Source organism: Nelumbo lutea, chromosome 6 (genome assembly GCF_056320005.1).
Source record: "Nelumbo lutea isolate HS-2025 chromosome 6, American lotus-T2T, whole genome shotgun sequence".
NCBI classification, from domain to species: Eukaryota; Viridiplantae; Streptophyta; class Magnoliopsida; order Proteales; family Nelumbonaceae; genus Nelumbo; species Nelumbo lutea.
In genome coordinates, this window is record NC_142689.1 from 68,749,779 (window position 1) to 69,038,136 (window position 288,358).

The 288,358-nt window shown below is 38.2% G+C and overlaps 10 protein-coding genes, 3 long non-coding RNA genes and 1 pseudogene across 22 annotated transcripts; 8 read left to right on the plus strand and 6 right to left on the minus strand.

The window, feature by feature from the left end:
• The first annotated feature begins 14,392 nt into the window (after positions 1 to 14,392).
• LOC148849478 (transcription activator-like protein) lies at positions 14,393 to 14,885 on the plus strand. Its single transcript, XM_088948228.1, has one exon. It carries the CDS (start codon positions 14,461 to 14,463, stop codon positions 14,722 to 14,724), a length of 264 nt encoding a protein of 87 aa, XP_088804354.1. The 5' UTR covers positions 14,393 to 14,460; the 3' UTR covers positions 14,725 to 14,885.
• A 16,190-nt stretch (positions 14,886 to 31,075) lies between these two features.
• On the minus strand, positions 31,076 to 31,504 carry LOC148849479 (uncharacterized). Its single transcript, XM_088951420.1, has one exon. It carries the CDS (start codon positions 31,502 to 31,504, stop codon positions 31,076 to 31,078), a length of 429 nt encoding a protein of 142 aa, XP_088807546.1.
• A 6,432-nt stretch (positions 31,505 to 37,936) lies between these two features.
• On the minus strand, positions 37,937 to 41,585 carry LOC148849480 (uncharacterized). The gene is made up of 2 exons (XM_088949824.1): positions 40,355 to 41,585; positions 37,937 to 38,977 (listed from the first exon to the last, which is right to left on the minus strand). The coding sequence occupies exons 1-2, from the start codon at positions 40,895 to 40,897 to the stop codon at positions 38,201 to 38,203; spliced, it is 1,320 nt and encodes a 439-aa protein (XP_088805950.1). The 5' UTR covers positions 40,898 to 41,585; the 3' UTR covers positions 37,937 to 38,200.
• Positions 41,586 to 41,846: 261 nt separating this feature from the next.
• On the minus strand, positions 41,847 to 42,402 carry LOC148849481 (uncharacterized). The gene is made up of 2 exons (XR_016100773.1): positions 42,265 to 42,402; positions 41,847 to 42,149 (listed from the first exon to the last, which is right to left on the minus strand). It is a non-coding gene; the product is annotated as an uncharacterized LOC148849481 (long non-coding RNA).
• A 6-nt stretch (positions 42,403 to 42,408) lies between these two features.
• LOC148849482 (uncharacterized) lies at positions 42,409 to 43,106 on the plus strand. The gene is made up of 3 exons (XR_016100772.1): positions 42,409 to 42,549; positions 42,802 to 42,827; positions 42,973 to 43,106. It is a non-coding gene; the product is annotated as an uncharacterized LOC148849482 (long non-coding RNA).
• Positions 43,107 to 44,752: 1,646 nt separating this feature from the next.
• On the minus strand, positions 44,753 to 55,016 carry HCF244 (NAD(P)-binding Rossmann-fold superfamily protein). 2 transcript variants are annotated; one of them, XM_088949825.1, is made up of 8 exons: positions 54,596 to 55,016; positions 53,401 to 53,636; positions 51,962 to 52,060; positions 50,196 to 50,390; positions 46,689 to 46,781; positions 46,487 to 46,582; positions 46,031 to 46,171; positions 44,753 to 45,103 (listed from the first exon to the last, which is right to left on the minus strand). In XM_088949825.1, exons 1-8 carry the CDS (start codon positions 54,786 to 54,788, stop codon positions 44,927 to 44,929), a joined length of 1,230 nt encoding a protein of 409 aa, XP_088805951.1. In that variant the 5' UTR covers positions 54,789 to 55,016; the 3' UTR covers positions 44,753 to 44,926. The 2 variants fall into 2 exon arrangements, with proteins under 2 accessions (XP_088805951.1, XP_088805952.1); XM_088949826.1 differs by lacking the exon at positions 44,753 to 45,103 and adding an exon at positions 45,207 to 45,624 and having other exon boundaries at positions 54,596 to 54,982.
• An 11,994-nt stretch (positions 55,017 to 67,010) lies between these two features.
• Positions 67,011 to 101,976, plus strand: LOC148849484 (WD repeat-containing protein DWA2-like). 2 transcript variants are annotated; one of them, XM_088949323.1, is made up of 14 exons: positions 67,140 to 67,449; positions 67,522 to 67,580; positions 67,695 to 67,778; positions 67,921 to 68,053; positions 68,994 to 69,105; positions 73,755 to 73,854; positions 80,387 to 80,514; positions 89,058 to 89,127; positions 89,939 to 90,027; positions 90,251 to 90,296; positions 100,263 to 100,336; positions 100,440 to 100,513; positions 100,595 to 100,653; positions 101,492 to 101,976. In XM_088949323.1, exons 2-14 carry the CDS (start codon positions 67,536 to 67,538, stop codon positions 101,531 to 101,533), a joined length of 1,056 nt encoding a protein of 351 aa, XP_088805449.1. In that variant the 5' UTR covers positions 67,140 to 67,449; positions 67,522 to 67,535; the 3' UTR covers positions 101,534 to 101,976. The 2 variants fall into 2 exon arrangements, with proteins under 2 accessions (XP_088805448.1, XP_088805449.1); XM_088949322.1 differs by having other exon boundaries at positions 67,011 to 67,580.
• Positions 101,977 to 110,040: 8,064 nt separating this feature from the next.
• On the plus strand, positions 110,041 to 123,827 carry LOC148849485 (protein EARLY STARVATION 1, chloroplastic-like). The gene is made up of 11 exons (XM_088952001.1): positions 110,041 to 110,765; positions 111,594 to 111,685; positions 111,839 to 112,032; positions 113,253 to 113,292; positions 116,685 to 116,766; positions 117,807 to 117,884; positions 117,986 to 118,111; positions 119,078 to 119,199; positions 122,167 to 122,206; positions 122,304 to 122,378; positions 123,508 to 123,827. Exons 1-11 carry the CDS (start codon positions 110,455 to 110,457, stop codon positions 123,671 to 123,673), a joined length of 1,326 nt encoding a protein of 441 aa, XP_088808127.1. The 5' UTR covers positions 110,041 to 110,454; the 3' UTR covers positions 123,674 to 123,827.
• Positions 123,828 to 135,726: 11,899 nt separating this feature from the next.
• On the minus strand, positions 135,727 to 144,946 carry LOC148849486 (O-fucosyltransferase 16-like). Of its 4 annotated transcripts, none has more exons than XM_088951047.1 (10): positions 144,532 to 144,946; positions 144,359 to 144,418; positions 144,148 to 144,238; positions 143,716 to 143,792; positions 141,813 to 141,901; positions 141,523 to 141,706; positions 139,148 to 139,329; positions 137,270 to 137,372; positions 136,846 to 137,177; positions 135,727 to 136,753 (listed from the first exon to the last, which is right to left on the minus strand). In XM_088951047.1, the coding sequence occupies exons 1-10, from the start codon at positions 144,688 to 144,690 to the stop codon at positions 136,291 to 136,293; spliced, it is 1,740 nt and encodes a 579-aa protein (XP_088807173.1). In that variant the 5' UTR covers positions 144,691 to 144,946; the 3' UTR covers positions 135,727 to 136,290. The 4 variants fall into 4 exon arrangements, with proteins under 4 accessions (XP_088807173.1, XP_088807175.1, XP_088807174.1 ...); XM_088951049.1 differs by having other exon boundaries at positions 143,716 to 143,789; positions 144,532 to 144,920; XM_088951048.1 differs by having other exon boundaries at positions 136,846 to 137,180; positions 143,716 to 143,789; positions 144,532 to 144,920.
• Positions 144,947 to 155,536: 10,590 nt separating this feature from the next.
• On the plus strand, positions 155,537 to 157,652 carry LOC148849487 (uncharacterized). Its single transcript, XR_016100426.1, has 2 exons — positions 155,537 to 155,728; positions 157,279 to 157,652. It is a non-coding gene; the product is annotated as an uncharacterized LOC148849487 (long non-coding RNA).
• A 45,372-nt stretch (positions 157,653 to 203,024) lies between these two features.
• Positions 203,025 to 205,692, minus strand: LOC148849488 (lysM domain-containing GPI-anchored protein 2-like). Its single transcript, XM_088951554.1, has 4 exons — positions 204,786 to 205,692; positions 204,438 to 204,558; positions 203,456 to 203,658; positions 203,025 to 203,338 (listed from the first exon to the last, which is right to left on the minus strand). Exons 1-4 carry the CDS (start codon positions 205,438 to 205,440, stop codon positions 203,226 to 203,228), a joined length of 1,092 nt encoding a protein of 363 aa, XP_088807680.1. The 5' UTR covers positions 205,441 to 205,692; the 3' UTR covers positions 203,025 to 203,225.
• Positions 205,693 to 217,423: 11,731 nt separating this feature from the next.
• LOC148849489 (MATE efflux family protein) lies at positions 217,424 to 270,500 on the plus strand. 5 transcript variants are annotated; one of them, XR_016100711.1, is made up of 16 exons: positions 217,424 to 217,635; positions 217,963 to 218,361; positions 220,380 to 220,522; positions 220,940 to 221,083; positions 221,223 to 221,398; positions 221,660 to 221,795; positions 244,121 to 244,217; positions 244,296 to 244,396; positions 246,369 to 246,532; positions 267,470 to 267,541; positions 267,730 to 267,846; positions 267,936 to 268,031; positions 268,127 to 268,248; positions 269,408 to 269,465; positions 270,056 to 270,112; positions 270,187 to 270,500. XR_016100711.1 is itself a non-coding variant. In XM_088949542.1 (15 exons), exons 2-14 carry the CDS (start codon positions 218,018 to 218,020, stop codon positions 269,463 to 269,465), a joined length of 1,770 nt encoding a protein of 589 aa, XP_088805668.1. In that variant the 5' UTR covers positions 217,424 to 217,635; positions 217,963 to 218,017; the 3' UTR covers positions 270,187 to 270,500. The 5 variants fall into 5 exon arrangements, 4 of the variants coding, with proteins under 4 accessions (XP_088805668.1, XP_088805665.1, XP_088805667.1 ...); XM_088949542.1 differs by lacking the exon at positions 270,056 to 270,112; XM_088949539.1 differs by having other exon boundaries at positions 270,056 to 270,261.
• Positions 260,021 to 261,253, plus strand: LOC148849490 (granule-bound starch synthase 2, chloroplastic/amyloplastic pseudogene; annotated as a pseudogene).
• A 4,510-nt stretch (positions 270,501 to 275,010) lies between the features above and the next one.
• Positions 275,011 to 276,508, plus strand: LOC148849491 (uncharacterized). The gene is made up of 3 exons (XM_088949544.1): positions 275,011 to 275,234; positions 275,365 to 275,490; positions 275,610 to 276,508. Exons 2-3 carry the CDS (start codon positions 275,385 to 275,387, stop codon positions 276,110 to 276,112), a joined length of 609 nt encoding a protein of 202 aa, XP_088805670.1. The 5' UTR covers positions 275,011 to 275,234; positions 275,365 to 275,384; the 3' UTR covers positions 276,113 to 276,508.
• The last annotated feature ends 11,850 nt before the right edge of the window (positions 276,509 to 288,358 follow it).

The window sequence follows — 288,358 nt, forward strand, 5'->3', positions numbered from 1 at the left end:
CCAAGGTAAATGCATTTATCAGGGCAAGTGTTTTTTGAGAACAGTTGACGTGAACAAGTGCACTTACCAATGCTCTTTTATTCCCAATGTAAAGTTGTACAATGACTGTTTTATTCAAAAAAAAAGAAAAGAAAAGTAACATTGTTGAACATATTAGCAATTTTCAACTCAGATGAATTAGTGATTTACTTAAGTCTCAAGAGGATATTACTTGCCCAAGTATACGAGCCACTCAGGAATCATTCTTTTCTATGAGACCCACTAATAATAAAATACAAACACAGGTTATATTTCTTTTCCATGGGACCCACCAATACTTGCCTCCACTTCCCAGAAAATGAAGGAGGCCTAATTTTCTAGAAGAAAAAGGAAGTAGAATAACAAATGAAACAAGGGGCCAAAAATTGCCACATATCAAGCATACCAAGTTCATGGTTGTGGTTATTTGAATACCTAACAGCCGTCCTACCTGCTAGCTTCAATAACCAATTCATACTGAACTACACTGATCTGGTTTGATTGGTTGGATCGATTATGCAATTTTTGAAAATAAAGAATAAATAAGAGATTTTTTACTAAAAATAATTTTATAAATAAAAAATATGAAAAACAAAATGGTGAAAAACTAAGGCAAGTTAACAAGAAAATTATTAACAATTTTGTTAACTAACAAGAAAAACCAATAAAATAAGGGAAACTTTCTAAAAATCAGAAAATAACAAAAAAAAAATAGGAACTTAATTTTTAATTAATTGAAATAATAAGAAGATTTTAACTAAAAATAATGGAAGTTTTTATTTTTTTAATATAATAAAAGTAATATTTTATGAGAAAATATTAAAAATGAAAAGTAACTTAAAAATATAAATAAGGGTAAATTAAAAACCAACAACTTACTTTACACGATTAAAAACAATAAAAGATATTAACATACTTAGTAAAATTATTATATTAGTTAAAATTGAAATCAATTAATAAAAGCATAATTTAATTAAAATCAATAAAAGTATTTTTTAATTTAACTTCAATAAAAGATCAACTTCCCTCTCGCTAATGCCCTTCAGATTTTTGGGCTTTTTAATTTATTAGACAATACATAACTTTCCCAAGAAAAAATCTAAGATTGATAGGGTTTAGCTTGGAGCAATTAGAAATTACCTAAGATTCCTATTTAAATGTCACTTAACAAAACTTGTACATCACGAGTAATAAAAATAGTAAAAATTAAATTAAATAATAAAAATTAACACACCGCTTGCCCCAATTGATATTGTCAAAAGTCTCCTGCCACAATTTCTTTTAGCAAAACTGTGCATCGTGTGGGGCCCGACTAATCTCTATCCGCATCAAATGGTCGGTTGCACGCGTTCCCTGTTCATCACTATGTAGTAGAAGAGACTCCTGCATCAAAGCTGTTGTTCCAATATGTCCATGCATGTTCTATAAGTGAATGATTATATTCAGTTTTCTGTTAATTATTAGGAAACTAAATTGATTATGGGCGGGTTTAAATAAATCTATGTTTTAATTTATTTATTTCATAACTTAAAAAAAAAAATAAAAACTTTAAAATTCTAAGGGATTAAAAAGCAATATGAGAAGGAGAGTAAGCTGACATGGACAATTGTATTTTACATATATAGAATGGATTGGGCAAAAGCCCACGTTAATTTATTTATAACCAATTTCCTACCAAAAAAAATGTCACAATCAATTGGCATGGCCCATGACTGTTATGGATTTTCCCTCCTCCTTAATCAATATGACGCCTTTTTTTAATTGATAAATGTGGTGGTTTACTTGTTTATAAGTGTTAAAATTAAGTACCCCGCATGAAATGGAAGGCTTAACTTGCATATATGCAAACCTAGAGAGAAAACCAAGATTTCAAAACTCGTTATTCAAGTTGTCCCTGTCCAGTGTCCAATGTAAGAATGTTGTGGAGTTCCCCAATAAAATTATTGACAAGATAAATCAAATAGCCGAGTTGGGATTTTCTGTTGACGTTTACTCATACAACATTGCAGTTACACATGGAGAATATTTCATCATTCTATACAATATTATACAGGGAGAGATGTTTCCAATTCACTAGAATAGTGTATTATGGGTATAGTAGACGTGAACAGAATTCTCGTGAACAGGAGATCCAGAATCCAAATAGCCGGGGTCTTTTAATTTGGTGGTCTAGATATGACTCCAACCCCATCCCTTTAGGTGGTGGAACTGGACAAATAAAAAAAAACTAAAGAGTGGGGTGGGTTAGGTTTCATAGTTGCTAAAAATATGATTCTAGTTCTCCTTCAAAAGTTAGCATGGTGATTTTTAAATTAGCAACACAAGCAAGCTTTGGGCCCAATTATGGAATGCCAAGTATGTAGGGAATGAGCACTTCTTTCCCTATAAGATTATAAGGAATGCCCCCCCATCCTGGAAATCTATCCGCCTTGAGCTCATGAATCTCTCATAGGAGGTTGGAATTCTGATATCTCCTCAATCTAAGTTCCCAGTAGGTAGTACCCTTTGGATTCACACACAGGGGTCTTTTTCTATGATCCCTCAACCAATTCACTCAAGCCTTAGACAAATTCTCATACCAGATTTTATACTAAATGGTCAATTGAATCAAAAGAGATCAGAAGAGTTCTTTGACTCAGATACCATTTCTAATTTTATACTAAATGGTCAATGGAATCAAGAGAGATTAGAACTAAAAGAATATAAGAGTTCTTATGGATGAATTTGCTTTATCTCAAGATTTGTCTTGTTCAGTGATCCTTGGTGGTAGATTGGTTGGAAATATGGGAGTGGAGCAAGCAGAACTAAAAGCAATCCTTCAAGGTCTCTCTTATGCTTCTCGGTTTTCTTCTGATTGTGTGGTGATATGCACATATTCCTTGCAGATAGCAAATTCTCTTAAGCCTTCTATTGATTGGACTAATCTCAATATTTTTTAGAAAATTGAGAACTGTATGTTGAACTTCAGCAATGTTTATATTAGACATGTGCCTAGACACTAAAACATCACAGCACACAAGGTATCCCAGCATGCATAAACGTATCATGAAAATTTTATATATTCCAAAATTACCCATCTTGACTGCCAAATTACCCATCCTTTAATATAGTAGTTTTTCTGTAAAGAAAATTCAAAACTGGTTATATTAAAATATGTGAAAACAGTAAGTATAATAACAACATATTAAGAAAATGAAAAGGAAGCTACAAATTTTAATATCTTTGGTCAGTCTGACCATGTAATACTTTATGTAGTCAAAGGTGGACTTATATAATTATATTAGTTTTTTTTTTATAAACATATATTAATATATTAATTTAATTAGCAATAACTAAGGGCTCCTAAATCCCAATTATTTGAATAGGTGAAGAGAGAGCATGTTTGGCGACCCGACATGACAGATGAATAAAGCTCCAACTTGTCCGCAAATACCCACCCCTCTCCCCTCCTTATTATAAATTTTAATTTCAAGTTCACGAGATTGGTTCGATGACCAAAAAGTTGAGTAGATGATTCATCCATATCCCTGGTGATGATATAAACAACAAATTTATTAATCTAGGTTATCCCCTATTTAGTGTATGGATTCCTCCGTCTCCATGAGGCAATTATGTATAGGGAGCTGTTATTGACCAAACCTTTTTCTTCTCTCTTTATTTAATTCTTTTATAAAAAATTATGCTTAATAGTTATGTGATATAAACAGTATATCAGTAATTATTAATGAAACAATTACGCAAAATAGTTTTGTGATAAAAGCAGTAATTTATGAAATTAAAGTAAGGGTACATTTGGTTCATGGGAATTAGAATTGAAATGGGCCATTCAGATTTCCATTGTTTGGTTGGCTGGATGTAGAATTTCATTTCTATTTTTGGTGGAGCGGCACTCCCCCATTTGAGAGAATGATCATTCCCTCCCCCTCTTTTGGGAATGAAATTCTATTCCTACCAGTTTCAATTCCTATTCTAATTGGCGTCTGAACAAAACAGACTATAAGAATATTAGACCATTCTAATTCCAATTCCAATTATAAGTTAAATGGACCCTAAGCTCTACCATGAAGGAGTTACAAACTGATGAAGCACCATGCACTGAGCTCGCATCTCCCATGAGTCCACACAGAAGTTCTTCTCACATCCTTACTCAGAAATGCTAAACGAGCATTGAGAACATCTCCCCTTTTATTCATCGGGAGATGTTCCAATCCATAGCAGTAATGTTTTGTGAGCGAGGATGTGAAAAAAGTTTGTAGATAGGAAACCCAGAGTTTGATTTGGCAGTCCTGCTTGAGAGCAAAGTCATCGACTGAAATTAAAATATTAAAGACTAGCCCTAAAAAACCATGCGATTCACGTTTCAGTAAGCGGCAAATATTTAATTAAATATATAATAATATTTAATTAAATATATGTTGTGGATAAGCCACCTTGAATCTTAGCATCATCGTCCATCCCAACTAGATAAGCCATGCACCATGCATCTATGAGCTGTATAAAATAAGAAGAAAGAACTGAAATCCCATGGAGCTCAAAAATATTCAAGCTCTTGCACGATAAAGAACTGTATAAAAGAAAAACTGATGTGGCATTTACAATCCATTTAATAATAAATAAAATAGTATAAAATGCTGATGTGGTATGTTATATTTAAAAGGCTGAAAAATTATAAGTAAGTTTTATTGAATAAAGAAAAATTATTTTAAATTATAAATTAATAAGTGATGAAAATAATATATAGGTAGGTTTCACTTAAAATTTTCTCTTTTAATAAAAAAAAAAAAAAAACAATAAAGAGGTTCCATTAAAATTATAGATGAATTCCATTTTAAGAGAAAACTAATAGGAGGGGCCCATTTAAAATTATATGTGAGTCCCTCTCTCTCTCTCAATCAAATATCAAATCAATTTGTCTTCTTCGGTTTTCCCTTCCCTGTCTTCTACCTCCTAACCGACTTTCAACCAGCTACCATCCCTTCTTTAGGACGTTTGTGCTGCACTTGGCCATTTTTCGTTGGTCCTAACAACAGTAGCAGCTGTAGTATTAGAGACCGGTTTCGATACAGTAGGAGAGAACAGGCCAGATTTGGAGGCAGGTAACATGTTGTTGCATGTGGCGATGAAAACATGGAACCTGGCCTTGTTATCCACTTCATAATTTGACGGCCTCGGTGTCGGTCCTCACGACTTTGAAAGCCCATAAAAGCATCCAAAGCTCCGCAGTTAGAGTTCCAGCCACCGACAACCATCGAGTAGAAATCCGTGTGATTGAAATTAGACCCTCTTCGAGTTGGGTTTATATTCGTTAAATTAGGCCATGTTTGGGAGTGTTTAAAAAAAAATGTTTTATTTAGATTATTAATCACTTATTGGTATTTAAAAAATAAGTCCGAAGTAAATGTTTATTTTAAAAATAATAATTTATTTTTTAAATTCAAATTTTTAGTTTTTTAAAGTGTTTATATAAGAGTAATTTTTTAAACTATCCTTAAAGTTAAAAAAATTAACTAATTATACCCTTACTATTTCTGTATTATCTTAAAATACCCCTATTATTTATGACAATTGTTATGATCTTTAAATCAAAATTGAAAAAAATAAAAATAAAACGTCGAATTTGCTCTTCATAATTTTTCATTTTTTCAAAATAAATTGCTACATCCATCGTCGGCAACCGCCATTGCTACATCAGTTATATCTTGTTTCTTTACATGGCATTTCTAGTTTATCAAAGCTGTTGACCGAGAGACGACATTCGGTCTCTTAGGGTACTTCGTCTCCAACTCTAAGACCTCCATCAACGTCTTCATCTTCCTCTTCTAGTGCATATTTACAGTCCCTCAAACTGAGCCTGCTCTATTCCTCGGCTTCTAGCTAGTTGCTTAATCCTTAGTTCCTCTTCTCTCTATCTCACCGATGATGCCTGCCCTATCGCAAATTGCCCCAAATTCTAACTAACAATCCCGATCCCGACGAGCCACTCAACGAATTCTTTATTGATCCTCCTCCCAATATACGACCAGATCGTCGAGAAGAGCGGATCATTGAGATCTTAAATTCCAGGCAGCAGGACCCCGGTGGACGTATCCCATCTTTCTCACTAGCACAAGAATGACCATGCTTGTCCACCAGTAAACCAGTGGTATTTCAGTCAACCAAAACATTTTCGATGACTAGTAGACTAGTTTAATTTCATTTTTATCTCCAAAATCTCCTTCGGTCTCCCACCTTCCCCGCCTCTACCTCAATCTCAAACAGACAGGGCTAGATCTTCTCCCTCTCTAATTGAGATTCCAGTCAATCAAGATGCTACATGGTGATGCATGATTTGGCGCTCCCTGTTAGCACACAGTTTGGGCGCTGGATTGAGTAGGTTGTCTAGTCAAGCTGCAAGAAAAGAGAGATCAAAGTGTCCGGGATGCTTTCCCAGTGTGCGCATTCTAGTGCTTAAGTCAATGGTGAATGTATTGAGAGTAATAAAGAGAGAGAGAGAGAGAGAGAGAGAGAGAGAGAGAGAGCTAAAGCACTATGAAAGTTAAATCGTGCATACCTTCTAAGGTTGGAAGTGAGACCTTTATATAGGCATTGTTTGGCGTGAGTTTCACGCACTGCGTCTGAGATCTTTGGAAAAACATGGTTGATCAGTCTGAAGTCATCGGAGGTAGTTTCATGTGCAGATTAGGATTTTGTGCCTTTCTCCAGAACATTTGGTGTGAGAGCTAACTTCCGGAGGACCCGAGAATGATGGGATGCATGCGGAGGAGGTCGACGAGCACGTCTCGTAGGTCATCACTTGGACCTCAATTAGGTCAACAAGTCCTCGATGGAGGTTTCTCCTCAGACTGAAGTCCCTTGGACTGGTACTGACAAGGTGTCATAGATTAGTAAGTCCTTGAGGGAGGTCGCTCCTCACACCGAGGTCCCTTGGACCAGTAACAACGAGGTATGAGAGGTACCACAAGTCGGCCATGGACGAGGTACTACTAGCCGCCCTGCCGAGGTGCTTGAGCTGTGTATGAGGTGCCCTAAACTGATTTTGGGGTGGCGAGATACGCGACTATCCACATGGCGCTAAGATGTCAAGCAACGAAGATGGATGCCACATGTCGCTAGGTCAATGGAGGGCCAAATCACCCCTCATCAATTGCCCCCCACACTAGATCTGAGGCCAGTTTAGAAAAGAGTGTAGCTTGTTCGAAGATGAGGCTCGAGGTGACCTACTCTAGACGTTGGTTGAATAAGTCCACTTGGGTTGGACGACCTACCGGGCTATTTTTGGCATGAAGACAATATTTCTAGTCTAAAGATAGGTGCACATTTGAAATTGGGCACGACTTTTCAAAATTTGAAACAAGGCATGTGCACCCTTCAAAATTTCGAACGTGAGCTTCTTCTTGGACCATTGGATTGGACAAATCAAGTTCGTTGGTGGTCCGCTCTTCTATCTATAAATTGGGGGGACCCTCAAGGGCCCCATTTTGCTATCCAATTTTGGACATACGCTAGGGAGAAGATTAGTGGAGCTTTGAAAATCTCCAACTCGACAGTAGAAGTTTCCAGCAACCTGTCTTTTTCCTCTTGTTAGTGAGTCTCTAATTCCTCTTACTCATGTCTAGCAGGTCGGAGAAGGAGTGCTACCCAGATGCTCGAGCCGGGGGATCCTCGTCTCAAGATCGAAGAGGTTCCCAAAGAGGGGCCTCAACCTCCAAACAAGCCTCATCTAGAATAGGTTTTGAACCCTCCGAGCTATCTGGCAAGGAGATAGTGGATCTGATTACCACCTATCAGATCCCTAATAATTTGAACTATATCTAGCCCGAGAACGGGCAATATCCGTGGAGCCAAGGATAGACTGAGGTCTGTGTCTTCAAGGAAGCCCTCATTGTCAGGCTTTGCTTTCCCCTACATTTGTTTATCAATGAAATCCTTCAACACTATGATTTGGCACTGGGTCAACTGCACCTAAACTCTATCAGGACCATTGTAGGTAGCATTTCTCTTAGCTATCACCTCGGTTTCCCCTTAGATATAAATGTCTTCATGGGGTATGCAGTACAAAGAAGGTTCCCAATGAGCCCTATTATTTCTACACTAGCTACCAATCTGGGTTTAAGCTTATGGGCGGTTTTCCATCCAAAATCGTGAACTGGAAGGAAAAGGTCTTCTTTCTGAGCCATGAGGAAGGATGGCCAATGTCAACGACCTAGAAGGCTATGACAAGAAGATGCGAAGTTGATTTCGACGAGGAGTTGCTGAATGACCTTAGACTCCTCATTGAACAATGCTCCTTCGTCGATGATTTCCTAGCTGAACAGATGCTCATCGAGGTTGACCTCAGGCCTATAGGTAGGTTATACTATTTTCATTACCTTCAAATTTTGTTTCTTGCCCTTTGTCCCTAAGCTAAGTTTCTTTCTATTTGATCACAGAGATGACTAGCTTTTCTTCAATCGTGCACGAAATCCGTCTAAGAAGAAGAGGAGGGTGGTTGGTGAGTCTAACCACACGGTCAAAGAAAGGTCAACGGAAGGTCACCATCTTGCGGTTGACCTGGAAGAGGGCAGCAACCCGATTCAGACGGATCTTGTTCACGTCACTCTAGTACCATCGGTGAACATGTCCTATTTCGATGAGGTGACAACTTACGGCTTGGAGATCCCTTCATTCGTTCCCCGTGTCAATTGCTTGATCATCGATAGGATTCATGACCCGTACGTGGCACTTTGTATAGGAATGGGCATTCTCCTTCCTGAAGATGTCCGCATGTATCATGAGCATGATCCCTCTGAAGTCGGTGCATGAATCATTCGGAATGCCATGCAGGTATACATCCTTGCGAAAAACTTGTTGTGCTGCTATATTTATCCTTTACCAAGCTGTTTTTTTATCCATAGATCAACTCACTGAGTCAAGTCATGCTAGATCAGGTCACTGGCTCGAGGTGCGAGTCCCATGAGATGAGGGCCATCATAGAGACCCTCCAATCTCAATTAGAAGCAGTCCATCTCAATGCCGAGGAGGACCAACAACAATTTTGTTCCCTTAGCATGAGTATGAACCATGAGCTAGAAGAAGTTAGGGGGACGATTGCTAGTCTAAACGGTGAGATCCAGGAATAGTGGGCCAGGCACTAACGATATTCACCGAGCCAAAGTTGCTTCTATTGAGCGCTTTTGCCGATTTTCGGAGTTTGAATAGTAGAGAATTGAAGCGGAAGTACCTTCTCTGAAGAGGGGCTTCAAGTTGTGCCACTGCTTTCTTCAATGCCTATGCATGAACCTTGACTTGGGCTCTATCTCGCTTAGGTTAGTTTCAAATGATCTGACCCACGAGGTCGAGCAAGTCGCAACTACTTCGAAGGAGAGTGACAATGATAAGTATGATGGTGAGGGTGGTGATGAGAATAACAATTAGCAAAGGATTTGTCTTTCCATATAGATTACGACTATGATATGGAAAAGATATGATATTCGAAAAACAACTAGCCAATAAAAATTTTCAAGATCACTATACATCAGGCCTACGAGCTTGGTAGAATTTGAATTTGTTGCGACCTATCTTCTATTTTTGCTGGTTGTAGGGAATTCTCCCTTAAATGGAACTTTTGAAATCTTCCCTTCCTCGCCTTTCCTTTTTTTTTTTTTGTTTATCAAGTTGGCCATGAAAAGTCGACATCCTTTGGTTCAAGTTTGCCTTATCTGGAGTGATAGGAAGCGGAGTTCAGATTGACCATGTCAAAACTACGCTCACCTAGCGAGCTAATAAGTCGTGCTAAGGTTGCGGGTGCATCTGAAGCATCTGGGAGCCGAGCACGACTCGTGGTTGTGTCTATGCCATCGCGGGGGGACTCTCCCGGGTATGCGTTCATAGGTCAATGCTGCACATGTGTTGCACCTACTCCTGCAACTGTTGATCGTCCATTCCTACAAGAGCCATGTGGGGCTCAACATGAGGGGATGGTTCTACTATTTGCAGGTCCCCGACTCTTACGAGAAGCATGAGAGGTTCGACCTATGAGACCGGCTCCACAATCAGCTGGTTTCCAACTCTCACGGGAGCCATGGAGGTCTTGATCTACAATGCGGCCTTGTAGTTAGGGCTGAGAAACTATCTAGGCCAGATCTCTGAAGCTTGCCCAAGTTGCTCATTCAAATTCTGGTCCCCTTGTGATAGCATCATCAATACGTGCATTGCTATTAGCATTGTTGAAGACATTGTTTCCTAATGATGCTATTGAGCTTAGGATTAGAGAAAGGTGAGAACTTGGCTATGTGTAGTGTTCCCGTAGACGGTGCTTAGGAGTGTCTAGGATGCTTTCCCCATGTGGGAACTCTGATGCTTAAGTCAGAAATGAGTGTATTGAGAGCTAGAAAGTGAGAGAGTTAGAGCACTGTGAGAGCTAAATCGCACATAACTTTCGAGGTTGGAACTGAGACATTTATATAGGCGTTGTTTGGCATGAGCTTCACACACCATATCTGAGATTTATGGGAAGGAGTGGCTGACCGATCCGAAGTCCTCGGAGGTAGTTTCACATGTATACTATGCTTTTGTGCCTTTCTCCTGAACATTTGGTGCGGGACCTGACTTCCAAAGGACCCGGGAATGATGGGACGCACACGGAGGAGGTCAGCAAGCATGTCTCACAGGTCCCTTGGACCAGTACTAACGAGGTACCATAGGTCGAAAAGTCCTCGAAAGAAGTCGTTCCTTACATCGAGGTCTCTTGGACCGATAATGACAAGGGACGAGAGGTACCACTGGTCGGCCCTAGACTGATTCCGTTGTGCGTCTCCTTGACTTGGCGAGGTACATGACTATCCCTGTGGTGTTGAGAAGTCGAGCGATTAAAACGGATGCCACGCGTCGCTAGGTAAGTGCAGGGCCAGATCACCCCTCATCACTATCCTAACTCTTCATTCTTCGCATCAACAAGCAATAACACCAAAACTACCATGTAGTCATAATCAAAGATAAGACAAAAAGTCACCCTTCTCACCAACGATGGCAATTCCAATAAGCTTGATCAACTCCTCATCTCCCCCGCCATCTGCAACACCGAAGATTTAGGTCCCTTCATACGCAAAGCATTTGCTTCCAAGAAACCTGAAACTCTCCTCCACCACCTACACTACTTCGCTAAATCAAAGGAATCAGATATCAAAGAGGTATGTAAGGCCCATTACCAAGTTTCATCATGGTCGTCGATGATCTCAGATCTATGCTTTCTGATGCCGATTCACTCAAGTCTTGCGCTCTCCCACTCCAATGAGTTGTTGTAGTTTATCACAGGTCCGCTTCTCAACTCTCTCAACGCCTTTGTTGAGGCCAGGAACATAAGTCGCAATATCAGTCTTGCTCTCGACTCTGTTCAAACTTGTATTCAACTAATTGAACTCTGCTCCAGAGTGAACATCTATTTGCAATAATTTCTACATGGCCTTGAAGTGCCTAGAAGCAATAGAGAGGGATTTTCTCAAGAGAACTCCATCCTCCATGCTTAGGAGAATGCTTCTCAAGACGAAGATGTCAACAATGAAAACTATGACAAGCTTTCAAATGTCACCGGATTCGGACTCTCTCAATCACCACATACTAACGAGTACGGTTCTCTTCGTTGTAGTGGAATTAACTTGTCTTGTTACCTGTGTGGTAGTCAATCTGGATATAGAAGGTTGAAGAAGAAGAAATAGGGGAAGTGGAGAGAAGAGGGATGGAGGGTAGTGCTGGGCTTTAAAAATATTTATAGGTCACATGGTGTTACCTGTGTAGGATTTTGATAGAACATTAATAGGCGTTAACAATAGGGGTAGAGTTAGTTAATTGTTAGCAACAATAGGGGTATTTTAAGATAATAGTCAAATAATAGGGGTAGAGTTAGTCAATTAGCTAAACCTTAGGGGTACTTTAAGAAATTTGCCCTTTATACAATAAGCATTTGTTCAACTTTTTTCTTCTAAAATTGTCTCTAATTGAATTACTTTTAAAAAAGCACTTTTATAAAAATATTTTTGCGAAAGCACTTTTGTGAAAGTACTTTTTCGAAAGAACTTATATATATATATATATATACAATTTCTAATTTTAGAAATATGATGAGAAATAATATTTAAAGCATCTTGAATACATAAATTTAAAATGTAACATGCACATCTAATATGAAATAATTTACCATCTAATATGAAATCATTCCATTGGGGACCCCCCCAAACCCTAACAACTAGTTTCTCGGGTGGGCCATGTCATGCCAGCCCATGGATCTGAAACCCTCGGCCTAGCACAGCCCGCACGATCGTGTTATACCTGGCATAACCCGCATTCTATCGTACCGAGATAGGTCATGCTGGGTCTAATTTACACCTCTACCTTTGTACTCAAAAAGTGAATAACATCAAAGTGTACCAAATAATGCACTGATGCACCATGATTTGCTCCAATTGCCATACTTTATCGATCAAACAGTGATTTTTCCGATCTCCCCCTCCCCTATTCTCATCTCTACCCACCACAGCCGCTGCAATTTCTTCCTCTCCCCCTCTCTCACTTTATCTCTTTCTTCTTCTCTATCCTGCTTCAGACCCACCATTGTTGTTGTTTCTATGGCAAACGATTTCTTCGTCATCTTGTTGTCTTCATTGTTGTTGCTCCAGTGGTCACATCTTCATTCAAATGGGAGAGAGCGTTTTAAATCATATGGGCTTCATAGAGAAAAAATTGCAACGATGCTAGTGCAAGTGCTCATACGCATCTACATCTTCTTATGGGCTCTTGCACAAGTTGCAAGTTTTATGGGGTGGATAATAGATTTGGACTAGAATCTCAGGCATCAAATTAGATCAAAAGTTGTTTCGAGATGTAAGTTGTCAATTACAGAGTTAAAAAAAAAAAAAACGTGGAGGAAAGATAGAAGGCGCATTCGGATCATGTTCGAGAAGAAGGAGAAAGAGTTGGGAATCTCAAGTTGGACCTATTTATATATCCTTTTCAATATTTATTAATTTATATATTAAATTTTTTATTTTATTCTTTTATGAGATTTAACATGCAAGAGTTTGCAATTTTTCAGTTTTTTGGATCGTTCAAAATGGAAATCCAAAGAATTTGATAAGCCAAAATGACGTGGAATGCACTGGATAGGATCCACCGTGCATTAATGGGATATATTGTGGTTGTTTGAAGAAATGGGATATATTGTGGGACGTGGGGCGCAGAAGTGAACTCGAAGAAATGTCTTGATGTTACAAATGGGCGTTTCACAGTTACATCCATCGTGCATTAAAAACATCTCTCATGAATAATAATAAATAAGGGAGATGTTCCTAATGTACAATAGGATTTGTGTGTGAGGCGCCAGGTGTGAGGACTAGAGATTCGGTCTTTTTTTTGTGGATGTGAGTTGTGGGATTTTCAAGGCGTGTGCATTTCCGAGTTAACTTTAATGGCTACGCTCGCATTTTTTTTGATAAAATAAAAGGGAGAATGATGGATCAGCCCAGGGAAAGAATTTATATAAGAAATCTTCATTAGACAAATCCGTATTTCTCCGAAAATAAGAATAAAAGTAGGGGGCTATTATTAATTTATCAACTCTCGTCATAAGGTGGCATTCCCAAAAATGCTTTGCTCCCAGTAGCCAAAGTTTTTCCTTTAGAAGCGTTTTTCTCTTAAAATCATGGTTTTAAAAATCGGGCGGACCGGTTGACCTAGTATCCGTTTAGGCAATCGGTTCTATTTCACCCTAAAAATGATTGTGAGCCAAAAACTGTTAATCCATTAATACAGACAATAATTTTTTGCCACTATTTTATTTTTTTAAATCAGAACGGACCATTTATTCAATCCGGATGGGTGATCATTCGACCCAGAAACCAGTCCTTAAAATGATTTCATATCCGATCTGATTTTTAAAACCTTACTTGAAACGGTCCAACCAAATACGTTTTTTACCGTTAAACTTGAAACGCCTAGATGGTGGCGACACCACGCCACACTACCAAAAATCACCTAAATAGGACCACGTGAAAATGCTAATGCTTTGAACGTGACAAGTAGACTTCACAATCTTGTTGCAAATTGATAGGGGTAAAGGAGAATTTGTTTTTTCCTCTAAATTAGCCGTAGCTAGGATTGTTGGGTCATTTGGGTGAATGTTTGTGACGGGCTTGATGTATACAGACTCTCTAAACTTGGATGTACCATCACTCATTCAACCTCTAAAGTCGAACAAAACCATTGCATGGCATACATGCATGCTGTTTCAGGTGTCAACGTGGCCTCCTATTATCTTAGATCTTTTTCAGTGCACACACGTATCAATCCATTTGTTTCTTTGTAGAAAGTAGAAACCACTACAAAAGCGGAAGCTCCGATCATCAAAAGAAAAACAGTGAGAGAGAGAGAAAGAGAAAGAACAAGAAAGTCATAGCGAAAGCAAAGAGATCGATGGAACCATATCAGGAAGACGACGCCCAGAAACAACACCAACCGCCTAATATCTCACCGATGAAGCCGGTTACTGAAGGTGCTTACGGCGGGGGACTGTACGGAACGGAGGAGGGGCAGCAGGAGAAACCAACGAAGCCACCGGCCAGCGACACTCAGAGTGCGGATGGGCCGGTTGACACCGGCATTAAACCGAAGCATAAGCCCCCTCCTTCTACTGGTGACCGAGACGTCGATATTACGGGTCAATCTTATTTTCAGTAACCACTGTTTCTCTCATTTTCTTCGTCTTTCTTTTTGGTTACAAAGTCTTTCTTTTTTCGGTTAACTGGATCCACTCACTGCCGTTATCTTCTGTAAATATTTATATGTGAATGACGATATATGTTGGGTGGGAATAATAGACATCTTCTCACCTTTTACCAGAGGAGAGAGAGACAGAGAATGGATGGATGGATCTTCATTTCTGACCTGATATGAACACGACGAGCAATCATGCATTCATCCTTGAAAATTCGTTAGACTAACAAAAGTAACAATTTGGAGTCGACATGGGCCTAGTTTGCCAACACCGATACAACTGTTGGTTTGGGCTGGCGCTGCATCTGGTCCATATTTTCAGACCCTTAATTAGGGTTCCGTTTGGATAAGCTTCTTTTAAAGCCCAATAGCCCCAATTTCGGCTTTGTGCATTCAATGTTTAGTAGACTCTTCTAGATTATAATTTTTTTAAAAGCAATATGGGCCCAACCCAATTGTGGTTTCCACTTTCCAAGTACCAAATCTCAAAATTAAAGCCGAAACCTATCCAAACACTGCATCCTAAAAGCAAACATATTTATCACAAGAACTTATCCATGAGACCATGACGATGCACTTTTCGACTAACCTTCTCCACTTCTCTATTTTCTGAATTCTTTTCCCCAATGCCAAATTGCTGGGAACAATTGGTGAAACAAAGCCCGGAGCCCCGGATTGATATCATTGATGTAAGGGAAGGGGCTTGGTCGGGCTTGGGCTCCACTTTGTTGTCTTGTGGACCATCTTGGGGCTTCATAGATGTTATGGGCCAATACATATATTCTTTTCAGTGCAAATGGACTGAGTGTAAAAGTTGTGGTTTATTTTGTAGTTTTTTTTTTTATCAGTTTTGAGCGAAAAATGAGACAATAAGTTTGTGTGAGATAGGAGTGCAAAACATAATTTACAAATAAATATATCCAAAAATTGAATTGGGAGATGAAATTCTATACAGAAAATCACAAATAAAATGATCGTAGAGCTTTCTAACAGGTGATTTGGGCTCAGTGCAAATTGTTCTTTACTGATCTTGTATCAGACTGAAGTTATATTTGTGTGAAAATGAATGAAGCTAATATTTGTTGGTGAAGTGGCTAAAGTTGTATTTGGCGCGTGGGAACACAGGACCAAAAGCCTACGAGCCACGGGTCTGGGGCTCCCACAGGCCACAACTATAGGCATTCTTTAGACAGGTCCTACTTAAAATATCAGCTGGGCCAAAAGAAAAGTCCTTATCAGATGGTTAGAAATAGTTTTGATCAAGTTGATGCCGGTCGTGATTCTTAAAATGGATGGGATAGCCCACAGCCCACGGGTGATGGTTATGGGCCTTCTGGTCCTGACCTACATCAAGGTCCCGACCATTTTCCTACAGCAAGCCCAAAGTGCATTTTCTAAAACAAAACATAGAAGGGTTTCTCTCTCGAAACGACAAACTTCACTATTATCGACACCGACCATTGGAGCGGTGAGTGGTGAGATGGGCGGCTAAAGAGCAAAATGTAAGAGGAATAGAAGTAGGGCTACAACTTCGGCGGGCCCAATTTGAACCCGATCCCATTCAATCCGAGCTTTTGCACGGAGAGGGCTTGAGTATTGGACTAGGCCGGGGCTAAAAAAAATCACAGAAAACTAGGGCCTGATTTAAACTTCCTTTGGGCTTGAGGTGAGGCCTCGACCCCCCAACACTGCAAATTTGCAATATCGCATAATATACACACTAATTTAAACTTCGGTTGGACTTGGTAGGTTTTACCCGGAATCGAACTGATCTTGAACCGACTCTACCCTGTAAGTTGCACTTGAGTAGGTTTTATCCGGAATTAATATTTTTAAGGATATAAAGATTTGAGTCAAGCTAGAATTAACTTTTACAGAGTAGGTTCCAAAAACCTGGAATTGACATCTATAGTGTAAGTTTTAAGTTTTGCCTAAGCGAACCGAATTTTGGAACCGGAATTGACCCCTGTACAGTAGGTTTTAGGTTTTGCCATGAAATCGAGTCAAACTTAGTCATGCTTACCTTTAGTACACATTTAGACAATGTTAGGTTTTGACATGAAACTGAACTCATGCATACCTTTGACACACATTTAGACAATATTTTTGAATCTGGACTGTTTGGCCTGACACTGTTTAGGATGGTCAGACCGTTTGGCCTGACATTGACCGTGCCACCCTTAATTTGTTCATCGACAAAAAAACCGTTGATTTGGCTAATGACCCGTTGACCCAGGTACCCGAATAACAGTTTTTGGTTATTTTTATTATTTTAAATTACAAAAGACCATCTTCAATCAAATTGTTGACTAGTGGCCAAAACGATTTTAATTTTAGATTGATTTTTAAAACATTGTCTAGAGAATACATTTTAAATCAACCCAGACCCAACCAACTGCCTATGTCCGGCTACAGTTGTAAGTTGTAAGCATCTTTCAATGAGTCATGGTTGGGTTATGGTTGAATTGGCCTAGAGTGCCACATGTCACCACCATAGCTGCCTTATCACCTTGGCCACATTAGTATCATGTTACCTCTGTCGGTTACGTCAGCACCACATCATGTGGATAAGCGCGACTCAAATAGGAGGATGTTGCATGGATGATAACAATTCTATTGGGGATTAGGTCTTATTCCAAAAACCTTGACGGATAACCTCACCTCGACAACCCCACAAGCTTCATCCAACCAAGACACATATCTTCGACTATAAAAGATATTTCACGTTCAAGGTAAGAGATCCAACTTTCTACTTTCATACTGTTACTTTGCTTGGACCGGTACTGCTCGGCCCGACCACCCATCTTTCTCGACTAACTTAAGCATCGGAATACTTACCCAGGGATAATTCTTCGAACCTTTGACTATTTTCTTGATTTCAGAACTTGAAGTGCAATTTCACCCTTCTACCTCAGCTCCGCCCAATTGGCAAAATTATCTGACTACAACCTCGATTTAAAAACCACCTCCAATGAAACAACATCAAATCCTACCATATCTATTGGGCATACATAACCGTGTTATTTTGCAAATACAATTTGACTGTTGGTTTAGTAGTATCAAACTATCAATTGCATAAAAAAAATATCAATATGATCAAATGACAATAATAATTTAGAGACGCAAATTACAGCGTCTTCACGTGGGCTACATGTTGTCTTCTTACAAGTTACAATTAAAAATCAAAATGGGAATGTGCATTAATCGACGCTCCTTCGAGCATGAACAACGTGGCTTTGTTGTCCCTCTGCTGAACTGATGATAATTAAGAGTAATCCTTCCCTCTTTTCATCAAAGAGCTTTTACGTTTTTTTAGTTTAGGTGTCATTTGTCAAGTCAAACAAAAAATGCTGCATTTAGAGCTTATTTATCATGCAGAAAGACAAGAAAAAAAAAATCATTTTGAAGTTTTTCAAGTTTTGATATTTTCGGTCTTTTCAATCTTTCAATGTATGCATCGTCTGATCTTAATAGTTTTTGGTTATCAAATGGAACCGATTTTTTATCTTCCAACTTAGCAGAAACCTAGACTAGAAGACCGCGAAAGAATTGCCAAATGCCAGGCCAACCCTATCCATGTGGAGCATTTTGGTAACTTAGAAATGAAGTTAAGCAGCTGGATCCGTGTAGAATTGTTCTTCATGCAAATATACAAACACAAGCGATTGGTTCAAAATGACAGCAAATCCTACTGCGTTCATGCTAGCATCGGTTTTGTTATTCGAAATGAGCTGGTGGGTAAGTTAGTTTGTTGTTGGTCTCTCAAAGCAAATCCTACTGCGCTCGGCAGAAGTAGCTGAAGCTACTGGCGTCTCTTTCAAAGTTCCTAACTTGACTCATAGTTTGAATATTTGTAATATTATCGTGGAAGGAGATGCTATAGCCATTATTCAAGCTCTGCTGGATTCTACTCCTTGTCTTCCTTGACAAGTTCAAACGCCCAATGAGGATTGCAGAGCCCATCAGGTATACAGGGAGGCTAATTGTGTGGCCCATGAGCTGGTCCATTCTGCGTCCTCATCAACTCATGACAATTATTGACAAAATTTTCCTCCTAAGTTCATTGTTCAATGACAACTCTTACCTTTATCTTCCACAAAAAAATGGCGTTATCATTATTCACCGAAAACTTAAAAATAAAAAACTGCTACGGCACATGCATGCGCAAATTAATAAATGGTAAAGATATAAATTGATATTATATAGTTAAATTTTAGGCCTCGTTTGGTTAGCAGGAATAAGGGTTTGGAATCGGAATTGGAATGGGTTATTTCAATTCCAACTGTTTGGTTGGGCGGAAATGCGGAATCGGAATCCATTCCTATTCTTGCTGGAATAGCATACCCCCATTTGAGGGAATGGCCATTCTCGGCCCCTCCCTTGGGAATGAAATCTCATTCTTGCTGATTTCAATTCTCGTTCTCATTCTTATCTGAACTAAATAGGTTATGGGGATAGACCATTCTGATTCTAATTCCAAAGGATTTCGATTCCGATTATGACTGTGAACCAAACAGACCCCTAGCTTATTTTGACCTACACCAAATCAAGGCAAGTATCTTGGCATAGATATAATGCATGTAAGATGAGAGAGAGAGAGAGAGAGAGAGAGAGAAGAATATTAATTAACTAACTTTTATAACACTAGATTGTCGTGTTTCTAAAGTTCGAATACTGGATTCTAGCATTTTAAAGTTTGGAAACCAAATTGCCATTTGAGCCAAAATACAGAGTATTGATCGGAAATTTTTCCTTAAATTAGATATCAAGGGAAAGGAAAAAAATAAATGAGTCCAAACCTAATTCCATCACCAATAGCTATTTTATGTTAAGAATGCATCTAGAACACCAAATGTGGTCTACAACTTTCATTGGCAATGCTAGGACCCATCTATTTGCATGAGTATAAGTAACAACTTCTATAAGTAATTAATGAGCACATCTAGGCATTATTTTTCCATAATTGGTTTCTTATTTCATCTTCAAAATATAATAAAAATGTAACTTTTATGGGGCCAATCAAATTATACAAATTAGTAGAAACTAAAAAGATTCTTCTGAATGAACTATGCAATTTAAGTGACCCAATATATTTGTAATAAACCAACAACCATAAAATCAACTAAATTAAATAAAAGAAATAAATATTGGTTAAATCATATTATTATAATGGAAAACAAATTAAATAAATGCTAAGTCACCTATTGGATCCTATAAATAAGCAGGAAAGAAATAACCATTAAAGGAAATTTCCACATTAATGGAATAAATGAAAAAAATAAAATAAAGTACAGGCCAAAGAATCTTTCTAACCATTCAACCTGAAAGCTAGATAGTAATTAAAGAGTAATGATAAAATCATGTAGTCAATTAAAAAATATAATATAAATTTGAATGCTGAAATACCAATTAATATCATGTTTCACAAAACAAGATATTGTAGTCTCCTCAAATCCACAAACTCAAATAATATATACTTCAAGAAAGCAATTCAAAGAGTCAAAGTCAAAACTGTCCTAAAATAAACATACTCAAATAGATAATATTAATTTAAATGCAATGACCAATTTAAACAATAATCATTTAGGTTCATCTTGTTTCACAAAATCGAAGATTACAACCCCCTAAAATCTACAAAGTCAAATAATATAAATTTCAAAGTAAACCTTAGTAGCAAAATGATAGATTATATATATTTGAAGAATATATCTCAACATCCTACCCTTTTAGTATCTTTCTCTATAATACTACTATTCCTTTAACCTATTTACAGTTGTTATCATGCTTGAAGATAAGTTTTATATCACCATCGTCCTTGGAGTAATAACCACAATTGGCTTCATAGGTAAGCCACGTGTAATAATCACAATGGGCTACCATCCATTGTGTAGCCCCATAGAGCAAAAACAAATCAATAAAACTCATCATTTGAATATTATACTTGTAAAACATGGGCACATAGGAGATTGAAATGCGTTCCAAAACTTGTAAAGTTCTATTTTTATGATATTTCAGTGGATGGAAAATTGGTAGGTGCCAATTTGTTAACAAAAGTAGATTCTTCCAAAACTTGGAGAATAATATTTGGGGCTAAATCTTTGAAGTAAATAGTTCTAGTTTGCCACATTGTTGTCTTTTTTGGATTTGTTGGACTATAGGCGATTAACCCATGAGAAATGCTCTCATCTTCCTTGGAATAATGGATTCATCATAGGGATCCATTGGATATATAAAAACTTGAATGGAAGGAGTTATCTCAATGAATTAAATGTGAATGGTAAAAATGATCATCCATGATCTACTTGGGGCTAAGGAAACTATGGGTTCATATAACTCTTAGATATCTTAAGCTAATTTTGGCAGTCGATGATGGCAAAATGTCTATAGAGCAATCAACCAAACACATGGAGTATGTTTTAGTAACCACCAAATCTATACCTCATCTAGATTTTTCAATTGGTGAATTGAACAAACTCATTACTTAACTTATAGAGTTTGTCCTCTAAAAAGAATGTCATCAGAACTCAAGGAAAATGTCTTGCATTCAAACTACACTTGTTTAAGAAAAGAAAAACAGGCATGACTTCATTGAAGTTTGAACATGCATGGCTAAGTTTAATCCGATGGGTTCTACAACATCTTTTATTTTTAGAGAAAACATTATAATTAAAATAAAAAAATGCATTAGGTAGAAATACTTTACTTGCTAGAGTAACTCTTATGTTGTTGGAATATTGGAATCATGTTAATGGCATCTTATTTGTCCTACCAGACCAATAATTGTTCAACTATCCCTTCCGACAAAACCGATTTTGATGAGAAAGAAACAAAACCGATTGACTTGGCATAATCAGCCCTTTAATTATCATCGAACATTGAACTTAAAGTAGAAGAACACTTTTCATTCCATTTGCAATGAGTGTCCAAAAGAAAAAACTGCAGCTCTCAAGTTTGCCAATTCTTCTTCCATTTTAACACCTATAAACCCACTTTTTTCTCGGGGTGTTTTGAAGTTTTGATAAGGGATAAAAATGGAAATTTCTTTTGATAATATGGGTAAAAATGAAAATATCAAATCAGGGTCTTCGATAAACAATAAACCATTATCATTTTTAATAATGGGTAATAGAAATAGTCTAGACATTAAGCCAAGGCAAGTACCGGCATCTTAACTAAACATATACAAATGTATAAAATTGAAAAGTTTTACAAAATCTGACTTACTAAGGAGGTGTTTGACAATGGTGGTAGTTTATAAACACAAAATCCCTATTATTTGTTTTTATTTATTCCTATTTCAAGACACAGGTTCCATATGGCTCAGTTTGGAAGGGGTACAAATACAAATATGTATTGTACAAATACATACAAAATAATACAAAATACAAGGTTTTGCACTCTACAAATTTGTATTTGTACTCCTTCCAAACTGAGCCTATAGGAAAAATACATTGTCTAACAAGCAACAAGAAGCTTATTGTATCCAATATTCTTGTGGTGCAAAGTACAGATACACCACTTCTACTCGATCGTAGTGTATCAATACTTTGCACCTTACTAGTGCTGACATGACCATTTCTCTTGAGAAAAGTCTCCAATACCAAACACCATCAACTGTAAATGGTTTTATTTTCTAAAATAAGAACAGCTAGTAACATTAGGGTGTCGTTTCGAAAGTACTTTTTAAAGATCTTCTGGAAGATCTGATAGCCAAAAGACATAGTGGGCTTTTACATAAAGATCTCCACAGCCCACAAACTGTTTGGTTGGAGGTACATCTTTCCACTCAAAGATGAGATAAAAAAACGTGATAAGCTTCATTTCTAGCTTCCCAAAATAAGCTCGAATCAAGATTCTCACATCTTTTCGAGGTGGAGTCTTTCGACGGCTAGATCTTCCTCCAACCAAACAGGAAAAGACAAAAACATAGGTTGTTGGGCTTCTAAACAGCCAGTGGTGCACATGGAAAGATGCACCAAATAGGGCCTAGAAAAGTGTATTGTCCTTGCTAATGTTGCATCTATTCTTGTTTTAAAAAACAAAACCATTTATGTTGTTTAATTTTCATTTAACAAATGAATTATTATAAAACCATCAAAATGTTAAGGCCCATATTCTTTGTTAGAGACAAGGTGATTAAAAAGGTTAAAAATAAGGGTGGATTCAAGTCGAGTCGAATATCTGGCTATTTAGCTTGACTCGCTCATAAACTATCAACCTGGAGCTCAACTCGCTCATATCAATCACTCATAGGTAAAACTGCAACTTTAAATCTCTTTGTTTTTATTGTTCATAAAGTTTGTATTTTTTCCATAGAAACCCGACTCAATAATAACTATATGAGTATTTTGGACATTTTCTATTCCTTTTCTTTTGTAGAAGATTCTACCAAAGGGGGTCACTGCATCACAAAGTTCAAAGGAGGTTCTTGATGCTCGAATTGGCCGAGGACAATAGGGTAATTTTACTCCCAAGCTTCAGTGGAGATGGCCAAAGGCTTCGAAGGTCTGGAGGAGGGGAAGCCTAGGCAAAGGACTATGTTTGAGGTGGAAGGTCTTCTTTAGATACTGTAGGGGCCAAAGGCTGGCATCGAGTACGATGTGTGAGGGGACCGAAGGAAATCCTGCAAGGGCAGAAGTGTCAGAGGCCTCAGGAGAATGAGTCAGAGGTCTGGAGCCAAGGGGTCTAGACGAGGACTAAATAGCACTTAAGTTCTCGAGAGGGAAGTAGTGCTTAAAGATTGCTCAAGCCCCAAATCGAGTTTAGAGTCTCTAGCCCCTTACCTTGTGGGGGGTGCTTCATATTTATAGCCAGAGTTGCCTAGGAGTAGTTAGGCCTGGATGGTCCAAATGCGAATCGTATGAGGGCCAGGTGAGATCCTTTGCCAGAGCCACGCGACGCTCTTGGATTGGGTCCATCCAGTCTACACCTAAGCCCTAAGTGTCCCCATAGCACGCTCATGTTAGCGCCCCCTTGTTAGACAAGTGTCAGCTCCATACAGGCCGGCCAAATGTGTTTACATCACTTGCCTCCACTCACGAGCCTGAGGTGGGGGTTAAGGAGAGGCCTCAACTTCGGCCGAAGGAAGTGTCAATGCCAGTAGGTGCCATTGGGCCTCATTCAGCGAAGTATACCCTGCAATGGTGTTGCCTTCATCTCGCTTCTGCATCTGCCTGATTTTCAATTCGTGGAGGAGTGAAGGTGTGAATGCCTCGACTTCGGCCTCAGTTGGGTAGCTTGGGGCGAAAGGGCCTCAGCGGAGCCAACTCCACACTTCCTACTAATATGGTGATGGTTTAGAGCTATGTGTGGAACGGGATCGTATTCAATACGAATCTAACACAGGGAAAGCTTTCTGTGAGGGGGACGGTCGCCTTCAAGTGAACCGGTTCGTACATCCACCTAGTCCATTTGCGGGCCGGTGAGTTGCGGTGAGCGGACCTGCTAGATCGCCTAGTGTCGTTTCATCTCCTCGAGGCTGAGCGTCAGTTTTCAAGCGCCATTTCGTCTCCCCGAGACTAAGCGCTAGTCAAGCATCATTTCATCTCCCCAAGACTAAGCGCCAATCAAGCATCGTTTCGTCTCCCCGAGACTAAGTGCTAGCCAAGCGTCATTTTGTCTCTCGAGGTCGAGTGATGGGTGTCACGTCCTAGATGGGCAGCGGAGTCAGGAGACTTGCAGTCGTTGGATTGGACAAGATCTTAGCCATCCATTCTCCAATAAATAGGGGGCTTAGTCGTGATTCTCCCGTCATTTGTCTTTACGCACCCTAGTTTTTAAGTGAACAACTCCTAGACTTCCATTCTTCAGCAGACTTCATCTTCTCTCATTTCCTTCCATCTTCTAGGTAATTCCTTGAAAAAATGTCTTTCTCAAACTCTAGTCCTAAGTGCTAGGAGCTTCCGAATGGTTCAGAGGGGAGCTCTCCTTGGACCCCTTCCCCTCTCTCTTCCTTGGGTCCCCTGGCTATTGTTCCCTTTCGAGAGGAGTTGATGGTGTTGAGGGAAAGAGTAGCCTCTAGGGGTGCCAAGGGCAGCCACCAAGGCGATGACTCTCCCTGTGAGAGCGTTGCGTCAAAATCGCCAAGGGAGCCCAAGGGATCCCCTCAGGCCAAGGGGGAGCTGGTTTCGGGGACAGTCTTGAGGCCCAAGGTTGGGAGCGTTGCCCGAAGGGTGGCACCGTTGACCTTCTACACTTGGAGTTTCACAGCTCCTTAGAGGTGGATCAAATCAGATCTATGGCCAGGAGGTCCCACATACCTCGGACATGCACGCTTAGGGTTCCTAGTGACGGCGAACGGTCGTGGACCCCAATGAGGGAGAAATCTGTGTATACCAGCATTTTTTGGAGTCTAGCCTAAGGTTTCCCCTTCCTCCTTTAATCTCTAAGTTGCTAGAGTGGTATGGCATCACTATCAGCCAGCTCATCCCCAATGCCCTTAGGACCATTATAGCCATGCTAGTGTGGGCTCAGCTTCGAGATGTGGAGTTGATTTTGAAGAAATCCCATGCCATGTTTGTGCCGAGGAAGCATGCTTCCGAGGCCAACATGCACTACTTCCATCCTCTGAGGGGAAAACTAGTTCACAACCCTTCGTTTGTCCATGGATAGAAGGACAAGTTCTTTTATGTCTCTTGCCCTGAAGGTTGGAGGTTCAGGTCGAGGTGGGGAGAGGCTAGCATGGTAGTTGAAGGATGTCCCCCTCTGCTCTGGGACGAGGAGGCCGCTGACATAGCCCACCTACTCATGATGGAGACAATCTAGGCCAAGCCACTGGTGGAGGAGGCTCCGTTAGTGTTCGTGGGGATCAGCCCTATCCCCTCAGTAGAAGAGATCCTATAGTTCCTTAGTACGTTGCCCCTCATCCTCATTTTGTGATATTGATCTATTTTCTTTTGCTAGCAGAGGTGTCGATGGACGCAAAGAAGGTGTTTATTGAGCATGCTCGTGCTAAGTAGAAGGAGTGAACAAACCAAAAGGCGGGCTCACAGACGTCGCAGAGGCCCGCCGAGTGCATGCTCGTGAGGGACGAGCGGGCGCCTACCCCCACCAAAGAGCCAACTTCACAATAGGTCCCCGCCAAGGGGGCAGCTCCAAAGGTCCCAGCCAAGGGGGTATCTGTCCAGGTCCCAGCCAAAGGGGCAACTCCATAGGTCTCAATCAAGGGGAAGGGGTCGGCCGAGGAGGTAAGAGAACAGCGATCGAAGAAGGTGGCCCACATTGAGCATCCTGCCAAGCATGCCACGACAAAAGGTCCTCCTGACAAGGAGCATCACATGGAGCCCTCATCTGCCCCCACATCTGCACAGGAGCTCGCTGAAGGGGCCGAGCACCCTTCCAAGATCTTCTGACCCCGATGGTCAGTTTGTGAAGGGGACTATCACCGAGGAAGTGGTCATCCAGGCATTAGCGAGCGGGGCGATTCTCTCAAGAGATCACTTCCAAATGATGCAGATCTCGCTGCAAGCCATCAATAACCAAGGGATGCATCACTTAGTCGAGGTAAGTTTTTTGTATTTGTTACAGTGTTCTTTTGTTCTTTCTCTCTTCCTCTTTTTTTGTAGCTTTTGTTGATGGATCTCATTGCAAGCCTGTCTCTACTTCGTCGGTCTGGGGGACCGGATGAGACTCAACCTGGACCACCTCGATAGGCTCAAAAAGGTGAAAGAGAAACTCTAGATGACTGTAACCACTGCTGATAAGAAGCTTGCCAAGTTTAGGGCAGGCCACAAGGACGAGCAGGTGCTTCAGCTAGAAGCCAAGGAGAAGCTGAAGGAGGCATAGAAGGACCTCTCTAAGGAATAAGAGGAGAGGGTTCACCTCGAGAGCATCATCTCTAAGGCCCAGCAGCAGGCAGCCAAGGCGGAGAGAAAGGCAACCGAGGAGGCAGAGTGGGCTGCTGAAGCTAAAGGGAAAACTATTGAGGCGTTGAAGTGGGCAGCCAAAGCGGTGGAGAAGCGAGAGAGGATGTTGTAAACTGCACATCTAGAATGTACCTGGACGGGATAGAGGACACCAAGAAAATCCTCAAGGAGATGTTACCAGACTTTGACGTTGAGAGCAAGAAGGTGATTCTGGACTCTCCCAAGGAGGCTGCTGAGGTCGTGAAGGTTGCCGATGGTGGCGCGGACTCTGCCCCTCCTCCGGCTGGTGGTGAGGCCTAGGGGGGTCTTCTTCCTTTTTATTCTTTTTTTTTTTGTTGGTTGATGAAAATGTACTCGGTCTAAGAGGCCGCAAAACTTTTTTGTAAAGGCTCAAATTTTGATGAAGTGTAATGATAAAATCAAGCATTCTTTTTGTTCGTTGTGCTTCTTTTTGTTCTGTGCAATGTGTTCTCCCTTTCTTTCTTCTTTTTTCTTTTTCTTTTACCGATGGGTCCCTTCCCCTCCCAACAACGAGACCACAGTGCACACATGAAAAGTAGCTCGTATTGGCTCGTTACATGCACGCCTTAGGCTGGTAGGAAGGGGAGGCTAAGGTAGAGCTAAGCAACCGAAGTGCGGCTTACCTAGACTAGTTCCTTCTAACTGTCCACTTAGGCAAGGCCGAGGTGGCCTACTGAAACATGGGGAAGAGGCTGAGGTAGAGCTAGGATTCGTCTAGCTCTCTCTTCTCCAACTGGTTGCTTCGATGAGGCCGAGGTGACTCTCTGAAGAGGTTTGGGTCTCGGTCCAAGGCGAACCGCCGAGTTGGTCAGGGTTGTCGTCTTTAACTAACGGCGCTAAGTGTAGAAGACCAAGAGACAAACTATCGCTGAGGCGGGTGGTGAGGCTTGCGAGGCCTCAATCGTCCTGGTATAGTTTGGTGATGCATTTAGTTAGGGTGTTCACTATTAGCAGTATGCCCTGGCGGTGGTCTGGCAAGAGGGCACGGTCCTCGAGAGAAGCCATATGCCTTGGCCAGTTGCGAAGCTAAGGGGTCTTATAGACCCGGTGGTGAGAACACACGCTAAGCATTGAGCCGAAGAGGAACTTTGCTTCATTCATTCATTATCTCATCAAAAAATTATGTTCATCTATAATACATCCGGAGGCTCTCCGAGTTCCACATCTGAGGGATGGATTTTCCATCTAAATTTTCCAAACGAAAGGTGTCGAGGCTGACGACTTGCTTGATCCTGTAAGGGCCTTCCCAGTTGGAGCCTAGCTTTCCTACTCCAAGTTCGAGGACCATGACCTTCTTGAGGATGAGGTCCTCCTCTTGGTAATGTCTTTCATTCACCTTGGAGTGGTAGTAGCAGGCCACTCATTGCTGGTAGGCGGCCACCCTGATTTGCACTTGCTCTAGGGCTTCTTCCAATATGTTTAAGTTTGCTATAAGTGCTTCACTGTTCTTGGCCTCATCGTATGCTTTGATCCGAAGTGTTGGATGGTCGATCTCTGCTGGAATTACTGCTTCAGTACCGTAGGTTAGGCCAAAAGGGTCTCTCCCGTGGCCATCTGAGGTGTGGTTCGGTATACCCAAAGAACATTATGTAGTTCGTCAACCCACAAGCCTTTGGCTCAGCCCAACCTGGTCATCAATCCGTCCAAGATGGTTATGTTTGTGACCTCGGCTAGGCCGTTCGTCTGAGGGTAGCCCACCGAGGTGTACTATTGTCTGATGTCGAGGGAGGTGCACCATTCCCGGAACTTAGCATCATCGAATTGCTTCCCATTGTCGGTGACAAGCATGTGGGGGAGGTCAAAACGGAAAATGATGTTTTTCCAAAAGAAGTTCTGGATTACTCGAGCTGTAATGGTGGCTAATGGTTCGGCTTCTACCCACTTGGTGAAGTAGTCCACATCAACGATAAGGTATTTTCTACCCCTTGCTGCTTGAGGGAAAGGGCCGAGGAGGTCCATTCCCCATTTGTCAAAAGGTTAGGGATTGCTGAGAGTCGAGTTGTGGCTGGTTGATGGTAGAGGTTAGCATGTCTCTGACATTGATCGCACCTTTGTACTAGCTCGGATACATCCTTGTAAAGAGTTGGACAAAAGTATCCATGCCTTAGTGTTTTTTGGGCTAGGGCTTGGCCATCGAGGTGGTTACCGCAGATGCCTTCGTGAATTTTTGGGCTAGGGCTCGGCCGTCGGAGGTAAGGCAAGGTGAAGGACTATACAACTTTCCCTCCAACAAAGTGGTGTGCTACTTGACGTTGGAGTCATGTAGCTTCGTTCCTGTCGCCGGGCATCCATCCCGTCAGTAGGAAGTCGATGATGGGGTCCATCCAAGACGATTCGTTCTCCAATAGTACTTGGGCTTCTTCTATAAAGGGCCAGGGTAGCTTCTCCACATGGATAGTGTGGTCGAGGGCTTCATCCAAGGTACTTGCCAGCTTAGAGAGGGTGTCGGCTCTTGCATTCTCGGCTCGTGATACTTGTTATAGGGAGAAGCGTTGGAAATGGCAGGCTAGCTCTTGAACTTTGGGAGGTACTTGGCCATGCTTTGTTCTCTAGCCTCGTACTCACCATTGACTTGATCCACCACCAACTGCGAATCGCTGAAGACTTCAATATGTTTGGAACCGAGGCCCCTAGCGAGCTATAACCTTGCGAGGAGGGCCTCATACTCAGCTTCGTTGTTGGATGCTAGGATGTCAAATCTCAACGCATATTCTATGACGGTGTCATTAGAGGTGAGGAGGATGAGGCCTGCTCTGCTTTCTTTGGCATTGAACGAACCATCAACAAAGAGTCTCCATGCTAGATGGGCTTCCTCGGTCGGGTGCACTTCTTCTAGTTCATCTTCGAGGTATCGACCGAGGGTCCTACTAAAGGTGCACTCCGATACAAAATCAGCTAAGGCTAATACTTTAATTGCGAGTCACGCCTGGTATTGGAAGTCGAACTCAGACAATTTGATGGCCCGCTTGAGTAGGCGTCTCGAGGTCTCAGGCTTGGTGGGGACGGCCTTAAGGGGCTAGTTTGTCAAAATCATAATGGTGTGAGCTTGAAAATACAGCCTGAGCTTTCTGGCCGAGATAACAAAGGCGAATGCTAACTTCTCCACCTTGGGATACCTGGTCTCGGCATCGCAGAGGACCTTATTGACATAGTATATAGGTCTCTAGACTCCGTCCTCTTTTACCAGGACCAAACTGATGGCTTCGTCCCCCGCTGACAAGTATAAGTACAGCGCTTCTCTTGATATTGGCCAAGCGAGGAGGGGAGGTGAGGCGAGGTATAGCTTTAGCTCGTCGAAGGCATGCTGCCATTCCTCCGTCCATTGGAAATCTTTCATCTTCTTGATGACGCAGAAGAAGGGAAGGTAGTGATCGGCCAACTTCGACATGAAGCGGTTAAGAGCAGCTATTTTGCCAATGAACCCGAGTCTCCTTCACCGACCGAGGGGGCGCCATGTCTAGTATGGCATGTATCTTGTTTGGGTTGGCTTGAATGCCTCTTTGGATGACGACGGAGCCCAATAATTTGCCCGAGGTGATGCTGAAGGAACACTTGATTGAATTAAGCTTCATGTTGAACCTACGCAAAGTTCCAAAGGTCTTGGCCAGGTCCGAGGTGTGTGCTTCGGTTTTCAGGCTCTTCACTACCATGTCATCTACATATCCTTCGATGTTCCTCCCCATCTAGTTCTTGAACACTTTGTTGACAAGACATTGGTAGGTGGCACCGACATTCTTGAGTCCGAATGGCATCACTTTGTAGCAATATGTGTCGTGCTCGATGATGAATGAAGTCTTCTCCTCATCCTCAGGGTGCATCTTTATTTGGTTGTATCCAGAGAAGGCATCCATGAAGTTGAGTAGCTTGTACCCTACAGTGGCGTCAATGAGTTAGTCTATCCTCGGTAAAAGAAAACTGTCCATCAGGCGGGCTCAATTAAGGTTTGTAAATTCAATACCGATCTGCCATTTCCTATTAGCTTTCTTCACCAAAACCACATTTGACAACCAGTTAGGATAGTGTACCTCTCGAATGAAGTCGGTGTCGAGTAGCTTGTCAACTTCCTCTCCTATAGCCTTTCATTGCTTCAGTACAAAGTTCATCTTCTTTTGCCGAATTGGCCTAGAACTCAGGTCCACGCTCAGCTTGTGAGTAATGACCGAGGGGTCAATTCCGATCATATCAGTGGCGGACCAAGTAAAGACATCGGCGTTAGTTCTAAGAAAACTTACCAGTTCGGATAGGTGTTTAGGGGTATGGTTGGACCCGATGCAAACTGTTTTCTTAGGGTCTGCCTCATCCAGGGGAACCGAGATGAGGTCCTCAGCCAGTTGGCCTCGGCTCGCTGGCACATCCTCGATGTTGAGGCCCTCCAGAGCCTCATTGTTCTTGCCCTTCAGTGCTACCACATAGCACTCACAGGCGATCTGCTAGTTCCCACGAACAACTCCGATGCCATGCTCGATGAGAAATTTGAGGACTAGGTGGTAGGAAGACATGGAGGCCTTCAGCGCTTGAAGGGTAGGCTTCCCCATTATTGCATTATAGGGGGAGCCAACCTTCACTACCAGGAACTCATACACCCAAGTCACTTGGTTCGGTTCAGTCCCTACCATGATGGGCAGGGTGATCTTTCCCTCTGGCCTGATGACACTACCAGAGAAGCCAATGAGGCGAACGTCAGCCGGCTGGAACCGTTTGAGTGCGAGCTTCATCCTTTTGAATGTGTTGTAGAAGAGGATGTTGGTCAAGGAGCCACTATCCACTAGGATCTTCTTCACCATGTAGTTGGTGATGATTGTTGCGACCACTAGGGCGTCATCGTGGGGGACTTTGACCCCCTTCAGGTCCTCGTCCATGAAGACAAGGGCCTTCGGACAACTCGATTCCTTCAGAGCGTTTGGGTACTTCTACCTCTTCGGGGCTGGCCCCTGGATGTTCAACTGCTTGGTGTAGGCCTTAAGGGCCAAGGCCGAGGCTCCACTCGAGGTCATGCCCCCGACGATGATGTCAATGATGTCGGCTACTTGCTAGTGCTGCTAGTGCTGCTAGTGCTGCTGTTACTGTTGGGAGGATGAGGCGCCGGTCTCTCCTGCTACGAACTGCTTAAGGTGCTCATGGTAGATGAGGGAATCTATCTCATTCTTGAGATCATAGCAGTTCTTTGTATCATGCCCGATGTCGTTGTGGTACTTGTAGTACTTTTTGGGATTTCCCCTCCTAGGGTTCATTTTCACCTTCTCATGCCACTTTACGTACTTCTCCTCCCCGATTTTCATCAGTATCTGGTCACGGGTGGAGTTAAGTGGCGTGTACTCCTTGTAAGCCAGAGCCGAGGCCAATGGCTTCTTGTTGTCATTGTCGTCGTTGTTGTGGTGGTGGGGGCTGTCTCCGCCCTTCCTCTTCTGTTCAACGGGCTTGTTGTGGCGCTCGGCTTCCCTTTCTAGAGGAACTCCAACTTCATCTTCGATGGGGTCTTGGAAATCGAGCACTTGAGGCGGTTGATGTAGGACCACAAACTTTTTCCCTGCTTCAACTTGATCGACATTAGCGAGACCACACTTTTCTGACGTCTACTACTGATGAAGCGAGCAAGGAACAAATTAGTAAACTACTCCCATGAGCTGATTGACCGAGGCAGGGGCTGGAGAACCAACGGCAAGCTGCCCCCCGAAAGGTGGCTTGGATGGTCCAGCACATCAAGGCGTTGGAATACCCATAGAGTACCATGAGCATTCTGAAACCTTCCAAGTGGTCATCAGGGTCAGAGCTCCCATCATACGTCTCCGGCATGGGAGCCTTGAAGTGCTGGGGGAGAGGTTCCGAAATGATGTCTGGGGTGAAGGCGTCCATCCTCCTCGTCTGATTGCTTTAGTTGGCTAAGAAGTCAACTCGACTTTTGCAAACTTGTCGGATCTCGTCCCTGACGACCCCGAGCTCTGCTTGCAGCTCCACGATACAAGGGTCAACGGGACCCTGTGCCCCCCACCCTTTGTCTTCGCAAGCACTATGAGGGTCAACTCGAACTCCAAAGTGCTCCGAGGTGAGGCTGTGCATCTCCTATCTAGCGCAGAGGTCGCAAACTGGAGGGGGAGAGGTGTGGCGTTGGCCCTCGGCCCTAGAATGGGCGTTGCGACGGACGACGGCCAAAGCGCCTGCCTTTGTCCCAAGTGTTGTCCCTTCTACGATGGTGGTGCTGCTCGGAGGGCAAGCGGCTTTCTTCGGACGCCGCTGGTTTTTCCTTCCTTTTGCTAAGAAGCCTTTTATTCCTCCGAGATGGGCTGAGTGGTCGGCTGCTACCCGACTCAAAGGGCTCAGCCTGTCTAGTAGCGGCTTGGCCGAGGGTTGGTAGTTCAGCCTAGTCGTGCCAACTCTGGTGTTCAAACACCCTAGTAGGGCGGTCGCCTCGGGAGGGACCTCTTGTCTGGGGGCATACTTGCTCCATGCACTGTGCTAAGTATTCCAGACGATCGAGGACCACCTGGAACTGCTCATTTGTAACCAGGTTCTGAGTGTTCCTGGTTCTTCATACCATGGTGCTTGAAGCTGGGGAGGTTTTTAGTTCTTAATGCTTTAGGGGATCATCTTAGCAATGTTTCCCACAAATGGCGCCAATTGTTGATGCTTGGATTGGCTGAGGACAACAAGGAAATTTCACTCCCGAGCTTCGGTGGAGATGGCTGAAGGTTTCGAAGGTCCAAAGGAGGGGAATCCGAGGCCAAGGTCTATGTTCAAGGCGGAAGGTCTTCTTCGAATATTGTAGGGGCCGAAGTATGATGTGCGAGGGGTACAAAGGAAATCCTACAAGGATAGAAGTGTCAGAGGCATCGGGTGAGTACCCGAGGTGAGGACTCCGACGATCAAGTTAGTGCGAACGTAAAGTGAGTTAGAGGTCTGGAGCCGAGGGGTCCAGACGAGGACTAAATAGCACTTAAGTTTTCGAGAGAGAAATAGTGCTTAGAGATTGCTCAAGCCCCAAATCGAGTTTAGAGTCTCTAACCCCTTACCTTGTTGGGGGGTGCTTCGTATTTATAGCCAGAGTTGCCTAGGAGTAGTTAGGCCTAGATGGTCCATATATGAGCCATACAAGGGCCTAGCAAGATCCTTTGCCAGAGCCACACGGTGCTCTTGGATTGGGTCCGTCCGATCTATGCCTAAGCCCTGAGTGTCCCCATAATATGCTCAAGTTGGCACCCTCTAGTTGGACACATGTCAGCTCCGTACAAATCTGCCAAATACGCCTACATTAGAGGTGATTGAAATTACTAAACTTTAGGGGAATAATTATGATCAACTGAACAAGATGGCTGTTCAAATGGCTATGGAACCAAATATAACACCAGATCACTTTGACTGACAGACTGGACCGTTTTTGGAGCCTCTTGCACATGATACCTTAGCGGTCCTCATTTGTCTTCTCAATTAAAAGAATGTTAAGTGTAAATTCAACTTTACCCAAACTCATGACTAAATGCCATTCACAGCAGTTTACCAAAACAGCCAAAGTTTTTTCATGGAGAATTATCATTAATTCCACAACCTGATGAACGGAACAGCTATTATATACGTTCAACTAATCCTTTGTGGTTTCCGCAAAAAAAAAAAGGTTAAAACGATATCCAGCTGCTACATAGAGAGGGCTGTGGTGCCGAAGTTTGTCTAGTTGGTGGGATCTGGTCTGAAATGACAGATCACCCATGTGCACGATTCAAAATCTAAGACTGAAAAACGGTGGGCTTCCAACAGGTTTATTTTACTTTCCAGTTTATGGTATGACGAGTTGTCCCCCCACGTTGAAAATCCATGAATGTCATCTATTCATTAATCTTTTCAGAATGATGTGCCTTCGCGACCCAAATGGATCAAAATTCATTTTCTAACAAATCAATTACGCAGAGTCCAATAATTGTGCCCATGTTCTAACAAATCCTACTGCAAGTAAACCAACTCTATCCTACATCATTATTTTGATAAACCAGTAAAACCACTGGATGTAATCCCTAGATTTGTCTTAGTGGGGTTGCTTAACCTACACTACACTGTGGTGGTGTTTGGTAGTGTCGTGTCCAGATTGTATGATTTTTGTCACGCGACGCAAATTATAGGTGTAAAGTCCTTTAGTGCTGTTAATTGGAGGCATTTATAATCGAGTTCAAACCTGCCCTCCACATAATGCGCCCCAAAAATGTCACACGATACATCCCAACAGTGTACTGAAAATATTTTACAATGACAAATATAGGAGATGCTTTCAATGCACGCTGAGATGTGCACGTGGGACGTTTTTGGGACAACCTGCAGCCGGGGGCTGATGTGAACTCTTTATAATCCTTCCTTCAAAGAGGGTCCCACCATATCTAATATCAAAATTTGAACCGATGGATGAGGTGGCAATGAATCGAGCTTTTCACAAGCTGTTTATAAATTATAGAAACTAATATATATATAATAAAAATATTATAATTCTCAATTTTTTAAATTTAAAATAAAAAATCATATATAGTTTTTATTTTTATAAAATATTTTTCTCAAAATTAAGCTCAAGTCTTGTAGAATTGTCTCGAGCCAAGCTCAAGCTTGGTACTATTCGGCTTGGCTCAACTCGAATCCACCCATGTTGATGGCCATCACAAGGCTTCATTTCAGGTGTCTCAGATCTTATTAAAGAAGAGATCAAATCTACTCCTCACTCGGGATGTCTCACACCAACTTCACAGATACATCCCATCATGCATTGGAAACATCTCCCGTGAACAAATCCCAATTCATCAAAGAAGGTACATCATCACCTCTTTTGCCCGTTCATGTGTTGTGGGAGAATCCTGACTGATGTGGATGCATGTATTGTGGGAGAATCTTCTTCCCTTCCTCTAAACTTATCCCTATCATAAAAAGTCCTAATGATCAGGCGATTGAATCACTCGTCCATCACTAATGACTCAGTTTGGAAGAGCATAAATACAAATACATATAAAAATATAAAATATTACAAATTGTAAGGTTTTACACTCTATGTATTTATACTCTTTCCAAAGGGAGCTAGTGATGTGACATCAAACGAGAATTCAAATTAGATGAACACTTTTAACTTAGCAAACTGTGGAATCAATTCATAGTGTTCCATGCCGGTGTTGAAATAATAGGGCTCACAACTAGCGATTTAAATTTTTTTTGGATCCCATGTATATTATCACTAGCGTGGAGCGCTATCAGTGACTCCAGAGCCTGTTGGAACAATTATTGCATTGTCCTATCTCATGAGACGGAAGCATGACCGTTGGGATGGCATCATCATTCATGTGCCTGTTTTGCTTTCTATAGGCATTGGGTCCCGCTTCAACAGAGTTCAGATCTCCTCCCCAGAAGGGGCCGCCCCACTACATCCCACAGCACATCTTCCATGATGATATTATCGGTTTTGGTATTATCATCATGAGGTGTTTTCAATATACGGCAAGAATGTGTTGTGGGACATTGTGGGGCAGCTATGATGATACGCTATCCACTCACTCCCTCGTGTCAATGATTTGGTCTGAATTAGGTTCAGATCTAGCAATGCCGAGCTGGTAACTATAAGTCAAAGCTGAAAAGGGCTGAGAAAAGAGAAGAATTAGAGTGTCTGGGTAGGTTTTATCCAGGCGAATACTCCGATGCTTAAGTCAGTAAGGAGATTTTAGTAAGAGTATGTGAGAGAATTCAAGAGCTTTTGTGCACATACCTTTCAGAGTGATCTTGGGGTCCTTTTATAGTTATTTGAGGTTCAGGTGCCATTAGGCAACGTCTCTGAGTCTGCTGCGGAGATATTTCCTTAGTTTGGAGTGCATTGGACTGTTAGTTTCTAGGTTCGTGCTACGGTTACAGGTCGCTCGCAGGTCTTGTGGCATACAGTTCGGCAAGTTGTTCCTATTGTCGCAGTAACTGCATTCGTGTGGGTGTGGCATGCGGGACGGTTTCTAGGCGAGCTAGCGTTGTCGGCGGTCTGAGCTCGCCCCAGCTCGGCCGCACTCTTGTTGTCGATTGCCACGTGCTGGTTTGTCAAGTTGTATTGCTGAGTTGGACGTTATGTCTCAAACAGCGTCCACGTGTCAATGATGACTAAAATGCCCCTCATCAATCCTCTTGTGGGGAGATTTGATCTCGCTTCAACAATACCCAAGTGGTGCAAGTGCTATTGCGTGGCCTAGTGTAAACACGTGGCTCCCATCCATTGGTTGATCTCTATATATACAAAACTCCCCTGACATGTGGTTCATTTGAAGATATCATGATCCATTTCATTGGTCCACACTACAACATGCATTGAACCATGAATTTTGAACCATCATTGACCTGAACAGTCAAACCTTTTGACTCAATAGTATGCTGACTCGAATTGTCAAAATGTCAACCTGTTTGACCCGAACGATGGTTTTTGGCTACTTTTTTATTTTAATTATTTTGTATTTTTAAAAATTACAATAAATCACCCATTTAGACTAGGAAAATGAACTGCTGATCCAAAAACCAATACCCAAAGGGATTCCTATTTCAGATCAATTTTTAAAAGGAAAAATTCCTTTTCAATACCCTGTAACTTTGGGAGTTGTGTTAAGTAAGTTACTGAACTTCAAAACGTGTCTCTATGGTACCCTAAACTTTCAAATTGTGTCTAATATGTCCCTGTCATTAATTGACCATTAATCAACACCATGACGTGACATTAGGTGTAAATTAAATAATTTTAAAATGGCAAAATTACCCTTTATGGTATTTTTCTAACCATTTTACCCATTTCGTTGAGTATTAAGAAAAAAAGGAAAGAGGAAAAAGGGTTATGAAACCAAACACCAATCAACTATTGAAGCTCCTGCTCCCCAAACATGCAAAAAAAGACTATAAGAATTCAACATTAATGAACACAACGATTCTCCACCACAATTGTGGCATCTTAAGTGCTACCATTTCAAGTTGTTCAACTCTTGAATTGGTTTGTATAAAACTGATAGAAATATATATATATATATTAGATGACACCTAATGAATATTTCTATCATTTTACCTATTTGTTAACATCTATTAATGAATAATAATCTATTAAACATAATTTAAAAATTTAATATAATGTAGAAAAGCTTCAAAGTTTAAAGATTGACTTGACACAACCCCTAAAATACAAGTTACTTATCAGAAATTTTCCCATTTTAAAACATTGAATTGAATTAAACATCTTTGAAGTCTCATGCAATAATGCATGACATCTTTAAACAGTATATGATATAATTTTGTCCACGCTCATGTATGGGCCTAATAGATTGAATTGCTCAAAGCTCTATTTTGCTTACATTATGGTACAAAGTCAATAACTTTGTCCTTCGGATAAAAAAAATACATGATGGATGCGTTTAGCTAAATTTCCATGTCATTCTATCATTACACTGTAACAAAAGGAATAAGACCAACTACAAAACACAGACATGTATAGGAAAGAAATGGGGAAAAAAGAATTTTTCTACAAAATTGTCGATGTCTCGTACACTGTGCATTTTGGTTACGTGTTTGTCTCGATACCTGTATGTTTATTTCCGACTCCGACCACCTAATGTACAGATCTCCGTCGCCGGCGGAGCTTCCCAATTGACGGTCCGTCTCTTCATCTCTTCGAAACGACCAACACAATCCGCCAATCTTAACGATCCAACTCTCTTTCTAGCTGCGGCGAGTTTCTTACCGGCAGCATGGTCGAAGATCTTCTCCCACCCAGACTCCCACTCGGCGTGGGCGTCGCAGAGCTGAAGACTCCCGCCGGACCAATCGGTCCAACTCCAGCCCCGGTCAAGAGTGCCCATAACGTTGACGACGCAAGGCCCGGCACAGACAGGTGTGCAGGGCCTGCACTTGGCCCCGCTGAGCGGGCCCGGACTGGAGATGGAAGCGACGGGAACTCCGTAGCGGCCGGGGGGGAACGAGTATTTGCGGTCGGAGACGATGCAGAATGGTAGGCGGTTGGTGAAGTAGGGGACGCCTTGAGTGGTGAGTTGGGCTTTGAAGGCGGCCTCAGAGTTGAGTTGGGTGAAGCCGGCAGAGTTGAGGTCGGGGATGAGGGACAGGCGGGAGAGGGCAACGATGGAGGTGTTGAGGTCGCCGATGCCGAGACGGTCGTTGAGTCCACCATAGCTGGAGCCGGGGGGGACCAGGTAGTGGCCGGGTACGAAGTTTTCGGGCTGGAGCGGAGCGGACCAGTAGCCGTCCACCCGGGTACGGACTATCCAGTCATAGGTGAAATTGTTTTGCATCTGATACGCTTTGATCATTGTCAAGCATCCCTCCACAAGGTTGAAGTATTGCAGCAGACCCTACACAAACAAACACCAGCATATCTTGTCATTCAGATAATTAATAAATGAATAAATGAAGTACAACTAAAATTACAAAATTGCCATTTTTTGGATTCCAGATCAACAGAGAGACATAAGAGTAATAGACAACAAGTTGAAGTGAATTGTCCATTTGTGTTAGGTCAACGCGGAGGTGTGATCTCTCATTAAGAAGTGGGATACCTTGCCAATGGAACGAGTCCGGATCATATTTTACCAATATGATCTTACACCACATATTTCATATATGCTGGGTTTCACTTTTGAATTAGGATCTCTTTCTCATAAATCAGGCTTTATATCTGTTTCGTAGCTACATCCTACCTGTATTGTATATATATCTTTATGAATAATAAATACAAATATGGAAGATGTTTCTGATATACAGCCAAGATATATTGTGAAATTGGTATGTGAAGTGTGGGGTTAGATCAAGGGTTGGAACGTGTTTTTGTTGGCAGAAAATCTCAACTCCAATAATTGTAACATGTTTCAAAACCCTCTTAACATAACTAACCCAGCACATCCTACCATGACACTGGACCCACTATAAAATAGGGCTCGCCATGTATAAGATGTATATTGGGAGGGTGTTGGAACTGTTATGTTAGTAGGAGATTCAGACATGGTAAGTAATAGTCATCTTTCTGCTCCCATGTAATGTAAATAATTTGTCTAAAATTGACAAATCGTATTGAGAAAATTTTGTTCATTTTAATAATAGCATTTTATGTATAAAAAGATTATTATATGTTTATGTAAAAAATAAAAAAGAATAAATATTTCAAAAAAATTATCTACAATAATTCAAAATATCAAACATCCCATTTTAAACACCAATACACGCCGCCCGTGTATTGAAAAAGATATATAATTTCTGATATAAATAATTCCTTTTTCGTTCTTTGTCTCAAAGACTGTCTGAACTCTGAACTGAACATATTAGTAATTAAAAGATTCAAATTTTAATTTCGACTAAGACGCTACATGCTAACCGCTAGGAGCCGAGCCCTGTGAATTGCGATCATCGTCTCATCCGACAATCCCATATCATTATCAATATTCAATTCAGTACGGCTCCAGCGAAGATTACCTAACACTAAGTAACAGGCAGCTGACAAGCATGTTTCGCATGAATTATCGTGACTATTTTTTTCAAACTTCAAAATCTCTAATTTCTAAAATATTTGAAACCCATAAATCACCCATCAGAAAATCACTAAAAAAATGTCCAGAATTTTTACCCAAATCCAGAATTTATTCACTCCCAGTTTCCCATCACTCCTTTTTTACCCAAAAAAATTATATCATTCATCAGCAAGAGAAGAGGAGAGAAAGGGAGGGAGGGAGATAAACCTGTATGCCGTTGGGGGAGTTGTGCGCAGTGAGAACTTGGAGTTGTGAGTCGGTCTCTGGTAAAGGTTTGGGCATGAAGATTCTAACGGAAGCCAGCCCGGGTGCGTCCTTGAGGAGAGACAACTTGAAGGAGTCGCGGTCCAAGGGACTGTGCAGGAAAACATCTGAATTCGGGTAAACCTTCAACAGGTTCTGGATGATGGATGGTCCCGTGAGTTCGAACCTCCTCGCCCCACCCACAAGGCAGATAGCAATTCTCGACCGCTTCAAATCCTCCTTCTTCTTCGCCAGCGATCGATTCTCCGGCGATTTATTACTGGGGACGGTGATGGAGGGAATAGACGGAGATTGAGGGGTGCGATCAGGAAGGAAGAATGTTAGAGGGGCAAAAGAAGAGTAGGAGTTGGTGGTGGTGGTGGTGGTTGAGAGATAAAGAAAGGCGATGAGAGAGAGGGGAGGGAGGATTAGGAGGAGGAGACGCCAGGGGAGATCGGAAGCCCATCTAGTAAAGAACATGATTTGGTTATTACCAGTGACTATCATACGGATGGTTGTTCAGCATCTCTGCTCTTCTCTTCTACCTCTTTATCTGTCCTGTCGCACATCCTCATCGATGATAACAGAGACTCGAATCTTGCTTTTGGTTTTTGTCATGAAGGCATAAACTAACTATATAGAGAGAGATCGAAGAGAGAGTGGCTAGGTGGGGATGAGAATCATGAGAGATTGGTTTCTGGGTTGCTTTCCTCTCTTTATTTTCTCTGTTTTTTTCTTTATTTTAAATTTTCTAGCTAAGAGGAAGCACAGACCCACTTACCCGATTCCAATATGAAAAGGTTTTTGTATTTTGGGTCGTGCTCTTTTGGAGTACCGAGTACATTACAGATGTACTGTTTGGTTTGATAGATGAAAATAAATGTAGAGAGAGAGAGAGGAGGAGGAGGAGGAAAATAGCACTGTTTGGTTTGATAGATAATAAGAGAGAAATAAAAAGTCAAGAGAAAAAAAAAATTAAATGGTTCGTGGCCTGGACGTGAAACCAAATTGTATCGATTTTATATTATATTATTATTATTATCACTATATAAAATTAATTAATTTGATAATGATCCGGTTGTAATGACAATTTTTCTTTTCTGAGTCTGTAGACTTCACTTTTTTATTCAAGTGAGGAAAGTTAATTAGATTTGATTAAACAACATAAATGAGCGAACTATTTTAATTTAAAAAAAAAAAACCCGGTTTTGTAGCTGCGACCTAACCTGTTTACACTGTATTTTATAAATAGCAGCCTTATTGAGGATCTCGCGGAAGTTGAAACTTGAAAATCTACATACACGCTGTCTCTTTTGATTGGAGGACTGCTGAGAAGTGAAGAGTCAAGTCTAGTGTTCCCAATATCTAATCCGAGTCGAGATTTCTTACACCTCCTGCGCACTAACCAACGACAATGTGACAGGTGTTTTAATTAAACTTTGCAGAGCCAGAGTTGGAAGGAATTCAGTGTGGATCTACTGGTTACTACCAAATAACAGTATGTCACCGGCTGCCAAAAACCGTGTGAAAAATGAAAGTAATTCAGGCACTGAAGCACAGAAAGTGGTTTGTTTCCTCTAATTGTTGTCCCTAGTGACCTCCCTATTATAAGCCCTTGTTTCCTTCCGTCAATGTTGAAAGGTACCCAACCAAAGGTTTTATGTGGGTGTTCCGATAAAGGGAGAGCAGGATCTAGTCTACCGGTGATAAATTCTTGAGTTCGAATTCTTTGACCCTCGGGTTCACGGGAAACATGTACCTGCGAATGAAAAATGAGCACGTTACCCTATTAAGTTAACAGGAATTTGACAGAATTGCTCTGTTAAGGTTGGTCCAACCAGCTATTAAAACACAAAAAAGTGAAAAACGACAACCTTTTCCATTCGAATTCCCCTCTCACCGTCTTTCAACATTAAACCACAGCGACCAAGTTGAGAGACCGATGATCAGTGACCGGTGATAAAATCATCAATCTTCTTCTTCTCTTTCTGTCACAGACGGAATTGAAGTACAGGATATGTAGGTAGAAAAAGAAAGATTGAAAAACAATAAAGAATGCTAAAATCAATCAGAATACTCGCTCTTGCATTGCAACCGACATATTAGTTGATCTTACATCATGAGATCAATGTCTTCTGCTCTAGTATTCAGACTTTCAGGTAATCTTTTGCTACCAACTTCTATGTGTCGGGATCAGATCGACTGTAATTCAAACTTCATGTAATTGTGCTACAGCCGATTGCTTCTTGGAGTATTCAGTCCATAATTTCAAGTGTTTAAATACTCTTAGAAAATCTAAATGTACTTAGCAAGGATTGGGGAATTCTTTAAAGCTACTAGAAATGAATGAAGTTTAACTGTGTAGTATTTGATTGCTCCCCCCCCCCCCCCTTTTTTTTTTTGCTATTCAGGGAACAGGAGAAAGCAAGAAATGAAGGTAATGACGAACAATTGATTTTTTAACTGTCCCTGGAAGGAAATCCGGCTTGATTCATGATTTCCTTTTCTCCCCCTCAAATGTCAGAGCTTAGCCTACTTTAATGATCTTAATTTTGAAGGTTAAATTTACTTTACTCTGACAGCAACTAGTAGCGGTTGATTCCTTGTTGCCGGATCAGACAAAAGGTGTTGGATTTCTGGGACACGACCTTAAGATTTCAGAGGATTATTGTTGATAAAAATGAGAAAAAGAGTAAGAAAAAGGGAGGAAGAAGAAGGTGGAAGAGAAAGATAAGAAGAATTTATTGTCGGTCTTTGGTCGTCGGTTGATGCCTCATGCTGAACGTCGATTGTTGTGGTGGCCGGTGGTCTAGTTACAATATGTTGAGACTTGAGAGACATGGGAGGGGATTATGAATATGAGAGGGAAGTATTATTGGGTTTTTTTTTTGTCTTTTAGTGGCTGATTCAACCAGTTAGACCATTATTAGCCGAGCAATCCTGTTAAACTCCTGTTAATTTATTAAGACAATGTATTCATTTTTCATTGGCAATTGCATGCTTTCTATAAACCGAAGGGTCCACAGGATTCGCGCTCTGAATTCTTTCCTCATAGGAAACAAGAGCCGCTAAGCAAGGTAGCAATTAATATTCTCCACGGCGATGGCAATCCAGAATAGATGATAGAAAAGGTTTTGAGAGCTGAGGGACGACGGAGGTTTATCCTTTTTGGGCTCTAAATATATGAAATTCAAAGTACAGGTTGAGAAAAGTAAGACCCAAGATGTATTTCAGCCCCCTCTGCCCTCCCGCTGCTGTTATCACCACTACTAGTTAATTCCTGTCACCTGCTTGAATAAATTTCACAATCAGTCATCGAAGAGAAGAGAAGAGGTAATGAACGTGATCTTTTCATACGGTACTCTGAAAAATGGTGTATTGTCCCTCTTATGGTTGAAAAATAAAAATTCAAAACGGGTACAGCATTTTAACCAGAAAAAAAAAACAAAAAAAAAACAAAAAAACAAAAAAACAAAAAACAAGGCAAACAAAACAAGCAAACAAAAACAAAAACAAGGGTATAGAAAGGAACAACTGATAGTGGCTTAGTTGACAAATTCTCTAGTTTGGAATCAAACCCCGTTGCCACCCACCAGCAAGATGCCAACCAATTGTTTGGTAAGGTCTCTTGCTGGTCATGGCAGAGAATTGGGATCGAATCCCACTTGCACCTGAATTGAGGGATGGGCTACCTCCATTGTGTAGCCCCTTCAAAAAGAAATCAATAAAGGGCGTTATGGGTACAAGGGACGGGATGCCCCCTCCCCCAGTCGTAGTCTAATTAAAAAAAAGGTATAGATTGGTGTGAAACACTATATTTCATGATCCAGCAGTTTCACATTATTACCAAAATTTCCATGTACCCTTGAGGTTATGTTGGGTTTGAAGGAAAAATTAGGGAAAGGAAGGAAAAGGTAAAGAAACCTTCACCCCATAGGTTGCAAATACCAAGGCCTTGTTCGTTTACCACTTACCAGTATGTTGCGGACCAGGGGAGGAGGGGGTAAATTGCTCAACCAGGTAATTGACCAACTTACCCGTATTTTTGTGCCACTATTACCTGTATTTTTGTGTTACCTGGGTAAATATTGGCACAAAAGAACACTTTCTTTTAAGGCTGTGTTTGTTTTTAAGGAAAATGTAGGGAAATGAAGGGAAAAGCAGGGAAACTTGTACAAGGTTTGTATAGATTTCCCTGCCTTTTCCTTCCTTTCTCTATCTTTTCCTTTACCTGAACAACTTTTTTCCTGGGAATCACTTGCCAGAAAAGCACGTTACCCTGGGTACCAAAAAACGAACGAGGCCAGGAAGATAATGAAACAGCAAGGAAGGAGGAGGAAAGGAAATAGGAAAAAGAGGATGTAAAACCAAACAAATTCCCTACCTTCACTTCCCTCTCTTTAATTGCTCTCCTTTCGTTTAACCATGTGTCCGTTTTACCAAGAAAAAGAATTAAAAAAAAAAAAAAACATGTGCTCGTACATATACACCTAAATGTAGAAATTTACGGTCAACAATAGAAGACTTTTTTTTTTGTCAAATGTAGAAGTCGGCCTGCTTTGATTGGGCTTTGAGGTCTTTCAGTTTCTTCAATATGTTTGTGAAGTAATCCTGTAAATATTTCTCTAACGTCACAATGTCTTTCTGATCCACCCCAAGTAGATTATATGTATCAGTCATGGGAACCGAGAAAACTGTATCACTTGTAAGAACCTAAAAGAAATGCCACCATTCAAGTTAGCTGATAGCTGATAGGTTTATTTTCCATAAACCAAACATGCTACCTAAATCCAGCAGTAGTGGAAAATAAATCACATTAGGGTAAAAGATAACATAGATAATATATAATAAATATAAATATGAAAAAGATAAGAAAGAAGTATTAACGCATAACATCTTTTACAATAATGGGTTAAGAAATGTGTCAAGGAATCAGACTAGTTGGAAATTTAAGGAGATGAGAACACTATAATCATCCATTTGAGTGCATTGCTTTAGGTGGGCAAAGAATTGATGAGGTACAACTTCCAACATGTCCACAAAGATGCCTCTCAATGCTCAAACAGATACTTTTGAAAGAATATATCCCATGCATGAGACATCAAATAGTGATTCACAAGTCAAAGCACCACATGTACAATTTTTGTCATCCTCAATTCTCAGAGTTTGATGATGTTAATATGCAGACGCCCATCTCAATATAATTCATCTTGGGCATGTTCAGAGAAGACCACCTATTGCACGGAAAAGGAGTGTCTGATGCAAGTCAATGATTCTAAATGTGCTAGAGGGTGCCAGAAAGACATAAGTTGAGACTTGAGAGTATAGAAACCATTTGAGGACTGCAACAGTATTAGTGTAGCCCTTGTATGGTTGGGGAAAGGTTTAGTTTAGTTGATTAAGTTTGTATATCACTCTTAAAATGAACAGTTGCACCATTTTGGTATAGTCCATCCGAACAGCATGTGCAATTATAATGGAAGGAGGATTGAAGACTCAATGTGACTTCAGACTAAACATGTTACCTCCTGTTTCTAGATATGCCCAATATTAGGATTTACCACACTTATAATGTCTTTAGAGGAATACATTAAGCAATATTACTAGTGTGACAAGGAAAAAAAATTGAAGTACTAGTACCTCTGAGAATGCCAATCTATCAGCAACATCGTTTGTCCACTGAAAAAATCGGGTCAGTTGGCGAGTGAATTTCAAGACTGAAACAGGAACAGTGGTTACATTTGCATCTTGCCCTGCAAGCCTCTCACACAATGTTATCACCTGCAACCAAAAAGATCAGTCCTAGCATCAAAGAATAGATTCTGCATTGTCATTTTTCTAGAAGGAAATGATCCTTGATCAATGGCTGCAACTAAGAATAGGATTTTCGACTGTGCTAATGGAGTAGTAAGGATTAAAACAAAAATACAGTCAGAAAACAGAACATAAGGATATTGCTAGAAAATATGAAAGGCTAAACATCCAAGTTAGCATACTTATTTATGAATTCTCTAAATTGGACAAAAAGTAGCAAGCAACACATGCAGAGTATTACCCTACACAATGAATATGCCCATGATAACATAAGTTCTTTACCTCTTGGGTTGTCCATGCACGAGGCCCAGCAAATGTGAGAAGCCTCTTGTTGATTTTCTCATTCCGTAAAGCTATGAATGTTAGTCGAGCTATATCCTGGAAAAGAAATAACCTATTTAGATGCTCACCATGTTAGGTATAAAATACAGCATATTCACCTTCAAGAAACCACAGAGGGACCTAATTGGAAATAAATTTTGACCTGTGTGTCCATGTAAGCTATTCTTGTTGGAGCATCAGTTCCCCAGACAGACTTCTCTTCTAGTATAGGCACTGCATACTGACCGATCAAGGCCTGGACAAATTGGCAGGATGTATCAGTAATTGTCAGACAGAAAAAGGCATGGTCAGAGAAAGAAACTGGGAAATGAGGAAGACATGCTAGCATATATATCTAGTACCAAAGAGTATTTTATTTGAAGCAAGCAACATGTATCTTTCTTGTCTGAAAGTTAATTTACATCTCTGACCATTCAGTTTAAGGTGATAATGCAGGACCATGTACATGAAGATCAGCCCAGAAAAGGACTGTGATCAGCACTTTTTTATCTGTAACAAAAAACTTCTATTGATTAATGGTTGAAGATTAAATAATGGTTTAAGTATACCGATCAAAGAGAGAAAGAGAGAGAGAGTGGGGTCAATACGTACAGTAATGTAACAAGCAGTTGGGACTGCCTGGGTTTTGGTTACATGGGTAGGGGGTACAACCGTGCAAGTCAGACACCTCATTTGAAGAATATACACTACATTAGGCCCAGGCCCCTTGAAGTTTCTACAAATTCTCAACCTGAGACCACCTAAGTTGCACCCCTATACATGGGATTTTCCAGGCCCCAGGCCCATGTCATGACAGCACCATTCTTTCTTTTCTTCATTTCCCATTATTTTTTGGAGAAAAGTATAACTGAATTATATAAAAAAAGAGAGCAAAGTGTACATGAGGAGAAAAGTACAACTGAATTATATAAAAAAAGAGAGCAAAGTGTGCATGAGGGGATGTACATATCAACAAAAAATACAAAAAGAGCCCTCTCCAGAAAACTTTACAAAGGCAGAGTGCTGTCACAATACATATTCTCCCTATGCACACCAGCTTTTGCAAACCCATCAGCCAAGCTGTTATACTCCCTGGGGATCCACCTTAGGCTATGATGCATCAAGGCTAAAATCTCTGGCTTTGTCCAAGAAATGAACCAACCTCCAAGGTCCACAGCCAACTAACAGTGTTCTTTGGATCAACCACAGTAGATAAAGATGGTAAGGTCATCTGTTTAGCTATTTGAAGCCCAGTCAATGCAGCTAAAACTTCAGCTTTTGTGGAATTAGCAAACCCAATTGGTCCACTGAAGACTCAGCAGATGCTGCAATCTCTCCTCTGAAAAACACCGCCAACACCAGCCTCACCAAGGTTGTCCAAAGAACTACTGTTGAACATAATCCTCATCTCAGCATCCTCCACACTCTGTTGGGGACCCACAGAAATGTATGGCGCACCCAATGCATCCTACTGTAGATCTTGCAGATAATATTTAGCTTTTAGCAAAGTGGGACTAAAATTTCTTTTCATTGCTTTTCTTTTTCTTTTTGTAAGTATTTTCATGGTACTTTTTTATTGATTATTTGATAATGAATTGAAGTGATTTTTCTTTAACCCATTTTATAGCATTTGGAATTTCCCATGTTCTTCACCATACAGTTCATCTTCTGAAGCTTTGTAATTAATTGCATGCCAGTCAAATTCCAATATGAGCCTTTTACTTGTGGAGAAGATACAGATCATCTATAAAACCAACCCTCTAGATCTGACTACAGTCAATTCTGTTTATTGGTCCTTCTAAATCAGGAACTAGTCTCTTCTAAATCAGGAATTTCCTGTGCTCGTCACCATAAGTTCATCTTCCAAAGCTTTGTAATTAATTGATGCTAGTCAAATTCCAATATGGCCTTTTGCTCGTGGAAAAAATACAGATTATCTATAAAACCAACCCTATAGAGCTGACTACAATCACAATTCTGTTTCTTGGCCCTTTCCTTCTAAATCAAGAACTAGTGTCACCTGTTTTCCCCCACTTTGCAGTCCAAGTAAGACAAGCACCTAGGACACTATTTTTCTCGATCTACTCTCCCACTTGACCTTTATCTGGTACAGAAACACCGTGATTGTTGGAATTAATATTAACCCAATTTCTCCTTGCACAGTCTGCCTAATACAGGAGCTGAAGTTGAAGAGAAATCATGGATGTGGTCATAAGGTTAAGTTTTATTCTTCAAGAAGTTTACTATTTGTGGTAAAAGTGATCTTACTACTTCTAGTAATTCTTGGAATTAATATTCATAGTAAAATCACCAAAAGGCTGTTACCCAATGTTGGTCCTGGCAGAGGTGGACTGGACACAGGCCTAACCTTTGGCATTTTTTTGCACACTCTTCACATACTTGAAGCTGCATTCTCAAGCTTGTCAACCTGAGATTTTACCCTTGCACAAAGAAACGACCCCTTACATATAACAACACCATGATTTATTATTTTCAGTATTTTTTTTATTTCTTTAGAATGTGGTTCTTAATTTCTTTAAGAAGTTTGTTTGAGATTAGAAGTTTCTACCAAGCCAAGTAGTATAGTTTTAGGAAATCTTGTTTTGGTCATTATGTATTTAAATTTGTTAAGCAAAGCCCAGGCCTTGGCTACAATAGAGCTTTATAAATCTATTGTAAGGCTTCGGTTAAGATATTGAATGAATATGGATTAGATTTGATTTGAAGTTGTTTTTGCGAGGTATAATTTCCCTCAACCTCTTTCTCTCTCTCCTCTTGTTTGTTGTATCCCGTTTCAGCTCATGTCCTTAGACCACAAACATAAGATAATATAATTCATATTGCGCCTTGTCCTGCTAAAGGTTGCACATTCAATTGGTTTTTCCCCTAAACTTCATTTTTTCTCCATCCTAAACCCACTAATATCTTCCCTAAGGCTAAGTTTGGTTTGAAGGAAAAGGTAGGGAAAGGTAGGGAAACCTATAAAAGATTTGTAAAGGTTTTCCTACCTTCCCCTACTTTTTCCTTCAAACCTCTCACAGCCTAAACTTATCAGAATCAAGATAAATCAATTCCCAACATTTTACTAACTTAATTTTTCCTACAATCTCTAACCTTATTGTTGCTTCTCCAATCAGCATATCACAAATCTGGTTTGCAGTCTCCTCTTTGTCCTACATCACCACCCCAAGAGGGAATTGAAATTTCTATAAATCAGAAACTTAGGGTCCAAAATGCAGGATGCCGTGATTTTTTCTGTGTCAGAAAATTAAACTACTCTCTTTTTATTCCACACACAAACAGATTGAAGTAGAAAGATTCTTTAGTATACTAAGTTTTACTAATTAATGATATCCCTAGTGTACCATTACTTCCATCAATAAGGCTAGGCTTTATCTCCAAGCATTCTATAATTACCCCAGTATAAGCTTGATTAAATGAAATTCAATGATCTTTTACATATCAAAAAAAAAAACTTGATCAAAAGAAAAATCCTGTAAAAATGGAAATAACTTCATGACAACTGCTTCTGTACAAAAGTATAAACAGAAAATAAACGACTTAAAAACTGAAAAATGGAGTTGTAAAATTATTTTAATTTAAATGTACATTCAATGGAATGTCATTGTTGAAGAAATATAAAAAGTTTTAGTTAGAGCTGATGGGTTACCTGCATGAAACCACATAATCGGATGATAACGTAAGTTAAACCTGACTCCTCTAGGAATTTCTCAGTGCAATACTTTATCTCCATTAAAGGAACTTCGGGATGCTTGTCGCAGTTGTGAATAGAAAAGAATACATATTTCTGAATCCCCATTGTTTTTGCACATTGTATTAAAGCAACTTTGCCTTCCCAATCTACCTAAACAGAACAAGTGGATTAGAAAAGACCATAACTCTGTAAATAATAACATACTAAATTACCAATTGTTGACCAAGTCTCTTCACATGTCTGAACACAATCTTCAAGGCACAAGCTTTTCATGCCACCTAAAATTAACGGTGTACTGGTAAACTGGTAGTCTGGTACTAAACCAAACTGCAAAGACCTATGATCGTGATCATATCTATTTTTGTGTGCATGCATGCATTTGACTTTTGGTTGTTAAACTAAATCCAGTCTTGAGACCTCATGGTCGCAATGCATTATGTTAACCAATTGAGATGCAATTTCAAGCATATAAGTGTAGGATTATAGTTTATTAATTTGATTAAATAAAAACAAAAGTTGTTTAATTGAAATGATGTATCACAGCCATGGAACACTATATCTATTTGGTCTTTAGAATTCCAATAGAAAAATGCTGGATGGCAATATACTTTATGATTTTCAAACAGGACTGAACATAGAAGCAAGATTATGGTTCAAGTTGTAGATGCAGGAATGGTTAATGGGATTTCATTAGACTGTTTTTAAAAGAATGAATTGCTGGTTCTGATGAGTGAACAAGCCATCCAGTTAAAGAAATTGGCTGGGCCAATAGGATTATCGAAGCAACCAATTAATGCATCTGTTGTGCAAGCAAATCTGCAAAACTGCAATAACAATATAATGACATGACTAAATTCCAATTATTAACAACTGAAGGTGATGATTCAAAATGTCAAACCTACTCTCTGAATTCTTTTCAGGCTGAAATAGTTTTGAATAATCAATTAGCAAGTGTCTACAATAGTTCATTAAAAAAAGACAGTATATCTTTGTTACTATCAGTTATATAATGGTTTATGTGTATCTGAAGGTTATCTTATGCACCCTAGATCCAATTGCAGATTTCGTAGAACCCAGTAGACTTGTGGGCATATTATCTCATGCACCCCAGAACCAATTGCAGGCTTCTAGTTATCTTCTAGAGTAGATTGAAGCCCAAGAAAAATGCTCTGACACCATGTAATAAAACAGAAAAAATAAAAGAGAAAGAAAGAGAGGAGAGCAAGGTTTTGAATGCAACCTAAAAGACTATTACAATATAAAATAAATGGAAAGACATAAATATTCCTGTTCACACATCTGCTAACAGTATCATTACATTTCAATACTTCATTTGAATAATATCTGAAGGAGATTATACCAAATAGGATATATAGATGCAATGACATTGGTATGTAGTAGAGGATATTGCTTTATACTTGAGGTGAAGCATGCTCTCCATTTAAGATACAGGTTCAATTCCAGACATCTATTGCGTGGAACTAGCACGGTAACCAACTACACCATTTTTTTGGCTTCCCAGTTGGCTGTTGGAAGATAATGGCAGTGATTGATGTTCCTATGACATCAAAGTTTGTTGTTGTACTTATGACAGTTTTCAAAATACAGAAATATGAAGCAGCGAAATGCATATCAGAGAAGCTACAAACACCAGTTGATACAAAATTAGGTTATTTGTTTGGGAAAAGGAACTCCAAACAGAACTCTGAATTGGTATTTACCGTTTTTATAGGCTCTTCTGGACGCCCTGTAGCACAATCAATTACTGTATGAATGCCAACCAGTGTTGCAGGTATAGTCTCTGGTTTGCTTAAGTCTGCCTGTTCAAACATAGTTAAAACTTTCACATTTCAGAATGAAGTCCAAATGGAGAGAGAGAGAGCGAGCGAGCGAGAGACAGACACACAGACAGACAGACAGACAGAGCAATGTTCAGCTCACTCATTGACTGGTAGTCCAGAGACTTTACAAACCAATATCACATTATTATTACCCTCTGAGATTTATGGCATCAACTTCTAAAGTAAATAAAGGAATTAAAGACTGTTGTTTTCATGGACCATTTAGGAGTTCAGAAATGTTACCTCCATTTATCTAAGCACCTATTTGAAAGCAAAACTACCTTAGAATATTTGCACCAATCATTGTTATGTAAAAAAAAAAATCCTAAACAAAATGCTTGAAACCCTTTTATGGGCTAATTCAAGTTATCTGAATAAATTGCACCCCTATATAAGCCAACAGTGTTTACTAGTCAGCGTTAGATGACTGTCCAGACTCAGAATTCTGTTGATAGGCAACAAATTATTGGCTCAGAGAAATGTTTAAGACAGATCTGGGTTCACTTGGCTGTTAGGTAGGTCCAGAAAGATATGATCAGTCAGGTTGGAAGCTTGGCATAGGGGCATTATCCATAGTCTTCCCTACTGAACCTGGAGAAGAAATAAACTTGAATTCTCTCACCATGCTCGATACATTAGTCAGTTTGATTTTAGCTACCACTTCCGCTTGTCTCAAAATTCAGAAAGTTGATCGTCAGTCTTCACATAAAGTAGGCACATTTCACCCTTTTCTTGAATTCCCTCACAAGAACAATTACAGGCACTTGAAGTACAAACACTTAAGGCAAGCATACTTCAACTAATTTTATTGAGTAATAAAATTAAATTGCTACCAAACCCAATGCAAGTTGCTACGAATATCTCAAAAGAAAAAAAAAATTTGAATAGTTTAGTGTATAAAAGAAGAGGAAGAAGGTAGAGAAGATAAGAAGAGAGACAAATATAAAAGAGTATTTTGGGGGAATAAGTGGGTGTTATACCCTTTCTATATATACGTCAAAGTTTAAAATAGTACAGAAATACAATAGTAACTCCTACCAGTAAATATGAGAAATAAGATGCAAATACCCTTACTACCTTACTCTCTATACCTGGTACCACGTAGGTTGTACAACTGATCTGATTTACAAAGAAGATAGTTACAAAACCAGTAGCCATTACTAAGACCCACCCCTATAAGGATAGAGTTATGATCAGAAAGAAAAATCAAAGATAGCAAGCAACTTAGCCTACAGATAAACTAGAAATAGCAATATCATAAATATGATTGAATATGTAGTGTTCTCAGTGAGCACGAAATAGAAGCATCTAAAACTTACATTGACAACTGTTGCTCCCCAGTCACGAAGGAAGTCAGCAGGAGCTGGCCGAGGCCTTACAAGGCATCTTACATCATAGCCTTCATCAAGAGCCCGCCTCACTACTTGCCTTCCAAGAGTTCCAGTAGCCCCAACAACTAATATACTTGTAGGCCTAACGGGGGTTCCTGGAGCCAGATTGATTGCTGCTGCCGTCGAAGCAGAACATTTCACCCTTAATGGTATGCAAGACCTATCTGAGAAATAAGATGCTTGCAAAATCAGATCGTTTCTTACATTAAAAAAAAAAAAAGGTATCAGCTAAATACCAAATGATAGGGGAACCAACAAAATAAAGAAGCCAAACATTTTAAACGAAGCTTAAGAAAATAGTGAACAAAAGTTTGGAATGCTAACCACCTCTGTCTTGTAATACATTGGAGAGTTTAGCAAAACTACTGTCAAGTGAAAATGAAAATTGTTGGGTTGATCATCGAATATGCCCAGCGATTAGAACAAAGTAGGAAAACAATCGTCATAAGCCAAGCTTTTCAGGATTTTCTTTCAAAAGAATTTTCCTCGAAATCATGTTAGCGATTCTGTAAATTGCAAGATGTCGTCAATTATTATGTCTGTCCCTACAAGACCTACATGACCAGCCTATATCGGATAGTGAACTCCAAGAAGAATGAAGTCCGTTTTGTTAGCTTAGTACTTTGAGATTAAAGAGCAGTTGATATTCTCAACCCGCTTCCAGAGACTGAATGCTTTGGGAATAATAATGAGGGCATAGATGGTTGAATTTATCTGTCAAAACTCTGCAGTAACATTTCTAGTTTTTCACAATATTAATTTGGCTATTTGCAATATAACATCAATAATTTTGTGTTCTGCACTACATGACATAAAAATCTTTTCAGAAAGAAAAAGAAAAACACCAACGCCCATCCAATATTAGGTACCAGAACCAGAGCTTACATGAGCGTTTCCATCACATAATCATTGTTCAGGGAAACAGAGCTATCTACATAAGGTCTGGCCTCTAGGAATAGAATGTAGTTCAGAATGAATACCCTCACTGTCAACTTGAGAAAAAAAACAATTCCATTCAAGATGTGCGATCGCTTTACTAATTGGGGCAACTGCAGAGTCGAAACGATGTGAATGATAACTAGCTAGCTGTTCTAAAGTCTGTAGTCGAAGGATAATAACTTGCCTTGGGAAGAGGAAGGTTGAAGCGGCGCCGATAGGGAAGAGGCCGCTGCAGAGAAGATATCGTCTTGTGATAACGTGCGTCTCCAGCAAAGTGATGAAAGGCGGTGGCTATAGGATTTGGTGTGGAAGTAGTGGAGATGGTGAGGGGTAGCTACCTCTACCTTGGTGGGAAGACTGCTACACCTTAACGCCATTGCTTGCCTCACTCCCCAACTTGCGTGTTTCGTTTCTTAAACCGACTAGAGTAAAGACTGAAGTTCCTTCACCTCTGCAAATCTCCTTCTCTATCTCATTTCCTCCCTCACACCGTCCCACGACGACCACAAGAGAGGAAGTGGGAGGGGGCGAGGAGCAGTCGATCTCAAAACTGCCACGTCGTTCCTTTATCAATTATGGATGTGGATCAGCCTGGCTTTTTGTCCAACTCATAGTTCTCCGCTGGGGCGGGTACAAACGAGTTCGGATTTGCTCTTCTCATAGCACTTGGAGCCACAAATCTGGAACATCTACGTACATACGTACATGTAAGCTATCATTCATGGGAGATGCTCACAATGCACGGTTGTAAAATTTTGTATGAGACGCGCTCTGTGAAAATCAAATCGGAATTCGTACAAACAACACGTGTACAATAGAGATGCTCGCATGACCATGCTCAGACGTTCACGCAGCCTTTTACATTCGTGTATTGGGAATCCCTCCGTACATAATTTTTTTTCATGGGAGATATTCCCAAGCATGAGCAGTGTGAGGATAAATCTGATTTCTGTACAATAGGCTATGCAACCCAAGTTATAGTGAAGTTAACTTAGTTATTTAACTAATTGTACGGCTTATTTTGCATGTTCACACCCAGTTACTGGATTTGGTGTGAATACAAATGTATGAATAAAAGATACTTGACCAATTACAAGAGAACACGTGTCCATTTGCTACCTCAATCCATTTAATCCCTTATCATTTATGGTAAAAAAAATCGAGTGTCCTCTGCTGTAGTCGACCCCATGATTGATTGTCACCTATTCTTTGCACAAGTAATAGTCTTATCATGTGCCATAGCCCATCATTGGGGACATCACATTTCCACTAAACATATCCCGATGATGACCAAAAGTTCGAGAAGAGTAGTGAAAGGACTCCCTAGAACCGTTGCTTCATGAAGAACTTCCAAATTTATAACTCCTGAGCATTGCGGCTCTTGGAGGAATTTCATTGCTTGAGTGGTCGGAAGTCTAAGAAGAGTAATGAAAGAACTCCCATAACCGTTGCTTCCTGAAGAACTTTCAGATTTGTAACTCCTAGATCTTCTTCTTCTTCTACCCCCCATTCCCCTTGCATGTGAAAAAACCCTATTTTCTTCGTTGATAAGAATCGCAAGGTATGTAGCAGTGGTTGGAGAGAGGGATCAAAAGGGGTGTCCCCACACACCCAAATCCCAAGGTCAGATGAATTCTCCTCTCCTCCCCCAGTGGTGGCACCACCAACTCCCCCAAGCCTGTGCCACCAATTTCAGCCTCAAGATCACCAGCTTTAGAGTTCAACAATGGCATGATCAGCTTTGGGGTCCAAAGAATGTCTTGGCCTGAGCATAGCCTCAGGCGAACATGAAAACCTCACTCCCTTCGACCACCAGCATCTCTCTGAGTTCACATAGATCAGATTTTGTCAAATATGCAAATCTTATCATGGGAAATTCTCTAGAGCACTAATGAAAATCAAGGTATGGATGCATGGTCGTAATGCATCAAACTTTTAGAATTAGACATTATAGAGAGGAGGATGTGTGTAGTGAGTACACTTGCACAATTGCACTAAGGCAAGCTATGTTTGGTTTGAAAGAAAAGCTAGGGGAAAATGTACAAGGTTTGTATAAGTTTCCTTACCTTTTCTTTCAAACCAAACATAGCTTGCCTTAGTGCAATTGTGCAAGTGTACTCGCTACACACATCCTCCTCTCTATAATGTCTAACTCTAAAAGTTTGATGCATTACAACCATGCATCCATACCTTGATTTTCATTAGTGCTCTAGAGAATTTATTCCAAATTTTCATAGGAAGCGGTTCCACTCCCACACTATTATAGGTGAATTATCAAGTGTGTGTTGCAACAAACACACCACTCATAAGAGATATAGACTCATTAAATGTATGAACTCAACCTTCTAATTAACATTGCATCGAACACTATTTATACCATTAGGATGGATAACCAAAATATATATGCTTCACCAATCTATCAATGATTTGTGCTTACCCATTGAACATCCTTCATGGGGTCTCAAATCATAGAGGTTGGGTTGCCACCACTACAAATTTAACTCATGGGCTTCAACCCTATCTCCTTTGATGTCTTAAGTAATGACTTTCTAATTAGCCCCTTAGTCAAAGGATTCTTTTATGATCTTACAAACTAAAGTATGACCACACCATCACTTAGGAGTCTTTTCACAATGTTGTGTCTCAATAGAATGTGCCAATTCTTCCCATGGTAGGTATCACTCTTTGCTCTTACAATCGCAACTTAGCTATTGCAATGCTAGAAATAGAAGGAATAGGTTTTTCCAATAAGGGTATATCAACCAATAAATTACGAAGCCATTGTGCTTTAACATCAACATGTTCTAAATCAATAAATTTAGGTTCCATAGTTCATTATGCGATGAAAGTTTGTTTTGTGAATTTTCATAAGATGGCTCCACCTCCTAGGGTGAAAACATAACCACAAGTGGATTTGGTTTCATCAGAATCTAAAATCCAATTAGCATCACAATATCCATTTAAAGCGACAAGATATCCATCATAGTCAATTCCTAAATCCATAGTATCTTTAAAGTACCTCAAAATTCTAAGTAAGGCATTCTAGTGGTCTTGTTTGGGGTTATAAGTGTATCTACTTGGTTTGCTAACAATATATACAATATTCAGACATTTATAATTCATGAAAAATATTGAACTATCAATGATTCTAGAATACTCACATTGTGCAATTTTATCGCCATGTTTTTTTCTTTAATTTAATACTAGGATCATATGGTGTTCTTATAGTAATACATTTAAATTGATTGAACTTTTTCTTTAATATCTCTACAATGAGATTGTGTTAAAGCCACGACATATAATCGTATCAACTTTTCTCAAGTCTTTCATATCAAAGTTAGATGAAAAAAGCCTCTTAGTGAGCCTATAGTTATTGAGCCTAGATTAGTTTTATTGTCTAGGTATCGCATCACTAATTATGGGCATTCTAGTCATTTTGATGTAATGTTCAAATCTTAATATAAATTAAGTTATAGGCCAACTGAGAACACTTTTACTGCCCATTCATTCTTTTCTTCTATTCTCTTCATTTCATGCTCTTATTCTATATCAAATCAACAAGCATGGTATCAGATCATTAATCGGCTTAACTATTGGCTATTTCTAGTCCTTTTTTTTTCATTCTCTTTTCTTCGATCTTTTTTTTTTTTATTTGTTCTTGTGAAGAAGAATTGTAACTTACAAAGAGGTATATATCTAGGGTTTCTCTTTGGGTGTAGGGACCAAAGAGAATTTTTCCCAAATTATGCATGCCGTACTAAAACTTATTTACAACAACTAATAGCCATCTGACTACTAGAGAGATTTGTTAGAGCAAATCTAGAAGGAGGACTGAGTGGATAGTCCTAGATTTAGCCTAAAGGGTGGTTTCTAGTGCAACCAATTATGGGTGTAAGGTTTCTAGGTGTAGTCAATTACAATTATAAAGTTTTTATAGCATCTGGAAGGTGTAAGGAGGCACGAATGTTGTTGTTTTGTCCAACAAGGTATTGTTATCCGTTCGACTTTAGTTTCAACAGGGTATTAACCCATTCTTTTGGTGACAACAATTAAGTATTGTTGTTAGAAGAGAAACATGTCAACAATCTAAGGAGAAGTGTCTTTTCAGGACAACCAAGCTATTCGGAGAGCCTCAAACCTTTATAATCCTAACTAGTGTAGCCTACAAATCACTAGTGTGTTGTTGGATGAATATAATTTCAGAGAATTGTCTATTTCAACAAAGTTATTCATCGTCTCCCAAGATCTTATGGGCTATATAAATGAAAAGAAGAAGAAACCCAAGGAGGAGGATGCTAAATACTTAACTTGGTATAGAGAAAATGCTACTATTATGTCTTGGTTACTTGCTTCAATGACTCTGACGACAACAAGAACTACTCAACACTTTTCTACAACCTTCAAGATTTGGGAAAAAGTGTCTAAAACATGTAGACAATGGAAGAACAATGCAAGAATTTACAGATTAACACAAGATATTGCTACCTTAAAACAAGGGGATATGTCTTGTAGACATTCATGGGCTCTTAAATGGGCTCTACCCCCATAAACTCAAATTTGCTCATGAGCCTTAGTATGGGTCATTCTATTTGGATCATGCCCCATACTCTCAAATATGTGCATGGGCATTAACAGTTGGGCTTTGCTTTTGTAAATCCATTAGTATAATGGAATGGTCCATGTGGGACTCACTATGAAGTCAAGTTCAAGTTCAAACAAATTCAAATGTGAATTACAAATCTTATTGATTTATAAATAATCCAACTAGAACCCATTTCAAATTCTTTAGATGGAAATCTAGTCAATAATTAAAGAAAGAACAATTAATTAAAAATCATTATCTCTATAAATGGAAAATTACCAACCCTATTCTCTATGAAAGGTAACTAGAACCATTCAAACCTCTAATCAATCAAAGCACATCTTTGCATAGATGGAAATTAGTCAATGATTGAAGAAAGAATTATGAATGATAAATTATTCTTTCCAAAATGACAATAATTATAACATTTCACTCTCAATAAAGGATAAGAAGAGCTAATCAAGCCCTCAATTAAGGGGATTAAGATATTAGACTAAGAAATTTATAAATAGGGTTCCCATCAAGAGGGAGGAGACTTTTGGTCAAGGAAAAAAGTTAAGTGAAGTAAGAATGCTCATGGAAAGAATGAAGCACATATACCATTTTCTTGAGAGCAAAGCAACAACACTCTTGAAGTCTTGTAGAATCATTCTCTTGATAAAGCATTCAAAGCCCGATTAAAGGAAGCAATCTCCATCACTGTCTAAAGTACGGGAACACATCATTCGACCCTCAACTTTAATTCAAATCCAAATCGTCAAGTTGCAAGAAATACATCATTAAGAGATAATCAAAGGTTTTATATCTTTTGTAAAAGAATTCAAATCTAAAGAATTTGCATCCCATTCATTTCAAATATGTAAAAATCAATTTATTTGAATTTGCCTTCATTTTTCTTGTATTTGGATTTATACACGAAATTTGTGTCCACACAACCATCCACTTTTAATGGTCGAGAAAATAAGGAGTCATTAACTAGGTTACAATCTTACATTAGGCTAGGTCATATGTCCATTTTTTTTATGAAAGAATTGTTTCTTAAGTTGTTTCAGTCTATTTCGAGTGGGGATACACTTAGAGTGGTGTTGATCATACTTTGCTTATAAGGAAATAGAGTGAAAAGATTGAAGGAATATGGATGTACATGGTAATCACAAAAAATGATCCATAAGAGATGAAAAGATTGAAGGAATTATTAACATTTAAATCTAAGATTAAAAATCTAGGTCATTTAAGATACTTCATTGGAATTGAAGTTGCAAAGTCACAAGAAGGCATATATATATGTATATATATATATGTTAAATAAAGCATGTGCTTGATCTACTAGAGGAGACAGATGGGGAGTAGACCAACAAATACACTGATAGAGAAAAATCATAGTCTTTAGGATTTTGTTGGTGAAGACTACTCTGACAAACAAAGGTATCAAAAGATAATAAAAAATTGATATATTTGTCCATTAATTAAATATAGCTCATGCAGCTCACATGATGAACTAGTTTATTCATGCTCCTAAGATTTTCCACATGAAGACAGTTGAAAGGATTCTTATGTGTTTGAAGACCTATCTAAGGAAAGAAATTTTATTTAAGAGATACAATAAACACTAGATAGAAGCATATACTGATGTTGATTGGGCTGGATTGATTAAAAATAGGAAGTCTACTAGATATTGTACATTTGTTGGGGGAAACTTGGTTAATTGGAAATTGATGGTCATCTTAAATTGTACTATGACAATAAAGTTGCAATCAATATTGATATTAACCTGTTACAATATGATATGACTAAGTACATCAAAATTAACCGACATTTGTGAGATAAAGAATTGTCTTTGGCAAGTTTTTTTTTTTTTTTACATGCCCTCAAATGTGTGGATTGTTAATGTTGTGACAAAATACATTTTTTAACAAAGTTTCTTGGTTTACTTGGCAATCTAAACACGACTCACATCTATGCTTAGTTTGAGGGAGAGTGTTATAACAAGTGGCTCTGTGCTTGTGGACCCTTTTGTCTTATTTATATTTTAGTTCGTTTCACTATTGTGGCCTATAGATATTGGGCCTAGATTAGTTTTATTCTTTAAGTGTCCCATCACTAATTAGGAACATTCTAATTCTTTTGATGCAATCTCTAAATTTTAATATAAATTAAGTTTTAGGGATGACTACTTTTGCCGCTCATTCATTCTTCTCTTCTCTTTTATCTCTCTTCTTTTCATCATTTCTTGCTCTTCTTCTCTATAAAATCATCAAACAATAGCCCCTACTATAAGCAAAGTAAATGCATTGCTATGTTGCCATTTGGTATTCATTAGAAACCACTAAAATTATAGAATAAACCTAACTTTAATATTGGATTTAGATGTAACTTCAACAAAAATAAATGGAATTAAGTCATTTTGAAAGCTGTAAAATCTAGAATAGTATGACTTTCTGATAAAATTATTTCTCTATGATACTTTGTGCCCGTTTTTGTTAACAAACACATGAAGAGGCCATTACTTACATCATTGATCACCATATGAAGATCACAATTCAAATAATGCACAAGGATATTGTTGTTGTATTAGTGTGATGTCCACCCGATTTTTGGTAGATGTATTGTTGTATTAGGAATCTTACGTTTCTTATGATATATACATTGGCTCAAACTTCTATTTACTCCCTTTAAATTAGTTTTCATGGTGGAAGTTGTAAAAGAAATTTAAAACTTAGGTCCTATTTGGTTTGCGATTAGAATTAGAATCAAAATCAAAATCTATTGGAATTGGAGTTGGAATTGCTTATTCCCCTTACCTATTTGGTTCAAATGGAAACTGAATTTGATTCCTTAAGATATGCATGACTACCAATGAGGGTTACCATCAGATAAAGAAAAATAGGATTAGGGAGTTAAGCCACTTGTCTTTTATTTATTTATTATTTGTTGTCAAGTCAGAAGGATATTCTCATTCCTTGGGAGGGGGATTGAAATGGGAATTAAAATTGGAATCCCTTAAAATGGGTCAATCTGATTCTAAATCTAAACATTTATTTATGCAAAGCAAAAAACCTCTTATACTTGGGGTGAAAAGAAATAAAGGGTTCAACTATCATGATGGAAAGACATAATACAAAAAAAAACAATCAATTGACGTCATAAAAGTGGTACCTAATTAGGTGAGTTCCCAACTTCATTAAAATTTATGGAGGTTATGATTGATCAAAGCTTTTTTAGTATTATGTTTTTGTAGTATCATAATTTTTTCAAAAAAATAGCTATTTAAATGACAATACTAAGTTTTCAAAACATTATAACAATCATGGGTGTTTCATGTGTAAAGAATATGGGGGAGGAATATGGATCTGCTCCTCACTCTAATCTCGTAGCATATTCCAATCATATATTGGGAACATCTCCCGCAATTGTATGTTATTATTCATGGGAGATGTTTCCAATACACAATGGGATGTGGCAACAAGGTTGGTGTGAGGAGCGTTCTGTGAGATCCCAATTCATGGGAGATAACTAATAGAAGGAAGTTATTAAACTACAATGGTACTTTAAATCATTTATTCCATTGGGGTGCTTTTAAGTATTTGTCATAATTTCAAGGGTATTTTAAATATTTTCTTGAAAACTTATAACCTTCATCTAACACCTTAATGTGGTTTAAACATTTAGATTTTTTTTCCAAGTAAAAGACTTAAACATACCCTAAGTTTTTTAAATAGACTTAAATATACTTTGTGGGCTGACCCCACTGGACTTAAACATACCTTCATCAATGAAACAACTCATTCAAAAATTTTAAAATCCTATTTTACCCTTCTAAACAGGAAAGAGAAGTGAGGTGGAGGAAGAATAAGAAGAAAAGAAGAAAGTTAAGTTATAATTCTTATCTGAACTAGAAAATGTTCAGATAAGAATTTATTTGTCAATCAATCTTCTAATATGCTCGTCTTTGATTCAACAGGTCAATATCATAACCTTTTAATTTGTCATTATAAAAACTAATACATAGTTCAATTCCAAAAGATTACAACAAATTCAATTGGCCAATCACATAGACTTTAGGCAAATAGAGGAGTTGGAAGTGAATTATTATAATCCTATTATAAGTGTTTTTTACCTAATGCGAAAGAAAATAAAAAGAGTGAGGAATGTTGTCATCAAATTCCTTCTCTCTTGCCCCATAAATTATTTCAGACATAATTCAAGTGAATTTTAACCATTTTCTAAAAAATCGGTAGTTCTGCTATGAATAGTTCTCATTTTTATAGTTATTTGTATTGGGATTGGCAATGGAATTTTTTTTTTTAGTTAATGTACTTGTTCAGAGATCCATACTAGGCATAAAATTGGAGAAGGGAGAGATTTATGGGGATGATGTGGCATATATATATATATATATATATATATATATATATATATATATATATACTATATGTCATATAAATACTATATATAATATATTTTACAACTTTTAATGTACTTAAATATGGTGGATGGATGATAAGTTTCTTAAATTTTAAAACAAATTACTAGGGTTTAAGCCTTTTGACTTATATTTTCTTTAAAATACATGCATAATAATGTAATATGTATAATAAATAGTCGTTAATTAGCATAAGTAAAGAAGTGGATTAATGATAATTAAGTAATTTGTGAAAATAAGAGGTCTTGGGTTTAAATCTTGTTAACAACATTTTAAAATTTCACTTATGTATGAACCCGGGCGGTTTCATGAAACTGGGACCGGTTCACCAATTTTCTAGTTCAACCGACCAATCAGTCGGTTTTTAGTGGGTTTTGAGCAAGTGCAGTTATTGGGGTGGGTGGGACTGAACCAATCAGGGCCTTGGGTCATGGTTCAACTGGCCGATCTGGTCCAATTTTCTAAACACTGGTTTTAGTAATTGATCTGATTTATTCAGTTTATTGTATTTTAATGAATATGCACTTCTTTTTTTTTTAAGAATAGAAATGTACTACACACAACGAGGGGCAGTATGTTGCCAAAAGTTAGCAGAACAAATAAGAAGAAGAGAATGGGTAAGAGATGATGTACTAAAATCTAAAGATGCAGAAGAAGAAAGAGCCTCATGAGCAAGTCAGTCAGCAGCCTAATTTGCTTCTCTAAAAACATGTTGATACTGACAACCTCCTTTGATCAAATCTCGCATCCACAAGCAACTTGAGATAATACCTTTCAACTTCCAAGGAATATCCACCTTCCTTTTGAGGTAAGAGATGACAAGAGACAAATCACCCTCAATGATGATAGAAAATTCCCCGTAATTTGTAGATTGGACGTGGGCTTCCCATGTGGCCCCGGCTTTAGCCTGGTTGATAAAGCAAGAACCAAGTTTATAAGCTTTGACCGCAAGTACCTTACCAAGATGATCATGGACTATATAGGCCACTGAACATTTTTCATCACTATTGCGAGAGGCATCAAAGTTTATTTTAGGGTAAATTTCTTAAACTACCCTTATGGTTTAGCTAATTGATTAAGTGTATCCTTACTGTTTGAAAATTGACTGATGCTACCCCTACTATTTTTGACAATTGTCTAAGTCTTACCAATGTCGTTAAACATGGACAAAAAGTCTAAAATGTCCATTTTACCCTTTAACTCAAACACCCAATTGATCAGTAAAATTTCTTTTTTATCCCTTGTTTTAACCCATATGTGTGGGTTCACTTAGCTTGGATGAGTGGCCACCGATCTCTATTCACTGTAGCTAGCATCGATCTCTGCTCGAAGGAAACACCAAAGCATCAGCTATCGTTGGTCTCTGGAAGGATACCTGTTGATGATCTCTACCGCTACCAAAATTTAGGGTTCCACCACTACCGAGGTTGCCTGTTCCCTTGGATGCCACCATTAGAGCCGATTTGCCTTGCGGTCTGAACCCAAAATTTCTTGCCAAACTACCAAGAAACTCATCCATGATTTGTCATTTTTTTTTTCTAGCTTCCCTAGATCTGGGCGCAATTGAGATGGGAGGGGAGAATCCAAATAAGACATTTCGATTCTCAAAGTGCAAATTAGGAGGAAGCAAGGTGGGGGATTTATGCAATGCCGATCAATCTTAGGTGATGTGATTTGTGATGAAGGTAAAACAAGAAAAGGTGGAATAAAGATTGAGGATGTAGCTCACGAGCCTAGCCCCCTTGCTTTAGTTGACGCATTGGAGATTGGGGATGCAATTGGCGATTAGGGGAGTTGTTCTATAAGCTGATGGACCAAAGATTGAGGATGTAGCCGATGAGCCCAACCCCCTTGCTTTAGACGTTGACTGTTGCTATTACCTGAAAACCAAAAATGAGGAGAAAAATAAACCTGATCTTAGTATAAGTATCTGTTAGATCTCAGGAGACGTCGGTTCGACCCCTCTCTCTCTCTCTCTCTCTCTCTTTCTCTCTCTCTCCTTCTTCTTCTTCTTCTTCTCTCTCCCTTATTTCATCACCGCCGCTAGCATCGGACCCCTCCAACTCTGCCCTTCCCTCTCTCTCTCTCTCCCTCCCCTTCTTCCCCTTCGTTTTCTCTCTCTCTCTTGTTGATCTATTTCATCTCCTTTAACTTTCATCACAGCAGGGGATGAGGGCCATGAGGCCTCTACGTTTGTGGATGAACTCGGAGAAAGATGTTGATATAGAAGTCGATGATGTTGCAGAGAGACGATGATATCACTGTAACATGGTTGAAGCTCATTTCCAATGATTCATCAAACCATGGACCACCCCTACTGTAAATCAGGCATACATGGGTTGGGGGAAGATTTGGGCTGATTGTTGTCACTAACCTCTGGGTACGATGCGACAGTTGATAGAGACGGAGGCGGTTGGAGGAAGATAGAGGGAAGAGAGAGAGAGAGGTTGAAGGAGGAAAGGGGGTGTTGGGTCGAGAGGAAGGGGATGAGGGTAAAATTGGGTTTTAAAAAATTTTAAGCATCACATGGTGTCACGTGTGTATGGGGTTTGACGAAATATTAATGGATGCTAACAGTAAGGGTGGAGCTAGACAATTGTTAGAAACAGTAGGGGTAGCGCCAGTCAATTTTCAAACAACAAGGGTACATTTAGTCAATTAGCTAAACCAAAAGGGTAGTTTAAGAAATTTACCCTTTATTTTAATATATCCATATTTTGGAGCATTCCAACTAAGGCAATGTTCGACACTGTGTTCATCTCATGGATGGGACCGATCTCGTCCATAGGATGAACACCCATTCTACAGGCTATGGATGGGGGTCCCATCCACACCCCAAATTTTCATCCAAGGAAAAATCTTGTGATTAGAGACCATCCACACTTGATTTTTGATCCCATACTTCACACTTTCCCTCAAAGGTTGAAACCCTATTGTTAGTTTCACATTTTAATATTTTGTTAATAAAATATTAATTATTTTACTTATTTTTTATTTTTAAAAATTGTAATGTTTTATCAATAAAATAATATTTAAAATTTTTAAAATTTTAATTATTTTTATAACAAAATAATATTTATTGGTTAATATTAATATTAATTCATTGATGCATTTTCAATATATTTATCATAGAAAATGCAAAAATTAGATAATTATGATTAACTGTGTAGGTCAAGGTTTTCGAATTGCCGTTGATCCGAACGGTCAGACTGTTCGACCCAGGAACCATCCAAGCAAGTGGTTCTGTTTTACCCCAAACTTGGTTTTTGGCCAAAACCCGTTGAAAAAGTCAACAACCTGTTGACCCAAGCGATCAAACCATCAACCCATTGATCCCGTTCAATGGCTTTTTACTATTATCATTTTTTTAATTTGTTTGTCAGAACAGGCCGCCCATTCGAATCAGACAATCGGACCATCGACCCGAAACCCGGTGGCTAGAACGGTTCCATTTTCTGTGGGTACAAACTGATCTAGTGCACACAATTTGTCCACAGTTCAGATTCAGAACAGTTATAAACTATAGTATGGTATAGAATGATCTTAATTTGTTTTCAAATCTTATGAATATGATAGATGTACCAAATTTACTCCATAAAAATTTTTCATAAACATATCGAGAGATATATGTATAATGATTGAAATGGGACTAAACTCATTGAATATGCACTTCTTTTGAAGGTTTCTGCCCCCCTCCCTTCTCCCAACACATTTTCATTTTCGGGGGGATTGAATGAGAAAACCAGTATGAAACTAGGGTATTTACGTGATCTGCCTTGAAATGGTCTTCCTGTGCTAGAGAGAGTCCCTTTTCTTTGTCAATCAGGTTTTATACTCAACTGTTGATACAGAAGGAGAGCGGTAGATTTTGAAAATTTAAAATAAAATGAAGGATAAAAAAGTCGCAATACTCTTTTTTGAAAACGTTGCAAGTTTTTTACCCCTTTTTGGGTAGAAAACGTGGTTTAAACATCCACAGTTGAAAAGAGCATTCCATCCATTTTTCAAAAGGAGCGAAATTAAACTAAGGAAGGTAAAGGCCATTGTTGACGATGAAATAGCTCGCTCTTCTTGCGGCTAGTACAAGCTGAATTTTCAGGTGCAGGTGCAGGTGCAGGAATGCAGGGAGGATCAACGGGCGTCGGTTATGGTCTCAAATACCAGGTGATCCGAAAACCTGGTATTAATGGTTTTATCTCTCACTCTCAGGAACCATTATTGAATATTAATGGTTTGCTCCTCTTAAACCCTACTACTTTTTTTCTACAATTATTCCAGGCCAGATGCATTGTAGATGTCAAGGCAGATACAGATCACACCAGCTTCATTGCCGGTACTCTCAGCCTCAAGGAGGAAAACGAGGTATTTTTGTTTTCCCGTCGTTTCCCCGCAATTTGACACATTTTCACTAAGTTACCGCCAAGATCCATTTTCAATTCCTTTAGATTAGAATTTATTTAGCATAATTTATTTTTCTCTGTCTGTGTTCTTTGTGAAATTACAGGTCCATTTGATCAGACTTTCTTCGGCTGGAACTGAGCTCATTTGCGAGGGTTTGTTTTCTCATCCTAACGAGATCTGGGATCTCTCCTCCTGCCCCTACAATCCCCGAATCTTCTCCACTGTTTTCTCATCTGGTAAGCAATTGAAGCCTTTCTTGCGATATCATGTGTCCCATATTTTAATGTGTTATGTGAACCGGGGTTATTTTTGATCTTTTCCATGGCCGACACCTGAAGTAATTGCATGAACTACTATATGGTACTATTCAAATTAGCAGATTAGGGCTATATAGAGGTCGATGGCTCCCTTATGTGGTTTTAGGTGTATTAGTTCATGTCACTACTGGCGTATTCGGGAAATCTCTCCCGGATGCATTCCTGGGATGCAACATCTATATTTGGGGTTTTGTTGGAGTTGGCATTTGAACATTCGTTTTCGTTTGATTCTGAAGAATTTCAGATAATGCTTGTGGCCTTGTAATAGCGTAGGAGCTAATGATCCCCAACTTTATTATAAGCTGTGTCAAACTGTGGATGCCCCTTTTGATTTATACAAACATTGCCTTTTATTCCAGATGTCATTTTTCACAATATGCACCTCAATATTAATGGCTCTGGTTTATCCATCAAAAAAGAAAAAGAGAAGAAACGTTTATGATTCTGATTGCTGAACCTTAACCAGGAGACAATGTGTTTTAAGTACCCTCTTAAAATGGCTCACTGGCTTGAAATCTTGGAAGTATAATTATGAAATTTCTAAATCTTCTCTACGATTTGATTTAACTTCAAAGTAAAAGTGTAAAGGAGTGTTTAGACCTTGATTTACATCTGCACACTAGATTGCAGTAATCATTTTGACGAGAAAGAAAAGTTTTTTCTCCTAACCATAATATTCCACTGCCACATGGGGTTTAATTAACAATATAACTTCTTTTTGAACTTTCAGGCTAATTCGTTTGTTGTAAATATAATTTCCTCCTCTATTTATTTTTTGTTTATTTTTTTTTGCTTTGGATTCTAAGTGTTAACATAGATGGTATAATGGTGGTTTTCGTGGTGCTATATTTTGTTGAAGGTGAGTCATATGGAGCAGCTGTTTGGCAAATCCCGGAGTTATATGGGCAATCAAATTCTCCACAACTGGAACAACTTGCATCCCTTGATGCCCATACTTGCAAGATCAAATGGTTAATTTCTCACTGCTAGTTTTACATTTTTTTTCCCTACATGCCAAAGTAAAGCATTTATAATCTACCATTACTCAATTATTTGATCTGTTGATGCAGGAGTCAAAGAGTCTAAAGTGGCTCTTTCTTTCTTGAATATTTGGCAATTTTGTATTTTGGATAGTAGTTTTTTTTTTGAAACTGTAAGGTAAAGTAATTCATTAAAATCAAAAAGTCGAAATGCAATAGATCCCCTGTACAATGAGGAGCTATTACAGAGGATGTACATATGCGCAATACAGCCAAACCCCTGAACAAAGAGAAAACTATAAGCTCCTTACAAAAATGATCAAGATAAAAAAGAACAAGTATGTCTGTTTCTGAATAAAGGGTGACTTGCCAACCACGAATGAACCATCCTCAGAATCCTGTTAAGAACCTCTTCCTTTGATGTCTGACTCCCTTCAATGATTCTAGTATTTCTTTCACACCACACTGCTCAGAAGACTGCTGTGGGGAGGATGCTCCGTGCTACCTTTCAAGCCCTGCTTAAACCTCCTGAGAACCAAACCCCTATGAATCCCTTCACATCAGACGGGAAGCATAATTTACCGCCAAACAAGTCCAACAGTCTTACCCAAACCCAGTAAGTAAACTCACAGTGTATCAGCAAATGGCTAGAAGGCTCCACATTTCCATTGCATAAAGTGCAAGCAATATCTGCCTCTTATAGCCAGATTTTCCTTAGTTAGGATCTTGTAGATTTCACAGAGAAAGAACCCTATTTCTCAAAGAGCCATTTCCTTTTATCCTCTCCTACTCCAGTTATCTCTGAGTCGTATAGAATCTGAAGCAAGATGACCAAAGAAGCCACCTCCCAATCATTTAAATTCCTCCTGAATTGAGGGTTCCAAGTACAATGTCCATTTTGCCTCTCCAAACAATCAGCTACTGTTGCATTCTTGTTCACAGAAATTTCAAACAGATCAGGGAATAAGGCCATTAGAGGGCCATCCCCACACCAGTAGTCCTTCCAAAAAAGCACCTTCTGACCATTGCCTACTTTGTATTTTATACCCTCCAAAAGCTGAGGCTGAATTTTCTGAATTGCCTTCCAATTTGAACACCCGTAAAGAGATCTTACTCCTTTTGTTTCCCACTCCTTGCTACTGGATCCATATTTAGATACACCTTCTCAACAGACTAACCTTGCTCGTTGAATCTCCATAACCACTTCCCTAGCAAGGCGGTGTTGTCATCTTTCACTGATCTGACCCCTAGACCCCCATTAGCCCTGGAGCTGCAGATTTTCTTCCAGTTCACCAAGTGGCATTTTTTTTTGATCAATAACACTTTCATTAAATCATCAGTAGAAAATTTATGGGAGGAAGACAAACACACTTATCTTCCAAGAGCCACAAAGAGCCTCATAAAAGGAAAAAAGAAAAAAAAAAGAGAAAAGAAGACACTAAAGTTACAGCTTAGCCCAAAACAGTGAATCCCTTTCTGCCCCTTGTTTAGCTAAACCGTCAGCTAGGGAATTAGCCAATCTTTTAACCCAACATGTCTTAACTTCCATCTCCCGCACCAGCCACATGAATTTCCTCCTCTCATTGTTGTACTTTCATAAACCATTTTGATCTTTAGTCAGCCACCTTATCACCACCTCTGAATCCCCTTCAATTATGAGTTTCTTGATGTTCAACTCCTTAGCTTTACGGACTCCTTCCATAACTACAAAGATCTCAATTCTAAAGGAGTCACCCACTCCAATTGGGCCTGAGAACATGGCAGAGATGACCCCATTTTCGTCCCTAAAAACACCTCCAATCCCCGATTGTCCCAGATTTCCCCTACTACATCCATCAAAGTTTAATTTCAAGAATTCACTAGGTGGGGGAGTCCAAGCCACATTCATTACTGACTTGGTCTGTGTGCAATTTGCAATTTCACCCCACTTCCTCATCATGTCATCCACAGTGTAATCTATGAATAGTTCCAAAGATTTCAGCCACTGTACCGCCCTAATATGTATGATAGCCCTCAGATCTGCTGCTCCTCTCTGGGTTTCTAAGAATATCCTGGAGTTTCTTTCTTCCCACAGTGTCCAACATACTGCAGTAGTCCTCTCCACATTATCCTTCCACTTTTTATCCGCCACCTGAAAAAGGTAGGGGAGAAAAGGCCCTGCAAGTCTTATGGGGGATTCCAGCTGCATCCAAATAAGGAGGAAGCCCAGTCCCAAATTGACCTCGCAAAGTGGCAAGACACCAGTAGGTGAAAACCAGTCTCCCTATCCGCTTTACATAGAACACACCACTGAGGTGACAAGCAAGTATTGGGTCTCTTCTTTTGGAGTGGATCACCAATGTTGATTCTTTCCAAATAGGCTTCCCAACAAAAACTACCAACCCTAGGAGGTATTGTTCTGCACCAAACCTCACCAACAGGGAAAGGGGGGAAGGTAGGACTGGTGGACTGACTTAAGACTTTGAAGAACGAAGCACAAGAGAAGATGCCATTGGGGGTAGGTGTCCAAATTCTAGAATCCGCCCTAGTGGGGTCTAAGACAACGTTATCAAGAAGTGCAATAAGGCTCGAAATACTATCGAGGTCCGAGTCCCTCAAATCCCTTCTTAGACCCAAGTTCCACCCAATATCAGAAGTGGAAGAGGACGGGGTGGTGAAAGACGAGATCGGCTCATTTTTCAAATCAGAAAGAGCATACAAAGAAGGAAACTGATCCTTTAAAGGGGCGTTCCCCACCCAGGTTTGTTCCCAAAATTTTATAGAGTTATCAGAATTCAAGTCATACTTGATATTAGGGGAGAAAACTAGTAGCATGTCATGAATGGCTTTCCAAGGAGAATTGCTTGTGGTCCTAGCTCTGATTCCAGCGTCCCATCCATTGTGCTCCACCCATGTATACTTGCCACTATTCTAGCCCATAGCTTCTCCTCCATAGGGAACCTCCACAACCACTTCCCCAACAGAGTCATATTCCTTCTCCTGATACTCCCAAACCCCACGCCACCACAAGACTTACTCCTACATTTTATCTCCCAGCTAACTATGTGATCCCTCTTCTCCTCTCCTAGCTCCCACAGGAAATCTCTCATTAGCTTCTCTAATCTATTAGCAACTTTCACTGGGATTTTAAACACCGACAGGAAAAAGATGGGTAAGTTAGCAAGCGTGGCCTTAATTGGTGTAATTCTCCCACCGAGAGAGAGGTAGTTCTTTTTCCAGGATACCGGTCTTTTTTCAAACCTTTCCACCACTGGATTCCAAAAGCTCTCTCTCATGGGATTATCACCTAATGGCAACCCTAAGTAGTTCAAAGGCCACCCCGAAACTTCACACCCCAACACTTCAGCACTCTCCTTGATCTCTCCCTCCTCCAAGTTTACCCCCACTACACAGCTTTTCCCAAGGTTAACCTTCAAGTTAGACATTTGCTCAAACAGTTATATCACCAACTTCAAGTTCTTGATAAAACTCACATTACCGCCTTCACAAAATAGAATCGTGTCATCAACAAACTGTAAGTGAGTGAGGGGGGTTTCCACCCTCCCAACTCTCCAGCCTCTAATGAGCCCTCTAGAATTTGCTCTGTGAATCAATTTCCCCAAAACCTCTGCAATTAGAATGAACAAGAAAGGAGACAGGGGGTCTCCTTGTCTTATACTCCTACTGGTTGGAAAGAGATCTACCACTGTCCCATTCACTAGCACTGAATAATGACAACTCCTGACACAACTCATGATCCACTTGCACCATCTAGCCCCAAATCCAAATTTAGTCAAAACTTTCCTCAAGAAATCCCAGTCCACCAAGTCATAAGCCTTTTCTAAGTCCAACTTACAGACCACTCCCTTCTTTTTATCCCTCTTAAAGTTCTCCACACTCTCATTAGCAATTAAAATCTGATTAGTAATTTGTCTTCCACTCACAAAGGCTCATTGATAGTGTGCAATGATATCGGGCAGTACCTTCTTCAACCTCAAAGACAACACTTTTGCAAGCTAATTGGCCTAAAATCCTTCGGGTGGGATGCATCTTTCTTTTTTGGAATTAAGGCTATAAATGTAGAGTTCACACCCGGATTGACAATTCCTCTCCTGAAAAACTCCTCAAACACCCGCAAGAGATCATCTTTCAAGATATCCTAACAGTCCTAATAAAAAGCCATTGTGAACACATCCGGCCCTGGATGCATCACCAAGTGGCATTTTGATTACTCCTTCCACCCCCTCCACAGAAAATCTCTCATCTTTTTTTTTTTCCTAATGCTGCAGACCATTTACTCCTTCCACACCCTCCATCCTCAACTGCATCTACATCATCTCTCCTGTCTTCATTATCCTAGTGAGTGAAACAGGTTTTGGTTGTAGACTTGTAGGTCTACTATTAAATTGATCAGGATGGCATGGATGCATAAATTCCTTCTGTTCTTAGTGCTTGGAACTGGGAGTGCGTGTGCATGAAAACCCAAGCACTCGGACATAAAATTTAATGCCTTAAAATTACAAGGCATTCTATTTGCCATTATACATGATCTACTTTAAACATTTTGATTTTCTTAACATTAAGAATTATCTCCTGATTCTTGCAATCAATTATCTTCAACTATCTAACTTATTACTTTTTAATGTATTTATGTTTGACAGCATTCTGTGGTGGCCATCTGGAAGGACTGATAAGTTGATTAGCATTGATGAAAGAAATATTTTCTTGTGGAGATTGGATTCTGCAAAAAAGACTGCAAAGGTGTGATCCACATGGGAATTCAGTGATCCAATAACAATTATCTATGATTAATTCCCCTCAAATGCATTGCTGCATTTAAGGTTTCTTGTTCCTCTCTTTCTGTTTTTAGAGTATCACAACTCTTATTTGAAGTTGTAAATTTCTGAAACTGCTGGTTACACATGTGCCTTATTAGAGTCTTGGTTTTATATGGTGGCATGTAGTCATCATGCATTTACGACTTTATTTGTTGCTTTTGTAGAGCTCAATTTTGATATTAATCTTCACTGAAAGTCAAGGAATAGGACATGTAATTATGTAGGTAGAAAATGATTACTTGGATAATGATACAGTGAAGGAAATGTCAAATGGTTATTGGAAATTGTAATCCATGGAATTTCCTGTTGTTGGTGGGTTTCCCTCAGAGTTGAGTCTTTCTATGATTGGCCATTAGTTTTCCTTGATATCATCTGTCCATCTATATGGGGCCACCTATATGAATCCTGTTTTGCCAATCCATTCTGTTTGGTGCCATTTCCATTGTCAAATTATGGGTGCTTGAATAATTTCTTACTACTTCACCCAAGTCCTTCTTGGCCTGCCCCTGACTCTTCTAGCCCCTTCAACTTGTAGCAGATCATTTCCTCAATAAAGTGCTGAAAATTAGTCATCAAAACCTTGGAAAATTTGAGTTCAAACTCCAAAAAGATGTCTTATGTTTGAAATTTTGGTTGAACTGGTTAGTTATTTTCCCTTTCTATCTAGGACTACTGCTTCATTGGACTTTCTTTTTCTTCTCTCTTGGTTCTGATTGGATATATTCTTTTGTTCCTACTGCTTTGCTTTATTAGCTACATTATTAACAGGTATTAGAGGCATTATCCTTTGGAACTTGGCTTCTTTTTGGTTTGCTGGAGTGTGTGGAATGAGAGAAATCATATGGTTTTTAAATGAAAAGGCATTTTCTGTTATTTTTTTTTTATTTGACTGGTAGTAGCTTTTTAATGAATTAGGATTTGACATTTGAAAACTATAGTTATTCTGATAGGAGGGATTTCATATTTAATTTGCATGTCGTTTTGCCTTTTGTGTATAGGGGGTCATATTTTGCGATCCTTGCGCTGCAATGGTTAGACTCAAGTAGGACACTGGGGAGGCATGTAATTCATGCTATGGGGTGTGTGTTGAAGGGGATGATGAAGTTTCATTTTGAATTTGCAGGTCATATGAAGTTTACATTGTGATGGAAGTAAGATGAGATTTTGGTGAGATTAATGGTATGGGAAGGGGAAGTGGCGTGGCATCTAAAAGGGCAGCTCAATGCACGAGGCTCCCACCAATGCGGGGTCTGGGGAGAGACCGATGCATGCAGCCTTACCCCTGCACATACAGAGACACTGTTTCCAAGATTTGAACCCTCGTCACCCAGGTTGCAATGGAGCAACCCAACTGTTGTATGACATTTGTCCAAGATTTTATTGGCTGAGTTCCAAAAACACTGGGATGAGTCGATGCTTTAAAAGGGGGGGAGCATATTGTTTGGTGTCTGAGATTTAGATGATCGTTATTGGATAGGGAAATGGAGGTGTGTACTACTTTGTTTGCAAGATTGGAGGCAGCTAAAATTGATCATACATTGTCAGACACAAGATGGTAGAAAGAATGTATGGATGAGAGGTTTACAATCAAGTCATAATATTGAAGCAACAATGGATAGACATGAGATACTGAAAAAAAATGAATGTAGTTACTCAGGGGTTGATGTTTTTGCTTGGTTGATTGCTTTGAATTGGATCTTAATCCTAGACACTTGATGCACCTTTTAAGTATTTGCAGTTTGACAGAGTCTATTTATTGTTTTCTTTTTACTGTTGTTAAGGCCAAATATAATGAGAAACAACAAAGCTATGGCTCTATTGAGTGTTATTCCTTTTGCAGTGTGTTGGGGTTGTATGAAAAGAAATAAACAGGCATATTTTTGAAGACAAAGTACAAGTTGAAAGGAAATTTGTGGTTGACGTTAACTTCTTAGTCGTGGTTGGGTGTTTTTTTTTTTTTTTTTTTTTTATCATCAAAGGAAACTTTTATTTGAAATTAGATTTAAGAAGTTTTACAACTTTGTGCATGGAACTAGAAGTCCCACACGATTACATATTTCTGTCCCTTTTACAATGCAGCCCAAAACAATTGTTGCATCAAAGCCCCTTGTTTAGCAAGATAATCAGCTAGCCCATTTGCACTCCTTCTAACCCATTTGAATTCTGCCTCTACCTCCCTTGCAACCTTTTCCACTTCCGTTATCACTTGTTTGAAGGTCCACGGAGTAGTTCTATTGTCATTAGCCCAAGAGATGATCGCCTTGGAAACCCCTTCAGCCTCAATTTGCCTCATTCCAAGTTGCTTGGCTATCTTCAATCCTTGTAGCAATGCCATTACCTCAACTTTTAGAGAGTTGCCCATGCCAAAAGGTCCAGAGAATAATGCTAATATCATCCCTTCAGAATTTCTGATTACTCCCCCGATACCTGACAATCCCGAATTTCCAAATGAACTTCCATCAAAATTTAGTTTAATTCTGTTACCATCTGGAGGTTTCCATTCCGTCCTTATCTCTCTTTCACTCTTGAAGATTGTGCTACTTCTGTCTAGGATCTTATAATGTCCGTGACTGAGAACTCTTGGAAGATATGCAAAGAGCTTACCTAATGGGCTACTTTAACTTTGATTGTGTCAATCACCTCCTCCGTGGATCTACTCTTTTCTAAAAATATTCTGTTATTCCTTTCTTACCATATCACCCAACAAATAGCTGCCTTTGTATCTTTCTACATAACCTTCCCTCTTTTCTTTAATTGTCTCAAAAGGTCTCGGTTGAAAAAACCTACCACATCTTGAGGGGGAACCCACCTGCAACCAAAGAGAAGACAAAAAGAATCCCAAACATAATGCACAAAAGAACAAGATAAAAGTAGGTGTCAAGGTCTCACCACTTTCCTTACAAAGGGAGCACATGTAAGGAGAAAGGCAAGCAAAAGGCCTTCTTTTCTACAGCATATCACACGTATTAACCTTGCCAAGGAAAATTTCCCAACAGAAGGCTTGAATTTTTGGGGGATAGGCTTACTCCAAATTTCTTTTACAGGGAAGTCCCCAGTCTGGTTGCTAGGTGAGGCAAGAACATTAAAGAAAGAGGAACAAGAGAAGAGGCCATCTGTGGAGCCTTTCCAACTTCTGGAATCTTCCAAAGATGGGTCCAAAAGAACTTGTCCTAGAAGATCCAGCAAGTGACTTTTTTATTTTTATTTTTATGAATAACTGATTACTTCATTGAATTTAAAAGACAGAATACAAGAGAAAGTGAGAGAGAGACAATCTCTCTTATCTCTCCCCTTTAACTTTAGATATAATTACAATTATATTTGAGCCCAAAATGTTTGAATTCTCCCAACCCCTTGCTTGGCTAGTGCATCAGCCATTGAATTAGCTGTTCTTTTCACCCACTGTATTCTCAGTTCCATGTCCTTTGTGATCCATCTGAATTTTTTCTTCTCATTATTATATTTCCACATCCTACTTTCCTCATCCAGTAGCCAAGCCACTACTAGTTTGGAATCCCCTTCAATGATTAGCTTTCTAGCATTCATGGTTCTAGCCCTTTGCACCCCTTCCAAGACTGCCATTACTTCCGCTCTTAGTGAGTCTCCTTCACCTACTGGACCTGAGAATAATGCACACACTTTACCCTCCTCATCCCTGAATACACCTCCAACTCCTGACCTTCCTGGGTTTCCCATACTACTGCCGTCAAAGTTAAGCTTTATAAGTCCTCTTTTAGGAGGGGTCCAGATAGGGATAACAGGCTGCTTATTGACATGTGAGTCTGCCACCATCTTCCAGTTTCTAATGATATCATCAATGGATATATGTGAGAAGATACTTAAGGATTTCAGCCATTGAGCGACTCTAATTAGTATTGATTCAATCAAGGCCTCTTTTGTAGATCTAGCAAGTGAATTAAGGATGCACATTCATTTTCCCTCAGGCCCCTTCTGAAACCCAGATTCCAATTGATCCCACTTGGGCCAGGATTACCCAAAAGACTTATTGTTTTCCTTTGAAGTTTGACAAAGTGTAAAGGTCCGGGAAAAAGGTCTTTGAGTGGACTATCTCCCACCCAAAGATCTTCCCAGAAGCGAACTTTATTGCCCTGACCCACATCAAACCGAATAGAATTAAGGAAATTTGGGTAAATTTCATGAATAGCTTTCCAAGGAGAACAAGAGGATACATGAGGGGCGACTTTTGCATCCCAACCATTCCCATCCAAACCATGAATACTCGCAATGACTTTGTGCCATAGCCTATCTCTCTCAAAAGGGAATCTCCACAACCATTTTCCTGACAGAGCTGAGTTCCTAAGTGAAATATTTCCTATTCCCAAACCCCCTTTATCCTTGGGCTTTCTAATTTATCCCAATTAATCAAGTGATCCTTCCTCTCCTCTCCTGGGTCTCAAAAGAAATCTCTCAAGTATTTTTCTAACCTCCTTGCCACTCTACAGGGTATTCTAAAGGTTGAGAGGAAGTAAACAAGGAGGTTTGCCAATGTGGCTCTAATCAGTGTTATCCTTCCACCAAGAGAGATGTAGTTCCTCCTCCAAAGAGCTAGCTTCCTAGCAAATCTTTCGATGACAGGCTTCCAAAAATCTTCTGACCTAGGATTACCACCTAAAGGTAACCCCAAATAGCTAGTTGGCTAACTTTTAATCTCACACCCCAAAATCTTTGCGTATCTATTAAGTTCCCCTTCCTCCAGATTGATCCCTACGTTGCCTGTTTTGGTCCAATTAATCCTTAAACCTGTTATCCCCACAAAGTTATCCAATAGCCTCTTTAGATTTACCACACCTTCCCCGTTACCACCCTCACAAAAGAAGATTGTGTCATCTGCAAATTGGAGGTGTGTAACAACCTCTTGATTTTTACCTATCCTCCACCCCCTGAACAACCCTTGGGAGTTGGCTTTTGCCACCATTCTACTTAACACCTCAGCCACTACAGTAAAGAGAAAGGGAGATAAGGGGTCTCCTTGCCTAATTCCTCTCTCAGCCAGAAAGAAATCCCTCACTACTCCATTAATAAGAATTGAGTAATGGGCAGAATTCAGACATCCTCTGATCCAAGATCTCCACTTAGTTCCAAAGCCCAACATTTCTAACATTTGAAGTAGCACTTCCCAATTAACCATGTCATAAGCTTTCTCTAGGTCCACCTTACATACCAACCCTTTTCCTCTACCCTTTCTTTAATTTACAGGATATGAAGTCAGTCATTAAGATCAAATTTATGTTCATATTTAAGACTTGTGAGTGGATTCTGAGAATCTTTGATGCTGGTTATTTTATTGTTTTAATTAATGAATATTAGACTTATGTTGTGAAGTCTTGTCACCAATTGGCTTTAACATTTAAGTTTTCATGAAATATTTTACTATTTATTATAAAAAAGCCTCTTTGACATCAGAATTTGTGATCCAAGAAAACTTCTTTATATTAACCCTTGTTTTCATTTTGAGACCATTTATTTGAGAGCATGAAAAGTTAACAACTCTAAGTGGCCGGAAAGTTGCTTAATGCCCTGATCAAATTGCCCATGACATAACTGCTTAGAAAAGAAATAAATCCTGATATGCTTGATCATTAAATCACTTTAGGACTTTTCTGTATCAAAAGTAGATTTCTCATTTAAGTAGGCTCAACTTGCCTTTCTTCTATAATGTACTTGGCTAACAGCAAAACAGTAGAACTGTTTCCATGCATTTGCACTTGGTTAAAATTTCTGTGAAGTGTTTAAATTATTATAGCATTTTAGATGCAGACAGATGTGTATCGTTTGTATAGATGGATGTAAATGCCACAAACACTGATTAGGCATGAAATTTGCACTTGAATCACTCAATTTCTGTCATTTCTCTGGATTGTGTGCATGCATGTATGGATCAGTACATACCACCTCTCCAGAATTTGCAGGGTGTTCACCAGAAAATTCTTTTCTCTTCTTCCTCATCTATTATTAGTTCTTCATCCTCATCTCCATTTTACATTTTATTTTTTTTGTTTCAATCCCTTCTTGTTTCACAATGATCAGGCTTGAATTTTACACTTACATAACTCAATTTCTGCCATTTCTCTGGAATGTGTACGCATGCATGTATGGACCTATGAATTAATTCATGCCACCTCTCCAGAACCTTTTTATTGGAAACTGAGCAACTTTTGTTACCTTGATATTTTTCTTGAGAAACTTGTTTTCTTCAAAATTCAGAACCTTCTGGAGGTCAGTAGGTTTGTCCAATTTTACCTGATTGTATGAAGCAACTTTTCTTCCCATGTTTTAATTTAAAACAATGCAAACTATCATGTTCTTATCAGCAAGCAAGTTCTCCAATCCATAGTATTAATTTGACCTTCCTTAAGTTCACTAGCTGCTTTTCCATGTCATAGTTGGATTCTTGATCTTTATGCTGAATGTTAATAATCTTTTTTGGAGCTAAGGTACAATCTCAGGAAACTGTTGGTATGCTGCATTCCTTCTCTGGTGGAGCATGGGATCCACATGATCAGAATGCAGTTGCAGCAACATGTGATACATCAATCCAGTTTTGGGACATAAGGATGATGAAGTATGATTCTTTTCACTCACTCACTCACTCTATCTATATATTTAAATGGCCATTACCTAACGTTGGTGTTAGCTATCTGGGTGGGGGTTTTGAACAAAAACTGAGAAACTGAACCGAAAAATCTGGTTAACTGAACTGATCGGGTCAGTGTTTTGCAAAAACTGATGCTATCAGTTCGGTTTTTGGTTAACCTAAAAGAAAAACCGGTTAACTGAACCGACCGGTATATATATTTAATATATATTATATATACATTTATATGCCCTATATAAATATATATTATATTTTTATTGTCTATTTATAATATATTAAATACATTATATATTTATAGAATTTATATTATATATAAATATAAAATTGAGTTAATTGATTGGTTTCGGTTCCTGGCCTGACCGGTGGCACCAGTTTGGTTTCAAAAATTAGCTCATGGTTTGGTTAACCGAACCGTGAGCACCCCTAATCAACTCGCCATTGACTTGGCTGATTGAACTGTTCGAAGTTCAAACCATCATCTGGCTGTTGGGCTGTGATTCTAGGTTTGGTTCTAGTAAAACCCAGGAATTGATCAAAACCGTTGACTGGTCAAAAACTGTCTAACTTGGGCGGTTGGACTGTTGACCCGTTCGACTTGGTCATGGGTTGCACACTAAATGTGTATGTAAACTTTTGGAGTCTATAACTTTGCACTCTGATGTCCAATTGGGGTGATCTATTTTAGATTTTGGATAACCTTTTGAGATCTATGTGTCCCAAGGCACCGTAGGCGCCTTGCCCTACTATTTTTGAAAAAAAATCCTTCTTTGGCCTCAAATCACAGTTTTTAATATTTTTTATAAGTTAAAAAATCAGAAACTGAATTAAATATAAAATAATACATATATTACATGTAGAATGTAAGTACATTATTTATTAATAAAATATGTATTTACACACACACATATATACATATATGTGTATGTATATAACTATATATATATATATATATTTGCAGCAAAAAAAAAACTATATATATATATATATACTTGTAGAGATAGTTAATAGCTTCTAGAGTGTGTGGTTCCAGCCCCACTCTTATTTATTTATTTTGTTATTTTTTATTTCCTATAGTTGGGCCGGTTGGGCCATGTTTATCCTTGCTTATTTGTGTTTTATTTTAAGTAGGGGTATTAGAGTAACTCCTACTCTTGTAAGGAGACTAATATATATAATATCTTATGGGGCGGCAGATTAAGTCAACCGGACCCTTTTTTCTTTCTCTTCTTTCTTCTCTCTTCTCTTCTCTTCTTCTTCTTCTTCTCTTCTCTTCGAAGCCTAGTTGTTTTTTCTTTCTTCTTTTCCCTGAATTATAGTAAAACAGATATCTATTTTACTTTATTTATTCAAGTATACTTAAATATATAGAGTGCTGGTGTGGCACAGTCTGACCCATTTGACTCAGATGGTTGAACTGGTGACCTATGACCCGGAGGCAAAAGCGGTTCAGCCTCCGGGTTGGTTTTTAAAACATTTATTGGGAGGGGTAGACTGTTTTTCTTAGTGTTTCATCAGAAAAATAGTCTCTTTTGGTCTTCTTCTTGGAGTTTTATTGGGATGGGTATTCATTGAGCCGTCTAAAGCAGATAACAGAATTTGGCCACTAACTCCCTCGGGTTCATACACTTGTGCTTCTTTTTTCAAAGCACTATTACCCTCTCATCCGGTTGGTTCTTCTTTTCCTATTAAAGAAGTGTGGTGTCGACCTATACCTCCTAAGGTTGGGGGTTTTTGTTGGGAGGCCTTCCTGGGAGGAGTTAATATAGGGGATCTACTCCAAAGGAAAAGATCCAACAGCTGCTTGTCTCCTCATTGGTATGTTCTTTGTAAGTCTGATGGTGAGTCTAGATATCATTTACTAATATTTTATCAGTTTGTTAAAGCTATTTGGGTATGGTTTACTTCTCTGTTTGGATGTTGGTGGACTCCCCCTTTGAATGTTCCAAGCTTGTTTTCCTCTATGCCTAATTGGCCAACTAAAAGGGCTAAAATCATGTGGAGGTGTGGTAGAACTGCAGGCTGTTGGACAGTGTGGGAAGAGAGGAACTCAAGGATCTTCTCAAATAAAGAGAAAAGCATGGAAGAAGTCATGGAGATCTTCCATATTAGGATGGTACAATGGTTGAGAACATTGGAGCTGTTCAAAGTATTCTCAGCTGATGAGATGTTAAGGAATTGGAAGGAGATTGCAGATTCAGGTTTATGTAGGAAGATAATAAAAGTTTGTTGGACTCCTCCACCCCTTGAGTTCACTAAACTGAACTTTGATGGCAGCAGCATAGGGAACCCAGGGCCTTCCGGAATTGGGGGTGTGATAAGGGATGAAACAGGGAACTTATTAGCCATGTACTCTGGGCCAATTGGGGTGGGTGACTCCTTGAGGGCTGAGATTTTAGCAGCTATTGAAGGGATTCAAAGGGTCAAGGAAATGAATATAAAAAAGGTGGTTATAGAAGGTGATTCTGAAGTGGTGGTGAAATAGCTAAAAGAGGACAGTGCTATGATGTGGAAATATAGCAATGACTAAAAGGACATGGAAATTCACTGTACATGGATAAAGAGAAGTGCAAATGCATTGGCTGATGGTCTAGCTAGGCAAGGGGCAAATAGAGATACATTATTCTGGGCTGTTTTGTAATCACTGCATGGTCAAAAAGTCACTTGGGTAGCTGCTGGAGTTAAGACTTTTTAGCTCCATCCCTTTGTAAACCTGATTTTTATCATTAATAAAATTTCACTGTTACTGATTAAAAAAAATAGTGCTCTACATAGTATGGAGAAGGTTGGAAGTGAGTCGAAAACACAAGGGGAAGGATTTTTTGGGACTAGTAACATGACTGAAATCTTGTTCCAGATTACCATTGTTAGGTTTTGTAAAGAACACTGATGTGAACCCCACTGATGTGGTCCCCACTGTTATGGTCCCTATGTAAGCAATAAGGGAAATTCAGCCCTTTTACAGTTAACCAATAGTTATAAATACTAAGAGAGGGTCGTGACCTACTTTCTTTTAATTCCAGACTGCTTGTAGTCTAGATTGACTACTGGTTTGATGGAACAAATTACTTGGAGTGGGCCCAATCAACAATGATGGCCATTGGAGGTAGAGGTAAATAAGGTTATGTGACCGAAGACACAAAGAAGCCAACCAAGGAAAATACATCTCATCCGAAATGGGTTCAAGAGAACTATTTGGTGATGACTTGGCTATGCAACTCTATGCAGCGCCATATCAGCCGAAACTTCCTTTGGGCAAAAACAGCCAAGGAGATTTGGGACAGCATGAAGGAGACTTATTCTCAACCTCTTAATGTGGCTAGAGCTTATGAACTGAAGTGTGAAGTTAATAACCTCAAGCAAGGGGAGAAGCAAGTCTCAATGTATTTTGCTACTCTGAAATCCCTTTGGCATGAAATTGATCACTTGGAAACTATTGAATGGGAAAGCTAGAGGGATGCAACAACATATAGAAAACTGATTGAAACAAATAGAGTATTTGAGTTTTTAGCTAGTCTAAACTCAGATTTTGACATTATAAGACAACGACTTCTCACTAGGGAGATAGTGACTTTATCTCAAGCCTACTCATTGGTTCATAATGAAGAGAGTAGGAGGAAGGTTATGCTTTCTTTTCAGCCTACAGAAGCAGCTTTGGCAGCAACAAAATCTAAGGTTGAAGGGGAAAAGGAAAGGGAAATTAAGAAGGAAGACAAAAGAGATTTTTTTGTGATCATTGCAAGAAACCTAAACATACTAGGGACACTTGTTGGAAGTTGCATTTTCATCTAATGCCGGTGAGACTTAGAAACAAGAAGGGGAGTGCTAATGTGGCAACTATTGCAGACAATACATATTCTTTCAGCACAAGGACCACATCCTTGGATGCTTTAGCTGCTGTCCAGGCTGCATTGACACAACTAGAGAATGAAGCTGGTATTTCTGGATCTACATCTCAACCTTCAGCTACCACACCTGCTCATCCTACTTCAGCCCGTGCTCATACAGGTACAAGAGCTACAACATGTCATGTTTCTGTCCCAAGTAACACTAGACTATTATGGGTAATAAATTCAGGTGCTTCAGACCATATGGCCAATTTATCTACTTTGTTTACCACCTATTGTTTATCCTCTGGAGGAGACAAAGTATCTATTGTTGATGGCTCCCTTGTGTCAATTTCAGCCCGTGCTCATACAGGTACAAGAGCTACAGCATGTCATGTTTCTGTCCCAAGTAACACTAGACTATTCTGGTTAATAAATTCAGGTGCTTCAGACCATATGGCCAATTTATCTACTTTGTTTACCACCTATTGTTTATCCTCTGGAGGAGACAAAGTATCTATTGTTGATGGTTCCCTTGTGCCAATTTCTGGCAAGGGAGACATCGAACTGTCTGATGCCATCTCCCTATCCTCAGTTTTGCATGTTTCTAAACTTAGGGCTAACTTGCTTTCAGTTAGTAGTATTACTAAGAGTCAAAACTGTTCAGTAACATTTTTTTCCTGATCGTTGTGTTTTTTAGGATCTGGAAACGAAGAAGGTGATTGGGATTGGCTGTGAGATGAATGGAGTCTACCTGCTTAAACATTCTCAAGGGAAGCAGAGTGAAGTTGGGAAATTGTTTGTCTCTCAGTCTTGGAGGCAGATTATGCTTTAGCATAACCGATTAGGTCATTTATCTTTTGGGTCTTTGAAGAGTTTGTTTCCAAATTTATTTGAGTCAATCCAAGTGTTTAGTCTAAAGTGTGAAGGTTGTGAACTTGCAAAACACTGTAGATCAACTTATCCTTTGAGTAATAAAAGAAGCAACATTCCTTTTGAAATTGTGCATACAGATGTTTGGGGGCCATACCATACTTCCACCATGGGGGGGTACCGATACTTCTTGTTATTTGCTGATGATTATACCCGCTTCTCATGGGTTTACCTTATGCACTCTCGAGATGAGGTCCCTTCTCTGACCCAAACTTTCCATTAGATAGTTTTGAACCAGTTTGAAATCACGATCAAAATTTTTAGATCTGATAACGCCAAGGAGTACTTTGCAAAACCTTTGGCATCCTATCTTCTAGATCACGGGGTCATGCATCAGAGCACCTGTCCTCGTACACATCAGTAGAATGGGGTCGCTGAGAGAAAAAAATAAACATATCTTAGAGGTAGCTAGAAGCATCATGCTCAACTCAAATGTTCCCATACGCTTCTGGGGGGATGCAATCCGTACAACTATTTACCTTATTCACAGGGTTCCTTTACAGGTTCTAGACATGAAAACACCATTCAGCCTTCTGTACCCAGACAACGACCTGTTTACTATTCCCCTCAAAAGATTTGGGTGTACTTGTTTTGTTCAAATCCTTGGACCTCATCGCTCAAAATTTGATCCCAAAGCCACTAAATGTATTTTCCTTGGGTATGCATAAAATCAAAAGGGATATTGCTGTTATGAGCTTGTTTCAGGGAAACGTTTTGTGTCCATGGATGCCACCTTCTTTGAGGATATGCACTACTATCATAGGGCTTCTCTTAAGGGGGAGAGTATTGAGGAAGGGATTTCAGTTTCAGCCTCCAGTATCGTGAAGAGGGTTGTCAAAAGTGCAAGGAGTTGAGAGTGTATCATAGATAGTGGTGGAGGCAGGTTGAGTCTTGTCCTCAACAGCAGTCTGGGTCGATCCCAACATCTACAACCCCATAACCAAATACTACCATTGCTCCCACTGTTGAGCCCACAATTGCAGATACTTTGCCTGACACTTTTGATCATCAACCTCCTCCTTCAGATGACCTTGGTCTTCCAATTGCAATTCATAAAGGGAAGCACCGTTGTACCTCATCCACTGCCCATTGTATCTCCAAGTTCCTTTCCTATGATTGTCTCTCAGAATCCTATAGATCTTACCTGGCATCTATTGCTACTATTCCTATACCCAGAATAGTGTAAGAAGCTCTATTGATACCTGAGTGGAAGGAAGCAATGAAAGTAGAGATGGATGGTCTTGTTAAGAGCAACACATGGGAACTAGTTAACCAACCTGAGGGGAAGAAACCTGTTGGATGTAGATGGGTGTTTACTGTGAAATATAATGCTGATGGTTCTGTAGAGAGGTATAAGGACAAATTTGTTGTAAAGGGATTCACACAAATTTATGGCATAGACTATATGGAAACCTTTGCACCAGTTGCAAAAATGAACACTATCAGAGTCCTACTATCCATTGTTGCGAACTTCTCATGGCCACTATTTCATATGGATGTTAAGAATGCTTTCCTCAATAGAGACTTGCAAGAAGAGGTATACATGGAGTTACCCCTTGGCTTTTACATTACAAAAGTAAGAAGGAAAGTTTGCCTACTGAAAAAGGCTTTATATGGGATGAAACAATCTTCGAGAGCTTGGTTTGATAGATTTAGACTGTCTTTGGACAAATGTGGTTACATACAGGATCAGTCAGATCACACTCTTTTCTTTAAGAAGACAGACTCTTCCCTGACCCTTCTTGTTGTCTATGTGGATGACATTGTGATAACCGGGAGTGTTACTAGTGAGATTGAATCTCTTAAACAACATCTTCACATGGAATTTGAAGTGAAGGACTTGGGGGAATTGTGCTTTTTCCTGGGAATTGAGGTAGCTCGATCTAAGCATGGCATTTTTATCTCTCAGAGAAAGTATGTTCTTGACTTATTGGAGGAAACTGGAAATTTAGGAGTGAAGCCTGCTAATACACCTATTGAGTTAAACCATAAAATAAGTGCAGAAAATGGAGACCTTTAGGACAGGGCTATGTATCAAAGGCTGGTTGAGAAACTATTTTATCTTTGCCTAACTTGGCCAGATATTTCATATGCTGTGTGTTGTTAGTTAGTACATGCATTCTCCTAGGACCACTCACCTCCTTGCAGTGGAAATGATACTTGCTTACTTAAAGAGATGCCTAGGGAGAGCATATTCTTCAAGAATAGTGGTCACATGAAAATAGAAGTATATACATATGTGGATTGGGCTGGATGTGTTGACGACTGGAGGTCTACCTTTGGGTATTGTGCTTTTGTAGGGGGAAATCTTGTTTCCTGGAGAAGCAAGAAACAAAATGTTGTTGCTCGCTCCAGTGCAGAAGCTGAATACAGATCCATGGCCAATGGTGTTGCAGAAGTGTTATGGCTGAAATCCTTCCTTAATGATCTGGAAATTGATTATGGGAAGCCTTTGATGCTGTATTGCGATAATGAAGCAGCAATTAATATTGCCCACAACCCAATACAGCATGATAGGACTAAGCATATCGAGGTGGACAAACATTTTATCTGAGAGAGAGTTGCATCTCAAGAAGTGTGCCTTCCTTACATTGCCTCAATCATGCAGTCACAAATAACAGGTTGTAGACAGATTTACGCAAGTTGGGAATGACAAACATGATAAAACATCTATTCCCAACTTGAGGGGGGAGTGTAGAGATAGTTAATAGCTTCTAGAGTGTGTGGTTCCAGCCCCACACTTATTTATTTATTTTGTTATTTTTTATTTCCTATAGTTGGGCCGGTTGGGCCATGTTTATCCTCGCTTATTTGTGTTTTATTCTAAGTAGGGGTGTTAGAGTAACTCCCACTCTTGTAAGGAGACTAATATATATAATATCTTATGGGGCGGCATATTAAGTCACCCGAACCCTTTTTTCTTTCTCTTCTTTCTTCTCTCTTCTCTTCTTTTTCTTCTCTTCTCTTCGAAGCCTAGTTGTTTTTTCTTTCTTCTTTTCCCTGAATTACAGTAAAACAGAAATCTTTTGCTTTATTTATTCAAGTATACTTAAATATATAGAGTGCTGGTGTGGCACAGTCTGACCCGTTTGACTCAGACGGTTGAACTGGTGACCCACGACCCGGAGGCAAAAGCGGTTCGGCCTCCAGGTTGGTTTTTAAAACATTTATTGGGAGGGGTAGACTGGGTACATATATTAAGTAGCAACTAAACAATGGATCCAAATTGAAAACTGATATCTAATAGGATCCAAAATTGGAAACTCCTTATTGTGTTTTGCTTGTAGTTTAGCCTTTATTTTAAGTCTTGAATGAATTGTGCCATATTGGGCTTGTTATACAATATCAAAATGAGCACTCTAATTTTGCCAGATATCAGTTATACAAATTGAAAACTGATATCTAATAGGATCCAAAATTGGAACTTCTTATTGTATTTTGCTTGTAGTTTAGCCTTTAATTCAAGTCTTGAATGAATTGTGCCTTATTGGGCTTTTTATACAATATCAAAATGGGCATTCTAATTTTGCCAGAAGTCAAGGTAATCCGATTCCATTTGGCATAGGAAATATGGCACGATTGTTTTCCTGAGAATTATGGATCTTGATCAAATGCTTTTCTTAACTCCTGATGCTCTTCCTGAGAATCAAGATTGTTTTCCCAAGGTTTCTCCGTGCATGTTAAAACATTTAGCATGATCAGATTTACGCTCCATTTCTAACAGATATAGTTGCACATAAATCTTTTTTCCAGGAAGACAAATTCAATTGAGCATGCACATGCTCGCAATGTGGATTATAACACCAAAAGGCAGAACATTATTGTAAGTGCTTGCCTCATGGATCTGTGATTTCACTTTGTTCCTTGTTAATCTCATAGATCCTTACAGTCCTGACTGTAAATTTCTTGTGTTCTTTTCTTTAATCATTAACACAATTATAATTTGTAGAAATGCTTAATAATAAAATATACTCTTTTATGTCTCATAAATTTTGCTAGTATTCATAGCTGAAACTCCAGCATGTCCATAAATACTGTTTCCATTAAAAATAGAAAATAAGTGAAGATCATTTTCTGGGATAGTTTTTTTTTTTTTTTTGTTTAGATGCAAGAAATTTCTTTGTTCCATCTGTTTTATCCATATTGCCCATTTATTGATTCAATATTTTCTTATCAGTCATACTTATCAAAAAAGAATATATATATTTTCTTATCAGTCAATACTAAACTTTGTTAAATTGAATAAAGAATGCTATATGTCATTTAGAATTCAATCTGTCAGTTAATCATTTTTCCAATCTCTTTGCATAGGGGCTACATGCAGAAAGAAAATAAACTTTCTTCATTATCTGATCAAAAGTAATGTGGCTGGAAAAATTGCAGTATGAATTGAACCATATTTTCCAATATAAGTTGAACTTTCTAACCATTACTAGCTATTACTGCACATGTTTTTCTTTAATATTTGAACTTTAAATTGACCCATGCGAGCATTCTGGAGATAACTCTCTGGTTTGCAAGAGTTATATTCTCTGGTGTCCTGCTTAAAAGGCAAACTTTATTATATCTGATAATGATGTTTATCTTGTGTTTCTTCAATATTGAAATAACAAAATTGTTGACAAATTTCACAGGTCAGTGCAGAGGATGAAACTGGAATACGTATTTGGGATCTTAGAATGCCAAAGATTCCTATCAGAGAGCTTCCTGGTCATGCACATTGGTACTTCTAATTCCTACTGGGCAGTCTACATGCATGAGCATTTTCATGGAGCTTATGCATGATGACATTGGTTCTGTTTAAACTTTTGTGTGCTGTCATGTCAAAATTTTTATGTGGGGACTTATGATATGTCTATTTCAGTGTTGGTGGCGTGTATTGTATTTTTGGTCGTTTCCTAGTTTTTGAGGTTTGCTTATTGTTGGCTTTTTCATCATCTTGGCAGGACTTGGGCTGTCCGGGTTAACCCAGAATATGATGAGCTCATTTTGGTCTCTCTCTCTCTCTCTCTCTCTTTCTCTCTCTTATCAATACTGCTTGGGAAAACAGTCCTGTACATCATCCACTATAAGACATGCCACAATTGCTGGGGGTTGGACATCCTTCTGTGATTATTCTGAAGAAGTCTTCCATGATAAGTAGTTGGACAATTATACTCTTCTAATCACAATAACACTGTCCTTTGGCAGCCTCCTCCAGAAAAGGAGCTTAGGGGAATCAAAAGTGGTGATATTCACCACAGTGGTAACAACATGGAACCCTAGTCCAGATTGCAACATGGTTATGAACTCCAAGGTGACCTTGCTGCTTAGTTTGTAGGACTTGCCAGAATGCAAAAGATGCTTTAAAGGTAGTTGCACAGAAATGACAAGAAATAAGGAAGAAAAGGAATTGGAGAGGAAAGATAGAAAGATAACTAGCAGTCTCACTAACCATGGGAAGTGGAATGTGGAGTCACACTTCTCAAATCACAACAGAATTGCAAATGCAAATCTCAGAACTTTCATTCACTTGAAAATTTGGAGTAAAATGTCTTTAATTAAAGAAGGCTAAATTTTCTTATCAAGAAAATCCAAATTACAAAATACCAAATTTCTTTATTAGAGTTTTATTAGATACAAATACCAAAAATGCCTCTAATTGTTTAGTTGGCATTTCTTGGGAACATTCTTCTAGCTTTTTTCTGCTTTCTTGTCTGTTGGAGTTGGCTTGATATGAGTCACAGGGTGAGCAACCAAATTGGCTTATGTGCAGAACAAGTTGGCTGTGGGAATATTTGGCTTGTAAATAGAAAACCAACTGAAGTATTGGGGCATATGAACAAGGGAATGCTGTGAGTACAGGCCTAAAGCAACATGGTTAAGGCCTGCTGGTTAACATTGTTAGTATCGACTAAATAAGGGTAGAATGGTCATTCGAGTCTTATTAGTATGGTGAGGTGTCTTTAAGTTAGTGCTGATGTGTCCCAACTTAAATAGGGGCATAACAGGCTTTTGTTATTATTTAGTAAACTATATATATATATATATATCCTGGCCGACCTAAGAGAGTAAGTTTTTTTCTCTTCTCTCTGGATCGAACAGGTTTTTTCCTTCTACTTCTTCTCTTCTTCTCTCCCTCTCTCTCTTTCTCTTCTTCTCTTTTACCTTAAGTTCAGATATGAAACTGACTGACTAATCTGAATTATAACAAACATCATGGATTCTCCTAGCTATTCTACAGTTTATCTTCCTTCCCCATAATTAGATGTTGTGATCTGTGATGAGTCATTCAGGAAGGAGTTGAGATTGAAATAAAGATGGCAGCTCTCTTGGCAATTTAAGGGCCTTTGCAATTTAGGGTTTTCTTTCTGAAAGGGGAGGTTAAACATTTTAGCGGGGACTCTAAAGTGATCCTAAGCTTGGCTGAGAGGAGAGGAAAAGAGTCCTTGGTGGTTCAGAAATAAGATCAAAAAATTCAGAAGACTGTCAAAATTAATGCAAATATCAATCCGGTGGGTTCCAAGGTTGGCAAACTATTTAGCAGATCAATTAGCAAAACAAGGGGTTAGAAGAGAACAAACTTTTTGGGCACGGTTGTAATTCTAAATAGCAAAGCTCTGGGTTTGTTTTTTTGTTTTTTCTTTTTATTGTTACAAGGGTAGCTGAGGCTGCTCTCCATTGTAAATTTCTTCTATATCAATAAAAGCTTTCTTTGTTATTGAGTTTAATGGCCGAGGGGAGAGAAGAAAGGATCTCAAGTAAAGGGGGGGGGGGGTAAGGGTGTTTTGGAGGGGGTTCTACTATTTCCTAATGAAAATCATAAGATAGAATGTGAGGGGCTTAGGAAGTGCAAGGAAGAGAAGACTAATAAAAGAGATGCTTAGAAGGGAAAGGCCTGATGTGGTTATGCTACAAGAGACAAAATTAGAAGGGATGGATAGAAGGCGGGCTAGAAGTGTGTGGAAATCAAGAGGGATTAGTTGGGCTTCAACTCCCTCTTGGGGAGCTTCAGGGGGAATAATTACCTTGTGGTAAGAAGATGTGGTAGAAGCAGCTGAGGAATTAGTAGGTAACTTCTTTGTGTCTCTGAAATTCAAAATGGAGGGTGATTTTACTTGGCTGCTAACCAATGTGTATGGACCCAATAATTACAGAGAGTGGAATGAATTGTGGGAGTTGTATGGCATTCAAGAGTTATTTAGTTCATAACAGAGTCAAATAACCCTCATCAATCCATCACTACTAGCATGAGGAAATTCAATGATTTTATTAACTCTTGTGAGTTGAAGGAGATTCCTCTTTTGCAAGCCAATTTTACCTAGTCCAACTTTTAGGAGAACCCAACATGTTTGAAGCTAGATAGATTCTTGTTCAATGAAGCCTGGGAGAATCAATGGAGGGGGTTGATGGCTAAAGGGTTACCTAGAGTTACTTCGGATCACTGCCCTATTCAGTTAGGAGAGGAACCATTAGACTTTGGACCTAGACCCTTTAGATTTGAGAATATGTGGTTGACTCACCCAGACTGTGTAAAAAATATTGAACGCTGGTGGAGTGAAGAGCTAAGGGGGGTGAAGTGGAAAGGAGTTAGTTTTCATAGAAAACTAAGGAACTTGAGGACAAAATTGAAAACTTGGAACAGGGACCAATTTGGGATGTTAGAGGATTGTAAATCTTCCTTGTTGACTCAGATTGAAGAATTGGACAAAAAGGAATCCAAAGGACTATGAATGCACAAGAACGGGAGTTTTGATGGAATTTAAAGAAGGAATTATAAGAGGTCATGTTGCGAGAAGAGATTTCATGGAGGCAAAAATCAAGGTTTAAATGGATCATGGAAGGAGATGGAACACAATTTTTTTTTCATGTGATGGCCAATGGGAGGAGGAGGAGGAAAAATTTTGTAGGACAACTTGAGATTGATGGAGAGGAAATCTCCTCTCAAGAAGAGATAGCCAGATGCTTTGTAGATCATTTTAAGTCAATTCTGAGAAGACCTCTTGATTGTAGGGTGGAAATGGATGGTCTAGATTGGCTACGTCTTTCTGAGAGGGAGAGGGGATGGCTGGAAAGAAATTTTGAGGAAGAGATCAGACAAGCAGTTTTCCTAATGGATAGATCTAAGGCTCCTGGGCCAGATGGATTCACAGTGGCCTTTTATCAAGATTGTTGGGACATAGTTAAAAATGATTTATTTGAGGTCTTCAGGGAGTTTGAGGATAACCATGTTGTTAGCCCTGGGGTCAATGCTACTTTTGTAGCTCTTGTTCCCAAGGAGGTTGTCGCTAAACATCCTAAGGACTTCAGACCAATCAGCTTGGTGACTAATGTTTACAAAATTTTGGTTGAGGTCTTATCCTCGAGGATTAAAGTGTGTTTGTACAAGCTCAAGGTGTGTTTGTACAAGGCAGACAAATAGTAGATCAGATTTTGATAGCTAATGAATGTGTGGTCAAGGGCTTTGTTTGCAAATTGGATCTTGAAAAAGCCTACGATTTGGTGGACTGGAGCTTCCTCTTAGAGGTGCTAAGTAAGTGTGGATTTGGGGAAAGATGGTGCAAGTGAATCAAGGGTTGTCTCACTTCTTGCCATTATTCTATCCTTGTCAATGAAATAGTTAAGGATTTCTTCCCAGCTTGTAGAGGCCTACGACAAGGTGATCCACTCTCCCCCTTTTTATTCACTCTTGTTGCTGATGTGTTAAGTAGATTGATATCAAAAGCAAATAGGGAGGAGGTTGTGAGTGGTTGGAGAATAGGAAGAAATAGTGTACCTGTGACTCACCTTCAGTTTGCAGATGATACTATAATCTTTTGTGAAGGAAGCGGTTTGAGGAAGGTTGGGAACCTTAAGAATTTAATTAAATTTTTTGAAAAGGCCTCAAATCTAAAAATCAACTTTGATGGGAGTTAATATGGATGCTTAAGAAATAGAGGCTATGGTTGCTTAGAGTGCTCCACCTCTTCCTGGCCCTTAACTTATCTAGGTCTTCCCCTAGGAGGTAACCTAAAGGAAAGCCGCTTTTGGATCCCCGTTGTGGAAAAGTTTGGTAAGAAGTTGGCAAGCTGGAAAAAGAATTATATCTCTATGGGTGTAGAGTGACTTTGATCAAATCCACACTTGCTAATCTGCTGGTCTTCTTTTTGTCTGTCTTTAAGATTCCTGCTAGGGAAGCTAAGAGGTTAGAGAAAATGATGAGGGGCTTCTTGTGGGAGCCGGGGCAAGAGAAGAAGGATCATTTGGTTAGATGGAAAATAGTTAGTTGAAGTAAGGAGGAAGGAGGATTAGGAATAGGGAATATCACTTTCAAGAATGTAGCCCTTCTAGGTAAGTGGTTGTGGAGGTGGCCTTTAGAGAGGGAGGGGTTATGGCATGAAGTCGTGGCAAGTATCCATGGCTATTCCGGAAATGGTTGGGATGCAGGGGTATCTAGACGGGCAACTCTTGCAACACCTTGGAAGGCAATCATGGCATCCTCCCACAGTTCCTATGCTTTGTAAGGTATGATGCTTGCTCTGGGACTTGTATTCTTTTCTGGGAAGACACTTGGGTGGGAAATTTGCCCCTTAAGGACCTGTACCCTTTTCTCTTCTCTATTTCCCTTCATAAAAAAGAACCTGTGTCTTCCTTTATTTTGCCCCCATATGCCCCTTTGTCGACAAATTGGGACCTTGGATTCTGTAGAGGGTTGAGGGATGAGGAATCCTTATCAATTTCTGAGCTCCTATTGTTACTTGATTCTGCTTGCTTGGACCCACTAAATCCTGATAGGAGGATATGGACTTTGACTCCGAAAGGGCTGTTTACTTGTGCTTCTTTCTTTAATTCCCTCTGTTCCAGTTCTTCTCCTCGGGCTTTCCTAGTTAAGGAAGTTTGGTCTAGGCCTATTCCCCCCAAAATTGCTGTATTTTGTTGGGAAGTTTTACTTGGGTAGAATCAATACGATGGATAACCTGCAGAAGAAGAGACCTTTTTTGTGTTTATCTCCTAACTAGTGTCTTTTTTGCAAAGCGCAGAATGAGGACTGTTACCACTTATTGATTTCTCGTCCTTTTGCTGCAGCCATTTGGAATTGGGTATTTTATTTGTTTGAGTATAGGTGGAACTTGCCAGCTGAGGTAAATTTACTGTTTTCCCCCTCTACCTTTGTGTGGACCACAAGAAGAGGGAGAGTCACGTTTAAGTGTATAAGAGCAGCTCTCCTTTGGACTTTTTGGGAAGAGAGAAATTCTAGAATTTTTCAAGAGAAGGAAAGAAGCATTCTTGAGGTCAAAAAGTGTATTGTTACAAGGACTATTTTGTGGCTGAAATCCTTAAAGCTCTTTGAAGATTATTCCTTTGAGGATTTAATGAGGAATTGGTCTGCAGTTGCCCTCACTTCCTCTACGAAGCCTAGAGTCCAAGTAACTTGGACTCCGCCGATGGAGGGTTTTATTAAGCTGAACTTTGACGGAAGTAGTCAGGGTAACCCCGGACTGTCTGGGATTGGTGGTGTACTGAGAGATGAAAACAGCAACATTGTTGTCCTTTTTTCAGGACCGGTGGGAATAGGAGACTTTGTGAGGGCTGAACTCCTAACTGCGGCACAGGGGGTACAGATTGCCTATCAACCCGGAATGCAAAACTTACTAATTAAAGGAGACTCCAAGGTGGTAGTAGGATGGTTGGCTGACCCCGGTACTGTCACTTGGAACTTTAAGGATATTTTAAAAAAGGTTAAAAGGCTTTTGAGGGGTATGACAGTTAGAGTTCAGTGGTTGGGTAGATCGGCTAATGCCTTGGCTGATTATCTTGCTAAACAAGGGGCTACTCGGGTTTCATTGTATTGGGCTTCATTGTAATTATCTTTTTCCTTTGTTATGTTCTTTAACTAAAGGGTTGATGGTTTCTTCCATCTCCCCTCTTTAAAGGGGAGGTAGCTTCTCGTGCCTCTCCCTAAGTTGTACTATCTTTGACTTTGATTTAATAAATCTGAATATTCACTGATTAAAAAAAAACAAAAAATAAAAGCTTTCTTTGCTTTACTAATAAAAAAAGGCTAAACATTTTGGCTTCAAGTGACCACCCATCAGATAGGTGGATTCTGCCAAGTGGAGGTGATGGCGGCAAAATAGGATTTATGTAGCTGACCTCATATAGTTGGGACAAGGCTTAGATAATTATGATGATGTTCTCTTATAGGGATATCAATGTCATTTAAGATAGATTAGGCTAGATAGTTTATGAGTTGACATGGCTGGAATCATGGTTGTCAAGGTGGGTGCTTAGCATTAACATGGATGGATCATGAGTTGAAATTGCCCCCGATTGGGCACCTAGTGTTGATACCTTAAATCAAAAAGATTCCCTCTAGGTAAAAAATCACAAGGTCACCTTATTATAATACTAGTGGGGACTTGTGCGATGCATAGGGAGATCTGAAAGATTGAATGATTTTATTTACTATTAATCAATTGATAAATTAATAATAAAATTTTGTTGTTAATTAACTAAAAATATTCGAAGTTATTGTTAATATTTAAAATTTTAATAATTGTATTTTTATTTAATGTTGATTTATAGAAAATAATTATTGTTAATTTAATAGGAACAAATATTTATTAATAAATTTAATTTTATTAATCTTTTGTAGTAATTTTAATAATTTTTATTATTTTCATTATTTTTAAATGAAATTTTGATTTACTTTAAATAAATAAAAATATTTACAAAAGCTAAAATTTAATTTTATTGATTTCACATATAATAAATAATTATATAGGGATGGCAATGGGGCGGGGCACCCCCTCCTTGTCCCTATCCCATAGTCAAGACACTCTAATCCATCCCCGATGTCAAGCGGGTTCAAGACAAGGCACCTACCGCGGGCGTTACCAATCGATCGGATCATATAGATATCCCTTCAACACAACATAGGTCAGCGAAAGGATCTCGGACAACCCACCAAAGCACGAAAGCCAGGCGGGTTCAAGGTAAGGCACCTACTCCCCGTTATGGACAGGGAATCCTCGAATTTCCCTGCCTCATCCCCAGTGTCGGGCGGGTTCAGGGCAAGGCACTCCCTGTTTGGGATGGGGAATCCTCGAATTTCCTTGCCCCATCCCCAGTGTCGGGCAGGTTTAGGTCAAGGTACCCACTCCCCATCAGGGATGGGGAAAATCCTCGAATTTCCTTGCCTCATCTCCAGTGTTGGGTGGGTTCAAGGGAAGGGCACCCACTCCCCATCGAGGACAAGGATCCTTGAATTTTCCCTCGCCCGTCCCTGGTGTTGGGTGAGTTCAGGGCAAGGCACTCACTCCCCGTTAGGGATGGGGAATCCCTTGAATTTCCCGACCTTGTCCTCGATGTCGGGTGGGCTCAGGGCAAGGTACCCACTCCCAGTCAGGGACGGGGAATCCTTGTATTTCCCCACGTGGAACCTTTGATGACAAAAATGATCAAAAGGATATACCGAGTATAAACCAAATGGTAAATTTCAAAAAGTATACTAAATTATCTTTAATTTTCAAAAATGTAATAAAAATTTGGAAAACTTATTACATTTTTGTAATTTTGAAAACTTATTGAAATTTATTTTTAAATTGTTATTAAATAATTTATTTTCTTTTTTAATGGTTTACTTAAAAAATTACACCAACTTATCTTATAGTTTCTAATATAAACTAATCAATATTTTCTTTTTTCTAATATTTATATTAATTTATCTTAATAATTTGTGTAATTATTGGTTCAAATTACCGTTTCCCCTTTCCCATACTCATTTAGATTTAATAATTTTCAATCATTTACAATGAAAATTACACAAATTTTCAATGATTTTCCAAAATCTATTAAATGTAATAAATTTTCTTAAAATTTTCAAAAGTACAATAATATATCTTTTATTGTCCAATATAAATTAATTAATAATTTCATTTTCCAAGATTATAATATTTTATTCCCCCATCTACATTCGATTATTAGCTATAATAATAGCAATAACTAAAATTTTATACTTTTTGATAATTGTTAAATATAATTCTCAATTTTATAGAAATTCTATAAAATGTTGTTAATTAATATGAATATAACAGTATTTACCCAAAATGCATTAAAAAGTCATGATGAATTTCTTAATAACAGTATTTATTAATTCTTGGTAACAACAGTATTTAATACTCATTGAATATGGGTTGGATTAAATATTAACCCTATTCAACTATTTATTAATTAATATGGATATTTTAAATGAGATAGAGAAGATATAGATTGGGGGCTGGAGAGAATTTGGGAATTGATTGGGGAGTGGGGTATACGTTCCTAATGGCTTAAATGAGATATCTTAGGAGAGATTCTAGGAATATTTTTTGGTGGTTGGGTTGGGAATAGAGAGGGAGAATCTGGTGACTTGGCTTACTGGGAGTGGTGGGAAGGGGAGAGGAGAGTCAAGGAGAATGCAGGGTGGGGGTAATGGAGCAAGGAGAGGCATCGTGACGTGGAACGTCTTGCTATATATATATTATAATATTATTACCATGTTGCATATTATTATATTTTTTATACATTCTATTATATTTTGTATATGAATTATGACTTGTTTTAAGGTTGTACTATTAAAATATAATAGATCCAAAGGATTTGAGTGAAAATGAAAGAAGGAAGAGAAGGATAAAAGAAATTTCTTCTTCGTTCTATGGCTACTCTCTCTTAAATTTAATAGAACAGGGTCTCCACTCCTTTTTCTCCTGTTAATCTCTATCTTGCATTTTTATTAGTATAAATCTATAGCCTTATTTAGTTAATTTGACATGAAAATGCTCTATTACATAGTTTATTATATTGTAGTGTAATTTTTAATTATTGAACTAATAGATTTAAAATGCAATTGTCTTTTTAGATATGATGTTTTGCCATGTTTTGAAGGAAATTTAATTTTATTAGTAAAGAGCATTATTGGACTACAATTTATAGGTATGTTTATTGGTTTATACATCTAGGGAAATAACCTTGGTTTTTCTTTTCTTTTTATTTTTGGCTGGGTACTCCAATGTTGCCTAGAATCACCTATACTGCTTACCAACTATGGATGGAATTAATAGATAGTCCTTTGTTACCTTAGCAAAGCTTGTGTAGCTATGTATTTATACATCTTTTCATGGCTTCATAATTCTTTTTCCCTTGATGTCCATCTTGCATAATCTTTTTTGTCACATCCCCATACTGTGGAGAATAATTATTTTGTATTTACGTTCTGTTCTTAGTTTGGTGCTTTGGTATTTTTTACCTTGATTTTATTGGGTATATCAGTCTTTCTTTGTAGGGTGTCAAGCCTTTTAATGACCTAATGAGCCTGTCTGCTGATTTATTAGTGCTTGTAACATCACATATGGATAAAAGGAAAGGGGACAGTCAAAGGCTGTCTTCTTGAATTCTTTCTTCACTGTATTGTTCTCTTCTCTGCTATATTCTACTCTCCTGCTATGTACATCTACTTTTTGATTCAAGGTTAAGGTGATAGTCAAGTAAGCATCAGAGCTGTTCAAACAACAATAAAGAACGAGAGAAAAAGAAAAACAATAGAAAATGAAAAAAAGGCCGAAGTGAACCGTGCATCTCTATACCAACATCTAATTATTTTTGCTTTAAATTTTTGTTAGTAGATCACTCAAGATTCATTTTTTTTTTCTTATAAAAATAAAGTCTTCTCTGCAATTTTTTCCCTAACCATCCTCTTCTAACTAATATGTCCCTACATTTCTTCCAAGTGACCTTCCAGATCATTTCCCCAATTTAAATAATGCTTCTTTATTACATCCAACTTCCTCTGAAGTCAACCCTCCACCTCCACCCCCACCCCCAAATGGCACTTATGCATTATGTCTACTTCCAAGTATGACGCATGGATGAAGAGGACTGCTTCCTCTATTATTTCTATGCTGACTGAATCACAAGTTTCTTGCTTCTCATGTCATTTTTGCTTGCTGAAAATTTTTCCAGAGTGCAGGAACAGACTCAGCAGTCAACTTATGGTTTGCTTCTGCTATTAGCAGCGAGGATTCAAAATCTGAAAGGTCATTTACTTTTCAATGTCTTTGAGCTAAATTTTCACCAATATTTTTTCTACATCTTTGTATTTCTTCTGATTCTACTATTAAATTTTATTATTGCTTGCAGTCTGGTAGAGTCACCTACTCGGAAGGTTGATCCATTACTTAACTCATATAATGACTATGAAGACAGTGTTTATGGTATTTCCATCTCTCAGAATATGAATGCAATCATGGTGCTTAATAGTTTACACTCAACTAAGTTGTAATTTGTGATTACAGGCCTTGCATGGAGTTCTCGTGAACCTTGGATTTTTGCATCGTTGTCATATGATGGAAGGGTAACACCAAAAACTATTAGAAAGAAACAAAAATACTTTGTAATGCTAATGAGTACTAAAATGTATTTTGGGGAAATAAAAGGAAAATGGGCTCTTAACCCAAGGGGAAAATGCAATAGAAAATGAAGAATATACACGGTGTTTTGAATGATAATTATGATACAATAACATAAAAGAATTTTCTACGTCTCTTGATGATGATTCTATGCTTTACCAACCCCTTATGATGTCATCCATTGTGAAAGAGCTAAAAAGACCAAATACACCACCTTTACCACAATGTTCTCTTCAAAGCTTCTTTAGTGACTTTCTTCTTGAAAGAATATAGCATTTCTTTCTTCCCATATGGACCAGATCATTGCAACCCTTCCCTCTTGTTTTAGAGGAGAAAAGAAACTGTCCAAACAGAGGCTCTGCAAGTTCCCTGTAGGGCTTCACCTGCAACCGAAGAAAAGAAACTCCAAATATCACATTTGCACTACATTGTCCTCTATTGTCACCATCTCAGTGGATGTGTATGACATTGTGTGTTATATTCTGTATATGGTCTTTATTTTTGTTTTATAACTTTTTCCTTTTTGGGTTTAAATATATATGGTCTCAATTTCTGGCCATGTCAATCCGTATTTCACTTATTACCAGAAATTTACTTAAGATGCAATAACCTAAGGTCATTTACTTTGGGGCTACAGCCAAGAACGGATCTTAGATTACCTGTGCTATTTACATTGATAACATGGCTCTTTGTAATGGTTACTAGTATATGTTCCTTTTAAAAACTCGATTTAACATCTTTAGTTTTTTACAATTTGATACTAAACCTTTCTTATGTTAATAGGTGGTTGTAGAATCGGTCAAGTCTTGTCTCCCACGGAGGTGAAAGCCAGTCTCTTATGGTGGGGGGAAGCTGGTAAACCCCCTTCTTTTTATGAATTGTTAAGATACAGCAATTTCCATCTTCTGCTGCTTTCGTTCTGGATTCCTTGGTGCTGCTGAAGATCATACAACAACTCAAGATGTTTTGCTCTAATTCTAGTCAGGATGTGTTGCAAAATCTCATCTACCATCAAGGCTGGTTTGGTTCTTGACTGAGAATGTAAATCTTATTTTTTTCTTTCTTTTGAGGCTTAGGCGGATACTTTTTTTGTATGGAAGTTTATTGGCTGTGAATTAAAATATAAAAAGAGGATTCCAAATCCTTGTATCTGATATAAGAGGCTAGAGTTCCAGTAAAGCTTCACTAATCTGATACAATCTTGTGGATATGTAGTTTGTGGACATCACGCTTTTTAAACCAAGCTAGATCTTGTAATGTTCTTGCTACATTGGCTGTGAATTAAAATATAAAAAGAGGATTCCAAATCCTTGTATCTGAAATAAATAAGAGGCTATAGTTCCAGTAAAGCTTCACTAATCTGATAAAATCTTGTGGATATGTAGTTTGTGGACATAACGCTTTTTAAACCAAGCTAGATCTTGTAATGTTCTTGCTACATTAGATATAATTGGAAATTTATATTTCTTGTCAGCGTTGGCTTGGGAATGATTAGATGCATATGCAGAGCCTTCCCTGGCACTGTTTGTATCATCTAACCTGCAAGCTGCAACTAGGGGTGTCAATGAACCGGTTTTGGGTTGGACCTGTCCAAATCAAAATCAATTTGGATGGACCAATAAGACACATTGAATTGGACAAGTCTAAGCTTAGTGGTCCAAAGTATTTATTGGATTGGATTGGACCTGGTCTATCCACATTGGATTTATATGGGATTGGGTTGGATTGAACTAATATCCAGTCCATTGATAGAAGATAAGAATAGATGTGTCAATGGATCAGGTTTGGGTTGGAAGTTGGAACCAATTTGAACAGACTCAAATAGATTGGACAGTCCAGACATTGAATTAACTGGTCCAAAATGGTCCAGAGTATTCATTGGATTGGATCGATCCTGGTCTATCTGTAATGGGCTTTATTGGATCGGATTGGATTGTACCAAATCTGACCCAATTGACACCCCTACTGGCTGTACCTGAGGGTGCGCTCATTTTAGTTTGGGATTTGGGACCGACGCCATCAAACCATGTGAACTGAGAAATCGGGCTGTTTAATGTTGCGACCTCTGTGTTAACTGAGCTGGATTTTGGAAGTCATGCCTAATAGTATGGGCTGAGGGAAAGTATAACAGCGGACCGTAAATCTAAGGGGTTTGTGTCATCATCATTGTTGTTTTTATAGTTGCTGCTGTTGCTTATTGCTTGGTTTTATATGCTTTATAGCATCTTAAGACTGCTACCTATACCTATTTCATTTACTAAGGAACTGCTTGTAGCCCAAGGCCCCGATCATCTGGGCAACAGGAGCTTGCCATGCCAGAGGCACCCGTTAATGTTTGCCAAATATAAAGCTTTCAAAAGCTTAGAGCTTCACCTAAAACTGTTTGTTTTAAGGGCAAATCATCAGGTGGAGGCGTCATGCTCAAAGTATTTCCGATCCATCCCCCCTCCATATTAGGAAAAATGTTAGGGCTATTTATTAGAACACCCCCTATAGTTTCATGGATTTATTTAAACCTATCCTGTGGTTTTCATTTTACTGCAAACTATCATCTATACTGAATGAAAAATGTTTGACCAAATAGAATCAAATGGAGTAATTGTTCAAGTTTTACTAAGGGCAGACATGATATTTTTTATTCGAACTGACATTAGGATTTGAACTGTCATTTTTCACTTATCATCTAATGAAAGATCTATTAAATAAATCGATTGCAAAGGTGTTTTAGTAAAATGCAAACCAGTATATTAGTAAATGACCCAAAGGGTTATTGTTAATTGACCTTGTAGGCCAATTGGAATTTGCTCCTTACACAGCGTGCCTCATACTGACCTTACAATCACAACTCACCATGCATTAAGAACATCTCCCATAAATAATAACCTATAAGTATAGGAGATATTTTTGATACATGATGGGATGTGCCTGTAAAGTCGGTGTGAGACGCGATCTGTGAGGAACAGATCCGATCTCCTTGAAGGCATGGTCTTGTTAAAGCTCCGAGTATAGGGGAGCGATTGATAATACTGGAATTCAATTCGGCAGAACTGTTGATTTTTATCAAAGCAATCCCGATGTCAGTCCAAATGATGGAAGGCCGGTTTCAAAACATATGCTTCCAGATCAGTTGGTTAGGCTTTCAGCAAACTCGGTGTGAGCTATGCGATTGAATCCGGGTCGCGTCAGATGCAATGCTAAAGGTTCTCTTGACTAATGGAGGATTTAGTAGCTAGTGATAAGCTGTAAGTCTTATTCTCTAATGCTTCATCTTATCTAACCAAGTAAATATCAGACAGAGACACCTGAAACATGTGTTTACCACATATTCGATGAAAGTACGAAACCAGGAAGTGACACTCGAGCTTATCCAAATATTTGACATTGATCATTGTTTAATATAGGGTTTTAAGGGGAAAATATGTCTTGGTCAAACCAATTGTCATCTCTCGTCTGAGTTTTTTTTAATGGAACAGTGGATCTCTCTTCTGAGTTTTTTCATTACTATATTTTGATTTCTGCTTCCATTTGAGATTCGCGGTTCTTAATGATCTTGGGCCGGCCAGCTTGTGGATCACAATTTTTTGAAGGGTCAAAAGTGGGGCCCTCCACATATCTCTCACTTCTTGAAAATCCAAATTGAAATCACCTGGCTCCATCACTGGCCACATATTTCCTGCCGCGTAGACGACCTTTTCCTCTTTTCAGCTTATCCAAATCTAGAAACACCATTGATCCAGGCTATTTGACACGTGGAAAACCTAGTGAGAGATGCTGAGTCATCTTAAACAGCGCCCGTAAAAGTTGGATAAGTCACCAAAGAAAATTTGAGACGCTGCTTTCCAACGAGGGCTACGTTTGATAGATTTGAGAATCTCCCAGATTCACTTGCAAAAAATTTCGGTCCCTACGCAGTGGAGAGCACTTGTCAAGAGAAAAAAAAGTTCAGGGATTGAGACTGTTGATAGCAAATAAGTGATTGAGACTCGAGTGGACTGGAATAGCTTTTGAGCCGTTGCCCTTGCTTCAGAAAACGGCGCCACATCAGTGCCACGTTGGAAAAAATGGTGGTTCAGAAATGGGTATTTGTTTGAAATCATTTTTTTCATTAAAAGAATGTGATCTAAACCATGTTTTAGAAATTAGGAAGCCAAATTTGAAGCAGTGATGTGGCACTGAATAATGGGTACTAAACAAAAAAAATTGTTGTTGTTTCAGAAAATATCCTACTTGATAACAAAAAATGACACCGTATTCCAATCCACACATCAGAAAACAGTGCCGCATCTGCAGCATTGATGCCAAACATATAGTAACTAATAAGAAACAAATGCAAGGAATGGGTGTAGACTGTAGAAGTGGTATGAAGAGATGTACAAGATATCCATTTTATTGGATCTGGATTGGCTTTCTAGCTCAGCAATATTCATATTCTTGTATCAGAACCAGTTAAAATAAAAACACAAATCTATATTGCATATGTAAAAGGATTAGGTCCATGCCAAGTAGCATTTTAGGCTGTGTTTGATTGCAATGCAAATAAATTTGCATTGATGTGAAACTGTGGCAGTGTAAATGATTTCAGTATAAATTCTGACTTATTTTCGTTTCAAAATTTAGCTTATTTTGTTTGATTGCATTACAAATGAAGTAAATTAAGACATAAAGCAGAATAAAGTAAAACCCAAAACAAAATTAAATGAGAATTTGCATTTTTTATTTGCACTCCCATGCATTCGTACTAATGCAAATAAAATTATGCTGCAACCAAACACAGCCTTAGGGTTCGTTGGTTTGTAGTTGGTATCGGAATTGGGATGATCTATTTCCATATTCTGTTTGATTCAGACAAGAATTAAAATAAACTTGAATGAGATTTCATTTCCAAAGAAAGGGGAGGTAATGGCCATTCCCTCAAATGGGGGAATGCTATTACAACATCAATGGGAATGAGAGACTCTGATTCTACTCAACCAAACAGTTGAAATCAGAATCATTCATTCCAATTTAGATTCTAGACCCCTATTCTTGCAAGCCAAATATGCCCTTACTCATTGTGACTCTCTTAAATCTATTTTTTCTATTTTTTTGCATTTTTTAAAATAAAAATAACCAAAAGACTTTAGAAACTCAATTGTTGTTGATGGTAAAAGACTTTATGAATTCAGTGCTCTATTTATTGTATTAGAAAACTTGTTTAATATGAGAAGTTAGATACACAAATTAATATGGCATAAAGTGGGTAAACCCAAGGTTTAAAATATCGATACGCCTGATATGTCGGTAGGGGAGTATTAGGTGTTTCGATACTTGTTTTTTTACTTATTTTTTATTTTTTAGTTTTTAAAATGATTCAGCAGAGCTGGTCTAGGACCTCTCCATTCCCTGAATCAGTCAGATCCCCGATACACTCACTGTAGGGGTGTATTGGAAGGGTCTCGGAACAATACGTATCGACCGATACATAACGATACTTTGAACCTTGAATAAACCTATAATATTGGAAAGGTTTCTACACACTCATCATCTAAAGCAGGAAAAAAAGTGGGGTCAAAAGGATTATTGTTAATAATGGTAGAAATGGCTAAAAATACAAAAATACAAAGAAAAATGGATTTAATATCTAACCCATTACACATTAACCGAGTCAAACATTTCAATGGTCCAACTGAATGGATCTCAGTAGGCTATTGGTGTATGCTTTGAAAATGACAATTTCTTTTCGAACCACACAATGCAAAGGGACTGTTCTGTTTATGGCTCATTTTTTGAACCATGATACGTGAACATTGATTGTACGGGTTATGTGTATATTTTAATCATTTACTTTCGATTATATGTTTATCATTAAATAGAGACATTATGATTAAAACAATGTTTGTGTGAGACACACCATATAACTGTTACATCATGCTTAAATAGGTGAACCACCAAATACACCCTAAGCCAATGTTTTTAGTTAGGTGACGGGTTTCGTAATCATACATGCTGGTTTAACAATGGGTTGAAAAATATTTATACTTGCTAATATTTTAGTTATAAAGACAATAATTAAAAGTGGATTGATTTATGATTCTACTTGACGGTCAAAGGTTTTTCAGACATTATATATTTTTCATATCATAATTGAACCCGTCTACTTTTTATTAGTTATAAATCAATCCACTTTTTTTGAGATTAAATCAGCCCTCCACAAGATTGTCCTCCACAACGTCTCACATCACATCTCGGCCGTGTATTAAGACTATCTCCTGATGATGATATCATCATTTCTAAGATTATCATTGAAAGATGTTTTCAATACATGATGGAAATGTGCTGTAGGACGTTGTGGGGGGTTGATTTGAACTCCACTTTTTTTAGTTATAAATGATCCACTTTTTTTGTTATAAATCAATCCATTTTTTTTTCTATATTCAAGGTTATAAATCAATCCCCATATTGGGCATATTGTATCATATCGGCAAGGTTCTCATACACCTATCTAAAGGTATTTTTAGGAATTGATTTATTTTATTTATTAAATAATATAAAAATCATTATAAAAATAAAAATTTGAAAAAAAAAACTAAAAAAAGTGCGTTATATAAAGCACAGATGTATCTATGCTGATACAGATGTATCAATACTTTGAGCCATGTTTATTTAGATTTAACCCATAAAAATGCATTTTTGAGATAAAAGAATTGGATTTGGATTGAGTTTTATATTTGAATGGACTAGATATGGATCTGCTTATGGATCCACTCAAATCTGAATCTAGATTATAGTATCTATAAATCCTCTAAAAATTGTAATTTTTTTTTAATTTTTTGAAACTATATAAAACATCATGTGACAAATCTATGCATGACACGTGCCACTTAGATAGATAAGAAGGTAAACCTAAGTCCCAATAAAAAAATAACATGACTGCATTTATGATGGCAACATGTCACCAAGGGAGAGCAACCCTTTGAATGTAATAAGTGAAGGAGTAGTAGGTTTGATGGCTGATGGTGGGGGAATGTTGTGTATTGCTTGAAAAGTGAGGAAGCATGGATAGAATGTGTGAAAAAGCCATAAATTTGTGATGCATGCCAACTGTTGCTTAGGCAATCTTGATACTTCTCACCCACCCTTATGAGTTTTGTCCACTTCATTGTGCTGAAAGAGACTCCTGATCAGGGAAGCTTTACTGCTTTATTATCATCTTAGAACGGTGGAACACCCATCATCTTCTTATTGGGCTTTCAACTTTCACAGACTTCAAACCTTTTCCTTCTGGGCAAAAGGATCGGTTGCTGCAACTGGGATTTTTTTAAGGCTGTGTTTAGTTTGAAAGAAAAGGAAAGGAAATGAAATTTAGTCAATTGAGGAAGAGGTTCCTTTTCCTTTTTCTTTTACACCAAATACAGCTTTAAGATAGAATTGCAATTGGAATCCCAAACTTCTCATTATCATATAATGTATCCCACCAAACTTTTTGATATTTATTAGGTGTTGTTTGCAATTCTTTTTGAAAAATCTTGTGACAGTCTAGAAGGCCAAAAGATTATTTAGTTTTGGGGTTTTTCTTTAAAGATCAAAATTGTTTGATAAGTGGTTTGGTCTATTGGGCAATTTCAGTATTTTCGAGCCTTTTTGGGCATGCACTTTTCCCACTTTTTTGGCTTTAGATTATCAAATGCAAGATGGAAATTTAGGCTGTGTTTGGTTGCAATGTTAACAAATTTGTACTGATGCAAAACTATAGAAGTGCAAATGATATAAGTGTAAATCGTGATCTATTTTTCTTTCAAATTTTAGCTTATTTTGTTTGATTACAATGCAAATGAAATAAATTAAGACATGAAGCAAAATAAAATAAAATCCAAAACAAAGTTAAACCAGAATTTGCATTTGGTTTTTTCATTTGCACCCCATGCATTTGTGCTAGTACAAATAAAATTACACTGCAATCAAACAAAGCCTTAGTCTTCTGTACTTGCCAAAACCCAAAAAGCCACCTAAAATTAATAATGCTCCAAATGCCACTTAAATTTTTGCCTTTAAGCTTTGGGAAGTAGGAAACGGAAATGAATTTAAAAGTGTTTTGGGTATTTGATAACAATTGCTTTCAAATACATAACAATCTAAAAATAAAAATACTTTGAAGCCCCATAACGGCTTTAAAAGCACAAATTCTAAAATTTGTCAAAACACAACTTGATTTTTATTGATTTGAGATCCGGAAGAGAGGGGAAGGTTCTTATTTTATTTCTTAGAAATAAGCATTTTTAGGATAATAATGATTAAATAAATCCCCCAACCACGTCATAGGCTGTTTGTTATTCTCATTGTTTTCAAAATTGGACCGGATTGGACGGTTGGATCGGAAAAACTAGGAACCGATCACCTGGCTGGTTCCGTTTTTTTTCTAAATCCGCTTTTTTCTTCAAAACCGTTGATTTTGGTTAGCAAACCGTTGAATTGACTGGTTAATCGTTTGAACCGTCCAAACAGTTTTGACCTTTTTCAAAATTTTTATTTAATTTTTATTTTTTTGTCAGAACGGGCCAGCCATTTGGGTCGAACGATCGAACTGTTCGAACCGATAACCGGACCCCTGACCGGTTCGGTTTTAAAAACCATGGTTATTCTAATAACAATTCTGCTTAGTGAATAGCAGAGTTAAGTGAAAAAGCAATATTCTTAGAATTCTTCCTTGGATATAGTACCCGTTATAAGATAGGATTTCAGGTACTTTATTTTAAAAAGTAAATTTCTGAAACCTCCCTTGAAGTTTTGATCATTGTTGAAATCTCCTTTCAAATTTGGTAATTGCAATCATCTTTTTTGAACTTTTAAACATAAATACAAGTAGAACAATAAAAAATTTGAGGAAATGTTTAAATTTTATAAAATATGATAGGACAAATTTACCATTTTTTAACATTAGCTTTATACAAGTAAAAAAGTCAAATGGTTATGTTACTTACCTATTAATCAAAAAAACATGAATAAATGAACTTATTCGATAAATATTACCCAATAAACATGACTTACCCGAATAACATTTACCTGCATAAGACTTTTCCATGTGGATCGGCCATCCTTAACTTTAAAAAAGCAGGAGCATCAATATCAATTTGTAACAAAAAAAAAAAAAAAAAAAGGGAAAACAACATTCTTTCTAACTTTGTTCCCTCGACAGTCGACGCCAAATCCAATTGTCCTGAAACGAAATGAATGCATCAAATTGAGTCCGGATCCACTGCATTTGTCGTCCACTTCCATTTAATCTGTCCTGTGACAGGTGTTTTGTTAAAAATTAATTCACAAAATATATTTGTTCTTGCCACGTGGCCTACCATGACCCTCTTTCCAAACCCGGCCTGTCGCAAGGAGGACTCCGCAACTCCTCCGCAGTAGTCAGCGGTCGGGTGACCTTGGTCTCTTCTCATTTTTACTATAAATCTCCGAACACATCGCAAAGGAGGATCTCTAGATCCTAAGCCGTCAGTGTCGATCGAATATGCCCGAATTTTAGGCGTTTAAATCTACCTCCGCCACCTCCCCATTAACAGACTCACTCACTGCTTTCGTCGAACGGGAAAGCGGACAAGCACATTTGATGATTTGAACTTGTTCTTTGTCTTACTTGTATAAGAAGAAGAACTCTCCACTTAGCCAGAGAATTTCATTGAAGCTCAAGGGGTTGTGCAGACGTACATACTAGGGTTTCCCTGTTCTCCTTCTCTTTCCGCTCTATGCTACTTCTGTAAATAATGGCAGCCAGTTCCAGAGGCTTTGCTGCTCCATTTGATCTTAAGCTTAGAGGGTTTGACATTTCCCCTCCTCTGCATCATCAAGGATTGGATTTCCGCAAGAAGAAGGGGGAACGCAGCGGTGGTGGTGGCGAGGGACACTGGTTTTGTCGAATCGACTGCTCTTGTTCCGACTCCGTCACTCCGATGCGAACCAAGTCCGGGTCGGGTAAGGGCGTCGACAATGCTGAGGAATGGCGGTACGAACGCAAGAATTCCCCTCTTAGAGTCCGTGTCCAAGCAATGCCTGCATTGCCCTTTGCCTCGCCCCGGTAACACTCTCATCTTTTGTGCTCATTAATATCCCATTTCCTTATAATGGATTTTGGTGTTCCTACGTTGAATTCATGAAGGTCTCTCTAATCCATTAGGTAGTTATTCATATAAACAAATTGGCGGAGCATAACTTAATCAAAGAAAGCAATTCCAAGCGAGAATTTTTTTTTTCTTAAAGCTTCTTTGCCTATTAAGGTTGTGCTTGTGATTGCGAGTACATATTAAAGTCTTTTTTAGGAGTAATACTTATTCATATCTGCAAAACGACTCAACTTTGAAACGAGGGAACCGAATTACTAGTAATTCGAGGAGGAAACTTACAAAGCTGGAAATCTGGTTGACATACTTGTTGGTGGACTTACCAGGCTTCGCGTTCTCGTACTATGGGGACAATACACCTGTAAATGAGGTCTTCAGCAAGAAACTCCTAACTTGTTTTTCTCATTGGGTTCAAAGGAACCACTCATTTCACTAGCTTAGTTGAGGCACCCAAGTATCGAATATCGATGATATTTGTCCTTAATGGTTTTGGAGATCAAAGTTGTCAACTCATGTTTTTCATTTCTTAATCTCTACCATCACATAGTTTTCACTTGCTCCTTCCCTTTTATTGGTCTTCAGAACCTAGGCCTATAATTAGAGTATAAGGAGATGTGCATACTATTACTTGATTTATACCTATTTCATTCAACTTTTCTTGATTCTTGAACTAGTTCAAGTCACTAACACCTCTGATCAAGTACCAAGTTATATCCGGTTCCATGTTTGGAACATGTTTCAAAATTTCTCATTTTGCTGTAAGTTTCCACTTTCCATTACTTCAGAAGGCGTGGGGTTTCCAAACTAGAAGAATTCTATCCTCGGTGTAGCCCAAGAAATTCTGCTCCACAATCACGTGATACTCCACCTAAAAGAGGTAAGTTACAACATCCAACCATCCAGTTACTAAGACTGTAAATCTATTAAACTATTCTAAGGATATATGTTGAATTACACTTTAATTAAAATTCATTATTCTTATATGATTCCCGTAAACGCATGTCTGCATGCTACACTTCCTTTATTGCAGACACTGGCATTGCTAATGAGGAGGATTGGGGCATCAACTTGTTGAATGAAAACATCAATGAATCTGGTACTAATGAAGATGGGAGTACTTGGTATCGGGAAAGTGGAGAGGACCTTGGAGAAAATGGATACAGATGCCGTTGGACAAGGATGGGTGGTCAAAGTCATGAAGGTTCCTCACAATGGAAAGAGACCGTATGTTGTTGCTTTCTCATAAATTTGTCTTCTCAAAGTAGAGAAGTACTACTTGATACTTATTAGGGAGGGAATGCAAGCTGATTGGAAAAGATAAATTAGAATGACTGAATCTGATGGATGATCTTTGTACTTTTAATACTTTGACTTCATGAGATTTTGTTTACACATTGATGCCAACACACTCTAACTGGGTATTGCATGGACTTTTTTTGATATATCCATCAAATTAACACTTCCAAAATATGTAAAGTTGTAGGTTTTGACAAACCCTATAGATGTTAGAAGTTTAATTAAATTTGGCAAGTCATATTTTCTAAAAAAATGATACTTAGCTTCAAAAACTAGATATATAGGTATGAATTATGCATATCATGTGGGATATTTATAGTCTTATACCCATATCCCTGCCTAGGATTTTAGGAAATGGAGATCGTATCCTTGTTTCCTGTGTTGGTACCTGCATCTGGTTATCATAGAAGGCATTATACATTTGATTTTCCAATTCCACTTAGCTTAATTAATTTGGAACTCACTAGTTGTTATGTCTATGTCTTATACATAGATGCTTAGAAAGAACAGCACCAAGTGATCAGAGAGAAAATCATCAGTCTATATTCTTTTCTAATTGGCATTATGACATCGAAGAAATATTTGGAGGATGTCTATTCTTGGTAATATTTGGACACCGTGCAGGAAGAGGTTATAGAAAAATTGAGTAAAATATTCTTTACAATTAAAGGCTAGAGTTTGTCATTCATTATTAAATCAATAATATACAAGTTTTTCTGTTTATCCTCTTTATCTTTTTCTTTTTTTTTGAAAATTTTCCTACCATTTTTATCCTTTTTTTGTTTCGTATTTAAGAGCAAAAAGGAAATGTTTTCTTTTTCATATATTTTTGTTGTTGGAATCTAATAACAGAAGGGAATTTTAATGATTGAAGGTGTGAATGCAGTTACTCTGTCAGAATAGCCTAATGCCTTTTAAATGATATGTTACAACCATCTTAAGAGTTAACCTTCTGAATTTTCCATAAAGTTTCAAATTTCCAACATGAAAAAATTGTAGATTATCATCAATCACCATTTATTCATTATATATGTCTACCAGTTAATTTTTCATGATACTCCAATTGTGCTACTGCGATGATTTTTTAACTTCAATAAGTACGATCCCAGGTGGATGTATTTGATTGATTTTCTTGATCTCCTTGACAGTGGTGGGAGAAGAGTGACTGGACTGGATACAAGGAGCTAGGTATACATGTTATTAAACTTATCTTTTAATAAAATATTCTGGTGATTGGTGAATACTCTTGGATTGTAGGAATTATTGCAGTCTCTTTGCAACATAGCTTTATGGTTATGTGTTTCTAGCAACTCTCTTGTTGGATGGATGAGTGGCATGTCTCTAGCAACTATACTTGAATAGTTAATGAAAAGTCACTTGTATTGCAGAACTTATTTTTCAGGATCAAGTATTAATTTTGTGGATCTTTAGTATAACAAATAGTTGAGTTATTCTCCTTCCATGCGTTGTTGTCAAGGTAATGCCTAGACACTCTTGTTGGATGGATGAGTCATGAGTGGCATGTTTCTAGCAACTATCCTTGAATAGTTAATGAAAAGTCACTTGTATTGCAGAACTTATTTTTTCAGGATCAAGTATTAATTTTGGGGATCTTTAGCATAACAAATAGTTGAGTTATTCTCCTGCCATGCATTGTTGTCAAGGTAATGCCTAGGGATAAGGTGCCTTTTTGGGATCCACTTTGTACCCTACCGATGTAGGAAAAAAGGGAGAAAAATCCTACTAAGGTGAATATGGTGGGAAGAAGAGGGAAAGAATGTTAATCATGAGAGAAAGATTCGGATCTAAATAGAGAAGAAACGTCACAGCTTTAGAGAAAACAGGGAGAAAATAGAGAGAAAGAAGATCACACATGTTCCCATACCATAGATAACTTCAAACAAACTTTTTATTCCATTAAATAAACTATAAAATTCCAGTTATAATGGTTCTATCTATGACTAAGAATAAGGGCTTGGATCTCCTTTTACAAACTCCAATTGCAACTAGAAAAATGACCCAAAATAAATTCTAACTGCTTCAAAAACCAAGGCAACCCTATAGGTAAGCACATAGGGATGCTCAAATAAAGGCTCTTGGCTCAAAACTCCTAAAGTAACTCCAAATACCCATTACTAATCTTACCCTACTGCCAAGATACTAACAAACTAGAAAATAACTTCGAAAAAACTCAAAAAAAAAAAAAAAAACCAAAATCCAAATTTCCCATGAATTATGAAATTGCAATTTGTTAAAGAATATGAAAATTTTGGTTTCTTCTTCTACAGATTTTTTTCCTTACTGCCATGGCTGCATCATTCTCCCCCCAGTAAAGAAAGCTTGTCCTTGAGTTGAAGTGATGAAGACTCAACAACTGAAGTGAACAACAAACACAAACCTGTCACTCGTAGTTGCAAATAGGAAAGATTCAGGGGCAAATTTTCAAGTCTTTTTGGGAAGATCTTTTGGTAGCTCTGACAGTCAAAAGACGCATTGAGCTTTTGCATTAAGAGCTGAGCAACTTGAAGCCCGTTTGGTTAGGTGTATCTTTCTGCACAAAGATGAATAGAAAAAAACGCAAAAGCTCCATTTGGAGCTTCCCAAAAATCGCCCATTTTGGGCTTCTCACGTCTTTTCGGCGCGTCGGCTTTTGGCGGCTAGGTCTACCGCGAACCAAACGGGAAAAGACCGAATTGTGGTCTGCCGGGCTTGTAAATAGCTGACAGACTGTGCGGAAAGACATCTGTAAAAAGTTCTTGATCTAGATGTAGAAGTGGCTCTTCAATTGGCTTGTCAATCAGCAATAAATCAAATATGGCTTTTACCTTCGTATTTTTATATGGGTTGTGTAGCAATTTTTGGTATAGGACAAGTAAACCTTATCATTTATAAAAATAAAAACCAGAGGGGTAAAAAGGCATCATAAAATACCAGCTTTCAATTCAAAGAGCTATAAAATGGATTTGAGGCAAGAAGACAAAGACTACCATCAAGACAGTGATAGAAGTGAAATATGTTCGGTTTATTATGGTTTTAATAAGTTGGCTTCTGTATGATATTATTTGCTAAACAAACCATAATAAATAAAGCATTATTATGATTCTGTTAATCTTGAAGACATTAAATATGAGACAAGCTTACTCAAAAGTCCTAGAAAACAAGCTATACTTAACAAAGTTCTTTTTATAAAATTAATTGCCTCAGGCAGATGCCTTGTTGCATAGGTGACAAAGTGAATACCTACTGGAAAAATAATACGTATCTCTCTCAGGTTCTGTTGCATAGGTGACAAAGTTCTTTTTATAAAAATAATTGCCCCTGGTTGATGAGTAACATCATATTCCTTGTATATCCAGGTTTCTGGATAGTGCCTGCCTAACCCTCCCATGAAATAAATAAATAAACAAACAAGTACAACAAAGATGATGGTTTTCAAGGTTCAAAGTATTGATAGACCTGATATGCACAGACATGCGTACTGATTGTTAATTAACATTTAAAACATCACATTTTGGAAAAGCCTTAAAATAGGTATATCCATGACCTGCCAATATGTGATACAATATGCCCAATACAGGGTGTATCATATTGAAATTTTGAACCTTGATGCTTTTGAATACTTGATTGGAAGTACAGACATTGTTAAGCCATAGTTTTTTCTTTTTATTTTCTGGTGTAAATTGCTACAATCCCTTGCTTGAAAATTTATTTCATTGTTAGTTTGTTACTTTTCCAATGTCTTATATGTTCCATGTTCTAGTGAATGATCTCAGCTAGATCTTTGGAATGACTTTACCTGTTGGCAAGGATTCTTGACATAAAGGATAACCAATGCAATTCTTTCTGCTATTTTCAAGATTTTAACTTTGAATCCCAGTTAGATTCTTTTTATCTGTACTAATGAAAGCATGTTCCAAGAGCTGATGTTGGCATGATCTATGAATACCAGGTGTTTAGCATACATGACAAAATGAAATATTTGCTGAGTCTTTGGCTTAATTAAAATTATGCTGCATTTCAAGGATAGTGATTAGGGTGAAAGAACAAAGCTCTCTCTCCCATGGACTTTGTGTGTTGTTTAAAAACTGTCCACTGCATGGATTTTTAAGTTCATTTTCTTGAATCCCATCCTTTTATTTCCATGTGGTGTGATAATGTGGTTAATCTACATGGCTATAAGGGGGCTTTCTGGATTGACCATGTATGAAGTGACATATTCATGTCATACCTGTAGCCTACAATTTCTTTCCATTTTCCTGCCAAATAACAGCAGCTGATGTCCTGATGTTTTGTTTATACAAAAGAAGGGTGAAAAAGGGCTCTTATCTCCTCTTGTGGGCAGGGTTTTATTAGGCCAAAAATTTCCACATTTGTAGAGTGAGCTGACAAACATGTGAGGGCTTTCTAGACCACCACATAAGTGTCCACTTATGAGATACTTGGCCATGGTACATCCTTTACTACATGAACCATGTAGAAACCTTTCCCTTTCTTTTATTATTACATGGAAAGATGTCTTCTCATGTATATTGGTCACTCTAAGTTATTCCTCATTTCATTATTTCTTGATCTTTCCATAGGAGTGGAGAAATCTGGAAAAAATGCTGAAGGAGATTCATGGTGGGAGACATGGCAAGAAGTTCTTTATCAAGATGAATGGAGGTATCTTAGAGAACCTATTTGCTTCATGGTTATGCTTATGAGTGACTGGTATCATTGCACTGATATGTTTACTTTGATCAATTTTATGATTTCTTAGTGTATCATTGCAATTGGCAGATATGATTACAATCTTTGTTACCAGGATACATCAAGGATATGACTTGATATAAAATTTTCACAAGTAGTACTCAACATGCCAAGGCACCCTTGTACAGTTATCTGGGTGTCATAGATTACAAAATACTTCAGTTAGGTGGTTGACAGTGTTGGGGATGCATAATTTCTCTTGTTTTATATTGCATAGTGCGTTTTGTGACTGACCAACTTTCTATCTGTGTGCTTTGTATAATTTTTTTCTGTATTAATATCCTTTCTTTTATAAGAAACCAATACTAAATCAAATGATTATAGAACTTTCTTAGGTATGGAAACATGTATATGGAAATTGGTATAGTATCGAAAAGACTAGTATTAACAAATCCAATATACCACCATGTCCTAGCAGTTTGTTTAATATATTATGATATGTTTCCCCAATAGTCTAACCAATGCAAGATAGAGGTAAGCAATTAGATATTGTAGAAGAAATATTTAGTACTCTATGTCAATAAAAAAAGGGCAGCCCAGTGCACGAGGCTCCTACCAATGTGGGGTCTGGGGAAGGACAGATGTACCCCACATTGGCGGAAGCCTTGTGCACTGGGCTGATATTTCTTCTACAATAACTAAATAGTTACTGAAAATGGCAGAATAAGTTTTATTGTAATAAATTTATTGGCAGGTATTTGACATGTGAAGACAATGCAGTGTCGGATGGGATCAGATTCCAAAATGGACTTGATCATTGTTTTGTAGTTGAAAAGATTTGATACTAATGAATAGAACCTTGCTAATAAATTTCTTTTTTTCTTAATGGAACTTGAAAGTTCAACGCTTAATTGGGATGACCAAGTCCTGTGACATATTGGAGTCTTTGCATTGTTATGGATTATATCTTTTCATCTTTCTGAAACAAAATCCTTGTGACACTTAATCTGCAGTAACCTGGCAAGGATAGAGAGGAGTGCACAGAAACAAGCAAAATCCGGCACTGAAAATGCTGGATGGTATGAGAAATGGTGAGAAAATGTTTCCATGAGCTTTAATCATATTTTATTCTCATTTCTGGGCACAACCATTTGCTTAATTTCTTTTCCAACATATATATTCTTTCTTCTAGGTGGGAAAAGTATGATGCAAAAGGTTGGACAGAGAAGGGAGCACACAAATATGGTAGACTGAATGAGCAATCCTGGTGGGAGAAGTGGGGGGAGCACTATGACGGAAGAGGATCTGTCCTGAAATGGTTGTTCGAAACTTCTTTCTTACTAATAAACTTAATACGTCTTGTGAAATGCTGTTTACTGATCTAATGGAATAATCATCTTAAATTTAACTGAAGCTATTTCTGAATTCTGCAAATTTTCTCTTTAAGGAAACTCTATCAACTAATAATCATACATAGGAAATCCCAGAATTAATATGATTAGGAAGATGAAAGAGAACTGTGGTGGCTAGTATGCTAGGGGATAGTGGTGACTGGTGAGGACAGTTCTCCATCAAGGTTGACATCGAGCTACTTGCTAAGTCAGTTATGATAGTGTCTTAATTTGATGACATCTTATTTAAAGGACCAGTCAAGGTGCAGGAGCTTTGCATAAGCATTTCAACAGCATCATCCTTTAAGCATATACAGATCATATAGAATGGTTAAAGTTCACATACTTGAATATGAAGATTCTTACAAGATTTGTTGCAGTGGATAAGCATGATATTTATCAGCAATAGAAACAACTTTAGGTATTTTAATTTGTTATTTTAGTTGTTACTTCAAAGTTAAATTCTTTATTTTGGCATAGTTCGTGTGTTCTACTTTTAGTTATTCTCATAGTGCAACATATGAATATAAATGACAATTAGTTTAGGGAAGATTTGGTTATAGAAAGTAATATCAGTTGTAATGGGACGTTGGTATAGGTTCAGAAAGTTTCGTCAGTGAATACAAGAAGAAAAGTTTATCTGCATTTGATGATAATACCAAGAAATATGTTTGATCAGTCATGGATGTGAGTTAGCCAATGAGAATATTCCAAATCTACATGCTTATGTTGGAATAACTGTCTTGAGAGAGTTAAACTACTACTTTATGTCAAACTCCATGGATATCCATCCATATGATGGTACAACTTGCTTGTGAACTGTCTACATTATGATGCTTAATCTTGCCCCAACAGACAATAGGATTCACATTGAGGTTCTTTTGTACTTTCAGGACGGATAAATGGGCAGAGACTGAACTAGGAACAAAATGGGGAGATAAATGGGAAGAGAAATTTTTTGCAGGCATAGGTTCACGTCAAGGGGAAACATGGCATGTGTCACCAGCTGGTCATCGTATGTCTTCCTGCAACTCTGCTTTCACTTATTCATATTTTCATATTGTAGATTGTAATTATACACAGTGATTCTTTAGAGGCTTAAGAAATTCTAAAAGTGCTTAATCTTTCTCTTTTTCTTTCTTTGATTGAAATAATCAAGAGCTTCAACAGGAAAAACATGGGGGTGGCTGTACGGTTAAGCTTCAGTCTTCTAAAAATTACTTTTCTCATTTAAAGCTAAAATTACAATCTATAGTAACTTTTAGACTACTTGTGGAAATTTCCATAACTGTTATTTATGGTAAAATTGTGATTCATTATTTTTAGTGATTTTGATTTCTTTATATGAAGTTAGCTGTTATTAGTTGCTTTAAAGAGTTTATTGAGGTTAGAATTTCTTGGTGATTAGGTATTTGTGTTTGTCAAGGAAATCTAAAGGAAGGTAGGTTCTGGAACCCGGTGGTGGAAAAATTCGAAAAAAGATTGGCAGCTTGGAAGAGAAACTATATTTTCGTGGGTGGTAGAATTACTCTGATTAAAGCAACTTTAGCCAACTTGCCATTATATTTTTTGTCAGTCTTTAGAATTTCTAAAAGAGAGGCAAAGAGGTTGGAAAAACTGATGAGGGACTTCTTATGGGAACCTGGAGAAGAGAAAAAATATCACTTGATTAGGTGGGAGGTGGTGAGTCGGAGTAAAAAAGGAGGCCTAGGCTTAGGGAATGTGGTGAGTAAGAATGAGGCTCTTTTAGGCAAGTGGCTTTGGAGGTGGCCCTTGGAGAGGGAGAGGTTGTGGCATTAAGTAGTGAAAAGTATCCATGGCTGTTCTAAATTAGGTTGGGATGCGGGGGTATCTCGAAGGGATTTGCTCACAACACCTTGGAAGGCGATTTCTGGCATTCTCCCTAAATTCCTCAGTTTTGTAAGATATAATGCTTGTTCTGGAAACTCCATTCTTTTTGGGAAGATACCTGGGTGAGCACTCAACCCCTAAAAGACTGTTTCCCTTCTCTCTATTCCATCACCCTCTTTAAAAAGAAACCCATTTCTTGGTTGGTTTTCCCTTTGGCTTTAAACTGGGATTCCGGGTTTCGAAGAGGGTTAAGGGATGAAGAATTTCATTGTGTGTCAGAGCTATTGTTGTTTCTAGAGTCAGTGTGTTTGGACCCCACTAACCCGGATAAAAGAGTCTGGGCCCTAACCCCGGTTGGCTCCTTGTCCATCTTTCTTCAAAGTCCTTTGCTCTAACCCTTCCTTTCAGGTCTTCCCTGATAAAGAGGTTTGGTCAAGGCCAATACCCCCAAAAATAGCAGTGTCTTGTTGGGGAAGCCTATTATGGTAAGATCAATACTATGGAAAACTTGCAAAGAAGAAACCTTTTATGTGTCTGTCCCCAAATTGGTGCTTTATGTGTAAAGTGAAGGGTGAGGACTGTAACCATTTGCTGATATCGTGCTCCTTTGCTGCCAATATTTGGAATTGGGTTGTTTCCTTATTTGGGTGTAGGTGGAACTTGCCCTCTGAAGTAAAGCTGCTGTTCATTCCGGCTGTTCTTGGGAGATTGACAAAAAGAGGGAAGTTAATGTGAAAATGTATCAGAGCCGCTACTTTGTGGTTTTTATGGGAAGAGAGAAATGCTAGAATTTTTCAAGAAAAGGAAATAAGTATTGCTGAAATCAAGGAATGCATATTGACATGGACAATCTCATGGTTGAAATCTTCACAATTGTTGGCGGACTTCTCCTTTGATGGCTTAAGGAGAAACTGGGAAGTAGTGGCTTCTACAGCATCCACTAAGAACAAATCACAAGTGGATTGGAAACCCCCATTGGATGGAGTGGTAAAATTGAATTTTGATGGCAGCTGCCAAGGTAACCCAGGGCCATTCAGAATTGGTGGGATTCTGAGAGACAAAGACAGCATGTCTCTTTTTTCAGGACCAGTGGGTGAAGGCGATTCTGTAAGGGCAGAGTTACTAGCAGCGGTACAAGGTATACAGATGGCTAGTCAAATTGGAGTGAACAACTTGTTAGTAAAAGGGGATTCCAAGGTAGTAGTGGGCTGGCTGAATAGCCCAGATACAGCTTGCTGGGGCTATAGGGACCTGTTAAAGAAAGTTAAATGGATGACAAGAAATATGACGGTCAGATTTCAGTGGGTCAGCAGATCAGCAAATGCAATGGCTGATTCTCTGGCCAAGCAAGGGATGTCAAGGGGAGATCTGTTTTGGGCTACTTTGTAATTTGTGTTTCAGGCTTGGACTTGTTTAGTGTATATGATTCAGTCCTTGGGGGAGCTAACATCTCGTGCCTCCTCCTAGGCTGATTGTGTTTTCTTATTTGAATTAATAAAACTTCTCTCACTTATCAAAAAAAAAAAAAATGAAAAAAGAAAGCCTAGGCCTTGCCTACCTAGAGCTTTCTAAACATATTATACTCGAGATGGAATAGAAAGTTTGTTTTAAAGTTACTGTCTGATAGGAATGTGATTTCTTATTTTTCTTTCTTTCTCTATCTTTTCTTCTAAAGGTGCAATATTTCTTTACTTTCAAAAAAAAGGTGCAATATTTCTTCCCTTTATTCTTTCTCTTTTATAGTCAACTTAATTCCTTTATCATTACTTCAGATACTTCTTTACCCACCCTGTTCATGTCAGTATGGCATCCTCCTTTCTATCCTACAGGCACCTAATGTTTTCATGTGCCACTAAATTTTTATACGCAGGCTCTGTATGTAATAATAAATATGTATAAGAGTATGTCCTGTTGAAGCTTTAAACAAAGCTTTATTGGTTCCTAGTGATTAACAGATATAAGTCATATTATTCTGCATTTAATGTTTCATTTGTACTCTAATTTAGATTCTTCATGCTTCAACAACATTTTCCTTTTGTTGTAGTACATAATAGATACTTGACATACCGTATGATTAGACATCATTTAAATGTACTTCATTCATATCAACATCTTACTCTGTCATTTCTAGGTTGGTCAAGGACATGGGGAGAAGAGCACTTTGGAAATGGGTATGCAACTCAAAACCACATAATATGTTACTATGACATAAATTTCCCCAACTTTTCACATACTGTGCTAAAACATTACCTGTTCTGTGTGTTTCAGCAAAGTACACAAGTATGGTAAAAGCACAACAGGTGAAAGCTGGGATATTGTTGTGGATGAGGAAACCTATTATGAGTAAGATTTTGCTTATAAACCTCAAAATTGAGTACTTAATTGCTAATTGAGATTTTGACTTCATTGAAAATCTTTCCACTGTAATATAGAAGCATTGAGGAAGTTCCAGAAAAGGTTAGGAAGAACTTAATAATGTAATTTTCAGGATTTATAATTACAATTCAAAACTCAAAAAACTTATTCATAGACTTGATTAGTCATTGATGAAACATAAAGTTCTGCTCCAATTAAGGTTCATAGAATACGTGCATACAGACATGATGAGCTAGACATATTTCTATATAATAACCCCATTGCTTCAGTAATGAAATTTAAAGGCATCTCAAAAATTGTTCCTATCCTGAAAGCTATGGCCATAGAATAGCTGCTCAATAGAAGTATAACACTAGACCCATCTTGTTATGGAATAACATCTACTCATTAACAATTCTTTGCAATTTTATTCTGAACATTATATAATTAATGATACCCCAGATATCATTTATTTATTCCTACCTATTTTATAAATTTATCATATTATTACTTAATTATCATTCTTTTTTATCTTAAAGTTTTAATAGATTGTTACTGTTAAGTTAAATTAAGTTCAATAACATTGATAAAAAAATTACGTTCAACATTCTTTCAACAAGATTAATAACATAATTTGTTTTAATTTTTTTAATAACATAAAGGAAGTCATATAATCTATTTGATAATTCTATTTTTCATTCATTTTAAATTACTTCTAAATGGAATTGTTCATTTCTGGTCTGCAATCAACATTCAATATTTTGGGAATATAAATGGTTTTTGGGTATTTTCTATAACTGAATCTTTTCTAGTTGATGTACACATAAGGAAACTCAAGAAATTAAAAAAAAAAATGTTTTAGCTTTTTGATAATATCAATCACATATTAACAAAGTATTGGAAAAAGTTATGTTTTGGAAAGGCTCTGCATGCTCTCCCACCAAATTGTAGAAAATTTTAAGGAAACTCACCAGCTTACTCTGAAACTATGATTCTTGCTTCAAATTAAATTCAGCAAGTTCATGCATGAGAACTCATAAATATAGTAGTATATGTCAAATTAGGATGGAAAAGCCTATAGACTTCAGGTTAACAAAATGTGGTTTTTTGGTTGAAGGGCTGAACCTCATTACGGATGGGCAGATGTTGTGGGCAATTCAAGCCAGTTGTTATCAATCCAACCTCGGGAGAGGCCACCTGGGGTATACCCGAATCTTGAATTTGGACCGTCTCCACCACCTCCAGCGGATGACCCACCAGATCTTCCGCCACCTCCACAATGATGATCCACTTGGTGTTTTAAATATTCTTCTAAGCAATTAAATATTTATTGAATTGCATTTTATGGGTAAAGACTTCCTTGTATCATAGTGGAACCATTGCATTCTTAATTTTTTTTTTATTCTTTTATATATCAAGAAGTCCATGCTTTTACTCTGTCCTTGGTTATTTTTTTGGCATTAATCACTGCGTGACACCCCCCTAGGGGTCGTTACTCTTTTAAGTGAACAGTACATCACATTAACAGCTCTTTTCTTATAGAGATGATAATAGTGGGATTCAGAACTACACCACCGCTGGGGCAATTCATCTAGGGCGCCAATTGGGCTACCTGTTAGTTGGTATTGTACTTGGGTGGATGACCGGTAAAATTAGAAGTTATAGGGTTAGAATTTAGGTTATATATACAAAGTAACTCTGGAGTAGCTCAGCGATAAAATGAGAAAGTAAACCGAGGTGGTTTGGTCACATGCAAAGAAGACCAATTGCAGCATCCTTTAGAAGTGATTTGTTATAAGTTGAAGGGGCTAAAACCCTTAGAAGAGAAAAAGGATTTGGGTGGAACTAGTAAGAAAAGATTTAGTGTCCATAATTTAATGATGGACATAGCACTGAACAGTATGGAATGGTGAAACATGATTCATGTAGCCAACCTTATATATTTGGGATAAGGAATAATATATAGTGATATATACCTTGCTGCTATATAAGGCTACAACCATGTGAAGTTGTTTCGAAGCAATGGTTCTGGTCATTCTACCTGATTGGAATGGGACTGACATGATAGTTCTAATGGTTTTGTTTTAGGCTAACCAAGGAATGTAGCATTAGTTTTCTATGCAAGGTAAATCTTTTCGTCACTGGTGTAATTTCTGCAAAGAAGGATAAAGGATGCAAAATATCATTTAGTTATCCTCTTTTTTCTTTCTTTTTTCCTTCTCTTCATTTAACTTGTGGGCAAGGCAGGGAGCGGAAGCTGGTCTAGCCTGCAGAGATCCTTTGCCACCGGTAGTTCAGGCGTACAGGCCGTGTCTCCAGGGTGTGAAAATGGATTTGATCCCAAAGTTTTTGGGGAACTACGATAGGCCTTAACAAAGCTCCAGACGTGGACATATGGTACGTAATGTGGACAAAATATTACTGATATTGATGCGTTGAAGACTTGAGAAGCATGAAAAGTAGCTGGCACAATCCAAGTGCCTAGGCCCCTAGGCATTCCCTAGTGCTTTTTATGACTAGGCCTAAAGTTTAGGTAGATCGGCTTATAGTACTGGATGTGGATGGATTGGTTAGGTTGGATCTAGTTAGGTTCAGCGCATCCGACTAGACCTCACTTGAAATGGTTGTTTTGGTGGGTTGGTTGGAGCCAACCCGCGAGTACTGACCGCTGAGAAGATCCACTGTGCTTGGCAGTATACACACGGATTTGTAAGAAAACGTGGGCGATGAACTATGTTAATCTCCGATTACAACTTGAGTTCACCATTTTCGTTACAGATGAGCAAGAAAACATTGTAGTGGTAATGTTGCAGAAAACTCTAACGGCTCGGCAAAGCCAAAGGCACAAACTGAGCTTTCACCAAAGAATTGTCCTGAGGCCGCATATAGCTTTTATTATATCACGAGAGTCTCCACTGGTTTGGTAGCTTTTTGGGTGCAAGTATCAAAGATATCTATTGAACAGTTCAGATATAGATACAGATATGTTTTAGAAATGCATGGATATAGATAGAAGATATTGAAACTAGTAAATTTGAAAAAAGATTTAAGACTGAGGGTGTCTCGGGGGTTGATGAGTTCATTACAAACATCACCCCATGCATTTCAGAGGATCGGAAGTCAGAACAATATGATTAGTAAGGATGTCTCAAATTTAGAGATATGGGAGGCTCTAAATTCGATGAAGGATCTTTAGGCTCTAGGTTTGGATGGTCTAAATGCCCTATTTTTCAAGAAATATTGGGGATGTGTGCAATGTTGTAAAAACATTCTTTCATTCAGGGAAATTAAATAGGATTTTTATAAAATCTTCATTACCTTGATTCTAAAGTCAAAGAACCCCGAAATTGTAAATAACTTCAGACCCATAAGCCTATGCCATTTATAAAATTATTGCAAAAATTCCGGCTAATATGATTATACATTTCCTAGACTCCATCATTTCTCCCTTTTAGAGTGCATTTGTCCCTAATAAACAAATAAATAATAATATCCCCATTGCTCATGAAATGATGCACAGTATGAGAAATGGAAAAAAAAAATCTGGAATCATGGCTTATAAAGTTCAAATGGAGAAAGCTTAAGATAAACTTGAGAAGGAATTCATAGAAAAGTTTTCAACAAGTTTGGTTTTCACAAGAAATGGATAGAGTGGGTCATGACGTGCATAAGATTTGTGTCTTATCAAATATTAATCAATGGTTCTCTAACTAGAAAATTTGAACCATTTAAAGGAATTAGACAAGGTGATCCCCTCCCCATATAATTTTATTTTATGTACTAAAGCACTATCTAAAAATCTTATTGAGGAAGCAAAAAAGCCCAACAATCCAATTGGTGGCAAGGCTTCAAGGGGAGGTCCTTGTATCCCAATCCTTCAGTTTGCAAATGATTGTTTGATATTCACAAAATCCTCTATCCCTACTTCTCTAAAAGTTAAAGAAATTTTAGAAAATTTTGCAAAAGTTTTAGGTCAATGCCTAAACTTTAGCAAATCGTCCATGTCTTTTTCAAAAAATATCCCTCCTAAGCTTCAAAAGATTTTATCTAGAATGATGAGAATTTCTTGAGAAAAAAAAAAACAAACTCATACCTTAAGGCCCCAATTTTAAATGGTTGAGTTTCGAAGAAAAATTTCAATGATCTTAAGCAAAGAATAAACAATAAACTGGTGGGTTGGAAAAAGAAAACCCTCTCCTTAGCAGGCATAGTTAATCACCTTAACTCAACTATCAGTTCAATACCCCATTTCATAATGAGATCATTCAAGATTCCTAATGATGCGGTTAAGGACATCAAGAAAAGTCAGAAAATTTCTTATGGTCAAAGAATAATGATAAAAAACCATTCCATTTGATGAGTTGGGATTAAAACAAAACACTATAAACAATAATATCACAGAACGCAGAAATTAGTAATCTCACCTTGATGATTTCGGTGAGTTCTTGGACTTAAATTTAAATTGATTTTTAAGAGTACTATATGTACAGGAGTCTTCATCATATAGGTATGTACAAGATAAGAATACAGTAAGTTAGAATATGATAGAAATTGACAGGTGTATAGGGTAGAGTTTGACAGATGTATGACTCTATCATACTCTATCATCCCCCCTCAAGTTGACAGGGGTGGGGCAACAATCAACTTGTCACACAGCATGCTGAATCGAGCAAGAAAGAGGGACTTAGTGAAGATGTCAGCCACCTGATCATGACTAGAAATAAATTGAACGTGGAGATCCTTTTTAGCAACCCGCTCTCTCACAAAATAATAATCAATTTCAATATGCTTGGTGCGAGCATGGAAGATTGGATTTGCTGTAAGATAGGTTACACCAAGATTATTACACCATAGGGTGGGAGAAGTAGTGGATGAAACACCCAATTCACGAAGGAGTGGGTGCAACCAAATAAGTTCTGATGTAGCACAAGCAAGGCTTCTGTATTCCGATTCTGTGCTAGAGCGAGAGACTGTAGTTTGCTTAAGAGAAGACCAACAAATGAGATTGGAACCCATAAAGATACAAAAACCACCATGGGATCGTCTATCATCAGGACAGCCAGCCCAGTTTACGTCTGAAAAGGCATGGAGATCAAGAGATGTAGAAGGAGACAGTCGTAATCCAAAAAGAAGTGTAGACTTGAGATAACGTAGAATTCACTTAACTGCTTTCCAGTGATCAGAAGTGGGTTGATGAATGAATTGACAAACTTTGTTGACAAAGAAGGCAATGTCAAGTCTAGTTAGAGTCAAATATTGTAAAGCACCAAGGATACTATGAAAAGTAGTAGGATCAGTAAGAGGCTCTCCAGAATGTTGGACCAGCTTGGCAATGGAAGCCATTGGTGTGGAAATAGGTTTCACCTCGTCTAGTGAAGCATGACGCAGGAGGTCAACAATGTATTGGCATTGTGATAAGATTTAACCTGTTTTGTCAGGAATGACCTCAACACCAAGGAAGAAATGTAATGGACCCAATTCTTTAACTACAAAGGCACTGCTCATTTGATGAATGATAACCTGTATAGCCTTAGTAGATGACCCGGTCACAATGATGTCGTCAACATATATTAAAATAAAGATGATATTGTTAGGTGAGTGCCTTATGAAAAGAGATGAAACAGAAATCGACATCTTGAAGCCAACATCAAGTAAGAAGGAACTGGGCTTCTGATACCAAGCTCGAGGAGCTTGTTTTAAGCCATATAGGGACTTGTCCAGATGACACACATAGTCATGATGGGTTGGGTCCACAAAATTGGGAGGTTGCTTCATATATACGTCGTCCTCAAGATCTCCATGGAGAAATGCATTTTGTACATCCAGTTGCTGAAGAGGCCATCCTCTAGAGAGAGCAATATTTAAAACAATAAGTATGGTTGTGGGCTTGATAATAGGGCTGAATGTCTCTATATAATCAATGCTAGGACGTTGATGAAATCCCTGAGCAACTAGTCACGCTTTATAGCGACTTATGCTTCCATCTAGGTTTCGCTTAATGCAAAAAACCCATTTGCATCCAACCAAATTGATGCTAGGTGGGGGTAGTACCAACATCCAAGTTTGATTGTGGTGTAAGGCATCAATTTCAAACTGCATAGCTGCTCGCCATTCTGGACTGGCATTGGTCTCAGCAAATGGCGTGGGTTCAATAGACAAAGAGGATAGTGGATACTTGGAAGCCATATATGTTTTAGGTTTGAATATCCCACTTTTGCTCCTGGTCTGCATAGGATGACGGTTTAGAGGAGCAGAGGAGGGCAACACCGGAACATCATTAGTAGAGGAGGGAGAAACAAGCTCACTAGTACTAGTTTCTGGTTCAGGTAAAGGAGATGGAGCAGAATTAGTTGGTGAAGGTATGATTGTACTAAATCAGGTGATGCAGATGAGGGTGGTAAGGAGAGTGGCGGGTCAGCGGAATGTGCAATAGGAGGAGCAACAGTAGTAGTGGGACATGGCACTGAAGGGACATGACTTACCATAGGAGGCAATCCAAGAGAGAACCGTGAAGGTGAAGACTGTTGTTTGGGTTCATGAGATTCGAATGGAAACACATCTTCATCAAATAGGACATGCCGAGATGTAAAAATGCGCTAAGAGGGAAAATGTAAGCACCGATATCCTTTGTAATTATCATAGTATCCCAAGAACACACCAGCTGATGAACAAAGGTCCAATTAATTACAAGCATAGGGACGAAGACATGGGAAGCATAAACACCCAAAAACCTTTAAGAACTCATTTTCAGGCTTATGTTTGAACAATAGTTCAATAGGTGATTGCAAGTTTAGTGTCGGTGTGGGAAGTCTATTAGCCAGAAACACTACTGCATGAAAGGCCTCCCACCAGTAATCTCAAGGCACTGAGGACTTTCCTAATAATGTTAGTCCTGTTTCAATAATTTGGCGATGGCATCTTTCAGCCATCCCATTTTGCTCTTGCATATGTGGACCAGAGAGTCGATGAGAAATGCCACTGTGCTCAAGGTAAGACTGGAATTTTCTGAACTCTCCCCCACCATCAGTTTGAAGACATTTAATTTTAACATTGAAAAGATTTTCAACCTGTTGTTTAAATTTGACAAATGTAGGAAGTGCATCTGATTTGTGAACAAGAGGAAAAATCCCTTGATATCTGCTAAAGCCATCAACAAAGACAATATAGTACCTGAATCCATTAATGGAGTTCACAAAAGAAGGTCCCCATACATCACTAAAAATAAGTTCAAGCGAAGATATATATGTAGTAGAACTAGAAGAGAATGATAGTTTATGCGACTTTCCAAGAGGGCAAGAATGATAAAATGTCATCCGCTTATTAGAAGATAGAGGAAAATTATTGGAGGCAATGACATATCGAACCAGCCTTGCAGTAGGATGCCCAAGAATTTCATGCTAGTGATCAATAGAAGTCTGCACCTTAAGGAATGCAGTAGGAGGGATATTATTTGTAACTCCACTTGAAATCCCCTATAACTCATACAAGCCATGTTTACTATGACCCTGAAGTAACACTCTGCCTATCTCCCGATCCTTCACAAAGAACTCATTGGGGTGAAATTCAAAGAAACAATTGTCGTCCTTAGAAAATTTAGCCACAAAAAGTAAAGGAATGTTTAGAAGCATGTAATGTAGAGGTATCGATATGTGCAATAGACAGACCTTCTCCATTGCCAATCGTTATTTGATCTGGTCTAGTATATTTAGATTGAAGATGAAGATTTTCCAAGTCTGCAGTCATATGGTGGCTTGCACCCGAATCTGGGTACTGACTGTTATCAATGACTGGACCAGTTGCAGTAGTGTATGTAGAAGGAGATGAATCAGGATGAAAATTCTTATCAAATCAAGCCCTGCACTTGTAAGCTGTATGATTGAATTTTAGACATATCTGGAACCTAACCCCTTGAAAGGGATTAGGTTTCTTACCTTTTTGCTCACCTGGCTTTGACTTAGACTTGTAGCCATCTGTTTTGAATGACTGAGATTGCTTTTGCATTGCAACATTGGCTTGGGGAGATATTGGATCAAACAAAGATCTAGTGTGTTGCATTCGAATCTCATGGTTGAGAAGAATAACATGTATGTCATCAAATGATAGATCTTCTCCCTTCAGCAAGAGAGTAGTAACAAGAGATTCATAGCCTGGGCTAAGTCCTCCTAGCACAAATTGAATCAGTTCAGAGTTTGTGACTATTTCACCAACAAAAGTAAAGCTATTAGAGATCAAACGAGCATTTTCTAGATAATCAGCCATTGACCGATTCATCTTCTTCAAATGGGTCAATTTAAATCTGAGTTGCATCACACAAGCTTTTGATTTTGAAGCAAACAACCTTGACAGGGCATTCCATACGCTTCTTGAGATTGTGTACCCAATAACCTGGGCCAAAACACCTTCTGAGAGAGAAGAAAGGATCCAACTGAGGAGCAACTGGTCCTGTTGTTCCCCTAAAATGAAATATGGATTCATGGTATAAGTACCATCATTCTCAATGGTCTTAGGTGGGCATTGGATAATACCATCAACGTAGCCCATTGCTTTAAAACCTTTGAGAGTAGTTACAAACTGAGATCACCATAGTAAGTGGTTCATGCGATCTAGTTTGATGGAGATTAAATGGCTTGTTGTAGCTGGCAGATTTAGGTTCACAATGGTTATGACTCCAGCTTCAGTAGTGCCTGAGCTTGTAGATACAGTCGACATGATTGAGTTGCAAAAGAGGCTAACAACCTGTGCTCTGATACCATAAAACAGAACACTATAAACAGTAATATTATAGAACATAGAAATTAGTAATCTCACCTTGATGATTTCGGTGAGTTCTTGGACTTGAATTTATGTTGATTCTTAAGAGTACTATGTGTACAGGAGTCTTCAGTGTACAAGAGTCTTCATCATATAGGTATTTACAAGATAAGAATGAAGTAAGTTAGAACAAGATATAAATTAACATGTGTACAGGATAGAGTTTGATAGATGTATGACTCTATCATACTCTATCAGGGATAATGTTTGTTTACCCAACATATGGGGTGGTCTTGGCCTAAATTACTATTCTTGGTTAATAAAGCTTGCCTAGTTAAGCTTGGTTGGAAAATTCTTAAGATAAGCATAATCTTTGGGTGCAAGTAGTGACCCAAAAATATCTAAGGGATGAAAATCTATGGACTGCTCCTTTAAAAAGAGGGATGCCTTAGGATTGGAAAGGAATTCTTAATTCTAGAATTCTTCTTAAGAAAGGTGTTGGATGGACCATTGGCAATGGCAAAAATATCAATTTCTAGAAAGACAAATGGATTGACTTTAGTGCCATTAAGGATTTAGTGAATAGAGAATCCTCTAGTGTTGATAACGATATTAAAGTATGGGATTTCATTGACCACAAGAGAAAGGTGAGGAAGGATGATAAGATTTGTAGAACTATTCCTAACCATGTTTGAAATAACAGTAGGCCCATTCTAATCCCTTTAGACTCTAGTGATGATAACCTTATATGGAGATTTGATTTTGAAGGAAATTTCATCATTAATTCTACCTACAAAGAGGCTAATGCTATGTCGAGGGGGTTGGGGGGAAGAAATTTGGTCCTTAGTAAGATATGGGGGCTTTAGATACCCCAAAATTAAAAGCATTATTGTTTTTGTTTTCAAATAATCGCCTGCCCACAAAAGCCTTGGTCATCTCTAGGGTTCTCTCGATTGATGGCTATTGCTTTTTTCTATGGCAAAGAAGATAATAGTGAGCATATTTTCCTTAAATGCACTTATGCAAAACAAGTATAGCTTATAATTAACCTACTCATAGTGGGTTGGGGAATTGAAGGCTCTTCAATTTAGAATTGGTGGTCAAATTTACACAATGGAGAAATGATGGGGGAACAAATGCCCTACAAGAAATATAGCTTTATCCTTTTGTATCTCTAGAAAAATAGAAGTGGTAAAGAATTTAAGAATAGATCCCTTCCCCCCTCCACGTATCATTGAAAGAGCTCTAATTTCACATAGGGAATCAAATTCGGGTTTGGCTACTAATAACAATCCAAATAGCTCAGAATCATGGTGAACCATCATTTGGAAAATGCTAAAAGATTATACTAATAAAATAAATTTTGATGCCTTGAGAAGAAATGACAAAACTTGTTTGATTGCTTGCATAGCAGAAATCGTTGTGGGGATGTATTAGATTCCAAAGCTTCCTTTATTGGCATCACCACAATAATTTTTACTGAAGCTTGGGCTGCTTCGGAAGCCCATAATATGGCTCAAAACTTCAAGAGTTCTCCCATCTATATTGCAGGTGACTCCTCGTAATGATTTCATGCCTGAAGAAAAGCTAACTAAAGTGCCTTGGAGGCTGAAGACCATCATCAAAGAATGTTTGAGACTGGTTGATAAATTGGATCATAGTGTCTCATATGCCCATTCCTTCAGAGAAGTGAATCAAACTGTCGACTAGTTGGTGCATCAAGATTTTTTCTCTGCTGTCCCTTTTTTCTTTTGTATCTATTCTCTCATTGAGGATTTATTGAATATCTGTAGAAATTATTCATGGGGCCTAGATACTCTCGTCCTGTGTAGCTCCCTTTAGTTTTTACCAAAAATTGAAGATATTGAAATAGTTGGATATGCTAGGGAAATGTGTTAGAGAATAAAAACCTATTCAGGGGCCTCACCTAATAGCTTAAGATTTTAGGCTGAGCAAGTTGCCAACCGGCTGGTTAGTAAGGTCTCTCACTAGTTGTAGCAGAGACTTGGGATCAAATCCAACCTGCACCTGGGGTTGGGGGATGGGTTACCCCCAATTGCATCAGTTGGAACAAAAGGATTTTAAGTTGAATAGTTTCTTAAGATGGTATTAGAGCTAGTTTGACCAAGTAGTCTAGGATTTGATCCTCATTGCCCTCAATATAATTATTAAATTTCAGAAGAAGGTATGGGTGGACTCATTCTTGTTCACGTTTCAAGCCCAATAGGCTTTCACATGAGGGGGTGTGTTAGGGGTGGAAACGAATCAAGCTTTTCACGAGCTATTCAAGCTCGAGTCATGAAAAGCTCGATTCGGCTTAATTTAAATTGAGCTCAAGCCCAATATATAAACTCGTTTATTAATCGAGTCGAGCTCGAGCCCAATGAAGCTTGGCTCGGGGCTTGCATGCCTAATCGAGCCTAATACATACATATAATAAAAATTACTATATGTATAATATTTTTATAAGAATGATAATAAATAATTTTTATAATTATTAAATTTTTGTATGTAAAATAAAAAATAAATTTCATATGTATAACTTTTATTTTTTATAGGAATCTTAGATTACATTCAAGCTTAAGTCGAGCCAAGCTCGAACATATGAGCTTTTAGGCCAAGTCAAATTCGAGCTCAAGTCTCGAGCTCGAATCTAACATTGTTTTAACGAGTCGAGCTTGAATAGCCAGATATTCGCGTTGGCTCAAATCCACCCCTTGTGTTAGAGAATAAAAACCTATTCAAGGATCTCACCTAACAGCTTAAGCTTAGGTTGAATGGTTCCTTGAGAAAATACATACAAGCCACATGAGAAAAGCACACTTTAACATGGTATACGAAGAGAAACATTGCAATCAATAATACCACCATGACTCTAAAACATGTACACATCATACAATAATTATCATTTATAATTTTTACTTTTTAAGAATTTTTTTTATTTAGTATTTTTATATAAATAATAATTAATTTTTCAAATAATAAATATGTTTTTATTTTTAACATATAATTGTAAAATAAAACATATAAATCATTTAAGGTAGATAAGATAGATTGTTTTATAATTTTCAGTTTTTATTAAATTTTTGGGAAAATTAGATCTTAAATTATTTATTTCAGTTTTTATAATTATAATTTTCGATTTATATTAATTTTGTTTAGAAAATTTATTTATTTAGTATTTTTATATAAATAATAAATCCGCTTTTCCAAATAATAAATATCATATAAATCATTTATGGCGGATAAAATAAATTATTCTTATAACTTTTAGTTCTTATTAAATTTTTGGGACATTATATCTTAAATTATTTATTTCAGTTTTTATATTTTTTTATTAAAGTTCAAAAGCATTCCAAAAATGGTCAATATACAGTTTCGTCAAACTATGCACTAAGCATATTGATGTGTATTGAAGCCAAGGATTAAAATATTGATATGATGGGCCCTGTCAAAAGCATCAGGTGTACCTAGATCACTTTTAGTTCCCCCTCATTATTATAAAAAAAAAAAAGAATATCAAACATGTCGATATGCATGTTGAATATCCGTAGGTATGAATATTTTAATCCTCATCCACCAATATGACATATACGACCTGATACGGAGATGTTTCGTGCTAATACATACACAACTTTGCATAAACATATTGGTATGTGTCGGACCATTTCCGCTGATATGATGGGATACGACTTGATACGAAAGCGTCCTCTGCTGATAGAGAGTATCTTATGATACTTTAAACCTTATTTACACTTTCAAGTGGACAACTTCAGCCTTGAAACGGAAGCTTTTGTCTGAGATTTGGATTAGCTGGCGTTCCTGTTGGGCGCTAGGAATTCAGAGAATGTAAGTGGAGTCAGGGTTGAGAGTGGTGGGAATCAATACTCAATCGATTATTTTAGGAAAAAACAAATAAAAAAGTTAAAAATCGAACTTGGTTGTAACTCACCACCACTGCAAGTGGTGAGAACTGAGATGTGAAAATGGAAAGGAAAAGTGATAAGAAGCTGGAGCAAGGGTCTTACTGTCTTAGAGTCAATGGGGACATTCTGGGTATTTAAATATTAATGGGTTTTAGAAACGCAAGAAGCCAGAAGCCACCCATCCATTACTTTTTCCTGGGTTTTTTCGGCGGAGAAAGCCCATTTACTGCTTTTTTTCACTAAATGCAATTTAGAAGTGCTTTTATCTTAAGCTTGCAATCGCGATAAGAAATTAAGAACTATTAAACCACATCAAACATGGCCGTACATGGTTCATTCCTAAAAAGATTTTGAAATAATTATATTATCCAATGTTCAAAATATCCATACGCCAGTAGTGGTGGATCGGTAGTTTTATTTTTTTACTTTTTCAATTTTTGTTTCAAATCTGATTCAGAGCGCCAGTTTAAGATCCGCCCACCCTCTGAATCAGTTAAGACTCCGAAACACCTCTGTAAAAACGTATCGAAAAGCCCCCGATGCGATAAATATCCGCCAATTTGTATCTAAACAACCTTGATATTATCTCATTGTTGACGTTTGTACATTTGGCCAAATTGCAATTAAGGCTCAGCGTGGAAAGAGTACAAGTACAAATGTGTAGAATACAACATCTTGTATTTTGTATTATTTTTGTATGTATTTGTACTGTACATATTTGTATTTTTACTATTTCCAAACTAAGCCTAAAAAATCTCTTCATCACTGCACATTTGCACCACTTCAAACACTTTAGTTCAACCAAACTGTGTTCCAACATTCATTTTTCTCCAAGACAAAAAAGTAAAAAAGAAATAAAAAGACAAAAAACTACACAAGTACGACACACTTGTCTGTTCCTCCCTTCCCCTCGCCTCAATTACCTCATCCATATCCACCGCTCATCAACTCAAATTTACAGTTAGAAAAATCGCTGAATGTAAGGCATTGTACATGGGATCTCTGGAACCTTATGACCTCAATATTCAATTCTCGTTCTCAATAATGGGACACTGTACACTATCCCGGAGGTTGTATATACAGAAGGATACTGCACCATCTATTCTCAACAGCTATTCCTTAACGATGAGAACGTTGAAGAGTTGAAGAGGATGGGTTCAAAGAATTTGATGAAAGAATGAGTTAGCTATAACCAAACTCTCAAGGACAACCAGCAGTTTCATTTAATCGGATAGCATCTCCTCTAATTCCGGTTCCTCAGATTTGAGAAGCAGGCTATAATCCATATCATTTCCATTCGTCAACCCTTTTTCTCCAAGCCCATTCTGATTTTCCATGTAATCTAAATCAGACCAATCTGGCTCATCATCAGGAGAATGATCATCGGCTGATTCACCAGTTTCTTTCCCTGTATTATTTACTTTGCCATTTTCATGGACTTTTGTCCTTTGGGAACCTGAATCTAACTTGACCTTAGCCTCTGGATCTTCACATATGCAGGTAGATGGATTCTCATGAAATTCACCTCTGCCAGGTCTTACCTCCTTTGGCTCTCCCATGAACCCTCGCTGGTGAGTACGAACCCTAGATGCAAATGCTTCCCAGGTCATGTTATCTCGGCTGAGAAACAAAGAGTACAGTTTCTTAGCATTCGGCCGAATAGTTCGTTTGTGTCCAAAGTATCTCCTGCAATGAACATACCAAAATGCATAGTCAGTCACCAGTTTTGAGTTAAACAGTGTCATTTGCAAAGGACAAGAAAACAAATAATGGTGTACCTTCGACCAGCTAACATTCTAGCCATGTTACCATTATTATTGGTCACAAATACATCACTTTCATCACAAACAATGAAATCAAGCGCAGCCATACGTGAAGAAAATGAGGAGAATGGTGCCAATTCCTCCTTAGTGGATATAGTTTCCTTTGTATAGAAATTTGGGAACAATGCCTTGAGGGGGGCTAATGTTTCTTCACCTCCATATACTTCACCAGATGCAACATAGATGTGAATGTCACTGCCAAATCCCAATGCTCTCAGCATAAGACCAACTTCCTCAGGAGTGAGTGGGCACTTTCCATGCCTCCTCTCCTTGTCAGGATTACTTGTCTGCTTATATCGTTCAGAATAGATGTCATTCATGGACAAAAATAACAGAGGTTATATAATTTCAACAAATATTTACAAGTTCACTGCCTTACATGCAGAGTTTTCCACCTCTTACGGATTGCACCCAGTTCCCTCCTTTCCTTCTCTCCTCCACCATAATAACATCCGGAGAATGCAAGCATATCAGGTTCAAACCTGTCACAGAAATTTCCATCAAGAAACTTTTTTACTCAGTCTTCACCCATCTTCATACAATTCTGATTAAAAGAAATTATGCAAAGCTAACCGCAAAGGTATTACAATTTGAAAACCTAGGTTCCACCAAGGATTAAAATTTTGCAACATATAGGGGCATATTGGCCGATACGTATCATATTGGTGACCCTCCAAATACGCCCCTACAGTGAGTGTTTCGGGGTCTGACCTGTTTCACGGGGTAGACTGGCCTTTAAGCGACTCCCCTAAACCAACTTGAAAAAAAAAAAAAACTAAAAAAATGAAAGGCAGCCAAAGATACATGCTGATACGCCCCATCCGGCATATCAGCCCGTATTAATATTTAGAACCCATGGTTCCACCCTTAAAAGGTTGCAAAATAAGCTAATTGAACTAACCTTTCTAATTATTGGGCAAATTCTTGTATCAAAGTCTACTAGAAACATAACAAAAGCCTGATCAGAAATATATTTTTATGCACTCAAATAGGCATTCCCTTATTGAATGATCAGATCAAGTAAATAGCTTTGATGTTTGATAATTCATCCTGATTGAATTTTTTTACAAACAATCAAAAAGCATTATTGAAACAAAATTTGTGAGAAAAGAGATATACAAAAAGGCCTCAAATAAAATGTTTTACAGTATAGCACCCCTCACACCCAGAACATGTCACCTATAGACAATCTCGTCTCAAACCCTTAAACTCATTAAGAACAAGAACCCCATCAAGAGATGACAAGTACCCAACAACAGGCCTGTTCCCTGCAAAAACTCTTCTTTTTCCTTCCCATCTGCCCAACATATGGCAAAGAAACCATATACCACATAATGAAGCCCATAGATCCTACAGAACCAGAATACCAAGGCAGAATTTCCTGTCACGCTGGAGGGAGAAGACCATTAAATGAGATCTATGACACAGCAGAAAAAATCCCAAAGAACACATGGCTGAGACAAAAAAGAAAGAGATCATACACCAATTCTTCACAAGATTCACATATGATAATAGTTGTGCTTCTGCACCTCCCCCCCACCCCACCCCACCCCCCCGCTTCTTTCATTTAACTGATCAAAAATTAGAATTTTATCAAGGATCATAAAAAATATTCGAATTTTATCAAGGAACAGCAACAGGGAACCTTTCTACCCCAAACCTATCCTAGTATGGATGATCCAGAAATGAATCAAACAAGAACAATAGAAAAGGATCTTACCAATAACCTTTTCAAGCTTACTATGAAAACAACGCATGTTGAAATTTCTCTATGCAATAGGGGTATAATTCAAGTAGAAAGCCAGTTATCTAGCCTAAATGACTGACATGTATATGAAACATGAGGTGGAGGGATGATTTGGTCAATCAGGCCAGTCCACTTCAGTTCACTTCAGCCTGCACCCTGGCTTTTATTACTGTTTTCCACAAGTAATATTGACTGGTGAAAGTTTCAACATCTTAATACTGAACTTGTTCAAAAGGAGAGGTTTATTCTGATCATGTCACGAGTTCCTGGGTCTCAAATTTTCTTCATTAAGAGAGGATACTGAGACATATGGAGATATTTTGGTTAGAAACCAATTGCCTAGCATGCACACATGTGCACACACACATGAACCTGTTCATGGGCTTAGCTTTTGCCAAATTTTGAATCGGCTGGCCCAAAGTAGTGCAAAATGTTCATGGGCAAAATCCAAAGCCTGGCCTGTGAACAGGTCTACACACATAACAGACCGAAGATCAATTCTACTCTTACCTCAAGTGCAAGGCAATAAAATGTCTGCTTCTCATTCGCATCCTTTGGACCAACTTTTTGCCCATTTTAAGAATTGGATCAGTAAATTTCAGAGCATGGTAATTCACTCTGCATCTCAGCTTTTGAAAATCTGCCTCCAATTTATTTGCCAGCCGGTAATCAAACTTGGTGAGCTGAACAGCCTGTATTGCAGAAAGGCTAAATGAGTTTCACATGGCATTCTAACTTGGATCAAATTCCCAACAGAAAAAATGAACATTTGAAGTCATGGATGTATTTATCTAAATCCAGTAGGGTATAACCCTCTATAGCTAACATTAGTTGATGTTATAGTCACCTTGAATTAGTTTCACCCACGGAATGATAGTGCATTTAATAACCAATTAACCATTTTAGTACCCTTTACTTCAACATTGTAAAATATATTAAATGTTGTAAAACTTGGAAAGGAGGAATAAACTAAAGCAAGGATCACCAGTTGATCTTCCCTTGCCAACCCATCATTAGAGCCAGGTCTTCATCAGGGCAACAACAATGTCTGGCCCTCAGTCCACTGTGGCAACACCATCCTAAACATATAATCTGTTTCAGACCAATAACTGTCAACACTAGACCAGCAATATCAGGTCTTTGTCAGGGCAACAACAGTACCTGGCCCCGACCCAGCACTGTGCCAACACCAGCTCAACCATAATCTCTGCTTCAAAGCCAGATCTTTTCGAGGGAAACAACGATGCCTGGCCCCATCTCAAGACTGCCAACACCAGCCCCAAGATAATAATGCTTGGATCAACTAATGAAAATCTTATCTCAACAATATCAGGCTGGTAATAAATCGTTTCTACCCATTCCTAAGCAATGTTTTAAAATGTGGAGGCGTGATGTGAGGTGTTCCACTACCTAGAGGCATGAGCCATAGTTCAGAACGCAAGAGGCATAAGCCTCCCAAACACAAGGAGGCATAAGCCTCCTTAAGAGGAGGGGGGTGGGAGGAGGAAGGGGAGGAGGATGAAGAGAAAGGGAGGATCTCATTTTTTCTTTATTTTTAATAAAAATCTTTTATATTAAGAAGAATAAAGATGCATAACATTAGATTAGTTTAAAGGGGGGGAGGGGGGGAGTCTTGTTGAAGGGGCAGGGAGCAAACTACTTTCTTTCCCCTTATCTTTTCTTCCCTTCCCATTACTTTTATTTTCTTTCCTTTTCTCTTTTTTTCTTCTCTTACTCTTCCCTTTCTTTTCCTTTCCTTTCCTTTCCTTTTTTCTTTTTTTTTCCCTGTCTTTTTATGTAAGATGTGCATGAGGTGTACGCCTCATGAAAAAAGGGCATGAGACGTACGCCTCAAAGGTGTCAGCGCCTCTGGCATATGCCTCAAGGCATCTTGGAAGCGCCTCGCCTGGAGGCGCATCTCCAGGCATACGCCTCCCATGCCTTTTAAAACATTATTCCTAAGATAATAATCCCTATGCTTTTCTTTTACAAGGCATCCTTTGAGGCTCGGCTCGCCTAATCGCCAAACAGTTTTGTACTATGTATTATAAAATACTTTTTATTAATTAATTTTTGACACTATAATTATAAAATAGGCACTATTAAACTAAAATATTCATTTTGTGTTTATATGCTAATTTCTTTTTATTATTTTCTTATTTGTTAGGGTTTAATCAATATAAACATTGCTAAATGCTGTGTTGAACCCCCAAAGACTTTAAAACCTGAACCAATAAGTAAGGAAGAACTTAAAATTTTGTCTAATCAACACATTTTCTACTACTGCTACTACTACTACTACACATTTTCTTTTCTTCTTTTCCTATAGCAAAAATATGGGTTCAGCCCCTATATATTTTTTAATTTTCTTTTCCTTCTTTTTCTTCACATGAATATGTTGATTTTCTATACTTTAACATGAACTCTATACTTTTCTTATGAAAATTATGAATAATTCTCAAGGAAATATGGTTATGGTACCTAGGGAACTACCCTAGGATCTATATTTTCTACATAAAAAAATCCATTGCCTAGGCACCCCGCCTAGGCGACTAGGCAACAAGGTGCCCCCTATTGCCTAGCCTCGTCTTGGTGCCTTGAAAACTATGGGTCCTGTTTCAGAGTTAACAAGTCAAACCCATTTTGGTTTGGATAAAACAATTGAATAGACTAATGTTTATGTTTATTTGCTAATGAAGCAGTATAATCTTTTTTTATCAATATGAAGCAGTATAACCATGAAACTGAAACATGCCCATTCTAGTGTAATGATATGTATTTTATTGTTGAAAAGGACAAACAATCAATAGACATTTTGAGATATTTCTAACTTCTGAATACCAGAAAAAAAAAATGAATTCCTACTTAGGGAACTGAACGCTTACATGTTTTTTCATAAGAACTGGTAGTACACGTGTTTGATAGCATCTTGCTGTACACTTCCTTGGAACACGCATAGTGTATGGAGTAACAACTTTCCCACCCTTTTTAGGGAGCTGTTTTATGATTTTAACATCTTTTGAGAGAAAAGATATAAACCAATCAACATCAAAGATCTCGGAGAAATTGCTGCACATAGCATAATGTCAAAACAAAAGCACAATATGTTTCAGTTTTTGTGACAGAGTGGTTGGGTAACTGCAAAATCTGGCAGGGTATATTGCTAACAACAAACCTAGCATCCTTCCAGAAGGATTTTGAGTCCAGCTTAGGAACAACTAAAGTAGCATTCAAAATGCGGGCTGCAACGACAGCATCTGTTATCTACAAAAAATACAGACACAACAAATTAATCAGCAATACAATCAAAGAAGTTCACGAACCCAATTAATCAATCATAACATTATGCAGTGAAGAATCAATTAAGCAACTGCATTGTAGTACAATCATTATAATTATGTGGTCTGGGAATGATGATATATATAACATCTAAGGAGATTAGCTTTAAAATGGAAAATCATATCTTAGGCTTCCTTTATCATAACTATTTTAAGAAATGATATGTCAGATATATAAGACCACACAACAAGAACTTACAAGCTACGGCCAAAAGATACTTATTGCATTTTTCAGTGGCATACAACAGGTCATTTTCAGATGGCATCACCATATCAGATAATAATAGTTAATGCTCTTTTGCCTTCTGGTAAAGCCCTAAGAGTCCACCTCAAGATGTGCAAATCCGTTCTATTCTTATTTTCTATCTTACATGTGCAAATGTGCATCGAGATGGCAGGGACAGGTAAGAAGCCATGGCCAAAGGCTAAATTCTACTGAATTTGGAAACTTTATAGATAACTTGAGTTTGAGCAGGTTTAAGTCTGCATAGTTGCACTTTAGATCTATGAATATTGCTTGGTAAGAGCCCAAGGGTGTATATTAACAGATTGACCTATTTTAAGTTTGCATGCCATCTTTTTTTCCTAGGGATTTGGGGGTAGCCCATCCCCAGACCCATAACCCTCTAAACCTGGTGACAATGAGATATGATCCCAAGTCTTCGCTACAACCAACCAAAGACCCTACCAACCGAACCACCATCAGTTGGCCAACATTCAATGTGGAGAACTTCTAAACGTAGCTTTCAAGGTGCCAAGGTGAAGCTAAGTGACAGGGGAGTGCCTTATCACTTAGTTGCCTAGGCAACAATACCTAGGCACCTGCCTAGGCGATGAGTTTTTTAGAATGAAGAAGGTATAAATCCTAGAGTAGTTCCTTAGGTTTCATAGTAATAAGCATTAATCTTTAACTAATACTTACCATAGTCCTCATGAAATAAGTATAAACCCCACATCAAATTATAGAAAATATACATATTTATGAGAGGAAAGAAAGCATACAGATCATAATGGCTTAACCCTTGTTTTTGGCCTAGAAAAGAAAAGATGATGAAGAAGAAAAAGTCCTATTGGTTGGTCTTGTGTGTCAATAGGATAAAATCTTCAAATTATTTCTTACTTGATGATTTAGGTTTTAAAGTCTTAAAGGGTTTAAGACTATGTCACTGACTTGTGTGGATTGAACCCAAACAAATAAGATCATTACTATAAACCCACAATATGAATAATTTAGTCTAAAAATATTTTTTGTACTACTATTAATACCATAAAATATAAATATAAATTATTATGCAGTATCTTGCATATAAATATGTAGGCATTTGGGCGAGGCGACCCTCAGAGAGTGCCTTATCACCTTAGGCGCCCACCTAGGCATCACCTTGAGGCCCTTGACAACTATGTCAAAAAGCGTCTCAGAATGAGCAATGAACCGCTAATGGTTTGTTAACTAGCTAGAAAAGAAATGGTAAAAAAGGAAAAGAAAGATATAAATCATTCTGCTGGTTCTTACATTACTGCAAGTGCAAAATAGTTCAATAACATCTTTGAATGGAAAGGTTTATTAAATTGATTATATCTTGAAGTTGACATTTTCAGGCCTTACATTACTGCAAGTGTAATCAATGGATCCATGTATGGTATGAAATTTTCAGGCTTTATATCTTTGAAGTTGCAAGCACCCAAAGCATAGGGAAAACAAGAGGTTTATTAAATTGATTAACCAGAACGAAGTCCTACCCCTGTTCTTTGTTGATTTAAGCCCCCACTGGTCGCAATCATCAAATACCGATTTGGTTGTGTAACGACTTCAGCTGCTGTATCATGCCAAATAGAGTTCTCGTCAAATCAATAAACTGAAGTATTTTTTTGAAATTCCACGAAGCAGAATGCCCTCAACAATGAAACATTTCCTTGGAATTAAAAGAGGAGAAAATTGAATTCTATGTAGGGAACCACAATATGGCTAATTCAAGCTTTCAATGAGGATCAATCGACAAGAACAACCATAATCAATTTCCTGACACAATAACGCAGAAAATCAAATCCAAATAGTTCTTAAATCACACTACACTCTTCGGAAAGATCAAATCATAAGGCTACATCACATCAATCTAACCGAAAGGGATGAAAATGAGGAGTACAAGAAATAGGGAAAAAACAGATACAGACGCGCAAACTTGTTGCTGGCATTACTGCATCCGTAGTAGAATTTCGACAACTTTGAGACCCAAAGATCATGTCCTGCGCTCCCTCCACCGATCTAAAAAAATCAAAACGGAAGCAAGATTAGGCAAAACTGGAATAAGATCCAACGCTAGCAAACAAAATCAGGTTCGAAAGAAAGCTAGTAAACAGAATCCTAGAGGATAAAAACCCTAACCGGAACACGGAACACTTGGTCTCTGATGACGTTCCTCTGAATCTCGATGCCATTGTTAAACTGAACAATAGATCAAGAAAAGAAAAGACGAGATTAATAGGGGAAAAAAAAGGTAATTAAACAGGTGCTAACAAAGAAACATTAAAATGAGGGGGACGAAATTGGTGTAGTACCGAAGTGGAGTGGCGAAGGCGGTTGTGGTCTGTAGGCGGAGGGGCGAGAAACGACAGAAGAGTAATGAGGAGTAGAAGAGCGGCAAATATGGTGGACAGAACCGGAATAAGAATCCGAAGCTGGTAGTGCTGGTTCTGGCGACGCCGCTGGAAAGCCATTCTGCTGCAAGCTCAACGTCAACACGAATTCTCTCCCTCTCTCTGTCTCTGTCTCTGTTCCAACTTCCAACTGACTCACTTTCCCCCTCCCTGTCTCTCCCTCTCAGTGCACGAAATACTAGGGAGAGACGAAGAGGGAGCCCACAGCCTACCGCTCTACCATGTAACAACGATTGTATACGCAGAGAAAAACTCAAAAAATACACCAAGCCACCACAAAGTCTCAACTCTCAAGCCAACCGCGCGTTTTTCCTTTATTTCAGTGATTTGGGCGCATCCCATTTTTTTACGGAAGGCATGCTTCCAGAAAGACAAAAACACCCCTTATTATCTCATTAACAAATAACAACGATGATTTTTCGGTCTTTTTACCTCAAAGGCTCAAACCAACCGCGCCTCTTCCTTCTTTTATTAGTGATGAGATTTGAGCACATAGTCAAGAAGTGTGCTTTTCAAAAGACAAAAATGCCCCTATTATCATTAACAACGATGGTTTTTTAGTCGTCTTTTCACCTCAAAGGCCCAAGCCAACCGCGCGTTTTTCCTTTCTTTCAGTGATTTGGGCACATCCCCATTTTTGACGGAAGCATGATTTCAAAAGATTAAAAAACGCCTCTTATTGTCATTATTAAGAATGGTGGCCTTTTGGTCTTTTTACTAGGGATACGGAGTGAACCTCCCCCGTCGCCCCCGAAGGCCCAAACTCTATGTTCACGTGCAAATGCACGTGGTACTGTCGAATTGCGTTTCTATCAGTTTTAACTATTCCAGTTACGAATTACGATGACATTTTAAAGACCGACCAACAATTTTGGTTCCCACCCCGACCCCGACCCCGCCCTTTTCCTTTGTCTCGTAGCGCATAACATATTGTCCAAGAGTTTTAGACCGGATGTTACCGCCATGAGGCGCCACCGTGATGAGGTAGACTCGGCCTTGTATCATTTTTAATTCTGCAGCCAGACTCTGTTCATGATAATCTTTTAAACCTTTTTTTAAATAGTTTAAACCATTGGATGATGATTAAATATTAATTAATTTTCAGTTGAAGTGATTAAAGAGTTTTACCTAATACCTTATAAACTAATAAATAGTTAGTTGATGATGTATTGTGTATGTCAATTGGACTCGATTTGGTCCAATTTGATTCTGTCCAATATGAGTTTATTATAAATAGATCAGATCCATTTCAATTCAATGAATATTTTGAGTCATTTTGGATTGTTTAATTTAATGTTCAGATCGTCCAATCTGTTTAAATAGATTTTAATTTTGATTTATTCCGATCCCAATCTATATTTTTTACCTTTTATCAATTAATTAAGTATCGATTTAATCTGATCCAGTCTAAAATAAATTCATTATGAATGGATCAAGTCCAATCCAATCTAAGAAATATTTTTGGACCATTAATTCTAGAACGACCCAATTCAATATTCTTTTCTATAGTATTGATTCATCCAATTCGTCTAAATTAGTTTTGATTTTGATTGGGGTCTAACCTAAAATCCATACACTAACAAGCCTATTTGGAGTATCGGAATGATTTGATAGAGATGGAGATAATCACATATACACGAAACAATTAACATAGACAAAGCCCAGCAAGAATTTGCGATTCCGTTTGTTGAAAAAGGTCATGTATTTTTTGTTAATTAGTTAGATGAGTTGGATTTGGAATTTTGGATGGTGACCATCATCTTGCGTATAGGCGTTTAAGTTAGATACTTTTATAATAAAAATAATAATAATTGCAAGTTGGATGGATGTGGGGCCCGAGATTGATGAAAGTATATCAGAGATTGAGTGGCGGAATATGAATACTCATAATCAAACCTATTAAGGCATGGAGCACATACAATGATACAGAAGAGAAGGCAAAATATTGTAGGCCCAAGTAGGGATTGGGTGGCGGAGTTAGTACCCGAGTACAGTTTGGATGAAACTTCACAATTGGTAAAGGTCGTGTTTGGCGTATCTTTTTTATTCATGTTTCAGTCTGCAAAAAGCGAAAAAAAAAAAAATGGTCTTTCTTATGTTTGGTATCATGTAATCAAAAGACTCAAAGAGGAGTGGATACAAAGATGGAAAAAGCCAAAACTTAGGAAGCTTTAAATGAAGTTTTTGATTTTGTGTGCCTTATTGTCTATTAGGTAGTTAAAAATATCTACCTAGAAAGTCTTGTCAAACAGCACCAAAGTTGGTCTCACAAGGGTTGTGGTTGTTCCTTCAATTAGAAGCACGCACGGAAGGTATTAGGCTAAACCCAATCCTCCCCATCTTGCATATTATTGATAGACATGTGAAATTATGTATTAGGTATTAAATTTAATAATGTTTTAATTATTTGAATTTTATATGAAAGATAATAGATAGTTTATATATTTTTTATATGCTTTAATCAAATAATTGGAGATTTTGATATTTGTTCATGTTTCTTTGCTTTTTTATTGCTTATAGATGATAGGAAATAATAGAAAATTAGGTCATGTTTGTTTGCTGTGTAAATTTGTACTCCGGTTTGGTTTTGCCTGCATTTGGTAAATTGATATAAAACTCTTTTTGATAAAATTTTACATTAATAACCGGTGTAATGTTAATACCGATCGATTTTTTCAATGTAAAACTTTCCTCTCTTATTTGTCTGCTCTTCACCGGAAGTGATACAATGACCACTACGTCTACCTTCTCCATTGTCAGAGTCACCGAAGTGGAAGAGGAAGGAAAGACAAGCATTCATCGTCTTGGCCTTGACTTGCTTTTTTGTGATTTTCTTCTCCACTCTCTCCTCTCCCCTCAACCTAGTTTCTATTTCTCTCGACCATTATGAGGAATTAGAAAGAAAAAGCAAGGAGAGAGAGAGAGAGAAAAGGATGAATTTGTGCAGTTATTTGATATGTGGATGGGACAAAGAAGAAATTCTCATAATAGGAGTAGCAACCGGGTGAATTCGGGGTAGGGATAATATTCCCCACCCCTGACTCTAATTCCTGTCAGGGATAAAAATTGTCCTCCCATCCCTAATGGAGGTAGGTTCCTTGTGGAGACCCGAACCTCTGAATTTTTTTAATTAACAGATTTTTTGAAAAATAAACTCACTTAAAATAAAAGAAAAATTTGGGTGAGTTCAAGGAAGGGATAATATTCCCCGACTCTAATTCTTCCAGGGATAAAAATTGTCCTCTATCCCCAATCCCCAATGGAGGTAGGTTACCCGTGGAGACCTGAATCTCTGAATTTTTTTAATTAACAGATTTTTTTGAAAAATAAACTCACTTAAAATAAAAGAAATTTTTAAGATATAAATAATATTTTAAACATACTTTGATATATAATATAAATAATATATGTATATATATATGGGTCGGGGCAGGGACTTCATTCCAGCCCCATCCCTAACCCCTACCCTGGTCGAGGATTCCTATTAATCCCCAACCCCATCCCCGCCCCACCAAAACAATCCCGAGGTAGGGTACCCTGCAGGGATGGGGAAATTTGGCATTCCTATCTCATAGGACCGTAGCTCTGATCTCTGGGACATGGACGGCAGTAACACTGAAGGCAAAATCAAACTTTGAAGCGATCTTGTCAATGGACAACAACAAACATAGAGATAAACTCGGTTGAGCCGAGCAATCTATGATTTTGGTGACTCCAATTTTGTAGTCGCAGGAGTGTGTTACTCAAACACATGCAAGATTCACAACCTCCATTTATGTTGATGTAATGTAAATAGGCACAACGGATTCTACATTTTACACTCTCACCAGACAATCATCACTCAGCTCTGTGTAAAAGCATATTTTCACAAGAAACAAATGCAACCTTAGATGCAGGTTCTAGACCCAACCTGTCTATCCTACCACAAGTGAAGGGAGCAGGTAGGGTTTTTGCATTCTCATGTAAAGAATGGATTTTGAAAATCCAACTATGGATTTTAGACAAGGTATGGATAGAAAGCCTAAAACTCTAGAGAAGTGGGTAAGATCTAGAATTTACAAAACTCTCACTCAACTTGGCCCATTGCTATCTCTAAGATCTAGAATTTACACCATTAACTCTATCTCTCTCTCTTGCTCTCTTTCTCCTCTTTCCCATCAACTCTTCTAATAATCTCTCCTCATTAATTATGCCATTAACTCTTTCTTCAATAACTCATGCCACTAATTCCCTGTCGTCACCATTATTCCATTAAATTGCATATAAATACATTAACTTTATCTATCTATCTGTCTATCTATCTATCTATCTGTCTGTCTATCTGTCTATCTATCAATTGATTTATCCATCTATCCATCTATCTATATTTGCATTAAATTATAATTATTAGTAAAGATTAATTATATTGAAACTAAGATATTCAATGATATATTATTGTGCTAAATAAGCTACTTCCATTTAAAATTATAATTCATTTACATACCATTTGAAAATAATAAAAATTAATTAACCATAATAAAAATAATTTAGTAAGTTAAATAAAATAAAAACAATTAATAATATTGTTATTGATAAAAATACTTTTATTAACATAATAAAAATAATTTAATTAATAAAAGGAATAAGATAAATTAAAAACTAAAATCAGTTTAATATTAATATAAAATTATTCATAATTATCAAACCATTATTAGTTTTATAATTAAATTTTATTAATTTAAAACCAACTTAAGTTCTATTGAAAAATAAAATGTTATATAGTTAATAATATTTCGCAAGGAATTTAAATTTAATAAAAACTTAATATACTTAAATAAATTCAATTTTTAATAATTTCAAAAAATAATAAAAATATTTATTTTAAATATATTTTAATTATTTTAAAATCAATTTAAATTCCATTTAAAAATAAGGACAATTATAAAAAACTCCTTGGGTTTTCTAACAATCCTATGAAACTTCATAATGTTTTGACCTTAACAAAAACCCTCCCCTATTGTTTTGGAAAAAGGTGCAAATACCTTCCTTCCATCAACATTCCAAATTAAAAATGTTGATGTAATGCATTAATTTTATTTCACTTCGGCCTTTTTACCTTACTTTGTTCAAAAAGAGTAAGGAGAATTATTCTTTGAAAGTTGTTTGTCAAAATAAATTAGTGGAGGGTAAAGTTGAAACATTAAATTATGTATGGTAATGCATTAACAATGATAAGGGTGTTTTGGTAACTTTAATGTCTTTCTTACCAAAAAGCCAGGGAAATGAGGTGTTTGCACTTTTTCTCAAAACTATAGGGGAGGTCTTTGTTAGGGTCAAAATGGAATGGTGGTTTATAGAATTGTTATAAGAGGATTTTTTATAATTTTACCCAAAATAATACAAAAACAATAATAATAAACCAATAAAAATAATAAAAATATATTTTTCAAAAAATAATAAAAATTAGCATTAAAATATAAAAAGTAATACAAATTTATCTAGAGAATAGGAAATTGGCCATTTCCACTAAAGCGCAACTTAAATTGTGGTTGGATAAACTAGACATAACCCCCAAAATAATACTTAATTGAACTTAATTGTGGTAGAGTGTCTTGACTACGGAGGTGAGGGAACAGGGAGGAGTGCCCCATCCTGTGAATCGCACGGGCATTGCCTCGAACCTGCCCCATCACCGAGGACAAGGCGGGGATGTGGTAGAGTGTCTTGACTACGGAGGTGAGGGAAAGGGAGGAGTGCCCCATCCCGTGAATCGCACGGGGCCTCATTAGTTTATCTCTAAAATTGTCTCTAATTAAGTAGAAAGTTTATCTCCTAAATTATCTATAATTTCTATTTAACATCTCCCACTATTGATCGATGTCTATCTAGAGAAAGTTTGAATTGAAAAATTAAGAATTATTTAAATATTATAATGAAATTATTGTATTCATTGTATACTTATTAGTTATTTGTTGTATTTTCATTCTAAACTTATTTTCAATAATTGTGTATTCTCGCTATAAATTCTCAATAATTGTTAGAGATTAAACTATTACTATTTATTAGAGACTAGATTATTAATTTAGCTAAAATTAGGGGTGTTCATGGGTCATTTCGGTTTGGTTGAAGGCTATTTAGCCAACTAAGCCAACTTGGTTGGGTTGGGGAGTTGGTTACTCAAAACTAGATGTTCATGGGCCGGGTACCCCAATGGGTTGGCCTAGCTTGGCCCATTCTAAATCGGGCTTGGACAAAGTTTTAAGCCTATGGGCTTGGGTTCGGGCTTTAAACATCAGGCCAAACTATTTTTTGGCCCGAGCTCAGGCTTCCCCAAATTAAGCCCATCCCAATCTCGACCCGATAACATTATATATAGTAAAAAAATATAATATATATTAATAATACACACAGTATATATCATTAGTAGTGAAAAAGGTATTATATATTATAAAATATATAATATATTATTAATAATGTATAATTAATATAATATAAAATATTTGCCTAGATCGGACTTCAGGCTTGGACTCAAGATCTAGGCCTAATGGTTGGGCTGGGCTTGGGCTTAGGCCTGGTCAATTTTTGTTTATAACGAGGAATAGCCTGACCCGGCCTACCTGTGTACATGTCTACTAGAAACCAACTGAGCATTAGTAAAAATCGGTGAACTCAGGTAGTATCAATTTGGTTAATCAACTCAAAAGATTTAAACTTAAAAATTAATTTTAAATTTAAAAAGTTATAGCAATATTATTAAAAAATAAATAACTAATTTAAATTTATAATATAAAATATTTTATACTGAGAAATATGGGAATTTTCCCACTTCCTATATATATATATATATATATATATAGTCAGGATGATTTTCAAATGGCCAAACCAAAAACTGACCCCATCTAGTTGGGTTAGGAAATTGTTGAATTGAAACTGATTGGAAATTACTAGAAAATCGACCAACTCAAGTCAAGTTAGGTCAAGTTGGTTGATTTCATTAGCTTCATCAATTTGATGAACCATCAAGCTGAAATTAGCTATTAGTATTTTTGTATTATAATAAATTATTAAAAATAATATAAATTATTAATTATTTAAAAAATTAAAATATAAAACAATTATATACTCTTATGTATTTGTATTGTTTAACTTTCTCTTAACAAATCTATGTGATGCACGGTACCCGATAATTACCTAATACGTACATACAAAATTTCTTAGTTACACACACTCATTAAAAAAAGGGAAAATCCCCAATTAGTACCCCACTTTGGGCCTAGTGCCACTTTGGTCCCTGAACTTTTAAAATGTGATAATTCAATGCCCGGACTTTCAAAACATGACAATCTAGTATCTGTTGTTAACTAGTTGTTAATAAACCGTTAAGTGACATTTGAAAAGGACATAAATGCCCTTTGAGTGTCATTTAATTTTCTTTATCAACCATCCAAACATTAACAAAAAATTAATAGTCTTAAATCCTTGCCTCTTCTATTCAAGAAAGTTGGGGTCACTAGAATGTCCACTCAAATGTGACCCCAATTTTCTTGAATGGAAAAGGCAAAGATTTGAGACTGTTAATTTTTGGTAACGCTTAGATGGATGATAAAGAAAATTAAATAACACTTGAAGGCCATTTGTGTCTTTTTCAAATGCCACTTAACGACAGGTACTGGATTATCATGTTTTAAAAGTTTGGGTACTGAATTGTTGCATTTTATAGTTCGGGGACCAAAATGGCACTAAGCCCAAAGTACAAGTCTTAAAAAAATAATAAGGGTCCATTTGGTTCGCAGTCAGAATCAGAATTGGAATGGTCCATTCCCATAGTTTGTTTGGTTCAGACAGGAATGGGAGTGGGAATTAAAATCAACAGGAATGAGATTTCATTCCCAAGGGAGGGGCAGGGAATGGGAATGGGATTTCGATTCTACCCAACCAAACAGTTGGAATCAAAATAGCCCATTTTGATTCCAATTCCAAACCCCTATTCCCGCAAGCCAAACACGGCCTAAGTAACATCGATTGGAGTGGACATGACTCTCATTAATAATTGGCTTCCCCAAAATCAGCATTATTTGACCGACCTGGGTCCTGTAGTCCTTAACTCCTTACAGTAAAATTGCTATTGGCCCAAGTTTTTTGTGAAAAGAATAGATGCAACCGTGATTTTAGAGTGCTTGGATCTCCTTCCCACGTTTATCGCAGCCACCCATGGAGAACATCTCATCCTCTGCATAGTATTATGTAGGGGGAGATGTTCCCAATTCTTGGGGGGTGGTGTATTGTGGGTAGGTGTGGGCAGGGTTCTCGTGGGCAGGGTGGTGTATTGTGAAAGGTGTAAATGCATAATTGAGGGATAATAGCTCCAAAAATAGAGGAGTTTTTATCAATGTGTAGAGGCCAATCAAGTTGTGGACTGGATGGCAAACCAAGCTTTTTCTTTTCCTCTCAACACTCTCTGTTTTTGCTCTCCCTCTATCCCTAGGGATTTAAGTTCTATTTGTTTTTGTGATGCTTGGGGCCGAGCTACCATTCGTCCTGTGTAGCTCCTCCTATTTCTACCAAAAAAAAAAAGAGGTGTAAATTGTGCCCAGTGTCATGCCACGACTCGGCACGATAACATGTAGGCCGTGTCAGGTACATCATGATCATGTGGGATGTACTAGGTTGGGGGTTTTAGGTTTATGGACCGATAGGGCATAGCACGGCCATGTTGCTCGTGCCTTGTATGCCAACCCTGCCCAACATCTCAATTCTCATATAGTTTGTCAGTCTCATACTGTCATACTATCATACATTTAGGTAGTTAGGCACTTAGCAATTTAGCCATTTAGGAGGCTTTGAGAGGTTTCAACCATTGAAATCAAGTTGAGATTCTGAATCGGTAATCCAACCATTTAGGTAAGTGTAGTTAAATTAATTTTTATTTTTTAGAATTAAAAAATGGTTGGCTCCTCCTCCTGAAACCAATTCCCCAACAGTAAGTTCACTAGCCCGATTTGGAAAATATTTAAAATAGAAGAGGTTGAGGGGAAGGGAAAAAGAGTCGTTTGCCAAAAATGTAGGATTGACTTTAGCCTCAGTAGCAAGGGTGGTATTGGCTAGACCTATTCACAAGTTGGGCCAAACTTTGCCTCTACATTAACAAAATATGCTCAAGCCCTAGCTCAAGCCCAGCCCAACCATCGGGCCTATGTCTTGAGCCCAAGCTCAACCCTCATATAAAGCCCGAAGCCCGGTTAGAAATTTGGAAAAAAAATATTTTTTTCCTTTTTAATTCAATTAAAAACTATTTTATTTATATTAAAAAACCTCAAAACCAAAAAAAATAATAATGAAAAATCTCATTATTACTTGAAAAAAGAGAAGAAAAATAAAGAAAAATATATTTTTATTATATAATACATTATCAAGTCGGGTTCGAACTCGAGTTGGGCTTTTTTGAGAAGGTCCGAGCCTGACCCGAAAATGGTCGGGCCCGATGTTTTAAGTCCAAGCCTGATCCGATGGACCTGAAATCCTGTACAAGCCTGACTTAGATAAGGCCGGCTCGTTGGGCTACCCTGCCCACGAATAGGTCTAGTACTGGCCACTTGGCTAGACATTTGTTCTTCCTTGAGAAACAAGAAAAAGATAGCTACTTTAAAGATTTGCTAGATGTTGGGGATAAATTACAAGACAAATAAAAGAATGACACTACTACGCCTAATGAAGCATATGATTAAAGTCAAGGAGATGTAGTATTTTTTTCAATTTTATTTAAATTGTTTGTTATTTTTCAACAATGTAACCTTTTATTTTCAATATGTAATTATTTTTGTATTTTAAATGAAATAAATTTTTTATTTTTTCAATTTGTTCCTAGAGGAAAGTGAGCAAAAAAAAAAACTTTCTGTCCTAGTTTGGCCCAAGCCCGGTACGGCACGAGCTCGTACGGGCTTGGGTCGTGGGCCATACTGGACCGACCTCCAACTTATCCCAAGGGAGAGAAGCACAACTTGCAAGCAGGCCATGTTGTACCGGCCCAACAGGGCTAGATTTACACCTCTATCAATGTTTAACAAGGCAAAAGCCTTCAAAGTTTTGCAAAGATTAATTAATGTTTATAGATAATTAAAAGACATGTAACAAATTAAGATAGAATATGGAACTTACAAGCATTCACAAAATAGAAACATATAACTAACGAATCTTAGACTTTTGGCATTCAATATAGTAACTAACCAACTAACTACCATTAATCATTTATATTTCAAGCTTTCAAACTCAAGTTTCTCAAGTTGTTGAAATACATATCTTTTAAGTTCTTAAAAAATTCTCATCAAAGTTCTAATCACTAATAAGATCTTTTAATGAATCAATTTTTTAACTAAAAAAATAATACTAGATTTCTAGTTACCTGGCTTCCCTAACCGGACGCGATTGGGGAGTGAATTCCCTGCCTTGCTTTAACTTTAATCATATATATATCATATACATATATATATATATATATATATATATATATATTTTTAAATATTTTTTAATTTTTAAAAATTCTATTATCTTAAGTAAGTCTATTTTTTAATAATTTTAATTTAAAAATTTTGGGGATTCGGTTTCTTGATAGTAAACCCGTTTCCATTGGGGATCGGGATTAGAGACAGGGATTTGTTTGAAAATCAGGATCGGAGACAGGGAATATGGTCCTTCCCACAAACCTATCCTATTGCCATTCCTAGAAAAAAAAAAGTAAACAATTTAACCCTTAATTACCAACAACTAAATAATAGCTAGTTTTTGGGTATTTGGGGCAATTGAATTATGTTCAATTCCTATAAATAGCCCTATCGTCCACTATTCTCATACATCAATTCAACAATTCTCTTAATCTCTTCTCTCTCTCTCTCTCTCTCTCTCATACTGATGCATTCTCAATTCTCTATAATCTGAGTAATTCTGATTAGTTGGTTGTTTAATTCAGCATTCTCCATTTCTCAAGTCTCAACTTTATTGAAATTTCAATTTTCAACAAGAATAAGGTTTGCTCAACTAGCTCAAGTATCTCAATTTGGGAGGCTTGGACGTTGAAAGGCTTCAATCATTGAAATCAAGCTGGGATTTTGAACCGACAATTCAGGTAAATCGAATTAAATTAATTTTTATCTTTTTAGAATTAAAAAAATGATCAACTCTTTTGAAAATCGATTCCCCAAGATGTTCACCATGGATGATATTTAATCGCATCATGGTAGCGTTAGCACTGATGCAATTGATGTCGATGGAAGTGGAATTTTCACCCCCGGTACTGATACCAGGGAAAAAAGAGTTTCTAGGAATACTATAAGAACTGATTCTTTAAACCCACAATTAAAAAAGTTTCTAGGAATACTATAAAAACTGATTCTTTAAAAATTGTTTATTCATATAAACAAAATTTAATTTCTTTGTTAGCATATCTTAATTCTAAAGTTGCAATTACTTCGGATGTTTGGACATCCAAATTTAGTATTAGTTATATTTGTGTTACCAGCCATTTCATTGATGAAAATTGGCTTTTAAATAAAAGAATTTTAAGTTTTACTAGGTTTGAATGGCCACATAGTGGCCCAGCTATTACTGCAAGTATTTTAAATACTTTGCATGCATATGGAATTGCTAGCAATAATGATTCTGCAATAAATATTTTAAAATCTCAATTAAAATCATGCTTAAATGGTAAATTATTTCATATTAAATGTACATGTCATATCTTAAATTTATGTATTCAAGATGCCTTGAATATTATTTTTACTCATATTTCAAAAATTAAAAACTGTATTTTATATATATATATACATATATATAAAGTTTAGGGCAAGAAAACAAGAATTTAAAATTTTATGTCAAAATTATGGTTTAAAATAAAAACATTTTATATTAGATGTAAAGCATAGGTGGAATTCTACCTATGTTATGTTAGAAAATTGTATATCTCACAAATTCTTTCTGATTTTTATAATTTAAAAATGCCTAATGATATGATATTTGAGGAAAACTGGGAAATGACAATCTATATAAGAGATTTTTTAAAATATTTTTATGATGCAACTAATGAATTATCTAGAATTTATTATTCAACTAGCTGTAATTTACCTTATCAATTAATGGTAATTAGTGATTGTTTTGCAAAATATAGAAATAATCCACAATTTCAATGTATTGTTGAAATTATGGAAAATAAATTTAAAAAATATTGGGAGAACATTTCTCCCCTTTATTGTTTAGCTACAATATTAGACCATAGGATTAGGAAAGATGGTTTAGATACTTTACTTGAATTATATTGTGAAAATATGAATATTGATATAATAAATAAAAAAGAAGAAATTAATAATTTATTATTTAAAATGTACAATTTGTATGAATATGAAGTTGTAGGAAATAGTTCATCATCTTCTTCTACTTCTGACCTTGAGCCCAGTAGTAGAAGAGAAAAACTTTTTTATTTAATAAGTAAAAGGCAGAAATCTGCTAGTTCTATAACAAGTTCATTTACTGAATTAGATTTTTATTTACAAGCAAATTTTTCTAATTTAGGTGAATGATCAAGTAATTTTGATATTTTAGCCTGATGGATTGAACATTCAAAAAATTATCCGGTTCTCACTGCCGTGGCATGCGATCTACTAACCCCTTCGGTGTCTACAGTTCCATCGGAATCTTGTTTTAGTGCAGGTACCAGGGTACTAGATGACAAAAGAAGCTGTATGAACGATGAGAGCATAGAGATGTGCATCTGCTTCAAGGATTGGCTAGATGCAAAAGATAGATTACAAGACAAGGGAGGGCATGATACTATACCAGATATTTCACCTGAAGCAGATGATGAAAGTCATGAATGACGATTCATGAATTAGAATACTTGTATAGAGTTTTTTATTTTTTCAAATTATTGTAATTTTTTTTAATTTATTTGATATATATTTTTTTAATTTTTTAACAATGTAATTTTGTATTTTCAATTTGTAACCATATTGTCTTTTTTATATTTTATTAATTTATTCCATTTTCATATTTCATTCATGATTCATCCAAATATGCAGTGATCCAATCATTGTATTTGTAATTTATACCATTTAAATTTAAATGAAATAAAATTCCTATTTTTCTTCCAATTTGTTATTCCATCATTTTTATTTCAATTTGGTCAAGTATTTTTTTTTTCATTTATGTCATTATGTGTTAGATAACTTAGATTTCTCATTTCTTAATTTTTTAAATAGTTCCTAATTCCTAAAGTTCAAAGGAAAGTTAAATATTTTAGTTTTACAATTTTACTTAGAAAAGAAATCAAAATTTTCAAAAAAATATAAAAACAGTGCAACCCGGGGGAGATTTGTTCGTGGTTTGAAGCCTATTAGAAGGAGAGAACGTTATTTGTGTGCAAATAAGTTTCTTGTCCACCTTGCAAGAGGGTACTCTCCAGTATCTTCGGTTACTATGGGACCTAATATGGTGGCAAAATGTGGGGTTCATGGTCAATTTACTAGTAGGCGGCCAATTCACCCAATCACCCCTTACCTAAAAAAACAGTATCTCCTTCCCACCTCTCTCCTTACCTAAATAACTTATATGGCACAAGAATTCTGGAACCTCACTTATACGTAGGGGCAGAGCCAGGGGGACCCATGGGAGCCATGCCCCCCCCCCCCCCTGGCCCAAAAATCCCCACTATTTCATATAAATTTCCCCCTCTCCCATGCCAGTCACCTTGCCTTTGACAGAGCCGAATATGCCTGAAACAAGGAAGAAATTAGAGACTTCCGGGGAGGAACCCAGTTGGAACACTCTGAAACTCAAGTCAGTGCTCTAGAGAAGGCAAGGGAAAATGAGAGATTTCAAGACCAAAAAGCACAAAATATCACATACCTCCTTTGGGAGATGGGGGCCTTTTATAATCACCCTGGACACTCATTCCCATACCTCTGTCAGATCAGGCATCATCACCTCCGCCAGATCAGGTGTCATCACTCCTGCCAGACGCTAGTTCGGGTGTCACAACCTCTGTCAGATGCCAGTTCGGGTGTCATAACCTCTGTCAATTGCCAGTTCGGGTGTCATAACTCTACCAGTTGCCAATTCGGGTGTCATAACCTCCACTGTCCTTGTCAAGGCCGTCTCTGCCACGTCTGAGATGGTGGTGGCAGGTGGCCATTGGAGGGCGGTTGTCATGTGTCGGGCCCCCAATTAGTCAGGTGTGCCGCCTCCGTGTATGGGCTTCCTGGGCGTCAGGTACGGTTGTTCAGTCAGGCGACTTGGAGCCGAAGTGGTGTGCGAGGTGAAGTCTTGAGTTCGGATAGAAGTGTGGCCCGAGCTACCCCAGGGTAGGTCAATTCTGGTTTTTGCCCTTTGCACTCCTTGTAAGGCTCGGGACCTCTAAGGGAGAGCTCGGATTCTTCCTTGGGGAGCTCGGGTCGTGGGTTCCCTTTTTGGGGGAGCTCGGGACTCCTTTCCTCGAAGCTCGGGTTGTGGGCCCACTGCCGTGCCGAGCTGGTGCTTTTGCCAGGTCACTCTCGATTGCTTCCACGTGTCGCATGGCCAAGGGGTCAGGCCAAATCTCCCTCCATCATATGGCACAAGAATTCTGGAACCTCACTTATACGTAGGGGCAGAGCCAGGGGGACCCATGGGAGCCCCCCCCCCCCCCCCCACTATGGCCCAAAAATCTCCACTATTTCATGTAAATTTCCCCCTCCCTTATTCCCCACTCCAATGGGTTGGCCCCCCTTATGACCATCCATATTTGTTCCTCCCCACCCCCCAATCCACCTTAGGCTTTGGTACCCCTCATGAAAATTTCCTAGCTCTGCCCTTGCTTATATGGACAAATTTTATAAGAAATAGTTGCTTGGATAAACGTATTTAGCCAAGCAAGAAAAATTAAATTTTTATGATGTTTGCTAGAATTCTCATGCCATCCTTGTGGGCAAGAGTAGGAACTAGAAAGGAAAGTTTTCATTAATTTTAGGGCCCGTTCATTTTCCGGATGGGGTTTTAGGATTGTAGCTGACAAGGGCAAATTTTGGGTCTTAATATCAATAAGAATAATCTTTTTAACATAATTACTAAAATAGGTTAACTTTTTCTAAAAAATATCAAATAAGGGTAGAAACACTATTCATCTCCTTCCTCCTTCAAACCACGAACAAATCTCCCCCAATCCCGATTTCTAGGCTTTAATGACATTCAAAATTGCTTTAGATACCTCTAATAGGCTTATTAGCTAGAATCAAACCGTTGGTTCGTGTACCTGGTACAGTGATTCATGTATTCTTCTAATTGCTCTAGAAGAATAACTCATAGCAATTTTGCTTTAAGTTTGGAACAATAGAGAAGAAGAAGAAGAAGAAGAGAGAGAGAGAGAGAGGGGTGGGGAAATTTGTCCGGTGGTCTGGAAGAAGGAGATGAACAATGTTTTCTATCCCTATTTGATATTTAAAAAAAAAATTAACTTATTCTAGAAATTATATTAAAAAGATTATTTTTATTGATATTAGGGGATTTGGGGCCCAAAATTTGCCCTTATCAACCAGAATCCCTTAATTTTTTCGCTAACACTAGGTCCCACGCTAGATGGATGCCCTCCCTCTCCCTTAGCTTGGGTAAATGACTTACCCATTGATTAAACCCCCCTCCCCCTCATTGAGACTAGATTTAGTCTTCACAAAATCTATCTATCTAGAACATCTCAATATTTAGGGGGTGTTTTTTTGTTTTGTTTTTTTTTTTTTTGTGAGGGGAATTTTGATGAATGAAATTTTGATTCTATTGACCAAAAAATTCATTTTCTTTTTTTAAATTTACGTAAAGACTAAAATAAAATTTATTTTCCTAAATATCACTTATCCAAATAAATACATTTATCCATATAAATAATTTATCAAAAACTTACCCAAACAAATTTGATGTAAGAAATACTTACCCAGTTTTATTTCTTTGGTGGAATCATGAGGTTGCCCCACCTTTTTCCTAAATACTGATTGAAGTGAACGTACCTTTTTCAATATTTGCAGGGAACATGGAGTGAAGAGCAAGTGACTTCAATAATGGATCCTTGGTTATAGATGACGAGCACTAATAACAACCAGAATTTTCCATCTCCTCTACAATGCCACAACTTTTCAGAATCATTTCCGTGAGTACACCTGCGTTTGGATCGGCACGATAACAATCGATGGGAACCACGGATGGATGACTCAGGGCCCGTACTGTGTCGCCCACTCATACGTGCAGTAAAGCTGTCAAGCATCAATTACACCAGAATTTCATGAACCCCAACTATTTGCGTGGAAGTTTCTAGCTGTTGACACCGCGAATGTTAGTTGCTCTACATCGAAACCTTTCGATTTGGATTCCAATCCAAAGGTTTGACAAGTAAAGAGATGCTCTGATTCATTTACGGATGGCAATTGATCTTATTTTGTTTTTTTTTTTTTTTTTTAGGGAATACGCATATAATGTCTGAGTATTTGGGGAATAAATCAAATTTTCAATCAACGAAAACATCCAGCAGGTTCTAAAATCTTCAGGAATTCCATTACATACATTTAGGCCCCAATATCTAATAATAAAATGGGATTATCTCTCTTATTGTATTTCATATATCACAACACAATCAAATTCACTTTCTTGAGGAGGTTAGGGCTTGGCACTGAAAGGGAGGTCTGTCCGTGTAGGACAGATAGACAATTGGGCTTTGACGACTTGATGTAAGGGAAGACTTTATATAATACATAGGTCGTCGATTCAGCATTGGATAAAAAGAAAAGGGCGAGGTACCTTTTTCCAGTAAATGGTTCAAATCATTTTATGGATATGAGTGTTCTATATCGGAAAAATTGCCAACTTTTTTTGAAACTATCTCTGTCTTAACATAGTGGTAGAAAGAGTAATGGCATTATGGCAACCGAGTGGTTTCGGGGCGGGGAACCCCTCCCCGAACCTCGCTCTATCCCAATTTAAGATCGGAAAAAAGACCCATTCCATTCAGGGCGAGGGCCCGATTTTATAGGGGAAAATTGTCATTTCTATAAAAGAAATTTCTTTATTTATTTTTTTAACAGGTTTCTCTGGTTATAGGCACTTGTTTCATGGGGATTATGAGATCTTCCATTATTGGAAAGTTCTCCTAGGTGTCGTAAGGGACTGATCCCTGAAAGTTTAGGATTATGTTGATCTCTTGGCTTATTGGGTTAGTGAAGGGCTTGCCACGTGTCCCCAAGCAAGTTGGCTACAATACCTTTAATTTTGCTCCTTCTTGATGCTTACATGATGTCTTGGCACTTGCAATGTAGTTTCTGACCCATCGCAGGCTTTGTGATTTGGGCCTTCTTTGTGATATGGCCCACTATCTCTCTTGGTCATTGTTTATAACTGATACATCCCACAGCATATCCCAACCGTATATTAGGAACATCTTCATCTCCTATACTTGTCACTGGGAGATGCTCTCAATTATACGATTTACGATTGGGATGTAGTGTGGGGTCCCTTGTGAGGCGCCCACTATAGGGTGCAGATGCAAATTTCTATTAGTCCTGCCATGAGATCGGATTGGTGCCCCACATGTACATCCCTGCATGCGTTTGAAACATGGGAGAATAATGGTTCAGCCCAGGGTTAGAATCTTTAGGCATAAAGTACAGTTGGGGTGGGTGTCAACTGGGAATTGATGCCAATTTATGAGTGGCATTGATGTATAGAATAGGGTTTTTTGACTTTTTAAATATTTATAGCTTTGCAGTGGAAATCAGAAATCTACATTGGGCCTGTCTATACTTCTCCGAATCTCTGTACAAACATCCCCCTATTTGTAATAGGGACACGTCTGAGATGGGCTATGGGGCACAGCGTGGGGTGCACTGATGTGAATTCTCCTGTTATGTGATGGACGATAAATTCCTTTGAATTTCATGTTCCTACACTTTGAATCTTCCCTTTTTTTCATAAAGTTTTACAAGCATTTAAATGGTCATGCAGAGCAGCCAAGGGTTAGTTATTCAGTGCCAAGTACATAGAGCTGAATGCTAAGGCTGAGTTTGAAAGGAGTATAAATGCAAATATATAGAGTGCAAAACCTTATAATTTGTATTATTCTGTATGTATTTATATTATACATATTTTGCATTCTTTCCAAATAGAGCCTAAAATTGAAACTCCGATCTAAAAAACGTGTTTTTTTTTTTTTTTTGCAGTGAACATCGGAACTGGTATTAGTTACATTGGATAAAAGGTATGAGGGTATTTCTATTCATATGTTTTCATGTGAAGTATAAAAAATAAAGGTGATTTTACTATGGCTTATTTTGGAAAAATAGAATTAAGAAGTGCTTTAATAACAAATCTTCTTAGCCCCTGATTATTGTGGATAAAGCTTTTCCAAGAGTGAGTTTGGTGAATGAATCAGTGGAGTCATTTAAGGATTGGAAGGCAATTGGGTGGTGTAACCGAAGTCTTGGGACCATCAAGGTTAATTTTGATGCTTCCCGTAGCTCAAATGGTAGGTGTTCAATGGGTGTACTAGTGGGAACCCGTGCGTTGCACGTGATTTATTAAGAGAAAGCTAAATAACAGAAATTGTCATATAATAAAATACCCTTATAGTTTCATGGATTTACTAAAATCTACCCTATAGTTAGCATTTGACTAAAACACCACTTATAATTTGCAATGTATTTAATCAATCTTCCATTAGATGGCAGTGGAAAATGATAGTATTGACCCTAATGTTCATTTAAATAAAATTAATCAAAAGAAAATAAAAATAAAAATATCATTTTCCCCCTAATAAGACACGAACAACCACTCTATTGGTTATATTTGGTCAATTTTGCTTTTTATACAAAAAATGTATTAAGGTTATTTTTAGAATAAAAAATCATGGGCCTAATGGCAAAACAAATATTCCTTAATGAAAGGTTGATTATGTAAATAAGTTGTAAAATATATGAGATGTTTTAGTAAAATGAAAACTATAAGGTAGGTTTCAGTAAATACGTAAAATATAAGGTGTGTAGGAATGGCAATGGGGCAGGGGCCATATTACCCGTCCCCGACCTCGATTATGAAATTAACCCCATCCCCGATCCTCAACAAGGATGGGTTCCCCATGGGGATTCGAATCCCCAAAATGTTTTAAGATAATAGTATTTTTTTAAAATAAATAAAAATTATAAATTATAAATCCCCACCCCCTCCCCCGCCTCGCCCTGCCAAAACAATCCTCATACCCAGCCCCATTGGGTTAGGGAAGTTGGGTCCCCGTCAAGGATGGGGAAAATTGCCATCCGAAAAGGTGTGTTCTAATAAATGACCCTAATAGAAACGCATAGGAGTATACAATTGTTTTATATTTTCAAAATTTTAAATAATTAATAATTATTTATATTTTATATATTCTTTTTAATAATTTTTTTATATTATAAAATAACAATAATTAATTTCATTTAGGTTTATTTATCAAATTGATGAAACCGACCAACCCGATTAACTCAACCCTAGTTGGTTGGTTTTCTAGTATTTTAGGTTGGCTTTAGTTAAAAAATTTCCCAATTCGACCAAGTTCGATCAGTTTCACTTTGGCCATTTGTAAACTGACCAAAATCGAATGACCTAACCATGGATATATATTAATATTTTATATTTTAAATATAATTTTTAATATGGAAAAGCGAAAAATTTCCCATATTTCTTAGTCTAAAATATTTTATATAATAAATCTAATTTTTTAATTTATTTTTTAATAATTGCATTGTAATTTTTAAAATTAAATTAAAATTTAAGTTTAAATCTTTTGAACAAACTAACCAAACCAAAAAATCGACCCAAACCAATAAAACTTGAGTGGGTTGGTTTCCGCAAAAGGTTAGTTGGTTTCAACTGACCAACTCCCTAACCTGACCAGGTCAATTTGGTTGGCCAAATAGCCTATGACCGAACAAAACCAACTCATGAATATTCATAATTTCAGCTAAATTAAAAGTCTTATCTTTGATAAATAACAATAGTTTAATCTCCAATAATTGTTGAAAATTTATAGAAAAATACACAATTATTAAAAATATATTGATAATGAAAAATACAATAATTACATAAATTACAAAAATACAATAAGTACTAAAAATATATTAACTTAGTCAATAAATAGTATAATCTCAAATAATAGTTTAATCTCTAATAAATATTAATCAATAACTTATAACAAAAATATATTTACCACAGAAGATAATAAGTATTAATTTTAGTATATATAATTATATAATAAATACAAATTAAGAGCTTAAAATTATTATTAATAAATAATATTTTTTTAAAATTTATTTTCTCCAATTATTACTTGATATAAGTGAAATTAATTATTTACAATATTATACCAAAATATTAAGTTATTATTAATTTCAGTATTATGTTATAACTATTTTTCTACTTTTAGATTTTTTTTAATTTATTACATAATTTCTTTACTTTAACTATTTAAAATATAGTTTTGTTAAATATTTTATTATTTAAATATTAGTTATTTAAATACTTAAATAATATGTAAAATGTTTAAATTTTAAAATATTAATTATTTATTGAATCTAATAATTGTTAAAATCATAATTTATACTATTATTACATAATTTCATTATTATATTTTTAATATATTAAATTATTATTAATTTCAATATTATGTTATAATTATTTTTCTACTTTGAAGAAAATTTTTTAAATTTATTACATAATTTCTTTGTTTTAACTATTTAAGATCTAGTTATTATAAATATTAAGTTATTTAAATTGATAATCTGGAAAAATATAATTTAAATTGTTAGTACACAATTTCGTGATATATTTTGTAAAAATATAAAATTATTTTTTGTGTTTTTAATAAATATTTTAAAGTTATTATATATTTTTGTTAGAATATTTAACTAATTCTTAAATTTTTTAATCCAAACTTTATTTAGATAGATATAGACAAAAAGTAGGGGAGAGGATAAATAGGAATTAGAGATAATTTAGAAGATACATAGGAATTAGAGATAATTTTGGAGAAAATGGGAGAGGTAAAAATTTTTTAAAATTTATTACATAATTTCGATATTCTAACTATTTAAAATCTAGTTATGATAAATATTTAGATATTTAAATATTTAAATAATCTATAAAATATTTAAATTATTTTAATTTTATTTATTTAAAGCTATTACATATTATTAAATATTTTAAAAACATTTAAATTGATAATCCGGAAAAAACCATAATTTAAATTTTTATTACATAATTTTGTGAGATATTTTGTAAAAACAGAAAATTAATTTTTTTTGTGTTTTTTATAAATATTTTAAAGTTATTGTATATTTTTGTCAGAATATGTAAATAATTCTTAAATTTTTTAATCCAATTTTTTTTAGATAGATATAGATAAAAAGTAGGGGAGAGGATAAATAGGAATTAGAGATAATTTAGGATAGAAACTCCTTAATAAATTAGAGATAATTTTGGAGAAAATAGGAATTAGAGATAATTTAGAAGATAAATAGGAATTAGAGATAATTTTGGAGAAAGTGGGGGATACTGTGGGAGGTATTTTAGGAGAAGAGATTATTTAGCTTATTAGGAAAGTGCATCTCATTGGTTCTTTAAAAATTGATGTGGAATAAAAAAATAAAAAATTCAAAAAAATAAGAATATTTCTTCACAGCCTTGTTTTAATATATATATATATATATATATATATATATATATATATATATATATATATATATATATATATATATATATATATATACAGAGAGAGAGAGAGAGAGAGAGAGAGATTGTTAGTACATAATATTGTGATATATTTTGTAGAAATATAATATTATTTTTTGTGTTTTTAATAAATATTTTAAAGTTATTATATAATTTTGTTAGAATATTTAAATAATTCTTAAATTTTTTAATCCAAACCTTTTTAGATAGATATAGATAAAAAGAAGGGGAGATGATGAATAGGAATTAGAGATAATTTTAGAGAAAGTGGGGGAGGTAGTTTAAGAGAAATTTTAGGAAAAGATATTATTTAGGTTATTGGGAAAGTGCATTTCATTGGTTAGTTGTTGATTTCAAATCTTATATTATTCATTTTGCTTATGTAATCTAATTGAGGTTTGGGAAGCTCTTAACTTAGCCTTAAATTACAAGGACTCCCCAGTCATTCTTGAGGGCGACTCTAAGCTCGTGGTCAATTGTCTCAAGAAGAAATATAAAAGTTCTATGGAATTTGGTCACCATCATCAATGAGTGTCTCAGCGTTTCGTCATGCTTCAGATCTAAAGTCACCTTCCGGCGTGCATTTCCTGAGGCTAATCAAGCAGTGCATTGGCTCGCTTATACGGCGCTTTTTGGTAGGATTGTTAGTTTAGATTGTTTTCCGTTGAAGTTTAATCAAACTTGCTTTTCGGACACTTTGGAAAGAGTTACGCCAGGCTTGTATACTCACTTTTTCTATCAAAAGAAAAAAAAAAAAAAATGATCGGAGGTGGATTGGACTCGAGCTGATATAGATCGGGTTTTATCACTTATTAACAGACAATGTCTAGGCCCAAATCCGAGCCTAGCCCTAAAAAGCTCAAGTGTGATTAATTTTAATTAATTTCTGTTTTTTTTATTATATTGTGCTATTTTACGTTAATTGAAAATTTTATATTAATTATTATTATTACTTTCTACTATTTTAACAGTTAATTAATTATTCACTGACAATTGATACTATTAATATTTAAGGTTCACTCTTTGAATAAACTTAGGGATCTTAAAAAATGTTATGTTACTTTTTATAATTAAGTTAGAATACAATTTCACTGTTAAATAATTAGTATAATTAATGTCAACAATTGATTATTTATTAACAAAATTTTGTTAAGCTTTTGAACTATTACGGTTAATTACTTGAAATTTCCCATGTAATGATTTACACATACCATAGCTCCAATGTATGCACTCTCCTTTTACTAGCTTCAAATTCAATGGAACTTTCTAATACCGTTTTAAAAATTCCATCACGTTTAAAAACAACTAGCGGAAGCACCCTTGCAACATGATGGTAAGTGGCTTGTCAAAGATAAAATATTATATAGGAAAAATTTGCAAAACGTAAATTTTTAACTAAAAGTTTATTAAAAAAATCTATTTAAAATAAATAAGAATTTATGGATAATAATATATTAATTTAAAAAAATCTATTTAATATATTTAAAAAAATCTATTAAAAAAATCAGTATTTCCCACACTCCTCAATCATTGTCTCTGTTGTAGTGATCTCAATAGAAATTGATGTAGGCGTAGATGGCCCAGACCAGTAACGGGCACGCGCATGGTAGACGACAGCGCCTAGGGCAGACCCAATGAGGGCGTGCATAGAATAGAGGCTGGCACGCAACCTAGAGCCAATGGCATGGCCGCATGTGGTGGCCTCGGATGACCGCGCTCCTCAAGGCTAGACCGCATCCTGACCGTCCAAGTCCATCTACCTCTGGGTGGTCTCAAGTCTAAATAGGTAGCAAGCTCCTCAAGGTAAGGATCTGGACTCTGAACTACTAAGAGCTATACAATTTCCTATGTGACCTCATCTCAGCACTCCTCACTCAAGCCTCGTCCACCTCCTACTCCCTATTACTAACTTGACCGTCGGAGTATCTGCCTCAGGTTAGCACCCAAGGCCTCTAATGTTCTCTCTCTCTTCACAGGCCTGACCTACCAGCCCTCAGCCACAGCAGACCTTGGACCCTCAGCCATCCCTCAGCCATCCCTCAGCCATCCCTCAGCTTAGAAGCGAAATTACCTTGTTACCCTCGTCCCGTTCCAGGTAACAACAGAAATTAGTGTTACAAATAAGAAAATTTATATGATCTGAAATTGGTTTGAAATGGATTTTACAGCTTTTTGCATGTAGAGGAGAGGCCTTTTGAAACTCCAGCAACTTGAGGATGCAAACTCTAAATTATCTAAAATACCTAAGTTTTGAAGTGTCTACACCCTCTTGTTCACTGACCAAATTCTTTGGGATGCTTGCAGAATCTTATGTCGTTGATATGGCATTGGGAAGGTGATCGAACTCAGATATATAAAGTTCCACGAGAGATATAGCTTAAGGTCTTGAGGTGAGTGAGAATGGATGATCGTTGTCTTGCAGGTTTGAGAATACAGTTTCAAGTGTTGAGAAAGCTGGACAGATTGATCCCCGCAACATTAAAATCACAGCGAGACCCAACGGTGACTTCTACAGCTTGGAATCAAACCCGGAATGCTCAGTTCTAGTTCTGTCATCATCTGCAATGTCAACACATCCGGTTACTATTAGATCTATCAAAATTACATGTGCACAGAGATTCTCACTTCATCGAGTGCCCAGCTTTACCTACCACCAATTTTCCTTCGATCGTCCTGTTTCGTCTACCTTTGTTGAAAGTGCTAGTGTTGCACGGGTCTATCTTCCTTCCCAGCAATATGTTCGAAATGGAGAGACGAACCCTTAGCGATGGGAGAACCCGTTTGGAATCAAGTCTTAAAAGGATTTTTGAAAAATATAAGTCATATAATGTCGCGTGTAAACGGTTTATGAAGAAATGTTAACGATAAAGAAGGTTTTGGGCAATTGTCAGAAATAGTAGGAGTGGTGTAAGACAATAGTTAAACAATAAAGATAAAGTTAATCAATTAATTAAACCATAATGATAATTTAAGAAATTTTCCCTTGTTTATATTAGACAAACTTGTGAGTTTTATTAGAGAGTTGAGACACATCCATATCAATGAAATTTAATAAAACAGTTACTTACCTTGGGTTCCATACAAACTATGAAAGTTAAATCCAAATACTATATAACAAAATAAAAAAGAAGACAAAAAGATAGCTAATGATATGTTTTACTTTGCAACCACTCCATTCTCTTCACCTTAATAAGCAAAATCATATATGAAATAATTGTATAAAGATAGGTCACATGTAGGGGTGGGCCCGAGCTGAGCTTTTCACGGGCTATTCAAGCTTGTCTTGACTCTGTTTAAACCGAGCTCGAACCTAGTGAAGATCGACTTGTTAGGCTTGCGAGCCTAATCAAGCCTAGTATAATAAACAAATAATTTTAATTATATATGCATATAATAATATTTTTATTTTTTATATATAATAATAAATAATTTTTTGTATGTAAAATAAAATAATACTTTTTAGAAAAGGCTTGACTTATAATCGAGTTTGAGCCGAACTGAGCTCGAACTTAAGTCTCTAATTCGAAACGAGCTCGAGCCTAACATTATTTCAGCAAGTCAAAATCGATTAACTAAATATTTAGCTCGACTTAGCTCGAATCCAACCCTAATCACATGGTCCAAAATTGAAAAGCATCTCTCTCAATTCAATGAAAAACAGCCAAGGTGGTAGAAGGCCCATTACAGTGCGGGTGGCATAAGAAAACCGTGTCAAGCTGGCCTGGCACAGCCTACATGATACCCTATATTTTAGACGGCTACAACATTGATTCATTAGATTTGAAGTGCTATAACTTATAAGAAGAAAACCATAACTGTTTTTCTTCTATTTCTATTCCGTGAGTTTCGGCCGGGTTTTGCTTTAGTTCTCCGAAAGCATTTGATTTAGGGCCGGTAAACAAACATACATATAAATAAAGCAAAATGGATAAATAGATAAGGCACCAGTGTTCTAGTGGTGGAATAGTACCCTGCCACGGTGCAGACCCGGGCTCGATTCCCGGCTGGTGCAATCGATGTCATTATAAGCGGGATAGCTTAGTTGGGTGAGCGTCAGACTGAAGATCTGAAGGTTGCGTGTTCGATCTGTATAAGAACTGATCATTGTATTTATAGTTGAAACTTTAACTATAATCGACATTTATTTTTGAAAAGATAAATAATCGACATTTCTTCCTCTGGTTTGAAGTTTAATCATTTTAGCTGTAGTGAATCTCATATGTAATGTGACAATAAATATCTTTGACCAGTTGGTATTGATAAGCCTAAAACATTTCAGGCACAAACATCAATGCTATAAAAATTATCTATATATTTGCTTAAATACTAACTACCGGGGACTCGGACAATGCACCAGAAAATAAAATGCAAGTTTTGACAAATTATTGTAATTTATTTAGGTTCATATTAATTGATAATTTGAAGTAATTATCATCTTAAGTTTCACTAATTTTTGGAATTTAATGGTTATTTTTACAAAGTTATACTAATTTCATCTATTTTATTATATTTTATGGAAATTAGTGGTTATTTTTCCCTAAGTTCTACTAATTTCTGATAATTTCTATTATATAATAATTTATGACAATTCTTGGTAAATATAATATTTTATGAAAATTAGTGGTTATTTTTGGCTAAGTTCTACTAATTTCTGTTAATTTCTATTATACTAATTTATGAGAACTCTTAGTCAATATATACTTATTTTTTATATTTAGTATATGATAGTTTATTGGTCAATTAGTGGAAATTACTTCTATTATATAATTTATACTAATTTCTATTATATACTAATTTCTTGGTAAATATATACTAATGTATTATATTTATTATATGATAGCTTATTGGTAAATTATAGTAATTTATTGATTTTAGGGAATTTAGTGGCTATTTCTGGACATTTCTACTAATTTATGGTAATTTTTGGCAAACTATTTTAATGTATTTAGGATTATATTATTTGATGATTTCAAGTAATTATCATCCTAAAGTCTACTAATTTGTGATGATTTCTTTTGATTTATTTTTAGTAATTTTTTTATAAATATTGGTAATTTATGACTAATAATGGCAATTTATTTTAATTTATATTTGATAAATTTTATAATTATTTGACAATTGTTATTGTTACATTATTTAACTATTTTAGGTATAATAGTTATCAAATTTCAAAAAAAAAAATCGAATAGCAATATTTTTAACTTACAATATGTAACAATCTTCGAAGCACAAAATCTATAAATGTAAGCCAAAGATATTCAAAGTTCAAAGTATCAACACATATCGGCCCGTATCGGCCAATACGTATTGTGTCAGTGGCTTCTCAATACGCCCCTACAGGGGTTGTATCAGGTCAGCCACTGGTTCAAAGGGTAGTCAGGCCTTAAACCGGCCCCTCTGAACCGATTTCAAAAAAAATAAGTAAAACATAAAAAAAAAAGCACCGATAGGGCATATCGGCTCATGTCAATATTTAGAACCTTGAAAAAATTCATTAAGCTAAATGCAAATACCATTTTTAACTAAAATTATGTAACAATCTTCAAAGCACAAAATCCAAAAATTTAAACCAAAGAAATTCAATAAGCAAAAAGACAGACATTATTTTATCTAATTTTTGTTAACGTTATTTATTAAGTATTTAATTGTTAACAACATTTATCAATAATAGTAATTAATTATAATATTTTATTAACTAATCAGTAATGATAGTTTTAATAATATTATTTAGTTATTTTTAATATAACAGTAATTATTAAATTTATAAATAGGATTTATTAACAATATTCATTAAACTAATAACTACCAAAATTAAATTAAATTAACAGTATTTATCAGTAATAGTCAGTAATTATAATATTTTATTAAATAAACAATAATTTCCATAAAATATGATAAAATAGGTGAAACGTCATTGGCAAACAGTATGTCAAAATGCCAATTTCCATTAAATTTTTAATTATTTTTAATATAACAATAATTACTAAATTTGTTAACTGTATTTATTTTTAATTTAAAGTAAAATTAAAGTAAATATCTATTTATTAACAATATTTATAATAATAGTAATTATTAATTATGATCACTAATTATATATTTATTAAATTACTCTAATAATCAGTAATTATTAAAACTGGGTTACTAAATTTATTAACAGTATTTATAATTTTAACTTAAAGTAAAATTAAAATAAATATCTATTTATTAACAATATTTATAATAACAGTAATTATTAATTATAATCACTAACTATATATTTATTAAATTACTGTAATAATCAGAAATTATTAAAACCGGGTTAAAATAAATAAATAGCTGTATTATAATCGGTAATGGCAATAATTAAATTACTGCCATTTGGCGAAAGGGGAGACCACCCCTTTCATCTCAATTCTATAAATAACTTCAATAATAAATGAGAAAGGATTTGACCATGATATCAGAAAAAAGTTATTAACCGTTATCATACAAGTGGTCAATCAGGTGGCTCTCATCAAAATTTATAGGGTTTTTTATCGGACAAAGCTTTTACGGTAAGAAGCATTGTAGATTTACCCACGGAAAAAACTAACAGGAAAAGAGAATACACAAGAAGACAGATTTATGCAATTAATCTTTTGCAAATGCCTACAAGAAAAAGAAATATATTTGAGCTTCGTGGGACCAATCATTTTGTTTCACACCAGCCATAGATGCAAGTGAAAGATTGAGTGGTTGTGGGTTACCTGCATATTATGGCTGGTGTGTACCAAAATGACCGGCCTCACAGCTAGTAAAACAATTATCAAATTTAGCTAATTTGATCTTGATTATTTGACAGTCCTTTTGGGCTAAGGTCATGCTTGGAAGTACTTAAAAATAAGTGTTTATTCGAAATAACTGTTTATTTAGGCCGGGATTACACCATTAAACAAGCACTTATTGGTGTTTAGAAAATAAGTCCGAAATAAGTGTTTATTTTAAAAACTAGTCAGAACTTGTGCATCAGTTTTGTTAAAGGAAATTAAAGCATAAGTCTTATCACATTACCATTTGGGTAGAGTTGGTTCCTATCCCAAATATTATTTTTAAGTGACTTATTATCTGTGATCAATTTAAAATATTTTCAACTTTAAAATTTAAATTGAATGTAATTATTATAAATGGTATTTAAATAGATTTTAGATCTCAATAGTAATTAATTTTGAACTACTGACATTTTAATATTAACACTTAAAATGTTAACTAAATTATATGTAGATTATTAATATATTTATATTAATTAATTATACTTATAATTTTCCTAAGTTTAAATTAATTAATTAATAACCTATTTTGTTTCTTACATTAATTAAATATTTTTAATTTAATTTTATATCTAATCATATTATTATTATTATTATTGATCAATAACTAATATTATTTGATTTTAATTCCCAAACATGTTTAAACTAAACAGGTCTAAGTCGGCTTTGCTATATTTTTAACATGTTTTAAATGGCTGGAGCCGTTCGTTTTTATTTTTTCTTTTAATAAATAACTTGGATCATAGCTCCAGCTTTACCCTAATATACGTTGGGTAATGAACAAACGGTATGTCAAAATGCCATTGGCAAACTGAACTAAAAAACACAATACCATCGTTGTTGACTTGGACAGTCGTACTGCTTGGTAAACAAACGTACTGTTTACCAATCTCCCCTTCGAAGCCGCTGTTCCAACAGCCATATCTCCGGTAGCTTCTCCGGTCATATCTGTGAAAGGTAAGACAAGATCCATGAATCCCTCTCTCTAGCGGTCTTGTTTTACCATTTTTTTGTTATTTTTCGTTCCATTATTCCATACCTCCGCGAGTCGGTTTCACCCAAAGATGCTTAGAGAGTATTGAGTTTCCTTTGTGCCTCCAACCTCGAACAAATTTGGGGCTTTTGGTTTTGGTTGCTGTGCTAGTCTAAGCAGAGGCCCAGAAAACCAGAAGTTGTCTTCGTCTTTCCTTTGTGCTTCCATTAGTTGTCTTCGTCTTTCCTTTTTTTTTCGCTTTTTTATTCATCAAATCTTGTTGGTTGTTTAGTTGTCTGTGGTCATCGTATAGAGTTCTTGGGTTTGGAGACAAGAATCTAAGATCTGGAGAAAATGTTTTCAATTCCGAAGTAGATTTCAAGCGGACGAAGACATTGCTGTAGAGGCTTAGTGATGTAGCACAATCCGGTCACTCCTAGCTGGTGCTCAAGTGGCTCCTGAGAGGTACCTGAAACTAAAGGAGAGAGGAAGAACTCCCAAGGGGTCTCCCGTCGGGAACGCTCCGATGCTTAAGTTAGTATCGTGTGCAAGAAGCTGAAGGAAAACGAAAGCTAAGAGTGCACGTTGCGCTAATGATTCAAGATACCTTGTTTCTCGAGGGTAAGTTCCTTATAGCTGAATTCCGTTTCTCCCAGCCCCTTGACTTCTGACAAGGCAGGTATAACCGCCACTGTCAGTCTGCCACACCCACTACCGACAGGGCTGAGGTGGCACGTGCGGGGCCGTCGTGCAGGGTACGTGTTTGTCAGGTGTGGAGCGCCTTCCTAAAGGTGGCAGGCGCGACAAGGGGACACGTGTGCAATTCGCAGGTTTGTCAGGTACGACAGCCTGGTAGGAAGCCATCCTATGGTATACCGAGCTGCTCTTCTGCGAACCGCCCTGAGCTGGGTTGTCCCCTAAGTGACGGGCTGCCTGTGGCTGGTTATGCCGAGCTAGCGGACCCGAGGTCTTCGTGCCCCGGGATGTTCAGAGAATAATCAGTGCGTTCTTGCTTGGGAATGGTTCGAGGTCCATTGGGATGAGCTCGGGTCTCAAAAGGGGTCAGGGTGCCTCGAACCCGGGACCCCCCGAAGTCCCTTGACCCCGGGGAGGAGGTGCGGGTGAGGCGGCTTTCGGCGAGTGGTTTACTCGCTGAGCTACCATGCCGAGCTCGGTGGGAGTTCCCCACCGAGCTGTGCTCTTGTCCGTTGTGCTGTCGTGCTGAGTCACCGTTTGAGCTAGGTCATGCCTACATGTACCTGAACTACGAGGTCGGGCCAAATCACCCTCCATTACTTAGCAACAGACGCGGCGCTATCGTTGAGTTAAATTTCAATTTGGCTTTCAGATTCAGACATTTAGTCTCACCATAACGTATGAGATTCTTATTTCCCTCTTTTGTTGCCATTATAAATTGTCAAAGCTTGTCTTCATTTTGGATAGAGATTTATGCTATGACTAAATAAAAATTGGAATGAATTGTCTTGTGAGTTTAACACCAATGACTCTGTGAGCAGCTCCCCGTACAAGCAAGTTTTTTTATTTGCTTCAAGTTCTTCTTAGAACCCTTATTGCCTTCTTCTGTGGTTGGAAAGTGAGGATTTCACTCATAATTTATATGCATTTTTTGTTAATTTTAGGATATCCTTGGACTTTGTTCATTGGATTTGCACAGTTCTGCTAGGAGTTCTTTTTTCCCTTTCTTTGTGTAAATCTAAGGGCAGCATTCTTATGGACGATTTGGGAACCCTAAGGTCTTCTTTGATAAGAAGAAAGATCAAAGTATTTTCATTGATCTTATCACCATTAGAGTGGTTCATTGGGTTCATATTAGAGAGAAGTTTTGGAATTTTATTAACAATGATATTGTAGAGGCTGGTTGGCTCTTGCATTTTCTTTTACTTTGAAAGACAATCTTGTACAGGATTGGACTCCCCCCTTATTATGGCTCCATCAAGCTCAAGTTTGGTGGAATCTGGGTTTCAAGTGTATGAGGAGTTTTTAGGAATCATGAGGTGAGATCTTAGAGGTTTATTTTCGAAAGAAAGCACTCTTCAAAGGAAGAAGTTCTGAACAGGATTATGGGGATGGTTTGCTCTTGGTTGGCAATACATCCTTTATTTAGAAATAGACATATTTCTTCCATTTTTGATTCAGACTTCCTTTTTGTAAGGAATTTTTAGTTATTTTGAGGGATGGGTGTATTGAGTTGATGGTTTATCTCTGTACAGCTTCTCATTGCACAGAGACTTAATTGTATTTTGGCCCTTTTTTTTTTTAAATGAAATACTTTACCTTATACTTTCAATAAAAAAGGCCTGATAGGATAGGAAGTTTCTTTAAATTGTTGCACTAACGGCAATTTCAGAGGTTTGGGGTTATTTGAGTTTTGTTAGTTTGAGTATTCAGGAGTTATTTTTTAATTTGTTAGTGTCGTAATAATAGGGTAGGTCACCTTAGTGAGTCATGTAATTTAAGTGTATTTTTTAGACAGCTTTTAGAATTTTTAAGAGTTAAAGTTGAAATCACTCCACTTTTCTTTATCTTATTTTTGAGGGTGAAAAATTGTTCACTTTTCATGATTTTGGTGTTAATGTGTTTATTATAAGGATTATTGATTTATATATCCAACAAGACCAAGATCGTGTAAATCCAACATGTTTTGAGTGAGCTATGGCTGTTTTACTAATAGGGTGTCAATCTGACGAGATTTGAGTATTTCTATTTTTTGGTTTCTTTACTTGTAGTAGGATTAGTAAAGTTTTATGACTCGTTAAAAATTTCCTTATTGAAGTGCCCCTACCTATAGGTTTGACTTAATTTTGAAGTAATCAGAAACTGTTTTATTCGAGTTTGGAAGTTGTAAAGGGAGACCCAAGCCTTCCATAAATAGAGTCATTGCAATTGCAAATTGAAAGAGTTTATTTAAAGATTAAAAATTTGGTTTAGTAAATTCTGCTTGGAGCTAGATACTTTTCTTTTTTCTTATTTTTTCTCCTTGGTGACATCTCTTTGATGTTTACTCTCACGGCAAGAGTTTTGCTCTTTATTTCTAATCCCTTAGTCATTTTTTGAAGGAAATCAAGCTGTTTACTTGCTTCTCCATCTTATTATTACCATTAGTGACCCAACTTTGGCATTCTGAAGCCCACCACCAGATCTGAGTGTTGTAGGACCCCCCAACCTGTCCTATATCAGGCCTCTTTATTGATGCTGCCCTTGGGTATCTGAGATTGGAGATGTGATTCTTGGAGAGTAGTGAGTTGGTTGAGGGATGGAAGAGATGAACTAAGGATCCAATGATATACTATATTAAAGAAGTTATATTTTTAGCAGTCAGAGGGAACGCATTGTTCAGTTGGATTAGGAGATATTCTCTGATCTTTGACTAGAAAAGGGGTGGATAGGAGGTAGTTGCATTGGAATATTGAATCACTTCATTAGGGAGATTTGCTCTCTATATGGATGTAGAAGGAAGCTGTAGCATGACAGCCTTATGGTGTTTCTTTGTTGTTTCTTCTGTTTGTATCTTCTTTTATCTTGCTCCCTTTGTACTTAGTTATTAACTTATTAACTATACTAACAAATATTATTGACCTTGTTTACCAATTAAGAAAATGTCTTTATTTGTATAAGAAGGGAAAGGAGAAAAGGTGGGATTCAGATACTATGAACCCAATCAGAAAGAAAAGAAAAGAAAAACTCTATCAACAAATAATTTGGAAAGTCAACTACCTAACAGAGGGGAGACAAATAACAAAGTTGTATACTTTTTTGTTAAAGTTTTTTCTCTATTTTTATGAAATAAGTGGATATATGGTGGATTAGATGATTAATTGTTGTCAGATTCTTTCCATTTCACCTGTTTTTCATCTTCCAAATTGATGACGTGATGACATGACAAGATGAGACACATACCAAATGGTTGAACCACTAAGGGTGAACCACCATCTCCACTAAGGGTGAAGCACCAACACATATCGTAGACAATGAACCCTTTTTATTAAAAACTGATAAACAGTACAATTATACAAACATTCAATTTATTTTTTGTCTATCTAAAACATTTTTAACCCCTTAAGCTTCTCATGAAATAGTTAATCCATACCTCCACAAAGCACTGACTTCTGTTGCCAGCACTCTCTCATTTGATTCTAGAAGAGTTGTGTATTTGTCCCTAACAAAACCTTCAAAACCTGACTGTTAAATAAAAGAAACAATGACATTAGAAACCAATGAAAAAGATGAGACAAAACTAAGCAAAGCAGAATGTAAGCTGACATGGACTAAGGTTCTTGCTTCAATGTGTGGAGGGCAACAAATATCATACAATATTTGGACATGTAAAACGAGCAATTTGGAAAATATTATGTGAAAAATACAAGAAATAAAAGAAAATGACAAACACTTATATTAGAACAGGGACAAGATCTCCTAGATGGGCCCTCCAGGAATTTTCAAAAGAACAGTCCAGAAATTTAATAGCCACAGAGAATATGGGAACTTAACAAACTAGGTGCTAATTATATATGACAAAAACTTGTTTTGATGGTTGAGTCTTTGTGTTCATTTTATATATTTTTTGGGGATGCATTGGCAATTCGATTGGTGTCCCTTTTTTTTGCGATAGTCAATCTACTTGTATTAGGTGGAATGAATGGTTATATTTTACCACAAATGGATTTATTGGTATATGGATGATTATGACTACATGGAATGAATAGATGAAATGAATAGGTTGAACTATTGGCATTGATGAACTAATTACAGGTTAAAGACAAATTCAAATAATTTATTGATGTATGACTTTTTGAATGAAATATGTTATTGAATGCAACTTCTTTGATGTACCACAGGTCCAAATAATAGAGCAATTTTAGTTCCTAGTAGTTTCTTTTATGAATGCATGCACAGGTTTTTTATGGATGAGTACATTGAGTAGACCTATGAACAAATTCTATGATGAAAGCATTTTTTACTCTTTTTAAGTAAAATTTTTGAATAAGCAAGTTTAATAACACTATCATGCCACATGGCAAGTTCAACCATATGTGTCATACATTTGGGGGGTAAAAGTTGTCATAAAAGTAAATTATTCTCAGCAAACAAACACTAGAAAGTGGATTTTCTCACAAAAAATTTCTCAGCAAACAAACACATTATAACTAACTGAGAAAATAATTTTTCCTTTTCTCATCCCAACATTTCTCATCCCATCCTTTCTCAGTCCAATTTTCTCAGCAATCAAACAGAACCTTAGAGTACCGGTTTTGTTTCAACTTTCAACCCCAAACAGAAATTTTCCCAAAAATAATTAAATTGGTAAGCAACCTGTTGAGAGTGGCCAAAATATTAGACTATTTGAGGGAGAGATAATGGTTTCTAAGCCAAATTTTTATTTAATTGTTAGATCTATTTAGAACTGATGGTTGAACCAATGACCAAATCGATTCTGGTTATGGGTCAGCTTTTTAAACATTGCAACAGGTATCATAACGCCAAATAGGAAACAACCCAAGAAGACGGAATATAATTCTCATTTTTGTTTGTTCAGACACCCAACAATCCATGTAGCCTTGTAGGCTCCGTCTCCTTTGATGCATCTCAAAAAGGTTTTTTAATTGTTTATATAATAAATATTTATTCAATTTTTTTCTTTCAAAATTATTCATAGTTGAATTTTAAATATCACTTATAAAATTATTTATAGTTAAAGTATTTTCATTAAAGTGCTTTTGTAAAAGTATTTATATTAAAGTGCTTTCATAAAAGTACTTTTATGAAAGTGTTTTTATAAAAGTAATTTCATAAAAGTTTAATTATTAAAATACTTTCATGAGAGTATTTTTATAAAGTGCTTTGATAAAAGTACTTGCAAAAAGTCCTTTTACAAAATGCTTTTGTAAAAGTGCTTTTATAAACATGCTTTGATAAAATGCTTTTATAATTTCATAAAGTGCTTTTATAAAAGTACTTGCTTTTCACAAGTACTTTTATAAAAACTCTTATGAAAGTATTTTAATAAAAACACTTATAAAATTACTTTTATAAAAGTACTTTTATGAAAGCACTTTAATAAAAGTATTTTTATAAAAACACTTTTGTAAAAGCACTTTTATAAAAGTGTTTTTATAAAAGTGCTTTCATAAAATTTGAAAGAAAATAAAGAACAAAATAATCACAAATGCTTATTTTAAGTGTTTATCAGAGAAAAAGACTACCAAACACCTGATTTTTTAAAATAAGCACTTGAAAAAGTTGGGTGCCAAATGCAATTAAGTGATTATTTGAATAAGCACTTATTTTTAAAATAAGCACTTCCAAACAAGTCTTAAATGATCTAATTGGTCGATTAACCCATAAAACCGTGCCCCAGTGAGCTTGATGATTCATAGTTTAACTATTTCCAAAAACTCACCCTTGATTTTCAATCCTCATATAATAAATTTTGTTTAAAGACCAAAATGTAATGGTATTTTAGTCCTTTAATGAAGGGCCCTATAGTATATATTTGTCTCAATGGTGAAATTTGAATCCAATCAACAAACTAAAGGCGATATTGGCATGGAGGTTTATAGATACTTGTTTTAGGTAGAAGGTGCTTTGTTAGGCAACCCACCCAGAATCTAACCCGCCCATTTACTTGGTGGGTTGTGTGATCAACCCATCACCCAATCCACCCATTTAAATGGGTTGGGTTGTGGATAACCGTTGGGTTAATCATTACAAACATAAGTATTAATTCATTAGCCTTTTTTTTATTTTCTTTATTTGAATTAAATAATTTATAATTAATACATTAATTTTTTATTAATTGTTGACTGAATTTAGTTTTATCTTGAATCAACACACTTCACCCAACATAAACCCAAATCAATTTCACCCAAGTCCGGTTCAGTTCAACGCAGTTTGACCCGATCCAACATATACCGATCTGAGTCAACTCGAATTTGAAATAGTGCTCAAACGGGATGGCTTGGTATCACTTGCTTTGCCCGGTTCGGATAATCGGTTTGGCTCGTATCCATACAACCCGACCCAAATCTGTCCCGGGTCAACAATGCTAGCTGACCTAGATCCTTTGGAGCCTCTGGCTTGAGACTGATCCGGATTCGGCTCAGTTCGGTCCGATCGAAGTGAATCGGTCCAACCAAGGTCTGGCCCGACCGAGCTAAACCGATTTGTCCGAACCAGTTCAATCGGGACTTGGTCCGGCCAGACGGGTCCAGATTTAAGCAATTCAACCACTCTTGATGTGGTTAGCTCAAAGACAATCCAATTAGATAGTTCAAGTTGATTTGACTGGTTTGAACCTAAGTGGTTCGTCAAATCCGAAGCCCGAACATATTTAAATGGCTTTGCTAGTTGTGTAAAAATAATGCATGTAATGTGATTTGAACCTTCACTACTTGTGTAAATAACAATTACTATTACCACAAAACTATAACCAATTTATTTATTAGGTTGGAGTTAGTTTTTGTTTTAAGTACATAAATATAAGATTAATGGGTTTGGACATGTTGGATTGGGTTAAAGCGGGTTTGGGTTTAACCAAACCCATTTAATTTTATATAATTGGGTCATTAACGGGTTAGCGGGTTAAATGGATTGGATTGAAACCCAACCCAACCCGCCCAATTGCCACCACTACGGACAAGCTTCAAAATATCACAATGTATCATTGGTACGCAAAATAAAAGTATTTAGAATATTTGAATATGAGATATCCTGATTTAATTCTTGAAAGCTGTCTTTTATTTATTTATTTTTGCTTAAAAAAAATGAGGATTGATTTTTTTAAGCTTAATGCATCGGCCATTTTAATCACGAGTATTGTGCATATCAATATTTTCAACTTTGGTTGTTCTTAGAACTTACTAACATGTTTAAACTCTTCTGCCTCATATGTAATTTGTTTTATTGTAAAAGATTTTTTTTTGGGGAGAATGACGATTCAGCCCAGGTTAGAATTTGTAGGCTCAAAGCATATTTGGGGTAGACGCCAACTCAGAATTGATGCCAATTCACGAGCAGATATGAATGCATAGAGTGTGGATTTTTGACCTTTTGAATATTTATAACTTTACAGTGAAAATCAGAAATCTACATTAGGCATGTCCGTACTTCTTTTTTTCCCTTTCATTTATTTATTGATAATATCAATGGATAGAGCTTAATAAATAAGAATAATTAAACGGTTTTAATTTTTGAAAACAAAAGCAACTGCTACATAAGCAAAGTTATGTTAATTTTGCTTAGATGACAATTGCTTTGTTTTCAAAACCAAACTAATCCAACCATGTTGTTGAAAACCCCCCAAATAGTCTCAAATTGGATCATAAAGTGTCTGCCACAGTGCAGCTCTATTCCTCAGCCTGCAAAATTAATTTTTGACAACACCTCTCCTCAAACAGCAGAGGTGGCAAGAAAAGCAGCTGATTACATGACCGAATTACACAATGCTTATTCACCTACAACACATATTATATCTAATGTTAACACCAATGTTTAAAAAACTGGAATCAGAACCGTTTTAGTCAGTTCTGAGTTGACGGTTCAAACGGATGGCCCGCTTATAAGAAAAATTAAAAAATTAGAAAAAATAATTTAAACAAAAAAGACAAAAAACCATTGAATGGGTTGATAGTTTAACTGTCTGAGTCAATGAATCATTAATCAATTCAAAAGTTTTTGGCCAGGGACCAGGTTTGGGGTAAAATGGAACCAATTACCTGGACAGTTCCTAGTAGGGCTGAACAAAAAAAAACCGAAAAACCGAATCGACCGAAAAAATCAACCAAAACCAAACCAAAAAATTGGTTAATTGAACCGGTTGGTAAGGTTTCGGTTCAGTGTTTTTAAAAAAACTGAAGATACCGGTTCGGTTTCGGTTAACCGATATAAAAAGCCGGCAGTTAACCAAACCAACCAGTATATATATATTTCTATATATTTATGTATATTATATATATTATATATTATAATTTAATAAATATACATTATATATAAATTCATATATTTATAATATATTGTATATTATTTATTATTTAAAATATAATATTTTATATATATTTATAATTTGTATTATATATTTTTATAATATATATTATAAAAACTAAAAACTGAAAAATCAACAAACCAAACCGATGGTTAATTGAACCGGTCAACCAATTAACCAACTAGCTTCAATTTGATTATAGTTACCAGTTTTCTAAAAACCGATACTACCGGTTCGATTCCAAAAAGTGCCCCACAATTCGGTTAACCAAACAATGAACACACCCTAGTTTCTGGGCCAAACGGTCTGACCGTCTGGGTCAATGGTGGTCCAAAAACATTGGTTAACACCTTTCTTGTCACGTCAGCAACATTGCAAATTGGTGGCCCCTATGATCCTATATTAGGTAGTGCGGGACAATATGGTTGATTTTGTTTTTGAAAACAAAAAAACTGCCATGTCAGCAAATCAATTAGACTATTATGATTTGAGTCATTTTTTGTTCTGTTCTTCCTTCGCGAAAAATTAAAAAAAAAAAAACCATTCGTACTCATAACTCAAGTTGGATAATTCTCAAAAAGCTCAAGGAAAATCCTTAGGCACTTCATTTTTTGAGCGGTCTCTAAGCCTTTTCTTGTCTCGTTTAGAATCCATTTTTTTTAAAATTTTAATTATAAAAATAAATTATTAAATTATATATAGGATACTGTAGTAGTTTAGTATACATAGAAATTAGGAAATTCATAGAAATATTTATTGACCTTTTCTCAATATCACTAACAAGATCCCAGAATAAGATTCGTTGATGGAGCGGGAGCGGGTAGATCTAGAGAGTAACTGGTGCCGATAGAAGGAATCACTTGTTCCTTGAACCGTTATTTCAAAAAATCCATCTGATTAGTGAGTCATGGAGTTGGCCAAGGTACTTCTGTGGGCCAGGCCGTAGAAGGGATCGTGAGACAACTAGAGGCAGAGGGTAAAATACGTGGTACTTTATTGCTTAGTCTGGCTTGTATGGAAGCTTTAACAATTTATGGACTGGTTGTGGCATTAGCACTTTTATTTACGAATCCCTTTGTTTAATCACTTATTGGTTGGACTTGCCTCTTGCTTTTTCGAATTATATCAAAATTTCACTCCTACAATCACTTATTGGTTGAGACAATACCCCGTGGGAAGGTCTGATTTGAGGATGAAGAATTAGCAGATGCACTTGCTTTCTTCCTTCCCGCCCTTAGTCCAATGGAACCCCTTTTTTTAGGAAGCATTGCAACAAACAATCCAACACTTAGATCCGACTCCACCCAAACTTTTCTGGTTCATCCCAACATTACCCACTTGTCCGGCTGTTGCTAAGCAGTTTTTGGAGATCAAACGGACTCCCCAGAAGGTAATTTTAATGTGGCCGATTTACCCTCTTTTGCAATCAGTTGCACTAGAGCACCTGCAACTCTCTCATGTTATGATCTTCTACATCCTACGTCTCCCCATTCCGTCATCTAGCTTATGTTCTTCATGTAGCATTCAAACTGAATGACTATGAAATTACATCGATACTTCCACATATTACGAGTAACGTAGGAGACATCTCGTTTTTTCCCCTGGGAGATATTTAGAATTACCACTGCTTAGCTTTCAATTCCCCTCCGACCATCAAATGAAATGTGAATAACCCATCCTCCTCTCTTTAAAACAAGGGGTACTTCCGATTCTGTCAGTGCTTCAAACAATTTTGCCTTCTCCATATTACCATATCTCTAGAGTCAATAATTTGATATGAGGAACTACTGAACTCAATCACTTGCTGCTGTTATTTTTCAGTTTTCTATTGAGGTCTATCCCGTAGAGGTACTCAAATTGTATCAGTGATCGATTTATCTAACTCAAAAGTAGGGCATTTCTTCTATTGAGGTCTATCCCGTAGAGGTACTCAAATTGTATCAGTGATCGATTTATCTAACTCAAAAGTAGGGCATTTCCCATTTTTATAGGAACTTCTGGACCAGAATCAGAAACAATGGTATCTCTAATTATAGTCCCTTTGGCATGTAAAAAATCTCTTCTCACCATCCCCATAGTGTATGAGACAAATGTATGCATTTTGATTAATGCCATATTCTGTGGTTACGATTCTACTAGATATGTCTTTTTTTTTTTTCATTCCGTCAAAAATTTATTTTATGGTATAGATGCTTATGACCTCCCCCTCTATGCCCTGCAGTAATGTTTCCTTTGGCATTACAACCTTTACCACAACGATGCTGTCCATAGATCAGATTATTTTGTGGATTGGATTTCACTTGACTGTCTACGGCTCCATTGCGTGTGCTCGGGGTAGATTTTTTGTATAAATGTATTTTCGTGTTATTAAGTATTTGATTTAAGTTCTTTTCTTTCTAAGATGTGGAATAGAATAACCCTATTGAACCGCAGTGATCATATGTTTGTGATGCATTTTATGTCCCATAATAGGTCCCATAGACATGTCATAACAATCATATAAATCCAATACATCCTAAACATTTGGTCTCAGGCCACCAATGTACCTTGCCACTAATTGGTCACCAGTTTCAATTAACCAGTTTCAGACCACTAATAAGTGAAATTTTCTTGTATACTCATCTATTGTATCAGTCCCTTGCTTTAGGTTTTGCAATTATTGTTAGAGTAAACGAGTATAGTTGTGGGGTAGAAATTCTGACCTCATCTTTGTCTTGAGTTTCTCTCACGTTCTAATCTTTTCCTTGCCTCTTTTGTGTCACACAACCTTCAATTGATGAAGCAATCTTGCTTTTTGGAACTTTCTTGAATTCAATGACTTTTTCTACTACGAAGAATATTCAGTCCATAAACTCTTCTAAATTCATATCTCCATGGAACTCTGGGATCTCAATCTCGATTAAGACTTGTTTCCTATTGTATTTGATCACCACCCACAATTACAACTTATTTGGTTGCTTGCCTTAATGATAAAAAGGAACGAGTGGAGGCACTTCCATTAGAGTCGCTATCCCCTATTTTAGAATGAGAAATAGGGATTTCAAATCTTGAGAAAGTGCATCTACTTATCTTCTCAACTTTGCCATATCTTCTTGTGTTTTGTTGTTGAGTTCCTACTCCAGGATACAGGCCATTTGTTTCTTCTTAGGAGTCATAATGCAAATAATGATCAAACTTATGCTCTTATACCAAATAATGTAGTTCAGAAAACAAATCACATTCAGAGAAGATTAAAAAAAAAGAACTAAATCCATAATAAACAGGAAGAACTACTATTCATTGAATACTTAAGAGAAAATCAACAAAAAACTCCCCTAGCTTTGCCCTATCTACTATTTATATAGACTTCTTTACACCTTAATGCCTCTTATAAGGAAGTTTCCTAATCTAATAAAACACTCATTATAATCCTACTACATCTCTTCAGAAAAGAAAGTCGTACTTGAATACAAATTCAGAAATCCTACTATAACGCTAACTTGATAAATATGAATTAAGAAATTGGCACTAATTTGGTAAACACAAACTAAGATAGAAATTCCACAATGATGCTATCTTGGTAAATATTTACTAAATTGGGTCGATGACATCATCTCCACTTCTCATGTCTTATAGTGGCCCCAACTTGCATGGAACTTGTTAGCCTCTTTCTGTACTTTGTCAAAAATACTAAGGGTTTATGGGTGTGTAAGTCTATCGACTATGCATGTATGTTTGTGAACCAAATGTATAAGATATGTAATGTATATTGTGCTAAGTGCATAACCGTGTTGAGTGTGATTAGGAATGTAAGTCCGTGTAGGAGTATATTACTATAAGTGGTAGAAAAATTATATAAATGAATTATCCATTGACGTGTAAGTTAACGATGTCTAAGTGTCTTGGTATGTGATTTTTATTGTGGCCAATCATGTGTGTGTATATGCATACAATATCATAATTATGAGCCCAAGTAACGATATAGGTCATGACCATAGGTGTTTGTAAATTTCTGTGTCTAAACATATAGTTATTAGTCATTTGTAACAAATTATAACCATCAGTTTTGAGTACATGTGTATATGTGTATATAGTCATTAGTATGTGCTTATAATTGTGTATAAGGATATGGATTACTGGCATAATGAGTATTAGTTATTAGAATAAAATCATCAGTCATGAGCACATCAAATCATGAGATATATACTTGTGAATATGAATTATGTAAGCATGAGTCATAAACTTTTGAGCATTTCATGGACACAATCACATAAAACCATAAAGGTATGAGCATAGGATTATAAATAGATGTATCATATAAGCATGTGCATACTAAATAAGCATATCATAAGCATACCATGTATGAGTATGAATGCATGAAACTAAGCACTTTTTGGGGTCTGGATGAGCTGAAGGCAAGAATTTACAACGTGGGATGGGCACCCAACCCCATTGTAACACGTATTAGTTTTTGAAAAGTAACCGAAGCAGAGCGAATCAAATTGGACATAGAAGCAAAGACCCCCAACAAGTCCTATTCTAATTTCCGAGCAATCTTTTTCTGTCCTATATTATAATATCTAACAGGAAAAAATGGAAAATAGTTAATGAGGCTTTAATAGAAAGGGTCTTGATCTCAAATTGATATTCATCCAAATTCCCAAGATATATGTTTTATTGGCAACAAAACTAAACTTGTTGTTTCAAAGTTTTGCTTTTTTTCCCTTTGTTGTAGAAACTGAAGTAAATGGAGGAAGGACAAAATAATCTCGGCATTGCTCATTTAGCTATATCGATAATTACATATTCCTGACTCCAAAGGAATCGCCTTTTTCAGGGTGCTAATTTCCACAACTAAGAATTTGGAGGAAACTTGGGCGTAGAAGAAGCATTGGTTATTGATGAAGAACGAATCAAAGAAATTTGGGTTTCAAGGTTACACCATGGGGATTGGGAAGACTGAAATTGGTAAAATTGGAGAATTTGTTGAATAGAATAAGGATATATCTCTAATCTTGCTGTAGTTGTTGGTGTTAAGCCTTAGGGAAGAGGAGTTCTTCGAAGTTCTTCCATGGATACCTCCAAAGACAAAAAACAAAACACAACCCTTTTAACTTGCTAGGTCCATTTGCTTTATCTCGCTACGATTCCCCTTACATCTTTGCAATCCAATCAATAATTTCTTTGATTTTTTACAATTATGTCATCTTATCATCTTGAAGTAAACCCGATTGTTCAAAATGTAACAATCATCTTTCCCATTTTTTATTAAAATTATCAGATGAATCAAATAAAAAAATAGAAGAACAAAAAAAAAAACAAATGAAATGGGCTCCCTTTTTCTCTCTCCTCTTTTGTAGTTTAAAAAACTAAAAAGGTAACATAGAGTTATGTACTCTCCCGTTACTTTTATATGTTAATAAATAAAGGGGAGAAATAGGAGGCATGTTACAACATGATTGGGTGCCTAACCCACATTGTAAATTCTTGTTTTCAGCTCATCCAGACCCCACATGGGTCTAAGATTACCATTTAAGTTAGAGGCCCTCCCCCTGAAGTTAACCAATTTACAAGGATTACTATCGATCCGAAAGCACCTAAGAGTTATTTGTTATCTAGAATTGTTGTTGAGCCCCCCTCCCACCTGGAATTACTTTCTTGAGCATTGAGCTCATGTAGTTTCCTTTATGTATATGATTAATCGATTAACCATCTGAACAAAGTTTATGATAATTTACTAGATTTACTTTTGAGCTAAAACCACCTACAGTATGTTGTGTTGAAGGATGTATATGATCCAATCAATTGTGTAAGGCCCATGGTAGCAATGGAACCGGGGAAAGTATACAGAAAAGACAATTATTTTCTATTATATTAGTATTAGTTAGTGATTCCGGCTCGATGAGTCCTTTTCCATGATGAACTGTTGGCCCCAATCTTACATTTTGTCTCTGTGGACTGAGGAGAAAGGGGGGCTCAGCGGGAAGAGGATTGTACCATGAGAGAAGCAAGGATGTCAACCTGTTTCAAATATACAACATGGATCCTGACAATGCAATGTAGTTGGACCCTCATGTCAATCCGAATGAATAAGCCTTTCCACAGAGGTAAATCTTTGACTGCTAGGCAAGAGGAAAGCAAGTTACAAATTCTGTCTCAATCAGACATGTATTTCTATCACCATGAAATTCATAAATGAAGTAGTTAATAGTGGGGTTACCATTATCCTATCCTTCCTCTGTGTAGTGACGAATCTTGTATGTGTTCCTAAGAAAAGGAATTTGTCCATTTTTTAAAGTCTCAATGGGGCATGGAAACACATAAGAACTCTTGAATGGAAATGAAAAAGAGATGTAACTCCAGTTCCTTCGGAAATGGTAAGATCTTTGATGCAAGAAAAAGGGGTTGATCCGTATCATATTGACTTGGTTCTGCTTCCTCTCTTTTTTTAACAATACCAAGTCGGGTTCTTCTCCTATCCGTATCGAATAAAACATGCTGAGCAAAATCTTCTTCATTTAAAACCTGCTCAATTTAGATCAGGAAAATCATACGGATTTTATGAAACCATGTGCTATGGCTCAAATCCGTAGTCAATCCTATTTCCCATACGAGCAGTTGCCAATTGAATCCAATTTTTTTGCCTTAGAATTAGTCAATTCTATTTCTTGATGGGGGCAGGGAAGGGATATAACTCAGCGGTAGAGTGTCACCTTGACCTGGTGAAAGTCATCAGTTCGAGCCTGATTATCCCTAAACCCAATGTGAGTTTTCTATTTTGACTTACTCCCCTGTCGTGATTGAATGAGAATGGATAAGAGGCTCATGGAATTGATGTGAGGGGGTAGGGATGGCTATATTTTTGGGAGAGAACTCTAGGCGAATATGAAGCGCATGGATACAAGTTATGCCTTAGAATGCCAGGCAATTCTGGATTTGCTTTGTCTACGAACAAGGAAGCTATAAGTAATGCAACTATGAATCTCATGGGGAGTTCGATCTTGATCCATTTATAATGAACTCACATTGGATCAAATCCAATCCAATTGATACCCCTAGTCGCAACCATATAGGGTGGCTACAATTACATGAATCTTGTTCCACCATTCCGTCATGTTCACTACCAATCCATTGTTAAATTGTGAGATCCACATGATGGGAATAACATTAAAAAATATAGAACAAACAAGCCATTCATTTACTGGCTGTTAATGGTAAAATACGGTCAAGGACCACAAAACTACTAATCCTTGTTATTTTTGTTATTCTAAGCCATCTAAGATCAGTTTATTCAAACCACCTGATTCTTACAAATAAGAGAAAACAATATTGCTCATTTATGAGGTCTCATACTCTCATCTATCTGTAATCAATCTGTCTTTTTGACCTATTGAGATCTATAGATACTCCCTAAAAGCAACTATGCAGTTCTCTGATGGTAACATACACATGCACAGTATCAGATTTGATGCTGCTTCTGAGTCCTAAACTTCATAAATTGCTTTATTAGTTGATACAAGAGGAATATTAAACTTAAGTTGTGTTTAGGAGTGCTTCTGTAATGGGATTTTTGTGCATTCCATGTTGGAGAAGCCAAAAGCCAATTGAGGGTCCATTTGGTTTATGATTGGAATTGGAATGAGAATTCCTTGGAATTAGAATTGGAATGGTCTATTCTCCCTACCTGTTTGATTCAAACAGGAAATAGAATCGAATTCGATTAGTGTTGTTTGGTTCATCAGGAGGTTGGAATCATAATCGGGTTCCGATTGATAAGCCATGTTAGTTAAATGGACCAGGTAGGACTATACAAACCTTACTCTTACCTGATTCATCTCATCTTCTTCACCCACATATATGAATAGTGTTGATGAAAACTAATACTGGGGTTCCTTCTCCGGCAACTATTTCTTTCCCGTTCACCCTAGAAACATGTTGGAAAATCCGTCGGAGAAGTTTAAGAATGAAAAATGGTCATCTTCTTAACCCACATATATGAATAGTGTTGCTCAATAATGTGGATGAAAACCGATGCTTGGGTCCCTTCTTCGATGACTATTTCTATCTCATTCGCCCCAGAAACACATCGAAAAATTCATCGGAGAAGCCTGAGAATGAAAAATGGTCATCTTCTTAACCTGCGTATATGAATAGTGTCACTTGACACTGTGGATGAAAACCGCTATTGAGTCCCTTCTCGGATGATTGTTTGTATCCCGCTCACCCTAGAAACATGTAAAAAAAAGTCGTTGGAGAATTCTGAGAATAGAAAAACGGTACATGAATTTTTAAAATAGTGAGAATTGAAAAAAGTATATTGAAATTATTAAAAAACCAACACCTAAATAAAAGAACCGGTGAGTGAGAATTTGATGATCAGAATATTGTTAGTGATGAGGGGTGATTTGGCCCGACTTGGTAAGCAGGGGACATGTGGAAGTGACCTGCTAACTAGATGATGATTTGGCACCTCCCACGACCTTGGCGAATCAAGTCACCTTGGGTGCTCCGGTCACCTCGGATAAGCACTGAGGTCTGGGTACCTTAGATGACCAAATTTACTAAAGATGACACGTAACAAATTCTAGAAGCCTGTCAGCTACCTTCAAACCGTCCGGGATCATGCCATGCAACCGTAGGCCTTATCCTCATCCTGTCCGAATCGGGCGGACATGATAAGCCTTATCAACTAGCATGATGGTCACCTTCCAAAGAGGAATGGACTCCTCCTGCTCTATTTGAAGATCTTGGAGAGGTTCCTTGAGGCTCACGGTAGATAAGCTGTATAAAGGCACCAACCCTTAGTACCAGGTACACACAACTAAGTGCATTATAACTCTCTAGATTATTTGATGATCTTGTAGTTCGACCGGCCATTAGCGCACTGACGTCCGAGCAGCCCTCCAGCTAGGAGCATCCAGATCATGCACGATCAATTGGCACTGTCTATGGGAACACGATCAAAAAGCTAACTTTCCTATCTCACTATTTCATTCACTCAATGGCTTCTACAAGCAACACCGGGAAGAGCATCAAGATGATCGTCTCTGTGCAACAAGAATAGACCGCAGCCATCCAAGAGTTCCCCACGATCTACATCGGCCAGTTCACCATCCCCCTTACTATCTCGGGGATTCCTACCATACTGACATAATAACCTCAATACCGTACACAACCATTGAATGCCTCATTGCCATAGGTAAGCACCACCTTCTCCGTGCTGGAGCCTTCAGTGGTCCCTCCTGGGGTCGGGCAGTAGCTGTTTGATGAGCTGGTCCAAAGTGTCCACACAATGCAGTTACAGATGCAACAAATGCACCAGCTCCAACAATTTCAACAATACTATTTTTATCAATAGTACTAGTAGCAGTTTCCACTGCTGTAGCCAAACCAGCATCATCTACACCAGAATCAATACCAAAACTACAACCAGCATCAAGCCAACAATCAGCAGCAGCAACAAGGTGTGCATCGATCTCCTCCTCATTGTATGGAAAACCCACAGGTCCCAGTCCCCCCCAGGACCGGACCCCACCTAGAGGTAGTGTTGATGGTCAACGTACATCCCCACTTCTCAGAGAGGAAACCCAAAAGATATGCCAAAGTTAGTCATTGCACAAGAACCGATTAGCAACAACACTCATGGCCTAAGAATTGCAAGGTACAAGTTAGTGACCACCATCTCAGGGCAAGAGGCGCGAGCTCGCGACAAGACCCCTTTGCCCCCCACAATAGTCATCACACGAGAACCCAAAAGATATGCCAAAGTTAGTCATCGCACGAGAACCGATTAGCGACAACACTCGTGGCCTAAGAATCGCAAGCTACAAGTTAGTGACCGCCATCTCGGGGCAAGAGGCGCAAGATCGTGATGAGACCCCTCAGACCCCCGCAATAGTCAACATCAAGTTCACGATTGAGAAGTTGTCGGAGGTAGGAACCCACCCCCACCTTCTCAGAGAGGAAACCCAAAAGATATGCCAAAGTTATTCATCGCATGAGAACCGATTAGCAACAACACTCGTGGCCTAAGAATCGCAAGCTACAAGTTAGTGACCGCCATCTCGGGGCAAGAGGCATGAGCTCGCGACAAGACCCTTTTGCCCCCTGCAATAGTCAACATCAAGTTCGCGACTGAGAAGTCGTCGGAGTTAGGAACCCACTCCCACATCGTGACAGTGTCTGGGAGCGAGAACAAACTAGAGTTGAAGTATCGGATAACACTGAGGTCAATAGTACCAATGTGGAAGCGGCAAAGAAGCGACGATGTCACAAAATGTGCCAATCATTGGCCAGGAACAGCCCGCCGCCAAGAAGCAGTCAGCCACTGGAACCGAGTAGGGTGAGGGAGGAAGTGAGCGCGGTAGCTGCACAACTGGCTCCTATATCATTGAGCTGACCCTCCCCCCTATCACCTGAGATCCTTGCAGCCCTAAGGCCAAAAGATTTCAGGATGCCTACACTAGAGACTTATGATGGAAAGTTCGATCCTAATGTCTTTTTCCACCACCTTCAAGGGATTAGCTAGGTAGTGGTATAGGAACATCACACTGGGCTCAATTCGTCAACATGTTTACTACCCACTTCGTCACTAGTAAAAAGTGCCTGAAATCACAAGAGAGCCTTTTGAACGTGGTCCAGAGGGAGAATGAGTCAATTCGAAGCTACATCAAGCACTTCAATGAGGAGTGTTTGCAAATACCTGATCTCGATTTGGCCTTGCGCCTTACTACAGTGCAAAAAGGAGTTAAGCACACTGAGTTCACATGGTACCTCTGTGTACACCGTCCGAAGACGATTGAGAAGTTCCTCGACTATGCCAAGAGGTTCATGAGCACAAAAGATGCTCTCGGCTCAAAGACAAAGATCCAACAGGGCGAGAAGAGGAAGAAAGAAGACAAAGGAACCAGTAGCAGCAATTACCGGCAGAAGAAAAGCAAGTTACTGAGGAGAAGCAAATCTCCTTGTAAGAGAAGTAAGTCACCACCTTGGGGTCCTAGGTTAGGCCAGTGATCTAGGACCCCTCCTGTTGAAAGGACATTCTATACCCCCCTCAATGCAAAGCGAGGTTAGAACCTGATGGTGATAAAGGATTCTCCCTATGTCAAGTGGCCGCCCAAGCTGCGGGGAGATCCAACAACCAAAAACTCGAATGTCTATGGCCATTTCCATCGTGACATTGGGTACAACACTGAGACTGCCGGAACCTCTACGACGGGATTAAAGAGCTGATCCACCGTGGATATTTGAAGAAGTACATCCAGCATGAGAGCAGGGAGTCATCGGACCGACAAACTGCTCAGAGAAGGGAAGCTTCGGAGTCAAGAGAAGGAATGACCAGCCAACTCGGCAACATCAGCTATGTGAAGACAAGCCGATCCACAGGGTGATCAATATGATCACTGACGGGTCCATCGTTGTGGGGTGCACCACAGCAAAAGGGGAGACTTCAGTTTGGGAATTAGAGCATGAAGCAGAGAACCCACCGAAATGACCTCGAGTAGAAGAGGCCATTTACTTCACCGAGGACAATGCACGTGGGATATAGTACCCACATGATGATGCCCTCATCGTCAAGCTTGTGATCAATGACTTCAAGCTAAAGCTGGTCCTAGTGGATTCAGGAAGTGTAGCCGAGACTCTATTCCTGGAAGCTTTTGACAAGTTGTAGCTAGAGCGGAGCAACATGAAGCCGGTAGATTCACCCCTGGTGGGATTCAGCGGCGAAGTGGCTAGGCCCCTCGGCAGAGTTACAGTACCAGTTGCAGTAGGAACATGGCCCACCTTAGTGTGCGTCGAGCACACATTCCTAGTGGTCATGACTCAATCCCCCTACAACACTATTCTAGGTCGGCCCATTTTGCATGCTCTTCATATAGTGGTATCCACCTATTACTTGTCGATGAAGGGAATGATGAAGATAGTGGAAAACGTTGAACTCGAACCACCACCCGAGCACATAGAGGAGCAAACTGCCCCAATGGAGGAAATAGTCCATGTACTGGTGTTTGAAGCCAAGCCGACGAAAACCCTCCAGATCAACGCTCTACTAAGCGAACCTCTTCAGTCGCTGCTAGTAAGTTTTCTACTCGGTAATTTAGATGTTTATGCTTGGTCTACGGTAGAAATGCCCAGTTTTGACCCTAATGTAATTACTCTTAAATTTAATGTGGACCCCTTAGTCAGGCCAGTTAAACAAAGGAAACAAAACCTTGTCCTAGAGTGGTGGAAGGTAGTTGGCGAGGAGGTCAGGAAACTCCTCGCAACAGACTTTGTTAAGGAGGTCCAATACCCAAGTTGGGTGGCCAACCCCGTGCTGGTGAAGAAGGCTAGCGGAGAGTGGCGCATGTACGTTGACTATACCAACCTCAATAGAACCTACCTGAAGAACTGCTTTCCACTCCCTAGAATAGACCGCCTGGTAGACGCGACCTTGGGGCACGAGTTGTTGAGCTTCATGGATGCCTATTCTAGCTACAACCAAATTAGGATGGACGTAGCTCACCAAGATAAGACTAATTTTGTAACTAAATTGGGGCTATACTACTATAAAGTGATGCCTTTCGGACTAAAAAACGCTAGAGATACTTTCCAGCGACTTGTAAACAAAGATTTTGAACCCTTGATTGGAAATAAAGTAGAGTGTTATGTTGGTGACATGGTCATGAAGACCCAATTTTCGAGTTCTTTGATCGATGATTTAAGTTGTGTTTTTCAAATTTTAAGAAAGTTTAACATGAAGCTCAACCCAAACAAATGTGTCTTTAGGGTCACATTGGGCAAGTTTCTCGGCTACAAAGTGAACCGATGTGGCATCGATGCCAACATGGATAAAATAAAGGCCATACTAGATATGAGATCGCCCTAGAAGATAAAGGAAGTCCAAAGGCTAACTGGCCGGGTAGCAGCCCTAAACTGATTTATGTCTAAATCGACAAGTCTGTGCCTACCCTTCTTTAAAGCAATTAAAAAGAATAAAGACTTTGTGGGGGCCGAAGAATGACAGCTCGCATTTGACGAACTAAAGAAATACTTAAGTACCGCACTAGTTCTAACCCGACCTAAGGAAGGAGACGAGTTGAAGTTATATCTCTCCGCGAGGGACGAGGTGGTCATCTTGGTACTAATTAGAGAAGTAGACCGGGTTTAGCAACCCGTCTACTATGTAAGTATAGTTTTGCAGGACGCAAAAACCAGGTATCTAGACATTGAAAATCTAGCGTATGCACTAGTAACGACAACTTGAAAATTGCACCCATACTTCCAAGTCCGCACGATCGTCGTCTTCACCAAAAAACCCTTAAGGCATGTTCTATTGAAGCCCAAGGTATCAGGAAGATTGATGAAGTGGGTCATCAAGCTGAGTGAGTATGACATCTAGTTTGAGCCACACCCAGCGATTAAATCCCAAGTCTTGGCGGATTTTGTAGGAGAATGCACGTTCAGCTTGTTGACCCCTGAGGTGGTTGAGCCGATTATCACGTCAAAGGCACTAACTAGCATGGCACTGGACCACAGTCGGGGAAGCGCCAACCTAGGACTAGGAGCCTTGGATCCTCCACATCAACGGCTCATGAAGTTAGCGAGGAAGCAGTGTCGGACTTATACTATATGGGCCAAGAGCGGTGAAGCTCAAATACGCTCTCCGGTTCGGATTTGAAGCATCGAATAACGAGGCAGAGTATGGGGCACTGATAGCCGGGCTGAACTTGAAAAAAGAAAGTGGCATGAAACACCTTATAATATGCAGCGACTCCCAATTGGTGGTGAACCAGGTCAATGGCGACTACGAGGCCTAAGACCCAACCATGGCAGCTTACTTAGCTAAAGTAAGAGAACGTTGAGGCCGATGCCCTACCACGGTTGGCGAGCACTAGTGACAACACGATGAGAACAGTTTACATAGAAGACCTGCCTCGACCTAGCATTCTCGGGGGGAGGGGGGGCAGAAGAGGTTGCTCCCGTGTTGCAAGAAGAACTGAGCAGGATTAATCTAGTCGTCAATTATTTGCTCCACATGACCCTACCAATGGATTGAAATGCAGCTCGGAGGGTAGAGTGTCAGTCAGCTCGGTACATTATTATTGACGGGCGACTGTATAGGAGGTCCTTCATGCTCCCTTACCTACACTGCTTGCGACCTTCAAAAGCAGATCGAGTACTTTGCGACATTCATGGTAGACTTTACAGAGGACACTTGGGGGTAGGGTGCTCGCCTAAAAGGCCTTGAGGCAAGGGTACTATTGGCCCACTTTGAAAGCAAATGCACTCGAGCTTGTCAAAAAATGCGACAAATGCTAGAGGCATGCCAACATCCTCCATCAACCTACTATCGATTTGAAGTAGCTGACTAGCCCATGGCCCTTTGCGCAGTGGGGGATAGACATCCTTGGACCATTCCCGCCAGTAACCAGGCAGAGAAGATTCTTGGTAGTGGTTGTTGATTACTTTACGAAGTGGGTGGAGGCTGAGCTGTTGGTAACGATTACTGCCCGGAACGTGCAGAACTTCTTTTGGAAGAACATAGTATGTTGTTTCAAACTACTAAAGGTATTGATATCGGATAACGGGAAGCAATTTGAAGATATTAAGTTCTAGAATTAGTATGCCAAGATGGGGATCCAACAAAACTTTACCTTGGTGGCACATCCGTAGACAAACGGATTTCCTAGGTGACAAACAAAGCCATTCTCTATGGACTAAAAGCTCACTAGGCGCGAGCTAAGGGTTTGTGGGTGGACAAGCTACCTAGTGTCCTTTGGGCCTACAGGACGACTATCAAGACCACGATGGGAGAAACGCCTTTCAACTTGACGTATGGAACGGAGGCAATAATCCAAGCCGAGATCGAAGTACCAACCTTGTGACTCGAATCATACGACGAAGAGGCTAATGATGACGAGCTTTGAACTAACCTGGACCTGATCAAGGAGGTATGCGACCTAGCCTACATTTGGACTATGACCTACCAACAACGTGTAGCTTAGTACTTTAATGCCCGGGTCAAGAAATGCCAGTTTTGTGTTGGCGACCTGGTACTCTGGAAGGTGATAGTACTTGAGCCCAGTGTAGGGAAGCTCGGACCAAATTGGGAGGGTTCATACAGAGTGAGATGGGTGTTCAGAGAAGGAATGTACGAGCTCGAGACGATGGATGGGAAGCAGGTACCCGGGCTTGGAACATCGACAACTTGAAGAGATACGACGTGTGAGCTCGCGAGTTAGACACATTTCAAAAAATTTTCTAAGTCCAGAAGATCACCGAGCTAGTCGAAACACGAATTGGAGAGTGGACTATGCGTCACTCCTGTAGCCTAAGGGCTATGGAGCCGAGTTGACAAAAAGACTTTGGTACCAATTAAGATCTAGTTGCCTCATTGGCATGGGCAGCATAAGACCCAATTGCCTCCTCGGCATGGGCAACATAAGACCCGATCGCCTCCACGGCATGAGCAACATAAGACCTAGTTGCCTCTCCGGCATGGGCAAAATAAAGTAGTTTGCGCTCAGCCTCATCGACATGCAGACAGGTCGGTTACATACCCTATAGTGTCAGCTCACTTCGGCTTACATTGACTTCGGATTATTCCTACCTATGTCTAGCTCACCGGCTTGACACCTCAGGGTAATCTATACTTGGAAAAATTTTGCACGATTGGACACAAGACGGAAAGCAAAAGATGTTTTCACTGCTTCATTACAAAAGAGAGCTCAATACATTTCAAATAAAAAAAGAGAGGAAAAAGAAAAAGAAGCAACTACTTATCCAAGCTCGGAGGCTTGGGGCATTACATATGTACAAGAGGTCCAAGAAAAAAGGAAAATGTCAATCCTGATGGGTCTCTTTGTGCCCTCCTTCAACAAGTTTGGTATCTTTTGTCAGGTCCACCTCCATGGATGTGCTCATAGCAACAACCTCATCGGTTTCCATGACCATCACGGCACCTGTAACATAGACATCAACATAGCAGAGAAGCTAGTGGGAAAAATCTAAGTGTGTAAACCAAAGTGGAGACCTACTCGGACTCAGCCCCGTGTTAACTAACTTCTCCTCAACCAGGAAAATGTCCAACTCCAACTTGAGCTTCACCCAAGCACAGATCTATTTCTTCATGTCCTTATCTAGCTTAATGCCAGGGTCACTAATGGCCATTCTCCATTGCATCAGAAACGGCCACCCCCCAGCCACAGTAACAAGGAAATAGCGCCTCTTCCGATCCGGGACTTTGTTGGGAAAACTGTACAAGATCTTGTGTCCAGAGCAGGGGGTCAGGTTGTAACTACGGTATTCAGAAGAAGGGAGACTAGTAGAGTTTTTCTTGATGGAACAAATCAAGCTGAAAGTATCCATGATCAATGGTTAGTCGAAGTGAGGAAACAGGGAAATGGTACCTACTATGGAGTGAACTGAGTTCGGGTGGAGCTGGCCTATGATGATGTTAAAAAACTTGAGGATCTCTACAATGAACGGGTGGGGCTAGAAGCGCAACCCGGCTGTCAGTTGCTCTTCGAACACTACGACCTCGTCGGGATCATGATCCTAGGCTAGTGTTTGGAGTCTCTCCGTAGTCATCACGGAAGGACCAAAGCGATCTAGCCCCGGCCTCCAAGAACTACGGGAGATCAAGGCTTCCTTTCCGGAGTCCTCCTACTCCTTTGATTGGGAGTCCACCTCGGATGGACTAGGTTCGGAGCCATGTGCCTAGGTGCCCACCTCAGCAGGACCAAAATCTACCTTTTGGCCCGAGGAGTTCAGCTCGGTTCCAGTTAACTTGCTACTAGCATCTAGTAAGCTATCAATGCTAAAATTTGACATCGTAATTGAAGGAAAACAAGCTAGAAATGAAGGAGACTTACCTAGACTGAAGAGAGGAGGAGACGATTCCGAAGACAAGGATAGATGACACCGACTTGGAAGCAGACGCGTGAGCTTAGACCACGAATGTACAAATCACAACGAAGAAAATGGGGACCCTAGAGCCCATATTTGTAGCCACTGTAGGCGATTTTGGATAGGCAATATCAATGTGATCCGATGACTCCTAGGAAAACTGGTTGCCTGCTTCTCGAGGTTGAAATCAATTGAGCATGCATTTTGACATCTGCAAGGTTAAATAATTCGCGTGACGTCTGCGCGTTCCTGATACGCGATCTGGCTTCCTGGTCAAGTCAGGCGGGTCATTGAGGTCAAACCGCTAGATCGGCTATTGGCCCTGAAGGTAACCAAGGCCAAGTCCACCTCAGCTTGTCATGAACTCCTTGCACCGGGTTGGGACCCCTGCACAAGGAGTGGAGAGCAATTGATGATGGGTGATTTGGCCTGACCTGATAAGTAGGGGACACATGGACGCTACCTACCAACTAGATGATGATTCGGCACCTCCCGCCACCTCGGCGAATCAAGTCACCTTGGGTGCCCCTGTCACCTCGAATAAGCACTGAGGTTTGGGTACCTCTGATGACCAAATCTACTGAAGACGACATGTAGCAGATTCTAGAAGCCTGCTAGCTTCCTCCGAACTGTTCGAGATCATGCCACGCAACCGTAGGCCTTATCCTCGTCCCGCCTGAATCGGGTGGACATGATAAGCCTTATCGGCTAGCATGATGGTCACCTTTTGAAGCGGAATGGACTCTTCTCAGTCTGAAGATCTCAGAGAGGTTCCTTAAGGCTCACGACAGCTAAGCTATATAAAGGCACCAACCCTCAGTACCGAGGTATGCATGATTAAGTGCATTCTAGCTCTCTAGATTACTAATTTCTAGTTCACAATCTACTAAGCAAGTACTAATTTAAGCACCAGGTTATCCACCCCAGGTTCTCTAATCCATTCTCTTGCAGTTCGACCGGCCAGCAGAGCACTGACGTCCGAGTAGCCCTCCAGCTAGGAGCACCCAGATCACGCACAATCAGTTACTGTTACTAATAGCGGAATGGGAATCACATTGGGGGGGAAGGGGTCGGGAAAGTTGAGTAAAAGATCTTTTTAAGGAACTTTCACAAAATTTCTTATAAGAAATTTCCAATCTTTTGATTTTCTCTTATTTTCTATCAAACCAAACCTAACTGAATCCCATTAATAACAAAATAGGAAAAGGGGAAAACATGCTGAAATCAAATAACACGTAATTGCTACAAGAACAATGCAAACCAAGCCATGAGAAGTTACATCACCGTCAATTGAGAGTGATCAGGCCACTAGGTCGGTAGGTCCTAAACATTGCTCCTCGTGAGATGTAGTGGCGACAAAATATATGACTGAGATATAAAGAAACGAGTCAACTACTTTTCTATCTGACTCTCAGCCAAGTCAACGGCGGAGTTAAGAGAACATTTCTAGTGGCATTAGGAACTCCACTTTAATTGCAAGGAAAGTGGCAATAATGTTGATTTTTTCTACAACACCTTAATCCTGTTTGATAGAAAAAATAAGAGATAAAAAGTTGAAGGAAAGTTCAAGAAGGAATTTCACAATTTTGTTTAGGCTGAGTATGGAAGGAGTACAAATGCAAATATGTAGAGTGTAAAATCTTATATATTGTATTATTTTGTATGTATTTATGTTGTATATATTTGCATTTTTACTGCTTCCAAACTGAGTCTAAAAAACTTTCCCTCATGTGGCAATCATGTTGATTTCTTCCACAAGACCTTAATCCTGTATTTGGTTTGATGGAAAAATGCGAGACAAAAAGTTGAGGGAAAGTTAGAAAGGAATTTCACAAATTTGTTAAAGAACTTTCCCTCATGAAAGTGGCAAGCATGCTGATTTCTTTTACAAGACCTCAATACTGTATTTGGTTTGAAAAGAAAAATAAGAGACAAAAAATTGAGGGAAAGTTAAGAAGAAATTTCACAAAATTGATAAAAAACTTACCCACAATCCCTCATGTAGGTGGCAAGCATGTTGATTTCTTTTACAAGACCTTAATTTATTTGATAGGAAAATAAGAGATAGGAAGTTGAGGAAAACTTAAGAAGGAATTTCACAAAATTTATTAAAGAACTTTCCCTCATAAAAGTGGCAAGCATGTTGATTGCTTTCACAAGACAATAATCCTGTGTTTGGTTTGATAGAAAAATAAGAGGCAGAAAGTTGAGGGAAAGTTAAAAATGAATTTCACAAATACTTGTTAAAGAACTTTCCCTCATCTTGGGTTGTGTTGGACAGTTGGACTGTTATTAGTTCTAAGAGTAGCTCAGTGACCTCAGCCTGGTCCAATTCCAATCTATACAAAAACATTATCGTTTACAGAGTTTTTTTCTTGATGCCTAACAGTGGAATTGTGGAAGTCTGACCATGCGACAGACATTACCAAAAAAAAACATGCGACAGATGTAAGCCTTTTCCTAACATTCATTTCAGTCACCGAAGAAACCGGGTCGCAAAGAGGCCAGAGACCAATTCCATTGGTGATACGTATACGTTGTTGTTGAGACTTGAAAGGTGCTTTCATTCCATTTAAGAGGCTGTTTTGGCCATTTATTGAAGGAACATTTTATATAGGATTTATCTTGAAAGCCAGAAGTGACTGATAAATATTTTTTTGATGTTGTTTATTGAGTGTTAATTTTTTTATGTTGTTTATTTGTTTGACACCTAGTCACCATTAGACATATGCATGGCTTTCAAAACCGGACCAGACCAGACGGTTGGATCAAAAAAATCAGATCTGACCGGTTCCATTTTTTCTCAAAATCGTTGAACCGATTGGTTAATTGTTCAAATGGTTGACCGTTATTCAAAATTTTTAATTTTTTTAAAATTTTTTATTTTTTGTCAGAACAGGCCGACCGTTCGGGTCGAATGATCAGACCATTTGAATCAGTAACCGATAACCGGACCCTGATCGGTTCGGTTTTAAAAACCATGGACATATGTAATAAACAAGGCACTTTAGTCTCTAGTGATTAACAAAACTCATAAGTCAGAACAGGGGCGCCCCGTTTTTTCTTGCTTGCATCACCCCTTCTTAAATTCTTCAATGAAAAATACAAATTTGACTTAACTAATCAACACGTAATTGGAACGAAAAGAAGAAGATAACCAATAATATTACAATCAAGCATCCGGTTCTTTATTGTGTACAGGGAGAAAAAAGAGGCAAACCGGGCGTCCACCCAACTACCAAACAAAGCCAAAACAAAGCAAGCTCATGTGAAGAGAGATGAGAATAAGCCTCCAAGTCGACCCTTCCGAACTGATCTTTGAAGCAAAATTACCAGACGGCGATGAGGCTGTTTATCAACAACACAATTACACAAACCAAACCGTAGGTTCAATCACATTCTTCGTTTCTATACATCTGCACAAATGTATACAACATAAAAAGGAAACTAAAGGAGGATACTTACATGAACAGGTATTTTCCAAGTCGAGGACTGTGAAAATGGTGGCGTTGGTGTATCCAGCGTAAGCACAGACGGTTCGTCCACAACTGGAATTAACTGTGGCGTTTCCGAGAGTTAAATTGTTTAGACCTGAACATTGCATAGCAGGGCACTGGGACCAGCCATAGACTTTAATTTCTTTCGATGAGGATGACTCACATTGTAATCTGATGCCATCACATTCACACCATCAGCCTTAATATGTCATATTAGAGATTTTACAAGTCATACATTATTTTATCAAAAAATAATATCTCATTATTTCTACTTTCAAACAAAATCTTTATTTCTAGGAAATGTGTATATCCACTCAAAAAAAAAAAAAAGATAGGTAGTCATCATTACTTTCAAAAAGGCCAATGATAATTAGTTCCACTAAAAAGCAAATAAATAACTTAAGGTTTATTTGATTTGCAGTTGGAATCGGAATTGAAATCCTCCAAAATTGGAATCAGAATGGTTCATTCTTATAATCTATTTGGTTCAGACAGGAATGGGAATAAGAATTAGAATCAGCATAAATGGAATTTCATTCCCAAAGGAGGGGCAGAGAATGGATGAGAGAATGACCATTCTAGCAGTAATGGAAATGAGATTTTAATTCAGTCCAACCAAACCGTTGGAATAGAAATAGTCCATTCTAATTCCAATTCCAGACCCCTATTCCCATGAACGAAACGGGCCTTAACAGGATTTAATCTCCTAAATTAAACAACAAATGTATTTATCAAATAAAATAATAACCTAAATGAGTATTAACAAAATTTATCAGAATATTTGAATAAAAATATCAAAATACTAACTCCAAATTTGGTAATGTATCATTCTCTCTTGGTTATATATAATAAACAATCAATCAATCACAAGTCCAGAGTCTCGACTAACAGCTTGTCCAATTGGCTTTTAAGGGTATAAGGAGGCTCTAATAAGGTGATTGATTACTTACGTAAAATTGTTGGAAGAATCACACTTGCATTGGACGCAATTGTTGGCCGTCAAGGTGTAAGTGCCGTTGGCCACCGATAAAGGGTAGTCCAAGGAATCATTTCTTACCTTGGATGAGCAAGCTGAAAAAACACAAGAACAAAATATCAATTATTTATACAGATTAAAGCGATGCGCCGAGGGAATTTGCTAATCGTGCAGACCGGACGTGTTTGCATATTTGTTTATATAGTAAGTTAATAACCTTAACCTATACCTGAGCTCTGAGCTCTGAGCTCTGAACTCTGAACTCTGAGCGAGGAGGATGAGGATTAAAGATTAAGAGGGTGAAAACTGAAAACGATCAAACCTCTGAGAGGAACGTCGAGAACTTGGCCGGCTTTGAGATCATTGGGATTGGTGATTCCGTTGAGACTCAGCAACGTGGTATTGCTGGTCCCAAACTTCTGGGCGATCTGCTCCACCGAACTCCCCTTGGCGACGACGTGTGCATAATGGACGACTTGCAGCCCGTCCACGTTATCGCAGCTGCAGGGAAGCGGAATCCGCAGCTCATCCCCTTCTTTGATTAAGTCCACATTGGAGATATTATTGACGGCCGCAATCTGTGGGTACTGCACTAATCCCGAAAAGACCTCCGCAGCGATGTGATATAGGCCGTCGTTTTTTTTTATCTTGTAGACAGGGACCCTGTCTGAGACTCCGGTACCATTGTCGCAGGTACAAGGGAAGGGAATTTTGATCGTCTCACCTGCAGCAACAGAATATTCCGATGTGGTGTTGAGTGGGAGCGAGTTTGCTCCCAGCAGAGGCTCTAATCTCACAACTCCGAACATGGTTTGGATGTCGGCAAGGGTTGTCTTGTTTGGCGAAATGTAGCCGGCCAGAGCTTGGCACTTTGTAGTAGAGCCGCTGCACTTGAAGCTCTGAGCCCTCGCTGTAATGGCGAATACGGAGAGGTAGGCGATGAGCAAAGGCAGCTTGTCGGATTTCCTCATCTTCATCTTGTTAATTAGACGGATGCAGACCTAATTGTCTCTGTCTGCCTCTCTGCCTCTGCTGCAGAGGTAGGTGTTGAGCTTTGGTCTCAACTCTCAAGATGCGGGGGGGTTGGGTGAAATATGTAAAGGGGGAGGAGAGGTCGGTTAGGCAAGGATGCATTAGCGGCGCATTTTAGAAGACGGTAGATGTGTGGACCGTAGAAACCAAACTTGAAGAACGGGGGGAGTTTCCTACTGAGTATTGCCCATATGAACGATATGTTGACTCTGATGACTTGGGGACTGGAAGGCCAAGGTCTAGCCGCGTGGGCCCCATACAACTAGTTTGTTAATTATTTATGTCTAACGAGACGTGCGTGATTCTTACTTCTTAAAAAATTAGGATCCGTTTGGTTCACACTCAAAATCAGAATCTATCCTCTATTTGGTTCACACTTCACGGAACCAAAATTGAAATCGGAATAGGAATGTCTATTTTCATAGTTCTATTTGGTTCGGATTTTCCTAAGGGAGGGCGAGGGAATGGTCATTCCCTTAAATAAGAGAATGAGATTCTAATTCTTTTTAACTAAGTAGTTGGAATTGAAATAATATTCTATTCTAAATTTAAACCCTATTTCTGTAAACCAAATAGATGCTAAAAGTAAGGTTTTTAAAATTGAATCCAACAACGAACCATTCAGGAGTCTAATTCTCAGGTTGAATGGTCTGATTGTTCAAATCGAATAGATGGCCCATTCTAATGAAAATTAAAATAATAAAAATAATAAAAAATGACAAAAAAATCATTGAATGATTCGATTGGTTCAAACACCCGAATCAGCAATTTGTTAACAAAATCAACGGTTTTTAGTCAAAATGATGCTTCTAGGGTAAAACAGAACCGATCAAGTGATTCGTTCCCAATTTTTCCAATTAGGTTTTAAAATCATTGCCTAAAAGTGCTTGACAAATTTTATTTTTCAGAACTTAAATTATTGATACATCATTTGAAATTATTTTACTTTCCTTTGCACAAAACAATATCATAAACTCAAAAAAAAAAAAAAAAACCGGAGAATTACAGATACATCCGATGCAAAATTATGAGTTCCAGCCCTCCTATTTTTAGCCCTCTCTCCCTTATAAATCACATGCTACCCATAAATCATTCTTCCAAAAAAAAAATCATAAACCCACCCAGCCTAGAATTTAAGATGTGGCCATGTGGGTACTTTCTTATTAAATTGATGGAATGATTATGAACAAACTATTTTTTAGATAACAAACTATGTTATCTAAAAAGATTATGAATAAACGAAGCACCCGGAATGAACGATGAGGTATTATTAAAATGCTGTGTGTTGTGTGATTGTCAGCAAGCATTAATTATCCCATGGCACTGCAACCTGTAAGGTAAGCACGTGTTGTGGGCCAGTAGGCAATTTGTAAGGTATGATACCTCACAAACTTTAATGCATCAGAAACCACGTGAGTTTGAATCAATAAGATGATCAATGGAATGATGCCGGTCGATTGGCTATCAGTTTCTCAATACTAAAAGTTGAGTGGTACGTTCGTTTGCACCAAGGAAAAGAAGAAAACAGATGGAGGTGAGAAAAATAAAATATGACCCATATAATGGTGAGTATTTGACCATCTAAGCTGACTGACCATGACCATGAGATCCCAAGTCAAGTCAAGTATCGGCATTATATCGTAGATATCGTAGAGACGAGAGATGACAACCTTTTTGGTTCCACAATGGCCACGTTCCACAGCACATCCCGTCGTGTAGTGGAACATATCCATTTCTGATATATCGTCGGGATATGTCCCTGATACACGGCGGAGATATACTATGGGACGTGGGGGGCAATATTGTTGGGGCTGATTAAGGTTAAAAATAATAGGAAAAAATGATAAAGCTAATATTTTTGTATATTCAATAGCTGTATAGTATTTTTTCAAATTATTGTAAATATTGTTTTAATTTTATTTAATTTATTTGATTTTTTAATAACATAATTTTTTATTTTCAAGTTGTAACTTTATTATATTTTTTATATTTTATTAATTTATTCCATTTTCCGATTTTCATATTTCATTCTTCCAACCATTGTATGCTTTGTATCATTTAAATTTAAATGAAATAAATTCCTATTTTTCTTCTAATTTGTTATTCATTTTGAGTATTTGTCTCTTTGACTTCTTATTTGCTTAAGTATTTTTTTATTTCTTTGTTAGATTTCTTGTTTTTCAAATAGTTCCAAAGGAAGGTTAAATATTTTAGTTTTACTTAGCAAAGAAATAAAAAAGTGTCAAAAAAAAAACAATCTGGCCCGGTTTGGCCCACAGCCCACACCTAAGGCCCGACCTGTGGCCCAACCTAGCATGGCCTGCAACCCACCTAGCCCAGGCTCATGGCAAGACATGGGCCTACATAGGCTTGGGCCGTGGGCCATGTCGGGCCAACCCCCCAAATTATCCCTAGGGAGGGCAACACAACCCGCACTTTGCGCAGGCTACAAGCGGGTGGTGTCATGCCAACCTGGCACGACCCGTTTTACACCTCTAGAACTGATTCCTTCACCACGTCATTAAGCACCTCCATCGTGCCCTCAGTGTGCCTCCAGAGTGTCATCGTGTGTATCATGGGTGAGCTATGTATATATTTTGTATGGGGGTTTCCAATGGCACTATTGTAATTATTTAGTATGAATTTTCATCATTTTGATGTTTCTTCCTGTTACTCCCGCAAAAGTTTAATTTACTTTTTGATAGGAGGTAGGTAGTTGATTGGTGCCAAGACCGTATAAAGGTTAAGTACGAGGTCCCTCGACACAAACTTGTATGCTTGTGCTTACCATTTTAATGCAATATAGAGTGTTATTTTGACTAATTTGTGTGCCTTTTTATTGCCTTTTATGTGTTATTGCTTGCATTCATAGGTTTATTCGACCCACTTGAATGCCACACGGAGCCTCGTCGATTAGCCCTATAACACAATGGCTCATTGTAGATGGATACATTTTCATTGTTGGACGTGCCATGTATGTTAACATGTCTCTCCTTTGAGAAAATGTATTTATCTATTTTATCTATTTTTTGTATTTTTTTAATTTTTTTTTGTTTTAAAAAATATAAAAAAGTAATCATTGTCTATTTTGATTGGATCAATAAAGCTGTACATTATGAGAGAGAGAGAGAGAGAGAGAGAGAGAGAGAGATTTGGGTTTTCCAAGGCCTCTTATTTTAAGGCATGTTATTATAACATTTTATTAACAATATTTTATTACAAAAAGTTACTGAATAATAATGAAAAAATACCAATAATTAATTAAAAATAAGAAATTTAAATATAAAAATATCAATTAATAGCTTTAGTAATACTCTTAAATAACAATTATTAAAATTTTAGATATTAACAATAACTTTGAATACTTTTTGTTGATTAACAATAAAATTTGATTATTAATTAATAGTAAATAAAATTATTAAATCTTTCAGATTTTTTTGTGCACCGCACGGGTCCTCGCTAGTTGAAAAATAAAAACATATAATAATTTATCGAACGTATAATAATAGAACCATATAACAAAAACATATAATGTATCGCACGGGTTCCCACTAGTTGAAAAATAAAAACATATAATAATTTGTCGAACCTATAATAATAAAACCATAAACAATGGCAAAACAAAGAAAAACAACCAACATTTTAGCCGAAGAACTTTATGGTCTTCTTTATTTTGTTTTTTTTTAATAGCAACTTGATTTTAATTTTTATCCGAGACTCTTTGCTCAATAGGCTATAATGCGAAATAGGCTTAAAAAAAGAACCGGCAAAAGACCTAAGCACACCACTGGGTTTTGATTAATCGACTAAAACATACCCTGAATTTTGCAAAAAGAATTATACATGCTTACGGATTAAACAAAAGAACAAATTTACGCTTTTCTAAAAGTAAAAGGAAGTCTTCTATTCTTACTCCACTATCTTGTGTTGTCCCTGGTAACTAACTCGTAAGAGCCGCCGGTGCAGAGAAGTGGACTGCTGCTTTCCGGCATGCATACCAATCCCGAGACACTGTTTGGAGCTTGGGTCCTTGTGGGGATAACCCAGCACCACACTATCTCTTTTGTCCATAGACTCTATACCCGTTTGACGTTACAAGAACAGCCTAGCTAGCAAGTTAAAAAGCTTGCGTCTCCATGCTTGACGACTTTGCCGATGACAGACCTGATTATCTCTTTAATTTTCTTGAGTTGATTCAGTAATATCCACAACCACAAGTTGTAGGCTTGTAATCAATCAAAGAATTGTCAGAGTTAGTGCTGCAAGTTGGGTCAGGTTAAGTCGGGTTGAGGCCAACCCTAGTTCAACCCTAATTTTTAAATCTTCAAACCTAATTTTAAACTTACCCGATTTTCAATCCGACCAATCCAACTTTAACTAAATACCTCCACCCTAATCCAATCCAACCAAATCTGAAGTCAACTTCGAGTTGGGCCCAACCCAACTTTTTTCCCATCCCTAAAATCTTATATAACTTCTTAATCTAAGATCTTAACTCAACTTTCACTACATATATTAATCCTATTTTTATTAGTATTTATTTATTAATATTTTTATTGGTTCTTTAAATACAAAATTCAGAAAATAAAAGCATTTGAAATGACAATAATTTATTATGAGTTATGACTTATAATAGATCTTTTATAGGCAACAAGTTATGGGTGGCAAGCAAAAGAGAGGAAATAAAGAATAAAATATTCAAAAAGCATAAAATGTGTTATTAAGGTTTTAGTATTTCCAATTAGGATTAAGTAAAATGATTATCTTAAAAGAAATAAATGATAGTATGTGGTGAGGGCTATACAACTATCATGCATCTAAATAAATCAATGTATGATATATATATATATAGAGGGATCAACCATAACCCAACCTTAAGTAAAGTCAAATTCATAAATTTCAACTCTAACCTAACCCGAGAATCAAGGTTAACGTTGGGTTCGGGCCAACCCAGCCCAAATTGCAGCCTTAATCAGCTGATAAGTAAACTTGCAAGTTGATCAATTACCCAACTAAATCTCTACTAAATAAAGTGTTTACACGTCTATATATATACACTCAATAACAAATAAACTCCAGGAAGCAAGCAAATGAATAAGGATGATGGGTGTCTTCGACCAATGGTAGTCGGTAGTAGAAATGTGGGGCTTGGGGCTTGGGCCAATACAAGGTGGGTTTGATCTTAAGGCCATGTTTGGCGTGAGAATTAATTCTGATGAATTTTGCAATTCTAAAAATCAAATTTTAATTGTGAATGTTCCTTTCAAGTTTCAATAGGGGGAGTGTTCTTGGCTTTGATTGCTGGCTTCATTGAAGCATTTTTTTCAAACAGTGAGGTGGGTTGGCGGGTAAGCACTAGTGCTGGAGGTGGGCTAGCATGGTGCATCATTTCGTTGCAACCCATTCAAAACATATACAGAGATAATCAGCTTTTCTGGCTTTGGTTGCTGGCCTCATTGGGGCATTTTTTTCGAACAGAGGGGGTGGACTGGTGGGTAAGCAGGGCAAAAGGGGTGGCCTAGCATGTGGGTTGGGTGTGCCCAAGGGGAGGGGGTCTTTTGTTTATGCCGCACTTGGAGAAATGGATGTTGGGCTAAGCTATGCAACCTAGCATACGGAGGAGTTGGTGTGTTGGTGTGTGGGTTGGAGAGGATTTTTATGGACTTGATCCATTGATACAATTCGTTAAATAGGTGGCGACTCTTTGTTTTCTAACTAGAACAATTTGTAGAAATTGCTGGTTATTAACAAGGTAGAGAAGGGTAAAATGGGGTTTTAAATAAATAAATAGGCCACATAACCTCATATTTAACCGTTATTAACGATTTTTAAATAAAGGGTATATTTAAGTCTAGTAGGTTTAACCCACAAGGTATGTATAAGTCCATTTGATCAAAACCGAGGGTATGTTTTAAGTCTTTTACTCAGAAAAAAGAGTGAAAACGGATTCGATCAAAACTGTATATTTATCAAAATCGGACACGTGAAATTATATAAAGCAAATTTGATAATAAGTAGGTGAAAATTTATGGTAACAATTGAATCATAACAAGTGTTCACTCTCCTTACTTAGTTCATAAGATTTTTGACAGTTGGCCTTTAAGATACAACTTTTAGTTTTGACATTGTATTAAAGCAGCAAACTAGTATGTACATATACCCAACATGAAAAACAATAAAAAAAAAAACAATGTAGGAAAATAACAAAACTTAAAGAACAATAAGAGCAAGAGCAAGACTAACTATTCCAAGTTTTAGTTACCTTGCCTATTAAGAGAGCTTCTTATTGCCAAAACAAAAAATATCTCCCACCAATGTTAGGAGTTCTTCTATGATTAAGAGAGTGTAAACTGTAGCGGTTATAAAAGAGAACATTTGAAAGTGGACTTTTAATTAAAACCTTAAAATGCCTTAAAAATAGAAAAAAATAAACAAATAAAGATAAAAACAAAAAGTCTTAGACCCACGTGTGTGGTACAACATGACACAATACGGCGTGTGGGCACACGTGTGTTAGCCTGACCCGACGTGCATGAGCACGTGTGATGGTCTAAGTCCACTTTATCCAGTCCCTACAAAATAATAAATAAATCCTAATGTATAAAGTAATAAATAAACCCAAGAGGAGCTCTCTGCTGAGTCCATGTGAATCGGACTAAAACACTCCGCTAATTAACAGGCAAAACAAAATAAAGCAAAAATCAAAGAGAATTTAATTTAAATCACACAAAACCCAATAAAAATACCAACATAATACACTTGCGTCCAATTTGCGACAGGTCTAGAGACTAAAGCCAATTATTTCTCGACTTCACACTCTCATGCAAAATGCTTTCACTTCGGGAACACACATAACTCACACTAAAATTGTGGCAAAGGCGGTATTGATTTCCATAAAAAGAAAAAAAAGAAGATTTCTCCAAGGCCTATGATGGTATATGGAGTGGAACTTAATTATCAAATGTTTGAAACTTGGAGAGATTTTTGCGATCTAATTCACAGGTGCATAGCACGTTCCTCTATGAGGATGTTACTGAATTGAATCTCGTGTTCCCCTATATACCCACAAAGGGAGAGTGAGACAAGGTTGTCCCCTCTCCCCCTACCTTTTTAATCTTAGCCTAAATGTTCTTTTTCACTTCTTACTTAAGAAAATGTCAGTTGACTCTCTCAAAGGCTTAAGGTTTGCTAGGGAACATGTGCTCTCAATCATATTTTTTTTAATTCTTTTTGCAGATTATATCTTGATTTTTGGATAAGCTTCTACCAATGAAAATGAGATTAAGGACCCCATTAAAGAGCGCCTCACAATGTCTCACAACACATCCTGCTGTGTAATGAGAACATCTTCCGATGATGATATCATCATTTCTAATACAATCATCGGGAGATGTTCCTAATACACGGTGGGATGTGCACCCCTTTGTGGGGCACAGATGTGAACTCCACTTAGACTTGTTCAGCAACTGGTCAGGCCAACTTGTAAACATTAAAAAAATCCTCAATTCTCTTTAGTTCCAATGTTAACAGGAAAAACAGGACTATTACTTCTATCATGGGAGTTCTATCTTGTTCACAACCTCGACAAATACTTGGATGTGTTTCCTGATGACAAATGTTATTTCAAACTGAATTAGACACTCATCATGAGAAAAAAATTCAAATAAATTGCAGAATTGGAAGGTGAAATTTTTTGTCACAAGCAGGTAGGAGTACTCTTTCAAAATTAACTCTCTTTGCCATGACTTTTGGTGGGGCTCATTAGAAAAAGACAAATATTTATACTTGAAGAGTTGGGATTCCATCTTGTGACATAAGGATATTGGCTGCCTGGGTTTTCATTATGTTTATGACATCAGTAGAGCTTTGATCATAAAACTCATTTGGAGGCTTCTAAATGGAGAAAGATAGCTTTTTGGTGCAAGTCTTATTAGCAAAATATCTTAAACATGATATCTCATTTTGGTCATTTTGGTAGATGAATAGATCTGTCAACTTTTTTTTTTTGGGGTTTGGACATCTATTTTACATGAAAAATCTCTTATTTAGCCCCAACTTAAATGAATCATTGGTAATGGCTGGCAGGTTAAAACTCTATGTGATTCATGGATTGATGGGTGGGCTCCAAATAATGTCAGAGATTTGGGAGTTCCATACAATGGTAAGGTTGCCAATGGTATTGATGCAAATATTGGGAAATGGAATAGTTCTTTGATTACACCACCATGGAAGATGTTTTGATTTGGATGCCTTTCTCTAATGGGTTTTTTATAGCATCTTTAGCTCTATAGATTCTTCATTAGCATTCTCCTAGCTCATCTTAAGCTAATATTGCTTTTGGTAACTGTAGGAGTGTTCACGATTCAGTTAATCGAATTATGGGGTTTTTTTTGGAATCAAATCCATATTATCAATTTTTGGAAAACTGATAATTAGAACCAAACCGAAGCCAATCAGTTAATCGTTGGTTTGATTCGTCGGTTTTTTAGTTTTTACAATATATATTATAAAATATATATATAAATATATAATAAAAAATTATAAATATATATAAAATATTATATTTTAAATAATAAATAATATATTATAAATATATATTTATATACAATGCATGTTTATTAATTTATAATATATAAAAAATATAAAAAATATATAGAAATATATATACCGGTTGGTTCGGTTAACTGCCGGTTTTTTATATTGATTAACCAAAACTAAATTGGTACCTTTGTTTTTTTTAAAATACCGAAATGACCGGTTCGATTAACCGATTTTTTCGATTTTGTTTTTCGGTTTTTTTTGCTCACTTGGAATTATTTTTGGAAACTCAAACATGTAAATGGACTTGGAATTAATTTTGGAAACTCAAACATTGAGTGCACTTGTTCATCTGGGAATGCATTGATCTCTTTATCCCTGTCAAAACTAAGATTGCTAAGAGGAGTTAATTATGATTCGCAAGTTGAGTCCATAAATCATTTGTTTTTCCAATGTCCAGCGATGCAAAGAATTTGGTTCCTTTCTCCATTAAATCTGAAAGCAGACTACCATTCAAATTGGTTAATGCTAGATGGGCTAACTTATTGCCAAATGCTCACTAATCCTTTGAAAATTTTGGAAAGTTGGGGTAATTTGATCTTCACCAATAAACGCTTTGATTTTTTAGCCATAGCAAACAATCTACATTCATTATTTATAGATCTTGATAGCAGCTTTTGCTTTGAAAATGAACATCAAAATCATATGTCAGTTGGTGGAATGTCCTCTTCTCTTCAGCATTGGCTACGCCCACCCTCTCTACATATTAAGATTAATTTTGATGGTGCCACATCTACTACTAAAGTGGGGGTTGGTCTAAGAGCCAGAGAAGATTGTGGTTCTCTCATTGTGGCCCGTTCCATCGCCTTTCCTCTCTGTTCACCAATGGAGATTGAAGCTTTCGCTTTAAAGGAAGGTATCAAATTAGCACTAGCTCTCCACTTCCATCATGTTATTTTCGAAGGGGATGCTCTATTGGTGATAAACTCCATGTATTTGTTTTGAAAAGCCTGTAGGTTGAATCATCTCATTGCATCTTTCAATAGTATAGGTAGTAGAAAATCAGGTGGGGTAGACCAAGTCTTTGGCCTAGACAAAAAATAAGCCATTTTCGCAATTGAATGAGTCACACAATTACCCGTACAATAAACAAATGAAATAGAAAAAGGAGAGAACATTCGCAAAAGACTTTTTCGACTATCAAGTGGTGAATGCGCCAAGAAACCACTAACACTATGGCACATCAAACAGCACATTGCTGATTGCAAGGCTAGAAAAGCCCATGATAACATCCCCCATTGTTCAATGTGGTTTACCAAACGTTAGGGAAACCAAATGGTGCATATGTTGCCTAGATAAGCCCTTAACATCTCGTCTTTCTGTACCAGGTCTATAGTTGTTGATTTTTTGTGGTATTCGGTTTTCCATGATTGTTCATTGAACATTATAAATTACTGAATAGCCTGTTTTTGGAGTAAAAAACGACAAATATGGATATTTATAAGCCTATAATATAGTATATTGACAAAACAAGATTCATGAAACCGATCTAATTGGGATAAGGCATAGACAATTGAGACATCCATGCAGAATATCCCTCACTCATCCAAACCACGATTGCATATGGGCAGACTCATTCAAATCTTTTTGGAACATAAGATTTGGAGTTCAAATAAGCCACCACAAAATTGCCCCTTCCACAACGTCCCACAGCACATTTCCGTCGTGGGACGTTGTGGGGCGCAAATCTGAACTGTTGTTATACCTTGCGTTAACTCGAGTTGACAAACACGATGGCTGGAGGGCAACATGTGTAACCAATGATAACGTCCCACGTGGTTATGAATTACAAAGGCACGTAACCGTTCAATCTCTAACGGTGGGGCTCGTGTGTTTTTTATGAATTATGAGTTTTATGACTGGCATGGGTTCTGCGAGTTAGGATTTCCTGCACTCGGTTTCCTTTGTGCAGGGGTGCACTCCCAATCAAATTGGGACACGTCTTAAACGGTCCTTTAAATCTGTTAGTTTAGCTATTTAATACTTAAAAAAAAATAAAAGGAAAAGTGAAAACTTTAACGGTACGACTATATTCCATCGCAAATTTTAATATCGTCTGTAAAACCCTAATCTCCTTTTCTTTGTTTAACATAGAATGAAGAAGAAAAAAATCGGAACTCCAAATAGAGAACTATACGCTCTACTTTACATATCTCCTGAAACATGGGATGAAGAAATTAGAAAAGTTTATTATCGATGGGCACAAATTTATAACTTCATAAATGCCAACTTCCATAGGTGAAGACATTGGTTTAGAAAACTCTCAAGAAATTTGGGAAGCATATGAAATCTTGACTGATGAGTACAAGGAAAACTGTTGCAAACCAAGCCGCTTCTAACCTGGTGCATTAACAAACGATTGCAGACCAAATAAGGGTGGAAGTCATTTGCAAGTAATTGTTTCAGGTGCTCATCATTTCTTCTTCACTTGATTACTCTGCTTTTTTTAAAACACCTGCAACTCATTTTGAATTGGATTCAATAATGGCTTCCTTTTTATAGAGTAATTAACGTTTATTAATTCTGCTCTTAAACTTATCCCAACTTCAAGACTTCCGAATCTTTACCTCAATCAATTAGATATAATATACACTAAAGTCATCGAAACAACAAGATTTTCCAATTTGTTGCTTATGTTCTCGTTTGCAGAATAAAAGACAGTGAACCTTGACTTAGAGAAAGCAAGTTTAATATAGAGGAGCTATTGCTAGCAGTTTGATATAAACATTCCAACACTAAAATTTTTTCCCCTGCAATCGTTGTTAATGGCATCCACCCTACGGAAGGGTTTGGTCTGTAACAGTGTTCTGTATCTTTAATCTTTACCGTCTCTCAAGCTTAGCGGCGGTCAAAGTATTTATTTTACTCTTTTTTTTTATTTTTTAGTTTTTAATTTGAAAAAAAAAAGATGCAAACGGTCCGTCTAAATGAGTTACACATATGATCTAAGGACTTGTCCCAATTGATTGCACCCCACTACACATGTAACCAAATGCAGGAAATCCGAACTCGGCTTCTGCACCCGTTTTCAACAGCCAATAAGTCCCCAGCTAATACGATCTCGTCTGTCACGGTGTCACGTTTGATGTTGTCAATTGCCGCCTGTATTATAGCGTTGATAGTCGTTAGTTAGCATCAGAATTCTGAGATCACATTGGCGCCACACAGCACATCTAAACCGTGCATTGGGATCATCTACCGTGACAAGTACGAAGGTTTTTCAAATGCACGCTCAAATGTATATGTGGGGCGCAGATGTGACTTCAATTCAGAGGACCAACCGGCCTTCCCGGTTCAACAAATTACCCAAGGAATGTAGAAGCTTTCACTGTGTCAGAATGTTCGGAATCTCATGTTTCTGTCTGACAGGAGCAGATGCCATTTGTCTTTTTTTTTTTTATTTGATCGGAAATGCTTTCTAATAGTAATATAGCCCTAACTTCGTTTTCTTCCTGGTTCGTTCTCACGTTTAAATTTTTCATGGAGCTTGTGAGGGTTTTCTCCGAAGTTCGTTTTTGAAACAATTAAAACCCAGGTAAAAGGTATTTAATTCTTCTTCCATTCTTTCCTCTATAGAGCTGAAAGTGTATCCAATTTCTTCCAAGTTTTCGTTTCGAAATCTCTCGATTTCAACTCTCTAAACTTTTGTAATATCGTCTTCCACCTTTTTGTTTCGAACAGTCTTTTGTCGGGGCTTTTGTATGCAAGTTCTCTGCTAATTTGCATTCTGGGTTCTGTCTCTCTTTCTGTATCACTGCGAATTGCAGAATTTCGGGGGGGGGGGGGGGGCTTCTGGTTTTCGTTTTATTGAAGGACTTTAGACTATATTAACAGATATCAGATTTTACATGTTCTTTTAATGTTGGCAGTGTTTGCCCTGAAAACGACTCCTGGACTTGAAGCAATAAATAGCATCTCCTTATAATGACGGTTACCCATCTGGTCGGTGTGTACTCTAATGGATTGGCAACTACAAGATATGGAAAGAGATCAGTAAAGAATACAAGGATACTTGTTCCTGAAAGCTCAAATGAAATTAATAATTGCCTCACGAAGATTGATAAGAGGGAAATAAGCTCTTCCGATGTCTTCAAGCATTTACGACTTTCCTCGGACCATGGCGTCTTGTTCTCTTCGGTCGTTAGCCCTTGCAGGAAGCGCATTTTTCCTGTGGTCAGAAATCAGTATAGTCCAGATTGTGGTGCAGATGATTACAATGTGGAGGAGAGATTCAATACAAAGAAAGGGCGTACTGTGAGCAATTGGAGGTAAGGGAATTGCGCCAGACCAAACCGGTTAATCTTCACATTACATTGTTTTAACATGTTAATTAGCATTGCTACTTTCTTTCTAACCTTCTTCCTTTATTTTCTGTCTCTCATATCATTGTGGAAGAGGCTATATTATTATCAACATGATCCAACATGCTATTTTGGAGCCATGGCGCCACTTGCAATTTCTCAGGGGCCACGTCTTAAAAAGTTGCATTACACAATTTGCTGCACCTTAAAAAGTAATTTTCAATATATAAATACTCCACTCAACTATAACCCCAACTATTTGGGGTCATCTACATGAATCTTGTTGACTTATCTTGATATTGTGCTCTATTAAGATCCATGTTTTCTGTCAAATTATAAGTCCTTAAATCAATTTTTACCACCTCAGACCATATTTTCTTTGGTCTGGTTCTTTTACGCTGTCTTTGGTTTGAAGGAAAAGGTAGAGAAAGGTATGGAAACCCATACAAGGTTTGTGCAGGTTTTCCTATCTTTCCCTTTCTTTTCCTACCTTTTCCTTCAAACCAAACATAGCCTTAGAACCTTCTATTTGCATCAAGTTGCTCCTCACTGGTGCAGTCCCTCATCTTGTCACCAATTGGAGCTACTCCTAAGTCATCTCAACTATTCTTGTGACCCATCCATTTTCCATCCCGCCACCTCATCTCAGCTATGCTCATTTTTTGAATATGTTTTTCTTTTTCTTTTGTTTTTTTTTTATTGCCCAACACTCTGTAGTCTGTTTCATATAGCAATGTTGGTCTTATAACTGTCTTATAGAATTTTCCTTTTAGGCTCATTGGTATATTGCCAGTGACACAGCACAGAGGATGCACTTCCTAACTTCAACAACCCTGTTCTAATTCTATTGGGCAACATTCTTTATATTCTCTTTCATTATGGATGATCGAAGGTACTGAAAGTGGTTAGTTTCATTTACTAAGACAGTCTTGAAACTTTTTGATTCTAAAGCATTTCTCCATTATTCTACCGTTGCATTCAGCCCATCCTTAGTTTTATCAATTGACACTATGTTATCAACAAACAACATAAACCATAGGAACTCCTGTTGTAAATGTTTGGTTTTCTATCATCTTCAGAAAATGTCCGAACAGTTCAATCCACCAGTAATTCCTTTCCATTTAATTTACATAAAATAATCTTCAAGTTTGGGTGATCATCTTGAGTTTTAGGTATCAAAACTTGGTTTTGGAATAATTTATTTTCTTCTCCTAAAAGAACCACAGTAATTCCTTTCCATTCAATTTACATAAAATAATCTTCAAGTTTGGGTGATCATCTTGAGTTTTAGGTATCAAAACTTGGTTTTGGAATAATTTATTTTCTTCTCCTAAAAGAACTACAGGTAGTCTGCCTAAAAGAATATTTAAGCCCTTGTCTTTAAAATGCAACTAGCTTCACAAACAAAGAATGATAGTGCAATAATTTGTTCACTGGGAAGAAAAGGCTATCTCCCATAAATTTCTAACAAGCTTCACAATCGAAGAACAATAGTGCAATAAATCGTTCACTTGGAGAAAATGGTTATCTTCCATAAATTCCCAAGTATTTTAGAGGAGGCACCAGTGGCCAGTTGGAGAATCAGCACATGGAGAAACTTCAAAATGTAAATCCTAAATATGTCAGGCCTCTCCCCCCTATTTTATATACTAAACCAAACCTGGATCCCATCATTCATGTTTGATCAGGTCCTATGAGACCACTTTAAGATACCAAATTTATTTCAACTTCCATTGCCAGCCCTAATTGGTATTAATTGAAAAAGGTATAGAGAAATAATGGGTTTGCAATATGGACAAACTCTTTGGCTTATCTTTATGCTTCATGCTGCCTGCTAACATGCTAACCTGATAGCTCTTCTTTCTATTGTCCAATGCTTTCTATGTTCTCTGTGAAGTTTTGATGCCATTAAGAAATAGTCTTCCCTGTGACTTAGATTATAATTCTTACATATTAGTTGCAAATTCCTTTTATTTGGTTGTCAGTGAGTTGTCGGGGGCAGCTAGCGGGCAATCACATTCTCAAAATGTCAAAAGTGAGCTCATTTTTCTTACTTTACCAGCACTAGCTGGACAAGCAATTGATCCTTTGGCACAACTGATGGAGACAGCTTATATTGGTAGATTAGGTAACTGTTCAAAACTCTCTACTTTATCATATGAATCAGATGTTTAAAAGGGGTTAACCACTATGAAACCTGAACTAAGTGTCTAGGCCTCAATCTTAATTCAAAATATCTACTCATATGGGCTCTATTATGTATTTGTTGGTTTCGCTGTTGGTCTGTTGCAGAACTTCTTTGCTTTCAATATTTGGTGTATGTATTGTTTCATATGTTTGGACATTAAGTCCTTATCATTAGATTTTTTTTTAATGTTCTTTGGATGTCATGCCTGATCAAATCTCTGAAAAATTAGATCTGTTTTGTATATTCATATGATTTTTCTAATTTTTGTTTTCTTTGTATTTAAAATTCAGTCACCAGTCTAAAAAATGTCATTGGCACCATTACTTGGAAAAGTCTCATTTTTATTTGACTGTGTAGGTTCTGTGGAGTTAGCTTCTGCTGGTGTTTCCATATCAATCTTTAACATTATATCGAAGTTATTCAATATTCCCCTCCTTAGTGTTGCAACTTCATTTGTGGCTGAAGATATCTCAAAAAGTACAAACAAGAGATCTCCCACAGGTAGTTTGTTAGATGGTTTGAGGACTTGGAAGTTAATTTTTGAACATGCATTTATCATTGATTTCATTGCATATATAGCAAAATTATTTCCTTTCAGCAGTTTCACTTTATATCTGTAATTAGGTTGATTGGTCCACAGATGGGGATTGTGAGGAAGAAAATCATGACAATAAGCAACACAATGAAAAGGATGAAAGAAAGCAACTTCAATCTGTCTCTACTGCCTTACTTTTGGCATTTGGAATTGGTGTCATTGAGGCTATAGCCTTGTCTTTGGGATCTGGAGCGCTCCTCAACATTATGGGTATATCAACTGTAAGTTAAAACATATTTTAAGTTAAATAATATTTAACATATTCCATCATTTATAAAAAAATTGACATATTCCATCATCTACCTGAGCATGTTTGTACTGCGATTACAATGGCATCTAGTGTTCTCTGATACAAAGTTATTTTCCAATATGTTCTTTTCACAAATCTCAGTTTTCTGTGTCATGTCATTTCATTTTTCATGTACATCATTTTCTATTTACAGGGGAGGACTGTTTCCTAAAATTCCTTTTTTTTTGAACAGGCTTCACCCATGCGTGTTTCAGCACAGAAATTTCTCTCACTGAGAGCCTTTGGTGCTCCTGCAGTTGTGATTTCTCTGGCTCTTCAAGGCATCTTCCGTGGATTTAAAGATACCAAGACCCCTGTTCTGTGTTTAGGTAATTTTTTAATTGCCTTTAGAAAATTATTAACAGAACAAGGACTTGAGAAGATTTTCTGAGTTCTGATTATCTTCTCACGGTATTATCATATTGCTCATACTATTTTGTATCAGGCAAATCTTTACACCTGAATATGCATAACCTTTGGCTGAAGTTTATGTTTGATTACTATTGATATTCGTTCCAGTAGGTCCTTCTTGTTGTTTGCAATGAATACTAATTCGGTATACACTATGCAATTAATAATATATTACATATTTTTTATAAGTAAAAGTTACATATTTATGCATAACTTTCTGGAAGTACTGTCTACAGATAAAAGAAGGTACATGTTGATGGTTGTTTACACTTCTAAGGGATGGTGAATGCTCTATACTTAAGGTTAGGGGTTCTACCTTCTATCTCTCAAAACTAAGGAATGTTCCTAGCCGGGAGGCAAATGATTGGCCTCATTTTGATAGTCAATGAATGTGTTGAGAAGAACAAGAAGAAAGTTTTGGGTTTGTAAGATTGATCTGGAGAAAGCTTGTGACTTTGGAGACTGGTTCTTTCTAGACTTGGCCCTGCTCAAATGAGGGTTTAGTAGTAGGTGGGGGAGATGGATTTATAGTTGCATCCAAGGATTAAAGTATTGGTATCGGGCATCAAATCAGACAATTTGGATATGGATATGCTTGGAAAACGTGTACAAATTCCATAACTACATTAGTAATACTAAATTTAAAGTCAAATAGCCACAAATAATGTATAAATACATAGAAATGTATATTATATTACAATTAATATAACAGGATTCATGGATATCACTCAATTTTATTGATAATATGTCAATCAAGAGTCCAAAATGCAAAACATATGCACCTATTATATTTTAGGGCAAATTTCTTAAACAACCCCTAAGGTTTAGGAAATTGACTAACTATACTCCTACTGTTTCAGTACTGTCTTAAAGTACCCCTACTGTTTTTGACAATTGTCGTATATCTCCCTTCTTGATAAGTCTCCGCCACAGACCGTTTACACGTGACTTCAGGTGCATAGTTGCCAAGGCGACTAGGCGATTTTTAGAAGTCGCCTCGCCCAACGCCAAGTGTTTTTTGTATTAGATGCTCACACATATACACAATATCATTTTTTGAATGCCTTTATATATTGTATCATTTTATTGATTGGTTTTATTTTATTAGTATACATCCTGCTGTATGTTACAACTATTTTTATAAAGATAAATCATTTTTTACTAAAGCTACGAAAGTTTATTTTGGTTTGCATTCTGAACTGAGACTGAGAAGAGAAACCAAAGACTTAGTCCAAGTCATCCAAGACCTCCCGGTAAGTTTCTTCTTCTCCTTCTGCTTCTTAAACAGTCCAATTGTTCTGTGGCCCTTTTTTTTCTTACTTTTTTGGGATGAGCCTCTTCAACCTCCTCCTCCCTCCTCCTTCAAATCAACTTGGTACTCCAGTATTTTATTTTCTATTTTTTTTAAAAGAATTTTTTGAAACGAAACAGGGGTTCTTCTTCTTCTGCGCCCCAACTTTCTAAACCTTTCTTGTATTGTTTTGCACTATTTTTTTAATAATGCTTTTTTTTTGGACGAAACAGGGGTCTGTCCCTTTATTTTTCTCTCTTTTTTGTGCAGCATTCTCCCTTTTCGTTGCCTGAAACAGGGCCTTTGCCACCTTAAAGACAGTTCAAGTCTCTTACTCCTATTTTTCTTTTTTGCTCCATGTCCTCTAACTACTATGTTTTTTTTTTTTTCTTTTTTAAAAAATATTTTTGGGAACAAAACAGGGGCTCTGCTCCCTTATTTTTCTCTCTTTTTTTTTGCTACATTCCTCCTTTTTTCTTGGCTCGAAACAGGTATGATGTATATGATGGAATTTTATGTTTTATTTGAATGAATTTATTGCTAATAACCAGTATATGGTATGTTAGTCAGTACAAAAAACTAAAATAGTAGCTTAAGAAGGGTTATGGATCTTTATTTTATACTTTCAAATTCCATCACCTAGGCGCCCGTTTAGGCGCCTTGACAACTACGTTCAGGTGTTTGATTTAATATTAAATTATACCAGAAATACCCTTTTTGGCAAAGATCACCGTCTTCTCTACTCAAAGCAACGATGACGGCTAACCTTCCATCCTCCTCTCTGACTTCTCTCTCTCTCTCTTTCTAGTTTTCTAAGTTTCTGATGTGCCATGGCCCACTTCCTATTCTCTCCTCTTCTCATATAGCCCTTTATCTTTTTGATTGATTTCATGGGCCGAAGTCAAGTGGCACCACCTTATTGCCACTAACGCCACGTTGGTATTGTTTCCTTACCTCCAAGCTCCATCTCTACCATGAAATAAGCATCTCTTGCTTGCTCCGCTTGTCCTCTTCTCTCTCTCTCCCACTCCCATCCACACGTTTGGGATGAATGTGGGGAGCAGGAGGAGGACCCTCTTCATCTCCGACATTACCAGCCACTGCCGGAGGCACAAAGGAACGAGGCCATTATTGGTTATGGCGGTGGTGGTGGCTAAGGATAAATTTGGGAGGATTCTGTTGTCGGATGTGGTTGTGAAGCAAGAGGAGGGTCTACTTTGGAAGGAAGTGGCATTCCCATGGCCACAATAGGGGTAGTGTTGGCAATGCATGTTCTGTGCTTATTTATGCCTTTTACTTTCAATTGGGGGGAAGAATACACTGCTCATCAAAGACGAATATAATTGGACTTACCTGAGGATATATCGGCTTGAGATTGGATGTTGCAACAAGAGTGTGTTTCTGGGTCAGATCACCTTTCTAGAACATCGAAGACGAGACTAGCTTGTGATGAAGATACCAGTGAGATAACAACTTTCGATCGTAGATTTTGAGTTCGAATGGTGGAGCTGGGTGCGTTTTGACTTGAAAAGATGAAGAAGAGAGATGGGAAATCTTAGACAAACTTCGATCTCGGTTTATTCTTCCTCGGATAACAACCACTTCAGAATAATTCCACTAGGAGGTTGACGAAGGTAAGACAAGCTTCTTATTGCAAGGATAACCACTTAGGTGATGACTACGATGACTCTACCCTGTTTGATCGGTGGAAACGACGATGAGTAGGATTGATGAATGACCAAAGGGAAGGTTAAATGATGAAAGAGTGCGAGAGGGCAGAGAATGAGAGAAATAGTAGGCAAGAGGGAGAATGAAAGAGAGGATAGAGAAAAAGGAGAGAGGAGAGGAAGAACGACATTACTGCCACTAGTTCAGTTGTGATAGAGGGGGCAACAACTGTGGGAAGGAGTAGAAAATGAAAAAAAAAAAAGGAATAATAAAAGAAAGAGGGGAGAGAGAGAGGAAGGCAGAGAAAAGAGAAAATGAGAGAGAGGAGAGATTGGGGAGGAAGGAGCTGCGACCCAAGCTGCTGCTGCAATGAGTTGTAAAATGACGAAATAGAGGAGGGGAGACAAGAAGAAGAAGGATGAGGGGAGAGAGAGAGATTTTAGCTTCATTAAATCCCTCTTCATATGGAAGATCCACCATATGTTTTTATTTTTTTATTTTTATTTTTATTTTTTCTGTGCCAAAATGCGCTAGGGGTTTCAACGCATATTTCTTTTCCTATTTTTGTTTGGAAATTTTTAATTTCCAACTGGGATTTTGGGTCATTTAGCACCTTAATTATCTGCTTTTCTTTTATCTCTGTTTGTAGTTTAGAGATAAACTTGACTTTACCCTTCATGCTTTCTTTTAGGGTGTTTATTGTAGTGATTTTTGGTTTTTGACAAAATTTATAGGTGATTGTTATTTCTCCTATGGTAGTAGTGATCCCTGTAGAATCTATTTGGCAGGGAAGGATTGATAGCAAGAAAGGTGTTCCCAAAATTATTTCTTGCTTTTGGTGTTTAATCATAAGGAAGGTAGATTTTAAGCAGGTACCCTGATTACAAATATGAGCTGTAGGGATTTTATATTTTATTTCTAATTTTCTTCCATCAACGGCATTCACCTGTTGAGATGTTTTCTCAAAATATTTGGAAGTGATAATCCCTTCTCTAGTGCAATTTATATCTGTGCTCGAATCTATTAATGCGATAACAGAGAAATTAAAATCTTTTATCCTAGTGGTGACTTTTGAGTACCAGTTTTGATAGTTGACTTATTCAATAGAGTATATGAACTCTTCATCTTCAACAAATTTTGTGGGTTCTAATTTTGAAGATTTTTCAGATTGTTTTGCCTAGGATTTATCAGATTCTAGTTGATCAACCCTGCCTTTTAGGGTTCTAATTTCCCTTTTGAGCTCATTGACCTCGTGCTTGAGATCATTCAAGGTAGGAGGTCGAGAAGTTCCTGCTTGAGCTTTTTTCATAATCTCACTATATGAAATTATATTCTTGGCTTCAAATGGCTTTTTAGCCTTTTCCTTATTTTCCTTCTTTATTTTGGAGGGCCAACAGTAGATGCTTTTTTCTTAATTCCTCATGTAAAGAAACTGGGCCGAGTCATGCAAAGGTATAACAACTTCCCAAGCAGTCTCTGAAACACTCCCTTATCAGACATTGGTGCACCATTTGTGGTAGAAAGCTTATGATTAGGATCAATGGGAGTGGAGATGGGTTTAGCTCCAAGTTTACCAGTGTCAACAAGAAGATCAAAAACATATTTGCACTGAAATATGAATATACCATCCTTAGATCGAGCAACTTCAATGCCCAAGAAATACCGAAGATCTCCCAAATCTTTAATTTCAAATTAAGAGTGGAGAAATGCTTTTAGTTTACTGGCCTCTTCAATGTCATTACGTGTGACCACAATATCATCAACATAAACAATCAAGAAGGTCACCAGAGAGTCATTTCTCTTCAAGAACAGTGTATGATCAGACTTTGTTTGAATGTAGCCAAAGGAGACAAGAGCGGCCTGAAATCTCTCAAACCAAGCCCGAGGAGATTGTTTGAGACCATAAAGGGATTTGTGTAGTTTACACACCCTGCCTTTCATTTCTTTCCCATACATTCCCCCTTAGAGCGGGTTTAGTTCCTCTTTCTTTTTTCTTGTTCCTGTACACTCCAAAATCAAGAGAGTGTATGGAGAGATAGGTTCTTTATAGTATAGAGAATCACTTGCCTAGTTGGTAGAAGGATTTGGAGAGTTTAGTTCTAGCCAGATTTTGCCAAGAAGTGATGTTGTCTTGCTGCTGCCTGAAACCCTAGCCGACTAGAGATTTTCGAGTTACCAGGAAAGGTGAAGCTTGGGTGTGGCGCTCTGTGCTTGGAAGGTGTCTTGTGACTACTAAAGGAGGGCGGTTCAGGTTTGGAAGTGTTTGGGCTACTCTGGTAGGTGTGGCAGTGTCTTCTCTCTCCCGTTCATCTGCTGGACGTAGCAAAACCCTAGCTTTTCAAGCACCCAAGTTCTGGTTTGACTTCAAGTAAGTTCACATAGTCAAAATTTTCTGTTCTTTCATTTCCGTTTGATTAATGGAGACATATGGAAGTGAGTTCAAGCAGGTGCCAACTTCTGGACCTGTTCCAGTAGATTTCGTTTTGACGGGTGTTACCACAATTAAACTAGATGGGACGAACTATCTTGCTTGGGCACAGTCTATAAAAATCTATGTTTGTAGTAGAGGAAAACTCGGGTATCTCACAGGTAGCAAGGTGAAACCCGAAGAGACAGACCCTGAATTTGAAAGATGGATGCAGTACTCCACCCAACGCCGTGGCTGGTCTCCCACAAAATAGCGGAGGTACATCTCTATTGTTCGGTTTACCACCTCCGTTTGGCCATCAGTCTGCGGATGGTAGGCGGAGGAGAAGGCTAGGGTTGGTACCTGCAGTCAAAATAGCCCCTTCTAGAAGGCGCTAGTAAAAACCGGGTCCCTGTCACTGACGATGGATTCGAGTAGCCCATGCAGTCAGAAAATATGGGTGAAGAAGGCGTGAGCGACTGAGACTGTGCTTTATGGGTGAGATAAGGGAAGGAAATGAGCATACTTGGAAAAACGGTCCACCACCACGAATAAGACCGATTTCCCACCAACCTTGGGTAGGCCCTCAATGAAATCCATGGAAACATCGGCCCAGATCTGAGTTGGGAGTGAAAGTGGTTAGAGAAGGCCTGTTGGGTGCAAGTTTTCCAACTTTTGTTGTTGGCACATAAAGCAACTCTAAATGAAGTCCTGCACAGAAACCCTCATGCCCTGCCAGTAGAAATCGGCGTGGATGCGGTGCAATGTTTTCTGGAGACCTTCATGCATGGAGTTGTGTATGCTGGAGATGACGAAGGGGATTAAGGGACAGCCGGCTGGAAGATATACCTGTCCCTTGTAGAGTGCTAACCGTCGTGCATGGACCAGTTTGGGTTGGTCGTGCCGAACTGTATCTTCTGGACCAGATCATTCCACTCTAGTGATTGTGGCAGTGTGTTCCGGATGTCTTCCAACAAGGTGGATCGAGGCTAGGAGATCGCATGGAGGAGCATACTGTCTTCTTTTGCTCGGCGAGACAAGGCATCTGTTGCACGGTTCAAGGTTCCCGCCTTGTAGTCTACCCGAAAATCGAAACCTAGTAGTTTGCTGATCCAATGCTGTTGCGGCGAGGTGGTAAGCCGTTGTTCCAACAAATATTTGAGGTTGTAGTGGTCCGTCTTGACGACAAAGGACCTCCCCCATAAGTATGGCCTCCAGTGTTGTACTGCCTTAGCCAGCCCAATCAATTCCCATTCGTAGGCGGGTAATTTAAGGTGGTGGTCAACCAGTTTGCGGCTGAAGAAGGCGACCGGATGTCCTTGCTGTTGTAGTATGGCGCCGATGCTGGTGCCGGATGCATCACATTCGACTATGAACTCGAGCTCAAAGTTTGACAGTTGTAGAACCGGAGTGGAGGTGAGGGGTTCTCTTAAACTTGCAAAGGTTGCATCGGCTGTATGATCCCAGTGGAAGGCATTCTTCTTGAGCAAATTGGTTAGTGGTGCCACCAAGAGTCCGTAATTTTGTACGAACTTGTAGTAGTAACCCGTCAACCCTAGGAATCCGCGGAGAGCTTTGGCGGATTGCAGCCTGGGCCATTCCTTGATCGCCTGAATCTTGGACTCATCCACAGTGACCCCTTGCCCGCTGATCACATGTCCTAAGTAAAGGACCCGGCATTCCCCAAAGGAGCATTTGGATCGCTTAAGGAAGAGTTGGTGTTGTCGTGGGAGTTCAAAAACGATCCGTAGATGCTACACATGTTCTACCCACGACTTGCTAGACTAGGATGTCGTCGAAGAATACCAAGACAAATATGCGGAGGTGGGAGTGGAACACCTCGTTCATCAGGGACTGGAACGTGGAAGGAGCGTTGCTGAGGCCGAATGGCATAACTAGGAATTCAAAATGGCCATGGTGTGTTCTGAAGGCCGTTTTCTCTATATCTTTGGGAGTCATCCGGACCTGGAAGTAACCTGACCGGAGGTCTAATTTTGAGAAGTATTGGGCGCCATGGAGTTCGTCCAGCAACTCATCTACGATGGGGATAGGAAATTTATCCTTGACCGTCCTGTTGTTAAGCTCTTTGTAGTCCACACAAAACCTCCAAGTCTCGTCCTGCTTGGGTACCAACAGAACCGGAGAGGAAAAAGGGGAGCAGTTGGGACGGATGATCCCTTGCTGTAACATATCTGCACACTGCCTCTCTATTTCATCCTTTTGTCAGTGTGGGTAGCGGTAGGGTCGAACGACGACAGGATTCGATCCGGCTATCAGAGGGATCCGATGATCGCAGGCTCTGGAAGGTGGAAGCCCCTTGGGTTCTTGAAATATTGCCGAAAAATTCGTGAGGAGCCTTTCCATATCTGTGGTGCGCAAGTTCTCTCCTTGAAGTGTATTCAACTGCGTCTTTGTTCTTATCCTGGCCCCTGCCATGTAACCGGTTTATGTCATTGTCAGGGCGCTGAAATCCCATAGGATTGGCCCTAGTGTGATCAGCCATTTGACTCCCAGGACAATGTCGAATTCGTCCAAGGAGAGTACGAATAAATCAGCAAGGAAAGATTATGATCCAACCTGAATCTTGGTGTCCTTAAAGATTCCTGGGTTGTGAACTCTTTCCCCATTTGCCACGGCTACCTGTAGCTACGACCTGATTTCCATCGATAGTTCTAACTGGTGGGCAGCCTGTTCACTGACAAAGTTGTGGGTGCTGTCGAAGCCTACGAGAATGCGCATTGGTTTCCCTGCTACCAGCGCCCTTAGTTGCATGGTTTGTGAGGTTTTGATCCCCGTGATTGCATGGAGGGAGATCTCGGGGTCTGATGCTGCAGGTTCCTCCTTGTCCTCTTCGGGTTCATCTACTAGAAGACAGAATAGCTTCTTGCACCTGTGCCCGGAGTACAGATCGTCGCAGTTGAAACACTGCCCTCTTGCGCGTCGTTCTGCCATCTCGGCTCGGGATAGTCGTCTAATAGGGGGTGTTGTCTTGCTACTCCCTATACTTGATGCCGATCTGGAAGGATTACCAGTAGGAAGCCTCGGTTCTCTGCTGGCGATTGAAGAAGGAGGCACTCCTGCTGCCTTCAAAGGAGCCCAGGTCATTGTTGGTCGACCTACACTGAGGGTTCCGTGGGTGAGCTGCAGTTTCCGTTCGAAGGCGCGTGCGAGGTTCATTGTTGTGACCAAGTTGGGAGGGTGTTGCATCTCCATGTCCACTCTTAGGGGTTCTACTAGCCCCGCAGTGAACATATCGACTTGCTGATTTGCGCGAACCAAGGTTGCTCTGGCGAGAAGGGTTTGGAATTGGCGTTGGTATTCAACCACGGTTCCAGTTTGCTTGAGGTTGATTAACTCGCCCAGCGGGTTGCTTGTCAACAAGGGTCCAAACCTGAGGAGGCAATAGGATTTAAATTGCCCCCAACTGAGCCCGGGTTCTTCCTGCTTTAGACGGTAGAACCAGAGTTGTGCCTCTTCCGATAGGTGGAAGGCGGCCAGACTGACCCTGTCTTTGTCATCAGTGCACTGATTACGGAAGAACTGTTCGCAGCAATACAACCATCCTAATGGGTCTCCGGTGCCGTTGTAAGACGGAAATTCCAGTCGGCTATACTTGGGAATAACTGCGGCTATCGACGCAGCGATCTGCTATTCGCTGGACGTCTTTGCCCAGTTCGGACGGCGACTGTTGGTGGTGGCGGTTCCGTCAGAACTTCTTTCTTTGTTGGAGAGGAATGCTTCCAGCAGGCGTCGCAGTTCCCGGACATCATCCTTGACTTCACGAACCGCCATGCTGGTCTCTGCGAGCCTATGTTCCAGTTCATGGACCCTGGATGACAGCGGCTCCTGTTCCCCCATGACGGTAGGCTCTGATACCAGAATGTTATAGGCCTGAGCGTAGGATCTCGTCACGGGTCGGTCCACGGGGAGAACCTCTTGCTTCCTCTTGCGCCTTCCCTTGCATGCAGACCCTATTGTGGCAACCGAATGGGTGATTTGTCCAAGAGACCACCCGAACTCTCCTCACTCTTCTCTTAACTGCAAAACTGAATGCTTTATTCCCAAATCATAGCTCCTTAAATAGGAGATTACAAGAGGAGACTCCTTATTCCATTCGACTAAGCTAGGACAATCCAACTTCAAATCAAACTCCTACTTCTAGCAGATTTCTAACAGAACTTAGCTCCTATCTCTAATAGATAAGTAAGAATAGAACTGGAATAAGTAAACTATTGGCGAGCAGATGAGCTGACGTGGCAAGATAAGCTGTTGTGTGGGCCCCCCTCACTGCTGCTGTCGGTGGCAGTATGTCCTTCCCACGAATTCATCCATAACATACTTAGTCCAAATAATTAAACAAGTTGGATTAGAACTGTGTAACGATCTACATCCAAAGAAGCAAATTAAGAAAGAAAAGGCTGACTCTAAAAGAGAGGAGATTTCTGTTACCAGTTTGGAATGGTTCCTGAGCCGTCTCATTCCAAACCAGTTCACAAAAAAAAGAAATCAAAATTTTACAAAAAGAAAGAAGAAAAAAGAAATAGGAAACCAAACTTTTCTAAAAGAAAAAAAAACAAAAGCCCAACTTGTTTTAAGTGTGGAAAAAAGGGAAATTACGCTAAAAGTGTTTCAAAAATACAAAAAAGGTGAATGAATTAGGAGAAGATTCAGGCGAAATTAATGTATTGACCCTAGATGAAGAACACCTCTTAGAAATTTTGGAGGAAATTCCTGATGAGGTGTAAAGAGACTAGGCCGAATGGGCCCTAACAGCCTCTTATGTGATATCCTTTAATTTATCTTTTATTTTATGTTGATGTACTGTTGGAAGGGTGAGTTGAAGAAACTGTAGCTTCCGGGTGATTTAGGAGCCTCCCATACTTCTCAAAATCTAGTTTCATTGCAGCCAATTGCTCAATAGTTGATTTTTCATCACTTTCCATACTTCCCCCCTTAGGTACTGTAGCAGCATTAGTAGTTTTGGATTTTCCCACCTGACTGCCCTTCTTAGGGTTATTATTGTTCTTAAACCTATCGGGAAGAAGTTCAGGATGAAGCTTCCAGCAGGTGTCCTTTGTATGTCATGGTTTCTTGCAATATTCACACAACTGCTCTCTTTTCTCAGTAGGGCCCTTCGGTTTCATTCCCGCATGTGCAAAATGTTCTGTAGATGGACTCTGCAACTGCACCTGCCGCCTACTCTCCTCACTACTTATCATAGCATATGCCTGTGAAAGAGTAACCTCATCCCTGGCCAAAATGTTATGTCTGATAATATCAAACTCAGGGTTGAGTCCAGTGAGAAACTCAAACACCCTATTTTCTCTCCACTAGCTTTCTATACATTTCAGCATCCTTTTTACTCTCCTATACCACTGTTTCCATAACATCAATTTCCTGCCATAGGGACTTTAGTATGGAGTAGTAAATTAACACACTCTTCTCCCCCTGTCTCAGGTTCTTCACATCACTTTTCAATTTGTATGCTCTGGCTACATTCAGTTTCTGTTAATAGGTCTCAGTTACACTGTCCCATATCTCCTTAGCCGAAGGCATCCAGAGATAGTGTTGGCTTATATGAGGTTGCATAGAGTTGACTAACCATCCTATAACAGTATAGTTCTGGGCCGAATACTGTTAAAATACATCTTATCACTTCTCTCTTGGCATGACTCACTTCCGGGTTGTTTATGGCCGGGACCCTCCCCGTCTATTGTCTTATGAACCAGGTTCAACACGGTTGGAAGAAGTGGATCGTGGCCTGCAGGACCGTGATGCCCTCCTCGCCGAAGTCTCCCTACGCTTACAATAGGCTCGGGCACGCATGAAGAACGCCTACGATCAGCACTACAGGGAAGTAACCTTTGAACCCGAGTAGTTTGTATGGCTGAAGCTCCAACCCTATCGACAACACTCCCTCAGGCGCAGAGCTTTCCCTAAACTGGCCCCCAAATTCTACGGGCCCTTCAAGAATTTACGGCGGATCAGGAAGGTTGCATATCAACTCGAGCTACCAGACCACAACAGACTCCATGATACCTTCCACGTTTCCTTACTCAAGCCATTTACAGGGACTCCTTCGGAGAAGATACCTCCCTTGCCACCCTTAAAGGACGACAGACCCATTCTCCAACTTCGGGCTCTTGTCCGGTCCTGCGTCAATCGGGGGACCTTAGAAGTGCTAGTGGAGTGGGACGAACTACCATTAGCTGAGACCACCTGGATTCCCTGGTCTGATCTTCACAACGCCTATCCAGATCTCGAGCTTGGGGACAAGCTCGTTGCCCAGGAGGGGTGTGATGTTATGGATGCATTCGTGGGAAGGACATACCGCTGCCGGCAACAGGAGTGAGGGGGGCCCACACAAAAACTTATCTTGCCACGTCAGCTCATTTGCTCGCCAATTGTTTATCTTGCCAGCTCGTCAATAGTTTACGTATTCCAGTTCTGTTCTTACTTATCTATTAGAGATAGGAGCTAAGTTCTATTAGAAGTCTGCTAAAAGTAGGAGTTTGATTTGAAGTTGGACTGTCCTAGCTTAGTCGAATGGAATAAGGAGTCTCCTCTTGTAATCTCCTATTTAAGGAGTTGTGATTTGGGAATAAAGCATTCAGTTTTGCAGTTAAGAGAAGAGTGAGGAGAGTTCGGGTGGTCTCTTGGACAAATCACCCATTCGGTTGCCACAATAGGGTCTGCACGCAAGGGAAGGCGCAAGGGGAAGCAAGAGGTTCTCCTTGTGGACCGACCTGTGACGAGATCCTACGCCCGTACCCATAACAAAGTACCCATATGTATAATGCAGGTGTAGCATTCTACCACCTCCTATATTTCTGAGGTGAGTTCTTACCTTTTTCGCAAATACTGGAGGAAGACCAGAGATAAACTGTTCTTTCCAATAATTTTGCTTGGAGTCGGGGAGTCTGTGTACTTTAGACAGAAAGACGTCTTTATACCATCTAAAATCAGATAATGTTTTACATCTTAGATTTATTAATTGTTCACTTAACCTTTCATTCATATTTTCTGATTCTTCTATAAAATGACTAAGAATGTTGAGAATCAGTGTTGTGACGACATCATGAATTGGCCATCAGCGTCTCTTTTGACAGAATTTAGGATGAATTCTTTTTCTATTTCGGTCAAGTAGTTATGCCACCAGCCCTTTAATTGTCCTATAAAGGACTTAGCAATTATTGTGGCGATAACCTTTTCATCATTCCCAGCTAATTTACTAGCGCTGGCATACATCGTCATGTGATGTATCATCTCATGAATCTGATATTCAGATTTTCCATCTAAATTTCATTCATAAAAGGTATTCCAATTATAGCCAACTTGGGGCTTAACCGGTTATTCAATTAATAAATCAATTGGTGTATGCCTAGGGTAATAAGGCTTCTTGCTTTGATAAGAGATCTTATTTATCTCTGCTAAAGATTCTTCTAAATCTTTAATCGATTCTGCATTTTCTTCTTCACAGCCCTCTTCCTCACTTAGTAAATTTACTGAGTGAGAGTCTGAGGCCTTTTCTACCTTCTCTATTTTGAGAAAGTTGTCCTTTTCTCCCTTTTCCCATTTTAAGGGAGAAATTAACCTCGTTGTTAACCAATAGTCTGTGCCCTTGTCAGCTTTAGGTTTAGATGCCTCTCCTTTTTCCCATTTTGAAGAGGAGATTAACTTTGTAGATAGCTCCTTGTAGCTTACCTTTGATAAATCAAAAGGAGTTTTTTGAATCTTCATATCAGTTGTGAAATTTGACATTACTGCCATAGGTTTTTCCCTTTCGCTCATGGTTCTAGAAACCTCTAAAGAACTTAATAGGTTTTCTATTCTATTAGTTTGTTTGCCTAGAACATTAAGGCATATATATATATATATATATATATATATATATATATATATATATATATATTGATCAATAGCACATTCATTAGCAACTTCATTAAATCAGGAAAAAGATGATTACAAAGAAGAAGAAAAGCACTCTTGTCTTCCACATACAGCTTGAGCACTTAAGAAAAGAAAAGGAAATGGAAATAGTCGTTTACAAATTGGCCCAAAACATTGAGTCCCTTTCTACCCCTTGTTTAGCTTTTCCATCAGCCAAGGAATTAGCCGATCTTTGAACCCACCTCATCTTCACTTCCATCTCCCTCACCAGCCACTTAAACTTTTTCCTCTCATTACTGTAATTCCATAGACTACTGTTATCTTTATTCAGCCACCCTATTACCACCTCTGAGTCCCCTTCAATTATGATTTTTCTAATATTCATCTCCTTGGCTTTCTGGATCCCTTCCATAACTGCATAAATCTCAGCTCTAAGGGAGTCCCCCACTCCAATTGGGCCTGAGTATAATGCAGAAATGACCCCATTCTCATCCCTGAAAACACCTCCAATCCCTGGCTGTCCAGGGTTCCCTCTACTACTGCCATCAAAATTCAGTTTTAAGAATCCAGCAGGTGGGGGGTCCAAGGCACACTCATTGCTGATTTGCTCTGTGAACAGTTAGCAATTTCTCCCCACTTCCTCAGCATGTCATCCACTGTGTAATATGTAAATAGCACTAAGGATTTCAGCCAGTGTACAACCCTGATATGAATTGTGGCCCTCAGTTCATCAGCCCCCCTCTCGACTTCTGAAAAGATCCTGGAGTTTCTTTCTTCCCAAAGTGACCAACATACTGCAGCCCTCAGTCCCCTCCACATAATCTTTCCTCTTTTCACTCCCCACCTAAAAAAAGAAGGGGAGAATAGACTCTGCATGTTTGATGGGGGATTCCAGCAACTCCAAAAGAGAGAAAAGGCCCACTCCCAAACAAACTTTGCATATTGGCAAGATACCAGTAAGTGGAAACCAGTTCCCCTCTCCGCTTTGCAGAGAACACACCAATGAGGAGACAAGCAAGTTTTAGGTCTCTTTTTTGGGAGCAAATCACCAGTTTTAATAGGTTTCCCAACGAAAACTACCAACCCTAGGAGGAACTGGTCTGTAGCAAACCTCCTTAACCGGGAAAGGGGGGGTAACAGGATCAGTGGACTGGCTTAAAACTTTAAAGAAGGAAGCACAAGAAAAAGAGCCAGTTGCAAATTCTAGAGTCCATGTTTGAGGGGTCTAAGAAGACATTATCAAGGAGATCAAGGAGGATCGAGATACTATCGAGGTTCGAGTCCCTCACAGCCCTTCTCAGACCCAAGTTCCACCTAGGCCCATAATTGGAAGAGGAAGGGGTGGTGAAAGAAGAAACTGGCTCATTCTTAAGGTCCAAAAGAGCATACAAAGAAGGAAACTGATCTTTTAAAGGTACAGTCCCCACCCAAATATGTTCCCAAACTTTTATGGAGTTACTTGAATTCAAGTCATACCTGATATAAGGGGAGAAAACTAGTAGCAGATCATGAATTGCTTTCCAAGGAAAGGTACTTGTGGTCCTAGCTCTGATTCCAGCATCCCATCCATTTTGCTCCAGCCCATGTATGCTTGCCACTATCCTAACCCACAACTTCTCCTTCTCCAAAGGAAATCTCCACAACGACTTCCCCATAAGAGCCATATTTCTTTTTCTAATGTTCCCTAGCCCCAAACCACCACAGTTTTTACTCCTGGTCACCACCTTCCATCTAACTCTATGATCCCTTTTCTCCTCTCCCGGCTCCCAAAGGAAGTCTCTCATCATCCTCTCAAGTGTGGCCTTAATCAGTGTAATCCTTCCACCTAGAGAGAGGTAATTCTTTTTCCAGGATGCAAGTCTCTTTTCAAATCTTTCCACCACCGGGTTCCAAAAGCTCTCTCTCTTAGGGTTGTCACCTAGAGGCAACCCAAGATAATTTAAAGGCCATTCCGAAACTTCACACCCAAGCACTTCAGCACTCTCCCTGATCTCTCCCTCTTCCAAGTTTATACTCACTACACAGCTTTTCCCAAAGTTCACCTTCAAATTTGACATTTGCTCAAAAAGTTGTATCACCAACTTCATGTTCCTAATAAAACCCACATTACCTCTTTAGCAGAATAAAATTGTATCATCAACAAACTGTAAATGGGTGAGGGGTGTTTCCTCCCTTCCAACCCTCCATCCTTTGATAAGACCTCTAGAATCTGCCCTGTTTATCAACTTCTCCAAAACATCAGCAATTAGAATGAACAAGAAGGGAGAGAGGGGGTCTCCTTGTCTTATACCTCTAATGGCTGGAAAGAAATCTAGCACTGTCCCATTCACTAGCACTGAATAATGGCAGTTTCGAACACAACCCATGATCTATTTACACCATCTAACCCCAAACCCGAATTTAGTCATAACCTTCCTCAAAAACTCCTAGTCCACCAAATCATAAGCCTTTTCCAAGTCCAACTTACACACCATCCCCTTCTTTTTATCCTTCTTAAAACTCTCCACACTCTCATTAACAATGAGGGTTTGGTCTGTAATCTGTCTTTCACTCACAAAGGCTCCTTGATTTTGTGCAATGATGTCTGACAATACCTCCTTCAGCCTTAAAGACAACACCTCCTTCAGCCTTAAAGACAACACCTGTGCAATAATCTTATATAGGCTATTAACCAAACTGATTGGTCTGAAATCCTTTGGGTGAGAGGCCTCTTTCTTTTTTGGAATCAAAGCTTTGAAGGTGGAGTTCACTCCTAGGTTAACAATGCCTCTCCTATGAAACTCCTCAAACACCCGCAGAAGGTCATCTTTCAAAATATCCCAGCAATCTTAATAAAAAGCCATTGTGAATCCATTCGGCACTGGGGCTTTTGTTCTATCCATAGAAAACACATCCTCCTTGATTTCTTCCAACTCAAACCTTCTTTCTAGCCTTCTCCTATTGTCCCTCCCTACATCTGGCCAGTCCAACCCTTCTACCCACACCCCACCACTTACAGGCCTTCTTAGAATGGATTTGAAATGTTCAACACTTGCCCTGACAATTTACTACCAATTTGGATATAAAATTCCTCCTCCTCCTTCCATCTTACAAAGATTGAAAATACCTGGTGTTCCTATCTCCCTCTTGTAGCCATTTACACCTAGACTTTTGCCTCCAGCAGATTTCCTCCTTATGTAGGCAGTCCTCTAACTCCTTTCTCAAGTCTCTTCTAAGTTTAATGTCTCCCTCTCCAAATAGTATTAATGGAGGATTTTTTCAAGTTTTCCTTTGATCACCAATCCTCTCTTGGCATTAGCTCTCTATGTCCTATCTTTCATAAAAGACCCATGAGATTTCAAGGCCAGTCAACACCTCAGCATCTATTGAACCCAAAGAGCTTGAAGATCACCAGCGATGTCTTCCGTTGAACCAAGAGTCTGAGTTTTCTGAATGATGGGCAAAAATAGCCTTTTTAATTCTTCCGTTAACGGACTGACGGTAAGGAAGATTTAGTCAATTGTCAGAAACGGTAGGGGTATTTTAAGACAATACTAAAATAATAGGGGTATAGTTTGTCAATAGCCTCCCTATTCACCCCCTGCTTGGCCAGCCCATCTGCAAGTGAGTTAGCAGACCTCTTCACCCGGCTATAGTGTATCTCAATATCTCTGCCCACCCAACAGAATTTTTTCTTTTCATTGTTATATCTCCACAAGCCATTGTCCACTTCCTTCAGCCATATAGTCACCACCTTTGAGTCACCTTCCAAGACCAAGCGTCTGATATTTAGTTCCCTTGCTCTTTGAATTCCTTCCAGAGCTGCAAGGATCTCAGCCCTGAGAGAGTTTTCTTCCCCAATGGGGCCTGAGAACAAAGCAATAATAACCCCCTCCTCATTCCTGAACATTCCCCCAATCCCAGAAGGTCCTGGATTCCCCAAACTACTGCCATTAAAATTCAGTTTTATACATCCAGAGGGAGGGGGGACCATGAGTGACTAGGAGACCTCTTACACAGCAGAAGTAGCTATCTCTTTCCAGTTTCTTAATAAGTCAGCCATAGTAAAGTCTGAAAACTGCTCCATAGATTTTAGCCAATGGACAGCCCTTAAGAGAACTAGATCTAATAGGTTTGCCAGGGACCTGTCCATGTCTGAGAAGATTCGTAGATTTCCTTCTTCCCCAAGGGACCAACATATGGCTGCCCTAATACTCCACATAATCTTCCCTCTCTTCTTAGGTCAGCTGAAAAATGTAGGAGAGAACAGCCTCTGGACACTCTTGGGAGGATTCCAAGAACACCCAATGAGGGAAAGAGCTCACTCCTAAACAGTTTTAGCAACCTTACAAGAAACCATAAGGTGGTAACCAGTTTCCCCATCAGCTTTACAAAGAGTTGCCAAAGCAGTTCGATGAGAAACACCTACATCCTAGCAATTATCCAACCGACCATGGGTGGTCGCCAAATTTGACGAGAACGACAGGAAGAGGATAGTGGGTGGAACAAGAACAACTTTCAACAAATACCAATATACTCCAGTGACTGGTGACACCGGGTATTCTCCTCAAGCCAGTAGGGATCTTGACGGGAGTTGCGGTTCCTCCAAGCCCAGGGTTACTGTTGTGATGCCCCTAGAGGCTAGATGTGAATCTGAAAAATCAGATTCGATGACATCAGAATCTTTTGTTTTGGCGGAATCAGAGAGGTTGAAAGAGGGGAGGTGACAGTTCAGAAAAGAAGTGTTAGTGCTGATGCTGAGTTGAAAACTGAAGGTGAGGTTACAGGAAAGGAAGTGTCAACCGGTGAAGAACCCCCTGAAGGACAAGGTGAAAACATTGTAGACGATAGTTGGCTTTACGAGGAGGTAAAGGTTGGAAGGGTGGGAGCCGACTTTGGTATAGGGAGCAATCTTGAGGAGGAGGAACAGACTAATGAGATAACCAATAAGAAGCTTTGTAGTTTGAGAAGCCATAACATCGTTCATGTAACAAAGATTTTTTCAAGGCTAAAACTCGGCTTGATGGGGGCAGGACCTACAAAAAAAATACAAATGGGTGTACAAGAGGAGAAGAGTGAGAAACAATGGGGCATCTGATACAGTTCATAGGGAGGCAACACAGCAAACTCAAGTCTTTGGTCCCACTTCAGATGGAGGAACATCAGGAAAGCGAGCTGAATGGGGTTGAGCATAACACTGGTGCAAACAGGCTGCCAAGTAGTGATATTATAGACAGAAATTCAGGTGGCGTAGCCCACTAGAAATTAGTGGAGAGAGAGGTTACGATTGGGAAAAGTCTGGGTCTGTGTTTCTTGGGTGGAGGGGGGGAGGGGTTTGCTAGGAGAGCCTTTGAGGAATTCGAAAAAAGAAAAAAAGGAGAAATTGAAGAAAAAAATTATCTCGGCAGGAAGCAAAGGATGGGATGAGGATGTCTCAGATCAAGAAGATATTCTCAGGGATGAAGATTGAAGGGGGACGATTCAGGGAGGAATTTTTGAGGTGGGTCAGTTGGTCGGTGATTGTTGTATTTTTCAGTATCTGTTTTGTGTATGTTAAGGGTATTTGCTTGGCTTATTCTGGGTATATGGGGGTGTTGTTGCTCTTTGGTGATATCTTATCACCTCTGTTGTATTTCATTCCTTTTTATTTTAATAATTTTTTTTGATCAGTGAAAGTAATTTTATTAATTAGTGCAAAGATTGGGTAGCCTCGGCTACCCGCTACCCCACTGTCCAAAAAACATTCCACCCAAATTTGCCTTACAATCTTACAATAGAGCCCAGAAACATTGTTCCCTATTAGCCCCTTGCTTTGCTAGCTGATCCACGAACCCATTTGCCACTCTTGGAGTCCACTGAACTAATAATTGAATGTCCTTTGTGATGTGCTTAATTTTCTTGATCTCATTTCCGAATATCCATGGAGTCTTTCGATCCTGTTTTACTCAGCTTATAATCACTTTGGAGTCGCCTTCAACAACCAACTTTTACACGCCTATTTCCATGGCTTTTTGTATTCCGAAAACCATTGCTTTTAGTTCAGCTGTAATGGAGTCCCCCACCCAATAGGGCCGGAAAAGAGCCCCACTACACTCCCTGTGTCATCTCTTATAACCCCACCAATTCCAGCCATGCCTGGATTGCCAAAACTGCTCCCATCAAAGTTTAATTTGAGGAAACCAGATTCAGGAGGATCCCAACTTCTTACTGCCTTATTTTTTGCAAATGACGAGAATGCAACAGTCCAATTCTTGAAAATATCATCCACAGTAAAATCTGAGAATAAATCCATCAATTTTATCCATGAGATCACTTTTAACATTGTCCCTTCTATCAGTATTTCCTTGAACCTTTTCTGTCCTTCAAAATTCTCTGATTTCTTTCCTCCCATAACATTCAGAGTACTGCCGCCCGTGTGCATCTCCATAGAGTTTTTCCTCTTCATTTTGGCCACCTGAAAGTGGAGGCTTCAAAAAGTCTTGCCAAGCTCACCGGGGTGTCCCACCTGCATCCAAAGAGAGAAAAAAACCAATCCGAGATGCTGCTAGCTACAGGACAGGAAACACAAATATGAAGAGCAGTTTCGCTATTTGATTCACACAAACAACACCAATTTGGTGAGGGGCACCAGCCAGGCCTCTTCCTCTGCATCAGATCACAGGTGTTAATTGCACCATGGTAAATCTCCCAACAAAAAGTACCCACTTTAGGGGGAATAGGGCAACACCAGACTTGTCGGACTGGAAATTGGACCCTGGGTTGGAAAGAAGTCAGGGTCTTGAAGAAAGATGCACAACTGAAAGCTCCAAGAGGGTTAGGAGTCCAGATTCTAGTGTCTTGTTTAGCAAGATTAATAAAAACCCCGTCAAGCAGCTGAATGATAGAAGACACCAAATCCAACTCTGAGTCTCGCACATTTCTGCGGAGACCCAGATTCCAAGCAAAACCAGATTGTGATGGAGAAGTGGATAGGAAATCAGCAACCGGTTTGCCCTTAAGGCAGGACAAAGCATAAATTGAAGGGAATAAGGTCTTTAGAGAAGATTCACTCATCCATACATCTTCCCAAAATCTAGATTTATTACCTGAGTTGAGATCAAACCTGACAGGATTGAGGAACAATGGAAGTAGTTTGTGAATCGCTTTCCACAGTGAAGCACTAGAAACCCTGTAAGACACTCTAGCATCCTAACCATTTTCAGAGAGCCCATGAATACTAGTCACAATCTTGTGCCACAGCCTGTCAGTTTCTTGTGGGAACCTCCATGACCACTTTCCTAGTAGAGCCTCGTTCTTCTCCTTCAACCTTCCTAAACCCAATCCTCCACATTCTTTCCTCCGATACTAGCTCCCATCTTACTAAATGATCTTTCTTCTTCTCGCCCAGTTCCCACAAAAATTTCCTCATTATTCTCTCTAGTTTCTTTCCCACAGCTTGAGGCATGCTAAACATCAAGAGGTTGTAAACTGGCATGTTTGCTAGGGTAGACTTAATAAGAGTAATCCTTCCCCTCCAAAGAAATATAGTTCCTCTTCCACGTAGTGAGTTTCTTTTCAAACCTTTCCACAATTGAATTCTAAAATCCTACACTTCTGGGATTAGCACCAAGGGGAAGGCCTAAATACTTGAGTGGCCAATCACTTCTTAAGCAACCTAGCTCCTCAGCCCACACATTAACATCTTCTTGTGTTAAATTGATCCTGCCACCAGACTCTTATTAAGGTTCACTCTCAGATTTGTCACCTTTTCAAAGAGTTTTACCAGAAATCGTAGGTTTCTTGCTCCTAACTCATCACCATCCTCACAAAAAATAATGATATCATCTGCAAATTGTAGATGAGTTAGCACCACCCTCTCCCTTCCTACTTTCCAACCCTTTACAGACTAGTCTCCTCTGCCTTTGAGATCAATCTGCCAAAGACCTCGGCTAAAATGGTGAAGAGGAAAGGGGATAAAGGGTCCCCTTGTCTCACTCCTCTTAGGGCACCAAAGAAATCCTTGACTGCACCATTTTACCAACACAGAGAAGTGAGAAGATTGTAGGCATCCTTTAATCCATTTACACCATCTTGCACCAAAACCACACTTCCTTAATGCTTAATTTTTTTTTTCAATAATAGGGAAAGGAAGGGTGAAGAAACCATTGAAAATGTTTCTATTAAAGTGGCACATTGGGTGAAAACTACGGAGGTTTTTTCATGTTTCACAGTGGATGATATTATTAGAAATTGGAGATAGGTGAAAAATCCATCCTCAAGCACCTCTAGACCAATAGTTTATTGGTACCCCCACCATCAGGTACAATAAAGCTAAATTTTGATGGATGCAGCTTGGGTAATATGGGACAATTGGAAGTGGGTGGAGCATTCAGAAATGAGTATTGACACATCTTAGATGTCTTTTCCAGACCTTTAGGGGTTAGAGATTCAACTAAGCAGAAGGGTGGTCAGTTCTTATGCTTAAGAAGGGAAAAAGTACTCAACTTGAGAAATTTGGAAGTTGAAGGTGATTCCAAGTTGTAATGGACTGGTTGAATGGTACAAGGAGACTCCTTGGAAATATAGATTTGTTTTAAGAGATCTACAAAGATTAATGGGAGAGATAAGGGTGCAGGTGAGATGGATATCAAGAGCAATTAATGGGCTGGTAGATGGGTTGGCAAAGTAAGGGGGGCATCAAAGGAACGAATGTATTGGGGACAGGTTGCTTAAGAGGGGGAAGTTGTATTCTCTGAGGTGGTTGGTTGAGGCTAACTATCCTTAATGGGGTCTTTGATCATATTGTAATAAAAGCTCATTCATTATTCATAAAAAAATAAATAAAATATTGTTTTTGCTGGCAATATCTTATCATTTGGTCATCTACGAAAAAATATCTTATCCTTATGTTTGCTGCCATCATTTGTGTGCTCTATTTGCCTATCCATGAAATAGTTCTTGGATTCAATTTTCATGGCCATGCACTGCCATTTCCTTCCTGGTAGCTGACATAATTGAGCAATGTGCAGGAGCTGGAAATTTATTAGCTGTATTTTTGTTTCCCATTCTTATTTATTACTGCCGCCTCGGTGTTACTGGTGCTGCCATTTCGACTGTTTCATCTCAGTATGTTCTTCCACATTTCATTATCTTTATCACACTTAATTCAACCATGACCTTCTATGTCTTGTCTTGAACTTTCAGGTATGTTGTCAGCTTTTTTATGCTATGGTTTCTTAACAAGAAGGCTGTGTTGTTACCTCCCAAGCTGGAAAATTTGCATTTCGGTGGCTATTTGAAATCTGGTGTGTATCTTATAGTTGTAAATAACCACTTTGGGCTTCTTTCCTATTTTACCAAAAAAAATTAAGCAATTCTTTGGCTTGATCAGTCTATGCTTTAACTGTATGACAGAAATTAAATGTCTTTAAATTTGAATATTATTCTGCATCCTAGAATTAGAATTGAGCACAAAGTTCTAGCATATACAATTTGTATATTTTTGATGCCTCTTTGGATTTCTCATGTATATCAGCTCTACATGAAATGGGCTTTGTCCATGGCTTTGTACATAAACAGATATGCCAATTAGTCAATCCCTTGAACTAAATTAGGAGCAACTTCCTTTCCCAGTTTTCCTTCACCTAGAAAGCTGATATAATTCTATCAATTATACATCAGCACATCTATCAATCCTTTGTTTACTTAAATTGAGCTCAATTTTGTTTTCCTTTTTTTTTATCAGCAACTATTATTAACTTTGTTTTTTTGATCAGTGAAAGATAATTTTATTAATTTTAAAACAGATTACCAGTATTTTACAGAGTAATAAAATAAAGAAAGGTTCAAGAATACAAGGATCATCAACCCTCTATTTTTTAACACATTCAAAACTACAGTTTTGCCCAAAATAGAGAAGGCCTATCAATTCTCTGTTTTGCTAGGGTATCTGCCAGTCCATTTGCTGTCCTTTTGGTCCACCCAAATGTAGAGTTAAATTTCTTAGCCAGTAGCTCAGTCTCCTGGATTGCAAATCTGTACTTCCATGGTGCTGAGCTCACTTGCTTAGCCCAAGAGATGACTAACAGTGAGTCCCCTTCCACTTCCAATTCTCTAGCTTCTAAATGCACTGCTAATTTCAAACCTTGCAAGAGTTTCATTGTCTCTGTCTGAACCGAGTCTCCATGCCCAATTGGTCCTAAGAATAACACCACAATCTCTCCAAGATGATTTCTGAAAACTCCTCCTATTCCAGCCCTCCCCAGGTTCCTAAAGGAGCTACCATCAAAGTTCATCTTCAATTTATTTGGCCCTGGTGGTTTCCTATCCACCTTGGTCCGTTCTTTTTGGAATTCTATTTGTGCCACCTCCTTCCATTTTCTTATATGTTATTTGTTGAAAAATCTTTGAAGATATCTAATGTTTTTACCCAGTGTGCAGATCTGATTTTTATAGTTTCAATTACTTCCTCCTTAGATCTGCTCTTCTCAGAGAAAATCCTTCGGTTTCTTTCTTCCCAGATGGTCCAAACTATAGCTGCTCTTGTTACCCTCCATAAGCATTTTGCCCTTTTTATCTGTTGCCGCAGGACATTGGATCTAAAAAGGCTGACCACATCTTGTGGAGAAGTCCATCTGCATCGAAAGAGTGAGGAAAAGTAATCCCAAATACAAGACACAAAAGAGCAGGGAATTAGTAAATGAGGAAGGGTCTCACCACTAGCCAAACAGAGGATACAAACATGAGGAGAAAGGCACTTTGCTGGCCTTATTTTCATTGGCAGGAAATTAACTTTATTTCTTTGCTAAAAATAATGGTATATGCACGGTAATGTTACAAACAACCCTTTGTTGGCCTAATCCCACCAGCAACACATGATTTCCTTGCAAATTGCCCCAATTTTTTTTTTTTAATATTTTAATTTTTTTGCTTCCAAGCTGTAGCAGACTTTGTAATTGACATTCACTTGTATTTCTCAGCTCTTCTGCCAGTTGTCTTATCTCCTCCATAATGCTTCTATATACCCATGAATTTGTATTAGGAGAATTGTAAAAATTAAACTAAGTTTAACCCATACCTTCAAGTAAGGAGTATAATTTAGAATTCCTACCTTTCATGATGAGGAAATAACTTATTTTACAGGTTGGTGATGTGGTTTCATTAAAAAACTCTAGTTTTTGGGTTCTATCTGTAGGACTTATTTCAATTTGTAATGTCTTTGCCAAAGTCTCAAGCACACAACAGAATAACTGTAAAAACTGCATTGTTCTTTGTTAGGTGGTTTCCTTCTTGCAAGAACTCTGGCTGTTCTTATTACACTGACTCTTGGGACATCAATGGCTGCTCGTCAAGGACCATTAGCTATGGCTGCTCACCAGATATGTTTGCAAGTGTGGTTGGCCGTGTCTCTCCTTACAGATGCGCTTGCTGCATCTGGCCAGGTATAGGACCTGATAGTGGTTACTGATTACCACCTTTTAATGATGGCAACCATCAATTAACCTTTGAATTTCTCTTTAATAAGCATTAAATAAGCTAATCTCCAACTTTTCTTAGAATAAAATGGATTTCTTAAAATAAAAACAAAGAATTGGTTGGTTTATTCCCACAAGAGATGTTGCAGGTCTCTTCCCCTTCTCTTATCACTCCTGGTTTTCTTTATTCTTTTTTTTCCTAGAAAGTATCGTGATCAATGCCAGAAGACATGAACATGCAAAACATGTTAAAACAGCCACATGTTTCTTTATTATTTTTGGGTCCTTTACTAAAACACACCCCTATAGTTTCACATAATTATTAAGATCTATCCTACAGTTCGCATATTACTAAGACACCCTCTTTACTTTGCAATCGCTTTACTTATTGCTGGTTCTCTTAGACACAAGTATAAAATGACATTTTTGACCTTAATGTCTATTTGAACAAAATAATTAAAAGAAAAGAAATAACTAAAATCTGTACAAGCATGGCCTGAAAAAGAAGTGTTTGGTTTCTATAAAAACCTATACAAGGAGGGGATGCAGGTGAGGCTTGGGGTGGAGGATATTCAGTTTAACAGTTTATCAGAGTCACAGAAACTGGATATTGAGAAGCCTTTCTCGGAAGATGAGGTCTGGAAGGTAATAGTTGGGTTGGAAGGAAAGAAAACACCAGGGCATGATGGTTTCACCATTTTATTTTTTAAGAGGTGCTGGGAATTCTTGAAGTTAGATGTCATGAGGGTGTTGAATGAGTTTCACGAGAAAGGAGCCTTGGAATGCAGCCTAAATGCCATGTTTATATGCTTAATTCCTAAAGACAGTGGGTTCACCTGTATCTTGGACTACAGACCGATAAGCTTACTGGGCAGTTTTTATAAAATCCTAGCTAAGACATGCAAACAGAATGTATGTATATCTTAAGGAGCTTATTTCGCAGTCCTGGGGATATTTCATTCCCGACAGGCTGATGCTGGAAGGGTTTTGGTAACGAACGAGTTAATTGACTCAAGGATCCGGAGTGGGAGGGTGGGGTGATTTGCAAGATTGATCTAGAGAAGGCTTACAACCATGTTAACCAGAGATTCCTGGAGAAGATGAACTTTGGTATCAAGTGGAGAAATTGGGTTAAGGTCTGCATTTCAATGGCCAAGTTCTCCATACTCTTAAATGGGTCCTCCTCAGGTTTCTTTGAAAGTTCCAGGGGCCTTTGGCAATGGATCCTTTCCCCGCTGTTATGTGTGGTGGGGGCACTTGTGAGAATGACAAAAAGAGCTACAGAGGGGGGTTGTCGAAAGGTTTCAAGGTCGTTGGATGATACCTTGTTCTTCTTAGAGGCAGACAAGAACCAGCTTTTCCACCTTACGATGCTACTTGCTTGGTTTGAAGTGGTGTCTGGACTGCAGGTGAATTTCCAAAAGAGTGAAATATTTTTGGTGGGTGAGGCCGTAGAGGGTCAAAACTTAGCAGCTGAACTGGGTCGTAAGATAGGGTAGTCTACCTACAAAATGTTTGGGCCTTCCAATTGGTGCAAAATGCACATTCGGAGCATTTGGGAACTGGTGATTGAAAAGATGGAGATTTAGGTACCTATTCAAGGGTGCTAAGATGACTACTAAATAGTTAACTAGTAAACTTTCCTACTTATTTCCCGACTTTGTTTCCAATCCCTGCTATAGTGGCATGCAGGTTGGAAAAAGTTAGGGATTTTCTCTGGAGTGGCAAAGATTGGGCACACAAAATCCACCAAGTTCAGTGGGAAAAGGTTTGTAGTATTGTAAGTACATGTAGTTTACCATCGCACCGATTACAATGAGGATCTTGATGGCACAAAGGTAATCATGATACGAGCCACGATGAACATTTAATTTTCCATTAAAATCACCATAGGTGTGATCGCACGGCTTTGCGGTCATTCCCGATACAGGATCTCGGGCAAGCATAAAAGGGGCTGAAGTTAGAAATGCACCCATATGAGAATCTTAGAGGATATGGAAACCCCAATCCCAAAAGATCCTCATTGGATACATGGCAAAACCCCAATAGACACTTCAACAAATCATGGACACTTTCCTGAAAAATGAAGAACACTTCCTTTTAACCCTAGCCATGCAACTATAAAAGGGAGACAACTCTCCTCCCACGGGAGACACTACCAATAGCCCTAACCCTAGGGTTTCTTAGGGGACCTCTCTCCCTCTTCTTCTTTCTTCCCCACCGTTCTCTCCAGACCTTTGGAGGCTTGACCAACCACTTATCGAAGTCCATGGCTATTACAAGTTCAGTTGGAAAAGGTGTGTAGTCCTTTGTCTGTGGGAGGCCTTGAGGTGTAGATTGTGAGTTAGTTTCTTAGTGTGGTCCTTGGAAGTAGGGGTGGCCACGAGCCGAGCTCTTCACGAGCTACTCGAGCTCGGCTTGTGAAAAGCTCTATTCGGTTTTAACTGAGCTTCGAGAGCTCGAGCCCAATTTATAGGCTCAATTAATAGATGAGCCAAGGTTGAATATATATATAATAAAATTATAGAAAATAGTATATATAATAAAAATATTATAATTCTTAATTTTTTAAATATCAAATAAAAATATTTTTCATATATAATATTTTATTTTTATAAAACCTTTTTTCTCAAATTGAGCTCGAGCCGAGCTGAGCTCGAGCTTATGAGTTTTTGACTCGAGCCAAGCTCGAGCTCAATGTTCTAGCTCGAACCGAGCTCGAGCTCGAATCCACCCCTACTTGGAAGGAGATTTAGCTGTCTTTTGCACCCACTAAAGTTAACTTCTTGGTATGGTTTGTTGTGAATGGGAAATGCCTCACTAAAGCCTAGCTAGCTAGAATTTTTTTTGATGAATGTCTAGCTAGCTAGAATTGGAGAAGGGGACTCTCTCAGGGCCGAGATCTTTGTGGTTTTGGAAGGAATCCAAAGAGCAAGACAATTGAACATTATAAGATTGGTCCTTGAAGGTGGTTCGGTGGTGGTTTGATGGCTAAAGGTAGACAACATTACCATGTGGAGCTATAGCAATCAAAGGAAAAAGTTCAAATTGTTTGCTAGGGACATTGAGGTGAAAAGAAATGCCAACTCATTTGCCGATGGGTTAGCTAAGCAAGGGGTGAATAGGGTGTCTTTGTTTTGTGCTAATTTCTAATTCATCTGTTTTTGTAATTTGTTGATGGGGAGTTAAGTCATTTTGTATCCCCTATATCTTGTAATTGCTTCCTTCTGTTTTAATAAAGCTGATTGTTATTGATAAAAAAAAGTATAGCTAGAAAGAAGGGGTTTGGGGTTTTTAATTCTTTGGAGTGCTTGATGTCTGGTCAAGCAAGAGAGTTAGTGGATCATTTGTTCCTGCATTGCAGGGTTGCTGGTCTGCTAGACAACCACTTCTGTAAGCTTCTAAATGTTAGCTGGTGTCTTCCAAAGAGTTTCTTTAACCTGTTTAAGGATTGGAAGCTATGGGTGTTGATTCCCCTAGTGGTCAATTGGATTGTTTGGAAAGAGAGAAATCGAAGGGTGTTTTGAGTCCAACAAGTTCTGAAGATGATGTGTTGCATGGGGCTCTAGCAACTTTACTGTTTTTTTTTTTTTTTTTTTTTGATAGAAACCAAGAGGGGCTACACAAGACAGGGAGTAGTATGTCCCCATAAATCAGACTTAGAAATACAAGCTAGATTCCATTGGAAGATCACTAAGATTGAGACTTACTATACCCTGTAGGGAAGAAAAAGCTTGATTGGCGAGCCATTCTGCTGCTTGATTAGCTTCCCGATACACATGATTGTAGACCAAGTCTTCGTTTGCTCGATTCTTCAAATCCAAACACTCTTCAATGATGTTCCGTAGATTCCATGGGAGTCGATGAGCCATTTCAGACAAGAAATCACGATCAAAGAGTCGCCTTCAATGATGATGGAATGGTTTGGGAAATTCACTGCCAAGTTGTGGGCCTCCCACGCAGCCTAAGCTTCCACCAAGTTGGTTGTTGTAGAACCTAAGTGGTAAGCCTTGTAATCTACCATCTCACCCATGAAGTTCCTAGCTATGGCTGCGACTGAGTACAACCCATTGTTTAGCTAGGACGCATCGAAGTTAATTTTGATAGTACCAGTATTTGGAGTTTTCCACACAACATACTTGCACGACTAATGGGAATCAACTCCATTAGGCTTCAAATTGGTTTCATAATATTCCGAAAAGGACGATAGAGCTCTTTGAATCACCACTTGAATAGGGGTTAACACATTATTAAAGGATTTTTGGTTTCTATTTTTCTAGATATACCATAATAAGAATGCACACTTTTCTCTTTCATTGCTTCCTCCATCTGAATTTTGCTTACCAATTTCAAGCCACCAATCTTCCAATGAAAGATTCTATCCTAAAGGACCCTCCAAAATGGGATTTATGGCATCCCAAATTTGTTTAACAAGTGCACAATTCTTAAAAATATGATCCGCATCCTCATTATCTCCTCAAAGCTACATTTTCCATCCATACTTAAACCTCTATTTTGCAGAAGCAATTTTGTTGGGAGTATTTTATTCAAAAGGAGATAGAGAAAAGTTTTCAATTTAGGTGGACAATTTATCTTCCAAATAGTTGAATTCCACTTTGGGTTCAACTCTTCATGAAAAGACAAGTTACATTTTAATTTATAAGCAAACTTAATTGAGAAATTTCCATCACAGCCAAGTCTCCACACTAATTTATCTTCTTTTTGATTTGAGGGGATAAAGATTGATTTTATTTTCCCCCAAATATTCAAAGGAACTAAGCCACAAATTCTATTTTAAATCCATACGCTCTTATTCTGATCAATAACCTCAATAAGAAGGAGATTATCATTTTCAATCCTATCAGGAGGAATAATTTGGTCCAAGGAGGTATTGCCAACCCATGTATCTTTCCAAAACTTGATAGATTTTCCATTGTTTATTTCCCAACATAACCCTTTTTTAAGGAGATCTCTCCCCTTAAGGATACCTCTCCAAGCCCATGATATACCTTTCTTTTCCTTCACATTCCAAAAGTCTTTTTTTTGAAGATACTTTGTTTTAATAATTTTAACCCTAAGGTTATCACTGTTAACTAATATTTTCAAACCCAACTTTGCTAAATTGGCTTCATTAACCCAATGGAGGTTTTTTAACCCCAAACCACCCCAACATTTTGGGGTACACACCTTGTTCCAACCAATCAAATGAACCGTCTTTTTTTTTCACTAGAATTTTTCCATAAGGAGTTCCTTTGGCTTTTATCAATTTCATCAATGATATTTTGGGGAAGCTTGAAAGAACTTATGAGGAATTGCGGCATTGTATTCGTTGTAGCATTCAGAAAGGTCATTCTACGTACCAAGGATAGTGTTTTTTTTCCAGCTTGCCAGTTTGCTATTAACCCTTTCCTTAAGATTCAAGAATGTGCTCTTTGAAACTCTATCATTTATTATGGGGGCTCCCAAATAAATATCAGACTTTGCTTGGATTGGGATCTTTAGAATTTTTGCTATGATTTTTTGGAATCTCATTGGCGTTTTTTTCGAGAATTGGAGTGTAGATTTGGAAAATTTTGGGCATTGGCTAGCGTCACAATAAAATTAGTGAGAATGTCTTTTATTTTCAAACATCCTGTAGTCGAGGTCGCAATGAAAATCAATCAGTCATCTTTAAACTGTAAAATTGGAATTTTTGGACTTCCTTTGGCAACCTTACAACCAATTTGGTTTTTCTTAGCTAGAGATTCTTTTTCAAGTTTATTTGCTAATGCTTCTGCACAGAGAACAAAAATATAGGGAGAAAGAGGATCTCCCTGTTTGATCCCTCTAGAAGGGGTAAATTCCATAGAGGGGCTACCATTTATTAAAATTTGATAAGATACCTTCTTTATACATTCCATAGCCCAACTAATCCATTTCTCATGAAATCCAAATTTCCTCAAGACTTTCTCAATGAAATCCCATTCTAATTTATCATAAGCATTTTCCATGTCAATTTTGTAGGCAAGCATACCGGTTTTTCCTTTCTTCTTTCTCATTGTATGTAACATTTCATGAGCAATAAGAAAGTTGTAATTAATCTGCATGTTATGCACAAAGGCACTTTGGTATGGAGATATAATATTATCCAAAAAAAGCTTAATTCCGTTAACAAGGAGTTTTGAAATGATTTTGTAGATGACATTGCATAAACTTATGGGCCTATAGTTGTTAACATTTTTAGGGTTCCCATTTTTTGGGATGAGTGTGATAAAAGTTTTGTTTAGAATTCGATACAATTTCCCAAAATGGAAGAAAGCCTTAACAGCTTTACAAACGGAATCTTTTGTGATGTCCTAGAAGTTTTTGAAAAATAGTGCATTAAGACCATCCAGACTAGGAGCTTTGAGTTCTTTGATTGATTTAAGAGCTTCAACAATTTCCTCATCAATGACCTCCCTAATAATTGATCTATTTTGATCCTCAGTTATACAGTTATTGATCTCTTTAATAAAATCGTCTATTCCTCTTGTCTCTTTTGTTTGAAATCTTTGCTTGAATTTCTCATAAAAGACACATAATATTCCCTCTTGATCTTCAATTCTTTCACCCTTGTCATTTTTAATAGCAATAATTCTGTTTCTAGATTTTCTTATAGTCATTGAAGTATGGAAAAACTTATTGTTTTTATCCCCAAGTTTAACCCACTCGATTATTGATTTTTGTGCCCAATACGCTTCCTCTTTAGTAAGAATATTATTTGGTTGGATATCCTCAAGAGAATTTAAAATTGTTTTGTTTTTTCTTAAAAATATTTTCAAATTGTTTTTCATTCCAAATTTTCAGCATTGTCACCACTTTATTTCTTCTCTTTACGAATTGGATTGCTTTAGAACCAGAGCATTCAACGTTCCAAGCTTTAGATATGTCCTCTTGTACACTAGGATCTAAGCACCACATCTGTTCGAATCTATAGGGCCTCGAACCTTTAGATCCGTTTGAAGGATGGGGGGGGGTGTGGTTCGAGGAAAGGAATGGTAAATTTTGCAGAGTGCTATTGGGGAATAGTCTCCTCCAATCATTGTTAACAAGAGTCCAGTCCAAATGCTCCCAAGTGACTTTATTTTTCCATGTGAATTGGAGACCCTTAATTTCCAACTCCATAAGGATACAATCATTAAGGAGCTGGTTGAAATCCCTTGTTTGTCTCACCATGACCTCTCTCCCTCCTTTCTTGTTATCACTTGTCTTGAAAGAATTGAAATCACCAACAAGGCACCAAGGCTCAGTTATTGTTTCTAAAATGTCTTTAATCCATTCCCAGACTACTAGGGGGCACATAAGCAAAAATGCACATTCAAGATTTGTTTGAAGATAAATCAGTTATGCTAACATGAATAAGTCTGTCATTAGAAAATATTATATGGAGATTACATAAATTTTTTTCCCATAAAATCCAAAGACCCCCAACAGAACCAACAGAATCAACTAGAAAATAGTTTTCAAACTTCAAAGATTTCACTATCTTTCTTGCACGAAGTGGAGTTGTGGTCTGCCCGCACCCCTGATGTTCCAGATAAGTAGTTTCATTATTCACCTCGGTTCTGTTTGGACCCATATTGTCCCATCCAAGAAGATCATGATCATTCTCATAGTCTTCCCCATGCTGGTTTTTCTTAATTGTCATTTCTTCAGTTGGTTCTGCAGTCTCATTTTGGAGTTGCTCCGTCCAGTCTCCCTCCATATCGTCGTCCCCTTCATCATCTCCTTCCCCAATTGCTTCATTTCCTACGTCTTCCTCCTTGTCATCAAGCCCATTTTCATTATGGTCATCTTTCATTCTTGCAAATCAACCTCATAAACATTAACATTTGCTTTGTCCTTAATTAAAACTTTCCTTTTAGAATGAAAATTATTTGTCTCAACAAAGTTTGTCTCTTTGAAATATTTTTGTACCTTTTTCTCAACCCATCGTTTTTGTTGGACATTTGTGGTAGGTTTAATGATGGCATGACCAGGATTTTTGAATTTGGTCTTAGCAACTCCATTAGTATAGTCCAAACACAATTCCAACCAGGGGATTTTCAAGTGAGTACGAAAATTGCGCTTGTTGACAAGGCTTTTCCCTGTTGCGTTCATAACCCCTTGTGCCGACCACCCTCATATTACTTGGAGTTTTTTTATGAAAACTAATCTTTTTCCTGCGGCTGACAGTAATCCACCCTCTTGATTATTGTCGTTTTGCTTAGCTTTTGGACATTCATAGGCTTTGTGACCTCACCAACCACAATTGATGCAAAGGTCATAAAAATTTTCACAGAAAACTTTAATACTATTCTGCTCTTCCTCAGAAGTGAGGAGGATTTCAAGGATGAAAGGTTTGGTGAGGTTCACTCTCACGCAAACCCTTGGATACAATGTACGTGACATTTTGATGGTATCATCATCAAGTTTTAACACTTCTTCTACTTCCTGAAGGATAACTTCCAAGTTGTCTTTTGACCAACACTCTAGGTAATCTAGGCAATCTTATCCAGATATCTGCTGACTCAATTTTAGCTTTTAACATATTGAAACCAGGTTCCAAGGAACTAAAGCTAAGTACTTACCATTCACCATCCAGGGTCCAATCTTTAGGACTTTGTCATAGTCACCCTGCGAAGAAAAAGTTGTGAGAAAGAAGTCATTACTGATCGTTTGAATGTCAGTTTTGTTATCCACCTGCCAGTCTCTTTCTTTGTCAAGTATGGCCTTAAGAGGCTCCGGATTCCCTAGGATCTTTGCATACAGACTTAAAGCCCATCTCTCTTCAAGCATTCTTTTTCCTTTCAGAGTATCCAGATTAATGGCTCTAGCCACCTTCAAACCTTGTTTATCATCCTTACTTTGTCGTTGCCGGTGCCCATTGTCATTCTGAAAGTCACGCATGAGGGATCTTTTTGCTTTGCTGGTTTCTCCTATCTCCCATCTGTTCAGCATGATGGTTTCATTGTTAGCTTCTTTTGGCACAGTCAAGGGAGATACTGGACAAAATGGAGAGTTTGTGTTATCTCTATTGTCAGGTTTTATCCTATATACACTCACCAGGATCTCCGTGTGCCTGAACTTGAAAGTGTGACTGTTCGTTTCTTGCATGCACCGCCCACAGTGTATGGTGTTTTTCTTCATTAATGCTTCTCTGTAGCTATAATCATGCACCTGCTCATGTGCGTCCAACCTCTCGTCTTCCACACTCCTATGTCCCTTAGGTGCTCTCTCCACCTTTAAATGTTGATTTCCTTTGGGTTCTATTTCCCAAGTTATCTGATGGTTCCAATGAGAGGTCTTGTATTCTTTTTTGGGTTCCCCATGGAAGAGTAATAAATTCTCTTGATTCACACATGAAGAAAACTTATTTTGTTTGTCAAAATTATTTGATTTACACCTATTTGAGTTTTTTTCCACGTGAATCTCTGTCATGGGTTTATTGCTTCCTTCAGTTTCCAAAGTTTTTCCATTGGTTGAAGAGTGGTTCATTTGGGCTCTTGCTTCCTTCAGTTTCCAATGTATTTCCATTGGATGAGGAGGCTGGTTCATTTGGGTTCGCGTGCATCTTCCTTTTCTCTTTTTTGATTTCCCCATAACTTACGTAATCACCGGAGCTTGCTTTTTGAATTTTATCTGTTAAGTTCTTCAGCATCTTTTCCACTTTATCTTCCCATGGCTACGTCTTTCTCCATTTACATCAAGGTTCCATTCCTTTTAATTAATAGCATTTAAGAAAAGACAAGGGACCACCATGAATGGTTTTTTCCTTGTCCTTGAGTGAACTACAGTTTATGTAGATGGTCTGAGAATCGTCACAGTTTGTAACCTCTGTGTGATCCTTGCCTTTAAACTGTACTGGTTTTGTACCACAAGTATTGCCATTCACCACTTGGGTTTTTATCACCTTCGGTTTCCTGGTTATCGCAGAACATTTTCCTGCCCCCTTTTTGTCTGGATTTCCTATTTTTTCAGGATTTTTCCTTAGGAAAATTTTGATAATTTCAGGCATTTTTTCCTGCATGCAAGTAGTATTTTCTGTAATTTTTAACAGATGGCTATCTTCCATCTTTACTTCTTTGTGCGAAGTATAAGATTTGCCGAAAGTTTCCTTTCTTGATTTGCTTTGAACTTTTCCATTATCGATGACTGTCAGTTCTCTAGCTATATGATTCTCTATTATCATTTGAGCTCACCTCTTAAATTTTTTCCTGGACTCTTTTACTCCCGTTACATCACAGCCTATTCTGCCTCAATAATATGAATCTAGCTTAAATTAGAACGAAGTAAAGAAAACCAAAAACAGAAAGAAAACTGAAAACAGAACTCCTACTAATAGGCAAATAACATGAACTCCTACACCAGGAAATAGAGATAAGAAAAAACAAAGAACCAAAACTCTAAATGGACCTATGGTCGGACTAAATCTCTAAAAGAACCTACGAAAAAAGACCTTAACTAAAACAAAACCAGGAGTTTTGATCTGAGTTAAAACAAAGAACAGAAGAAGAAAGAAAACACTTCCCAGAAGCCAAGCCATCACCCCATGCAAGATGGCTGATCAGCTCATGAACAGTTCAGAAGTCTCCCATATCTTCACTTTTTTGAGCCTTTTTTTTTTTTGCCAATTTGTAATCTCATGCTGGAGTATACTCTTTCTTAGGGTTTCTCCTGGGTTTTTTCTTTGGGGGGCATGGGTTTTAAATGGCCCTTTAGATGTATAGTTTCTGGCTGTACATGCTTACTTACAAGGATCATACATGTAATTTTGATTTTCAATATTGGAGATCAATACAATACGTTACCTTTTTCTCAAAAAAAAAAAAAAAAGAAGTAACTGAAATGTCAATTTGGAATAATAGAAAATAATAAAAAAAAAGTAAAATAGACAATATGGGAAAATAACAGAAAGTAATAAATTAAAATAGAAAATAAAGGAAGATAACAGACAAGAAAAAATAAAAATAAAGTGGACAATAAAAAATATTTGTTTGTTATTGTCTATTTTACTCTTACTTTTATTTCTATTATCATCCTTTGTTTTTGCTTTAATTTTTTATTTTTTGTTTTTTCCTATTACTTTTTTGTTTTATTTTTGGAATAAAATGATGTTTTTTCTGATGAATAATAAAGCATTTCATTAAAATTTTTTTAAGATGGGTTTACAATTGATACAACATTTAGTTTTCCCAAGAGGCACGAGATGCAACCTCAAAATCAAAATAAATTACAGTGTAGCCCAGAAAAATTGACCCCTATTCACCCCTTGCTTAGCTAGTAGGTCTGCCAGCTCATTTGCCAATCTCTCCCACTGAATTCTGACTTATATTTAGAAGTTAGCCATTTGAATCTTCTCATTGCCCCCCTGAAAGGCCAAGCCGCTGTCTCTGGTTCTTTGATCCACCCTATTACCACTTTGGAGTTTGGAGTCTCCTTTTATGACCAGATTTCTGAGGCTCATCCCTTTAGCGACTTGAGCCCCCTATAAAACAGCTTGGACCTTTGGACTAACCGCATCCCCCATCCCAATTGGACCAGAGAATAAAGCCACTATCTGGCCCTCTGCATTCCTGAAAACTCTTCCAATCCCAGAGGGCCCAGGATTACCAAGGCTGCTTCCATCAAAGTTTAGTTTTGTGAAACTTTCTTCTAGAGGCTTCCAGGCTATAACAGGTTAGTCCTTAACTGATGAAGCTTTAGCAATTAGTTCCCAGTTTCTCCATGTTATGGACACACCGACCGGCAGCGCACTGCGGCGCAATCATAGGCAGCAGCATGCATGGCAGCGCCGTACAGCAACACGCACCGCTCGGCAGCGCGCAGCATGCACCGCCCGGCAGCGTGCAGCATGCACCGCTCGGCAGCGTGCAGCACGCACCGCCCGGCAGCACGCAGGATGCACCGCCCAGCAACACACCGCTGCACCGCACGGCAGCAGCACTAGGCAGCACACACCGCACGACAGCAGCACGCACCACATGGCAGCAGCACTGTGAGACGCGCGCACTGCCGATAGCAGCAATAGGAGGGGGGCCCACACGATAACTCATGAGGGGCCCACTTACCTTGCCACTCTAGCCAACTCACCGTCAGCTGTATTATCCCTCATCCCTTTTCCTTACCTTATCTTATCTTCTTAGTAAGAGTTCGGTTTGCCACTAGAAGTGGGAGTTGTGTTACCATTTGGAGTAGGTAATTAGGAGTTAGAGTTTAAGTTGGACTACCCTAGCCTAGCCGAATCCAACAAGGAGTTTCCTCCTGTAATCTCCTATTTAAGGAGCTACGAATTGAAGTAAAGGATTCAGTTTTCCAGTCAAGAAAAGAGTAAGGAGAGTTCGGGTGGTCTCTTGGACAAATCACCCATTAGGAGAGTTCGGGTGGTCTCTTGGACAAATCACCCATTCGTTTTCCACAATAGGTTCTGCACGCAAGGGAAGGCACAAGGGGAAAGCAGGGCTTTCTCCCCGTGGACCAACCCGTGACGAGATCCTACGCACGACAGCGCCGCATAGCAACACGCACCGCTTGGCAGCGAGCAGCACACACCACCCGGCAACGTGCAACATGGACCGCCCGGCAGCACGCAACACGCACTGCCCGGTAGCGCGCAGCATGCACCGCCCGGCAGCACACCGTCGCACCGCACGACAGCAGCACTAGGCAGCAGCACGCACCACACGGCAGTAGCATTGTGAGATGCGCGCACTGTCGACAGCAGCAATAGGAGGGGGGCCCACACGACAGCTCGTCAGGGGCCCACTTACCTTGCCACTCTAGCCAACTCGCCGCCAGTTGTATTATCCCTCATCCCTTATCCTTACCTTATCTTATCTTCTTAGTAAGAGTTCGGTTTGCCACTAGAAGTAGGAGTTGTGTTACCATTAGGAGTAGGTAATTAGGAGTTTGAGTTTAAATTGGATTACCCTAGCCTAGCCGAATCCAACAAGGAGTTTCCTCCTGTAATCTCCTATTTAAGGAGCTACGAATTGAAGTAAAGGATTCAATTTTCCAGTCAAGAAAAGAGTAAGGAGAGTTCGGGTGGTCTCTTGGACAAATCACCCATTCGTTTTCCACAATAGGTTCTACATGCAAGGGAAGGCACAAGAGGAAAGCAGGGCTTTCTCCCCATGGACCGAATGGGTGATTTGTCCACGGGCGTAGGATCTCGTCACGAGTAGAGGCCTGTTGGAAGCATTCTTCTCCAACAAAGAAGGGAGTTCTGAGGGAATCGCCAACACAAATAGTCGCCGTCCGGACTGGGTAGAGGCATCCAGCGAACATCAAATCGTTGCCCCGACAGCCGCAGTTATTCCCAAGTATAACCGCTTGGGGTTTCTCTCGTACAGCGGCAACAGTGACCCACTAGGATTGCTGTACCGCTGCGAGCAATTCTCTCATGATCAGCGCACGGAGGATGAAATTGTAAAGTCTCCTTTGGCCAGGGACAATGTCATGAACATTATATTGGTACTTGCCGAATGCGCTCCTTGGTCAGGTGGACTTGGCGATGTTGCTGGGGCTGTACCGAAGGCTTTGGCTCGGTGTGGACATAAAGTTTTGGTTGTGGCACCACGGTATGGTAACTATGTAAAAGTTCAAGAAATAGGAGTGCGCAAGAGATATAAGGTGGATGGGCAGGATATGGAGGCTGCTCTTGAGGTTCTCTTCTGTAAGCATACCCAGTGCGTTCTTGTGATCCACAACATAGCACACCAGGGTCGTGGTCCAGTACGCGATTTTCGTTATGTGGATCTTCCACAAAACTATTTCAAACTACATGACCCAGGAGGTGGGGATCACTTCAATTTCCTGGCAGCTGGCCTGAGAGCAGTAGATCGTGTAGTCACTATAAGACATGGTTACGCTTGGGAGCTGAAAACTAAAGAAGGTGGCCAGGGTCTGCATCAAATAATAAATGAGTTTGATTGGAAGCTTAAGGGCATCGTGAATGGGATTGATGCAAACGAAGGGAACCCATAGTTAGATGTTTACCTGGCATCGGATGGCTACACCAATTACTTTGCGGAGACTCTTCAGACTGGCAAGCCTCAATGCAAAGCAGCTCTACAAAGGGAGCTTGGTCTTCCTCTTCGGGAGAATGTTCCTCTGGTTGGGTTCATTGGCAGGCTTGACCATCAGAAAGGTGTTGATCTCGTTGCTGAGTCCATTCCTTGGATGGTGGACCAGGATGTGCAACTAGTCATGTTGGGCATTGGGAGACCTGACCGGAAACAGCTTCTCAAACATTTTGAGAGTCAACACCATGACAAAGTCAGGGGTTGGGTTGGTTCCTTTGTGAAAATGGCCCATCGAATAATTGCTGGTGCAAACATCCTACTCATGCCTTCTAGATTTGAGCCATGTGGACTGAACCAGCTTTATGCACTTAGCTACGGGGAAGTTCCTGTTGTTCATGTTGTTGGTGGACTGAGAGATTGTGTGCAACCGTTTGATCCATTGGTAGAGTTCCAAGCCATGTATCCAGAATTCGAGCTTGAGAACAAGCTCGTTATCCAGGAGGGGTGTGATGTTATGGACACACCGACCGGCAGCGCACTGTGGCGCAGTCATAGACAGCATTGTGAGACGCGCGCCGCCCGGCAACGCACAGCATGCACTGCCCGACAGCACGCACCACACTGCAACAGCATTGTGAGACGCGCGCACCACCAAAAGCAGCAATAGGAGGGGGGCCCACACGACAGCTCATCAAGGGCCCACTTACCTTGCCACTCTAGCCAACTCGCCGCCAGCTGTATTATCCCTCATCCCTTATCCTTACCTTATCTTATCTTCTTAGTAAGAGTTCGGTTTGCCACTAGAAGTAGGAGTTGTGTTACCATTAGGAGTAGGTAATTAGGAGTTTTGAGTTTAAGTTGGATTACCCTAGCCTAGCCGAATCCAACAAGGAGTTTCCTCCTGTAATCTCCTATTTAAGGAGCTACGAATTGAAGTAAAGGATTCAGTTTTCCAGTCAAGAAAAGAGTAAGGAGAGTTCGGGTGGTCTCTTGGACAAATCACCCATTAGGAGAGTTCGGGTGGTCTCTTGGACAAATCACCCATTAGGAGAGTTTGGGTGGTCTCTTGGACAAATCACCCATTCGTTTTCCACAATAGGTTCTGCACGCAAGGGAAGGCACAAGGGGAAAGCAGGGCTTTCTCCCTATAGACCGACCCGTGACGAGATCCTATGCGCGGGTCCATAACACTCCGTATGTCATCAAAGGAGAAAAGTGGAAATAGATCCAGAGCTTTAGCCCAGTTAATAGCCCTAAACAGCAGACTTTCCCAGATAGAGTCCTCATCCCTTTCTTTATCATTAAAAATTTTGATATTCTTTCCTCCCAAACTGTCCAAACTAAAGCAGCCCTAACACACCTCCATAAGACTCTCCCTCTTTTCTTAGGCCACCTAAAAGTTGTAGGGTAGGGTAGGATATTCTTTTTGGTCTTACCCAAAAAGATCCAAAATATTTTCCCAAATTTTCACAACAAAAGGGTAGGATATTAGAAGATGGTAACAGCTCTCTTCATTTGCTTTGCAAAGGAAACACCAGTTTGGGGAGATACAAAGGTGGGGTCTTTTCTTTTGTAGGTTATTCAAGGTGTTTAATTTCCAACGTAGACTTTCCAACAAAGGGCTCTAACCTTATTCAAGATATTTTTCAAGGACCATCTCATAATCTTATCTTTCTCACTTACCACACCTTGACTCTCCTTTACATCCAAGAGCTCGATTTGAGAAATTACAATTAGTTTCCTGTCCTCAGTTCTTTTGAAATGATCTCTATTCCACTCTTTAATTTCATATTTAAGTCCTTGAAACTTCCTATGAAATCTTATGCCTTCCCACTAGACTCCTTACACCTCTTCTCTGCACCAATCCTTAAACTTTTGGATAAAGCTGGGATGTGTGAGCCATATATTTTTTAACCTAAAGGGTTTGGGGCCACTCAGGGAGTCTTCAATTCCAATACTAATCGGGCAATGGTTAGAAGTAACTCGCGGTAAAGCTCTTTCCACCAACTCAACCCAATGTTCTCCCTATTCAAGATTAAAAATAAATTTGTCCAACAAATTGAGGTTTTTAAAACTAGATTGGACTGGGTCCAGTTCCCGAGCTGAATGGTCCGACCGTACGGTCTTAGCGAACAGACTGTTCTAGCAAAAAAATGCCAAAAACCGTTGTCTGGGACAATGGTTTGATTGCTTGGGTCAACGGTTTGTTGACCAAATCAACGATTTTCGGCCAAAAAGCGGTTTTGGGGTGAAATGGAACCAATCAGGTGACCAGTTTGTGGTTTTTCCAATTCAGTTTTGAAAACATTGGATCAAATTCTGTTGGGTGGGAATTAGGGGTGGATTTGAGCCAAGCTGAGCCAAATACTTGTAATATTTAATTAATTAATTGTTGTTATTATTAAGTATTTAATTAATGATTTTTATCCTAATAATTATTATAATTAAAATTTGTACTGTAAAAATTTAAAGATGAACCAAAATGTAATATTTACTTATTTATTTAATTAAAGATTAATATTATTTTTAATTAGTAATGGTGATGATTATTTTCTTATATTCTTATTAATAATCATTATTTAATTAATGAGTACTGTGGTTATAATAGATTTTTTTAATTACACTAAATTCTGGTAAGACTCGTAATTAAGCTTAAAATTCAAATTTGCTTGTGACTGAAAGTAACCACTTCAGACAGTTTCTTAGGAGTGGATGAGCCCATTTCTGGGATGTTGTTTAATGAAATTTTAGGATGCCACGTATTTAAAGGGAGGGGACTGTTGCCTGACGATCTTCCTTTAATATATAGACAATAGATGGGCCCGGTCTAGTTAAGAAACTTTACCCGGCTCAGCCTTGTTCAATTTGTCAATTAACCCTGCCGAGTCCAACTTTTTTGCCCCTGGCTTGGCCCAGCTCAGACATTTGGGCTTCCTGCTCACCCCCCACTTGTCCTACCACAAATAGATCGCAAGTTTCTGAGGGCACCTTCTTTGCTGGTGCCTACATGGTCTGTAACCTGATTTAAATCAATCGTTACCTTTTCCTTCTGACCAGATGAGTCTATGGAGCTTGGGTTCAGTCCACAGCCTCCCACAGTATTATTTACTAGTGCAACCTGTCTACCGTTTGTCTGCCCAAGGCTGCCCCCTGTCAGCACCTGTACATAGGACCTGCCACACGCCTTTCCTCCCTCTGAATCCTTTCCCATTTCAGATTCAATTACCTTCCCTTTTAAAGGTTCACATAAACTCCAGAATTGTGAAATTTTCAAACCAATTTGAATTACCCACTCCCTTACATCCATGTAGCCCAGCTTCTTCTACCCTCTCATCTTCAACCTTCCTTCCTTCACGCACACAGAGGCTTCAATGGCGGTTATCAATCAGACAGAGTAGAAGACTCCGTGTGACCGACCACCTTCACCATTCTAGGGATGTCTTCAGGAAGAACATTGCTCAACCATACTACTTCCGAATGCAGATCTCTCACAAAAACACCATCTAACCAAGCCTTACAGAGAGAGGCAATGGAGCAAAACATTTCTGTTATTCCATAAATGAAAGGGTAATCCTATAATCCAAACCATAACTTTTTCTTTCACACCGAAGCTCTTGGAATTAGACTCAGGTGACCATCTGGACAGTCACTGTAACTGAATCCGACTTCAAGCAAACAGCATCAATTCCAACCTCCTTCCCACTTAATTCCAAAAGGACTTTACAGTCCTCAAAGGGTGTTATAATGATGGTACAGTTTAGTTTCAGCTCCTTCAGTACCTCCTCGGCTATTAACCTCCAATCATTAGGTGGTACATTAGCTGTTACTGTTAGTTTCTTTTCCCACTCTTCCTTTGAAGCACAAGTGATTATTTTACCAGCACTTGTAGGATGACCAACTGTCACCAAAGTATCTGCCTCCTCGCACTGTCTCTGTGCCATCTCAACTTGACCTCTATTTTCCTCCTGGGATATCTCTCTATGTCTCCTGCAATCCTTTCAGCCAGCCAGTGAAATCATTCAGCATGCCTAAAACTTCTTTCCACCCGGCACCCATCTTTCCTTCTAGGAAGCATGCCAATTGTTTTTTTCCATTTCTAAAATACCCCACGAGCACTAGAAATCTGCCCTTTTCATTTTTCCTGGTTTCTGCCATGTTATCACCTTCTTCTTTTACCTCCTTGAAATCCTTCTTCCTACCCACCTGAGATGCTTCCTCCACGAATGCTTGAACCATCCAATAACCTCTTCGCCAACCAAAATCACCATCGCCCTTTTCATCTCCCTGATCTTCAAAGTTGATTTCATTTTCATCCTGAAGCTTTCATAAAGGAGCTATTTGGCTTCAATCTTTATGAATCTTTTCCAAGTGACAGACTGCATGAACTTACCTTCCTCCATTTTCTGGCAGTTCATATAATACTGCAAGAGGTTCAAGAACCAAAGTTCCTTTATCTACTTCAAAATTCTTTGGGGCCTTGGGGGAGGCTTCTGTTTCTAAAAGGATGATATAATACTTTTTACAGGTATTTTTAGAATAGAAAACCATTCCAAATGGGTATACAAATGGTTCCTAATGGAAGGTGCATTAGCATTTGCAAAGTAGAGGTGTCTCAAATTCTTGTAATTAGCAAACTATAGGGCATGCCTTAGCATTTGCGTGAAACTGTAGGGGGTCTTAATAAATGGCTTATTGTTTTTCTTTTATTATTAGTGGAATGGTGGGATGTGAGGAAGGCAGTGTGTGTGTGTGTAATTTGGGGGGGTGGGGGAGCATGATGGGAGAACAGATAACTTAGAAATGGGAAAGTGGCATCGACCAAAAAACATTTCTCCTTTATCAGAGATTAGAAAGTGGATGTCCCACTGGAGGGTGCAAACTGAACACTGCTCTGTGTAATTTTTTGTCCTCTTAGAAGTGTGTCCTTAGAACACATTAATGTGGTTTATATTGTCCTCTTGCTGCAACACTTGGAAGAAGAAACATGGCATGACACTTCCTGTAACATGTTGATTATTTTCCAAATTGAAGTTACCCAAGAACTCTTATAGATAGCACTTTTAAATAATGTGTCACAAGAAAAGGACATGTCCAATATGATTCCAACAGTCATATTTTTAAATTTTTTCATTGAATTTCTTATATATTATATACATAATGTGTAATTTAGAAAGTGTTCTACAGTGTAAATATTTTTGTTTTCACTTGTTTTTTTGCCACATCAGCAAATAAACAAAAACACGTTCTTGAATTCTGATTCCATTTTTCTAGTAAAGAAATCATATCATTTATGGAATAAGATGTTAAATAATCAAATGAAAACATGTTTTTAAAACCAGATTCAAGAACATATTTTTGGTTCCAGTTTTGCAAGCAAAAAGCACACTGACAATCAAGAACATGTTTTTTGTGTTTTTGTTTTAAGAAACAATCTGTTTCAAACCCGATGCTGGGAACAAGAAAAGCAATTCACATTGTAGAACACCCCCTTAATACTTATTTGATGGCATGTTCCCTGTGCAATGTGGTAGAAATCTTTGGACACATGAGTTCTTGGCACCTGTGTCATGTACCAAGCTAACACTTTGAGATAGTTGCCTAGTAGTTTTTCTTTTGTACATTGTACCATGTTCACTAGCAACTCGATGTCTAATCCAAGACTCGAAGTTCAAAAGCATTCTTCACATTGAGCTAGAAATTGTAGCTTTTACTGTGAAAACATGTCATATGTTTTTTCAAGTTGGCATTGCTCTTAAACCTTTATGCTAGCATACAGCACAGAATTTGAGATTGGTACAATATAACATATAAGATAATCTTACACAAAGCTGTAATGGAGACAATGATAATGGAAAACAAAGAACAAAGAACTTGAAAGTACAGTTATTCTAGGAAGTTTTCTTTAAGGTATTGGCTGGACCAAACCTGACAGTAATTTAATAAAAGCATACCTTAATTAGCCTTCTTTAAAATTAAATAATAAGGGCAGTGTTTTCTGCTATTAAGGTTAGTTTTGGATTTGTATAATATATATTTTCTTTGGTGGGGATTGGGGGGGGGGGGGGTCGTTACAGTATTAAGAAATTTGAAAATCTCTAATGAGGGCAGTTTGGTATGATAACAATAACTATGGACATTCCAAATTGTCAGAGGGTGGGGCATGACAGTAGGGCCAAAAGGTGTGGAGTGTTGTGTGAGATTGGTATTATACGCTGCTTCATAGCATTCTAAAATTTTATATTTCTGAAAGAGGAATGCTTTTGGATTCCTCATTTTAGAGGCGTTGGTGCTGTTGCTATTTCAAAGTTTGGAAATGGCTTCAAGTCACAACTGCTTTATTTTATATTCAGATAGAAAGAGCGACAACTCTTGTTTGTTAACTTATTTCGAGTTCAGATTGGCTCCCCACAGCTCTCCCCACACGTGCCTAACATGCACATCTCAGCGTGCATTGTGAACATCTCCTGCACTTGTCATGGGGAGATGTTCCCAATACATGGTTGGGATGTGCTGTGGGGCGGCACATGTGGGGCGTGCTCTGTATGGAGTCCATCTGAATTCGGTTATTTCACTGTTAAAAAATTCACGACTTTGCAGTTGGGTTTGATACCTTGGAACCATGCAACTATAGGTGATTTTCCTTTCCTGAGAAGGGTGCATGTGCTTTCTGTCTTACATATTTCTTTTGTCCATATACCTTCAGAGTGTAAGTATGTCCAAGTGTCGTCTAATTTAGATTTTGTGCATTATCACAAAATGCAAGTTCCATTTTCAAGTGATTACATGACAATTTGCTAAAATTTGTGGATGTGCATATTGCTTGCAATGCATCTTTATTTACTTTTCAGGTGTTTAATTTTCTTTTAATCTTCTTAATCCTTAGGCTCTGATTGCAAGTTATTTTACAAAGGGTGACTACAACACAGTTAAAGAAATCACCTATTTTGTGTTGAAGGTGAGTTTTCTTGTATGCCTCGCCGTTGTACATTTACCCCATGCCTCAGTCATTAAGGACATTTGAGCTTTTGGGTACCTAACCTATAAAAAATATTTGACTTTTCGGTTATATTTTATTTCTAGATTCTCTTTGTTTGGTATATGCTCTTTTCAGTTTGTTTAATTGATTGGAGCACATTTCTCCAGGCAGGGATTCTTACAGGTGTTACCTTAGCTGCAATACTGGGTACAACATTTGGTTTTTTGGCTACATTATTCACCAAAGACATGGATGTACTAGTTATTGTTAGATCTGGGGTTTTGGTATGTGTTTACACTTGTTTTGAACTTTTTTTTTCTTGTGTATGATCAAATGTTTTATCTGATGGGCTCCCATCTAAATTTGGGTACAGTTTGTCAGTGCCAGTCAACCCATTAATGCCCTAGCTTTTATTTTTGATGGTCTCCATTATGGTGTTTCTGATTTTGCATATGCGGCTCAGTCAATGGTAAACTCTGAGAATTATTTAATTCAGTTTATCTTTAAGACATCAAGTCATGATTTGACTTCTCCAGGTCCTAATATAAAGTTTTTGATACATAGATGGTAGTGGGAGCAATATCTTCTGCAGTTTTGCTGTATGCGCCTTCCATTTTTGGTCTTCCAGGAGTGTGGTCAGGTTTAGCTCTATTCATGGGCTTGCGTATGGTGGCAGGATATATAAGGTATGACATGTTAGTTCATTTTGCGTTCTCTTGTCATTCACTGCTGGTCAGGTTCACAAGTATCCAATATTTTTCTCTCTCTCCTCACATGTTCTAAGTTGGAGATAAAGTAGACTAAGATGGTTTAGCTGCATGCATAGAAGACCTTTGACATCACCCATAAGAAGTGATCTGCAAGTTAGAGCTAGAAGGGGTGGGGGTAGACCAAAAAAGACATGGGTCGAAGTACTAAGAAATGATTTAAGTGCTAATAATTAACAATGGATATGGCATTAAACTGGGTTAATAGTCAGCCCCATATGGTTGTGATAAGGCTTGGATGATAGTATGATAATGATGATTATATATTCTAAGTTGCTTATTCATTTTCAATTAAATTTTCTGCCTCTGTTGATAACTTTCTAGTAAGTAATTGCTAAAAGACAATAACAGAATGGATTCTATTTTGCAAGTTAAGTGGTATTTGAGAAAATATTCACTTAGGTTTAGAGTTTAGACCAGTGTGGTTAAAGCATTGCCTAGGTATCTAGTAGGTGTCCAGTCATCTTTTTTGTTTTTTGGGGAACTAAAAAATGCATACATTTTATTGGCGTTAAAGAATTGCCTAGGTATCATTTGAATTCTGAGGAAGTCTTAGTGGCAGTGGAGTTCAATTCCAAATCCACTTTCCTGAGCCAAAATTTCTAAGATTCAAAGGAAAAACTTATTAGACCAAAAATATTAACAATAAAGAGAATTATAAAACTGCCCATTTTCCAATATCAATAGATTTGCTATCATGTCAAATCAGAACTGCTGGATTTGTTTTGAGTTAATACTTGGCCCTAGGAGACGTTCCTTTCAGGATCTCGTGGACGTCTTAAAAGAACCCACATTTTATTGTATTTTTGGTTTTCATGGTCTTCCCAGTGTCAGAAACTATCTGGCAAATACTTCCAATAAACCTGAAGACAGTCATATTTAACTGATAGGTTCTGATACATGTTATTTATTTCTTAGAGCACACAAATTTGGAGGATAGTTCATAAAAGTTGAAAAATTAAAATTTGAGGAATTTTTCACTTGTAGTTTTTTTATCCATTTTGGTCATGGTTAATTGTCAATTTAGTGTGTTCCTGTCTTCTTCTAAATTCTCATATTCAATTTTTGTTTTCTCCAGATTAACATCAAAAACTGGCCCATGGTGGTTCTTGCAGAGTAACTTGCAAGAAATTTAGGTTTGTGAATTAATCTGGATATTAAATTGCTAATTTGTTGGTATTCTTCGACATAATATGTTATGATCCATTTGTCCCATGTTGGTAGTATGGGATGCTAATGTGAGGTATCCCACATCGGTAGATTGGGATGCTATTGTGGGGCATATATATGCTTGGATTCCCTCCCTCTAACAGCTAGCTTTTAGGGGTGAGTTCTCCCAAGGCACATAGCAGATGGTATCAGAGCCTACACTATGCCTATCAGTTGCAATCGTACAGAGAAGGTGGTGACGTCAGTATTGCAGTGTTTGGCTGGGACTAGGTGGGTTAGTACAAAGCCAGCCTGCGTGGGTGCCAGTACTGCGAAAGCATGGTGGGATGTTATGATCCACTTGTCCCATGGTGGTAGTATGAGATGTTAATGCAAGGTATCCCACATCGGTAGAATGGAATGCTGTTGTGAGTATATATGTGCTTGGGTTCCCTCCCTCTAACAGCTAGCTTTTAGGGGTGAGTTCTCTTAAGGCATATAACAAAATACTACCTAATTTTACAGGTACGTTTAATATGATGTATTTGTTTATTCAAATCTTTTTTGTTCACTCCAGATTAACATCAAAAACTGGCCCATGGTGGTTCTTGCAGAGGAACTTGAAAAAATTTTGGTTTGTGAATTAATCTGAATATTAAATTGCCAATTTATTGGTATTCTTCGACATAATACTACCTAATTTTACAGGTACGTTAACATGATGTATTCGTTATGTGCCATTGGTTGTGCTTGTGAAATCAATGCGGTGAAGCAATTACATAATGTCCCCACCTGTTTCTGAGTCGTGACCGAGTAGGGTTGTATGGCTGTAAGAAGTCTCTTGTACTAATTATATAAGAGGAAAAGCTAGCTAGTTACTAAAAATAGATGGTAGGGGCTTCACCCAATTGCTAAATGTAGTGATGGATTTTAAATGGAAATCGGCTCTAAAGACAATGTTAAACGGATATATATTAAAACATATCAAAATAAAATCGTACATATCATTCTCCTGTTCAAAATTTTACAGCCCTACCTCTGCCGGTGCTGGTTTCTCAAACTAGTCTCCACTCGACTCCAAGCCTCCAAGGAGATGAGAAATTGATTGAGATGGACGCTTGGCCGAGTTGTGATCTGTGACCATCTCTATTTATAGGTCCACGGACCTTGATGCCTCTATAAACGGTTTAAAATGCTTCGGTTTTCTAATAGCCCAATAAGTGTATTTAATCAACAATGTGATTATGTGCTTAGTCTAATAATCCCCCACTTAGTCTGTTGTTATTCTATGGATTCAAAATTTCCATAGGGCCAAAGCAAGGAAGTCAACCATCTTGGTTTTAATGACCAATAAATACTCGAGGATGAAGGGATCCTTGCTAATTTAATGCAAGCAAACCCATTTTCATGTCAAAATATTTACAAAATCACTATCCCCAAGTCACAGTACGGTTTAATAGAATGAGTTCACAAACCCAGTAACGGTTAACAAACCATAATGGTGTATGAGTAGCTACCTTAATCAAATGTGCACATAGTAACAAGATTTGAATTAATAGAATAAAATTACAAATTGGCAAAATAAGCTCCCACTAATCAAATAGAGTCAATGACGAGTAACTTAGATTTTTGACAATAAGGCATGCCTTATCCTCACAATAAGAGATGTTTTGTCTCCATGGGGGTCACGCATGTCTACTTTTGATTCTTGCAAGAAATAGATCCTCCAGTCGTTATAAAATCATATCCAAAAGTAGATTTTCAAGAGTTTGCACATCCCTTGTAATCAAAATCAATGTATCCAACAACTTCTAGATTTATACAAGCATATAGTGCTTTGTATGCTAAAGGTACCTCATTACCTTTTTAGTCATTTACCAGAATTGTTTTGGTATCTCCTTAGGCTCCCAACTATAGATGCATAAGCGATGTTATTCATCTTGTCCCATTCTAGATCATTCTTAGGGCATTGATGGATACTTAAAAGTGTCCCTTTTAACAAATGGAGATTCTTCAAGAGAACAAGAAACCATATCAAACTTCTTCGGCATCTTCTTTATGTAAGTTTCTTATGAAAGGCCTAGAAGTCTCAACTTTCTATTTTGGCATATTCTAATTCACCAAGATCTTTCATATCAAATGAGGTAGACAAAAAATACTTAGTTTCTATCAACATAGTTTGATCATTTCTTGCTATGAGAATGCCATCAACATATAATATTAAGAATGTGACTTTGCTCCCACTGACCATCACATAAATATAGTTATATGAGGTGTTTTCTTTGAATCCAAATGTTGTGATAATAATATTAAATTTGATGTACTATTGCCTCGAAACTTGCTTGAGCCCATAAATAAACTTTTTAAATCTATAGACATTTTGTTCTTTCTTTCTATAACAAAACCTTCTGGTTGTAGCATGTAAATAACTTCTTTCAAGTGATCATTAAGAAAAGTAGTTTTTACGCCCATTTGAAAATGTCTCATCATAATCTATTCCTTCTCTTTAAGTGAATCCCTTAGCAACCAATCATGCTTTAAATTTTTCAATAGTTTCATCATAAACTCTTTTGGTCTTAAGGACCCATTTACAACCAATAGGTTTATTCCCCTTTGGTAAAACAGGCAACTTCTACACTAAGTTGCTCTCCACAGATTCCTCTTTCATGGCTTCCAACCATTGCTCATAATTTTGATGTCTTAATGCTTTTAAATAATTTCCAGGATCATTATTTACATAATCAACTTCAGGAAGATATATAATGTAATCATCTAGAATTGCATATATTCTGACTCCCTAAGGCCTTTTATGAGGTGTTGACATCAACATTATTTGGAATAACATTTGGAGTGAGATTCGGTAACACTTCATCAATCAAATCTTCTATTTGAATTTTACTCCTTTTAAGACCATCATCATTAGCCTCAAGAAACATTACATCATTGGATTTGATAATGATAGAGTTAGGGTTTAACGGATCAAACAACCTATATCCCTTTGATCTTTCTAGGTATCCCAAAAAGTAACAACTAATGGATTTGGATGAGGTTTTATGTAACCCTGGCATTAATATTTTAACTTCAGTAGCACAACCCCGCACATCTAGGTGATTTAGACTTGGCTTCTTTCTAGTCTATATTTCATATGGCACTTTTGGTACTGATTTAGAGGGTGCTCTGTTCAAAATGTAAATTGCCAACCTAATGGATTCTCCCCAAAATGATGTGGGTAAAGTGGCATTGCTCATCATACCATGCACCATATTCATTAACATTTAATTTCTTCTTTCAGCAGCACCATTTTGTTGAGGTGTATAGGCTATGGAGATTTGATGAATAATCCCATGCTCTTGGAGAAAAGCATAAAAAACCTCAAATTCATCATCTCCATCAAATCTCACACTAGTGACCACAACTCCTCCATGAGGGCTTCCAACTTCCCAGTAGTCTTCAAGAAACTGGCCTTGACCACTTTAAGACGAAGGTTACAAATCTAGCAAACCTCAATCAAGTGTTTCTCGATAGAAGACATTCTATGAAGAAACAGAGGGGGGTTAAAGTACAGAAGGTATTAAGCTATACCTTACAAAAGGCTCCTATGATGTTTTTGTCACTTACACCTTAAAAAAAAAACTCCAATGACCCAGAAAGCAAATATGAGTCAACACGACATTGGTTGTTGCCCCCTTATATATATCTTTAAAGATCCATCATAACTATGAAATCTAATGTCTCCCCGACTGCGTTTTAACATTGGTTGTTGCCCCCTTTATATATCTTTAATTAGGTTTATATTACATATTTTGAATCCCTTTCTTTTTCAAGACCCACCATATTATTTCTTTAAGAACTCTATCATAAGCTTTTTCTAAATCTCTTTGAACTTCTCTATTAATCATTTTTTTTAGTATAGCTTCCATGGTTGACCTCCTTGGCATAAAGCCAAATTAGTTTTTTAATACACTTGTTTTATGTTGTAATATTTGTTTAATTATTCTCTCCTAAAATTTCATAGAATGGCTCATGAGTGTAAATTCTCCATATTACCTTTATTTTTAAACAAAGACCCCTATACTTTAATTTGCAATGAAGGCCCCTGAACTTTTATGTTGCATCAAATACCCCCTTTTATGATCGCTAGTGGGGTGAACCAGGTTTTCATTTCTATGGATTCGTTATGAGCATAAGTGCAATTGCTGCAATGGCCTTTAAGTCTTCTTCAGGGTGTCCTCTGAAGGGGAAAAATTGAATTCTGTGAACTTGCTTCTATATGTGTCTCCAATTTCTGTTATAGTTTTGTTGACTGCAACAATAGCAATGGAGCCAAATGTGTTAGAGGTCACTATTTCACTTGGAACCGAACACAAATTCATGCGGCTACTTCTTGGTGAATTTGGTGATAGCCTATTCAGCAAACTTCTTAGTGATGGCCAAACAACGAGTTCATTGACACTCCATGTTCTGGGAAATGAAAAATGTATGAAATATTATATAATATATAATATATTAATAATATATAATTAATATGTTATAAAATATCTGTCAAAATCGGGCTTTGGGCTTTATATAGGGCTGGGCTCGAGCTCAAGATCAAGACCCGATGGTCGGGCTAGGCTCGATCTTGGGCCTAGTATTTTTTTGTTTATAAAGAAGCAAAGTCCGGCCCGGCCTGACCCATGAACAGGTCTACTAGGTGGATAAATAACTTTCCTATTTAGGGGAAAGTTGCCAACACTTGAATGGGACAAAAATGTCCCTTTTTAATAATAGAATTTTATGAATAAAATGGTCATTTCCTTATTTACATGAAAAATAAAAGAATATCGATAAATGTACTTACTCGGATAAATCTTTCCTAAGAACAAGGCCTTCATAATTAACTTTCTTGGATCATCCAAGGGATTCTCCACACCGGATAGTTTTGACTCATGGAACCTTGAGAAAATGATGTGATGTGAATTTGGTAATCAGAGAAGTGGAGGTCCAGTAATTTTCTGTCCTTTTTTAACTAAGGCCGTGTTCTCTTACCTTTTTCTTCATTTCCACACCTTTTCCTTCAAACCAAACACAGCCTCTCTTTGAATTTAATGGGATGACCAGCTGTCCAATTTTTTGTAATGCAGTGTTCTGATTGATGATGTTGCTGTCACCTGGCAGCACAAACAGTGGGACAGCATTCTGTGTGTTAGTGTAGATCCCCAAATAATTTGTTTGGATCAGGGCTTTTTTTTTTCTTTTTTGGTAATAGGCAATATGGTTTATGTTTTGAAATGGAAAAGGGTATGAAACTTGCCACGCATGCAATGGTATGATTATGATCACATAAAATTACTCGAGGGTAATTCCACGAATGATAGGAAAATCATGATTTTATGAGAATATTTTTGTAAAAGCACAAGATTGATCACATAAAATAGTCAAATAGGGAGTATTGGTTGGGGAGGGAGGGAAGAAGGTGATTTGAATTCCAAATAACGCACGCATGCTGACAGTGTCTTTAATTGAGAGAAGACAAGAGGCGAGTCTAGGGTTTCGTATTCTAACCACGATTGGACACCTCACCCACTTTTTGAACCGAAGGGTATTATCCACCCTGGGATTAGAATATGACCGTTGGAGGCGCTCCGCTCCCCACTTAAATAGACGCCCCCCTGTTCATCACCCCTTGCACACAGATCAACCCAAACCAGAAAGCAGACTAGAAGAAAGACAAGTTTTAACTCGGTTGAGACACCAAAAGAGGAGACAAAACAACCGTAAGTGCTCATCTTTCTTCTTCCTTGAATGATCCTCTAACTAATGCATAATCATCAAAATATCCATTTCTTCAAGAAATTGCTCCTTATTCATATCGTCATACTCTTTCTTTCTGAAACCTTTCTGCAGCAATTCTTCTTCCGGCTTCAATGTTTAAGACGAAGTCGCCATCAGATTGCAAGCCTCCGCTTGCCGAACCATCTTGTCCTCGCAGGATCCTACGCTCTACCGCCTGCTCCGTCCAAACTCCTTTAGGTGATTAAAACATACAACTATATTCCCCCCTTTTTCTACTCTCGATATATTTTTCTCTGCACCTCAGTGAAAAGTATAGATGTTTATACAAATTAGTTGAATTTTTCTGTTGGCAACAGCTTCTTTGACGAGAACCCAAGACTCGAACCGCTTGTGGGGTGTGGAGGATTCGCAGATCCGACCAGAATACCAATCGATGTCATGCGAGTTCCGGGCTCTGGCTAAGATGGTCGAGCAGGAATTCGGAAATCGCAATCTGTACAGTTCTGCTTTTGCTGGTACTGTCAGTGGTTCTCTGTTTGAAAGAGGAAGGTTCTATGACGAGTACTCCGCCAGAAGGAATGAGAGGTTGAAGAGGAAGAAAGGTGGTGAGACAGGAGAGGAGAGGGGAGCTGTGTGTAACCTCGGCGTTCATGTTGAGTCTGGTAAAAGGAGGGACTCGAAGAAACTGGGAAGCCTGAGAAAATCGGTCCCTGCGAATTTCTCAACTGGTCAAACGGAAAGCTCGGGATATTCTCTGCGCAGTAAGGAGAACAGGAGACCCACTTCCTCAAAAAACTCTGAGATGTCTGTGGTTGGTGGGGATAGGAAAGTAGGAGGTCGAAGGGTTCGAAAACTCTGATCTTTTTAAAGAAAAGTTTCCATCCATTTTTTTTCATGTACTGGGTATGGTCCTGTTTTTTGTTCAAGGAAACTTGGTTATGTTAATCTTACAGGGTGCCAAAATTGTTTTAGCATCAGATGTTTCTTAATTCTTCTCTCTCTTTTTTTTTCTTATTATTTTGGTGTTGGGGGGGAGTGTATGGATTTCAGAGTGGATGTCACTTCTCCATTTTCAGAAGAATGCAATTACATCTTTAGAGAAGACGACTGCCTCAAGAGTGTGACAGAGAAGAAGATAAGGTTCATGTTGTTTCAAAAAAGAAAACAAAAAGCCATGGACTTCAGAGCTGACTGTATATGCCTGCATCTATCTGGTTATTGGATTTTATTGATTTGTTTTTTCTAGTTGTTAAAACATGAAATTTTAACCAACCCCAAATCACCCTAAATTCTTGTCCTTATCAAACGATTCCTAACACAGAGCTGGGATCATGTACAAATAAGATAAATGGGGGCTACATAATCCAATGACAGTCACTGATGTGTTCACTCTTGGTTGGTGAACACAAAGAAAGTCTTACGGCAAAGCTTAAAAAAACTTTAGCAGTGGGTCGAAACATTGAAAGGCGGTGTAGGAACAACAAAAGGCGGTGTATTTTCTAAGTTGGAAGATCGATGTTGAATTACCAAAACAAAAAGATCAATGTGTATAGCTCTCTCTCTCTTTTTTTTTTGGTATCAATCTATGTGTAGTTCGATAATTGAGCTGGGGGGCTACATAATCCAATGACAGTCACTGATGTGTTCACTCTTGGTTGGTGAACACAAAGAAAGTCTTACGGCAAAGCTTAAAAAAACTTTAGCAGTGGGTCGAAACATTGAAAGGCGGTGTAGGAACAACAAAAGGCGGTGTATTTTCTAAGTTGAAAGATCGATGTTGAATTACCAAAACAAAAAGATCAATGTGTATAGCTCTCTCTCTCTCTTTTTTTTTGGTATCAATCTATGTGTAGTTCGATAATTGAGCTGTAATGATCTAGAAAACACGTCCTTCAGCCATAAAATCATTCAACTTCTGCTGCTATCAAATGGCTAGAAGTCAAAAATTATCTTCTAGCATGTTCTAGGGTCCGTTTGCTATCATCTTGGAATATAGGTCTCGAATCAGACTCAGAATCGGAATGATCCAACCGTTTGTTTTAATAGGATTTGAATTCCCACTTTTTGCAGAAGTTCATATGGGGGAATGGCCATTCCCACGCTCCCCCTTGGGAATGGGACTACAATTTCAAAGTTCAAAGAACTCTCAAGAAAAAAAACTCCAAACCCTAATATTTATAAAATAACAAAATATTATTAAAGTAATAAGATGATAATAATAATAATTATTATTATTATTAAATAAGCTATTAATAATTTAATAATAATATTAAAATATTAATAAAATACAAAATTGAAAAGTTTTGGTTGACTCTCATTCTGATTTCAAATGAACCAAACAACAATGATTGGAATCCTTGATTCTTTTTTAAACCAAACGAGCATTGGAAATAGGTGATTCAGATTTTGATTCCAAGTCTAATCCTAATCACGAATCAAATAGACCCCTTTTCCATGTTTGTTGAACATGGAAGTCCAAGCTAACTAGAGGTCGACCTGGAAAAGGAAGAGGTTCACAAAGGTTAAATCGGGGTCTAACTAGAGGTCGAACTGTGATGATGTAATATATATATATATATATATATATATATATATATATATATATATATATATATAATATTAATTATGTATATTTTCAAAATATATAATTATATTCTTCTATACCATATATATTTTATTTTAGTTTCAATTTTTATATTAAAAATTAATACTTGAAGAAAAAAAGTGTTTTTTAGCAAAATAGTGCGGCAAAGTGCCTTTTGCACCTTGGAAACATATAGATCTCAAAAAGCTATCAAAAAAAAAAGATCACCCCAACCGAACATCCGAGTGCAAAGTTATGGCTTTTAGATGCTTACATTTATGTAAAATATTGTCAAAAAAATTGGCCGGTTTTCTAAAACTAGGATTGGATCATCGGTTTTTCGGTTTGATTGTTTGAGTCACCAATTTTGACTGATTTTTTGCCCACTACAGTTTTGGGGGAATGACTAAATCATCCAGAGGTCTCTGGATCATGATCCAACTGGGTCCAATCAGCTGGTTTGGTCTATTTTTCTATTTAGTATGGATTACATATAGGGTAAATTACACTGACCCCCTTGTACTATGGGGTCTATGACAAAGAATCCCCTCGATGTTAAGTTAGATCACGGAATGCATTAAACTACTAAAATACCTTACTAAATTTTTTCTATTTTCTTTTTTTGTCCTTTCTCTTAAAACCTATCCAACCTAGTGTCTTGCCTTTCTTTTCTTCTTTTCCTCTCTTCACCCACCTCTCTTTGGCCACGTGGAGAATTAAAGGATGGATACGACCCTTCAGTTCAGCACCTCATAACACAGAAAATTGTGCTTCCTTTATCCCTTATTCTCTTTCCTTAGAAAAACAGAGGAAGACACAGAAAGATGAATGACTATGCTTCCTGTTGGGGAAGATGGGGTCACTATAACTTAGGAGGAGAAGCTCTGAGGCACGTCTGAAGACACTATCTTTAGAATGTTATTTGCCCCCACTCAGTTTTACTGAGTTTGCTGTTGGGTTACAGGCAAATTCATTCCCAGGATACAACAGAGCCTTGGGCGAGAATCTACAACCAGCAAAGTTGAAGAGTCTCCAAAGAAACCTTCTGTGAGACTATAGCAGACCGGACAGAGAGAGAGAGAGAGATAGTGAATTTCGAAATTGTGTGTTTTGGAGTCTAATTCATGCTCCGTAAATAATTTGTGAAGAAGTATGAGGAAAAGGTAGGTGCTGGTTTAGAGAAGGCACCTTGAACAATCACAATTTCAACCATTGTGACTGTTTAAAAAGTTGTTAACAGTTGGTGACTGTTAACTTTGAATTGTGCCTCTTGATCACACCCGATCGAATCGTGACCGTTGATCTCATCAATGGTGATCAACAGTCATCAACGTACCAAAACCAGAGCCGCCCATCGCAAGCCACGCGGGTGCGAGCAAAGTGCGCCTCTAAAGCGCCTCATTGCGCCACACACATGCGCGCACACGAGTGCACGTGCGTTGCGCGGTATCAAATCCCCATACTCTCCTATACTAATTCTAAGTAGTGTAAATCAGCTCCTATTGAAATATTGAAAACAAAACTTATAATTTTCCAATGTGGGACAAGTTCAAAACTGGGTTTTGTAAGAGAAAAACTGATTTTTTCAAACAAGTGTACAGGTGCAATTTCTCATGTAATTGACCAATCAAACCCATTGGGTTTAATCTCTTATGAGATTAAAATCCAACAATCCCCCACATTGATTGATCAATTACATAGTTCTCTCTCAATCCAAACTACTATGACACAGTTATGCATACAAAAGGTGTTTATCAACTTAAACCTCTTGTTAGTATAGTTATCTCAGAGCCTTGTCAAAGTTATTGGTGGTAAGACATTTAACCAACTACTCTCAAGACAGACCGGAGACACCTATACACATAAAAATGTTCAGTCTCTGCAAGAGTTTCAAATTTTGCTCAACACTGTTATGGCCATGTGCTTTTTTCCTGGTTTCATGAACAATCCCGAGAGTAAACCCAAACCCTCATGAGAAGCGGCACCACTTCTATGTTCACATAGGTGAAGTTCCACTATGTGCTCCGTTATTTGACACATTTCAGAACTTCATTAAGAGTTTATCTCAACCTCTCATCATAACGGACAGCACTGTTTATGTTGTGATGGGAAATTTCTCAATGTCAGTGCTAACAGTCACATTGTTGTAACTTGTTGTTACCCATTAAACCCAATACTGATGGCTTTTTCAGTTCAGGTTGGGTTACCATTACAGGTGACTAAGTAAAGATTTTAATCCCATCTCTTTAGTTGTCATTCTTACCAATTCTCTGGCTAAACCCTTGGTAAGAGGATCATCCAAGTTTTTATTGACCTCACATAGGTTATAGTGATGACTCCATCTTGAATCAGTTGCCTAACAAATTCATGTCTCAGACTTATATGTCTGGACTTACCATTATAGGTACCACTGTAGGCCCTTGATAGAGTTGCCTCACTATCACAATAAATGGAAATTGGAAGCATAGGACTAGGCCAAAGTTTTATATCCAATAATAAATTCCTAATCCATTCAGCCTCTTTTCCAGCAGCCACTAAGGCTATGAATTCGGATTCCATGGTCGAGTGAGATATACAAGTTTTTCTCTTGGATGCCCAAGAGATTGCACCCCCACCAAGGACAAAAATCCATCCAGATGTGGACTTGTTATCTCCATTACCGGTAATCCAATTTGCATCAGTGTACCCTTCTAATACAACTGGATAATCACAATAAAACAAGCCATGTTCCAAGGTTCTCTTGAGATACCCAAGAACTCTCCCAATTGCCTTACAGTGCTCTGCACCAGGATTACTTGTAAACCGATTGAGTTTACTTACTGCAAATGCAATATCAGGTCTAGTACAAAGCATAGCATACATCAAACTTCCTGCTGCACTAGTATACTCAAGTTGTGCAATTGCTCTACCAGTATTTTCTACTAGTTTTATACTAGAATCATATGGCGTGCTATATTCTTTAAACCCTAAATGCTTAAATTTCTCAAATACTTTCTCAATATAATGTGATTAGCTTAGTGCATAGCCCCTACTATGCTTTTTAACTTTTATTCCCAAGATGGTATCTACTTCTCCTAAATCTTTCATCTTGAAAACAGAGGATAAATAGTTTTTAATTTCATTTATGCCAACCATATTTGTACCCACAATAAGCATATCATCCACATAAATACACAATTACTCCATAATTTTCAGTGAATTTTGAGTATATGCATCTATCAGCACTATTATGTTTAAAACCAAAAGCTAAAATGCAAGAATCAAATTTCTCATGCCACTGTTTAGGTGCTTGTTTTAATCCATATAGTGGTTTAACCAGTTTACAAACTTTCTTCTCGTTTCCAGGAAGAAGAAATCCTTCTGGTTGTTCCATGTAAACCTCTTTATTTAAATCACCATTTAAAAAAACAGTTTTAACATCCATTTGGTGAACAGATAAGTGATAAATGGATGCTAATGCTATAAGTGTTCTAATAGAAGTTGTTCTAGCCACTGGTGCATAGATGTCAAAGTAATCAATCCCTTCCTTTTGACTAAATCCTTTGGCTACCAATCTAGCCTTAAAAATTTGCACAGTTCCATCAGTGTTGTATCCATTTTGCCCATGTGTTATTTGACATTATTGAATCCATTTTATCATTTATAGCTTCCTTCCAAAAGGTAGCATCTCTAGAAGTCATGGCCTCACTATAGGTTTTTGGATCATTTTCAATGTTTAGGACAATGAGTATTTTATTTAAAATCTTCTCTCTATCAACCTCAACCAAAAATACAATTGACTGAGTAGAGATAAAATCTGAACCTAAGTGTTTCTCTATTCTTTGTCATTGACTTCTTCTAAGTCCTATTTTAGGTGTTATAGTTGTGTCATTTCTTCTTTCAGTCTCATTATTATCAACAGGTATTGAGATATGAGTTTCTCTGTCATTTTCTGTGGGTTCATTTTCTGCAGGTTCAGAACACGGTTTATTTTCAAAGAATTCAACATCTCTAGTTTCAATTATTATGTTGGACTCTAAGTCTAGAAGCCTATAAGCCTTGCTATGTTCTGCATATCCAACAAACATACTTTTCTTAGCTCTGAGTCCTAATTTGGTTCTTTTAGGATTTAGAACTCTATAATATGCTAAGCACCCCCACACTTTTAGATATGCTAAATTATGTTTTCTTCCTGTCCATAATTCATATGGGCATTTGTTATTAAATCTAGAAACAATTCAATTATATAAATGACAGGCTGTTAGGAGTGCTTCCCCCCACAAGTTTAAGGGTGCATTAGCTTTTAACAACATGTAGTTTATCATTTCTGTAAGTGTTCTATTTTTCCTTTCAGCTAGACCATTCTACTGAGGGGTATAGGGAGTAGAACACTGATGTATTCTTCCAAATTCTTCACAGAAAGAATTAAACTCATTTTTAAAGTATTCAGCACCTCTATCACTTCTAAGGATTTTAATTTTCTTTTCTAGTTGATTTTCAACTTCAGTCTTATATAGTTTAAACATGTTAAAGGCTTCATCCTTAGTTCTCATAAGGTAGACATAGGTGTACCTAGAAAAGTCATCTATAAATGTTATGAAGTATCTCTTGCCTCCTCTAGTTAATACACCATTGAGTTCACAGATGTCAGAATTGATTAGTTCTAGAAGTTGCGAATTTCTCTCAACACTAGGGAAAGGTTTCTTAGCCATTTTAGATTTTATACATATTTCACATTTTCTAGTTGATTCATTACTGTAAGCAATTATACCTAGTTTGCTCATGTTCTTTATGGATTTAAAATTCAAGTGTGCTAATCTATCATGCCATAAAGAGAAAGAATCAACAATATAAGCAGAAACTTTTCCTTCATTAATACTTGATTTGAACATACCATTACAACCATATCCCTTTCCAACAAACATCCCATTCTTGGATATGATTAGTTTGTCGGATTCAAAGACAACTTTGAATCCCCTCTTACAAACAAGATTTACTGAGACCAAGTTCTTTCTAATGTCAGGAACATGGAGAACATTCAAGAGAATCAGTGTCTTTCCGGAGGTGAAGTTCAACTCTACGTTGCATCTTCCAGCAACTTTGGCACATGTTTGGTTTCCCATCTGTACCTCCTGGCCATCAGTCACTTCTTCATATGTCTTGAATAAGGACTTGTCCTTACAAACATGGACTGTGGCGCATGAATCAAACCACCATCCAGAAGACGATTCTGCCATGTTGACTTCAGTAATCATGGCCATGAGATTGTCTTCTACCATGTTTGCAGACTTGGTTCCGCCTTTTCGATATCGATAGACTCGAGCATAATGCCCCTTCTTTCCACAAACATAGCATGATCCTTTCTTATTGTTGCTCTTTTTGAAGTTCCCATCATTCTTATTTACTTGCAATGCATGGTTAGTCTTCTTCGATCCGTTTTTCACAAAATTTACCTTAGAGTTCAGCATATCGATCAGGGTCTTATCCCTACTGTCTCTAATTCGAGACTCTTCTTCAATACGAAGGTGTTGCTGAATTTGCTCCAAGGTAAGTTCTTCAGCCTTGTGCAGAAGCTTCTTCTTGTAATCCTTCCAAGAGGGTGGAAGTTTGGCAATGATTGCTCCCACTTGGAAAGATTCAGGAATGATGATGTTAAGGGATCGAATTTTATTGACTATTACCTGTAGTTCATGAACTTGCTCCAGTATAGGTTTATGGTTGTTCATGGTAAAGTCAAAGTATTCTGCAATAAGATACTTATTCGTACCTGCTTCTTGCACCTTGTATTCGAATTCCAGGGCCTTCCAGATTTTTTTTGGAGATGCAAGTTCCTTGTAGAAGTTGTAGAGCTGGTCTGATAAGGCATTCAATATGTGTCATCAGCACAGAAGTGAGTCCTCTTCCTGTTTTGCTCTTTCCTTCTTTAGTTTCTTAGAGTCTTTGTCAGTGGGTTCAGGAAGTGATTGCAGATTCGGGTCCAACAGATAGTATAGCTTTAGTGTGGTCAGAAAGAAGATCATCTTGTCTTGCCATCGGCTGAAATTTGCTCCATCGAACTAGTCTAGTCGAACAAGATCTTGGTTCATCATTTTGATCGAAGTCATGCTTGCATTCGCCTCCATTGTAGGATAACGTTCTAAAATTGTTGGGGAAGATGGGGTCATTGTAACTTACGAGGAGAAGCTCTGAGGCGTGTCTGAAGACATTATCTTTAGAACGTTATTTGCCCCCACTCAGTTTTTCTAAGTTTGCTGTTGGGTTACAGGCAAATTCGTTCCCAGGATACAACAGAGCCTTGGGCGAGAATTTGCAACCAGCAAAGTTGAAGAGTCTCCAAAGAAACCTTCTGTGAGATTGTAGCAGACCGGACTGAGAGAGAGAGAGATAGTGAATTTCGAAATTGTGTGTTTTGGAGTCTGATTCATGCTCCTTAAATAATTTGTGAAGAGGTATGAGGAAAATGTAGGTGCTGGTTTAGAGAAGGCACCTTGAACAGTCACAATTTCAACCATTGTGACTGTTTAAGAAGTTGTTAACAGTTGGTGACTGTTAACTTTGAATTGTGCCTCTTGATCACACCCGATCGAATCGTGATCGTTGATCTCATCAATGGTGATCAACAGTCATCAACGTACCAAAACCAGAGCCGCCCATCGCAAGCCACGTACCGTGCAACGCGCGCGCACGTGTGTGACAAAACTTATAATTTTCCAATGTGGGACAAGTTCAAAACTAGGTTTTGTAAGAAAAAAAACTGATTTTTTCAAACAAGTGTAGATGTGCAATTTCTCATGTAATTGACCAATCAAACCCATTGGATTTAATCTCTTATGAAATTAGAATCCAACACTTCCTCTTTGAGGTTGGTGTTGGTTGTAAGGGTAACTAATGTTTTGTCAATTTTGCATTCGTGAGTTGTGATTTTAGTATGCAAATAGCTAAACATGTACCAAACCAACCATTAATTCTATAAGCATTTAGAAGTGAAATAGATGTAAAGATGGTTTTAAGTACATCTTATTCGTTTTCTAGTTTTAGTTTGTTAACCAACAATCAAACTGTCATGAGACGAGGATTTAATAATTTACGGGGGAGGGATAAATGTTGTTGTTTAGACGAGGATTTAATAATGGTTTAACTTGTGTGCTGCTGCTAATGCTACTGCCGCCGCCGCTACGGTTGGGTGGTAATAGATCGAGCCCCACCAATCTGACTGTTGGAGTGGATGGTTCCATCTGATTATGCTTAAATTCGGTTCTTTCCGTCACGTAATCATCGATTCCCAGCTGAAGTAACCCCTGCTCTCTAGCTCTCTCATATTATCTTCAAAGCTCTCTACAATAAGAGTGCTAACTTAAGCGTCGGAGAGCCCCCATCGGGAAAATACCCCCGGGACCTCTGATTCAGTTCTCGCAGGTCCTTCAGCTCCCGCCGCCTACAAAGATGAGGAAAAGATGGAGTTCTCGCATGTCTCTCAGCTCCCGCCACCTACAAAGAGGAGGAAAAGATGAAGTTCTCGCAGGTCCCTCATCTCCCGCAGCTTACAAAGGAAAGAAGACCACCTCATGCTGAGGGTAGTCGGATTGCGCCGCACCAGAGAGCTCCAGCTTTCTCTAAGGCATCGGTCGCCTAGTAGGCAACTCACCACCAGGCAGTTCGCCATCAGGCAGTTCGCCACCAGGCAGTTCACCATCAGGCAGTTCACCACCAAGCAGTTCGCTCCCAGGCAGTTCGCCACCAGGGAGCAACAGCCAGGCCTCGTCCCCAGGCCGAAGAGAGAAAAAATCATCCCCGCCTCGCAGCTCGCAGGCGGGTCGAGAACCTCGCCCACGAGATCGGCACCTCGGCGCTCCAAGCCCGAGTTCCCGCTCACAGAAAACCGATTCAGCGCCCTGGCGGCAGACTACCAGCATTCCGGGCCCATCGAGCTCGGCAACACGGAGGTCAGCAGCGCCAGTACAAGGCCCACTCAACAACGAAGGTGTCAGCGAAGTCGCTGAACCGCCACCCGTGTCTTGTCAGAGCTCAGAGGCAAAGAAAAGACGAGCTCGAATGAGGTAGGAGCTGCCCCGATTCTCTCGGTCCCTTCCCCCCTCGCGTCAGAACTCCTGACGGTCCCCTTACCCAGAAATTTTAAGCTCCCACCTCTGGACAAGTACGACGGATCCTTCGACCCCATCGACCACGTTGACGCTTTCCAGTCCCAAATGCACCTCATCAGGGCCAGCGAATCGTGCATGTGCGTGGCCTTCACCACCACCCTCAGGGGGTAGCCCACACTTGGTACAGGAACCTGGCCCCCGGGTCGATAAAGTGTTGGGCCCAGTTCATGCAGGTCTTCACCGCACACTTTGTCACCAGCCAACGATGCCCCAGAACAGAGGAAAGCATCTTCGAAGTAGTCCAAAGGGAAGGAGAATCCATCCGGGGCTACATCAAGCGATTCAATGAAGCATGCTTGCAGATACCGCGGTTGGACCCTGCGGTGCAGCTCGTGGCGGCCAAAAGAGGGGTAACGCGCAAAGAATTCAAATGGCACATGGTAGCTAACCAACCGGCAACCGTAGCCGAATTCCTCAAGCTCGCGGACAAGTTCATGAGGAAAGAGGAAGAAATCAACCAACGAACCGAAGGCAGGAATGAGAAAAGAAAGAGGGAAGGCGAGCCCTCCAACCCATTCGACAGGAAAAACCCAACCCGGGAGCTGAAGCCGAACCAGTCATTTCGAGCTCCCCTAGCAGTTCGGACGGATTACACGCCGTTAAACACAAGGCGGACCGAGATCTTAATGACGATCAAGGACACCCCATACGTGAAGTGGCCACCTCGCCTAAAGGGAAATCCGAACGAGAGAAATAAGAATTTGTATTGTAGTTTCCATAGAGACCATGGTCATAGTACCGAGCAGTGTAATAACCCCCGGGACGAGATAGAGGGGCTCACCCGTCACGGATACTTGAGAAACTTTGCACAATACAACAATAATAACAATAAGGCAGCAGACCTATCGAACCGTTGTAGCGACAGCCTCCGGAAGAGAGGCCAGTTCGGGGAACCATCCATGTAATTGTGGGAGGTTCAGTGGTAGCAGGGTGTACCTCGGCAGCGGCCCGGACTTTAGTTCGCGAAGCGGCCCTCGAGGAACGGAACCCCCCAAAGAGACCAAAGACCGAAGAACCAATCTTCATCACGGATGACGATGCGCAAGGGGTCCGCTACCCCCATTATGACGCGCTTGTCATTAAACTAAGGATCAGCGACTTCGAGGTCAGACGCGTACTCGTAGATTCGGGCAGCTCAGCGGACATCCTCTTCAAATCAGCATTTGACTAGCTACAGTTACAGAGGAGCGAGCTGAAGCCCGCGAAAACTCCCCTAGTGGGTTTTAGCGGAGAGGAAGTCAGACCCCTCGAAAAAATAACAGTACCTGTGGAAGTCGGCACATGGCCTTGTGCGGTTAGACTCAACCATGATTTCCTGGTGGTCGCGACCCCCTCCCCATACAATGTCATAATAGGGCGGCCGATCACCCATATCCTATGGGCGGTGGTCTCCACCTACTATTTGGCCATGAAGTTCCCTACGGACTTCGGTGTGCGGGTAGCGCGGGGCGACCAGCTCGAGTCCCGCAAGTGTTATGTTGCCGCCCTGAAGGGAAAAACCAAGGCGGCCGACGACCTCGAACTAGAGCGGCCTGCGGAGCAAGGTGAGGAACGAGCTTCGCCCACAGAGGAAACGATCGCAATCCCGACTTCGGCTACTGACCCAGCTCGCACACTTCAGATCAGAGCTTTCAGCGAGGAACCCCTACGAACTGAACTGTTAGACCCGTTAGACAGAAGAAACGCAACTTAGCCCCAGAACACTGGAGGGCGGTCGACGAGGAGGTCGAGAAGCTCCTCGCAGCAAACTTCATAAGGGAAGTCCATTACCCGAGCTGGGTGGCCAACCCGGTGTTGGTAAAAAAGGCAAACGGCAAGTGGTGCATGTGTGTCAACTACACCGACCTGAACCGAGCTTGCCCGAAAGATTGCTTCCCCCTCCCCAGAATTGACCGCCTAGTGGACGCGACCTCAGGACATGAGTTGCTAAGCTTCCTGGATGCCTACTCGGGCTACAACCAAATCCGGATGGACCCATCCGATGAGGAAAAAACCAGCTTCATAACCGAGTTCGGCCTATATTGCTACAAGGTCATGCCCTTCGGATTAAAAAATGTTGGGGCGACTTTCCAAAGACTTGTAAATAGGCTGTTTCGACCCCTGATTGGCATGAAGATAGAATGCTATGTAGACGACATGATCGTCAAGACTTAGTTTTCACAAGAATTAATACAAGACTTAGATTCTGTCTTCCAAATCCTACGTCAGTTTAGCATGAAATTGAACCCCAACAAATGTGTCTTCGGCGTCACCTCGGGCAAATTCCTAGGGTACATTGTCAATCGGCGCGGTATTGAGGCCAACCCGTACAAGATAAAATCCATTCTAGATATGAGACCACCTCGGAAAGTAAAAGAAGTTCAAAGGCTAAACGGCCGCA

What these genes read in the sequence shown, in the direction of transcription:
- LOC148849478 (XM_088948228.1), top strand. Translation starts at nt 14,461, where the DNA reads ATGGAACCATATCAGGAAGACGACGCCCAGAAACAACACCAACCGCCT.
- LOC148849479 (XM_088951420.1), bottom strand. Translation starts at nt 31,504, where the DNA reads ATGGACGAGGACCTGAAGGGGGTCAAAGTCCCCCACGATGACGCCCTA.
- LOC148849480 (XM_088949824.1), bottom strand. Translation starts at nt 40,897, where the DNA reads ATGATAGTCACTGGTAATAACCAAATCATGTTCTTTACTAGATGGGCT. An exon ending in ACTCCCCCAACGGCATACAG is followed by an intron (nt 38,978 to 40,354) that starts GTTTATCTCCCT and finishes TTGTTTGTGTAG; the next exon opens with GGTCTGCTGCAATACTTCAA.
- HCF244 (XM_088949825.1), bottom strand. Translation starts at nt 54,788, where the DNA reads ATGGCGTTAAGGTGTAGCAGTCTTCCCACCAAGGTAGAGGTAGCTACC. An exon ending in CAGAAGAGCCTATAAAAACG is followed by an intron (nt 50,391 to 51,961) that starts GTAAATACCAAT and finishes TGTTCTGTTTAG; the next exon opens with GTAGATTGGGAAGGCAAAGT. An exon ending in GTGCATGGACAACCCAAGAG is followed by an intron (nt 46,172 to 46,486) that starts GTAAAGAACTTA and finishes TTTTGGTTGCAG; the next exon opens with GTGATAACATTGTGTGAGAG.
- LOC148849484 (XM_088949322.1), top strand. Translation starts at nt 67,536, where the DNA reads ATGCAGGGAGGATCAACGGGCGTCGGTTATGGTCTCAAATACCAG. An exon ending in CTCCACTGTTTTCTCATCTG is followed by an intron (nt 68,054 to 68,993) that starts GTAAGCAATTGA and finishes ATTTTGTTGAAG; the next exon opens with GTGAGTCATATGGAGCAGCT. An exon ending in TGGGACATAAGGATGATGAA is followed by an intron (nt 80,515 to 89,057) that starts GTATGATTCTTT and finishes TCTTTTTTCCAG; the next exon opens with GAAGACAAATTCAATTGAGC.
- LOC148849485 (XM_088952001.1), top strand. Translation starts at nt 110,455, where the DNA reads ATGGCAGCCAGTTCCAGAGGCTTTGCTGCTCCATTTGATCTTAAGCTT. An exon ending in TTGCCCTTTGCCTCGCCCCG is followed by an intron (nt 110,766 to 111,593) that starts GTAACACTCTCA and finishes CCATTACTTCAG; the next exon opens with AAGGCGTGGGGTTTCCAAAC. An exon ending in CTTTATCAAGATGAATGGAG is followed by an intron (nt 116,767 to 117,806) that starts GTATCTTAGAGA and finishes CTTAATCTGCAG; the next exon opens with TAACCTGGCAAGGATAGAGA.
- LOC148849486 (XM_088951046.1), bottom strand. Translation starts at nt 144,690, where the DNA reads ATGGCTTTCCAGCGGCGTCGCCAGAACCAGCACTACCAGCTTCGGATT. An exon ending in TCCTTCTGGAAGGATGCTAG is followed by an intron (nt 141,707 to 141,812) that starts GTTTGTTGTTAG and finishes TGCTATGTGCAG; the next exon opens with CAATTTCTCCGAGATCTTTG. An exon ending in AGAGGTGGAAAACTCTGCAT is followed by an intron (nt 137,181 to 137,269) that starts GTAAGGCAGTGA and finishes GAACGATATAAG; the next exon opens with CAGACAAGTAATCCTGACAA.
- LOC148849488 (XM_088951554.1), bottom strand. Translation starts at nt 205,440, where the DNA reads ATGAAGATGAGGAAATCCGACAAGCTGCCTTTGCTCATCGCCTACCTC. An exon ending in TCTCGACGTTCCTCTCAGAG is followed by an intron (nt 204,559 to 204,785) that starts GTTTGATCGTTT and finishes GTGTTTTTTCAG; the next exon opens with CTTGCTCATCCAAGGTAAGA. An exon ending in GATTCTTCCAACAATTTTAC is followed by an intron (nt 203,659 to 204,437) that starts GTAAGTAATCAA and finishes TGATGGCATCAG; the next exon opens with ATTACAATGTGAGTCATCCT.
- LOC148849489 (XM_088949542.1), top strand. Translation starts at nt 218,018, where the DNA reads ATGACGGTTACCCATCTGGTCGGTGTGTACTCTAATGGATTGGCAACT. An exon ending in GACCCCTGTTCTGTGTTTAG is followed by an intron (nt 221,796 to 244,120) that starts GTAATTTTTTAA and finishes AGCAATGTGCAG; the next exon opens with GAGCTGGAAATTTATTAGCT. An exon ending in TTGTTAGATCTGGGGTTTTG is followed by an intron (nt 267,847 to 267,935) that starts GTATGTGTTTAC and finishes ATTTGGGTACAG; the next exon opens with TTTGTCAGTGCCAGTCAACC.
- LOC148849491 (XM_088949544.1), top strand. Translation starts at nt 275,385, where the DNA reads ATGTTTAAGACGAAGTCGCCATCAGATTGCAAGCCTCCGCTTGCCGAA. An exon ending in CTCCGTCCAAACTCCTTTAG is followed by an intron (nt 275,491 to 275,609) that starts GTGATTAAAACA and finishes TGTTGGCAACAG; the next exon opens with CTTCTTTGACGAGAACCCAA.